Source organism: Carcharodon carcharias, chromosome 3, assembly GCF_017639515.1.
Source record: "Carcharodon carcharias isolate sCarCar2 chromosome 3, sCarCar2.pri, whole genome shotgun sequence".
Lineage (NCBI taxonomy): Eukaryota > Metazoa > Chordata > Chondrichthyes > Lamniformes > Lamnidae > Carcharodon > Carcharodon carcharias.
In genome coordinates this window covers 70,396,993-70,685,350 of record NC_054469.1, presented here as the reverse complement: position 1 = coordinate 70,685,350, position 288,358 = coordinate 70,396,993, and the positions used below count along the sequence as shown (strand labels likewise).

The 288,358-nt window shown below is 44.0% G+C and overlaps 2 protein-coding genes across 2 annotated transcripts; both read left to right on the top strand.

The window, feature by feature from the left end:
* The first annotated feature begins 71,120 nt into the window (after positions 1 to 71,120).
* Positions 71,121 to 71,315, top strand: LOC121276009 (cytochrome c oxidase subunit 7C, mitochondrial-like). Its single transcript, XM_041183953.1, has one exon. The coding sequence runs from the start codon at positions 71,121 to 71,123 to the stop codon at positions 71,313 to 71,315; it is 195 nt and encodes a 64-aa protein (XP_041039887.1).
* A 24,603-nt stretch (positions 71,316 to 95,918) lies between these two features.
* On the top strand, positions 95,919 to 226,036 carry LOC121276008 (G patch domain-containing protein 8). The gene is made up of 6 exons (XM_041183952.1): positions 95,919 to 96,095; positions 96,533 to 96,591; positions 96,682 to 96,730; positions 102,067 to 102,210; positions 216,896 to 217,026; positions 222,130 to 226,036. Exons 1-6 carry the CDS (start codon positions 95,919 to 95,921, stop codon positions 226,034 to 226,036), a joined length of 4,467 nt encoding a protein of 1,488 aa, XP_041039886.1.
* The last annotated feature ends 62,322 nt before the right edge of the window (positions 226,037 to 288,358 follow it).

Sequence of the window (288,358 nt, the reverse complement as noted above, 5' to 3'; positions counted from 1 at the left end):
GGACTATAAGCAGGATATTCCCTTTGTTGGGCGGGCACGGCTGGTGGACCTGGGAACAGCCACGAGACAGACTGCCACCTATGATCGGGCTCCGACCACAGTTTCACGTTGGATGGCCAATTAATGGCCAGCCAGCGTGAAACACGCGCAAAGATCCTCAGCACTGCCGGGGTGGGGCGGGAGGAGGGCGAGCGCTGAAGTCTGCTCATGTATGAGGGTGTGTGCACTGTTAGCTCCCTGAAGGCACAGAGCTGACTCAGGGAGCTGAAGAATTTTAAATACAAAAATAAACATTTTCCAAATGATATAAACATGTCCCCAAATGTCACTCAGTCACATTAAGAGGGACATATAAAAATTGATGTTAAAAATGTTTTACTGTTTTTTTCAGTAACTGTTGGAAACCTCATCCCACTCGTAGATGAGGTTTCGTAAAATATACAAACAAAACTTAATTGTGTCATGCCCAGTAAAAGGCATGTCATATTCATAACTTTAAACATGGACTGTACTCATATGTAAGCCTCTGGAACTGTCTTTATTGATTCACAAATGGGTACTGATGAACTATTTAGATGGTTGTGAAGGAATTCAGGTGACCTTTGTAACTTCAATGCAGACTTCCGAAAGTTCTGAATTAAATCATAAATGTTCGGTTCTGCCCCTGGAATGGACATGCCTAGACAGCTCTCCAGCACATGGAATTCAAGCTTGCTATTGTTCGAAGCTATTCCAGAACACAGAGCCAATGGACCCCTAGACTTTCTGGGTGAAATTTTCCCAAGGCTTCCACGATGGGTTTAATGGCAAGCGGAAGGGGAGAATGTGGCGGAAGGGCCAAAAGTCAGTTTCTCACCAGCGTAAAATGATCCCAGCGGGATCTTCCATTATCACCCAATATGGTGGGTTGCAATTCCCGCTAGCATGTAACCAATATACATCCTGTTAACGGAATGCAGATAAAGGCCAACTAGAAACACCCAACACCCAATCGTCCACACCGCCAGCGGAAAATCACACCAGTCCAGACATGACTGGACCAATGTGGTGTGTACATAATGGGACCTACCTGAAGAAGGCCTGGAGCTGCCTCCGGAGTTCGGGATGGAGGCCTCCAGCGACTGTGGACTCTGGAAGGTGCAGCAGTCGGTGTGGGGAGCATCTTCCAGCTTCAGTGTCTTCAAGGAGTCCATCTTCCAGCTTCAGAGTGTTTCAGGAGGTCCATCTTCTTTCTTCAACAGTGAGTCAGTGATGTCTTTTAAAAATGGTGCCCCAGATATGATGGCAGGGCGCAAGCCATCCAGCCTGCCCTGCTACGCGAAGCATCCAGAAACCTCCAAATGCATAATTAGTGAGGCCGGGGTCACACGATACGGCACAGCTTCCTGGAGGCTTCTGCAGCGGGAAACACCCCCCGTCCTCGACCCTGCCATGGGACCTAGTCCCAGATGGGAGAATTCCATGTCATCAGGTCTAGAATGTGACAAAGGAAAGCTGATGAGACCTCCTGATATAAACAGTCACGAGTGCCTGACTTTATGACCTACTGAACATTCATCCCTTCGAAGTAATCCTGATATGTGACCCCCAGCCGTCTGAGCTTAACTAATCTACAGTTCAAGAGTGGGAAAAGGTTCCTTCTTCACTGGACTCCTAAGAAACATGGGGCGGACTTGTCCCAGATTTGCACTAAGTATGGTAGCGGGTGGATAAAACGATATGTGATGGGCTTGAATGTGTGAGGTTAGAGTGATGAGATGGTTGCCATACCCTGGCTGCACAGATGAGATCATTCAATTGCTATCTGCATTGGATGGCCAACCTCTTCCTTACAACATTGGCATTGATCACCACTGCCATCTCCTACCAAGCTAGAGTGATAATGTAGCTAGGAAATCTCCCAGTTCTGTGCACCTGCCTCAGGGGAATTGTGCTCTGAATGGTGGGATCTTCATTCCGGGAGCGGGTGTGGAATGGAGTCAGGCCTGCCACCCCGGATGCAGATCAGAGGTGGACACAGGGGCTGCTGAGTGCTGAGGTGGGCTAGTTAAAAGGTCCATCATGGTTGGAACTTTATCCTGACTGTTTTCTTAAACATTAGGCTCTTTAGGCCTCACCCCTCACCCTTTCCTCATGCCTATATATGCCAAACCATGCCAACCGATGCCCCCACCTACCTCAATGCCAATTTATAGCCCCTCTGCCAACTTAGTGCCAACTCATGCTCCGCAGTCCTTTTGCCCTTCCACCCTCCCTGTCAACTTATTCAGTATCCACCAGGGCCAGATCTCAGCAGCCATGTTGAGATAAAATAAAATAAAGTTCTAAGTATGTATTACAGACTTCACTATGCAAAAAAACACTCTGTTAAAAGCCCATTCAATATATTTAATTCCCCTAAAGTACGTAATCCTAATAAAAACAAATATTTATATTCATTAATGCACATCAAAGACAGCTAATCATTCAAAACCTCTTTTAGCTGTCAGTCAAACTGTGCACAAACAACCTCCACTATGATAATTAAAGTTTGTGGAAAGCACTCAAACAGTGATAATGCTATAATGATAACAATTAAGAGTTATGTTAACAAACAACTATTGAAACAGCTGGAAAACTTTTTTTCAATTTGTTGACACAGGCAGGCAGTTCATTTTCAAATTTTAAAAGGGCAGGCTATTTAAATAACTTGACAGCTTGACAGTTCTATAGACATTATCACCCTTCATGAGCATTTACATCGAGTCTAAAAATTCATAACTCACACATTGCAGGACAAGGCCCTTGCTCCGGCACAAATGCAGTTGAATTCAAGCAACGCAGAACTGAATTCAAATGGCCCTGCCTAGTTCAGCCCAGTGAAAATTAGATCAGTCGGAAATGGAGGCAGGACTTCTAGATTTGGGTCCCGCCCACAAATTTTAAATGTCCCTAAAGCCTCTATAGCTTTATGAAAATTTAGGCCTGCACATTTACCTGCACCACATGGGCTGCATCACCTTCTCAAGGGTTATTAGGGATGGACAATAAATCCTGGCCTTACCAGGATGTGAGCATAACCGAGAATTAATAAAAAAATGTTCTATTTTCTCTTCCTGGAGGCATGTATCTAAATAGATTGTATTTCATGAAAGATCAAAAGTGCCACTGTTTAAGGATAGCTGCATTTGGCAGTTTCTAGGGTACTAGCATCCATCAGTATCATTTAATGCCGATGATCATGCGTGTCCTGGATGGAAACTCTATTTATAAGTGTAAAAATCTCAAAAGAAGAACATATAGTCCCTTTGGTCCCACAGCCAAACCCCAATGTTTTTGGGAACTCCACCACCATGAAAAAGTGCAGAGCACTTTCCTGCTCCTGGTTGATTTCCTTTACAAAAAGAAATGATGGCAATCATCTTATTTGACAGCATTGTGCTGCAAACTGCCTCTAACAGATATCGTCAGATGCAGCTTGGAATAAACCCATTTCATGGAAGTTTAAGGCAGTAGTGAGTTTCACTGCCATGGGAAGAGTCATCCCAATTATGGATAAAGTTTCTAAGTCAGACTCCAGCTTCAGGATTTCCATTCCGGATTTGGGAACCTGACGTCAGGACTAGTTCCAGGTCCCAACCCCATACAGCCTGTTTCTGACATGCCCACCTCAATTTTTAATGTGTCAACCAATTAATGCCTAGGGAGCAGCCTTACTGTCCAATTAAGGCATACCCTGGAATGATAAAGCTGAAACACGGAGGTACCTGAAAGTTAAACACAAAGAGGGGCTGATTAGAGACAGAGCTAAACAAATGGGTCAGAGGAAAGCTTTGTCCTAATACTTTCAGTTGAGATTGCTATTCAACAATCAAGCAATCAACAGGAGAATTGTTCACCCTTCTCTCATCTTCACCTGGTTCATCTCTGACTCTTCCCTTCCTTGACTTCTCGGTCTCCATTTATGGAGATAGTTTATCAACTAATAATCACTACAAACCCATGGACTCCCATGCTACCTTGACTATACTCCCTCGCACCCTTCTTCCTGTAAGGACTCCATTCCATTCTCCCAGTTGAGAGATAAGATAGCCCAGGGGTGGATGAGATTGTGAGCGAGTGGTTTTGGGGCCTGTGTGAGACACAAAAGGTGGTCATGAGATTTAAGCCTTTACATTGTGCAAGCATATTTAGATAACATCATTGGTACCATTCTTATTAATCTGACCTTCGTACTCCCTCACATACCAGCATCCCCTTCTGTTCAGTGAAATAACACCATCACCTCCACCCTTACCAGCATAATTTAGAGCATCTCTACCACCACTTTTAGCACCTGCTAGGCAATATTCCATCCCTAGCATCTGCTAGGCAATATTCCATCCCTGACATCCAGCTGGGCAGGCACCCTGACTCCCTCCATGGCTCCTTCCTCAACATTTCCAAATATCTGTAGCCTCGGTGGACCCAACCCCAGTCCAGGCCATATCCCTGGTCTTGTGGGCCCTGTTGTCCTGCAATTACGACGTACAGAGTGATGTTAGCCAATCATATAATGTTATCAGGGATAAAGGTCTTGAATATAGCAGTTCACCACCGTATGTATTCACATTTCTACACATCAACGCATACAACTACATGTGCAGCTTGGGTATACAAGCCTCCATGCTTTGGGAGAGACATGTGCCAAGCTTTCCATCGTTGGTGCAGCATTCAGATGTGAACTATCACTTGGACCTCTGTGTGCTTGTCCTGGATAGTTCATCTTGCTGGAGCATAGCAAGTTGTGCAACCTCTTCCGGTACTGTATCCACGATCTTCCATGGTCTCCTGCTGCACTCATGCAGATGCTAACTCTTGCTATGTCCTCCTGGTGATGGTGGGCGGGTTAAGCGCCACTCGGGTACAATGTGTTGCAATGTCTCTGGATCTCCTTGACCAGGATTTGGATGTCCTGGTCACTGAAGTAGGACAGCACCCCTCCCACACTTGGCCTCCTTTGTGACATTCTGGCTTTTCAATTAAAAAAAATACATGGGCACGTATGGCTTTCAGCTTCCATTGGGCTCACACAGAACATATGTCTGCTTAATTAAGCAAACCATTCTCTAGCTCAGCAATGCTTGATGTTTGATGCGGTTCGGAGGGGTGGGGGAGTGGTGTTGGGGTTGTGGTGAATGGGGCTGTATGAATGCAGTGGCCTAGCATTTCACAGATGGCATGTTGTGCTCCTGAACACAAATTACCCTACTGGCCTGCTCCCTCTGAATGACACTGTTTTGCCATGATAGTGTGCAGTTGTGAGGGTCCTGTGAAAGGCTCAAGTGCATGGCAACACCCTGAGAGATGGGTGGAAAGCGAGTAGGTAGAAGGGCAAAGGTCTGCTGGTGGTGTCTACCAGTCTTCCTCTGAGGCATTATGGTAATCTGTGTCAATACAAAATAACATAAGCAGCTAATGGTGCCGAGGTACTACCATCACCATGGCTGTATCTTGTGAGGCTTTTCCAGCCTTAACTGTAGAGTGTGCTCATTCATTACAAGGTGAATAGGCAGGATCAATCTGTACATTTTCCTAGTTGACAACAATTACAGTTAGTACTCACTGACTCTTGATTGACATCTACCAGAACCAACAGCAGAAATATCCACTGCCTCACAGCAGAAGCTTCTTATTGGTTGGCCTTTTATACGGCACCCTAGGTGTGTTCCCCACACGGGGCCTGCCTTCACATTGCTACTGCTCCAAGGCTTGGCGGGCCTGACTCCATCCTGTCCCTGCCCTCCTGGAGCGAATATCCAGCCATTTGGGGCAGTTTATCCTGAGGTGGGTTCAGAGTGAAAATCCATCCTAAATATCTGAATACCTATTCAGCCTTTAATGTGTTTAAAGAAAGCTTCCATTCATGAAAGCCCATTCAAACTTTCAAATATCCTCGAGTGCTTAATCCTTTATAAAAACAAACTTTTGGTCATAAACCCACATCAAAGCCAGCTGATCCTTCAATAAACTTTTTGAGCTGTCAATCAAACTGTGAACTTAGGACCCTGCTGCTGAGTTAATTAGAGTTTGCGGAAAGCAGTCAAGCGTTCATAATGACATAATGATAGCCCTTGGGGAACTATCAACAAACAACTATTGCTAGAACTGCTAGAAAAGAGTTTTCAACTCTTACTGACACAGGCAGCCTGTTTTTAATTTTTAAAGGGCTGTAGATTTAAATAACTCAACATCATGACAGTTCCACACTGTATCTACCTTTTACATGCATTTACGTCAACTCACACACTGCAGGGTAAGGCCTTTGCTCCACTGAAAATGGGATCTCTTTGAACTTGCCACTGAGTTCAATTGGCCCTGCTGCGTTCAGAGGGAGAATTTTTAGTTCGGCGGGTGGGCGAATACCTGACCTGTCTGAGCTTAAAATGGCACTTCATGATGCCGGGCAAGCATCCTGATGTCATCGCGCACTCGCAACTTACAGTTGGCAGACAGGCAAAAAGACAAAGCGGCCTTTACATTTTTTAGGAAACCTCATCCCCTGGCGGGGTGAGGCTTCCAACAGCAAATGAAAATAAAATCAAAATTTTAAAATTTAATTAATAACATGCCCCTGACAGAGTCACATGAGTAGACAGGTTTCATAACATTTTTTAAATCTTCAGGATTTATTTTGAAAAATGCTCATTTCCCTGAGGTAGCTCAAGCGCGCACCCATGCACATGTGCAAAGTTTGTGCTCGCGCTTCTCTCTCCACCCCCCTCCACAGGCAGCGCTGAGCGCTGCCATTCACACTTCATGCTGGCCGGGCCTTAATTGGCCCGCCAGCAAGAAATCGCGATCTGGCCCCGATCACGGGTGGTGGTTGGCTTCTCGACCATCCCTGCCCACCCCTACCAAGTACGCCGACAAGAGAAAAATCCTCCTACAGGTTTCCCCAGGTGTGACTCATGTTCTGTTTATGGCAAAAATTGAATATGGTTGAAATGGGGGCAGGGCTTCCAGATCTGAGGTCCCAATGTCATTTTGGATAAGCCATGGAGTCTGGGAAAATCTTGGCCTGAGTTCAAATGGCCCTGCTGAGTTTGGGTTCCCTTCCTTTGTGAATCATGCCCATTTCCCTCACCGGTGAAAATGGGATCTGTCAAAAATGGAGGTAGGACTTGTGCATCCGGCTCTTACCCGCCAGTATTAAAGATCAACAGAGTTGCCAGAACACCTCAAAAATCCAGGGGCAGAATTTTCATTTCGGTGGGTGGGCGCAGTCGACGGGCCTTGAAGGCTGTCATGAAAGATCGTCTCTTCTGTCGCTTGTTATCTAACATGATGGAGTCAAGTGCAGCTGGGGACGCCAGGCGGAGGGCAGGTCGGGTGGGCACTTGGCCCTCGCTTTTCAGATGAATACCTCACGGTTCTCCTGGAGGAGATGGCTGCCAGGAGGGACACCCTTGTCCCCAGAGATGCGAGGAGGAGGCCACCTCACCTCAAAGAGGGCATGGAAGGAAGTTGTAATGCAGGTTAGCAGCCATGACATGGTGTGGTGCACATGGGCACAGTGCCGGAAGAGGTTCAATGATCTGCTGCGCTCAGGAAGGGTGAGTACCATGTTGGCATGGGTCAGTGTGCAGAAGTGTTAAAGGCTGGCCGGCCCCCCATGGAGCTCAGGGGTGTTAGAGTCAGAGTGTCAATTGTCAATGACACTGGAGCTGGCCAAGGGGGGTGAGCCCTGGCTGCTTGGACTGAGGGCCTTGCAACCCGAAAGCCGCGACTTGGATGCGCCCTACGAGGTGTTCCTCTGCTGGGGTTGGCCTGACTGCAATGGTGCTGTAGGTAGAGAATGGACTAATCAATGGTCCTCTGCCCTTTCAGGAGAAGATGAGCCATAATCAGAGAGGTCACGTACAGGCAGAGCCCGCCCAACCTGCTGCTGCTCACCAGATTCAAGCCCTAGAGTGAGAGAGATGGCACAGTCCACGTGCAACAAGGTGTGGAGAGGCAGGGGTGCCAGACAAAGATAAGAATGCAGTGCACAGAGCTGAGAGTATCGGATTGTGCAACCATTCCAGTGTAGTCTCTTTATTGATGGGAGCCTCAAACCTGGAGTCCCAATTGATCATTGAATGACGATGGCACCATGATGCAGATCTCCATTGTCTCACCTGGCATGCACAGTGACAGTTTAATGGCTTCAACAAATGACATGTCCTTGTTCTCCCTTAGATTCACCAGCACCCACTCACTCTCTGAACCTGGAAGGGCCATCATGACACCAGAGGACCACCAGGCTTCATTTGCACCTGTGTCATATATACCCACCCTCTCAACCAGGCACCAGCGCAGATACCAGCACCTCAGTGGGCATTGGATCATCGGCTATGATGTCAATGCACAGCAGTGAGGGCACTTCACACTTGCTTGAGGAACAGGCAGAGGCAGGGAGTGCTCAGTGTCCTGCAATTGCAGGACTGCTGGAGACCAGGACTATGCTGAATTGAAGGCAGGCGATGAGCCTCTGGAGTCGTCCATTAGGCAGCAGACGCTGGATGTCCAGCGGGATCTGCAAGAGGACCTGGTGGAGATCCATGAGGGTATACGTTCCATGGTCTCCATTGTGGAGGAGTCCATGCGGAGCAGCAGCATTGCATTGACCTTCATGGCCAAGTACAATGCCTCCTCCATTAAGAGATGGCGACTCTCATGGAGAGGCAGCTCCAGGAACAGAATCATGGGGCCCTGGGGTTGCGCTGGAACCTGCAAGCCCTCTCACAGGCAATGACCTCATGTGGTCCTGCCAGTGTGGAAGATAGGTGAGGCACCCAGTACCCCAGCTAGGTGCCTGTCCATCAATGGTGAGCAGGCAGGTCCAGAGCGACCTCATGTTGGTGCACGAGCTGCTTGTTGTCTCTGCGGTCTCCTCTCAGAGCACTCTGGATGATGGCAGCAGCTCCTCCGCCCCTCTGACTGTAGCATCTGATGAGGCTGCAATGGCTGGGCAGATGCCAGCAATGGCACTGGCTGCTCCCTCCCAGGCGGGGCCAGCACAGGCTCCACTGGCTAGAGGACGACCGCCAAGGTCATCAAGGCAAACAGGACAACAGGGTCAGCAGGCTGTCTCCAATGTTGGTGCTAGCGAGGGGTGGGGGGGGGGGGCACCAAAACGTAGCACTTGGAAACATAAGTTAAAGGCACCATGAGCACAAGAGGGACAGTTCACATGCGATTTTCTGTTCACGTGTGTTTGGTTTATGTATCTGCTCATGTAGACATCAACACCAGTAATGGTAATGTCATTATGCATTCAATGTAATAATAACATTACATTTTCTTTTGTTCTGATGGCCTGAGTGTGCTTAATCTTTTTTCTTTCTGGTGCAGGTTACACCAGTGTATAATGCTGGACGTGAGTGGCATGATACTTTATGGCATAGACACTGAGTGGACCTTAGGTTCAAAAGAGAGGGTCATTTCAGACATCTGGGGTGGAGGTGGCAGCCCTGGCATGAGGTGAAAGGAGATCTTTGGCAGCCTAGCTGAATGAGCATTGGATCAAGGCAACCCTGGTGTCCCTGCCTCCCTGGAGGTAACAGAGCTCTGCCTCCACACCCTCAGTGTTCTCCTCACACTGCTCCTCTTCCGACTCACTACTGGATTTGTTATCTGTGGAGTTGCATCAAGATCCTCTTCCTCTCATGGGTCCCCCCTTGCCAGTGCCAGATTGTGGAGAGTGCAGCATGCAACCACTATCAGCGACACCCACTCTGGTGGGTGTTGCAGAGCTACCCCTGAACGGTCCAGCCTCCTTTGGCATTGCACCTCAGCAATATTGAGGTAGCTGCATCAACACCTGTAAACCCTGGCAGCAGGATAGTGGCGTCTTCTGCGGCGCCTTCCACCTTAGGCTTCCTGTTGGCCTTGTGTCCCTTGTGTTTGCGCCTCTCCTCCCACAGGTCCTTTGCCTGGAAGTTGCATTGGGACACCTGGCCTCCTCTCCCTCCTGCCTCTCCCTTCCTCCTCAGAGGAGGATCCACCAGCGGGCCACAATCCCCATACGGGTAACGGAAGGTTGTCTGATACCTGGAATGGTCCACACGCCTGAATCCTCTGAGGGACTTGGAGACACCAATGAGTCCTGAAATGAAGCCTGGAAATGCTAATGATGAAGTCCTGAGCAGTGATGAAGCTGCTAAGTACCAACAAGCAACCAACAGCAAACAATTTCTAAAACTCCTCACTATTCACACTGGCAATGCTGCTGACCCATTTTAACTTGCCCTTGGATGAGTTTTAGCAAATTTTGGACTGCCAGTCAGCCTGTTTTGCCTGTGCGATGAGCACAAATTCCTCATCCTCTAGTGAGATGATTAATTGTCCAGCATCATTCACGACTGGATGTGGCAGGACTGCAGAGCTTAGACCTGATCCAGTGATTGTGGGATCGCTTAGCTCTGTCTATCGCTTGCTGCTTTCGCTGTTTGGCGTGCAAGTAGTCCTGTGTTATAGCTTCACTAGGTTGACATCTCATTTTTAGCTATGCCTGATGCTGCTCCTAGTATGACCCCCTGCACTCTTCAGTGAACCAGGGTTGATCTCCTGGCTTGATGGTAATGGCAGAATGGGGAATATGCCGGGCCATGAGGTTACAGATTGCAGTTGAGTACAATTCTGCTGCTGCTGCTGACGGCCCACAGCACCTCATGGATGCCCGGTCTTGAGTTGCTAGATCTGTTTGAAATCTATCCTTTTTAGCACAGTGGTAGTGCCACACAACATGATGGAGGGTATTCTCAATGTGAAGACAGGACTTTGACTCCACAAAGACTGTGTGGTGGTCGCTCCTACCAATACTGTCATGGACAGATGCATCAGCACCAGGTCGGTCGGTGAGGGTGAGATCAATATGTTTTTCCCTGTTGTTGGTTTCCTCACCACCTGCTGCAGACCCAGTCTAGCTCTGAGTCCTTTAGGACGTGGCTAGCTTGGTCAGTAGTGGTACTACTGAGACATTCTTTGTGATGGACATTGAAGTCCCCAACCAGAGTACATTCTGTGCCAGTGCCACTCTCATTGCTTCCTCCAAGTGTGTTCAACATGGGGGAGCACTGATTCATCACTTGGGGGTGGGGGAAGTGGGAGGAAGGTGGAGGGGGGTGGGGCAGCAGTTCCTAATAAGGGCATTAGTGAACCAGGTGGGTTTTTACGACATCGACAATGGTTTTGTGGTCATTTTTATGGAGACTAGCCTTTTAATTCCAGATTTATTAGCTGAATTTAAATTCAGTTAATAAATCTGCTGGGATGGGTTTGCAACCCATGTCCCCAGAGCATTCGCCTGAGGCCTCTGGATTACTAGTCTGGTGACATTATTACTATGCCACCATCACTCCCAGTTTTTCCATATTCACAAAAAAATAGGAAAAATTCAACTTGGGCAATTCGTGCCCCACCAACATTGTCTCAACCTTCAGCAAAGGAGTGGAAGAATTAATTAATTGTGTCATCAAAGTGGAGGCACCCCATCTCCAGCTATTTTAACACTAATTAAAAAATAGGTTCCACAGCCAGCCCACCAGTCTGGGCTGAGTGGACCCCCTCTGCAGGGGCTTGTAGAATACTTAGATAATCCAACTTAAGTTCATGCCTTAAATTATTTTTGTGGAAACTGCTGTCCGTGACTGCAATGATTGGAGATTTTTGGGTCTTTGTAACAAAATTCTCCAAGTGAGTTTACACAGTTGTCAAATGTTCCATTGATAAAAGGCAGTGATAGCTGTTGATCGACAGGATGAGTCATAATCCTTTGATTACAGCAGTGTTAGGCTGTCTGTCATCTAATGGATTTTACTTGTCAGTATTAATTCTTTTTAATCTTTGTCTGCATTTGATTAGTTGAGCTTTATTGCAATCGTATCACATGTCATTTTTTTCTCTAACTGAGTTAGGGGCTATCCTTACGGTCATTCAGATAAAATAAAATAGTTGTATATTTCTGTAAACCTAGTAGACCATGTTAAGATGATTGTTTTGTTGATCAATTATCCTTATTTGAAATGGTATATTACAGAAGATCTCCCATTACTTACTATGAAAATAAAGCACTGCCACAGCAGTAATCTTCCATGACTTAATCCACCAAGCAAATGTATTTGACAGTGATTCAGGCAACTGATTTTTTCTATTTTCTATACTGTCCTTCAGCCAAAAATTGCAGAGCTGCACTTGTGAACCTCAGACCTTGAGTTTCCCAAACAGATGATACAGGTATGGTAAAATTATTATGAAATTATATACTAGGGACTACTTCATTGAGCTAAGAACATCGCTACAATAGATTTATAAATGTAGTCCTAATCGTTTGCAGCTGATTTTACAATAGAAGCAGAGACTGGAAGAAGTGAGGCCTTTCAGCTCTTGTCAAACCCAGTAGCTCATCAAAAAAACCTAGCAAAATGGATCTTTTGTTAAAAATATTCTTTGAAAATAATGTAGGTATCGCGGAGCTTGCAAAAGTAACTGTGATTTATGTGGAGACAAATTTCCCAGATGCCTTTAACAATGATTCAATCACAAAACATGAGGGAGAATGAATTAAGATTGAAGAGAAAACAACAAAGTGGAACAGAACTACCTACAGTACTATACCTTGTAGATTTGTTTTAATATCCTGTTTAATTCATAACAACATGGTATATCATGTTTCAGGTGACTGGTATATATTTTGAGTTTGCTTGGGCTTGAGGCCTTGTGTAGGCATTTGAAGAAAAATATTTTAGATGCCTAATAATAACCTTAGAATTAACGATGAGCTGTTGAATTAGCACTTCATAAATATTGCTCTTCGGAAATAATGATGCCCTGCTGTGCAATTAACTGATAGGGTGTATGGAGCCAAATTTGATACAGATTATCAACTGACTCCAAAATTAGGTCAGATAAAAAAGCTGCATGTTGGGTAGAGAGGAATGTACTCTGTCAAATATTTATGAGGGCATTTCTCTGAGAAATGGCTGCTGTTGCGTAATCATAGAATCATAGACCCATAGAATGGTTACAGCACAGAAAGAGGCCATTTAGTCACTCGTGTTCTGCAGGCTCTCTGAAAGAGCAACTCACTTATTGCCCTGCCCCACCTTTTCCCCATAATCCTGCAAATGTTTTCTCATCAGATAAGTGTTCAATTCTCTTTTGAAGGCCACAATTGAATTTGCCTCCACCACACTCTCAGGCAGTGCATTCCATATCCTAACCATTCATTGTGTAAATAGTTAGATGCATGTTTGATAAATAAACAGGGCTATTTGAATCTACACTAAGGGCAGGGATTTGGACTTTGGGGGCCCCTGACATTGGGGTCAAGTGGGGGGTCACAGCCTTGCAATGTCTGGGGAACAGTCACCCAAGCAGTGAATTTCCCCAACTGGCAAATTGATAGCCAGAGAGCAGACACGCTGTCCAATAAAGGATGGACGGCAGGCTTTCAAATTTGGAGAACCAATAGGAGGCCTTCCAGCTCAGAAGAACCAGCAGCTGCATTTTCATATTTGGAAAATAGGTAAATATTGGCTGGGATGATGATTTCTAAGTATTGATAAATAGTTGGAAGCTAAAGATAAAGGTAGACATCAGATCTGGTAAGGAACACCCGATAGGTTTAATAAATGTCTTTGTACAACAATAGCAGATTCTGTTTTATTTGGTTCCATATTGGTACATAACAGGAAATTATAGGGCTACTCCTACCAGATTTTTTGGGCTTACACTAACTAATCTTGATGATGTTTATTGAGGGATAAATATTGGCCAGGGCATTGTGGATAACTCCCCTGCTTTTCTTCAAAATAGTGCCACAGGATCTTTTACATCCACCTGAAAGGGCAGACAGTTTAATGTCTCATTTATAAATCAATGCTGCGCTGGAATGTCACCTTGATTTTTCTGTGCTCAAATGCTGGATGGCAAGAGTGCTACCAACTGAGCGGCATCTGGCACCTTACATGAGAAAACAATGGGCTGACCTTTACAAGATGCCATATTGCACGTGGCCCCCAGTGAAAAGTTGGTTGTCAGCCAGCCGGCCCCATAACCCAGCTGCTCCCAGCGATACTAAGCTGGGGCAACCTTAATTGTTTCAGAGTGGGACTTCTGCCCTCATCTGGGAGAAAGTCCTGCTCTAGAGAATTGCTGGCCAATCTCAATGGCTGGGAGCTCTGTAGTCCCAGAGTACCAGGATTGAATGGTTGCCACTGCTGGGACTATAGGCTGCAGCCGAAATAGAAGACTGATGGAGCTGGGCTTGAAGTTAAGTCTTTGATTTTGGACAGGCCTGGCTGGCAGACCCCAGCAAGTGGGCTAGGAGGCTGGGCATGGGAGGTCAGGAGATGTGATCTTGGGGGGGGTGCCTCCAATGGCCATGGGCAAACCCCCCAAAGGAGGTACCCCCTCTTCCTGCCCAACAGCAGCCCTTGCAGTGCAAGCTGCTGTGCTACCTGCCTTGCCTCTGCATTTCCCTGTTACATGTAAAATAGCAGGGAAGGTGGAATGAAGCCCTTAAGTGGCAATTAATTGGGTGGACTGCTTGACCCATTCTCCGCCCACTGTAATATGGGAGACAGATCGGGAGCTTTTTTTAATTCATTCACGGGATGTGGGCTTCACTGGCTAGGCCAGCATTTATTGCCCATCCCTAGTTGCCCTTGAGAAGGTGATGGTGAGCTGCCTTCTTGAACCGCTGCAGTCCTTGAGGTGTAGGTACACTCATAGTACTGTTAGGAAGGGAGTTCCAGGATTTTGACCCAGCAACGGTGAAGGAATGGCGATATATTCCCAAGTCAGGATGGTGAGTTACTTGGAGAGGAACCTACAGGTGGTGATTTTTCCATCTATCTGATGCCCTTGTCCTTCTAGGTGGTAGTGGTCATGGCTTTGGAAGATGCTGTCTAAGGAGCCTTGGTGAATGCAGTGCATCTTGTAGGTGGTACACACTGCTGCTTCTGTGCGTCGGTGGTGGAGGGACTGAATGTTTGTGGATGTGGTCCTAATCAACTGAGCAGTTTTGTCCTAGATGGTGTCCAGCTTCTTTTGGGAGCTGCACTCATCCAGGCAAGTGGGGAGTATTTCATCACACTCCTGACTTGTGCCTTGTAGATGGTGGACAGGCTTTGGGAAGTCAGGAAGTGAGTTGCTCGTCACACGATTCCTAGCCTCTGACCTGCTCTTGCAGCCACAGTATTTATATAGCTAGCTCAGTTCAGTTTCTGGTCAATGGTAACCCCCAGGATGTTGATAGTGGGGGATTCAGTGATGGTAATGCCATTGAACATCAATGAGCGATGGTTGAATTCTCTCTTGTTGGAGCTGGTCATTGTCTGGCACTTGTGTGGTGCGAATGTTACTTGCCACTTGTCAGCCCAAGCCGGGATATTGTCCAGGTCTTGCTGCATTTGGGCATGGACTGCTTCAGTATCTGAGGAGTTGCAAATGGTGCTGAACATTGTGTAATCATCAGCGAGCATCCCCACTTCTGACCTTATGATGGAAGGAAGGTCATTGATGAAGCAGCTGAAGATGTTTGGGCCTAGGACACTACCCTGAGGAATTCCTGCAGTGATGTCCTTGAGCTGAAATGATTGACCTCCAACAACCACAACCATCTTCCTTTCTGCTAGTTATGACTCCAACCAGCAGAGAGTTTTCCCCCTGATTCCCTTTGACTCCAGTTTGCCTAGGGCTCCTTGATGCCACACTCAGTCAAATGCTGCCTTGATGGCAAAGGCAGTTACTCTCACCTCGTCTTGGGAGTTCAGCTCTTTTGTCCATGTTTGAACCAAGGCTGTAATGAGGTCAGGAACATAGTGGCCCTGGTGGAACCCAAACAGGGTATAAGTGAGCAGATTATTGCTGAGCAAGTGCCGCTTGATAGCACTACTAACGACCCCTTCCATTACTTTACTGATGATGGAGAGTAGACTAATGGGGCTGTAATTGGCCGGGTTGGATTTGTCCTGCTTTTTGTGTACAGAACATACCTGGGCAATTTTCCACATAGCTGAGTTGTAGCCAGTGTTGTAGCTATACTGGAACAGTTTGGCTAGGGGCGCAGCAAGTTCTGGAGCACAAGTCTTAAGTATTTTTGCTGGAATGTTGTCAGGGCCCATAGCCTTTGCAGTATCCAGTGCCTTCAGCTGTTTCTTGATATCACGTGGAGTAAATCGAGTTGGCTGAAGACTGGCAGCTGTGATGCTGGGTATCTCCGGAGGAGGCCGAGATGGATCATCCACCTGGCACTCCTGGCTGAAGATTGTTGCAAATGTTTTAGCCTTATCTTCTGCACTGCCGTGCTGGGCTCCTCCATCATTGAGGATGGGGATATTTTTGGAGCCTCCTCCTCCAGTGAGTTGTTTAATTGTCCACCACCATTCACGATTGGATGTGGCAGGACTGCAGAGCTTAGATCTGATCCGTTGATTGTGGGATTGCTTAGCTCTGTCTATCACTTGCTGCTTATGCTGTTTGGCACGCAAGGGGTCCTGTATTATAGCTTCACCAAGTTGACAACTTATTTTTAGGTATGCCTGGTGCTGCTCCCGGCATGCCCTCCTGCACTCTTCATTGTACCAGGGTTGATTCCCCTGGCTTGATGGTAATAGTAGTGTTGGGGAAATGCTGAGCCATGAGATTACAGATTGTGTCGAGTACAGTTCTGCTGTAGCTGATGGCCCACAATGCCTCATGGATGCCCAGTTGCTAGATCTGTTCGAAATCCATCGCATTTAGCATGGTGGTAGTGCCACACAACACCATGGAGGGTACTTGCAATGTGAAGGTGGGACTTCTTCTCAGTAATGACTGCATGGTGGTCACTCCTACAATACTGTCATGGATAGATGCACCTGTGGCAGGCAGGTTGGTGAGGATGAGGTCAAGTATGTTTTTCCCTCTTGTTGGTTCCCTCACCACCTGCTACAGACCCAGTTTAGCAGCTATGTCATTTAGGACTCACCAGCTCAGTCTGTAGTGGTGCTACCGAGCCTCTCTTGGTGATGGACATTGAAGTCCCCCACCCAGAGTACGTTCTGCTCCTTTGCCACCCTCAGTTCTTCCTCCAAGTGATGTTCAACATGGAAGAGCACTGATTCATCAGCTGAGGGAGGGTGGCATGTGGCAATCAGCAGGAGGTTTCCTTGCCCTTGTTTGACCTGATGCCATGAGACTTTATGGGGTCCAGAGGTGATGTTGAGGATTCCTAGGGCAACTCCCTCCCAACTGTATACCACTGTACCACCATCTTTGCTGAGCCTGCCCTCCTAGTGGGACAAGACATATCCAGGGATGGTGATGGTGGAGTCTATCTGTCAAGTATGATTCTGTCAGCCTGTTGCTTGAGTAGTCAGTGACACAGCTCTCTCCCTATTTTGGTACTAGCTCCCCCTAATGTTAGTAAGGAAGACTTTGCAGGGTCGACAGGGCAGAGATTGCCGTTGTCATTTCCAGTGCTTCGGTCGATGTAGGTTTCATTTCTTTTTCATGACTTTGTTAAAACTGAATGGCTTGCTAGGCCATTTCAGAGTCACTAGAGCCACATGTAGTCCAAATAAGGTAAGGACGGCAGATTCCTTCTCTGAGGGACATTGGTGAACCAGTTGGGTTGTTATGACAATCAGCAATGGTTCCTTTAGACTTTTAATTCCAGATTTTTATTGAATTTAACTTCTATCTTCTACCATGGCAGGATTTGAACCATGGTCCCCACTGTCTCTGGATTATGAGTCCAGTGACAATACTACTATGCCATCGGTTTGAAGACGGTGGGAAAGTAATCCACTTTATTTTACCAACCCCATCTACCTTCAAAAATGCTGATGGAGGGGGGTTCATAAAACCCAGTCTCATGTAACATACTCCAAGTGGTGTTCGTGGCTGGTTGATATGTGAAGCATAAGCTGCAGTCACTAACAATCCCAATACAACCACTGCAGTTGTTTTGTGGAGCCTGAGAAACCTGCTTGACACCACAAAGAGAACTTATAACTTATCTGTTGGTCTGTACTACTAGCTGATACCAGACAGCACATAAGCAGCACAAATCTACCTACTAGCCCTTAAGTGGTAATTGGGCTCCTATGAATATCGTAGGACCTTGATTTACAAAACTCTTGCCTCACATGCAGTCGCTCTCTACCAGTTTCCAAGTGCATGGGGGACTCAATGGATGTGAACACCGAGCAGCCGTGGATCAGCTACATGTTATGCGCACGTTTTGGAAAACATGTACAATGAAGGGCCAGGTCATAACAGCCTGTTTCTCAACCCTTGCTAAGGTTAAAAATGGCCTGTATCATGCAATTATTTATGTTTAAGAGATGTGGGCATCACTGGCTATGTTTAGGAAGCCTTTTAAGAGTCAACCACAAGCCTGGAGTCACATATAGACCTGATTTCCTTCCCTAAAGGACATTAGCAAACCAGATGGGTTTTTATGACAATCAGCAACAGTTTCATAGTCAGTATTAGACTTTAATTCCAAATTTTTTATTGAACTCAAATTCCACTATCTGTCATGGTGGGGTTTGAACCCAAGTCCCTGGGTCTCTAGATTATCACTCCAGTGACAATACCACTACACCACCACATCCCAATTATTATAGCATCTAATACTTGCTAACACCTCCTCAGGACAACCTAGGGATGAGTGTGGCTTGCAAGCTCCCCTTTCAGCTGTAGATAAACATAACTTGTATGTTGTTTTCCATGGTTTACACATGAAATATGGGAAAATACTGTAAGAGACTATTTATCTGAATGTCTTGCTTCGATGAGATTGCTCATTGACCCATGTCTAACAGACTATTTTTGTGTGGAATTTCAGTAGTGAATATGTACATATTAATCATTCTCCTTGATGTAACTGTATAAAGTAGATATTCCAATCGGCAAATTGCTTAACGTGCACATATTTCATTTTGTGAGACAATTCTTATGCCAGCATAACACTAGTTATTTTAAACAGAAATATTTCTTATGATGACTGAATCTGAGGATAGAAAATAATGCAAAATTTAGGGATATGGAGTGTTTTAAAATGACAGATTGGGTTAAAAAGGAAGTGGTGCTGTCTTAAAAGTCAGGGGCACCTGAAAGATAAAATAAGTTGATCTTGTGGGAAGTGGAAAGCTTTAAAATAAACTTTGGATATACATCTCTAATGTTTAAGAAATCCATACTTACTCTAGGGATTTGCTATAAATCACCTGGTCAGCATAGGAAGGAAAAAGGATATGTGAGGAGAGTAAAGTTATTTTAATGAGAGACTTCCATCAGCCTAATTTAAGCTGGGAAGGAAGCTACGAATGGCAATCCTTATGTTGATCTGGTATTTGTTAATGGCCCAGAAAATGTACAAGAAATTGTGGCACCCTGTGGGGCAGTGACCATGGAGTGATTAAGTTTAACATGATCTGGGAGTCAGAAACACCCAAGACCGGAAACCATGCACATGTCATTGGATTCAATGAAATTAAAGAAAATAAATGAGATGGGCATCAGATGCACAAGATTTTAAAAATAAATATGTAGATTGGTGGAATAATGCAAGAACCCTTGTCCACATAATTGTTCAGCAGGTAACAGGGAAGACAAATGACATGTTGGCCTTTATTTCAAAGGGAATGGAGTATAAAAATAGGGAGGTCTTGCTAAAACTATACAAGGCACCAGTTCGACCGCACCCAGAATACTGTGAACATTTTTGGTCCTCTTACCTAAGGAAAGATATACTGGCATTGGAGGCAGTCCAGAGAAGGTTCACTAGGTTGATTCCGGTGTGAAGGTATTTTCTTATGAGGAGAGTTTGAGTAGGTTGGGCCTGTACTCATTGGAGTTTAGAAGAATGAGAGGCGGCTTTATTGAAACATGTAAGATTCTTAGGGGGCTTGACAGGGTCGATGCTGAGAGGTTGTTTCCCCTTGTGGGAGAGTCTAGGACCAGAGAGCTTAATCCCAGAGTAAGGGGTCGCTCATTTGAAACAGATGAGGAAGAATTTCTTCTCTCAGAGGGTAATTAATCTGTGGAATTCTTTACCACAGATGACTGTAGAAGCTGGGTCCTTAAGTGTATTCAAGGTGGAGATACACTGATTTTTAATCAGTAAGGGAATCAAGGGTTATGGGGAAAAGGCAGGAAAGTGGAGTTGAGGATTATCAAATCAGCCATGATCTCATTGAATGGCAGAGCAGACTCGATGGGCCGAATGGCCGACTTCTGCTCCTATGTCTTATGGTCTTATGGTCTTATGAGCAGCAGTGTAATTAACAAGAGTCATATTAACTGTCAACTGGTGAATTAAGAGTACAAGAGCATGAACTGGCATGTGGTATCTCAGTGCAAATTCTGTCGGCCTCTTTGCACTGTCAGTGACCACAATTCCATGAGATAACCATCCTAGTGATAGTCACCTTTGGTCAAATTCGGTTATACCACTTAGGGTCCTCAAGAAATCTTTCAGTTTGAGTGATGAATTAGAGTTCATTGAGGAAAATGCAAATATTTTAATCTTTCTGTTTTAGAAGAATTATTGTGGCTCCCCTTAAATTTGTCACATTCTTCCTGATGATCAATGAGTGCTTCATGATTAGGACCATTATTTAAAGTGACCATTTGCTTAAGTGCTAATTCCATTTCTGTGCTGAGGACTACATTTGTTGCATAGGCCTGGACTTTATGCTGGGCTAACTGCCGCTGTTAACTGCTCCCACAGCAATTTATCGACTGCAGACCATTAATTATCTTGAAGTGGGCATTCCACCCCAATCTAGGAAGGAATTTCCACCTCCAAGAGCTGGCAGCCAATCAAAGGGTTGGCAACTCTCTGGTCCCAGCAGCATATTGGGTGAAATCATCCCAGTTTTGCACTAACTGCAGTAGCAGGTGTGAAAAATGTCATTTTACCTGCCGGCAACAATGGCAGGTTTTCATGCCGTATTGTCCCATTCCTCATGTGTCTCGCCTCATTAATAATGCATTCATGGGATACACTCCAGATCACTGTTGGATGGGCTTGGATTTGCCCACCAGGTTGTGACCCCAGTGCTTCCTCACTCCAATCACCATATTTAAAGCACACCATAGCATAGCCTGCTTCAGGTCCTCAGACCAGGGTTACTTCAGGTGACAGGTGGCCCCAAAATAAAGAAGACGGTACCACCCAAATTTAGTGACACCTCATTGGGGCGCCTGCTGGACACAATTGAAGACCGCTACAATGTTGTCTACCTCTGCATTGGCCACAGGAGGTCCACCAGAGTCACTAATCCAACCTGGGAGGCAGTGGCAGCAGTGGTCAGTGCCACCGGAGCATTCTGCCAGGATACGTCAACCACCTCACCACTCTCAATCCACACACTCCCAAACCATACATCCACAGAGATCTCACACTTCAAGGGACAACACCACTAACTCTCACACCTTCCCTCACATCTCCACCAGGCTCACATCCTCTGGAGCTCGCATCCTTGATTGTCATATGAGGAGAGATTGGGTTGACTAGGCCTGTATTCACTGGAGTTTAGAGGAATGAGAGGGGATCTCATTGAAATGTATAACATTCTGACAGGAGTGGACAGACTGAATGCAGGGAGGATATTTCTTCTGGCTGGGGGGCCCAGAATAAGGGGTCACAGTCTCAGGATACGGGGTAGACCATTTAAGGCTGAGATGAGGAGAAAGTTCTTCACTCAGAGGGTGGTGAACCTATGGAATTCTCTACCACAGAAGGCTGTGAAGGTGAAGTCACTAAACATATTTAAGAAAGAAATAGATTTCTAGACTCTAAAGGCATCAAAGGGTAAGGGGAGAGATTATGGGATTGAAATAGAGGATGAGCCATGATCACATTGAATGGTAAAGCAGGTGTGAAGGGCCGAATTACCTTCTCCTGTTCCCATTTCCATGTTTTTATGTTTCTATGTTTCCTTATCCAATTCGCTCGCCACACAAACATTCCATGCATTCCTTTCAGAGCCTTGTGCAAGACTCTCCCGCGCATGCAGAGCCTTCATCCATCACACTCATCTTACTGTCCCGAGCATTTTCAATGCTGCCTGCTGGGGTTCTTTTTCACTTGTCCATCTGAGCTGACCTGCATCTCTGCCCACCCACTGATCACACTCCCATGCAACACCTGTACCCGACCAACATGAGCCTCCGCTCACTTTTGATTTCTGCAAAATGGTAGTTGTCAAGCTTTTCGTCAGCTCCCCTGTCCTTTTCCCTCCCCAGTCAGCCGTGTCCTTTCCCCCATCACTGTTGACCCCTCTGCCATCACCTTCCACCTCCCCTCCATCACCTACCAACCTGAACCCTTGTCTTTCAAGGATGGCCAGGTGAACATGCACGTTTCCTATCTTCCTGAGAATCCCACCACATTGACCTCCCTGACCTTTTTTCCACCCCCAGGGTCTGTGTCTGCCACCGAGGACCCACCAACCACCCTCACCGTTCTTTCTATCGGATTCACGCCGTCTCCAGCAGGATTCAGGTTCCGCCAAGGCAGACAATTGGTTGACCCTGCTGTGCTTTCATGCTGGGCTGAAACCAGTTTCTGCCCTTCAAACTGAATTGTCCCCCAATGCCCACTATGGCGCCCGACACCAACGAGACTGGACAATTCAGCCTATTGCTTCTAGTCCCCAACAGCGATCGTTGCTAGGTCTGGAGACAAAGGTAAATGGGGAGGGAGGAGTAAGTCGCTGGGGACAGGCTGGCAAGCACCTGGAGGGGGATGCAAGGGGTTGGGGGGCCAGGGTGGATGGGCCAGGGTGGGAGAGAAATCATTGGGGTTGTGGGGGAGTACCTTGGGCGTGAGGGGAAGCCTAAGATGGGCCCAGGAGGACTGAGGGGTAAGTACCCTCTGCCCTTGCCCACCAGCAGCCAGAGCAGTCAAAGCTGCTAGGCTTCACATTTGGTGCCAGCCTCCTCCCGCTGTGCATAAAATTGCAGCGGGGGTGGGGGCTAGCTGGGAGTTGCTGCGGATGGCGCCTATGGCAATACACCCAATTTTATGTTCCTCCCAGCCCTACCTACCAATCCGCCCCAGAGAGGCATAAAATTCCACCCAATTAGATATGAATATAAAAACAGGAAATGCTGGAAATACTCATCTGGAAAGCTCATTGATCTGACTCTGTTTCTATCTCCATCTGCTGAATATTTCCAGAAACTTCTGTTTGCATTTCAGATTTCTGGCATCCACAGTATTTTGTTCTAGTTATGGGGATAATTTATTTGCCTGAGATGCTCCCATTAAACAATTTCAATTGAATTGTGTGTCACGTCAGTTGCCAGAATGATGTCTTCTACTAATCATCAAATACTGTTAAGATAGTTAAATGAATAAATGATGATTTTTCCACCCTTAACCCAAGATACCTTTTTTAAACTTGTAATTTTAAAGCAAATTTATTTTGGAACTTGGTTGCATGTTATTATGATGTAGTAATAGAAAAAAGATTAAACATTTTAATCCATTATAAATACATACATTGGATATATATATAGAATTCAACGAAATAACACGAATAATATTTTAGAAATTGGAAAAATAGGTCACTGTGCGGAAATAGCAAATATTCTGTCAGCACTGTCCCCACAACCATGAGACAGATATAACACTGCCTTCAGTTTTATCAGCATTTTTTTGGTAAATATATTTGACTGATTTAAGTATAATTGTTGAAAAATTTGTTCTCAGCCTTATTCAATAAAACATTTCTCAAAGCTAGAAACTTTTATTTATGTTTATTATTCTTTCAGGTATTATTTCACTGATAAAAATTCTAAATAATACCATTTCTTATTTATGATGTTATTCTTTCAGTACCTTGTTAAAAACAGTCGTGTAGTAGTTATGCCATTTGACTGGATTTTAATTGTGGGAATCAATTATTTGAATTGAATAATTTAGACAGGTCCAAGGATCCCACTTACAAGTTAAACATGGAAGAACTTGCTTGCATGTTGTTAAGCAATACTTCTTTTCCAAGAATATAAGGGACATGTGGAGTATGTTGCCAACTCATGCAGTTAATGTTAATTCGCTGCATTCCTTTAAGAGAAGGCTGGACCTGTTCCAAAATGGAGCAGAGCTCACCCTGCACAAAACGAATTATCTTTTGGTATAAATCAAGATTCATATGATTGTTAGGGTGAATTTCGATTGTCAAAAGGGGTTGGGGAGAACTTTTCCCAATTTGTTTTCCCTTACTGGTTTGTTCTTTTTTACTTATCACTTGTAGGAGATTACGCGGCTTTGGTCAGGTTCGGAATATTGTGATGCAGAAGGCATCACTACTCGATGTGACAGACTAAATGGACTAGTGGGTCTCTTCCTGTCTGTTATTTTTGTATCTTTGCATGACAACCAGTCCACATTTCACATTTCATGGTAAGGTGTGAAACTGAAAACTTATACTTTTTAAATGAGCACCATGAGAAATGGTCCAAGAAAGCTGTGTGATTGATGTAAGTACTCAATGTTTCAGGCCAGAGAACTTGCCACCAAAGGAAGTCTATCCCCATACCCAAAATGTCCTGCCTACTTCCTGTGACATCTATTGCTATTTGTTCGGGAGGGCCAGATGGGCTAGATGTGACATTGCCTTGAGAGACAGTGGCCTCATTTGTGCTTAATCTCACATTGGTCCTGCTGAGCACTTCCAAAGCATGACCACTGGGCCTGTGTAGGAGGAGACCAGAAGAACAGAAGGGAGGTCTGCTGCTAAGTTTTCTCCATATGATCCCTCAACAAATTGATACCAGTTGAGAGAGCATCGTATAGACTGGCGCCCAAGATACTCGCAAGAGTTAATGGGCACAAGACCTAAGCCCCCACCAGCACCACCTGCCCCTGGCTTTGCCCTGCCCTCCTTCTCTCCTGACTTTCCTCCTATCGACTCTGTTGCAAATTCTCCTGAGTTGCTGTCTCCATGTTTGACTGTTGTGCTGACAAACATCTCTGAACAATAAATATGGCTAATCGATTTTTCCATATATGTTGCCTAACCTTGCAGGGTATTTTGGCAGCCTCAACTGATACTTGTAGACTTTACTCAGGCAACAATGTCTTTAGTATTCCAGTTTATTTATTCAGAGGGTGCAAGGCCAGCAATGATTGCCCATCACTAGTTGCCCTTAAGAAGGTAATGATAAGCCATCTTCTTGAAGACAACTGAATGGCTTGGTAGGCCTTTTTTTTTCATAGGACAGTTAAGAGGCAGCCATATTGCTGTGGATATGGAGTCACATATAGTCCAGACTGGGTAAGGACAACAGATTTCCTTCCCTAAAGATTATCAGTAAACCGGATGGGTTTTTAAAACGATCCAGTAGTTCCATGGTCACCATTACTGATACTAGCCTTTTAATCCCAGATTTATTTAATTAATTGAATTTCAATTCCCCAGCTGCCATGGTGGGTCTTGAACTCATGGGCCTGATTTTAATCCATTCAAAACATATCCACTTTCGGAGAGTTAAAATCAGGCCCATCATGCCTTATCATGTCTCCATATCCTTAGTCTGGTCTCTGGATTACTAGCCCAGTCACAAACCAGTATGTTACCATACCACGCTATGGTGATACTGATACTGCAATATATAGCACTGGGGCCCATAACACTTGCCGCTGAAGTTAAGGAAGAAACTAAATATTTGTCGAGCTAGCTTGTGCCTGCTTCTTATCTGCTGCCACTCGGTCTTCACCACTTGCACTCATCCAGTGCTGCCCCTCCAACCTCACCCTCTATTTCATTGTCGGTGTACTAGGTGTGCTGTTGCTAATAAAAGTTGGTGAGTATGATACAGATATTAAAAGATGTTAACTTGCCACATGTGCCTCTGGGCTGCAGCAAATGCTTCCTTCTTGTTCCAGAGGAGAAAACTGTAGTTCAAGTGGCTGCTGAAGAGGGTTAAATTTGTTTCAGCCATTCTGCTCAATGCACAATGGGCAGTCTGCTGTGCAGTCTTTGGAGCTTACATAAAATCCACAAATCCACCCATGATTTGATTGGAATTGTATCATTTAGCCCCAATCTGTACGGATAATTCCAGGTTATTTGTTTTTTTGTTCTGTTTGTGGGCTTCCAGTATGTCTTGCAACCTTACAAAATCTTCCTTGCACATTGACACAAGGGAGCCTGCAAAATACAATTCATGCCCAGGAAGCCAGCTGAAGTTTAACACTACTCTTCAAAGTGTTCCAAGTGGACCTTTGTATTCAATGTTTTGCAACTTAGACCATAAGCAGAAGCAACTGAGGCTGTCAGGAAATTGTATGCTGAGGTTATAAGTTTACAATCCCATCTGGTGTCAAAACATTCACTGGGCATTTCATTAAAGCAAACTACCCCAGGCACTTTGTGCTAATAATTCATGAAGCTTATCAGAAACTCATGGAAGTTAATGAATGACTTGGCTGCTTGCAGCTTGGAATATTCGATTTTATTTCAAGCTGTCAGAAAACATGTTTTAAGATGTCACTACTATTTGAGATGATATTCAGTCAATGCATGTTGGCTCTCAACATTAATTCCTTTAAGTAGGTGGCACTAAACTGATTGCTGTATAGCCCCAAATATTATCCTAATGAATATTTCATTTCAAATACGAATGTAGTTCCAACACCAGAATGTTTAGACATTTGAAGAGTTGTGCAAACTACAAGAGAACTGAAATATTTCAACATTCACATCATCATTTCATGACCTATTTTCTGTTTAAAATGTTATTTTCTTGTGCCTATAGCGCCTAACTACTAAACAAGATAGCAGATGAGACTTTAATACCATATCCGTAGTGAGGATAATTTTTCTGAGCACAATCTATGAAACACTTAAGTCAAATTTCCTCTAAGGTTCTCCACTGCCCCAGCCCTGAACTTACACCTGCCTATAGTTTTTTTTCCTATCTTCCCTCATGACCTCTTTGAGCCCATCTTATCCATGAGATCTGTCCCCTATTCCCTTGATCCTGTTTCCACCTAACTTCCCTCTTGGCTTCCACCAATATTGTTAAAGCTCTCTTCCTCGGCCGAATGGCTTGCTCGGCCATTTCAGACTCAACCATGTTGCTGTGGGGGGAGGTGGTCTGGAGTCACATGTAGGCCAGACCAGGTAAGGGTGTCAGATTTCCTTCCCTAAAGGGCATTAGTGAATGAGATGGGATTTTACAATGCTCACCTTTTAATTCCAGGTTTTTTATTCAATTCAAATTCCACCATCTACCTTGGTGGCATTTGAACCAGGGTTCCCAGGGCATTAACCCTGGGTCTCTGGATTACTAATCCAGCAACAATACCACTACACCATCGCCTCCCCCCCCTTGCAAAAGATCATTGCCACTGTAGTATAAAGGGTTAACAGATGTGATATGCTAATATATGAGGCAGAATCTTCAGGTCGGCGAGCGGGGCAGGCCCCATTCGACGACGTGTAAAGTGATGCATGGTGATGTCGTGCATGTGTCCTGACACATTGCGTCATTTTGATCCTCAGTTTGGCGGGCGTGCAGCGGACACTGTCACATGAGGGGACATGTCTTAATTTTTTTTTCTTATTATTAAAGTTTTTTAAAAATCACAATAATCTCCAAGGCAGTTCCGTGCCTCAAGGAGATTCCTGCGCTCTTTCACGTGCATGTGCAAAAGAGCGCAGGCCCCGACTCTATCTTTTCCCTGCCGCCTGCACAGGGAGCGCTCAGCGCTTCCAGGTGCGTGTCACGCTGGGCAGGTCTTAATTGTCCCACCCACGCAAAATGGCAGCACCCAGCCGATTCCAGGTGGCGATTGGCTGCGCGTCGCCCACACCCAATCCTGCCCAACCCCTCCAATGGTCATGTATTAGATGCGAGAGAGAGATCAGAACGCCATGCCTCAGGGCAAAGTGCCTACTTTGTAACCTGTTTGGATGTAGTACGAATAAACAAGTTTTAAGCAGGTACCAGAGTATGACTGCAGTCTGTGTATTAACCATGCCTAGAGTCCACAGATAGAAAGACCTTTTCAGAACATGGTGCCAGCAGTGGAGACATCAATATAAAAAAATACATTGGTGTTATTGAAGAAAGCACAGAGCGAAGAAATCCATGATAGCGGCTTGTAATAAATTGATGGAAGAAGGTGACACACTGGAAAGAGATAATGATGACCATATTTAGTGAGCAGCCACTGCCTCTATCCTGCCCACTTGGCTGCCTCGAGGGCCTGCAGAGAGGCCAGCAATGGGAGTTATGGAAACACCATTTTCTCTGATATCAAGCTTCATCAGGCCTTTACACTAAAGTGCAGAAGTGTCAAGATAGCTCCTTTCTTAATGTTGTAGGTCCAGTAATAGATGAAATTCTCCTAAGGCAGGGAGTGGAGCATTCCACCATGAGCTTTGAGACCGTACTCAAAACCTCTTGACACCTATTTTAGCCCAAAGCGAAACTTAAGCCGTGATTTTCTGCTCCTGTTTGCGGTGGTCATCATAGCAGATGGGAGCAGGAAATGTCAGGAGATCACAAAATATCGGTTTCACTTCTTTGTAAAACCAGTCTGCGATCATCTGCTGCGCCCATCAAAGGCGGGCTGTGATTCCCACTGCCATACATCAGGAACCTAATTTCAATATTTTAGCATCTCAATATACGTCCTGCTCACCAGAATCATCTCCCCATCCTCTTTCATGACCTTAATCACTGTGATGTGTTTCACAACTGTACATAAGTCATGTGCACCTGGTGACCTGCACTTCACTTGGGACTTCAAGGTTTGTTTGCCTACCTTGCTTCGGGCAGCATTCACGGTCATCAGCAGCAGACTTGGCAGGCAAGGCCACATCACTTTTGAGGGGCTCACGGGCAGGTTTCTACCTACCGGACCAGCCATAAAGCAACAGTGGCTTTTCAACAGTTGCGGGGCTATGGCTTGCTTGTGGAAAGTGCGTATCCCAGGGTGTGTGTGTGGGCACATGTTGATCTGTGCAAGTGGCCTCAAGATGGTGAGGGCTGAGGAGGCAGTCTCCAGGGGAGATGAGGCCAGATGGAGATGTAAGGGTTTGTGTGAGAGAGTGAGTGGTGATGTCGCTTGAGCAGGCAATGAGTGAGATGCCAGTGAATGTGTGATGGGCTTGAGTATTTTTTTAAAATACATTCTCTGGATGTGGGCATTGCTGGTTGGCCCATTGCTAATTGCCTTTGAGAAGGTGGTGGTGAGCTGTCTTCTTGAACCGCTGCAGTCCATGTGGTGTAGGTACATCCACACTGCTGTTAGGGAGGGAATTCCAGGATTTTGACGCAATGACACTGAAGGAATGGTGATATATTTCCAAGTCAGGATGGTGAGCATCTTGGAGAGGAAATTCCAAGTGGTCATGCTCCCATGTGTCTGCTGCCCTTGTCCTTGTAGATGTTGGTTGACGTGGGTTTGGAAGGTGCTGTTGAAGGTGCCTTGGTGAATTCCTGCAGTGCATCTTGTAGATGGTACAAACAGCGGCCATTGTGCGTCGGTGGTGGAGGGAATGAATGTTTGTAGATCCGGTGCCAATCAAGCGGGCTGCTTTGTCCTAGATGGTGTCAAGCTTCTTGAGTGCTGTTGGAGCTGTACTCATTCAGGAAAGTGGAGAGTATTCCATCCAGCTCCTGACTTGTGCCCTTGTAGATGGTGAACAGGGTCTGGGGACTCAGGAGATGAGTTACTCATCGCAGGATTCCTAGCCTCTGACTTCCTTTTGTAGCCACAGTATTTATATGGCTAGTCTAGTTCAGTTTCTGGTCAATGGTAATCCCCAGGATGTTATAGTGAGGGATTCAGTGATGGTAATGCCATTTAATGTCAAGGGGCAATGGTTAGATTCTCTCTTATTAGATATGGTCTTTGCTTGGCACTTGTGAGGTGCGAATGTTACTTTCCACTTGTTATCCCAAGGTGGATATTGTGCAGGTCCTTCTGCAGTTGGACATAGACTGCTTCAATATCTGAGGAGTCACGAATGGTGCTGAACATTGTATAATCATCAGCGAACATCCCCACTTCTGACCTTAAGATGGTGAAGCAGCTGAAGATGTTTGGGCCCAGGCACTACCTTGAGGAACTCCTGCAGTGATGTCCTGGAACAACCATCTTCCTTTGTGCTAGGTATGACTCCAACCAGCAGGGAGTTTTCCCCTGATTCCCATTGACGCCATTTTTGCTCAGGCTCCTTGGTGCCACGTTCGGTTAGATGTCAAGGGGAGTTACTCTCATCTCATCATTGTCAGCTCTTTTGTCTATTTTTTAAACCAAGGCTGTAATGAGGTCAGGCACTGGAGAGGCCCTAACAGAACCCAAACTGCCCGTCAGTGAGCAGCAAAATGGACATTAGGCATTTTTGGAAATCCAACAAATTTCATCGAAGTAGAAGACAAGAAAGTATTTATTGAACAGACTCCATCCAAGAATTGGAAAAATCAAGATAAAGACGAAATTACGGTTTCTAGGAGAAGTTGATAGTCTTAGTCCAGAGTCTTAGTCCAGACTATTGGTTAGTTACAGTGCAAGTTCCAAGGCTTCAATACCAAATTGATAAAATTGATACTGGAGCTGCTGTTAACATACAGGCAGATGATCTCAACTGGCTTCAGCCAATGAACCTTCATCATCAGACATCAAATTACAGAGCCCAGGTGGCACATACCTTCCAATTAAAGGCAGGATTATTGCTCCTCTTTACTACAATGGGTGACAGATTGTTGATTCTCTCTATGTTCTTCATAATCAACGTATATCTTGTTGAGCGGTGATGTTGGCATCCTTCTAGAATCCTAGAAAAACAAGATGATACCCACTATTTGAACCGTCTTTCATGCAACAATCTTCAACCTTTTATTTAGAACCAGTGGAACTTCAGCTTTCAGAAGCTGAGGAAGTTTATACACTCAGCAGCAAGGTCCTTTCTTTCACAGAGACACTATCCACTAGATTCCAGGCAGCGGTTGACGATGTGAATCCCTCAGTTCTTCATGAAGCAAGGCCAGATGCGATGGATATGGAAGGCACAGATGCAACAGATGATGACCTTCCCCATGAAGACCTGCTGGATCTGATTTGACTCTTTCTAGAAGAAGACCTTGCAGCACTGAGTGATCTGTTGGAGGTTGGGTTCTTAGAGGATGATTCATCTTTCCAGTTGATAGACACAACATTTGAAGTCTCTAGTGTCTTTTTAGAGGACTCAGCTGTGTTTCTAGCATCTGAGCAGCATTCAGATCTTTGTTCCACTGAACCTACGAACATATTACCTACTTTACCTTTTGTCATCCATGAAGAGTCTTCCAGAGAGGATGCTTTGACTGAAATAAGTCAGAGTCCATAGAAGATCACTCTGCCAAAGAACTGGTACCTTCCAGGAGTAAAAGTCAATTGACTCCTATACTTCAGTCCCAGCTGAAAGTCTTCTTCTCTCCAGAGCTGCATGTCAGCACAGAAGTTGTGGCAAAATCCTTAGCACTTCTGAAGTGTTGGAATCCTGTACCACAATCTTGTCCTCAAGTTAATTGTTTACAGGAAATTCATCTCATTACAGAAGATGATACTGCCTTTTCCCTGTATCCCCAGCCATTCTTCCCATTGCCAATAGTGGAGCAACCTCATACAGAGAGAAGTGTGGCTGTCTTACTACTGCCTACAGAAAGTAGACAATCCTCCCAAAATATCATTGGGAAATCATCTCTTCATCTTTTCCTGAAAGGCTGACAGAAATTTGGGCATTTTTTTCCTTTGTCAGCTAAGTTCATTGAAATCCCAGCTCTTCAATGTCTTTTCAGTCTTTGTCACAGCTGTATCATCCATTGCTACATCGGTCTTCCCTAGAGTTGAAGGCAATTCTTCTTTTGAAGGTCTTCTCCTGTGTGCTTTGAGGGAGCAACAAGTTCCTCACTGTGTCCTGATTTCTCTTCTGGTCCCAGATGGCCCAGAGATTGATGTTCTTTAGTCTTCTGTCTTGGATCAGCCTTTCATTGAAAAATCCTCATTGTCCTTGCAATTCATTCATCCCAAAACCTATACTCTGCTTCCCAGTGATGCTGCTTGTTATCCAATTCTACAGATGATGGTGACATCCTACCAGATGCAGAAGAAACTCCACATGTCTCCAAGACATCATCCTAAGGGCCAAGAATACTGTGGGAGATTGAATCCCCAGGACTTTGACTTTGGGAGGGGGGAAAGAGTAGGAGTTGGGGTTGAGTAGAATCTGTAGTTGTAAAAATGGAGTTACAGAAATGCAATGTAAATAGTTAAAAAGAGTTTCATATTGTTGTTGAATATTGAACTAGTATACTTGCGGGGAGGTGTAGTATACAAGGTTAACAGAAGAAATATGCCGAAATGTGACTTAGATGATGATGTACTACTGATATCAGTCAGTCATGTGTTACAGTCATGTTAAGAGAGAGCTTAGAACATCATACCTAGGAGCAACATGCCTACTCTGTGATAAAAACAAAAAACTGTGACTGCTGGAAATCCAAAACAAAAACAGAATTACCTGGAAAAACTCAGCAGGTCTGGCAGCATCGGCGGAGAAGAAAAGAGTTGACGTTTCGAGTCCTCATGACCCTTCAACAGAACTAGGATTCTGTTGAAGGGTCATGAGGACTCAAAACGTCGACTCTTTTCTTCTTCGCCAATGCTGCCAGACCTGCTGAGTTTTTCCAAGTAATTCTGTTTTTGTTTTGCCTACTCTGTGACCTGTTTAGATGTAATACTAATAAACAAGTGTTATACGGACAGCAGATATGACTGCAATATGTCTACTAACCAAGTACCATGCCTCGAGTCCACAGATAGATGAACCATCTCAGAACAACCACCATTTAAAACTTCATCTTTGAAGCTGTCCCTCGTGCAGCTATAAAGAAAATTAATTTTTTTTGCTTTACCTTTTTTTTGTTTCTTTTCAAGTGGTGGCATCTTTGACAGAGATTCTTCCAGAAAAAAAAAACATGGTGGTCTATCTGAATTTACCTCGTTGGCCATCTTCTGCCAGGTGCACAGCTTATCATGATTGCACCTCCCCTTCCTTGACTAAAATAATCTCAAGTCTAAACTGGCTATAAGAATATGTGGGGCCCAATTAGTGAACCTTGATTTATGGAATCTCTTTACCTTTGGGAGTTATACATTATACAGCTGGATGAACAAAACACTTTGCCATTTATACACCAATTGAGTGGGATCATACGATCTCAACAAGTGCAAAATGAAAGGTTTATTTCAGGTGGGTCTAGCTTGTTCACAAATCACAGGCATCATACAAGCAAAATTGTTTGCAACTGCATTATAATTGCCAGATTAAATCCTTCAAAATATAAAGCTATTCATACATAATCCACTAAAAGATGAGAACAAAGGCCAAAGCATTTAAAGGCAACAAACATAGTATAACTGTAAATCATCATCAAGAGGAAGTGATGAAATGATTCGATCCAAGGTAATCAGATTAACATATCTTACATTGAGAGACAAATTAGCTTTGTGCAAATTATGCTGATTGTTGTGCACCAGTGATTTTTCTGAGGCTAACCATCCTAATAGTCACCTGGAAGAGATAATCAAATAAGTGTGTGAGCTTAAAGTGTACCTCGCTGAAGACAGAGAGAAAAATTGGTTGAGTAGCCTTAAACATCTCTGTACTCATGGCCATGCCTCCTAATTTCCTGTTAGCAAAGGAATTTTGGAAGGGAGAGGACTTGCAAATCATTTGTGCCTTCTGGCATTTGTAGAGCAAATAATGGAAAAACTCATTCAAGATTTACCATTTGATATTGGTGCTAGCCCAAGTAATTATTTATATATTGTATTCCTTAATTTAAGTACAATGTTATAGAAACAGATGTATATAAAGTTCCTAAAAGTTCTGATGAAGAGTCAAACGGACTCGAAAAGTTAACTGTATTCCTCTCCTCAGCCGTTGTCAGACTTGCTGAGTTTTTCCAGCTATTTTTGTTTTTGTATGTAAAGTTCCTGTTTGCAGCCTGATTGGTTATCTTTATATTTCTAAATCAACTGATTCAAATGAACCTTGGGCAATGTTACATTGCTGCTCTGCAAATGTGAGGGAAAACTATGTTATTGGGGTAACACAACAAACTTGTTTGGTATATTAATAGCTCTCAGTAACCACAAACTCTACTTTACTTAAAATCAGCTATCTGGAGAAATTCAGTTTCTACACCATTCTCCTCAAGTTAACCAAGGTCAATTGTCTTTCCGCGGATGTATATATACTTTAACTCAGTTCCGGCTGAATAAGTGAAAGATGCAATTCATTAAGTATAAATGAACTGTGAATTGAAAAACCTGTAAAACTGTAAGAGAAAAAGGTATCTCTACCCAGCAGAAAGCAGGACAAATGGGAACCAAGTGAAGAACTTATTGCACTTTCATCCACCTGCCCTTTTTGGGGCAGCTGAGGGGCCCACATGACTCAGGCAGAATGTGAATGATGAATATAAATTGGGCCCTTATTAAACACCCCAATGCATTTTTAATGACCTACTGCCTAAACATTAAAATGTGGCAGGCACAGTTGGAGACCTTTTCAGTGGCCCAGAAAGAAAGTTTGAGTAATTACCATCCCAGGCTTTAAAACTGGATAAAGACAAAAATACCTGGAAAAACTCAGCAGGTCTGACAGCATCTGCGGAGAGGAATACAGTTAATGTTTTGAGTCCGTATGACTCTTCACCAGAACTAAGGAAAAATAGAAAAGAGGTGAAATATAAGCTGGTTTAAGGAGGGGTGGGACAGGTAGAGCTGGATAGAGGGCCAGTGATAGGTGGAGATTGCCAAAAGATGTCATAGACAAAAGGACAAAGGGGTGTTGACGGTGGTGATGTTAGCTAAGAAATGTGCTAATGGTGACATTAAGAAAGCAGGATGAGCAAGGCACAGATAGCCCTAGTGGGGGTGGGATGGAGGGGAAGGGATCGAAATAGGCTAAAAGGTAGAGATAAAACAAACATCGGCGGAGAAGAAAAGAGTTGACGTTTCGAGACCTCATGACCCTTCAACAGAACTAAGTGAATATTAGGAGAGGGGTGAAATATAAGCTGGTTTAAGGTTGGTGGGGGGGTGGGGGGTGGTGGGGGAAGACAAGTGGGGGGGTGTGGTTGTAGGGACAAGCAAACAGTGATAGGAGCAGATAATCAAAAGATGTCACAGACAGAAGAACAAAGAGGTGTTGAAGGTGGTGATATTATCTAAACAAATGTGCTAATTAAGAATGGATAGCAGGACACTCAAGGTACAGCTATAGTGGGGGTGGGGTGGAAAGACTAGCAGGGCATAAAAGATATAGATTTAAAAATAATGGAAATAGATGGGAAAAGAAAAATCTATATAAATTATTGGAAAAAAACAAAAGGAAGGGGGAAGAAACGGAAAGGGGGTGGGGATGGAGGAGGAAGTTCAAGATCTAAAGTTGTTGTTTTCAATATTCAGTCCGGAAGGCTGTAAAGTGCCTCGTCGGAAGATGAGGTGCTGATCCTCCAGTTTGCCTTGAGCTTCACTGGAACAATGCAGCAGGCCAAGGACGGACATGTGTGTGTTGAAATGGCAAGCGACAGGGAGGTCTCGGTCATGCTTGCGGACAGACCAAAGGTGTTCCGCAAAGCAGTCACTCAGTCTGCACTTGGTCTCTCCAATGTAGAGAAAGCACATCGGGAGCAGCGAATGCAGAAGACTAAAACTGGATACCTACTTGGATATTTTGCAAGTATAGGGAGGATGCTCCCAAATCAAATGCTACATAATTGGCATTGGATATCATGGTGGCCCAGATTTTGTGGTGGTGTTCACTATCATTACTCCATTGAAACTGACAGAAACTTCTGAAGTCTGCTGTCAGGAACGGGCCAGTCCATACCACAACAATCGCTGGATTTTTTTGGGCAGCTTGCTTCAAGGTTAGCGGTGAGCATGTTACTTTGCTGCTGACCACAAAATCCGGGCCAATAACACTGCTCTTGCTAAAGTAATTTATCCAAGGCTGGATAAACAATCTGACAAAACAGAAACAGTCAAGAAATCAACGGAGGTTGTGGAGAGGTGAAGGAGAAGGAAAAATTGTGTCAAATCAGCAGAAGGCATTCAAAGGCGAGGTTCTATGGGCACAGTATATACATGTCCCCACAAAGAAAAAGGGTGGTCCTGCCAAATCGAGAGCCTTATGGTTACCCAGAAGCATACAGGCCAAGATAAAGCAGTAAAAAAAAGCTTATGACAGTCACAAAAGACTTAATGCTGTAGAAAGCCTAGAGGAGTATAGAAAGTACAGGGGTGAAGTAAAAATGGAAATTAGGAAAGCAAAAAAAGGAAATGAAATATTGGCAGGTAAAATCAAAGAAAACCTTAAGATGTTTTACCTGTACATTAAGAGCAAGAGAATAACTAAGAAAAAGGTAGGGCTTATCAGAGATGTACATGGTAACTTGTGTGTTGATGCAGAAAATATGGGCAGGGTTCTCAATGAGTGCTTTGTCTTCACTAAGGAGAGGGATGATGCAGACATTCTAGTTAAAGAGGAGTTTGAAAGATTAGATACCATAAGCATAGTGGGAGAGGAAGTACTGGAGGACTGGCATCTTTGAAGGTTGATAAATTACCAGGGCCAGATTGCTTGTATCCCAGGCTGTTGAAGGAAGCCAGGGAGGAAATAATGGCTACTCCGAGGCTCATTTTCCAATCCTCATTAGATACAGATGAAGTTCCAGTGGATTGGAGGTCTGCAAACATTGTACCATTATTTAAAAAGGGTGCGAAGGATAGGCTATAAAATTATAGGCCGGTCATCCTGAATTTGGTGGCGGGCAAATTATTGGAAACAATTCTGAGAGACTTAAAAAGGTATAGACTGATCAGGGATAGTCGGCATGGTTTTGTGAGGGGAGGATTGTGACTTACTAATTTAATAGCACTTTTTGAGCAAATGGCAAGGAGGATTCGTGAGGGTAGTGTAGTGAATGTTGTCTATATGGCTATCAGTAAGGCATTTGACAAGGTCCCACCTGGCAGACTGGGTCAGGAAAGTGAGATTTCGTGGGATACAGGGGAAGGTGGCTGGTTGGATCCAAAATTGGCTCAGTGACAGAAAACAAAGGGTAATGGTCGAAGGATATTTTTGCAAATGGAAAACGGTTTCCAATGGTGTTTCCACAGGGCTCAGTGCTGGGGCCCTTGCTGTTTGTTGTATACATTTAATGATTTAGCCCTAAATGTGGGAGGCATGATTGGGAAGTTTGTAGATGACGCAAAAATTGGCCGTGTAGTTGATAGTGAAGAGGATAGCTGTCGACTCCAGAATGATATCAATAGTTTGGTTCAGTGGGCAGAGAAGTGGCAAATGGAGTTCAATCTGGAAAAGTGTGATGTAATGCATTTGGGAAGGGCAAACAAACCAAGGAAATACTCAATAAACAGGAAGTTATTGAGAGCAGCTGAGGAAAGAGAGACCTTAGAGTACACGTCTACAGGTCCTTCAAGGTGGCAGGACAGGTGGATAAGGTGATCAAGCGAGCATATAGAATGCTTTCCTTTATTGAGCAAGGTACTGAATACAAAAGCGGGGATGTAATGATGGAACTGTACAAAACACTGGTTAGGCCACAGCTGGAATTTTGTGTACAGTTGGGGTCACCACATTACAGGATGGACATAACTGTTCTGGAGACAGTGCAGAGGAGATTTACAAGAATGTTGCCAGGGCTTGAAAATTGCAGCTATGTGGAGCGATTGGATAGGCTAGGGTTATTTTCCTTAGAACAGAGGAGGCTAAGGGGTGACCTAATTGAGGTCTATAAAATTATGAGGGGCCTAGATAGGGTAGGCAGGAAAGACTTGTTCCCCCTAGCTGAGGGGTCAATTACAGGGGGCATGGATTTAAGATGATTTGTAGAAGGATTAGAGGTGACATGAGGAAAAGCCCTTTCACCTAGAGGGTGGTGGGCGCCTAGAATTCACTTCCTAAATTGGTGGTTGAGGTTGAAGCGCTCAACTCATTTAAAAGGTATCTGGATCTGCACCTAAAGTGCTGTAACCTGCAAGGCCATGGACCAGATGCTGGAAAATGGGATCAAAATGAACGGCTAGTTTCTTTTTGCTCTTTTTGACCAGCATAGACATGATGGGCTGAATAGCCTCTCTCAGCACTGTAACTTTTCTATGGTTCTAAGTTAAGTGTAATTGTCACATGCTTGAAAGCTTAACCTATACTTGCAGATGATGCCATGAAGAGCAATATGTAGATGGTGAAGATATAGGGGCAAGGAATAGCTATATTTATTTCAACTGTCATGGCATTACAAAAAGAGCTATTATCCTTTGGAATTTATTTGTATAAACATCCATGCTATTACTATTTGTTAGAAAATTGACAAACATTTTAATAATTAGATTTTGCCACTGATACACAAAATATAGAAATTTTCCATCAAGGTGTTCAAAGATTTAATAGCAATCCAAATACTTCTACAGTAAACATTGTGCATTATGTTCACATCATTCACTATGTTAAGTGTTAAGTCTTCTGTGAGATCATTTCAAAAATAATCAAGTAGGTACACAAGCAAATATTTTTGCAACAGTCAGGTAAATTTTCAGTTTTTGTTTTTCTGATGCCAAGAAGTGAAAATCAAATCAAAGTAGTGCAAAAAAGGATTGGGATCAATATCCTTGCAGGGGTATTTGCTGGCACTGTGGGGGAGGGGTTAAATTAGAGTAACGGGGAATGGGAACTGTGTGGGGAAGCACAAGACAAGGAATCAAAGACAGAAAAGTAGAAAGCAAACGTGAAAAGCAGAGGAAACAAGGGCTAGCAACAAATAGGGCCATAGTACAAATAGGATGTGCAAAAATGTTAAAAAGCAAGTCTAAAGGCACTGTATCTGAATACATGGAGCATTCGCAATAAGCTAGACGAATTAACAGTGCAAATATATGTAAACAGGCATGATATGATTGCTATTAAGGAGACATGGCTGCAGGGTGACCAAGGCTGGGAACTGAATATTCAAGGGTACCCAATATTTAGGAAGGACAGGCAAAAAGGAAAAGGAGGTGGTGTGGCGTTGTGAGTTAAGGATGAAATCAGTGCGATAGTGAGAGAGAATATTGGCTCAGAAAACCTAGATGTAGAATTAGACTGGGTGGAGCTAAGAAGCAACAAGGGTTGAAAACATTAGTGGGAGCTGTCTATAGGCCTCCAAATTAAACAAGAAATTAGAGATGCATGTAACAACGTTGCTACAGTAACCATGGGTGACTTTAATCTACTTTTAAACTGGGCAAAATTAGCAATAATACTGTGGCAGTCACGAGGGGACATAAGTTCAAGGTGAGTGGCAGGAGGTTTAGGGGGGATGTGAGGAAATTTTTTTTTTCCAAAGGGTGGTGACAGTCTGGAATGCGCTGCCTGGGAGGGTGGAGGAGGCGGGTTGCCTCACATCCTTTAAAAAGTTCATCGGTAAGCATTTGGCAAGTCAAAACATTCAAGGCTGTGGGCCACATGCTGGTAAATGGGATTAGGTAGGTAGGTCAGGTGTTTCTTGGTGCAGACTCGATGTGCCGAAGGGCCTCTTCTGCACTGAGATTCTGTGAAGGTTGGCACTCCAATGCATTCTACCACAAAATGATAAAGATGCAGGATTATGCTTGGTTCTATACAATAAATTCCTGAGATTTACCTTTTTGGGGGTAGATGGCATTCAGAAGACAGATGCTTTCTCAAAGAAAGAAAAAAAATCAAAGGGCTTTCTGCTGTCATTTCACCCTCACACATCTTATCCGGCAGAAAACCAAGGTAGACAAGAACCATACCCTGTAAACCCAGACAAGTATAGGGAGCCTGCTTCAGTTGTCCCCACAATTGGCTGTATGTCCTATTGAAGCATTGGCCCCATCAACCATAGCACCAGATAACATCCAACCAGGCCAAGATCCTGAACTTAGACCTAGTGGGTTTCAACTATATCCACTCAGTATGCCAATCCTGTTACACCCACTGTTAACCTGCTGGCTGGGGACACATGATCCAAATGCTATTTGCACTCCATAAGGCAGAATTTTCCGCTCACTGGGTGGGCACACGCCCGACCCAAATGAGCGTAAAATGATGCGCAATGACCTCAGGCGAGCGTCCCAACATCATCACCTACTCATGCGATATTTCAATCAGGGGCAAACGCGGGAGTAGGACTCGCACCTGCCATTAATTAAGAGGCCATTAAGGCTCTTGACAACCAAACTGATAGTGATTTAACAATGCCTGTATGATTTTTCACTCATTGCACAGGCAGAACGGGCAGGCGGGCAGCCCACAATTTGCAAAAGCTCATCCATGGGCAGGATAAAAAGGGGTGCAACATTGCCATTGTGAATAGTGAGGAGTTTTACTTTGCTGCAGGTTGCTTCTGGGTGCCTGGCAGCTTAATCTCTGATCAGGGTTCATTCTTAGCATTTCCACATGTCTTCAAGGCCCCTTGAGGATTCGGACCATGTGGACCCTTCCAGGTATCTGACAGCCTTCTGTTACCTTGGCACCTCCTCTGGGAGGAAGAAAGGGCCAGAAAGGAGAGGAGGCCAGTTGTCCCAATACAGCTTCCAGGGCAGGGACATGTGGGAGGAGAGGTGCAGGCACAAAGGACATAGGACCAGCTAGATCCTCCTACACACCCCACTGGACATCCAGCATCTGCTTCCTAATGGACAACTCCAGAGGCCCATAATCAGCTTTTGACTGAACATTGTCCTGGTCCCCAGTAGTCCTCCGCCTGCTGGCGCCCTGGTTACTTTCTGCCTCCGCCTGCACCTCAAGCGAATGTGAAGTGCCCTCACCAATATTCACTGAGATACTAGCCACTGAAATAATGCCCACCATGGTGCTGGTATCTGCGTTGGTGCCTGCTTCAGAGAGCAGGTGTGATGCAGGTGTTTCTGGAGCATGGTGGTCCTCCAGTGTTGGGGTAGCTCCTGGAGGTTCTGTGCTTGGCTGTTTGGTGGCAGATCTAAGGGTGAAGAAAGACATGTCATTAGTTTAAGTCATGGCACTATCACTGTGCATGCCAGGCACCTGGTGAGACAATGGAGACCTGTATCATGATGCCATCGTCTTTCAATGAGGAATCCAGTCTGGAAGCTCCCATCAATGATGAGACTGCACAAGATTGTTTGCAGCATCCGAAACTCTCACCTCAAGTGCACTGCATTCTTACCTTCGTCTGACAACCCAGCCTCACCGTGGCCAGTTGATTGAGGTGCATGGTGCCTTCCAGCTCCAAGGCCTCCTGCTTGTACCTGGCAAGAATGAGGGGGTGTGGGGGTCATCCGTCAGTCTGTGACCTCTCAATATTGTTATGGGATGTCTTCTCGTGAAAGGGCAGAGGAGTGTTGATTAGTGCATTCTGTACATGCAGCACCATTGCCACCTGGCCAACCCCACCTGAGGAACACCTCGCAGGGCACATCTAAGTCGTGGCTTGGAACCGCAAGGCACTCAGTCCAAGCAGCCAGGGCTCACCCCCTTGGCCAGCTCCGGCATCATTGACAGTTGGCACTCAGACTCTAACACCTCTGAGCTCTAAGGAGAAATGGCCAGCCCAGAACAATTCAACACACTGACCCATGCCAACATGTACTCACCCTTCCTGCACGCAGCAGGTCATTGACGAGCTTCCAGCACTGCACCCATGTGCCCCTCGCCATGTCATGGCTGCTCATCCGGGCTGCCATTTCCTCCCATGCTCTATTTGTGAGGTGCACTGGCCTTCACCTCCCATCTCTAGCGAGAAGGGTGTCCCTTCTGGCAGCCACCTCCTCCAGAAGTGCGGCGATGCACTCATTGGAAAAACGGGGGTCAATTGTCTAGCTGACCTCACCTCCTGTTTGGTCTCGACATCTTCGTTTGCAGCCATGTTGCTCTGCAACTCTGATATGGGCAGCTTCCCTGGGGCTACCTACACTGTTTTTGAACTGGCTGCTGGGTTGCCAACAGGACATCCGCACCACCCAACCCCCCACCACTTCTCGGATGTTCTGCAGCTAGCGTTCACAACTGGCGGCCCTTAATTGGAGCAAGAGTGAAATTGCGGACGTGGCCTGATTGCGGGTGGCGGTCAGCTTCCCGATCACTCCCACTAGTCTGCACCAAGCCCACCCGACAAAGGCAAAATTCTGCCCATAGTCTTACATTTGGAGTCTGCCCTGTGCGAATCAACAACAGGCAAGGAAGATTCTTTAACCGATGCATCCATTTTCCTTTCCAAAGATGGCAACACCTTTTGCTCTTGTCCCTGACTTCAGGCACAGCCACAAAGTAAATTCAAAGGAATAAGATAATCAACCTCTTTTTTTTTACTCAGAAAATTAAAAAATTTTCGTATGTAAATTGGGTGACAAAAGTCTAGTTTTCTGATTAGTTCCCAGATCTTCAGTAGATATTTTTCAACAGGTATTATGGGATTTACATTTAAAGTATCAAAAGCAGGACCAGTTGGTATTGGCAAATATTTGCAAAAAATTAGCGCCACAGGTGGCACACGTTCTTGGGTTTCATGACAGGATCTTATCAACAAATGGGATTCAAGGTTATCAGAAATGCACGGAGGGAATATTGTGGATTGGTGGTTTAGATGAATCACAGATCTTCCCCAGGCTGAAACTGTTGCTATGTTTTATGTTGACAAAATCACCAGGATATGGGAATGTTGCTCAGCAAGGAAAGGAGCAGCAAATCTCAGGCAAAATATTGGCATGGGCATTATGGAGGCCTTGTGGTCTGGTGGTGGTGTTGCTACCTCTAGCCCAGAAGCTCTGGGTTCAAATCCCACTTCAGGACTTGATGCCCTTTGAAGGTGCATTCATAATGTGGCCAGGCAGGTTTATTATCAGCTTGTAAATCCTACCACTGTGGCAGGTGGGAGAATTTCCTGTCAGTCATACTGCAGAGGGCAACAGTAAACCCCTCTGGTACTTTGCTCAGCATAATCATGGACCAATCCAACAGAAGGCCATGGTCACCAATGCCTTCTTAGGGCATGGTACCAGGAGGAGGATGCTATGGTAGCAGTTGTAGTGAAACTGCTAGCATTCACTGTCATCACTCTTCTGAAACTGACTGCAACTTGTTTAGTCCATACTTGCAATTAGGTGCAGAAATCCAGAAATTGCTGTTAGTGATTCTATGGGCAGAATTTTACACCTTGTGGGCGGGTGCGTGCCTGACCCAAATGGGCATAAAATAGCTTGGGAAGGCATCAGGCGAGCGTCCAATGTCATCACACATGTGCACAATCTATAACTTGGCGGACACATGCTGGCGTTGGAGTCGTGCCAATTAAGAGGCCACCAAAGGCCCTTAAAAACCCAATTGAACCTGATTTTATATTGCCTGTGCGATTTTACACTCATCGCACGGGCAAAATGGGCAGCCCACTTTTTGCAAAACCTCATCCAAGGGATAGAAAGGGACAGAAGCATTGCCATCGTGAGTGGTGGGGAGGTTAGGAGATAGTTTACTGTGGGTTGCTTACTTGAACTTGACAGCTTCATCTCTGTTCTGAGCTTCATTCGTAGCATTTCTAGGCTTCATATCAGGACTCATTTGTGTCTGAGTCTCCTGGAGGATTTTGACCGTGTGGACCCTCCCAGGTATCAGACAGCCTTCTGTAACCCTGGGATTGGGGATTGTGCTCTCTGCTGGAGGCATCTCCTCTGAGGAGGAAGAGAGAGGCAGAAGGGAGAGGAAGCCAGATGTCCCAGTGCAGCATCCTGGGGAGTGATCTATGATAGGAAAGGCGCAGTCACAAGGGGTGCTGGGCCAACAGGAAGTCCAAGGCAGAAGGGGCCGCAGAAAACGCCACTATCCTGCTGCCAGGGTTTACAGGCAGCAATGCAGCTACCTCAATAAGTCGAAGGTGCAATGTCAATGGAGGCTCCACCTCTCCAGGGAGACCGTGACCTCCATTTGTCATTGGGCCTGAGATCATCTTCAACTGTGTGGGTGGAATCCACATGTCAGTGGCTCCAAAGGTCACAGTGGCCTTCAACTTCTATGCCTCCAGCTCTTTCCAGGGGTCAAGTAAGGGATGTTTGTGGAGTGTCCCAATCAGCTGTCCACAGTTGCATCAAACTGGTGACTGATGCTCTATTCAGGTGGATAACATTTATTCGACATGATAATGAAAAGGCCAGCCAGGCTGAGTGAGCCAGACGATTTGCAGCGATTGCTGCGTTCTCCCGCATCCAGTGTGCATCGACTGCACACGTGGCCTTCAAGGTGCCAGTGGGTCAGCCAGGTGCCTTTGTCAACAGGAAGGGATTCCATTCAATGAACATCCAGATAATGTTTGACCACAGGATGCAGATTCTGAAAGTCTGTGCAAGGTACCCTGGCAGCTCCCGTAAAATTTATATCCACAGACACTCCCAGGTGCCGAGGCTATTCAGTGCTGCAGCCCAACTGGATGGATGGCTGCTGGGCGACAAGGGCTATCCCTTGAAAAGGTGGATTATGATGCCTCTCTGCCACCCAAGAACAGAGACAGAGCAACGTTATAATATAGGAAACAAAAACAGAATTACCTGGAAAAACTCAGCAGGTCTGGCAGCATCGGCGGAGAAGAAAAGAGTTGACGTTTCGAGTCCTCATGACCCTTCGACAGAACTTGAGTTCGAGTCTAAGAAAGAGTTGAAATATAAGCTGGTTTAAGGTGTGTGTGTGGGGGGCGGAGAGATAGAGAGACAGAGAGGTGGATGGGGGGGGGGGGAGGGGGGGCTGTGGTTGTAGGGACAAACAAGCAGTGATAGAAGCAGATCATCAAAAGATGTCAACAACAATAGTACAAAAGAACACATAGGTGTTAAAGTTAAAGTTGGTGATATTATCTAAACGAATGTGCTAATTAAGAATGGATGGTAGGGCACTCAAGGTATAGCTCTAGTGGGGTTTTTTTTATATAATGGAAATAGGTGGGAAAAGGAAAATCTTTATAATTTATTGGAAAAAAAAGGAAGGGGGAAACAGAAAGGGGGTGGGGATGGGGGAGGGAGCTCACGACCTAAAGTTGTTGAATTCAATATTCAGTCCGGAAGGCTGTAAAGTGCCTAGTCGGAAGATGAGGTGTTGTTCCTCCAGTTTGCGTTGGGCTTCACTGGAACAATGCAGCAAGCCAAGGACAGACATGTGGGCAAGAGAGCAGGGTGGAGTGTTAAAATGGCAAGCGACAGGGAGGTTTGGGTCATTCTTGCGGACAGACCGAAGGTGTTCTGCAAAGCGGTCGCCCAGTTTACGTTTGGTCTCTCCAATGTAGAGGAGACCACATTGGGAGCAACGAATGCAGTAGACTAAGTTGGGGGAAATGCAAGTGAAATGCTGCTTCACTTGAAAGGAGTGTTTGGGTCCTTGGACGGTGAGGAGAGAGGAAGTGAAGGGGCAGGTGTTGCATCTTTTGCGTGGGCATGAGGTTGTGCCATAGGAGGGGGTTGAGGAGTAGGGGGTGATGGAGGAGTGGACCAGGGTGTCCCGGAGGGAGCGATCCCTACGGAATGCCGATAGGGGGGGTGAAGGGAAGATGTGTTTGGTGGTGGCATCATGCTGGAGTTGACGGAAATGGCGGAGGATGATCCTTTGAATGCGGAGGCTGGTGGGGTGATAAGTGAGGACAAGGGGGACCCTATCATGTTTCTGGGAGGGAGGAGAAGGCGTGAGGGCGGATGCGCGGGAAATGGGCCGGACACGGTTGAGGGCCCTGTCAATGACCGTGGGTGGAAAACCTCGGTTAAGGAAGAAGGAGGACATGTCAGAGGAACTGTTTTTGAAGGTAGTATCATCGGAACAGATGCGACGGAGGCGAAGGAACTGAGAGAATGGGATGGAGTCCTTCCAGGAAGCGGGGTGTGAAGAGCTGTAGTCGAGATAGCTGTGGGAGTCGGTGGGTTTGTAATGGATATTGGTGGACAGTCTATCATCAGAGATTGAGACAGAGAGGTCAAGGAAGGGAAGGGAAGTGTCAGAGATGGACCACGTGAAAATGATGGAGGGGTGGAGATTGGAAGCAAAATTAATAAATTTTTCCAAGTCCTGACGAGAGCATGAAGCGGCACCGAAGTAATCATCGATGTACCGGAGAAAGAGTTGTGGAAGGGGGCCGGAGTAGGACTGGAACAAGGAATGTTCCACATACCCCATAAAGAGACAGGCATAGCTGGGGCCCATGCGGGTACCCATAGCCACACCTTTTATTTGGAGGAAGTGAGAGGAGTTGAAGGAGAAATTGTTCAGTGTGAGAACAAGTTCAGCCAGACGGAGGAGAGTAGTGGTGGATGGGGATTGTTCGGGCCTCTGTTCAAGGAAGAAGCTAAGGGCCCTCAGACCATCCTGGTTGGGGATGGAGGTGTAGAGGGATTGGACGTCCATGGTGAAGAGTAAGCGGTTGGGGCCAGGGAACTGGAAATTGTTGATGTGACGTAAGGTGTCAGAGGAATCACGGATGTAGGTGGGAAGGGACTGGACAAGGGGAGAGAGAAGGGAGTCAAGATAACGAGAAATGAGTTCTGTGGGGCAGGAGCAAGCTGAGACGATCGGTCTACCGGGGCAGTTCTGTTTGTGGATTTTGGGTAGGAGATAGAAGCGGGCCGTCCGAGGTTGGGCGACTATCAGGTTGGAAGGTGTGGGAGGGAGATCCCCAGAGGAGATGAGGTCACTGACAGTCCTGGAAACAATGGCTTGATGTTCAGTGGTGGGGTCATGGTCCAGGGAGAGGTAAGAGGAAGTGTCTGCGAGTTGACGCTCAGCCTCCGCGAGGTAGAGGTCAGTGCGCCAGACAACAACAGCACCACCCTTGTCAGCGGGTTTGATGACAATGTCAGGGTTGGACCTGAGAGAATGGAGTGCAGTAAGTTCAGAGAGAGACAGGTTAGAATGGGTGAGAGGAGCAGAGAAATTGAGACGACTAATGTCACGCCGACAGTTCTCAATGAAAAGATCGAGAGAAGTTAAGAATCCAGAGGGAGGGGTCCAGGTGGAGGGAGAATATTGGAGATGGGTAAAAGGATCCGTTGAACTGGGAGAGGACTCCTGCCCAAAGAAGTGAGCCCGGAGACGAAGACGGCGGAAGAAGAGTTCAGTATCATGCCGAGCCCGAAATTCATTGAGGTGAGGGCGTAAGGGTATGAAACTAAGTCCTTTGCTGAGCATTGAACGTTCAGCATCGGAGAGGGGAAGGTCAGGGGCTATAGTGAATACACGGCTGGCGTTGGGATTGGAAGAAAGGGTGGGGACGGAGGAACAGGCAGGGGTGGAGGGTCCTAGATGGGTGTTGGTGTCGATGAGTTGTTGCAGCTTGCGTTCCTTAGCACTTGAGAGAAAGAGAAAAAGTTTCTTGTTGAGGTGTCGGATGAGCCGAAGGATAAGATGAAACTGGGGGCACGCGCAGCTTTGAAAAAGGGTACGGCGGTGCTGCTGGAGGGAGAGGTCGAGTGTGTTCATATGGCGGCGCATGGCACTGAGTGTGGATTTCAGAATGTGACGGGAACAGCAGTCCGAGAAACGTTTTATGTCCCGGAGATACCTGTAATCCTGGGTGGGTTCGAAACATGAGGGGTGGAATTTCAGTTGAAATCCACGTGGGGTAAGTCGGAGACGGAGACAGTCACTGAGAAAGGAGATATGGCTGTGAAAGCGGGTTTTAGTAAACACCTTGTCAAACACTAGGAGGGAAATGGAAAGCAAGGAAGGTGAGCAAGACAACAGAGAGATACGGAAATCTTGTCGCAGAGAGGAACAGAACTTCTTCAAGGAGGTAGGCATTTCTTGAAGAGCAGCGGCAGTCAATTAAATACAGAGATAATATAGGAGCCATGCCAAAGGCGGTTTTAGAGAGGGCCATATGTCTTCTGAAGATGCACTTCCGATGCCTGGGCCATTCAGGCAGAGCATTACAATACCACTCAGAGCGGGTGTCACTGATAATGGTTGCATGCTGCGCTATCCACAATCTGGCACTGGCAAGGGGTGACCCACTGGGGGAAGAGGCAGCCCAATATACCACAGAAGATGAATCCAGTAGTGAATCAGAAGAGGAGCACAGTGAGGAGAATGTTGAGGGTGTGGAGGCAGACCTCTGGATCCTTCAGGGAGGCAGGGACACCAGGGATGCCTTGATCACACCTAGCTCCTTCAGCTATGATACCAAAGATCTGCTATTACCTCCATCCTGGATGCCTGAAATGATTCCTTCATTTGAACCCAAAGTCCAGTCAGTTCCTATGCAATAAAGTTTAAAGTCACTCATGTCCAGCATTACATACTAGCAAACCCTGCACCAAAAAAATAAAAAGATGAAGCATATTCAGGCCATTATGGCAAAAACAATATTTATCTCATTTTGACAATCCAAAAAAAAACATAACTTTCTCTGCTATTTATTCCCACATCAGTAAACATAAACAAAACATTACACATGACTAGTCCCACTTGTGCTCATGGTACCTCAAACTTACATTTGTAAGTGCTGTGCCTTGTTGCCCACCCCCCACCTCTTACTGGCAGTGGCATTGGAGACAGCCTGCTGACTCTGCTGTCTTGTTGGCCTAGGTGACCTTGGCAGTCGTCCCCTGGCCTGTGGAGCCTGTGCTGGCCCCGCCTGGGAGGAAACGGCCAGTGTCACGGCTGGCATCTCCCCAGTCATCACAGCCTCATCAGATGACACAGTCACTGGCAGAGGGGCGGAGTAGCTGCTGCCATCATCCAGAGCGCCCTGAGAGGAGCCCGCAGAGACGACAAGCAGCTCGTGCACCAACGTGAGGTCACTCTGGAGCTCTTTGCTCACCATTGATGGACGGGCACATAGTTGGGATACTGGGTGCCTCATCCATCTCCCACACTGGTACTGATCATCTGAAGTCAGTGCATGTGTGAAGGCTTGTAGATCCAAGCATAACCCCAGGAACCACTGATTCTGTCCCTGGAGCTGCCTCTCTGAGAGTCGCCACTCTCTCAATGGAGGAGGCAGTGCGATTGACTCTGAGGGTCAATGCAATGCTTATGCTCCGCATGGACTCCTCCACAACAGGGACCATGGCTCTCATACCCTCATGGATCTCCACCAGATCATCATGCACATCACGCTGGACATCTAGCATCTGCTACTTAATGACACCAGAGACTCATTATCTGCCTTTGACTGAGCAAGGTTGTGATCTCCAGCTGTCCTCCGACTGCCGATGCCCTGGGCACAATCTGCCTCCACCTGCTCCTCAAGCGATTGTGAAGTGCCCTCACTGCTGTGCTCTGACATTCTAGCCGAAGATCTAACGCCCACTGAGGTGCTGGTATCTGTGCTGGTGCCTGGTTCAGAGAGTGGATGTGATGCAGGTACATGTGAAGGCTGGCGATCCTCTGGTAATAGGGGCAGCTCTTCGGGATCCTGCAATTGAGTGCGTGCTGACAAATTTAAGGGAGAACAACAACATGTCATTAGTTTAAGTCATCACACTGTCACTCTGCATGCCAGGCACCCTGGTGAGACAATGAAGATCTGCATCATGGTGCCATCATCTTTCAATGATCAATCGGGAATCCAGTTTTAAGGCTCCCTCCAATAATGGGACTACACAAGAATGTTTGCACCATCTGAAACTCTCACCTCTGCACTGCACTCTTACCCCAACCTCTCCGCGGACGGTTGACTGATGTGTATGGCGCCTCTCCAGCTCCAAGGCGTCCTACTCGAATCTGGTTAGGATTAGGAGGTTTGAGGGGCCTCCGCCTGTCTGCGACCTTTCAATGTTGTTATGAGTTGTCTTCTCCTAAAAGGACAGAGCAGCATTGATTAGTCCACTCTCTACCTGCAGCACTATTGCAGCCTGGCCAACCCCACCTGAGGAACAACTTGGAGGGTACATCTGAGTACAGATACTAGAGCCTGAATGCCAACTTTCAATGATGCAGGAGCTGGTCTAGGGAATGAACCCTGGATGCTTGGACTGAATGCCTTGCTCTCGAGCCACAAGGCACTCAGTCCAAGCATCCAGGGTTCATTCCCTAGACCAGCTCCTGCATCATTGACAGTTGGCATTCAGGCTCTAGTATCTGTAGCTCCATGGGGTGATGGCCAGAACTTAACACTTCAACTGATCCATGCTAACACGGCACTCCCCTTTCCCGAGCACAGAGGATCTTTAAATCTTTTGCGGCACTGCACCCATGTGCACTATACAACCTCGTGGCTGCTGACCTGCGCTGCCACCTCCTTCCAAGCTGTTTGTCAGGTGTGGTGACCTCCTCCTTCCATCTCAGGGGTGGAGTGTGTCCCTACTGGCAGCCACCTCCTCCAGAAGGACCGCGAGGCATTTGTCCGAAAACCAGGGGTCTGAGTGCCCACCCCACCTGCCCTCCCGCCTGGTGTTTCCAGCCACACTTGAGGCCATAGCTTTGATCTTCAGAACAATGCAAATATGTTCTGCCCTGGCAGCCTTCAAGGAGCTGCCTGTGCCGTTTTTATACTGCCTGCCAGATTGCCATTGGACCCAGCAGCTGACATTATCCCACCCCCGCCTGGCCCTTCCCAACCATAGGGAAGATGTGTTTCACGCTGGAAGGGCCTTAATTGGCCAGCCAGTGTGAAATCGCGGTCAGGGGCCAATTGCGGGTGGCGGCCCGTTTTCCGACCAGTCACAGGCTCGCCGAACGCACATGCCTGCCAAATGTAAAATTCAGGTCTATGCTTCTCCATAGAGTATGCTGTTAAAGTGCCCACAAATTGCATCAATTAGAAAGCGCTGAACCGACAAGACCTTCCACTCTTATACTAAAATATTGCTGTTTAAACCCCACCCCCCCCCAAAAAAGTTAGACCCCAGTATGAAATGTAATTGTTTTAAAAACCACAATAGATCATAACTCCAGCTGAAGAACCTTTCTGGTTGTAAATAAACTAATTTTATATTTGTGAAATGTCAAGTATTTTCATTGTGAGAAAAATTCTATAGGTTTTTTAATATATATATTTTTTAAACTTTATGATATCTCAGCTTCTAATGTGTATGCCCCAATCTTTATTTCATGCTCCGTAAACTGTATACAATGTGAAGGATAATCAGTATCTTTTACCTCCTGGTTTGCAGTTTGTGTGAATTGTTCAATGAGATTGGCTGCTCACCCTACTTGATGACATCAGTGTTGCTTGATGCCTGGAGAATCCTTTGATTTAATGCCAAATTCCAAATCAATATCAGGAAAAGGGAAATCCACACCAGGCATCAGTAGATCATTGTGAATGGCTTTACTTGAGGTCAGTGGTGAGTGTTCATATTGGTGCTGGCCCCAAAATCTGAGCCATTATTTATTATTAAGCAGATGCAGTGTGTGTTAAAACTAAAACTAACAATTGCACAAGATCTAAAATATGTGGTCCCAGCTATCCAGCTCTCAGCCTTGAGTTTCTGTCTGATTCCTGACAGGGTTAGTTCATCCAGTCAGCTAATGCCAGAATTAGGGACAGTTGTGAATTGGAGACATCGCATCCAAAGAAACATAAAACAGACAATGAGATAGGTAGGAGTCTCTGCCACCCACTCCTAAAACATTGCTAGATTGAAGCACAGAAGGAAAAATATTGCACAGACAATTAATTTCAATAGAAGGAAAATGAGGAAAATTCTTTTGTAGCAAAATTTGCCCTGACAGATTTTCTTTTCTGCATTCCACCTAGCGGATATTTAACTCACATGCTGATAATATGAAAATCTACGACAAATGTCTCCAAATATACACAACTACTGGGGTTGGATTAATAGTGAATATAACATATATTGCAGTATAAATGCTAACCTATAATAGTCAAAGAAGATTTTGATCCAAGTGGAAGGGGGCAAGGAAGAACGAAAAGGAAGGCCTGTGGTCGGATGGAGGGCTGGAGAGATTAAACAACAAAAGATTTCATGGTAAAAAAGGCAAAATTGAGTAGTAATGGGTAAAGTAAGTAAACAAAAGATGTATCTAGATGGTGTGTGAATAGCAGGATAGCAGCCTGAATGCAAGGTAAAGGAACAAAGAAAGAATCAAGAATGAAAATGATCCAGCAAAAATAAAAACACACAAGACAAAATGAAGTCAGAGGTTATGATCTAAAATTGTTGAACTCAAACATTGAGTCCAGAAGGCTGTAGAATGTGAAGTCAAAAGATGAGGTTCTGTTCCTCAAGCTTGTGCTGAGTTTCACTGGAACACTGTAGCAGGCCAGGAACAGAAAGGTCAGCATGGAAGCAAGATGGAGAATTGAAAAAGAAGCAACAGGAAGCTCAGGATTTTGCTTGCAGGCTGAACAGAGGTGTTACGCAAAGCAGTCATCCTGTCTGTATTTGGTCTCCCTAATGTGAAGAGATCATATCATGAGCAGCAAATACAGTATACTAAATTAAAAGAAGTAGAAGTAAATCGCTGTTTCACAAGAAAGGAATGTTTGCGGCCTTAGATAGTGAGAGGGAGGAGGTGAAAGAGTAGGTGTTGCATCTCCTGCATTTGCATGTAAAGGTGCTGTCAGAAAGGTTTTTGTGGGTGACTGAGGAGGTCACAACGGTATTGTGAAGGGAACAATCCCTTTGGAATGCTCAAAGTGGAGGGCAAGAGGGGGGAGTCTGGATAATCCTGGAACAGCGAGGTGACAGTACCCTCTGTAGTATAAAGGGTTAATAGCTGTTATGCTAATAGCTAACATGCAGCATCAGTGATGTCTGATTATGCATCACTGGTACTCAGAGAGATGGTTCTGGAAGGAGCCTCATGCTTACCTATCCCTGTATCTAGTTTTATATAATTAAAAATGTTTGGAAGTTCCTAGAGGCCTTAACTCCAGTGGTCTTTGATAAACACATCATTTATGATAAAAACAAAAATATCATTTATGATATTGCTTCACCCTCTATACCAGCTTAATTGTGAGTGGTTGAAATAATTTGCCTTAATTCAAGTTTTATGAAGTTTGGTTCCAGACCTTTGCCCCAATCCACCCAGCCTTGCCCCCTATCTAGTTTTCGACTTGGTAAAAGATAACAATTTGTGATGACGGGCCCAACTTTAATTTCATATACAAAATGTCATCTGAATTTATTTTACAATTGAGTCCAAGTGCATTAAAGATGGTTTATCCTTGGTGTACTTTTAATACGACCACTTATGTTTGCTGATGAGGCAGCTGTATTAGATTATGTTCACTCTGGTCTGTTGTTTCACGTGTTCGCTCCACATGTGCTTTCATTGCATACTGGATTGTCTCTGAAGATTATATTTTAGCCCAGGGGGATGAACAAGCTGCCTTTCTAATGGTAATTCTTATATTCAGAAATATGTTTGTCATGTATTTGAAAATGTAGTTTCACAGAATGAGAATTGCCATTAGAAAATGCTATTCCAAAACCTATGGATTTTAAAAATGACTTTTGCCTGATTATCACACAATTATATGATTGTTATCATAAGCATATTTTAAAGACATTATCTGAATGTTCCTTTGTACTATTGATGTGACAAACCTCTCAAGCAATCTGCACCTACTTTTTGTAAATTGCTTCCAATGACTTTTATACATTTATCTGCAAAATAATTAAGATTTTACAATGGAAAAATAACTTATTGAAGTTAATGCAGATTGTTGTTGCAGATGTTAACACAATGGTGCAGGATCCATCAACAACAGACTGAGGGCAGGTTGGTTTAGCATTTACTCTTCTGTTAGCTGAAAACTGTGTATATCTAATATCCTAGAAAACAGATACAAGATTCAAGTGGCAGAAGGTTATAACCCAGCTGCTAAATTCTGCATCAGAAAATAGTTTTCTCCTGTTGTTTAATGATAACCATGGCGGAGTTAAGCATTATACTGAGTTGCTTTCATGTGGAATGCACAGCCTGAAAGGATGCTGGAAGCAGATTTAGTAATAACTTTCAAAAGGGAATTGCATAAATACTTTGCAGGGCAATGGGGAAAGAGCTGTGAATTGGGATTATTGGATAGTTTTTTCAAATAGCTGGCAAAGGCACAATGGGCCAAAAGATTGCCTTCTATGCTTCTATTACTGCAACTTAAATTGCAGAGACAATACTGGGGGAACACAGGTCCAAGTTATTAAAATGTAATTTTAGGACCAATATTAGGAAATTCTTCTTCACACAAAGTGTGATCAACATGTGAAATTAACTCCTGGATCATTCTATGATTAAAACTGGTGAAAGGCTAGAAGATAAGAAGAAAACATCTGTTTTGCTTTGCTCTTATCATTCTTATTTTCCATCTAAAAAGGTATGGGGGGTAGTGGATGTTACTTATTAACGAGCAAAAGCAAATTTTTCAGAAAGGTTTAAGATATAATGATTCAACAGTTGGGGAGGTTACTGGACAGCACTTAACTCATCTGCTCAGCTGGCTTTCAAGTTCTGTAATGGATCATCTAGCCTCTGGAAATCAGCTCAAAGTGAATGTCGCTGCAATTGTTCCATTGTTTGGTGTGGTGCTGGTGTGATGTCACTGTAAACAGGAGAAAACTTCTGGGGAATGCTCCACTGGAGACCAGGCCCTGTCAAAATACAATGATGCTTCCTAAATCTGTAGCATTTAAACTCCTTGCCAACTATCTATGAGTCTTTAAACAGTCACAAGTGTTTTTATCAGCTCAGCAGCACCAGGCTTAGAAGCACTTTAACATGATGAGCAGCAAAATATTCTAAAAAGAAACCCAATACACTGCTTAATTGTAGATTTTAATAGTCTTGATGTATTGCTTAGCTTTACGTTTCATTCATCCTCATGGGAAATCCAAAAATATCAAGTTTTCAATCCAAATAACATAAGCAGAAGCACATCTTTTTTTTCAAAATTTGAACTGTAGTTCATTTTATGTTTGTGATTTCAGAGGTTACTTGTATTCAAAAGTTAATATTTAGTTCCTAGGCTGATTATGGATGAAGAACAGATTTTGATTCATCTCAAAAAGACCTAAAGTCCCTTCACTGGAGTATCTAATTGTTGATAGGGTGAAGAATTTATTTTGTTTGCTCCAGGAGTCTTCCTATGGCTTGATTATTCTTTAAATGAAGTAGCACTTTAAGCAGACGTAATTAATCCTCAATTTGCTTTCCACTAATTTAACTATGTGCATCCCTTCTACTCTTACAGTTTAACTTAAAGTAATTTTTCAGCTTTATTTCTTACATATGTACTTCTCAGGTGTCTCAGTCAAGGCTGGAGACTCAAATTTCTCCAGTTTTTCTTCATAATTATAGCCTTTGTGAATGGGATCAGCTTCATTACTCTCTGCAATGTGTCTGTGTCTCAGTGACTAGAATTGGGCACAATAATTAAGGTGTGCTCTGACCAGAGCACTGTCCAGTTTGTTTGTGGCTTCTTCTGACTTACATGTTACTGTTTTGGCCATATAGGTCAACACTCCATGTGCTTTGTTGATTGCTGCTCTGCATTGCTTTGACATATGGGGTGGAATTTCAAGACAATACTATTGACCCACAGCAGGAACCCATCCATCTAAGAAGCAAGTTTTACTATGGCCTCTTTAATTGAGCCATGGATTTAGCATCCTGCTTCCCGGTTTCCCAACCAGAGGTGGCAGGAGCTGGGGTGCTAGGTTTGGTGGAAAGTTGATGCGCAAAATCTGATAAAGGGAGGATTTCTACTTAAAAGGGAAGCTGGCATGGATTCCTGAGGCCTCAGCAACAACATGGATGGAGAGGAGATCTGGGAAAGCTGCCCACCCCCGCCTCCGCCACCTCCCAGGTCACTTACTCTTACCTGCAAGTTCTGCTATAGGATCAGACGGACTGCATAAGATGATGTTTGCCAAAGGCAGGAGGAAGAAGCCAGCCTCTCAAACTAAGCAGGCATGCATGGAAGAGGCCAAGCAAGTGAGCAGCGGCATTGTGGTCCCTCCAATCTGGAGACAATGCACTTAGAGGTTCAAGAACCTCAGGCTTAAGAGGCAAGTGGCATTTCAATACAATACCATTGACCCATAGCGGGAACCCATCCATCAAAGAAGCAAGTTTTACTGTGGCTCTTTAATAGAGCCATGGCATTAGCATTCTGCTTCCTGGTTTCCCAGCCAGAGGTAGCAGGAGCTGGGCTGCTAGATTTGGTGGAAAGTTGATGCGTAAAATCTGATAAAAGGAGGGTTTCAGGTGCCGAGTCCCACGTTCTGACTTCCCCAGCACTCCCCTGAACGACACTTCTCAGACCAACACAAGTTGCAACTCTATTCAGTTCTGTCCCTCCAGACAGCTTTTCCCATCCCCATCTGAACAGCTGACACTCACAGACACCCTCATTTCATGGCCATCTCACACCTATCCCTCAGTCGCCCTCCTCAAATGTTGTCATTCCCTCCTCTCCAAACAATCCAATTACGACACTCAACTGTCAGCTTTCCCTCCATGCGGGAAGAGAGCGCACAACTTCAAAGAACAGTTGAGACCCAGGGCAAAGAGGATGCTCTACAGTCATAGCCACCTTGATAGCCACTGGCAATGTGTGCATAGCTGGTCCACAGGGGAAGGAGGTCTTGTTGGGGCTGTAGATGTCAGCAAGGATCTACCGTGAAAGTCTGAGCCTCCTGAGGTACATGTTGAGAAGGTTGGTCCTTTACCTGCTGGTGGAGGAGGCAGGCCTAAGGCAAGATGGAAGCAGGATGATGCAGGAGTGGGCAAGTTAAAAAGCCTGCCCCCATTCCAAAAAAAATAATCAGCCCAGTTCTTTCAATAGAATCAGCAGCGAAGGCTGCGTTATATTGGGAAGGCCTTTCTGATCAATTTAACACTCGACTTTACTCCCCTCACTGCTGCACCCCCCCAACCTTGATCCATTATCCATTAATGAACATAACTCAAAAGCCCTATGATAACTGTTGGCAGTTGTTGAATCGCCCATAAAACTCCCCAAGTAAACAAACAGTCTTCAAACCAGCTGTGTAAATAGGATCAAGCATGTGTAAAATGAGTAGGCAGTTGGATTGCAGCCAAAAGCCCATAAAATTTCCCAATTAAACAAACTGACCTCAGAACTGCTATCTCAGCAGATGTCGGAGGTGAAAACATAAAAGCAATGGGAAAAGTGTAAGTTACCTTTCAATAGTGTAAAATGCACTCTACCTTTTTATCCATTAGATGACCTTTTTAACTCATTAGAAGACTCTGCTGCATTTATTATGTTGATCTTTTACTTGACAGATTGCCAGCTGGCAGAAGTAACACTCTGGCAGACACATTGTTCAAGGGGTAGTTACATCTTCTAATCATAGCACAGTCATAACTTTCTGACAGATACAACTCATGCTACAGCATTTAATGATGAACTGTAAAGGAGGCAAAACAACTTTACTTACCTTTTAAACTCATCCCAATGCCAATCATTGTTCATGTCTCCATGCAGCTGGTGTAAAACGCGACAGCTGTCAATGTCTGTCACCTCCATGAAAATTAAAGAATCTTACTGGAGAGACAGGCTTTCAATGAGCCTACAACACTGTCAATTGCCTCCTTAATAGGAGTGGGTGGTTTCTGGGGCTGCTCCCTCCCCCACTATCATGAAAATGGACAAGGATGGAAATGGAGGCTGGACCTCCCTACGTGCCACTCGATGGCCATTTTTCAGTACCACCTCTGTTCGATCCTGATCGAGACCATGAAAATCTAGTCCCCTATTTCTGGAGCACCCCATTCAGTACTTACCACCACTCTGATGTCACTCCCACACAAATATCAGCTACTAGTTGTTTTGTCCTTTAGCCCATTTTTTTTTTCACATACAAAAAACTTACTTTGAGTTCCCAAAGCTTTGAACTTAACTGATAACCTTTGTGGTTCTGATATTTCATCTGTAAATCAGCTATTCAGGAATGGTTGTGTCACTAAATTGGGATGCACAGATTTGCAACACTGCTTAATTTCATAGTTTCCTGCTCTCCTGAACTGAATTAATATCCTTGGCTGCTATTTAACTGGCTAAATTGCTCTTATCCACTTGAGAGGCATGAAATGATTATTGCAAGCGAGTCCTGGTTGGCCAGGTTTTAGTTGAAAAGGCCAAGAAGATCCTATAAAATTTCCCAGTGGAAAACAGAAGTAATTTGCATTCAATTATTTGCTGTTAAAATGAACAAAAAAAGTGGTGAGATTAACAGCCCAATTTTGAGAAGTAGAACTTTCCCCTTACCTCCCCAAGAGTTTACACAACAGTGAGTATTTGCTGAGCTGTATTTCCATGTTTTAGATAACAAAACAAAAACTGAATCATAAATAACACATAGAAAAATTGTTGGAAACACTCAGTAGATCAATCAATGTCTGGAGAGAACAGGCAAGTTAACATTTCAGATTATATTGATACAGAAAAGGCCTCATCAACATCCTGGCTGTAGTACTGAAGACCTGTGCTCCAGAACTAACTGTGCCTCTAGCCACAACATCAACATCTCTTTGAAAAGGTGGAAAATTGCCCAGATATGTTCTGTACCCTAAAAGCAGGACAAATCCAATCCAAACAATTGTGCCATACCAGTCTACTCTCAATCATCAGCAAAGTGATGGAAAGCATCATTGAGAGTGCTATCAAGTGGCAGTTAATCAGAAATAACGTGCTCATGGATGCTCAGTTTGGGTTTTATCAGGACCACTCAACGCCAGATCTCATTACAGCCTTGGTTCAAATATGGTTAAAAAGCTGAATTCCGAAAGTGAGGGGAGAGTGACTGCCCTTGACATCATGACAGAATCTGACCAAGTGTAGCATCAAGAAGCCCTGGTAAAACTGAAGTTAATGGAAATTGGGAAATTTGATGTTAGTGGAAAACTTCCAGTAATCTGTTAAGACAAAACCTCCCAAACGTTGTAATAAAGGTTGTGAGCAACTTAGACTATTCATTAAAGGGTAGTTGCTAAAAGAGCACTATTTGCATCTAGCTTCATGAAGATTGGACTCTTTCCTAATTTTGCTAAGCTCTCACCTACAGATGGCATAGGATGAACTTTGCATTCAACTGTTTTGTTCAGCTGCGTGAGATCTGCACAGATTCTGATAGATCCATTGGGTTTTGACACTGGAACCATCCCAGAGCGTCAGCTTGATGGTTCTGTCACAGGTGAAATAACTCATTACTTCAACATAGAGGCAATTTCCTACTTTGCCTTTGGCAAGAGTGGTTGAGGAATATTTTTGCATGATGGCTGCAGAGAATTTTCCTCCAGCCACGTTTCAGCATCAAAAAGAACTGAAACTGCTGCACCTGTGTCTAACTTAAAGTGAGTCTTGTTTCCCTCAACTAGGATATCAGCACTCTAGTAGCTTCCACTTGGCTCCTGGATCACTCTAAGGAAAGGCATCCCAATATCGTTGGTATCTTCTATTTCATGGATCTTGTTACCTTTCAAATACGTTTCTTGTTGCTTATCTGTACAGGCTTCTTGCTGCAACACATAGCCTGGAAGTCACACTTCTTTCTGCAAAAATGGCATTTGGACTCTTTGGCAGGACAATTTTCATACCTGTGCTTTTTCCCACCACGTCGATTATTTAGCTGGGGTGGTTGATGGTTGCTCTTCCTGCTTCTTTTTTTACAGCCACCTTTCAACTTTTAAATTTAACATACTCCACTGAGTGAGTCATCTTTGTTATATGGTTTTCCTTGTCACCCCGAATGACCAATCGATTTTGCTCCTGAACTCATCTTATCTGCTCAATTGAATTACCTTTGTTAAGGTTAAATTATCTCTCACCTGAGATGTGCTCAGACAATGCTTCATCCAAGACTCCAACAACAATTCTCTCCCTGATGAGTTTGTTTTTTAAGCTGCCATAATCACTATTCTCTGCAAGTCTATACAGGTTACTTGTAAATATATCAATACTTGTCATTGGGTGCGCTTGTTAAATTTAGCCCGCTCAACAATGGTATTATTTTGCACATTGAAGTAGGCATCAAATGCTCTTATTACTTAATCACACATAGCTTTTTCTTCACTGATCCTTTGCCTGACTAGGATATCATCTGCACAGCCATCCACCATATACAAAGTATACTGATCTGTTCACCACTTGGCTTACCACAGAGCTCAATACAGTGCGATATCTTGCAAATCTTTGGCTCCAATTGAGTTATGCTTCTGCCTGGTTGAGACCTGCGACCTGCTTGAAGTTTTCTAGTAATGGGAGAGACTTTTCCATACTGTTCTTTCACTCGCTGCCACCATATAATATTCTTGGTCTTATTGTGCTAACACAGGATATTTACAGAGTCTGCTAAGGTAAGGAAAACACTGACTTTTTTCAGAAATAACCACCTGTATCTTCATCTTGCTGTGAGGTTCAACAAGAGATAGTAAACCCATTAACATTGCATCACTTCCTGTGATTATGTATACTGTGTCCCACTAGCATATCACAGTTAGAATTAACCCCTTGTATTACATCAGGTAGCCAAGGTAGATCAATGAGGACAGGGTTGATGGTTGAGTGGGACAGTCTGGGGATATGGATTGCAGAGTTCTGGATGAGCTGAAGATTGTAGGGTGTAAGGGATATAAGCTAGACAGCAGAGCATTGGAATAGTCAGGGCTGGAGGCAACAATGGCATAGTTGAGGGTTTCAAAAGCAGATAGACTGAGATAGGGGTTGAGATGAACAATGTTACAAGAGGTGAAATGGGTGATCTTAATGATGGAGAGGATATGGGGTCAGTAGTTCACCTCAGGATGAGTAATGTTCTGAGGGTGCCAACAGAGATAGGGAAGACTTCCAACAGTTTACTCAAAAGTTGAGGGGAAGGATGGAATAAGTGGCAAGGATACGGATTTAGTGGTGGGGTTGAAAATGATGACTTTGGTATTCCCAATATCACCTACAGGAAATTCAAAACTGGATGTCAAATAAGCAGTCTGAAAAAAGAGGCAGGGGTTGAGAGCTGGGTCATCAGTGACATGTGGAAGCTGACCATGTGTGTCGATGAGGTTACCAAAGTATAGTATGTAGACGAGGGAGACACAAAGGTCAAGGATTTAACTTTGGAAACCTCCAGAGAAAAATGCAGGGGCAAAAGAATACCATTTCTGGAGGTAATTTGCATTTGATCAGAGAAGTAAGAGTGGAATCAAGCAATGGAAGATCAGAAAAGCAGAACAGAGAAGATTTGGGGACAAAGAGTTGTTGGAGGAGTTTTATCTGGCTGACCATTCAAAGGCTGCAGAGAGTTCACGGAGGTTGAAGATTTGTGTGAGTGGCATTGTGATATGTAGTTTCAAGTTAAAGGTGTCGCAATAAGTATTGTTTTTGAGTTAAAATGTTTTACCCTGTAATTGCACAATCTGGCCATTTTTGTATTTCCATAAAGCCGTAGATTTTTCTCAAACACTGATATTTCTAATGTTTAAAATGGAAAAAAAATACACACTTCTCAACACAATTTGTCCATTGAATTGTTTGTGTGTCTTTTAATGCCTTCAATGCAAAATCTTGGGCTTAAATTTAACATTTTTGTCTGGGCCGTGGGGAGTATTCCATCACATTCCTGACTTGTGCTTTGTAGATGGTGGACAGGTTTTGGGGAGTCAAGAGGCGAGTTATTCATCGCACAATTCCTAGCCTCTGACCTGCTGTTGTGAGTGATTCAGTCATAGAGGTAAGTTTAGTAATAGGAGAGAGAGGAGGTAGGAATGAGAATTTGTAGTAGAAAATTGAAGAGGAAGAGAAGGTTAACGTGAGTGATTGGGGAGGGGATGAGAAGAAAGCCCTGAGATCCACATTTTCCCACAGTTTCCACATGAAACATAACCTCCATTAATGGCTCAGCTCCCCAACCCACCCCACTGCATCCACCCCATCCCATCCACCCAATCTACCCCACCCCATCTATCAATCTATCCTACCCCATCTACTCCAGTTACCCCACCCCATCCCACCCTATCCACCTGATGCTATACACTTCACCCACTCCATCCCACTCCATTCACCCCACCCAAGGACATCCCACCCCACATGATACAATTCTGCCACATCCCACTCCATCCACCATACCCCACTGCACTGCGCCCCATCCCATCTTCACCCAGCCCACCACACAATCACATCGCACCATACCAGGGAGCACCCTTCCCCACCACAACATGCCTTCCTAACACAGCCATCATGCCACACATCACCCTATCACAACCCATCACATTCTAACACACCATAAGTTCCATCACATCTCAGGTTAAAGGAAATAAGTTTAAAAAAAAAGACCCTGCATATCTCTGGAAGCTGTCGCCCCAGGTGAGTTAAGGAATACTAATCTTCAGATACTAACCCTCTGCATTGGTCTAGCAAACCACTCAGTTGTATTCAGTAAGAGCATTCAGGGACGGGCAATAAATGCTGGCCTTATTAGATGCCCAGTAATATTCCTGTAAAGGAATATTTTTAAAAATTGGAAAGCCCTAGAACAAGCATTTTCAGAGAATAGGCTACATTCTTAGTTCAGAATTGCATGGATTCACTGATGTGGTTTCTTTGACCCTATAAAAATCTTAATAGAACCATTGTAATTAATTTTAGTAGACCAGTGGACCACAAAATATGCTACACTCACTGCCTTGAAAAGAAAGACCTCAGCTTTCTGTATAAATCCAAATTCAGCAAATGAAGAGAGCTGTATTTTTGCAATACTTTAGCTTGACTTGGCTTATCACATGTGTCATTGTTGCACTCCATGGGGCAAATTCCCCTTGCAGAGCTCCGTTCAGCTCTGCGCTATAATATCAGTCAGGGTCACATATATGTCTTGGGCCCCAGTTTGCACATTAAAAGGACCTCCCTCTGATTTGAGTGCCATAGATGACCCCCAGTGATAGACTTAGGGGAACATAGAGAAAGCCTTATTATTGATGGGAAGGAAGCAGCAAATGATTCCTCACCGTTTTTGGGACAGTACTCCCCACCTCTCCCCTTTCCACCAAGTAGGAGACCTCAGAATCACCTCATATGTGTCATGCTTTAGCACCATACTTGTTATTTGGCTGAAATAAAGACAGTACCTCAATAAATTACACAGGCAGTGATCCCAGAAGTTGTGCAGGGACCACATCTACTGATGCCCTCTCACACTATGCAATTAGGAAATATCACTGTCCTTATAGTAGTGAATCTGGGATGAAGGAGGATTAAAAATAAATCTAAGAAAACATTCACACAAAGGGCTTTGAGATGTAGGACACATGAAAGACAATCAGCCGAAGTATTTAAAAGGGAGTCAATATTTACTTTGAAATTTAGGACTGCCGAAAAATCAGGGGATTTCTTTTGAAAAGAAAGTCCACAAGAGCTACAGCATACTCAGTGAGGCAAGTGGCCTATTCTTTTTACTACTTATACTATGGCATGGATTTCAGTATTAGAGGAAAATTTCTGGACTAATAACCAAAATAACAATGATAAGATGATGATTAAAGTCTAGTTCATGATTACTGGGAATTAGGAACTGTTTGTAGCTCTGCATGTTTCTCTTAATTCTATTGTTCAAATCCACACATTAGAAACATACAGTCACACCCCGCTGACTTATTGGTGAATGTGGGTGGGTGGGCAGCCACAGGCAGACAAGTGTTTGGTGAGATATTCTATCACATTTCACCTCCATGCTTTCCTTTCCTACCTGATCCACATATAGTCTGATGCATAGGAAAAAGATGCAAATAAGGGAAATACGTCCTTCAAAATAATTTGTGTTGTTTAAAAGTTGATTCATGGGACACCTGTTAGACCCAGATGTCGAGTGTTTAAAGGAGGATGGAGGGGATCCAAAAGGTTCCCAGGCAGATTTGCCCTCAGAGCACTGCCATGAACCAGTCCCCAAAAGAAGGAAGAACATTGTGTACAAACATTAGCTATTTTACCTGTAGGTTGCAGAACTTCTCCTAGACCTGCTGCAATCAAATTCTCTCCCCGTTTTAATACGATTCTCCGGCAAAGGCCATGGTCGTGCATTTAAATTATTCTGAGGCCAACGACTCTGCTGGGTTCAGAGTGGGCCAGAGTGCCCACGTAGAGATGTTACCCAATCGAAGGGGACCAGCAAGTCTATCCAAACAAGTGACTGAAGAAAGTTTCTGCATTCAATATTCAAATTGGTTGTTATTTTTCGAGCAGTGAGGCTTTGCAGTAGTACCAAGTGGCAACCACCAAATAGCTTAAGTAATAAGATCAATTGGACATATTTACTTCAATAAGTTTTGCAAGATCTGAACACTACTACTGGAGGTGCTTTCACTATAAATATGATGTGGGACTGACTCAACAATTGCCACTTTCAGACAAACACCAATTACCATATTATTATCTGAAGCATTGTTAGTCTGAGAGTTACATTGGAGCATTGGTCTCAGTCTCTTAGCTGAAGTTGCAATGAAAGGTATAAAACTGGAAGTAGATGATGCACCTATCAGGGGAAAAGTGAGAATTAATGTCTGTTCCATAAGGGAAATGCAATTAATGGCTCAAAGCATGAAACTTCACGCTTCTCAGCTGAAACTGATTTTATGTAAATTAACTAAATTAAAATACATGAGATAATAACTAATTTAGTTTAATTTGATATGCATGTCTAGTCTTACAAAACACGTGCTATAGGAGATGCATAAAACATAAAATCTAAGATGACTTGGAGTGTGTTGTGTCTATCACTGCATATAACTGTAAAATACAACGTTAGAACTCAGGAAAGCTGAAATCAAATATTCGAAGCATGAATTTATGACCCTGCATTTACAATCAGCATATTTTTAATTGTACAATGCTCATTAACACTTATCCAGAAGATATTTTTAATATCTGGTGATAATAAAAGCCACCTCTATATAGCTTCTGTCTGCAGCACAATTGAAATTCTAAAATAATATAAAGCTTCATTAAAAGGAAGACAGATGTGGAGGGAAAAACATAAAAATAAGCAAAATGAAGAGGCAGTTCAATGTAAAAAATGGAAACCATAACACCAGCCTTTGGGTGATTAATTTGAACTGCTTGATAGAGGGCTAGAAAATAGGACCGAACCCAGTCTCACCCAATTTTACACAATTGAAAGGAGGTCAAGAAGTTCTGTTGAGGCTGCTGAAAGATCCCAAAGCTTAACATAAAACCCTCTAATAAATTCCTGTGGAGTTAAACATTTAAACAACTTGATTTTTGATCCTTTCCCGGCTTACTTACCTCCATCAGAGTGGAATAATGTCTCTCCAATATTCCTGCTGATAGTCGGAGTTGGCTCTTTTAAAAATATGCTTTCATGGGGTCCCTACAACCACACCACCTCCCCCACTTCTCTCCCCCCACCCAACGACCCCCCCCCCCCGCCCCCAACCTTAAACCAGCTTATATTTCACCCCTCTCCTTAGATTCACTCAGTTCTGTCGAAGAGTCACGAGGACTCGAAACGTCAACTCTTTTCTTTTCCGCCGATGCTGCCAGACCTGCTGAGTTTTTCCAGGTAATTCTGTTTTTGTTTTGGATTTCCAGCATCTGCAGTTTTTTTGTTTATATCTAAGTATTTTAGCTGCTTGATGACTTGCAGCTAGTTTTAGAGTCTGTTTCTCAGACTGGTTGACAATTGATGGTCCTGATGGATCTGCTTGGTCCTTGAGTAATAAGAATGTAGTTCCTGAAACCAGCTTCAATCATATGATCGCTAGGTTAACACTTCTGAGGCCCACCCAGTCTTGTTTGGATGGGGGAGACCATTGTAATACACTGAGAAGTTGATAGTGGCCATTGAGGTTCGATCTTCCATTTTGTCCAGTATGAAACATAGAGACAGGCAGTCTGGAAATGCCATAGTCTTTAGGGCCAGAATCTTCTGTACAGCAAGCGGGGCCCACCCCCGCTCACTGACGCACAAAGTGATGCGTGGTGATGTTGGGCATATGTCCCAATGTCACCACGTGTCATTCAGACCCTCAGTTCGGCGGGCTTCGCATTTATCGTGAAACCTCATCCAGGGGTGGGTTGAGGTTTCATGAAGGGTTTATAAATTAAATGAATGTTTTAATTAAAATTCATTGACATGTCCCAGCTCATGTGACATTGTCACATGAGGGGACGTGTCTTAAATTTTACTTTCTTTATTAAAATTCTTTATAATCAAATTAATCTTCCTGAGACAGCTCTGCATGCACGAAAGAGCGCAGGCCCCGACTCAGCCTCCTCCCCCCACCCACACAGGGAGCGTTCAGCACTTCCGGGTGTGCATCATACTGGGTGGGCCTTAATTGGCCCGCCCACGCAAAATGGCAGCACCTAGCCAATCGCGTATAGCAATCGGGTGTGCACCCGCCCGTGCCCACTCCTGCCCAACACCCCCCACCACCACCAACGTTGGGCAGAACAGAAAATTCTCCCCTAAGTGTTGACCCTTCCTTAAACAATTAGATATGTAAATTCGATGAATAGGCTGTGAGGTAACTTTTTCTATGTCCATATTTATTTAGGTATTCACTGCAGACTGATACCGTCTGTAGTCCAAATGCCAAATCACATGATTTGTGGTAGCCATCTTAACAGCTTGCTTGTGTCCAATTTTTGAAAGAACTGACTGAAAGTTCATATTATGGTATGCCTGTGCTGGACATGACTATTGGCTCAGCGATAGTAATCTTGCTTTTGAGCGGAGGTCATGGATTCAAAGGCCCATCCAGAGATGTGAACACATTACCTAAACTAACACCTTGGTACAATACTGAAGTGGTGCTGCACTGTCAGAGCTGTCTTTCAGATGAAACGTTAAACAAATCTGTATTGATTGCCCAATTATAGAAAAAAGCAATAGAGCCACAGAGAACCTATAGTGTGGATGCACCAGAAATAGGAACCTATTTCGAAAACAAATGAAAGTCTGGGATTATTTCTGCTGGAGCAGGGAAGGTTAAGGGAGAGATTTATTAACATTTCGTAAAAATATAAAGGTTCTGTTGGATCCAGAGACCTGGTTTGTTGGGGCTAAAGGATCTGGGTTGCACGCTTGTATCGGGGTGACCAAGTTGGTACCAAGACAGAGAAGATCTGTAGACCGTTCTTAGAAGAAACATATTCTGTTTATTTACAAAAGCAACTCACCAGCTGCATTTGTGTGCTTACAACTCAAAACTTTGGATGGAATTTTCCCGGAATTGCACAAAGTGTGGTAGCAGGTGGGTAAAATGGAGTCCTTCCCACCGACAAAATTGGTGGGTTTTCAGACTGTATCATCTCAAACCCGACTCATTATTTATTCACTCCCGTGAAACACTCCATTTCCATGGCAAGCAAGCTCTCATTTGCCCGTCATCACCCCGCTGTTGCATCACACTGGCCACCACCTTTAAAAGGCAGCCACCAGCACAGGGCTCATCGCTGTCAGCTCACCACTACTGCCCAGGAGAAATGGCCAGCAAAGGAAAAAAACTGTGCCCCCCCCCCCACCAACCCTGCTTCAACGACAGGGCCCTCATGGGACTGCTGGATACTGTGGAGGCCCGCCGGGATGTGCTCTACTCCGCGCTGGCCGCAGGATGGCCAGCAAAGTCACCAAACCGGCTTGAGAGGCAGTGGCAGGGGTGGTCAGCGCAAATGTCGTGGAGAGCAGGGCAGCCACCCAATGCTGCAAAAGGCTGAATGATCTCCTCCATTCCGCCAGGGTAAGTTATTCCCCATTCCACCTCCAGCAAAATGGTCCAGGGGAGGGATGGAGCCAGGGACCTGTTATACTGACAGTTAGCGCCCACCCACCTCCACTCCCACACTGATCAGGGCCTAAAAACTCAGCCCACAGTTTCTGTGGGGTCTTATTTGGGACAAAGTCTTTTCTCCCAGTAAAAAGTCCCCCACAAGATAGTCAAAGGAGATCCGCAGGCTGTGTGTTTCCTTCTCCCAAACCAGAGAATCCACCAAGGCGGTATAATGAGTAAAAAGTGCACTGGCCTTCTGGCTGGTGTAAAGGGAACGTATCTCATGGTTTATGGCCTGCAATCCCAGTGTCAACTATACAAAGGAAAGCAGCACTATAATTGTAGTAACTGTTTCCTTATTTGTGCTCTGTAGCAAAATTGGTTTACCAGTAAGTCAACAAATTCAGCAAAATTCAAGGACAGAATTTTACGACAGCGGGATTTTACGTTCCCGCTGTCGTCAATGGCATTTATAACAGCTCACCGCATTTTACAGCCCCAACCCCACTGAAACGGGGCCATAAAATTCTGCCCCAAGAATCTGATGACAGATGGTCAGTTACCTGATCATGTTGGGATCTCTTGGGATTCATTTATGGAAACAAGGACCCAATTTAAATAGATTTTACCTTCATATTAATAAACGAATGCTACTACTCTATGTTTATTGATGGTAATTAAATTATATATTATACCACAGATGCACTTTCTCCAGTGAAATTTGTAAGCTAATGGGTCACCATAATTTATGGATAATAGTGATGGCTTTATTCCTCGCTAATATGTTTACTAGTTTCAGTGATGACAGAAACAATATCTGCTTACAAGTAATTACCATTTAACTCGTGGTACGTTTTTGAAATGAATCGGATTGCAAATATCTAAACACAGCACTACAACTTAAAGGGGGATGCCGTCTTCATCAAAAAGTGTTTATAAATGTATTCATTAATAATGTGAATCAGATGAAAACTTACCACTGTGCAACTTGCTGCTAATGTCATAATGCTGAAGTGGCGCCCAATCATATCCAACCTCAAAACAAGAAAGCAGAGGGTGGAATCATCCCAGAAGTGCAGTAGCGGGCAGAAAAATGGACATTTTACCCACTGGCTGCAATGGTGGGTTTTCACACAGTATTGTCCTAATCTCACCTCATTAATGCAGCTTGCCATGTGCACATTGCTTATGTTCAGTTGTGAAACACATGCCCAGATGATCCAGTGTTGGAGGGGACAATTCCAGCAAGCTGGGCTTATAATGATATACAGATGTATTACAATGAGGTTCCCGACGTGTGGCGGCAGGAAACACGACCCGCTATTGATGGGCAGAGTGGACAATTGCAAACTGGTTTCATGATATTGTGAAATCAATTTTTGGCCTTCTCGCCATATTGTCTGCTCCTGCCTGCCATGATGCCCGATGCTAGCAGGCATGGAACATTCCACCAAACAAATCCTCAGGGTGTTTTGGGAAACTTTGTCCCAACTGACAGTGGGGAAGGATTCCAGGTTTAAACTAATCAGCACCAATACAACCATGTAAATTATTGACTGAACACTACAACCAATGTAGTAAGAACATCTCACCAGTGATTATCTGTTACAGACCAAGCTCCTTTCACATATGAGAATTGAACTTAGAATATATTAGAGCAAGTACAATTTAAAAAATTTATTTTAAATTCAGTAACTGTTATGTAACAGATTTTTTATCAACTCAGCCATCGCCTCAATCTCATGAATCACTCTTTGTTCTGTTGTGTCTTGATTGCATACCATGTACCTTCATCTCCCCTGCGAATGCTACATTTATTACCTTAGTACCCAACTCCCTATACCATGATAGGCTTTTAGTCTAAAGAAAATATGTGAAGAAAATAAGAATCGAGGACCGGATTGAGGTTGGCTATGATACCTTTTCTTGGTGGATGGCTTGTAAATGCTCAATGTCAAAGCTTAGATATTAATAATACTAATGTAACAAGGGTCGCAGGTACCAGTAGAAACATAACCAGCAAATGGACTATTCCTTTAGGAGAGGAGCAGAAAGGCAAAAAAATCACAATAAAAACAAATCAAAACAAAACTGAGCTGCTTATAAAAGGTTAAGTGATTTAACAATTAAAACAATCTTGTCTCCCCCCCCACCCCCCCAAACTCCTCCCCTAACAACGGTAGCCTGGTTACTGGATAATTTTCATATTTTAGATTTAAAATAGTTGGAGAGAGTGTGCCTCCATTTTGGGTGCCCTCTCCTTCACATATCTGGAAGGTATCCTGCTGTTGCTTTGAAGCTGGAGGGCTTCGTATTGGTTCTTCAGCTTTGAGAGTCTGCCCTACATCTTTAATTGGATAGCAAGCCCACTCTCTTAATTGACCAATTCAGAGAAAATCACATGAGTGACGTTTCCCACTCAGTGCGGGCTTCTGACCCCTACTTCCGTGGGCAGCAGGGTCCTGAAGCCTGCAGGGAAAATCCTGCCTACTCTGCATCTGGATCCTGGTCTCTCTCACCTGATTACAGTGGGTGTGAGTCAAAAGGTCCAAAGGTCTTTGCAAGTTATAATGGGAGGACATGCTGATTTTAATTGCTCCTATCAATTGGAAACAGCTTAGTAGTAGTTATTATAATCTTGGTAACTGAGTTACCACCCCCATTTCTTTTAACTCATGTCTTCCACTGGGTGACAAAGGCATCCATCTTAATCAGGCAGGAGCCTTGAATTCTCCAGAACAATGTCAGTATTTGCAGGTTTGCACAGAAAACTTTCAAAGTCAATACGCTGAAGCAGATTCTACTAAAAATAAGCTTGATCAGTTTCAGAAAACCAAAGAGAGATGTGCTAACAATTAAGGAAATTTTCAGTGTTGTTCCCTCCTTAAAAACAGGACCATGCATTTAAAATGCTGAAACTTCTTGCCCACAACATATAGCAGAGACAAAAAGCAATCGCAAGCCAGGAGAAGTAGGGTCATTTATATTTGGAAGCAAATACTTTACCACTTCTTGTTAATTTCAAGGCCTTTTATGTATGATTTACACAGGATATACAGCACAGAAACAGGCCATGCCAGTATTTATGTTACCCTCAAGCCTCCTCTCATCTTTTCTCATCTAAATCTATTATTGTGACCTGCTATTGCCTTCTCCTTCATATGCTTGTGTAGTTTCTCCTTAAACTGTATCTATCCTATTCACTTCAACCACTCCCTGTGGTGGCAAGTTCCACATTCTCACCAGTCTTTGGGTGAAGATATTTCTGCTGAATTAGTAGACAACCATGAGTTCACAGAATTAATTGATTCCCAGGGAGGGAAGTCAGGAAGAAGGTTCGAGTCACTGCAATTGGGAGACATGTTGTGGGCACGCACGGTCTGTAACTTCAGTACTTCGCTGATCCGCAGATCACACAATGAGGAAGACCCGGGAAAGAACTTGCCATTTTCTGTGGAGAACAAGTGGAGGCTATTGGCAATGATGGCAGCATTCTTTGGCTCTAGCTTTTCTGCTCCTTTTGTCCTAGTCTGGCACCAAATGCTCAAGAAATGAGAATGTTATTCAATGGAACTCCATCTCAACTGTAGTGCAATGTCTGCTGAGCAACTTAAGTCCTCATGAGAGTCTTTGCTGTCAATCTTTCCAGTGAGATGTTCTTGTAAATGAAAGTATTAACAGATTTTAAAAAAAAATCAAGTTGTAATAGGCTGCATGAATTGTTGTCTCTGTGAAATCAATCTCTGTTGCACGACTCCTTCTTTACTGTATTGGTAGTTTTCCAAAATGGAATTATGGGTGCTTTATGTTAGTTATTCATTTACAATGGATAAGAATGAGATTCATTAATTTTTGTGACGTTCCTTAATATTGCCTTCTTAATATTACGAATTACTTTATTAATTCTGATAATTCCACAATTAACTAGCTACAACTGATGGTATTTCATAAATCATAAACTGTGAGGAATTATTAATATATAGTGGATGAATTAGTCATTACTGCACATGGCTCTGCATGCAGCTTTTTATACAAATCTCTTGAGTGTTTGAGTTCTTTGATCACTGTTTCCTCAAACCTTTTCAAACAGGTTTGTTACAGTTTTAATTTGCACAACTGCAAATTTAATAAGTAAAATATAATAACTATAACTACAATGCTTGTCAGTTATTTTATCAATGTGTAAGATTGTCAAACACAGAAACAATTTTTGATTAATTGAACTGCCTTTCCCTGTGTTCTCAAAACCTATATTAGAAACTGTTCAATAAGCATGGAGGAGGAGGTGGTGTAATGGTATTATCACTAGACTAGTAATCCAGAGATCCAGGGTAATGCTCTGGGGTCCTGGGTTTGAATCCCACCACAGCAGATGGTGTAATTTGAATTAAAAAAAATCTGGAATTGAAAGGATGATGATGATAACCATGAAGCCATTGCTCATTGTGGTAAAAACCCATCTGGTTTAATGTCCTTTAAAGAAGAAAATCTACCATCCTTGTCTGATCTGCTCTACATGTGACTCCAGACCCACAGCAATGTATTTGACTCTTAAATGCCCTCTGAACAAGGGCAATAAATGATGTCTTAGCCAGAAACTCCCACATCCAATGAAAAAAGAAAAAATCCAGATGATTTAATTAAGCAGTGTCTATGTGCATATTTCCTATTCTGGATAAAATGTAATTTTTTAAAATGATAATTCCAACAATAATTAACAATAATTCCAACAATGTGTCATGAAAATTAAATTGCCTTCTTTTTTGATTTTTCTTCATCCAGATTGTAAGGCTGGAAATTGGCCTTAGTGGTAGTGCTGGTGCTGGCATTATGGAGGCATCAAAGTGAAATAATGGAGGCTGGAATATTGCTGGCATTTCTGGCACTCCACATCCTGACTAACAGGGCACTAGCACAGACAGGCCGTGTACCAGGAGCATGCAGAATGGGCAGATTGTGTTATCAAATGGAATTTAACGCTGATTTGAGGCACCATTTTGCCATTTTGGACCACGCAGCTCCAGTTAAGGTCATTTTATAATCATCTGCTCACCTCTCGCTACCCCGCCAAAACTTTTACTGGTGTTATTTAATGGGGTAACTATACAACTTTCAGGTGAGGTGTTTTTGTCTTACTTTTGTTGGAGCACCATTTATGAAAGTATTGTGTTGTGCTCATGGAGGAATTTTGCTAACATTTTGGAGTTTCAAGGGAGTGGCATTGGATTTTGATAATGAGGTCAAAAGAAGTTTCTGCTCTTCCAAAAGAAAGCCTGCTTCATTTAGTGGCAGGGGGCGGGGGCGGGGCATAGTTGCAGCTTACCTTGAGCTGGAACTTGATATGGAAGTGGAACTCAGAGAGGGGAAGCAGTACAGGGGTGGGAGGAGAGTGCTCTCAATAGAAGGCCCTACATCCTTAAGCTGAACTTTTGGCCCTGTCAGAGGCACAAATAGAGACAGGCCTGGAGATACCAGTGTTGGCCAGTGTGCTGGTTTCCCAACCCATTCCAGACGCCTGCCATTTTTGCCAAGCCAGATTCTGGGCAGGCACCTGCATCCGTGAAGCAAATAGTGAGAGAATCCAACCATCTCCCCTTGACATTCAACTGCTGACCCCCAACAATCAACATCCTAGAGCTAAACATTGATCAGAAACTTAACTAGGCCAGCCAGGTAAATACTGTGGCTACAGTGGGAGGTCATTTCATTTGAGAAGTTAGGAATTGAAGAGCATTATGACATGTTTTGGAAACCCTAAAGTTGATTTTGAACAAGTCTGAGCAATTTGTGCACATGATATTCAGGTACACAGTGAGTCAGCATGGTATGTAATCTAAAAAAATGGCACCAAAGACATATTTGAGGACAGTGGGGGAATTCAGCCCTAACAAAGATGACTTGCATAATTATGAACAAAGGTTACACATCTGGCTGAGAGTGAATAAAATAAGAGATGAGGTTAAAGTAAATGTTTTCCTCACCATGAAGGGGCTAAATGCTTTTGAGGGGGTTTCTAACCAATGTTACCCCTGAGACCTCAGTACTATGGACTATGTTCAAATTAATGAGATCTGGACTCATATTATGGCATGGCTAAGAATAGAAGTGGACTGAGTGGTGTGTTCCATGAGTACATCTATCATTGAGGAAGTGCTAAGAGAGCACAAAATGGTCCTTGAGCAAGAGACCAAGTGTTAAAATTAGGTGGTGCAAGGCTGAAGTCAAGATAAAGGACAATGTACAGCCAACATTTTGTAAGGTTAGACTAATGCATGAAACAGTTGCCAAGTGACATTGTTGCAGATTACATTCTCAAATTAAAGAAACTCGCTCATCACCCTGGGTTTGGCACAAAGTTAGAGACATGTTTGCAGGAGGCCCAAAGAACAATAAAATGCAGGCCATGCTTTTGAAAAATGTCAATAACCTGACATGGAAGGAGGCCTATGATGAGGCCGCAGCCTTGGAAATGGCAGAAAGAGATAGTTACAAAGTGCAAAAGAGTTCTTTTCCTGAGCCAGCAGAGGAAGTCCACTGAATTTCAGTGAAATTCCATGGCAGCCAATTTCATGGTCTCAGAGTCAGAAATTTAGATGCTACAACTGCCATGGTAGCCACCAACCATTTGAATGCCATCATTTCCAGTCAAAGTGCTATACCTGTGGGAAAGTGGAAAATATCCAGATGGCTTACAGGAGTATAAGAAACAGTAATAGGTTGTGGTAAAACTCCGGGCCTCAGCCATGTACTGGGTTAAGGGTGTGTTAGATCTAAAAGTAGTTCAGGAGTCTGGAAATCCGCAAATGCACATATGAGAGATATAGAAACAGAAGTTGATGTTATTAAGTGGGAAGATCAAGAGTTGTACTCAGTCAGAGAGCATGATAAACAGCACATGGAAATGAGAGTAATAGGGCTGAAGATACAATTCCAGTGCCCACCATAGAAATGAAATCGGAGATTCACAAACTTACTTTCATTGTTGATACAGCTACAGCAGTGTCTGTTACCTTGGAAGGACAAAAGAAGAAATCCCTAAGTCAGGTTCCCTTACACAAAACTGGTGAGAAACTGACTAGTTATTCCAATAACAATTTCTGATGTTAGATCAAGTTAGTGTTAGAGTGGGAGATGATGATGCACCTTATTACTTGTCATTGGTAGCAGGGAGGGAACAAAGTCTCTCTGATAGGAAGAAATTGGTATGAAAAAATGTGGTTAAATTGGGCCAAGTATTTACAGTAGGGATCAGTAAAAGTACATCCATCACTGAGGAAGTGCTAAGGGAGCACAAAGTGGTCCTTGAGCAAGGAAGACCAAGTGATAAAAGTAGGTAGCACAAGGCTGAAGTCAAGCTAACGGACATTGTACAGCCAACATTTTGTAAGACTAGACCAATGCATTATGCAAAGTCAGAAGCAATAGACAAAGAGCTGTATAGGTCAGAAAGAATAGGGGTAATTAAGAAGGTGAAGAGCAGAGAATGGGTCGCACGCATTATGGTGGTTCACAAATAAGGCAAGTGATCCTTATCCACTGCCCACAAGTGAAAGTTTGTTTTCTAACTTAGCAAATGGAAAGGTATTCAGTAAGATAGATTTGTCAAATAAAATTAACTGACCTTGAATTTAAATCCCTGCAGGTGCTGTGGTGGAATTTGAACCTATGTCCCTAGAGTATTAGCCTGGGCCTCTGGATTATTAGCCCAGTGATATTATCATGACACCACCATCTCCCCCATCAAAGCCAAAAAGCACAAGTGTTACTTCTTGGTGTCAAGTGTAATACTTGTCAATCTCCAACGACTCATCGACACCAACACCCATCTAGGACAGTCCACCCCTGCCTGTCCCTCCGTCCCCACCCCATCTTCCAATCCCAGCCCCAGCCGTGTTTTCACTATACCCCCTGACCTTCCCCTCTCCGATGCTGAACGTTCAGTGCTCAGCAAAGGACTTAGTTTCATACCCTTATGCCCTCACCTCAATGAATTTCGGGCTCGGCATGATGCTGAACTCTTCTTCTGCCGTCTTCGTCTCCGGGCTCACTTCTTTGGGCGGGAGTCCTCTCCCCATTCAACGGATCCTTTCACCCACCTCCAATATTCTCCCTCCACCTGGACCCCTCCCTCTGGATTCTTACCTTCTCTTGATCTTTTCATTGAGAACTGTCGGCGCGACATTAGTCGTCTCAATTTCTCTGCTCCTCTCACCCATTCTAACCTGTCTCTCTCTGAATTTACTGCACTCCATTCTCTCAGGTCCAACCCTGACATTGTCATCAAACCCTCTGACAAGGGTGGTGCTGTTGTTGTCTGGCGCACTGACCTCTACCTCATGGAGGCTGAGTGTCAACTCGCAGACACTTCCTCCTACCTCTCCCTGGACCATGACCCCACCACTGAACATCAAGCCATTGTTTCCAGGACTGTCACTGACCTTATCTCCTCTGGGGATCTTCCTCCCACAGCTTCCAAGCTGATAGTCGCCCAACCTCGGACGGCCCGCTTCTATCTCCTACCCAAAATCCACAAACAGAACTGCCCCGTTAGACCGATCGTCTCAGCTTGCTCCTGCCCCACAGAACTCATTTCTCGTTACCTTGACTCCCTTCTCTCTCCCCTTGTCCAGTCCCTTCCCACCTACATCCGTGATTCCTCTGACACCTTACGTCACATCAACAATTTCCAGTTCCCTGGCCCCAACCACTTCCTCTTCACCATGGACGTCCAATCCATCTACAACTCCATCCCCCACCAGGATGGCCTGAGGGCCCTTAGCTTCTTCCTCGAACAGAGGCCCGAACATTCCCCATCCACCACTACTCTCCTCCGTCTGGCTGAACTTGTTCTCACACTGAACAATTTCTCCTTCAACTCCTCTCACTTCCTCCAAATAAAAGGTGTCGCTATGGGTACCCGCATGGGCCCCAGCTTTGCCTGTCTCTTTATGGGGTATGTGGAACATTCCTTGTTCCAGTCCTACTCCGGCCCCCTTCCACAACTCTTTCTCCGGTACATCGATGATTACTTCGGTGCTGCTTCATGCTCTCATCGGGACTTGGAAAAATTTATTAATTTTGCTTCCAATCTCCACCCCTCCATCATTTTCACATGGTCCATCTCTGACACTTCCCTTCCCTTCCTTGACCTCTCTGTCTCAATCTCTGATGATAGACTGTCCACCAATATCCATTACAAACCCACCGACTCCCACAGCTACCTTGACTACAGCTCCTCACACCCCGCTTCCTGTAAGGACTCCATCCCATTCTCTCAGTTCCGTCGCCTCCGTTGCATGTGTTCCGATGATGCTACCTTCAAAAACAGTTCCTCTGACATGTCCTCCTTCTTCCTTAACCGAGGTTTTCCACCCACGGTCGTTGACAAGGCCCTCAACCGTGTCCGGCCCATCTCCCGCGCATCCGCCCTCACGCCTTCTCCTCCCTCCCAGAAACATGATTCCCCTTGTCCTCACTTATCACCCCACCAGCCTCTGCATTCAAAGGATCATCCTCCGCCATTTCCGCCAACTCCAGCATGATGCCACCACCAAACACATCTTCCCTTCACCCCCCTTATCGGCATTCCGTAGGGATCGCTCCCTCCGGGACACCCTGGTCCACTCCTCCATCACCCCCTACTCCTCAACCCCCTCCTATGGCACCACACCATGCCCATGCAAAAGATGCAACACCTGCCCCTTCACTTCCTCTCTCCTCACCGTCCAAGGGCCCAAACACTCCTTTCAAGTGAAGCAGCATTTCACTTGCATTTCCCCCAACTTAGTCTACTGCATTTGTTGCTCCCAATGTGGTCTCTTCTACATTGGAGAGACCAAACGTGAACTGGGCGACCGCTTTGCAGAACACCTGCGGTCTGTCCGCAAGAATGACCCAAACCTCCCTGTCGCTTGCCATTTTAACACTCCACCCTGCTCTCTTGCCCACATGTCTGTCCTTGGCTTACTGCATTGTTCCAGTGAAGCCCAACGCAAACTGGAGGAACAACACCTCATCTTCCGACTAGGCACTTTACAGCCTTCCGGACTGAATATTGAATTCAACAACTTTAGGTCGTGAGCTCCCTCCTCCATCCCCACCCCCTTTCTGTTTCCCCCTTCCTTTTGTTTTTTTCCAATAAATTATATAGATTTTTCTTTTCCCACCTATTTCCATTATTTTTAAATATTTTTAAATCTTTTATGCTCTCCCCACCCCCACAAGAGCTATACCTTGAGTGCACTACCATCCATTCTTAATTAACACATTCGTTTAGATATCACCAACTTTAACACCTATGTCTTCTTTTGTTCTATTGTTGGTGACATCTTTTGATGATCTGCTTCTATCATTGCTTGTTTGTCCCTACAACCACACGAACCCCCTCCACTTCTCTCTCTCTCTCTCCCACCCCCCCCCCCCCAAACACACACACACACACACACACACACACACACCTTAAACCAGCTTATATTTCAACTCTTTCCTGGACTCGAACTCAAGTTCTGTCAAAGGGTCATGAGGACTCGAAACTTCAACTCTTTTCTTCTCTGCCGATGCTGCCAGACCTGCTCAGTTTTTCCAGGTAATTCTGTTTTTGTTTTTATCAAGTGTAATACACTTGGGTTACCGAATAAATGGTGAAGGATCTACCTAATGCAGGAACAGGTTGACAGGATTTTGAAAACAAAGAGACTAATGACAAAGAAGAACTTGGAACATTCATGAGGATTGTTGTGTTTATTCTAAGTTCATCCCAGTCTTAGATAATACATTCTGTCCATTTTATCAACAGCTCAAAGATGAAATAATCTATATATACACTGGAAAATTCAGATTGGCAAAGCTAAGGAGATGAGAAGTTCATAGAAAGCTTTCGGGATAGTTTCTTAGAACAGCACATTCTGGAGCCAACCAGAGAGCAGGCTATATTAGACCTGGTATTGAGCAATGAAATAGGACTAATTGATAACTTCATAGTGAAGGCACCCCTAGGTAGCAGCAATCATAATAAGATTGAAGTTTACATTCATTTTGAGGGAGAAATGACTGCATCCAAGACTAGTACTTTAAACTTAAATAAGGGCAATTATGAGGGCAAGAAAGCAGAGCTAGCTAAAGTGAACTGGCAAATGAGGATAAGGGATAGGTCAATAGAGGTTCAGTGGCAGACATTTAAAGGGATATTTCAGAATACACAGAATATATACATTTCAATGAGAAAGAAAAATCCCAAGGGGAAGGCCCACCATCCGTGGTTAATTTAAAAAGTTAAAGATAGTATTAAACTTAAAAGAAAAAGCATATAATTACACAAAGATGGGTGGCAGGTCAAAAGACTGGAAAGCATATAAAGGAGAGCAAAGAATGATAAAAGGATTAATAAAGAGGGAAAAATTAGAGTACGAGAGAAGGCTAGCTAGTAATATAAAGACAAATAGTAAGAGTTTCTATAGATCTTTAAATAAGAAAAGAGTTAACAAAATGAGCATTAGTTCTCTAGAAAGTGCCTCTTGGGAATTGATAATGGAAAGTAGGGAGATGGCAGATGAATTAAACAGGTATTTTGCTTCGGTCTTCACAATTGAGGACACAGGTGACATCCCAGAAATAGCTGTAAATCAGGAAATAGAAGGGAGGGAGGAACTCCGGAAAATTACAATGATCAGGGAAGTGGTACTGAGCAAATTGTTGGGGCTGCAGGCTGACAAATCCCCAGGTCCGGATGCACTTCACACTAAGGCTTTGAAAGAAGTGGCTCGTGAGGTAGTTGATGCACTGGTTTTAATTTTCCAAAATTCCCTGGATTCAGAGAAGGTTCCATTAGTTTTGAAAATAACAAATATAACTCCTTTATTCAAAAATGGAGGGAGACAGAAATCAGAAAACTATTGGCCAGTTAGCCTACCATCTGTCATAGGGAAAATGTTAGAAGCTATTATTAAAAATGATATAGCAGGGCACTTAGAAAAAATCAAGGCAATCAGGCAGAATCAACATGGTTTTGTGAAAAGGAAATCATGTTTAACCAATTTATTTGAGTCCTGTGAAATAGTCACATGTGCTGTGGATAAGGAGGAACCTGGTGCATCCAGAAGGCATTTGATAAAGAGCCACATCAAAGGTTATTGCAGAAAATAAAAGCTCATGGTGTAGGGGGTAACATATTGGCATGGATAGAAGATTGGCTGGCTGACGGGAAGCAGAGAGTTGGCACAAATGGATCTTTTTCTGGTTGGCAAGATGTGATGAATGGTGCACCACAGGGGTTGGTGCTTGTGCCTCAACTTTTTACAATTTATTTAAATGCCTTGGATGAAGGGACCGAAGGGATGGTTGCTAAATATGCTGTTGACACAAAGATAAATAGGAAGGTAAATTGTGAAGAGGACATAAGGAGGCTACAAAGGGACATAAATAGGTTAAGTGAGTGGGCAAAGATCTGGCAAATGGGAGTATAATGTGGGAAAATGTGAAATTGCTCATTTTGGCAGGAAGAATAATAAAGAAGCTTATTATCTAAATGGTGAGAGATTGCAGAGCTCTGAGATTCAGAGGCATCTGGGTATCCAAGTGCATGAATCATAAAAGGCTAGTATGCAGGTACAGCAAGTAATCAGGAAAGCTAATAGAATATTATCTATTGTGAGAGGAATTGAATACAAAGGTGGGGAGGTTATGCTTCAGTCGTACAGAGCACTGGTGAGACCACATCTGAAGTATAGTATCGGTCTCCTTATTTAAGGAAATATGTAAATGCATTAAAGCAGTTCAGAGAAGCTTTGCCAGACTAACACCAGGAATGGGTGGGTTCTCTTAAGAGGAAGGGACAAGTTAGGCTTGTATCCACTGTAACTTAGAAGAGTAAGAGGCAACTTGATTGAAGCCTTTAAGACCCTGAGGGCTCTTGAAAGGGTGGGTGTGGAGAGGGTTTTGCATCTAGTGGGGTAATCTAGAACTAGGGGCCACTGTTTAAAAATAAGGGGTCACTCATTTAAGACAGAGATGAGGAGAGTTTTTTTTCTCGCAGAGGGTGGTGAGTCTTTGGAATCCTCTTCCTCAAAAGACGGTGGAAGCAGAATCTTTGAATATTTTTTAAGGCAGAGCTAGATAGATTCTTGATTGACAAGGGGGTGAAAGGTTAGCAGGGGTCAGCAGGAATGTATCGTTGAAGTTACAATCAGATCAGCCATGATATTATTCATTATTGGAGCAGGCTTGAAGGGTTGAGTGGCCTACTCCTGCTCCTAATTTGTATGTTCGCATGTTTGTATGAATAGATTGGGAGTGATCTGGTGGGTATCAGAAAGTATTTGAAGTGAGGAAGTATTGACCAGTGATGCTGTTTGACCCATTGTGATCCCAAGAAATAATGGGTTTTAGCGTGCGATACCTCACCACAGGGGTTAGGTGTGGTGTTATCTCACACAATGGAAGATGGTGCGAAGAAGCCAGTAACATATGCTACATGTACTTTAATGAAGCCAGAGCAAAGTTACTCACAAGTTGAGAAAGAGTTTAGCGATTATGTGGTGTTATTCAGTTCCACAAATACTTGTACAGTAGGAAGTTCACTTTGTTAACTAACCACCAAGCCCTTTCAATCATATTTGTTTCAAAGAAGGGAGTACCATCCTTAGTGGCAGCATGGTTTCAGAGATGGGCATTAATTTTGATGGCCCATCAGTGCAATATTAAATATTGTGAGTCAGTGATTCATGCAAATGTGGACGAGCTTCAAGATTTCCTGTGAATACTAATTTTTTCCAGCCACTGAGCTATCTGTGAATTCCTTTACAAACACAAGTGTCTGCCAGAGAAATTAGTGAAGAATCTCACAAGGAAGTGGTATAAAGTGCTCAATTATGTCATTAATGACTGGCTAAAGAGGATGATGATGAGAGATTGCATGAGTATTTAAAACAGAGAAATTAACTGAGTGGGGATTAAGGCAGCCTCCTGTGGGCTTTAAGATTCATTATTCTGCAAAGGTTCAGAGAGAGATTGTTAGAGGAACTTCATTAAGAGCACACAGGGATAGTCCAAGAATTTTGGTTTCCAAAGGTAGAAATTGAAGGTTTGGTGAAAAGTTGTGAAATGTGCCTTAGAATGAGAAATGATCCAACTAAGGTTCCTTTCATTCCACAGTCAAACACAAAAAAAAACATGCAAACGAGCACATGTCAATTGCTTTGAAGTGGAAGGGAAATTGTATCTTGTCAATAGCTACAGCAATTGGATACATTCTGAGTGTACGCTCAATGTCACAAGCATCAGAAGTATTGAGGTTTTGAAAAGTTGGTACGCAATTTATGGGTTGCCAGAGGTGTTAGTGTCAGATAATTGTCCAGAGTTAGAAGTTTTATGAAATATTTCCCATTCAGAATGGTGTCAAACACACTGTAATACCACCATAATACCACTGAGATAGGATTAATTGATAACCTCCTAGTGAAGGCACCCCTAGGTAGCAGCGATCATAATATGATTGAATTTTACAGTCATTTTGAGGGAGAAATGAGTGCGTCCAAGACTAGTATTTTAAACTTAAATAAAGGCAATGATAAGGGCATGAGAGCTGGGCTAGCTAAAGTGAACTGGCAAATGAGGTTAAGGGATATATCAATAGAAGTTCAGTGGTAGACATTTAAAGGGACATTTCAGAATACACGGAATATATACATTCCAATGAGAAAGGAAAAAATCCAAGGGGAAGGCCCACATCTGTGGTTAACTAAAAAGTTAAAGTATCAAACTTAAAGAAAAAGCACATAATTACGCAAAGATGGGTGGCAGGTCAAAAGATTGGAAAGAATATAAAGAACAGGATAGAATGACAGAAAGATTAATAAGGAGGGAGAAATTAGAGTATCAGAGAAAGCTAGCTAGTAATATAAAGATGGTTAGTAAGAGTTCCCATAGATAGTTAAATAAGAAAAGAGTTAACAAAATTGGTCCTATAAGAATGCATCTGGGGAATTGATAACGGAAAGAAGGAAGATGGCACATGAATTAAACAAGTATTTTGCTTTGGTCTTCACTATAGAGGACACAAGTAACATCCCAGAAATAGCTGTAAATCAGGAAATGGAGGGGAGGGAGGAACTTGGGAAAATTATAATCACCAGGGAAGTGGTATTGAGCAAATTGTTAGGGCTGTTGGCTGACAAATCCCTGGGTCCAGATGGACTTCACCGTAAGGCTTTGAAAGAAGTGGCTAGTGAGATAGTTGATACACTGGTTTTAATTTTCCAAAATTCCCAAGATTCGGGGAAGGTTCTATTAGATTGGAAAATTACAAATATAACTCCTTTATTCAAAAAGAGAGGGAGACAGCAAGCACAATACTACTGGCCTGTTAGCCTAACATTTGCCACAGCGAAAATGTTAGAAGCTATTATTAAAAATGTTATAGGACACTTTGAAAAATTCAAGGCAATCAGGCAGAGTCAATATGGCTTTGTAAATGGGAAATCATGTTTAACCAATTTTTGGAGTTCTTTGAAAGAGTCACATATGTTGTGGATAAAGAGGAACCGGTGGATGTACTGTACTTAGATTTCCAGAAAGCTTGTGATAAAGTGCCACATCAAAGGTTATTGCAGAAAAAAGTTCATGGTGTAGGAGGTAACATATTGGATCACATCTGGAGCATTGTGTGCAGTGCTGGTCTCCTTAAAGAAATTAATTAGAAACTGTTCAGGCAAAGTTTACTAGACTAATACCAGGAATGGGTGGGTTGTCTTATGAGAAAAGGTTGGACAGTTTAGAATAGTATCCAGTGGAATTTAGAAGAGTAAGAGGTGACTTAATTGAACCCTTTAAGATCCTGAAGAGTCTTGACAGGGTGGATGTGGAGAGGATGATTCCTCTTGTGGGAGAATCTAGAACTAGGAGTCCCTGTTTAAAAATAGGGGGTTGCTTATTTAAGACTGAGATAAGGAGAATTTTTTCTCTCAGAGGGTTGTGAGTGTTTGGAACTCTCTTCCTCAAAAGGCGGTGGAAACAGAGCCTTTGAATATTTTTAAGACAAAGCCAGATAGATTTTTTATTAACAAGTGGGTGAAAGGTTATCGGGAGTAAGCGGGGTTGATGTTACATTTAGATAAGCCATGATCGTATTGAATGGCGGAGCAGGCTTGAGGGGCCGGGTGGCCTACTCCTGCTCCTAAATTGTATTCGTATGTTCGTATCGCCCAGCTGCGGAAAGATATATACAGATTATGAAAAGACCTTTGCAGATGTTTTTGACAGGTGACATGCTAAACAATTTTCTGATCTCTCACGGGATATCCCTACAGTCTACAACAGATTACTCACCTTAGGAATTAGGGTTTAGACATGCTCTTAGGACAAAGTTTAGTTAGCTTAAGTCTAACATCAATAGCAAAGTAAGAGAAAAGCAAGACAGGAATGTGGGATTGAGGTTACAATCAGATCAGCCATGATATTATTCATTAGCGGAGCAGGCTTGAGGGGCCGAGTGGCCTACTCCTGCTTCTAATTTGTATGTTTGCATGTTTGTATGAATAGATTGGGAGCGGTCTTTGGAGTGTCAGAAAGAATTTGAAGTGAAGTAAGTATTGACTAGTGATGCTGTTTTGACTCTTTGTGATCGCAAGAAACAATGGGTTTTAGCGTGCGATACCTCACCACAGGGGTTAGGTGTGGTGTTATCTCACACAATAGAAGATGGTGCGGAGAAGCCAGTAACATTTGCTACATGTACTTTAATGAAGCCAGAGCAAAGTTATCACAAGTTGAGAAAGAGTTTAGCGATTATATGGTGTTATTCAGTTCCACAAATACTTGTACAGTAGGAAGTTCACTTTGTTAACTAACCACCAAGCCCTTTCAATCATATTTGTTTCAAAGAAGGGAGTACCATCCTTAGCGGCAGCATTGCTTCAGAGATGGGCATTAATTTTGATGGCCCATGAGTGCAATATTAAATATTGTGAGTCAGCAATTTATGCAAATATGGATGATCTCTGAAGATTTCCTGTGAATACTGATTTATTTCCAGCCACAGAGTTATCTGCACATTCCTTTACAAACACAAATGTCTGCCGGGGAAGTGAAGATGATTCATGATACGTGAGGCATGAAACTTAGAGAATTCAGTTCTGGTCAGAAGGTCAGGTGAAAAAACACCAAGGTGATCAGGAGTCGTGATTGGAGTTGTTGTAAAGACAGAAAGTCATTCACTTATGTAATGAAGTTTGGAGGAAGACTCTGTCAGTGTCATGTGGATCATTTGCTTGAAAGAAGAAATCTGACAAAGGGAGAGCAGGAGAAACCTCTTATAGTGCAAATTCCTCCTACAGCCCAATTTGAAAGTCAGAAAGAAAATGAAAGCCAAAAAGAAAATTTTCTAGAATTACAGAACCTACCAGTGGAGCAAAGTGATTCAGGATCTTTAATTAAGACAAATCAATCAATGTCACAGACCCAACCATTAAGTGGAATTGGTAGTCAAAGAAAAGTTCAGATTTGACACAGTCAGAGATGTTGAGAGAGCAGAGTCAAGCTTATGGAAGGAGATATCCAGTTAGAAAGAGAAAGAACCTAGATAGGTTAAATGAGAATATGTAGGAAGGAAGAAGAAATAAGTTGTTTTTTTGATTAATGTTAAACACATTACTGGTGTTAAGGAAAAACATTTCTTTACATGCAAATTATCTGACGGTATCGGATATATGTTTCGGTTGCAAACATAATAAAAACTAATATATAACCTAATCCATTTATGTTCAGGTGTTGATGATGTTGGTTTAGTCATAATGTATTCTGGGAAATTATGTATATGCACAATTTTACATTTTAATATGTAAATTAGATGCTGAGAAAATGGTTGAGATTAGGATTAAGATGCTGAGTTTGAAGTTGAAAAATATTTCCCCTAGTTGGGGAATCTAGAACAGGGATGTCATAAACTCAGAATAATGGGTCAGCCATTTAGGACTGAGATGAGGAGAAATTTCTCCATTCATCAGGTTGTGAATTTTTTAAATTCTCTACCCCAGAGAGTAACGGATGCTGTCATTGAGTATATTCAAAGCAAAGGTCGATAGATTTTTGAGTACTAAGGGAAGTAAGAGATATGGGGTTAGTGCAGGAAGGTGGAGTTGAGATAGAAGATCAGCCATGAATGTGTTGAATGGCAAAGCAGGCTCAAATGACCAAATGGCCTACTCCAACTCCTGTTCTTATTCATGGATTGTGGGTGTCTCTAGCCTTGCCCACCCGGAATTAGAATTGGCAATAAATGCTACTGATTCTAATTGCCCTTGAGGAGATGGTGATGAGACACATTCTTGAAGTGTTGTATTCCATGTGGTGTAGGTCCATCCATATTGCTGTTAGTGAGGGAGTTCCAGGACTTTGACCCAGCAACGATGTAGGGGCAACAATATATTTCCAAGTCATGATGGTGTGCAAGTTAGAGGGAAACTTTAAGGTGGCGGTGTTCCCAAGTGCCTGCTGCCTTTCACCTTCTAGCTGGTAGAGGCTGTGGGTTTAAGGAGCGCTGTGAAATAAGCCAATTAGTGATTGCTTCAGTTCATGTTATCAATGGCGCTGCCACATGCAACCATGTTGCACTGCTGATGGAGGGAATAAATGTTTAATGTGGTGCATGAGGTGCCAGTCAAATAGCTGCTTTGACTTGGATGGTGTCAAGCCTCTTGTGTGCTGTGGAAGCTGCACTCATCCAGCCAAGTGGAGAGTATTGCATTGCCATCCTGACTTGTGCCTTATGTCACTTGTGCTTGTGGTGGTGAAAAAGCTCTGGATAGTCTGTAGCTTCAGAATTACCAGCCTCTGACCTACAATTATAGCCACTGTATTTATGCTGTTGGACCAGTTAAGTTTCTGGTCAATGGTGACCCCCAGGATGTTGATGCTGGGGGGATTCATGTTATGGTAATCCTATTGAATGACAAAGGGAAGTGGTTAAAACATTGCTGGCATTTGTGTGGTACAAATGTTACATGCCACTTATCAGCCAAAGCCTGATGTTGTCCAGGCCTTGCAGTGTGCAAGCACGGACTGCTTCAGTATCTGAGGTGTTGCAAATGGAACTGAGCACTGCAATCATCAATGAACATCCCCGCTTCTGACCTTATGTTGGAGGGAAGGTCATTGATGAAACAGTTACTCCTAGGATACTGCCCTGAGGGACTGTAACAGCAATGTCCCAGAGCTGCAAATTGATTTTGTTGCTGTTGTACTTAAATCTTAGGGCAAAAAATTTAATAAGTCACGATAAAGGTTGTGAGGATTGCAATGTCCAATTAACCTGTGCTTGTTGAAAGTAATGCAGGCAGCACACAAACTTCATGATGTCTGCTTATTTCCACAATAGTAGCGTGCAGCCCAGCATTAAATGTGCTGCTGAGTGGCTCAGCAGAGTGGTCAAGTTTGTGCAAGGCTATCACCGATTAAAGCCAGCCTGCACTTCTTAAAGGTGACCATTCAATCAGCTGGGAAACACATTAGGAGCTAAAGAAACCTGGATAAAGGCCAGAGAGAGGGATTCAGCAGTGCTTTAGTGCAGCAGTTGAAAGGAGGAGCGAGGTTCTATCTGCAAGGGGCCAGGAGGGCTTCAGGATAGACACAGTAAAGGCAGTTGAAGCAGATAATCATGGAGATCAATGTCAGGAGTCTGGCTCGGATGATCTGAATAAAGTGCCAGGAGAAATTCAATGACCTTACACAAATGCAAATGCAAAATGCCATTACCCAGTAACTATATCACTAACCTCACACACTACTAAATGCAGTACACCCCATCACTCACTTATCAATAATCTCTCTAGCAATTAGGGCTCATGCTCAACATATATGCTTCAACTCACCCTCACCACACTTACCATTGTTGCAAGCCTGTAACTTGTTGACAAACCATAGCTAATGGAGTGCACACGGATCTGTGTTGGGGTCTCAGCTATATACAATACATTAATAATGACTTGGATAAAGGAACTGACTGTATTGTAGCCAAGTTTGCTGATGAAAGGAAAGCAAGTTGTGAGGAAGACGTAAAGCGTCAGCAAGTCTGAAATGGGATATAGATTGCTTAAGTGAGTGGGCAAAAACTTGGCAGATGGTATAATGTAGGAAAATGTGAGGTTGTCCGCTTTGGAAGGAGGAATAGAAAAGCAGAATATTAGATAAATGGAAAGAGACTGCTGAATGCTACGGGACAGAGGGATCTTGGTGCCCTTGTACGTTAATCATAAAACATCAGCAGGCAGGTACAGCAAGTGATTAGGAAGGTAAATGTAACGTTGGCCTTTATTGCAAGCAGGACAGAGTATTAAAGTAGGGAAGTATTGCTACAGCTGTACAGGGCGTTGGTGAGACTGCACCTAGCCTCTATGGACAGTTTTGGTCTCCTTATTCAATGAGGCATATACTTGCATTGGAGGCAGAGAAGGTTCATTTGATTGATTCCTGGGATGAAAGAGTTGCCTTCTGAGGAAAGGTTGAACAAGCTGAGCCTATATTCATTGGTGTTTAGAAGAGTAAGTGCTTCGGGCCTGGAATGCACTGCCTGGAAGTGTGATGGAGGCAGGGTCAATCAAGGCATTCAAGAGGGCGTAGACAATTACTTGAATAGAAGCAATGTGCAGGGGTATGGGGAAAAGGCAGAGCAATGACACTAGGTCATAATACTCATTTGGAGAGCCGGTGCAGACATGATGGGCCACATGGCCTCCTTCTGTGCCATTAAAATTCTGTGATTCTGTGATTCTTATTGAAACAGAGAAGATTCTAAGGGGGCTTGACAGGTTGGATGCTGAGAGGATGTTTCCCCTCATGGGGGAAGCTAGAACTAGGGGCAAACAGAACACCACATTCACTCACACTTTTCCTTCACTCTTGCAGGACAAACTGACCCTTAACAGAAGGCAGCAGCAATGAACCACTAGGGACAGGCACAAGCTCAACCCCTTAGAGGAGCAGTGCTTGGCATTGCTGCTGCGATGACAACAGAACCCATGGCCAGCATCATGGCTGGAACCAGTGAGGTTGACATTACGACCTTCTCAACCCCACCCTCTCATGACCCAACTCCCCCAATCCAACAAGCTCCATTGATATACACCTGCAGCTGGTGTAAGCATGTACCTTGTGCTTTCCCTCCTTCCCTGCCTGCAACCCTAGCCTTGCACCTTTCTCCTTTCAGTTGCACAAGAACTGCTACCTGGAAGAGCAAGAGATGGTGGAGAACCAAGACACTGAAAACAAAGCAGTGTCACCCGTTCTCACACTCACAACCACCAGTTCAGGTATTGGCACTGCACAGACATTAGAGGCCACTATAGAGGCACGACCTGCTTGCATTGAGCTATAGGGCATGAGTGAGCTGAAGTCTGGGCAGGGGGTTAGCGCCTGCACCAGCTCCCTGGAGGGTGAGGTCACAGTTGAGTTCTGCTGCAGAGGATTCAGATGGAGACTTCAACGGGGAAGTGCACAGAAGAAGGCTGATAGGCATGCACACAGAAATACTTGATCCATTGGCAAAGGTGCCGGAGAGCTTGTTATTTTTGTCAAGGAATATTGAGATTCTAGCACTGACTTGGCACAGGGCTTTCTGCAGAGCTTGAAGCCCATCCTTTCCAAATAGTGGCCATCTCCATGAGGGCACTTGCAGTCCCCAACTGTGATGCAGCATCCATTGCTTCAGCTTCCATCGAAGCACAAGCAGAAGCCAGCCAATGTCTGCTACAGTGAGGTTGAGGTCATGAAATCTCTGCTTGTTGCCATCTAATTCAGCCTGGTGCCATTCAGACTGAAATGGCTGCAGTTACCAGTGTTGAAAGGGGGTTGCAGTGTCTCACAGCCTTCCAGCAATCTATGCTGCAGCAGATTACTAGGATTACTAAGCACTTCCCTGGGAGTAACAGTGGTTCTGCGCAGCACAAACACCTCTTGTCCTCTTTCAGACTGACAGCATTTGTCCTCCCACCACTGGTGCTCCATCAGCTCCCTTACCCAGATTGCTCCTGCGCATGCCAAGGTGGTGCAGTTCACAGCCAGGCGCTCAGGCCCAGCAATGCTCGAGGATGTCCGTTAAGGCCTCTGCAATATCCCCCACTGTAAATTAACAGTCCACCACCAGCCATGCTGTCCTCCTGCTCCTCCTCCCCCCTCCTCTCCCTTCTTTTCCTCCACCCACTCCTCTTCATCCTCTTCCCTGCACCCCAGTCAACTTTCTTCCCTTTGTCTCTCTCTTTTTCCTGAGGTGGTTGCTGAACCTTCAGTTGCCACGCTGCTTCCTCATGATCATAAGACCATATACATAGGAGTAGAAGTAGGTCATTCAGCCCATCGTGTCTGCTCCACCATTTAATCAGATCATGGCTGATCTGATACTCCTCAACTCCACTTTCCTGCCTTTTCCCCTTGATTCCCTTACTGATTCAAAATCTGTCTGTCTCAGCCTTGAATATATACAGCGTCTACAGCCCTCTGTGGAAAAGAATTCCACGGATTGACTACCCTCTGAGAGAAGAAATTTCTTCTCATCTCTGTTTTAAATGGGTGACCCCTTACTGAGCTTATGCCCTATGGTCCTAGACTCTCCCATAAGGAGAAACAACCTCTCCACATCCACCTTGTCAGGCTCCCTAAGAATCTGACATGGTTCAATAATGTCGCCTCTCATTCTTCTAAATTCCAATGAGTACAGGCCCAACCTGCCGAACCTCTCCTCATAAGAAAATCCCTCCATCCCCAGGATTAACCTAGTGAACCTTCTCTGGACTGCTTCCAATGCCATTCTATCTTTTCTTAGATAAGGGGACCAAAACTGTTCACAGTATTCTAGGGGATGTCTAACTAGGGCCTTGTATAGTTTTAGCAAGACTTCTCTGTTTTTGTACTCCATTCTCTTTGAAATAAAGGCCAACATTCCATGTGCCTTCCCTATTAATTTGTATGTTAGCTTTTTGGGATTTATGCACAAGGACCCCTAAATCCCTCTGTGCTGCAGGTTTCTTCAGTCTTTCTCCACTTAAATAATATTCAGTTCCTCTATTCCTCCTGCCAAAGTACATAACCTTACACTTTCCCACATTATATTCCATCTGCCATGTCTTTGTCCACTCGCTTAACTTGTCTATATCCCTCTGTAGACTCTTTGTGTCATCTTCACCACTTGTCTTCCCACCTATTTTTGTGAAATCCGCTAACTTGGCAATAGTACATTCATTTCCCTCATTCAACTTATTTACATATATTGTAAATAATTGAGGCCCCAGCACTGATCCCTGTGGCACCCCACTAGTTACAGGTTGCCATCCTGAAAATACTCCCCGCATCCCCATTCTCTGTCTTTAATTAGTTAGCCAGTCCTCAATCCATCTTAATATACTACCCCCAACACGATGGGCTCTTATCTTATTAAGTGGCCTTATGTGTGGTACCTTATCGAACACCTTTTGGAAATCCAAATATATATTACTTCTACTGGTCCCTCTATCTATCCTACCTGTTACCTTCTCAAAGAATTCTAATAAATTTGTCAGGCAGGATTTCCCCTTCATGAAGCCATGCTGACTCTGCTTGATTATATTATGCATTTCTAAATGCTCTGCTATCACACCCTTTATAATAGCCTCCAACATCTTCCCAATGACAGATGTTAAGCTAACTGGTCTATAGCTACCTGTTTTTTTTGTCTCCCTCCCTTTTTTGAATAAGAGTATTACATTTGCAGTTTTCCAATCCTCTGGGACTTTTCCAGAATCTAAGGATTCTTGGAAGGTTACTGCCAGTGTATCCACTCTCTCTGCAGCTATTTCCTTTAATATCCTAGAATGCAACCTATCAGGTTCAGGGGACCTATCGGCCTTTAGCCTCATTAGTTTCCCTAGTACTTTTTCTGTAGTGATAGTTATTGTATTTATTTCCTCCCCCCTTTTGCCCCATGATTATTTCGTATCTTTGGAATGTTATTAGTGTTTTCTACCATGGAGACTGATGCAAAGTATTTATTCAACCCCTCTGCCATTTCCTGGTTCCCCATTATTATTTCCCCAGCCTCATTCTCTCAGGGGTCTATATTGACTTTAGCCTCTCCCTACTTTTTTTTATATATTTAAAGAAACTCTTACTTTCTGTTTTTACTTTACTTGCTTACTTAGTTAGCCAGTCCTCAATCCATCTTAATATACTACCCCCAACACCATGGGCTCTTATCTTATTAAGTAGCCTCATGTGTGGTACCTTATCGAATGCCTTTTGGAAATCCAAATTTATTACCCTTAAAGTTTATTTTCTCCCTCTTTATTTTTTTTTGGGTCAACTTTTAACTTTCCCAATCCTCTGTCTTACTTCTAATCTTTGCCATATTATATATTTTTTCTTTCACTTTGATGCTATCTTTAACTTCCTTTGTTAACCATCGTTGGTTTATCCCCTTCCTACAATCCTTCTTCCTCACTGGGATATATCTTTGTCGTGAGTCATGACCTATTTTCTTAAATGCCTGCCATTGTTCATCAAATGTCTTTTTTGCTAAATTCTTTTCCCAGTCCACTCCAGCCAACTCTGCCCTCATTCCTTTGTAATCACTCTTACTTAAGTTTGGCACAATTGTTTCTGAACTAAGTTTCTCACTCTCAAACTGAATGCTAAATTCCACCGTATTGTGGTCACTGTTTCCTAGGAGATCTTTTAGTCTGAGATCATTTATCAAACTTGCCTCATTACACATTACCAGATCCAAAATAGCCTGATCCCAGGTTGGATCCATAACATATTGTTCTAGGAAATGTACCAAATACACTCTATGAATTCTTGTTCGTGGCTACCTCAGCCAATTTTTTTTTTCCCAACCTACATGAAGATTAAAGTCACCCTGATTAATGTACAGCCTTTTTTACACGCCCTCATTATTTCCTGATTTATTCTCTGTCTGACAGCAAAGCTACAGTTAGGGGGCCTATAGACCACACCCAGCAGTGCCTTCTTCCCCTTGTTATTTCTTACCTCCACCCATAATGGATTCCACATCTTCCGACCCAAGATAATTTTTGCCATTGTACTTATTCCGCTTCGAACTTACAGAGCTACCCCACCACTCTTTCCTTCCTGCCTGTCCTTTCAAAAAGTCACGCACCCCTGAATATTTAGTTACCAGCTTTGATCTCCGTGTAACCATGTCTCTTAACAGCCATAAGATCATACCTATTAACCTCTATTTGTGCCATTAATTCATTAATTTTGTTCCAAATAATATATGCGTTCAAGTAAAGAGCCATTAATTTTGCCTTTTTACCATTTTTTCCCCCCGTTGACCCTATTTACTGCTTTTTAAAATGTTTGTACACTCTGTCCCTTTCTGGCACACTTCGGGTTTCATTACCTAAATAGCTGCCCGGCAATGCTGCCATTTCCTTTCCCTTTGTAAGCCCACATATCCCCTCTCCAGAACCTCCCCCCCTGCCCCCCCACCCCCACCTCTATTTAGTTTAAAGCCCTCTCTACAGCCCTAGTTATTTGATTTGCCAGGATACTGGTCCCAGCATGGTTCAAGTAAAGCCCATCCCACTGGAACAGCTCCCTTCTACTCCAGTACTGATGCCAGTGCTCCATGAATTGAAACCCATTCCTCCCACACCAGTCCTTGAGCCACGCATTTAACTCCTTGACTTTATTTACCCAATGCCAGTTTTCCCGTTGTTCAGGTAGTAATCCCAAGTAACCTTTGTAAACTCTCAATTTGCCCATGGTTCAGGTAGTAATCTTGAGATTATGACCTTGGAGGTTCTGCTTTTTAATTTAGCTCCTATCTGTTCAAATTCTTTCAGCAGAACCTCCTTTCTAGTCCTATTAACATTGTTGGTACCAACGTGGATGATGACAATTGGATCCCTCCCCTCGCACTCCAAGTTCCTCTCCAGCCTTGAGGGGATGTCCAGGCAACACAGCCTTTGGGACTCACAGTCAAGGCTGCAGAGAACAGTATCTATCTCCCTAATTATACTGTCCTCTACCACTACTACGTTCTCAATTCCTTCCCCCACTTGAATGTCCCCTGTACCATAGTGCCATGGTCAGTTTGTTCATCCTCCCTGCAATCCCTGCTCTTGTCCACACAACTTGCAAGAACATCATAACTGTTGGACAATTTTAGGGGCTGAGACTCCTTGAACGCTAACCCCTGGGTCCCACACCTGCAATCACAACCTCCTGTCCTTGATCACAGGCCAAATTTGAACTATCTAACCTGTGGGGTGTGACTGCCTCCTGGAGCAAAGTGTCAGGTAAATTTCCCCCTCCCTGATGTGGTGCAATGTCTGCAGCTCGGCCTCCAGCTCCTTAACTCGGATCCGAAGTTCCTTGAGCTGCAAACATTCACTACAGATGTGTTTGCTCCCAATCACTTTGGTGTCCAGCAGCTCCCACATGCTGCAGCAGTGCATTGACCATCCTGCCATCACTATCTTATTTAATTTAATTAATTAATTAATTAATTACTCTAGTGTCCCTGCTCTTTACACTTTATTGAAATTAATTATTTACACCAGTATTGATCTTATACTTAATATGCTATTTTAAGAAAGGGAAAATAAAGACCACAGATCTATACATTAACTATAGACCTTATTTTTAATCTAAAGACAAGAAATACTCACCAATCCAACTCACTAATCAGCTGCTGTTCCCATCTTTTTAAATGAAGTCTCCCCACTTTTTGTTTTAAATAAAGTCCACATGCTCACCCACTCTCTGTTCTAAATAAAATCCACACACTTACCCACTCTGTTTCATATGAAGTCTACACTAACTCACTCTTTGTTTAAATTAAATCCACGCTCACCTGCTCTCTGTTTAAATTAAGTCCACGCTCTCTCGCTCTTTGTTTAAATGATGACCAACTTGTGGAGGATGCAGCAGTCTATTATGACTTGTAACACCCATTCCAGAGAGTACAGGAGGGCTCCTCCTGAGAGGTACAGGCAGTGGAACCTGATGGTCTGCTCAATGATGTTCTTCATGGCACCTTTGATATCATTAAATAAATGCTTTCCACGAGTGGGGTGAGTGAGGAAGGGTGTCATCAGCCAGGTGTGGAGCAGTAGCTCTTTGCCAAACCCTAACCATCTGGATCGACAGAGCCTCAAAGACTATTGGAGCTGCAGACTGGTGCAGGCTGAAGGTATCCTGACTGCCGTCAAGATAATAGGCATTCACCATGGTCTGGGCATTGAGTGGGTGGCACCTCTTCAATTTCAATAAATCTGCCCACTGAGTTATAGTGCCCGCAAGGCCCATTTGTGTGCAGTTGATATCTCCCTGCACCATGACAGAGCTCACTATCCTAGAAAAGCCACACCCCCAATCCTCCTGCTTCTGTTTATTGAGAAGACAATGAAGTCCCCTCTCCTGGCATACAGGGCCTCTGTGACCTCCCCAGCCACCTCCTTGAAGTATAGCCTCTGAAACCATTGCTTCTGGCTTATGTGCAGGTTGGAGAAGTACACCTTAAAGATTGTAGATGGATAAGACATTCTGCTGATAGCTGAGAGCCCTCCTTCTCCCCTCTCTTCAAGCAGCTTGTCCTCTCTGCTTCACCTCCCTGTGGTGCTGTACCCACAACAATAGCCCTCATGACTTGGAGGAAGTCAGGTGTGCAGAACCTTTGAGATACACAGAAAGCCTTCACAACATCCTGGACCATTCCCTGCTGACTTCATCAACAACTTCTCACAACCCCAACAACCCAGCGCTTCTAGTAACACTGCAACAGCAAATAAACAGGGAAAAACAACTAAGCTGCAAATGTGATGAAGATACTTTACATAACACTGATTGGAGATTCCCCCCGACCCCTTCACAGGCATTCTGAAATGCGATTTCAGCACCACCACTTTCCTCCACCACTTGGTGCATGCATGGCTGTATCCTTCCTGGAGATAGGGTGTTCTTTGCCACGGCCTGAGTGCGTATCCCTTGTTGCCTTGACACATTCTATTGAGGGTGTCACATCAGTCTGAGTGCCAGAGGACAAAGGCCTCATGACCTGAATTGGCATTTAGGATACAAAATTGGACATCATAAAGGATCATCACCCTTAATGAACAAAAACACTCCTTGTTTATGAATGAAATGGGCACATCAATTATATTTTTTCAATGTGATATGGATTTCATTCACAGCCCCAAGCACTCTAGAGAAGCAAACAGTCCAAGGGAATGTGATAGATGTCTGCCTTTGATGCACAGGGAACATATCAAAGTTGATGAACTGAGAAGCTATATGGAATATGGCATCCCTGACATGGTGAACACAGAACCTAGCAGCCCTCTGGATGATGCTGTACATGTCCCAAGTGTCTGACTGACATGACCCACATGCTGTAATTACTTTCTTTGCCACTGATAAGGCAGAATAGAACTTGGAAATTGGCTGAACATCCTCCTTTAACATATGACAGAGGCAGCTAATTGAAGCATAATTGCCTCACCCAAACCTCCTCCAACACAATCTCAAAAGACAACCTCTCTCTATATACACTCTTTGGGGTGAGTAAAATTTCCTTCTGATCAAACTATGGCATGGTGCCTGACCCTACATTGGACTCCCATTATAAACGAAGCATACAACATTGGGACCATAAGTGGAAAAGGCAGTTTTCTCTCTATTTAATATTCAAAGCCTTCCTGAATAAGAGTTCCAGGATATATGGCACATAAATGAAAAACTCATGTCAATCTGGGAAAAATGTGAAAAAGCCATATACTTGGGTCTTGCAGGCCTTTGCTCTAAGCTTCTTCCATATAATAAATGTCCTTTTGGCTGAATCTTGGTTTCGGTAAATATACACAAGTGTCAACTAGTGGCAAGACAGCATCCCTGTGACTCTTACGATAAAGCGTAACATTTCTGTCCTCTTTAAATGCAGATCAAGTGAACAATTAGACCAGGTTCAAGCCAATATGTTGATCTCTATGGTAATTTCATTGGCCACAATTGCATTAAGGGATTCTGTCTGACAGTGACTTCCAGATTTCTGCATTTAGACGTGGACCTTGTGCAGATGTCAGAATTTGATGTCATTTTTACACGGTATTGAGAGTGAACGCTGACAGTTTTGCTGTCATTACAACTAAAAACTCTAGTCCATTATTGTAATGATTCCCAATCATGGAAATGGTTTGGGCGTCACAACGATGCTATTGGGCAGGCATAGCAGATAGCCTGCCCATCAACCATCTGATTCATGCTTTAATCAAAAATTGTCCTTGTCATCATTAGTATGTATGCTCAATGAGTTAGATAATAGACATTATGTTGTAAATATATTCTTTTGGTTTTAATTTACTTGACCATTTTTAAAAAATAACTAAACGTATTTTAAAAAATAAATGGTTTTAAAGTTAAAATGAAGTCAGATGGTACAATGTTCTATTTGCTCATTAAAGATGAGAGAAATCATGTGAAGGGATGGAACAAGATCAGTAGCTAAAAATAATGAATAGCCCTAAATTTACATACATCTTAAGGTTAGAAATTCTATTCTTGAAAACATGGAGAGTTGGGATTCAACCATGACAGCGACCTTGGATATGATTGTCCAAATATCAAGGGCACAAAAAGTGCAAAAATATTAAGACCCTAAATTATCTTGAAACTCTCTATAAGGTTAGTCCTTAACTTTCTCAACTCAAATGAGAAAACATCTTGTGGGTGAAATTGGCCTTCACCATGCCTGATTATCTTTTCCATTTGAGTTCAGTGTTTCATGAGCTACCGCTTCACTATAATCAGGCATTTCACCTTCTGAGCTTCTAAATTCTGTCGTCATAACTGAAATCCTTATCTTGGTAACATTCTAGTGAATCTACACTGCATCTTTTCCATTGCTTTTATATAATTCTCATAACAGAATGCCCAAAATATCACATTACTGCAGCCTAATAAAAGGGTGTACAAATACAACATTACCTTTTCGTTTGTGTATGCTAAGCTGTCAAGATAAAGATAATTATTCTGCTTGCCTACTTATAGCAAGACTTACTTGTGCTGCAATCTTTAACTACCTACACATTAGAATGCCAAAGCTCCTTTGACCTTCTGCTCCCTTTAAAATCTTAACCAGTTGAAATGTATTTTCTTTCCTTGTTCTTACTTTCAAAATGTATTACTTTATGTTTTTCTTCACTATGCTTTTGCTTTTATATGTATGGATGTATTAACTAACAATGCCAGATATGTAAGATTGGTTGGTCAAATCAAACAGCCTGTTCCTTCAGTTGTTCATAAAAAGCAGAGTACAAATCATAATCAACTAACATGTGCTTATAAAACCCAAACAAAATGTCTACTATTATGTGTGATTCCATGATTGCTGAACAATCCTGAGTGTGCTGATAATTACATGAACAACCAATTTAAGATAATCAGTTGAGCTTGCAACATGGTCCATTTACGCATGCTAGAAGCTGCATGCATTCATATGCAGGGACCTGTTCTCTGCAAACAAAAGGTGCATATGCAAGCCTTATGTCTTTTTTAAATTACCTGGGAGATTGGGGCACCAATCATTCCCTATTGCTTTTTCCATGGAAATGCCTCAGCCAATCAGAGTCAATTTGCCAACCAATTCACATCTTTTACCCCTCTGGTATAGTTGTTGTGATCATTTGAAATTTGGCATTCTTGCATTTGTCCTGACGAATGCAAGATGAAAAGCTTCAGCAACATGTCTCTCTTTTCAGAAATACCATAAAATGTATGATTAATAGGAGGCATACCATTTAATCTGCATACTCATCTAATCTCATTTTCATAGGCTTCGCTCTCTGTGCCACTCTGGTCTGTTACTATTTAACAATGGAATTAAAACATGCTCTTTCGGAGAAGATATTTTCAATTACAAATACATAGCTTAGTTTACATTTCTGTGTATCAATGCAGCACATTTTGCATGTAGACTCACAATTCTGGTAACACTGTCAAACCACTGGCATTGTGACAGGGCAGAAATGGAACTCCTCGTCCCTTAACAAAAATAAAAAAAAGCTGGAAAAACTCAGCAAGTCTGGCAGTATCTGCAGAGAGGAACACAGTCAACACTTTGAGTCCGTATGACTCTTCAATCATTGTCACTTGAAAGGGAGGACCACATGCCAGCTTTGTCAAAGACTCATAGAATGCAAAATAAGCATCTCTCAATTCTGCATATGGCCCTGTATGGTTTAATGCAGATGAGCTTCACAATGCTTGTACAGGTGATGTAATTGATGGGTTTTATGTGAGATTCCAGGATTCTTCCAAACACATTTCTGAAATGTTATTAGGATGGAGAGAGCAGACAAAAGAAGTGCCAAACTCCCATCATCATAAGCTGTCATGAGACTGAGTCAGAATCCAGCAGAAAAAGGGGGTCATTAGTCTATGGAATTCACTTTCCTAGAAAGTAGTGGAGGCTGCGTCATTGAATTTATTCAAGGTTGAGTTAGATCAGGCTTGTCCAACCTTTATGCGTGTGGGCGCAGGGGCCACATTTCAATTTTTTTCTCAATCGGGGGAGGGAGAGGTGGGGGCAATGAGCAAACTTTAGAAAGATGAAGGTTTGGCACATTAAACATGAGTTTGAAAAAAAAATGATGAGGTATGAAAAGAGACAACTTGTTGAGCAAAAAGAAAATGCCAAAGCAATAAATTATTTATTACTCATTTTTAAAAATTAAGATGACCATTAGAGTGTGACAGGGTAAGAGTGTATTTGTCTGGCTCACTCCCAATCTCAAGTTGCTCACTCTCATCCTTACCCACTGATTTTTTTTAAAGATTCATTCTTGGGATATGGACATTGCTGGCTAAGCATTTATTGCCCACCCATAATTGCCTTCGAGAAAGTGGTGGTAAGCTGCCTTCTTGAATCGCTGCAGTCTGTGTGTTCTAGGAACACCCACATTGCTGTTGGGAACAAAGTTCCAGGGTTTTGACCCAGCAACAGTGAAGGAACATTGATATGAGAGTGGGTGACAATACGTGTTGGAGAGTGGTAGTGAGCCAGACTTCATACACACTTTCCTGACGTGCACACACTCTCCTGTCTCCCTCTCACACACACAGACACACTCTCTCTCTCTCTTTCCTACACACACACAAACTCACACACATACACACACTCTCACATGCACACTCATGCTCTCTCACATGCACACACACCCCATCACTCTGTCTCACACACGCGAGCACTCACACTCTCTCTTACATACACTCTCCTCTCACACACATACACTCCTCTCTCTCAAGCACACACGCACATACACTCCAGTTTCTCCCTCACTCACACATAGGGCCTTACTCTCACTCTGAATCCTGCTGTCACTCCCGGCCCTGGAAGCTGGAAGTTGAAATAAAAAACGTCCCTTGTCACTGCTCACTTATCAGCAGCACATGTAGATAGAAACCAGCCTGTGATTGGCGAGCAGCTTTAAGCATCTTTCAAATCCAAGTTTGTTGTATCTTCAACAATGTTTGGCAGGCCGGGGAGTAAAGGGTTATGAGTGGCAAACAGGAAAGTAGAGTTGAGACCACAACCAAATAAACCGTGATCTTATCAAATAGCAGAGCAAGTTCAAAGGGCCAAATGGCCTACTCCTGCTCCTAAATCCTATGCTCCTAAGCATGATTTGCTCTCTTACAAATCTGTGCTGGCTATCCTTAATTAGCTCAAAAGTCTCCAAGTGCCTGTTGACTTTTTTCCCTGATAATTTTTGTTTCTAAAACCTTGCCCATTATTGATGGGTTGTAACTGGCTTGTAGTTTCTAGGACTGTTCTTGAATAAAGGTGTCACATTTGTCACTCTCCAATCCCTGGCACCTCTCCCATATCTAGGGAAGATTGGAAGATAGGACAAGCCCTTCCACTATCTCAACCTCGTTTCTTTCCGCAACCTGAGGTACAAGTCATCTAGACCATGTGATTTATCGACCCTTGGTATAGCCTGCCTTTCTCTCTCTCAATTTTCACCCTATCCATCTATCTCTGCTTCTGCTGATATTTTGTCACATTCCTCCTGCTTACTAAACACCGACATAAAGAACTCATTTAAGTAATCCAGCCTTGTCTTGCGCCTCTAAGTATATATCACCTTCTTTGTCCCTAATAAGCAGTGCAAAAGTCATGCACATCTTCTGGATCCCCAGGTAGCTATGACAAATAGCTGAAAATCGCATTGACTTTCAGTGGCATATTGTCATACTCAGCTTGGCCTTTTCACATTTACTACTACCCTCTCTTACCTGAAGTTTGGTTAGCAAAAGTTATCAGCATACAGAGGGCCTCATCGGTAAAAGGATTTTCTTTGTTGTTTTTCAGAAGCTTTCCATACAAATTGTTCACTTCACAGCTGGATTAACAAACCTTGGCAATGCTTTAGGTTAATTTAAACTTCCACTCACAGTTCTTCTTTCCCCAAAAATGTGTTGCTTCATGTTTCTCTATATTGAACTCCCTCTGCAACAATTTGCTGAGTCTGCTAATCTATGTCCTCCTAAAATCTGCCATTACCCCATATTTGATGGTATTAGCCAAATTTCAATAATATTGATCTTGTGCTTACATCTGAAACATTATAAAAATCGAAAACAAGAGACATCTCAGCAGAAGTCCCTAGCTACACCAAGAATATAACAAAGCAACTGAGGGGGAAAATGACAAAACAACATTACTGATTGCATTAGTTATTATCAGCCAAAATTCCAAGGAATAAGAACATAGTTAATCTAAGCTGCTGATGCTGTTTTATTTTAGACTGTTAATAATGATGAAGGAGTGAGAGAGAAATAAGAGACATCATTCGCGAGCAACTATTTTATCCCCTACCAGATATTCCTAGATGCAGCTATATTTAAGGTTCATCTGTCCCTCTGAAGGATATCTTTGGCTCTCTCCTTCATAAATCACTAGTTCTCCCCAAGTGGGAAACTATAACACACATCTAACAGCTTCCAGTTCTCTGTGTATGAAGGTATACTAGAACATATTGCATTAAGGAATATTGTATTGGTATCTCTTTTTAAAATGAGTCATAGAGGCTTTATTCTCACCTGAGTAGATCAGTTTAACCACTCCCTATTAGTTCCATTGAAAGACTCCGCAGAGCTGAAAGATGATGATAGACATCAATTTCTTAGTTGGCTTTTCCCCTCATTTGAGTGCACTTGAGAACAGTTGCCACAGAAACCACTTTTTGCTTAGGCGTACATTGTTTCTATCCACTAACATCTTGGTTGAAAATGATATTATAAGATATTAATTTTATCCCTGTAGGATTATGCTGGAAAGGAGAAGGCCATAGCTAAGGCTCTTGAAGACCTGAAAGCCAATTTCTACTGTGAATTATGTGACAAGCAGTACCACAAACATCAGGAGTTTGACAATCACATAAATTCCTATGACCATGCTCACAAACAGGTAAGTGGAAGTTTGTTCACTTTAGTAGACATTTAAGTTTTTGCACTCAACAGAAGGCGGCTTTGTGTTAAGGGAGGCCTCTATGAAAAAGCTATTAATTAAACACAGGAATGTCACACTTAATTTGCACCCCACAGATTATTACAGTACTGAATGTATTTTAATTGCAGTCACACTGATTGCGCATAATTTGTTGGAGGTGGGGAATCAGCTGCTGCTATCTGTTTAAGCAACTCCAGGTAAATAAAAGTCATTGCTATGTTGTTAAATGTTAACATCTGCTGGCAGTTTGTTGCACCTTAATCCTTTGTCAGATTTATTAACATAGGGCAGAATTTTTACCCCGTTGGGCAGGTGCGGTGGGCGGGCCCAGGAGCGGCTGCACAACGGACTGCCACCTGTGATTGGGCCTCGACTGTGATTTCATGCTAGCTGGCCAATTAATGGCCAGCCAGTGTGAAAGGTGCATTGATAACCTCAGCGCTGCCAGGGTGGGGGCAGGAGGAGCGCAAGCACTGAAGTTTGCGCATGCGCGGTGGGTGCGCTCAGTGAAAGCTTCCTGAATGCACAGAGCTGCCTCGGGGAGCTGAAGATTTCTAACATTAAAAATAAAGAATTCAAAAATAAGGAAAGCAGGGACATCTCAAAAACAAGTTTTAAAAAATTTAATTTTTTGTGATCACTGTTCGAAACATCATCCTGCTCGTGGGTGAGGGTTTGTTAAAAATGCAAAGGCCACCTGGCCTATTCACCCGCCTGCTAATAAGACAGTTTGATAGGCAGTGAAAAATTTGATTTAATTAATTGATTAAGGGCCTTAATAGGCTTCTTAATTGTCAGTGGGTGCGCTGCCACCTCTTGCACACACCCGCCGAGTGAAATATTGCGAGTGTGCGATGCATAATCGCGCACTATTTTACACCTGTTCGGGTCGGGTGCACACCCACCCGATGAGGGAAAAATTCTGCCCATAGGTATTCCACTGTTACCATTTCAACATGTGAAAACTACTAACAATAACAAGGAATAATAAAGACAACTATAGTAATTATGGCTTTGGGAAATGTAGGACTGTAGCTTTAAGAGTTGGGAAATGTAGGGCTATAGCTTTAAGAGTTGTAAGACCACATGATCTGTATAAACAAATGTGTTAACAGTGTGGAGAACCACTACAAGAGAGTTCTTCTTTAGTTATAGAGTTTGATTCACATGTGTAGTTGCTGCTGCTGTCTTCTAAATAAATTTAAATGTTTCCACTAAGAAAAGTTGTCTAGTTGTCTGAAGATCAACCAGTAATGAGGATAAATCAGATTCAATGCTGTACCTCGCCCAGTGATTGTGTGTATCTAAGTTTGTTAAAAATAAAAGGAGATATATGCATCTGAAATGCCACAGTTTGGCAGAATTGATCCTTTGAGCCAGCCACAGATGATTGGTCTTAATATAAAGAGTGTCTTGCATTCTTCTTTCAAGCAAGTAAAATTATGGGGGAGGAAAAGAGGAGAGTGATTCTCCTGATTACTTGGGGGAGCAAGACCTACAGTTTACTTTGAAGCATGATGGTTCCTAACACCCCAGATTCAAAGACTTTCCATGAATTAGTAAAACCTCATTAAGGGATATTTTCAACCCAAGCCCTGAGTTACAATGAAGAGGTTCAGGTTCAATTCATAAAGTAGAGCCCTGGGTGAGACAATTGCTATCTACGTGGTGAAATTAAAACAACTAACGGAATATTGTGATTTCTGTGAAACCCTGAATGACATGCTCAGTGATTGTTTAGTATGTGGCAAGCAGGGGGACACTATTCAGTGAAGATTGCTGGCTGAAGTGAATCCTGATTTTAAGAAAGCGTTAGAAATAGCACTGGCAATGGAAAGCGCTTTAAGGGATTCACAAGCAATTCAAGGGGCACAAATGGCACCGCTTTCCTAATTGGGTGGAAACAGTCAACTGAAAGTGGTGCGAGAAGTCAGGACTCTGCTGCAAAGTGGGAAACAACCCCTGCTAACCAAAGAATAAGAGGAAACACCTTAGCAACTAAATTGAAAAATAATTTTCATTGACGTGGAAACAGCCAGTCTTCTAGCAATTAGCAAGTTTAAAAAGTAGAATGTCATATTTGTCAAAGAATGAGACATAATGAGACAGTGCAAAGGGAAATTTAAACAGGCTCCAAACAACAAACAAAATCCAATGAAGTCTATAGTGTAGAAGAGCCAGAAACAGCCAATTCTGACATTATTCATTATTCAACATGAAAGTTGGGAAGCTAGAGCCAATATTTGTCACATTGCAAGTGAATGGTAAACCATTAAATATGGAAGTAGACACAAGTGCTTCTACTACTGTAATAGGAGAACACACTTTCAGATATTTAAATAATGGTGATCAACAATTAAATTTGGAACAAACATCTGCCAAGTTGAAAACATACACAGGTGAATAAATCCAATTAAAAGGTATCACCAGAGCAACTGTTCATTATAGACACCAATCAGTACAGCTACGAGTGATGGTATTAGAAGTTAGAGGACCAAGCCTCCTGGGTCGAAACTGGTTGAGGGAAAATAATCTTGATTGTCCGGTGAGATTTTAAAAGGAAGCAGGAAGAGTTCCTGTCTTGAAAAAGGAACAAGGCAGGGTACTTCAGAAAGAGCCTGGAGAGTCCAGGGACCACAACAGGATGAAGAAAGAGTGTGTAAACATTTAGCAACCTGAAGAAATGAAGAGTGTCTTAAACAACAACATGGAAGAATAGCAGAAGAAACTCAAGGAGACTCCGCTGAATGACAGAATTCAAGATGAAGCGAGTGAACTTCGCAAAGAAAAGGGAAACCTGTTGAAAGACCTTCCCACATTATAAGGATCCCTCAGGTCAAAGTTTGTGCCTCTAAAAAATTACAAAAGAGAAACAGGAAGAATTTAATACCCCTCTGAACAAACTGAAGAACTTGTTGGCAGAGGAGATGCAGCAATGCTCAGATTTCCAGGAGGAAGCCAACAGATACAAAAAGGAGACAGAAGAGCTGAAGAATCGGCTAAATGAAGCTAAAGAGGCTTTAAAAGCAAAAGTCAAAGAATGTTCCAAGATGCGAGTAGATAATTAAATCATGGGTAGCACAAGGGGGAGGCGATGGAAAAGTGGTATTGTCGTTGGACTAGTAATCCAGAGACCCAGAGTAATGCCCTGGGGACCCAGGTTTGAATCCGGCCACAGCAGATGGTGAATTTGAATTCAATAAAAATCTGGATGACCATGAAACCATTGTTGATTGTTGTAAAAACCCATATGGTTAAGGGAAGGAAATCTGTTAACCTTCCCTGGTCTGGCCTACTTGTGACTCCAGACCCAAAGCAATGTGTTTGACTCTGAAATGGCCTAGCAAGCCACTCAGTTGTAAGAAACCGCTACAAAGAGGCATAAAAGGAATGAAACTGGACGGATCACCGGGCATCAATCTAGGCACCGGAAATGACGACAACGGCAATCAGTCAGGCAACATGTCAATCCTGCAAAGTCCTCGTTACTAACATCTGGGGGCTAGTGCCAAAATTGGGCTATCAAGCAGCATTTGCTTAGCAATAACCTGCTCACTGATGCCCAGTTTGGGTTCCGCTAGGGCCACTCAGCTCCTGATCTTGTTATAGTCTTGGTTCAAACATGGACAAAAGAGCTGAACTCCCAAGATGAGGTGAGTGTGACTGCCCTTGACATCAAGGCAGCATTTGACCGAGTGTGGCATCAAGGAGCACTAGCAAAACTGGAGTCAATGGGAATCAAGGGGAAAATTCTCCGCTGGTTGGAGTCGTACCTAGCACAAAAGGAGGTGGTTGTGGTTGTTGGAGGTCAGTCATTTCAGCTCCAAGACACCACTGCAGGAGTTCCTCAGGGTAGTGTCCTAGGTCCAGCCAGCTTTAGCTACTTCATCAATGACCTTCCTTCCATCATAAAGTCAGAAGTGGGGATGTTCGCTGATGATTGCACAATGTTCAGCACCATTCGCGACTCCTCAGATACTGAAGCAGTCCATGTCCAAATGTAGCAAGACCTGGACAATATCCAGGCTTGAGCTGACAAGTTGCAGGTAACATTTGCGCCACACAAGTGTCAGGCAATGACCAACTCCAACAGGAGAGAATCCAACCATCCCTTGAGGTTCAGTGGCATTACCATCACTGAATCCCCAAATACCAACATCCTGGGGGTTACCATTGACCAGAAACTGAACTGAACTAGCCATATAAAGACTGTGGCTACAAGAGCAGGTCAGAGGCTAGGAATTGTGTGATGAGTAGCCGCTTCCTGACTCCCCGAAGCCTGAACACCGTCGACAAGGCACAAGTCAGGAATGTGATTGAATGCTCCCCACTTGCCTAGATGAGTGCAGCTCCGACAACACTGAAGGAGCTGGACACCATCCAGGACAAAGCAGTCTGCTTGATTGGCACCACATCCACAAACATTCACTCCCTCCACCACTGACGCACAGTAGCAGCTGTGTGTACTATCTACAAGATGCACTGCAGGAATTCACCAAGGCGCTTTAGACAGCACCTTCCAAACCCATGACGACTACCAACTAGAAGAACAAGGGCAGCAGATACATGGGAACACCACCACTTGGAAATTCCCCTCTAAGTCACTCACCATCATGACTTGGAAATATATCGCTGTTCCTTCACTGTTGTTGGGTCAAAATCCTGGAACTCCTTTCCTAACAGCACTGTAGGTGTACCTACACCACATGGACTCCAGTGGTTCAAGAAGGCAGCTCACCATCACCTTCTCAAGGGCAACTAGGGATGGGCAATAAATGCTGGCCCAGCCAGCGAAGCTCACATCCCGTGAATGAATTAAAAAAAACTACTGAACTAAGACAAGCTGAGATCGCATCTGAGAGAAGTCTGGCTGACAGTGAATACAAAAAAATGCCAAGACTAATTTATGTGGTGGAAAGAAGACACATAGAAAGAAGATACAGAATTACTGATCAGGCACTGATTTTTAAAAAAAAATCATATTGGGTGGGATTCAGTGTTGTTGAACATCATAATTTTGTGAATCATTCTAGAACCCTGGATCAGCGGCAACCCATGAATGTGTCATTTGTTCACTTGCAACTCCGGAATTACCATACACGAATGCTGGTCAAACACTGGCTCAAGAAGGCAGCTCACCACCACCTTTTCAGGGGCAACTAGGGATGGGCAATGAATGCTGGCCCAACCAGTGAAGCCCACATCCCGTGAACGAATTTTTTAAAAAAACCAGCAATACAAGCTCTAGTTTGCACCATTGCTCACCCAGGAGTTCCAAATATGCCTCGATCTTTTCAACGAGGCTCCTTCTTTGGACAAGACTAAGCCTAATACTTCTCAATTTGGAAGAGAAGGTGGAGAAAAGTCAAAGGAACTAAAAAGTGACTCATGATTTGCATAGTCATGGGCGACAACTTACTGTTGGAGAAACAGTAAATGTAAAGAATTTTGGTGGAGGGCCGAAGTGGTTACTTGGTAAAGTCAGTTCTGTGACCAGACCATTGTCATACCACGTGAAAGGTCAGTTCACCCAAAAGCATGTGCATCATTTAAGAAAAAGAGAGATTCCCAACAAAGTGCTGTTCCACCTGTAACCATTACTGAACCAGTGGCTCCTTTTGAAGTTGTTCAACCAAGGATAGGCATGCCCGATGTCTCTGTTGGAGTGGAAGGCATTGAACTGCATGTGCCTAGTGAGGTACCTGCTGTTACTGCGGTTCCAGGGGAACATATTTCCTACAAAAGAATCTGAAGCTGTGGAGCTGCGACATTTCACATGGATTAGGAAACCACCTGAAAGACTGAACTTGTAATTTCATGACAAAAACAGAATTACCTGGAAAAACTCAGCAGGTCTGGCAGCATCGGCGGAGAAGAAAAGAGTTGACGTTTCATGACCTGTGTAAATATTGCAATATCATGATAGAAATATCCGTGTAAATACAAAATGTACAGAGAAGTTAAAGGGAAAGGAATGTAGTAATTATAGTTTTGGAATATGTAGGACTGTAGTTTGAAGATTAATCCTGTGTTATACGATCACATGATCTGTGTAAACCAATGTATTAACAGCTTGGGGAACCTCTACAGGAGAGTACTTCTTTAGCTATGGAGTTTGATGTACACTTGTAGTTGCTGCTGCTATCTTGTAAATAAAGTTAAATGTTTCCACTAAGAAAAGTTGTCTGAAGATCAAATCTATAAGAATAACCAACACAACAAGTGTGACCAATTCAAAACCTACATATACATGTGAAATGGAAGGGTACAAATTAGAGTTGACACCCCAAAGACAATAACTTATTTAAAACAAATGGATTAGTATCTCTGATAAGATTGTGAAGAATTTGACTCAAGAGTGGAAATTGTTTGTATAATTTATTGTAATTTCTATCTTATCAACTATTACTTAATGCTTCAATATCTGCAACCTTCAATTTCTAAGCAACAGCTTTTAACAACACAGTCTGTTTGCTTGATTAAGGAGCCGAATGCTTTGAACACTTATTCCAGTAGCACCTGCTATGATTTACTATCTATCTGGATTTGTGCTGGGGGATTGAACATATATCTTGAGTTGCATGCAGGTGGTGTGGACCTTGCTTCAGCACCAGTGAGCAATCACACTCAGACACCTCTTAACAGTGAGAATATAGAAAATGCCACAATAGAGCAGTGGGAATTGCTCTTTAAAATTTTGTCTGGCTGGAGACTGAATGAGTATTAAAGAGGAACCACTACAAAATCAGGAGAAGTGTGCAAGGGGTGAACAATTTTATATCACCCTGTTTGCATGATTGGCAAAAGTCAAATGTCATCAGCTTTGAGCTATAGCTGCTCTGGGAGTGCTTGACAATGTAATTGAGAGCACAATTGATCAACCCAAGATAAATAGGGCAAAATAAGAAAACAGTTCTGGCAACTACTTTTTATTCATTTGTAAAACTCTTAGATATAGCTCGCATAGAAACAATATTGTGTTGTCTCATGAGTGTGGAAGCAAAGGAAATGGGCCAGGTTTTACAGTAACCATTTTCACTGACTTCAAAGACGCTGCCCACAATGGTCTAGTAATCTCTGTGGTGTGGGTTTCACCTTTCCTAATGTCACTTTTATTCTGCTGCCAACAATTGGGGGTTTTCCAAACATCTAGCAGCAGTGAAGGCATCAAGCAGGCTAAGCAGCCAATCACTTCAAAGAATTCTCCCAGACAGCAAACCAGGAAGTAAAAAGTACTGATTATCCTTCACTTTTTAATTGTTTTACATAGAGTGAAATAAAGATTGAGATGTACACATGGGATTAAGGTAGAAGATGAGATAATCATAAATAAAGTCTTAAAAAAATAAGGATCTATGGTATTTTTATCATAATGGAGAAATTTGACATTCCACAAATATAACGTTAGATTTTCAGAGGTGGAGAAGTTGTTCAGTATAAATATAATTTAGTACGCCATTTTAAAACCCTGTGGCACCTTTTGCAACAAGGTATCTCCTGTTCAAAGGTTTTTACAGTGCGACAAATAGCAAAAAAGTGGATGTACATGTCAAATTAGCAATTGATACAAAATTTCCATCTGTGAGTAGTTCAACAGTACACCTGATGGAGGAACAGGAAATCAATGAAAGCAACTATTTGCTTTCTACGTTTAACTGAGCATGTGTGGATACAAGAAGTTGCTGTCAGTTTCAGAGGAGTAATAGCAGAAATGTTGAGAGTTTCAATGCCATTGCAACTGCAATATTCTGCCCAATGTGTTTCCCTATGTAAACTACGGGCAAAGACAGCTGATTGTACCAAATTACCCATCTTTGCTTGATTTTACCATGTGCTCTTTCCGTTCTGAGGGTACTGTATCATCTTTGAGGTTGCTCCACCACCTTCCCATTCTGGGATTGCCTTACAAACTTTGAAGTTACTCAAAGTTTTTTACTGTGCACATATTATGCATTGTTAGCCATTTCAAGCATCCATAGCTGTTTCTCTTCAAGGCCACTGTCAGTACCTGAGGTTTGTTCATCATTAATAAAATAAAACTGGCACGATACTCTCAGTTAAAGATTCACTCAAAACAAAAATGAAGTCAATGCTACCATATTGTACTTTGTAATTTCTTGAAGTAAATTTTATAGTCATGAAAATGCTTCTTTAGAAAAAGCATTTCCGGCTTCTCTTCTGGTGCTAACAGTTTCTGACTGGGTCACATTCAATTACAAACACTCTTGTAACTAACCAAGCTCTGAGGAAGCATAACAGACTGCATCCTGCCTTTCTCTAGTATCATTTTTTTATTCATTCATGGGATGTGGGCTTCGCTAGCTGGGTCAGCATTTATTGCCCATCACTAGCTGCCCCTCAGAAGGTGATGATGAGCCGCCTTCTTGAACCGCTGCAGTCCACGTGGTGTAGGTACATCTATAATGCTGTTAGGAAGGGAACTACAGTATTTTGACCCAACAACAGTGAAGGAACGGTGATATATTTCCAAGTCAGGATGGTGAGTGTCTTAAAGGGCAACTTCCAGGTGGTGTTCCCGTCTATCTGCTGCCCTTGTCCTTCTAGATGGTAGTGGGCGTGAGTTTGGAAGGTGCTGTCTAAGGAGCCTTGGTGAATTCCTGCAGTGCATCTTGTAGATGGTACACACTGCTGCTACTGTGTGTCGGTGATTGAGGGAATGAATGTTTGTGGATGTGGTGCCAATCAAGCGGACTGCTTTGTCCTGCACTTATCCAGGCAAGTGGGGAACATTCAATCACATTCCTGACTTGTGCCTTGTAGATGGTGGACAGGCTTTGCCTGGGCTTTTTATCTGGGCTCAGACAGTTGTTGAGAGTATCCTACTGTCCAATTTTCAATTTTAAAATACTTCAAAGCTACCTTCAGAAACTGTGCATTATAAATTGGGCAGTGCAGGAGTTGGTACTCTGTTTCTTTGGGCTGGCGGACGAGCATCCCGATGTCACCCCACACTCGTGATATTTCCCTCAGCGCGTGCACGTGGCAGTCAGAAGCGTGCCCGCTGATAATTAAGCGGGCAATTAGGCTCATTAATGATGCAACTAGCAGCAATTTAAATGGCCCGTCCACATTTATGATTGGCAGGTGGGCCATTCTCCCATGTGGCATTCCCATTTTTGCTCAAACCTCGATCCAGGGCAGGATGAAATCTCCGTGAGGAAATAAAATAAAAAGAGATATCTGGGCACTGGTTTTTTTGAGGAATGCTTTCAGGTGCTTGATTGTGCTGAATGGGCAGATTTTGCAGCATTGTTGTCATGTCCTTTATTCTGTGGAGGTCTGCAACTCCCTGGGGCAGCTGTTTGCCTTTAGGGAGCTCTCTAGAAATGCTTACCAGTACCCGTGGTGACGTCGGTGCCCACCCTCTTCCTGCCCTCACCCCGGCAGCACTGAGCATTTCAGCGTGCCAGCCAACATGAAATCACGGTTGAGGGCCGATCACGGCCAGTGGCCCATTTCCCACCCACTCTCGGGTCTGCCGATCGCATACGCCCAACAACTGAAAAATTCAGGCCGTGGAGATGAAAGTGGGGGAGGGCTGGATGATAGTGGGGAGCCATGTCAGGACAGCTCCATGATGCATTCTCACCTCCAGGGGACTTTCCCATGGGCTGGGCTAGGAAACAGGTTGGCAGCTTGCTCCATGGAAATGGGCAGTCAATTAGGACAATTAAGGTCCCGCTCATGGGCTATTTTGCAGGAGCGCTAGTAGTTAACAGCATTGGAGCATTCCCTGCTGTGTGCAAAAGTCACCAGCTCAATTGAGCTGATCTCCCGGAAGAAGGCAAAGGGCCATCAGAGTGGGAAGCTCAAAACACCATTTATGCAATCCCAGGGATGAAACATTGCACACCCGTCTGAGAATAGGCCTGAGGGTTTCCCCTCAAATGCAATGGCCTTACAGGCTCTTTAATTTATCACTCGCATGTAGCCAGCTGAGGACATCATCATGTTGAGGTGCCCTCACACTCACCTCCCTGCCTCAGCAGCACCTCTCCGGGTGGGTTGCCAGCTTGACATCATTGCAGAGCCCCGATAGGGCTTGCACCACCATGAGCCCTCCCACCACCCTTAATAGATGGTGAGCACCTAGGTGGCCAATCAGCAGGCTGCCTCCCCTAAGGATGCGCAGTGGACATGGTCCAGCTCGGGGCTCCCATATGGGCTAGGCATTGAGTTCCTGATGCCTGCCAGAAAATTCAGCCCTTTACTTTTGGCAAGTGCACTGGAGTTTTGTGTGCTCTGATGGAAAGTCTTCTCACTCTTCCATCTGTAGGACCTTCTGTTGCTTGGTGAAAAGGCAGTGGTAAGCTCAAAATGGAATTTCTAAGTTACCGCTTCCACCGATTTTATTACATAAGATTGTCAACAGAAGGAAGTCACACGTTGATATATGAAATATGTTTAGGCATTCTCAATCCAGATCTCAATGACGACAGTGCAACTGCAAGCCAGTCTACCCTTGACATTCAATGGAATTGCCATTGCTGAATTCCCACTCATTGACCAGAAACTGAACTGGATCAGCCATAATAAATACTGCGGCTAAAAGAGCAGGTTAGAAGCTGGAATTCTGCAGCAAGTAACTCACCTTCTGACTCCCCAAAGCTTGTCAACCATCTACAAGGCACAAGTCGGGAGTGTGATAGAATACTCTCCACTTTCCTGGATGAGTGCAGTTCTAATAACACTCAAGAAGCTCGGCAAAATCAGGACAAAGCAACCCACTTGATCAGCACCCCAACTGCCAGCCTAAACATTCACTTCTTCCACCAACAAAGAACAGTGGCAAGCAGCATGCACGATATATAAGATGCACTGAGGCAACTCACCAATGTCCCTTTGAGAGCACCTTTCAAATCCATCTCTACCATCTAGAAGAACAAGGGCAGCAGATGCATTGGAGCAGCACCACATGCAAGTTCCTCTCCAAGCCACACACCATCCTAACTTGGAATTATATCCCTGTTCCATCAATGTTACTGGGTCAAGATCCTGGAACTCCCTCCCTATCAGTGCTGTGGGTGTACCAACACCAAATGAACTGTAGCAGTTCAAGGAGGCAGCTCACGAACATCTTCTCAGGGGCAATTAGGGCTGGGCAATGATTGCTCGCCCAGCCAACAGCGCCTACATCCCATGAAATAACAACAAAAAAAGGTTATCCTCGGTGATGGGAAAACATATACAAATGATAATCCTGGACAAAATTAACAGTAAGGAGAACAATGTGAATGAATTAAGGAAAGTCAGTATGGCTTTGTTAATGGCAAATCATGTTTAACCAATCTGATTGCATTTTTTGAGGAGGTAACAGAGAGGGCTGATGAAGGTTAAGTGGTTGATATGGGATAAATGGACTTCCAAAAAACATTTAACAAAAGTGCCACATAACAGGTCTGTCTGTAAAGTAGAAACCCATGGAATAAAAGGGACAGTGGGAGCATGGATACAAAGTTGGTGAATGACTGGAAACAGAGACTGATTGCTTTCAGACCAGAGGAAGGTATATACTGGAGTCCTCAGGAGTAAGTGCAAGGACCACTGCTTTTCTTGATCAAAATTAATGACCTAGGCTTGGGCGTGCAAGGCATAGTTTCAAAATTTGCAGATGACACAAAACTTGGAAGTATTGTAAGGAGGAATGCAATAGGACACAGATAGGCTGGCAGAATAGGCAGACAGGGGACAGATAAAATTTAATGCAGGGAAGTGCTAAGTGATACATTTTTATCTCAAGGCAATAAGGGATTGTCTGGCCTGCGATGTCCACATCCCGTGAAAGAATAAGTAAAAAAAAGAAGAATGAGGAGAGGTAATATAAAAAGGGGTACAGGAACAGAGAGACCTTGGGGTATAAGTGCACAAATTGTTGAAGGTGCGGCAGTTTGAAAAAGTGGTTAAAATGGCATATGGTATCCCGAACTTTATAATTAGAAACAGGGAATGGAAAAACAAGGAATTTATGAGGAACCATTATAGAACACTGTTTCAGACTCCACAGGATATTCTGGGCACCATATTTTAGGAATGATGTAAGGGGTACAGAAAAGATTTATGAGAATGCCAGCATGAGGCACTTCAGATACTTAGAATTGAGAAGATTGAGAGGAGATTTGATAGAGGTGTTCAAAACCATGAGAAGTCTAAACAGAGCGGATAGAGAGTATTTCACATCCCATTCTCTCAGTTCCTTCGCCTCCGTCGCATCTGTTCCGATGATGCTACATTCAAAAACAGTTCCTCTGACATGTCCTCCTTCTTCCTTAACCGAGGTTTTCCACCCACGGTCGTTGACAGGGCCCTCAACCGTGTCCGGCCCATCTCCCGCGCATCCGCCCTCACGCCTTCTCCTCCCTCCCAGAAACATGATAGGGTCCCCCTTGTCCTCACTTATCACCCCACCAGCCTCCGCATTCAAAGGATCATCCTCCGCCATTTCCGCCAACTCCAGCATGATGCCACCACCAAACACATCTTCCCTTCACCCCCCTTATTGGCTTTCCGTAGGGATCGCTCCCTCCGGGACACCCTGGTCCACTCCTCCATCACCCCCTACTCCTCAACCCCCTCCTATGGCACCACCCCATGCCCACGCAAAAGATGCAACACCTGCCCCTTCACTTCCTCTCTCCTCACCGTCCAAGGACCCAAACACTCCTTTCAAGTGAAGCAGCATTTCACTTGCATTTCCCCCAACTTAGTCTACTGCATTCGTTGCTCCCAATGTGGTCTCCTCTACATTGGAGAGACCAAACGTAAACTGGGCAACCGCTTTGCAGAACACCTGCGGTCTGTCCGCAAGAATGACCCAAACCTCCCTGTCGCTTGCCATTTTAACACTCCACCCTGCTCTCTTGCCCACATGTCTGTCCTTGGCTTGCTGCATTGTTCCAGTGAAGCCCAACGCAAACTGGAGGAACAACACCTCATCTTCCGACTAGGGTCTTTACAGCCTTCCGGACTGAATATTGAATTCAACAACTTTAGGTCTTGAGCTCCCTCCCCCATCCCCACCCCCTTTCTGTTTCCCCCTTCTTTTTTTTTCCAATAAATTATAAAGATTTTCCTTTTCCCACCTATTTCCATTATAAAAAAAAACAAACCCCCACTAGAGGTATACCTTGAGTGCCCTACCATCCATTCTTAATTAGCACATTCGTTTAGATAATATCACCAACTTTAACTTTAACACCTATGTGTTCTATTGTACTATTGTCATTGACATCTTTTGATGATCTGCTTCTATCACTGCTTGTTTGTCCCTACAACCACAACCCCCCCTCCACCTCTCTCTCTCTCTATCTCTCCACCCCCCCCACACACACACCTTAAACCAGCTTATATTTCAACTCTTTCTTGGACTCGAACTCAAGTTCTGTCGAAGGGTCATGAAGACTCGAAACGTCAACTCTTTTGTTCTCCGCCGATGCTGCCAGACCTGCTGAGTGTTTCCAGGTAATTCTGTTTTTGTTTTGGATTTCCAGCATCCGCAGTTTTTTTGTTTTTACCAATATACCATTTGCCTTCTTAACTGCTTGCTGCATCTGCATTCTTGCTTTCAGTGATTGGTGTACAAGGACCCCTTGTACATCAACATTTCCCAATCTCTCACTATTTAAATAATACTCTGCCATTCTGTTTTTCTTACCGAAGCGGATAACTTCACACTTAACTACGTAATATTGCATTTGCCACGTATTTGCTCATTCACTGAACCTGTCTAAATTGCCTTGCAGCCTTTTAACACCCTCTTCACAGCTCACATTCCCACAAAGTTTTGTGTCATCAGCAATTTTTGAAATATTACATTTGGTTCCCTCATACAAGCCATTGATATATATTGTGAATAGCTGGGGCCCAAGTACTGATCCCTGCAGTACCCCATTAGTCACTACCTGCCACTTCAAAAAAGACCTATTTATTTCTATCCTCTGAATTCTGTCTGCTAACCAATTTTCAATCCATGCCAATATATTACCCCCAATCCAATGTACTTTAATTTTACACAGTAACCTCTTCTGTGGGACTTTATCAGAAGCTTTCTGAAAATCCAAATACACCACATCCACTGGTTCTCCCTTATCTATTCTGCTCGTTACATCTTCAAAAAACTCCAGTAGGTTTGTCAAACATGATTTCCCTTTCATAAACCCATGTTGACTTCGTCTAATCCCGTTGATATTTTCTAAGTGTCCTGTTATCACAGGACTCCAGCACTTTCCCTACTACTGATGTTAGACTAACCGGTCTGTAATTTGCTGTTTCCTCCATCCCTCTGCTTTTAAATAGTGGGGTTACATTTGCCATCCTCCAATCTGCCGGGACTGTTCCAGAATCTGCAGAATTTTGGAAGATGCCAACCAACACGTGCATTATTTCCATAGCCACCTGCTTTAGTACCTTGGGATGTATGTGATCAGGCCCTGGGGATTTATCGGCTTTCAGTCTCATCAATTTCTACAGAACTATTATTTTAGCAATATTAACTTCCTTCAATTCCTCTTTCTCACTCGACCCTTGGTTCTCTAATATTTCTGGGAAGTTATTGGTGTCTTCCTCCGTGAAGACAGAACTAAAGTAGTTGTTTAATTGCTCTGCCATTTCTTTGTTCTCTATTATAAATTCTCCTGTTTCAGATGAAGTGACCTACATTTGTATTCACTAATCTTTTTCTTTTTACATACTTATAGAAGCCTTTAGAGTACGCTTTTATGTTCTTTGCAAGTTTACTCTCATACTCTATTGTTCCCTTCTTAATCAATCTCTGGGTTCTCCTTTGCTAAATTCTAAACTGCTCCCAGTCGTCAGTCTTGCTACTTTTTCTAGTGACTTTATATGACTCCTCTTTAGATCTAATACTATCCTTAATTTCTTTTGTTAGCCGTGGTTGGGCCGCTTTTCCTGTTGTGTTTTTGCACCAGGAAGGAATGTATAACTGTTGCAATGTCTACATTTGTTCCCTAAATATTAGCCATTGCCTATCCACTGTCATGCCTTTTAATGAAGTTCCCCAATCTATCTTAGCCAATTTATGTGACATACCTTTGTCGTTTCCTTTGTTTAGATTTGGGACTCTAGTTCTAGATCGGATTACTTCACTTTCCATTCTAAGGAAGAATTCTATCATGTTATGGTCACTGTTTCCTCAAGGACCCCTCACAATGAGATTATTAATTAACCCCTCCTCAGTGCACAATACCAAATCTAGGATAGCCTGTTCCCTAGTCAGTTCCTCGACATACTGGTCTAAAAAACATCTTGTACACACTCCAGGAATTCATCCGCCACAGTATTATTGCTAATTTGGTTTGCCCAGTAGATATGTAGATTTAAGTCATCTGTGATTATTGTAGCATCCTTGTTACATGCATCTCTAATTTCCAGTTTAATGCCATCCGCTACCTTATCATTACTGTTTGGAGGCCTATAAAAAACTCCCAATAATTTCTGCCCCTTGTTGCTTCTTAGCTCCACCCAGACTGATCTAGATTTTCTGAGCCAATATCCTCTCTCACTATCGAACTGATTTCATCTTTAACTAACAACACCATGACATCATTTTCCTTTTTGCCTGTCTGTCCTAAATATCGAGTACCCTTGGATATTCAGTTCCTAGCCTTGGTCACCCTGCAGCCATGTTTCCATAATCACAATCATATCGCACTCGTTTACATCTATTGCGCTGTTAATTTGTCTATCCTATTGTGAATGCTCCATGCATTCAGATACAGTGGCTTTAGATTGGTCTTTTTAACAGATTTTTTTACACATTTTATTCGTATTATGGCTCTATTTGCAGCTAGCCCTTGTTTCCTGCCTTCCACTTTTTCTTTTTACTTTTCTGTCTTTGATTCCTGTCTTTGATTCCCTCTCTTGTGTCTCCCTGCTCAGATTCCCATCCCCCTGCCACTCTAGTTTAAATCCTCCCCCACAGTACTAGCAAAACCCCTGTGAGGATATTGGTCCTGGTCCTGCTGGGGTGCAACCCGTCCAGCTTCTACAGATCCCATTTTCCCCAGAATCGGTCCCAATGCCTCAGGAATCTAAATCCCTCCCTCCTATACCATCTTCCTAGCCACGCATTCATCTGGCCTATTCTATTCCTGATCTTGCTAGCACGTGGTACTTGGCATAATCCTGAGATCTCTACCTTTGAGGTCCTGCTTTTTAGTTTATTTATTACTATAGAATATAGTCTATGTTCTGCTTTCAGGTCCTCATCCCTCTTTTTACCTATGTCGTTGGTACCAATATGGATCACAACCTCTGGCTGTTCACCCTTCCCCTTCAGAATGTCCTGCAGCTGCTCAGTGACATCCTTGACCCCGACACCAGGGAGGCAACATAGCATCCTGGTGTCATGCCTGCAGCCACAGAAATGTCTATCTTTCCCCTTACGATAGAATCCGCTATGACTGTTGCTCCCCCACCCTTTTTTTTTCTTCTTCCCCCCCACACCACTTGTGCAGCTGAGCCCCTCATGGCACCATGGACTTGGCTTTTGCTGCATTCCACTGAGAAACCATCTCCCCCCAGCAGTATCCAAAACTGAAAATCTGTTAGAGAGGGAGATGGACCCAGGGTGTTCCTGCACTACCTGCCTAGTACTTTTACCCTGTCTAGCGGTCATCCATTCCCTTCCTGCCTGTGTACCCTTTACCTGTGGTGTGACCACTTCACTGTACATGCTGTCCACTAATATCTCATCCTTGTGGATGCTCCACAGTGACTCCAGCCACAGTTCCAGCTCCAAAATGTGGATTTTTTGTAGCTGCAGCTGGAGACACTTCCTGCACACTGGAAGTGTCTCTGACTTCCCACATTACACAGGCGCTGCATTCCACTTGGCCAAGATGCTCTGCCCTGACTTACCTTAAATTACTCCTTTTACTTTTACTTCCTCTAGTTTAGAGAATATTAAGGACAGAAGAAATACTCACCATGTCCCAAGGTAGAATGAAAGGATCCCTCCTTCCTCTTCACCAAGCACTCTCTCTCACCAAACTCCAATTGAAACACTCTAATGCAGCCCAAAGCAGAACTCAGTGCAGACAAAAGCAGCATTGTCAATGGTTTGCTTTTATGCTGTCTGAATCTAGCTTCTGAAAACCTGTTTAACCCAATTAACAAATTTACTAGCTGCAGCTACAAGCTGAGCCTGTATAACCCCTGTTTTAACGCTGGACTAAAACTCACCTTCTCCCAAACCAAAGAGCACATTTTAGTTAGTTGCTAAATTAAAGAAAGATTAGATTTTAGGCAGAAATTAACCCCTTAAATATCCCACTCTCACTAAACTCCAGCTGAAGCACTCTAATGCAGCCCAAAGCAGCACTTCAGTGCTAGGAAGGAATGGAGGAAAGAAAAAGAAGATGGGTTACTCTGTTAATACAATAGTGAGGAATGATCTTGGTTTACATGATCAAGATGTAGAATCAGTTTTGATGGAGATAAGAAATAGCAAAGGAAAGAAGTCACTGGTAGGAGTAGTTTGTAGCCCCCCTAAAATAGCTACACAGTAGGACAGAGTATACATCAATAAATAATGGAGGTTTGCAAGAAAGGTGCTGCAATAATCATGGGTGACTTCAACCTTCACATCAATTGGCGAATTCACAAAATTGACAAAATGCATAGCTACAATTCAAATTAAGAAATTAAGAAATGGGAGCAGGAGTAGCCCTTATGGCCTGTTGAGCCTGCTCTGCCAATTGTAAGACCATGACTGATCTCAATGGCTGAACATCCATAGCGCTATGGAATAGAAAATTTCAAAGATTCACAGCACTTTGAGGGAAGAAATTTGTGCTGATTTCATTCGTAAATGGCTATCCGCTTATGTTAAGGCTATGCTCTCTAATCCTAGACACACCAGCTAGAGGAAACAGCCTTTCTGCATGTACTCTCATTCTTCTAAACTCTGGAGAGATAGGGCCATTCTACTCAATTACTCCCTATAGGACAATTCTCTCATCTATGGTGAACCTTTGTTGCAGGTACATCCTTCTTTAGGTGGACTGACCAAAGCTGTACACAGTACTCCAGGTGCAGTCTCACCAAAGCCCTATACAATTGCAGCAAGACTTCCTTACACTTGCATTCCAAACCCCTTGCTCTAAAGACAAACTTGCCATTTTCTTTCAGAATCGCTTGTTAAATTTCTGTGTTACACATACAAGGACACCCCAAACACCAATGTTTAATAGCCTCTCACCATTTAAAAGAAACATTCTGCTAACTATTCCTCCCACCAAAGTGAATAGCTTCACATTTCCCAACATTATACTCCATTTGTTAACTTCTTGCCCACCCACTTAATACCTGACTTGATCTGACTACCTTGACAATCTCCAAACATCCGACTACACCCCAACCTGACCCAACTACCCCTAACCACACAACTATCCTCGTGACCCGACCTACCTACCCTCCCAACCTGACTAGCCCCCCGACTACCCAACTATCCCCCCCCCCAACCCCATCTGACTACACCTGACCACCGGACAACTGTCCCTCCCCACCAAATATGATCCGACTACCCGCCTGACTGGACCTGACTATACCTTATCTGACTAACTTGCCCCCACCGATTAGACCCAACTGCCTCATATCAGCTGAGGAATACCATAGGGAAGAATTTCCCTCCATTGGGGGGGAAGTGCAGGAGTGGACGCGTCCAGGCGCTCCTCTGATTGGCAGCGCTGCCATTTTACGTGGGTAGGCCAATTTAAGGTCCACCCAGCATGACATCTGCCAGGAAGCGCTATGCGCTCCCTGTGTGGGTGGGGAGAGGGTATTCCTTAAGCTGGAAGTGTACTCATCTCCCTGAGGTTAATTGCTGCCTCAGGGAGATCGATGCCAAATTCAAAAATGGTCAATGTACAAACATAAAATTTCCTTGACATGTCCCCTCATATGACATTGTCCATGTACTGTTAGGTGGAGCCAGATTTGAGAGTCAAGCGCAAGGCATTTTGAAGATTGCTGTGTCCAGTGGGGAGAATGTTGCTTTTCTCGCCGGCCACTGCATTTAGTCTGCGGAGGGGAAAATCCCTCCCTAACAGGTGCGCTTCCAGGATATTTTCCCCTCCCACCTACCATTACGCCTGTCACAGGCGGAAGCGGGATATGCCGCCCACTGTGTCTTCACTGTAATTGAAAATAAAGCAAAGATCTCTTACATAAAATTTTGAGTTTCTTATGTTCCATTTTTTTCTGTTACTGTCTTTTTTGAATTGATTTCCAAAAGCAGATTTCTTCACACAAATTATTTTTTCCTTCGATGTAACCAGAAATAGTACATTGGACCTTCCTGAAGTTTTTCTTTAATGGTGTACCAACTCTTAGAAACAGGTTTGGAAAGCAGCAACATATTTTCATTTGAATGAGTCAAATTATATACAACACAATTGTCAAAATGTTGCATGCATATACAGTGAATTTGAAGGACAGGAGAAGATTTGTATTGTCTAATGCAAGTTTTCTTAAAAAGCAGCAGAAATACATCACCGCAAAATAAAGAAATAGTCTTTGGCCATGTATACAGTGCTGTACTCTTCACCTGTGCATTCCTAATAATGGATATCCATGTTTTCCATCACATGGATATAGACCAAGATAAATCCTGTATCAGAAATGTTGGTTCTGTGAATGTTTTACCCACAGTGCATTTCAATGGCAACAAATTTGTTCTATAGTTAAGAGCAAAACTGAGAGAGCAGCTAGCTAGAGTAGGGAATGATAAATTCACAAAGGGACATTTATATTTTTAAAAACTGAACTGAGTTGTTTGACATTACAGTACTTTGGACTTGTTTAAAGCTATCACTGACCTTTATTTCTCTCGCAATTCTTGGACAGTAGATTGTTTTCTGCTTTTGCAATATATTACCAAGACATGCCAATCAATAACTTGTGTGAAAAATTCCCAGTATAGTTCCACAAAATTGGCATTGTGTGCTATCACAGAGTGAATTGGAAAGAAATTTGGAGGTTTATGCGAGTGAATTTTCTAAGCTAAAATTAGCTGCATGGCCACATAGTGTGATATATTATCCCATTGTTGTGTGGTCGCAGCTTTTGCTACACATAGAAACAGTTTTGATGGAGTAAATAGGGAGAAATGGTTTCCACTGGCAGGAAGCTTCAGTAACCAGAGGACACACATTTAAGGTATTCGCCTAAAGAATACAGGCGGTGAGTTTATTTTTTATGCAATGCATTGTTATGATCTGAAGTCTGAAAGGTGCTGGAAACAAATTCAGTAGCAACTTGCAAAAAGGAAATGGATAACTACTTGAAGGCTAAAATCTGCTCTGGGGTAAACAGCAGAACTGTGGGACTAATTAAATAGCTCTTTCAAAGAGCCAGCATTGGCTTGGTGAGCCGAATGTACTATGTAATTATATAACGTCCATAATCAATGGATCTACATATAGCAGCAAGACTTGGTTATGATCCTCACTATCATTTCAAATTGGAATGCATATTTTGCAGTTTTGTAACATTGACAGAAATGAGTACTGAAACTGAGAAAAATTCAAACAGGAATGAAAAGTTTTTCCTACATGTGTCCAGTACTTTATGAATTTTTTTAAACAATAAATGTCTGTTGGATTGTTTTGAGTTACAGTTAGTTGTATTGTATAAATGAATAATCTCATAACTCTGGGATTGATGATACTCAACAATGTGACATATCTTTTCTTACTATTACTACTACTTACTAAGCAGTTGACATATCTCCACCAGGTAAAAACATAAAAGTGCACAGCGTAACCTGCACAGTGTTTAAGGATTTGTAGCCCTATACCATAATATTCTTCATAAATATCAATCTACAAAATCGTCCATGCATTGGGTGCATTTGCTTTTTTGATCTGATTCTGTGTTTAATTATTTGTGGAATTTACTTTACACTGCATTTACCCATAAATCTATGAAAACATTTGTATTTTTCATTTGATTAGATTTTTTGGTTTTCTGTTATCGAGGGAAGATTTACAGTCATTGATTTAATAGTTTTTCAAATCTCCAGGTCATTAAATAATGAATGCTTGGTAGATGAGATTGTGCTCAAATCCTTCAAATTCCCATAGTGCACCCTTTTGACATAGATATGCCTTGTTCTAGCCATTCTTTAAGCTTTTCAAATTTATGGGAATAGTGAAGTTGTCATATTGGGATTTTACTGATTTCAATTTCATAATTCTGCCCACATTCAGTCCATTACTTGATTTTCTGTTTTATTGCCTTTCTGAGATGCATAGAAACATATCAGTGTGATAAGTATTGGATTTTGCATTGGCTGTTTTCCCTCCCTTAAGACCCTGATAAAAGATTAAACAATGAATTGGTGATTTGTGGGTCTGGAAATCAGGCCCCTGCACACATTTTCAGGCAACGTAATTTGCTATCTTAACTCTGAGAGACATACCAAACCCCAGGAATGTTAAGAACATCTCCTTAACTTTCTTGAACAATCAAGATATCCTAGATATTGAACAATCTGTTTTAAATTCATAACTAAAATCAAAATGGCTCTGTGCATCTGATCGCAGACGAAAATTCAGGATTGAGAGATTGTTTCCCCTGGCTAAGGAATCTAAAACACAGTGACAAAGTCTCAGGATAGGGTTTGATCCCTCAAGACTGAGAGGATGAGCAATTACTTTACTCAAAGGGTTGTGAATATTTGGAATTCTTTACCCCAGAGGGTTGTGAATTCTGCATTGGTAAATATTTTTAAGGTTAGGATAGACAGATTTTTGGCTTCTCAGGGAATCAAGGGACATGGGGACAAGGCGGGAAAGTGGATTTGAGGCAAGAAGATCAGCCATAATCATATTAAATGGTGGGGCATGTTTGACAGGCAGTACCGTCTACCCCTGTTCCTGTTATGTTTATGTTTTGATGTTTTATACTGTTTTTCCAGGATTTTCGTAGCTCTTCTACCAAAACTATGACAGAAAAATGGGAAAACTTCTTCAGAAACTGACCACTTTGTCTCTATTTCAAGAGTTTTACCAATTTAAAATTGACAATAAGAGAGTGATAGGAGAAGTTAGGAGAAAATTCTTTCAGCAGAGGACTGTTAGAGCATGGATTGTTTTGCCAAAAGGAGTGCATAACTTCGAGGGAAAACTGGATAAATATTTGAAGTAGAAGAAGATGCAAGGATATGAGGGCTCCCACAATTCAATAGATTCCCCTTGAGAGGGTTGCCTTCTGTTCCAAAGATCCTGATGGCTTCAACCCTGGTAAATTTTTATTTGCGTCCATTTCTCCCAGGGCACCTACATGTTGTGCTTGTCTCACTGTCCCCGACCTGTCTCAGCCTACTTCTCCCAGTGGGGCTGCACCAGAGCAGCTGGCCCTCTGGTTGAGCCAGCAGCATCGAGAGCCCTGACAATAGATGCGGAGATGGCCAATTAGGAGGCCACCTCCCAGAAGATTGCTTAGCCGGCCTCATTGCTGGCTGAAAACCCACATTTACTCTTGACATCAAGGTCCGCAAGAAAATCCAGTCCTTGGAGGCTGATTTTACGGGGGAGTGGGGTGGGGGCTGGGGGAGGCGCCCATGTTGTTTGCCCTCCCACCACCTATTATGAAAGTCGGTCACAAACCGACAAACTTTTAAAAAGATAAAAGCAAAAAACTGCGGCTGCTGGAAATCCAAAACAAAAATAAAAATACCTGGAAAAACTCAGCAGGTCTTGCAGCATCTGCGGAGAGGAACACAGTTAACGTTTTGAGTCTGTATGACTCTTCAGCAGAACTAAGGAAAAATAGTAGAGAGGTAAAATATAAGCTGGTTTAAGGCGGGGTGGGACAAGTAGAGCTGGATAGAGGGCCAGTGATAGGTGGAGATAACCAAAAGATGTCACAGGCAAAAGGACAAAGAGGTGTTGAAGGTGGTGATACTATCTAAGGAATGTGCTAATTAAGGGCAGAAAGCAGGACGAATAAGGTACAGATAGCCCTAGTGGGGGTGGGGTGGGATGAAGGAATCGAAAAAGGCTAAAAGGAGAGATAAAACAATGGATGGAAATACATTTAAAATAATGGAAATAGGTGGGAAAATAAAAATCTATATAAATTATTGAGAAAAAAAAGGGGGGATCGGAAAGGGATGGAGGAGAGAGTTCATGATCTAAAATTGTTGAACTCAATATTCAGACCGGAAGGCTGTAAAGTGCCTAGTCGGAAGATGAGGTGATGTTCCTCCAGTTTGCATTGAGCTTCACTGGAACAATGCAACAAGCCAAGGATGGACATGTGGGCATGAGAGGAGGGTGGAGTGTTGAAATGGCCACCTATCACTGGCCCTCTATCCAGCTTTACGCCACCCCCCCAACACCCCCCCACCTTAAACCAGCTTATATTTCACCTCTTTTCTATTTTTACTTAGTTCTGTTGAAGAGTCATACGGACTCGAAACATTAACTGTGTTCCTCTCCGCAGATGCTGCCTGACTGGCTGAGTTTTTCCAGGTATTTAAACTTTTAAAAAGGCTGTCCCAACAGTGCTAATATGTTGTGGGCAGCTGCAACAAGCTCAATGTGGGACTTCCACCTCTCAGTGGAATGAGGTCCCACCCTCAATAACTAGCCGACCAATCAGATTGACTGGCAGCTCTTGCTGTCCCAGCAGCACCAGAACTCAGTAGTGGGTACTGCTGGGACTACAAGCAGCCTCACTAAGAAGACAGCATGGATTCTAGACTCAAGTATTGTCATGGGCTTTGAGACAGATATTTTCAAAATGAAAGGAATCACCAAAAAAATGAGATATTACATGTTATTTGAATACCTCCAGAGGTAGTTTTGTAAAAGGGCTGGTATGTTTTTATAAAATTGTGTCATGTAATTTTTAGTCTGTGGAGACAGCAGATAGTAGACATGGAGCAAGCTTGGAATGTACCAATATGAATGTTTCTCTTCCTATTCTGGAGTCAAGACATTCCAGAATAAAAATGAGATTGGATAGGTAGGGGTTATTTTCCGTGGAACAAAGAAGGCTGAACGGCGACTTGATTGAGGTGTGCAAAATTATGAGGGGATTAGATAGAGTGGACAGGATAACATTGTTTCCCTTGATGGAGAATTCTAGAACCAGGGGACATAGATTCAAGATAAGTGGCAGAAGGTGTAGGGGGTACATGAGGAAGAACTTTTTAACGCAGAGGGCAGTGGGTGTCTGGAATTCGCTGCCCAAGGCAGAAACTCTAAACTCTTTCAAAAAGTACCTGGATCTGCACCTAAAATGCTGTAAACTGCAGGGCTATGGGCCGTGTGCAGGAAGATGGGATTAGAAAGGGCACCTGGGTGTCCTCAGGCTGGCATGGACAAGATGGGCTGAATGGCCTCCTTCTGTGCTGTAACTTCTCTCTGATTCTATGGTTCTAATTGGAGACTGTTGTAAAGCAGAATGCAGTGTTTTCGTTTGGAATTGTGTGAGCTCCAATAAGAGAAGAGCATGGCAAGAATAAATTGCAGGCTTTTTGCATCTCCAGCAACTCAATTTGCAAAAGGTCAAAGGTGTGGTATTGTATCTCTGAATCATCTTCTCATTTTACAAAATCAACAAATATCAACATCAATAGCCGGAATTTCCTGAAGTTGGGATAGAATTTTCTGGCTGACGTGCGGGTGGCGGATCCCACACGTCAGCGCTTAAAATGTTGCATGCTGACGTCGCACGAGCATTCCCAACGTCAGCGCGCGGCATCACGATATTTCGGTCGGCGGGATGTTCGCCCGCCATTAGTTGAAGGCCTCGTTAATGCCCTTAACGTGCCAATTGACCAGGATTTTGAGGGGCCTGTGCGAACTTCAGCGGGATATGTGGACTCAGAGGGGTTGTTCATGTTTTCCACGAAGTTTTAATTGCAGAAAGTTTTTTAAAGTTGCGTGTTTGATTGTTAGTAGTTCACACCGATTTCCAAGAGCTTTTTGTGTACTTTGAAACCAGTCTGCAGACAGTAATCTTTCTCGGGCCTGCAGATTTCTGGAAGCCTCCATTTAGCCTTGGGGGTATGGGTTCTGACCTCTCCACTGGCAGCAGCTCCTCTGAGGAGGAAGGGAGGGATAGAACAAGGTGGAGGCCAGGACTGGACAATCAGCCTCCAGGGGAGTGACCTTTGAGAGGCCAGGCACAGGCACAAGGGGTACAGGGCCAAGAGGTTGTCCAAGGTGCAAGGGGCCACAGAAGAACATCACTATCCTGCTGCCTGGGTATATAGGCAGCGAAGCAGCTACCTCAATATGACTGAGGTGCAGTGCCAAAGGAGGCTCCGACTCTCAAGGGAGACAGTCACCTATATCTGTCAGATGATTGTCCCTGAGATATCTCCTGTGTGTGGCTCTGAAGCTCACAGTTGCCCTCAATTTCTAAGCCTCTGGCTCCTTCCAGGGCTTGGTGGGTGATCTTCGCGGTGTCTCCCAATCAGCTCTACACACTTGCGTCAAGCAGGCTACAGATGCTCTGTTCAGATGGGCATTAACCTTCATCCACTTCCACTGTGACCAGACAATTCAGGCACAACAAACCAGAGGCTTTCCGACATTGCTGGCTTCCCCTGCATCCAGGGTGCAATAGACTGTACACATGTGGCCATCAAGGCGCCAGCAGGTGAGCCCAGTGCCTTCATCAACAGGAAGGGCTTCCACTCCATGAAAGTGCAGATAGTGTGTGATCACAGGATGCAGATTCTACAAGTCTGCACAAGCTACCCAGCAGCTCCCATGACGCCTACATCCTCAGACACTCCCAAGTGCAGGGACTCTTCAATGCTCCAGCCCGGCTGGATGGATGGCTGCTGGGTGACAAGGGCTATCCCCTTAGAAGGTGGCTCATGACGCCTGTCCGCCATCCAAGAACAGAAGCTGAGCAGCGCTACGGCACCACAAGGGCTGTGGTGGAGAGAGCCATCGGTCTTCTCGAGATGCGCTTCCATTGCCTGGACTACTCAGGAGGCGCGCTGCAGTTCCCCCCAGATCGTGTCTCTGTGATAGTGGTAGCATGCTGCGTTCTGCACAATCTTGCGCTGGAAAGGGGGGATGCAGTTGACGATGAAGACCTTGACGCCCTGGATGAGGCTGCACATGATGTATCCGGCAGTGGTTGAGGATGAGAAAGCACAGGGCGATGATGAGGGGCAGCACGCTGGCCCACTACTACACCAAGGAGATAGGGACACCCGGGACAATTTAATCCAATGAACCTTCAGCCAACTCCACACACGTGGATCAGCAGGAACGGTATTGCCTTGCGTTTCCACACGTGGCACTTAGGTGCTACATCTTCCACCTTATCAGCTGCAACTAAGGGCTTAGTACAGAAACATCAATGTCCACTCAAACACTCATGAGATGTCTGTGAAAAAGAAAAATGCAGCACAAAGTAAACACCCTCAGCCATGGGAAGAAAAGTGGACTTTATTATGTCCAAAATATAATACAGACTTCTCCATTGCAAACATAAGTATTTTGTTCCCTATTCTAAGGCCAACACAAAATCACCAGTGACATACCCGTTGAGTGCCTAATGTGCCTTATGATTACGTTTGCGGGTGCTACGTCTAGGTGCTGCCCCATCACTCAGAGTGGCTTGTGAGACAGCCTACTTACCCTTCTGCCCCATTGGCATCGATGACCTTGGTGGGCGTCCTCTGACCTGCGGAGCTTGTGATGGCCCCGCCTGGGAGGGAGTGGCACTTTCCAGAATTGACACCTGCCCAGTTGTCGCAGCCACAGTAGACGCAATGTTGACTGGCCGAGGGTCGGAGGAGCTGCTGCCCTCATCCGAGCGCCCTGAGAGGAGCTCGCAGCGACGACAGGCAGCTGCGATCTCCCTGCTCACCACAGATGCATGGGCACCAAGCGCCAACGCTTGGTGCCCACAACATCTCCTGCATTGGGAATAACCACCCGTGGCCAGTACCGCTGTGAGGGCTTGCAGGTCAGAGCGTAACCCAGTCAGAAGATTTTCCATCTGATCAAACCCCCTCTCCATGACAGTCTCCAATCTCTCAGTGGAGGAAGCCTGAAACTCTGCCCTGAGGTTCATGCCTTCACGTGCACTCTGCCTGGACTTCTCCATCGCAGAGACCAACTGAAGCATACCCTCATGCAACCCTGCCAGATGCAAATGCGATTCCTGCCGCTTGTCCTGCAGCTGCTGCATTGGGGACAACATTGTGGTAATTGGCTTCCGCTTGTAAATTTGGTACACTAACCAATGAACTGATTCACAACCAGTTAATTGAAAAGACTTCAATTCCACGAATTAGGGAACGTTCCCTCACGGATGAGGATGTAACCTTGGAAAAAGCCATAACCTTAGCAGTCCAAATTGAATCTGCCATGTTAGATTCAAAGAGGTTGCACAGAAATGCACCCTCAGACTCAGGGTTGCAGATACAACCTGCCAAACCAACTCAAGTACAAGAGTTACAAAGAGAACTTAGTAATGTTATCAACACATGCCTCATCACAGTCAGATACTTGAGTAGCGCTGAGAAAAGAGATGTTGAAGCTTTTTGCCTTGCACTCCATGTGTGTAGGTCAAAAACGGAGACTTCATTGGTTCAACATGTGGAGGAATCTCTTCCTGAGAGTGAGGTACAGCATGTATATACCATCGTAAACGGTAAAGCACCGGGTCATTTTAAGGAATGCTCAGTTGAGATCACAGGTAATTCAATGTCACTTCCCATCAATGTTGATGCGTAAGTATCTATAATAAAAGACAAACTCTACTATAGGTATTTTTCGCAACTTTTTCTCACTCCTGTGACGGACACTTTTCAAGCTCATGACAACTTAATTTTTCTGGTTTTGGGAACAATCTCAGTTCCAGTGCGCAACAGAAACATCACCCTGGACAGGTTCATTTCTATGTAGCTAAAGGCATTGACTTGGATTCAAAATTGCAGACCCCATTAACATGATCAATGACACAGACTATGCACGGCAGTATCCTTCCTTATTTACTGGATTTGGGGAGATTAAGGGGTTCTGTCACGCTTCTCGCATCCACACATCAATTCTGCCAGTTTCACAAAATTCAAGATAGTTTCCATTTGCAAGCCATGCCGAAGTGTCACAGGAGCTGAAACAAATTGAAGCAGATGGTATCACTGAGTAAATCAACTAATTTCCATGAATCATGAACCCAGTCATCGTGCGACACAAAAATGGCAAACTTACACTTTACATCAACAAAGGTAGTCAACAAAGCTTTAGTTCCAGACAATCCAGGAGCTATCAGCATCATTTCATGCGATGGAGATACCACTAGCTGAGCAAAGCCGATATTTTACAGCTTTTGTTACTCATGAAGGTGTTTTACGTACCGCAGAACATCCTAAGACTTTAAATTCAGCACTTAGCACATTCCAGAAGACCATTTCTTCGGTTTTGTCAGACATTGAAAGGACTCTCGACATTGTTGTCCATGGAAGGGACAAAACACAATACAATCAGTGGTTATCACTGTGTTCATTCAATTCGCACAAAACAATTTGACACTCAACTAGGACAAATGCACATTTGCGGCATCCAAAGTTGACTTTCTAAGATGCAGAGTGACAGCAGCTGGAGTAAAGCCTACACACGACAATGTCAACGCCGGCCCGTGCGCTTTTGACCCCATCTAATTTTAAAGGGTTACCATAGTTCCTCAGTTCTACCAACTTTTATCACAAACTTCTTCCTAAGGTCGCGGAGCGTCTTTGGATGCTACTGTCAAAAACGCACAATGGGAATGGGCAATCTCACAGCGAACTATGTTTGATACGTTAAAGTTGAAGATAGCATCTCTGCCAGCCCTTGCGCATTTCAACCTATGTATGTCATAACTAAGGAAATGCGATTGGAGCTGCACTCTCATAATACATTGCAGGGAACAAATGGCCTACCTTTTATGCATCATGGAAACAGAATGCAAAATTTCTACTGGAGAGCAGGAAGGACTAGCCTGCATCTACACATATGAACATTGGCATAGGTATCTATGGTAGAAAGCTCACTCTCCACACCAATCACCAAGAGTTGACTACATTGTTAGCCCGTATGTCAGGATCTGGTCATCGACCTTTGCTCACCTACAGATCATCAGATTGTTTTCATCAGGATAACTTTGAGGTTGAGTATCTCACAAGTTGACACAACTGAGTTGACCACGCAGACCACAACCTCAAATTCACAGATCTGTGTAGTCATCAAAGACCTCCAGATCTCAAAGATTATTTCTGTTCTCAAGGAAAACAGACAAGTTGAACTCTAATAAATGATTTCATGTACATATATTTGTTATTTAGGATGGTTTAATTTAAACTAAAGCCCTGAATTGTTTGCTTGTTGAGCGCGTGTGATATGTGGGCCCGGGAGCGGACAGGAAATGGGCCCCTGTCCGCAAAGGATCACTGGCCGCAATTTCATGCTGGCTGGCCAATTAACGGCTAACCAGCGTGAAACACAGACTCAGCATTGCTGGTGGGGTGGAAAGCGGACAGGTGCCGATGTCACCGCGGGTGCTGGTGCACTTCCAGTGAGCTCCCTGAAGGCAGACAACTGCCTCAGGGAGCTGCACACCTCCACAGGATAAACGAAACAACAAAAATGCTAAAAAAATATGACCACGAAGCACAATCAAACATCTGAAAGCATATCTCATTAAAATACATTCCCCAGATATCCCTTTTTTGTTTTATTTCTCCACGGAGATTTCATCCCTCCCTGGATGGAGGTTTGAACAAAAATGTAAAGGCCACCTGGCCAATTGGTCCATCTGCCAACCATAAACGTGGACTGGCCATGAAAAATTGCTTTTAATTGCCTCCTTATTGGGTTTAATTGCCCGCTTAATTGTTAGCGGGCGCACTTCTGACTGCTGCATGCACCCGCCGAGCAAGATATCGTGCAAGTGTGTGATATCATCGGGACGCTCGCCTGATGTCATCTCACACTATTTCACAGCCAGACAGGTTGGGCGCACACCTGTGGGACGTAACATTCTGGCCAACATCTTTCATTTTGCAAAGGGGATAGATGTAGTGTTCAGTTGTGCTCTGTTTGATTATGTGTGTCTGTTTACTATAGATAGTCACTGTGCTTGATTGGTTAAGTCTGGGTGTGGACTCAGAGTTAAGGAAAATACGCAACAAACGCATTGGGAGTGTTCAGTTGTTTATGTGTAACCCCATCAGCAGAAGCAAATTATCAATTTAACTATGTAAATCACTGGATTGCAGCAAAATTTAACAAACTTCTGGATTTAATGCCAAATTCACTGATTTCCTGAACTCCTAAAACTCAGCATTGAAACCGAGGTGAAATTACAAAGCATGATCTTGGGCCTCATTAAAAATGAGGCAAATAGAAATATTCAGTTTTCACAGCTGCTTTGTTATCCACCCACTGGGAAATATTTGTTCACAGTATTTGTGTTGAGAAGTTAGTTTCTCCATTTTGGATGTTGAGACTCAGGTCATGAGTGGTACTTCCGCTGCTTTGGATTGGACCTTGAACAATGAACAAGATGAGTAGCAGCAGCCTGCTGTAGTGAGACCTGCAATGGTGAGCAGAGAAGGGAGCCTCAACAGCAATATCCTGTGGTCAAGATGCCAGAAACTGCTGAGTGGAGAGGGGAACAGTTGAGGGATTGAGTTTGAAGGAGGCACTACCCATGTGATAGGGTGTACAGAGGCTCAAATTCAGAACAACAGTGCTCCTGGAGGCTTGAATTGTCAGATCAGGTAGTGGCAACCATCTGCAGCCTCCTAAACAAAGACCTGGGCCTGGTGGCTATGCATTACCTGCGGCTATGAAAGTGACCGCTGCCCTCAGCTTTTTTAGTCTCTGTATCTTTCCACGGCTCAGAGGGAGGCATAATGTACGAAAACATTTGGCAAGTCATTGATCTGATGTTTTATAGGGCTGACAATTATATATAACTTCTCCTCTGATGATAGATGTCAGAATGAGCAGGCACTCAGATTTGCATCTCTGGCTGCTTCCCACAGGCGCAGGGCATCATTAACTGCACACATGTGGCAATTCACACACCCCCTAGACCAACCAGAAGTGTTTGTAAATAGCAAGGGGTTTGATTCCATCAAAATACAGCAGCTGGTGCACAACCACAAGAAAAGGTTCATGCAGGTGTGTGCCAGATTCCCAGGGAGCTACCATGATGCTTTCATCCTGAATGGTCCAAGCTCCCTTGGTTCTTTGGACTTGCAAGGACACTCATAGAGAGATTGCTAGGAGACAAATTTGGCTGGCGATGCCATTGAGGAACCTAACCAAAGACACCCAGGAAGGGTACAAAGGAAAACCACATGACAATCGTACGTGTCACTAAGCAAGTGCGTAGCATGTTCATGATGCATTTCAGGTGCCTGCTCAGGTTCCAAAGTCTCTTCAGTACTTGCCAGCCAGGGACTCCACAATACAATGATAATGTAGTGCTGCACTCTGCACATCATTATGCAGCAACAAGGATTGGAATTGCAAGAGGAACAAGGCATTGGGCACATTTTGTAGTGGAATCCAAGGTGCAGATAGAAAAGGAAGATGGCATGCTCATCTTGGCATCATCCTAGAATGCTAGCAATTCACCTCATAGCTGTTAAATTTAGTCAGTTATCATTATTGCACCCATGTTACAACCCCATCCATCAGCAAATCTCATCCCCTGCTTCTCCTTCAACCCCACTGACACAAAGCAGTCCTATTACCAACCAACTTGCCCCAAAATTAGTTTCTACCAAATCATGCCTTCCTGTTCATCAAAAAGCAACTGAAAAAGTGAGTTACCTCCCAGTAACCAAGAATGTGCGACAGGGGCCAGAATTTTACCCTCCCCCACCGACAGGTTTTTAGGCCGGGGGGTGGGGGGGTTGGTAGTGTGAAATTTATTGGATAAGATTCCCTTTGGGTTCGCGCCCATCCTGACCTCACAGCAATTTTACACTGAGGCAGGCAAGGCCTCAGGCGGGGAGCCTACTCTTGCCGCAATTGAGGACCTTAAGTGGCGAATTCTCACCCAGCCTTAACTTTTGGGCTGGCAGTAGGATCAAACTTCTGTGGGGGAAACTGGAAAACGAACAGAGTTACATCTTGGCTGGGAATATAATCATATTCTTCTATCAGAAACCCCCTTCTGAAGTTGGGCACACCCCCACCCCCCCAACCCCCGCCCCCCCAACCCCCACCTTGAGATCCAGTGGCCTCCGGATCTTTCCGCAACCCCCCCACCCAATAGGCCCCTTAAGCACCCCGCCCCCAGGCCTTCCCTATCCTCCCCACCCTGGGACCCCTTGAACTTACATGGCCTCCACTTCTACGACTTAGTCTCTGACATCTCCTTGAACTTCCTTTTCTGTCCATTGCAGCGAAAATTGGCTACAGGGCAGTCAGCATCAGTGGGGATGTGTTCCCTACCAACTCTTCGGATGACGGGAAACCAGACCCCGCCATCCTAAAATTTCAGGCCATGGAAAAGTCGTGCAAAGTTATACAATGTAAATGATCGTACTAAACAATGCAAATTTAACAACTTAGCATTTTCTCATACATTCATGTGTAAATCCTTGGTGAGCAACAAAGCTTTACTGTTTGTTTTCCCACAATCCTATATGATGCAACCCCTGTTGCGTAAGCAGAGGTAGAGGCAGGTTGCTCAGATCCCAACTATGATTCTCTTGGCCAATGTCCTCTTGGTTTTGGAGTCTGTCAGGTCCCCACCAAAGACTGTTTCGCCTGGGCAGGGGCAGTGGAAGAGTTAGTCGTCGGAACACGAGGCAGTAAGGTGGATTATAATCCTAGCCCTTTTTGGTATTACTCCGGATCGGGCATACTCCTCAGATGATCAAAGGGGTTGGAGAAAGACAGGCCCCACATGCACTTAAATGGCTCTGAAGAGCTCAGCTAGCTCTCCCCGAAAGAAATGAACCACCAGAGAATATTGTTGTCCTCCAGATAGCCTTTTTAACAAGTTTTAGCTAGATAATAACAACCCGAATATTATAAAAGTCTGGGGCATCTCTCCTCATCAATGTAAATCCCCAGTGAAGAGTGTACAGAGATGGGTTCTTGAATGTGGATACAGAAGACTATATGAGACAATATATTTTCTAAATTATATAAAGGTTTGTTAAGGGACCGAACATGCAATTCGCATGATTAATAGTTGTAGGGAAACTAAATGTAATCTTGTTTCTATAGAGAATACATGTCTTATTCATGTCACAGAGAGATATTTAAGATATCCATCAATATTTAAAGTAGTAATTACCTTAAATCCCCGAGTAGAAAGCTACAGAGTCTAGCGAGATATCTCCATCCCAATTAAGTGGAGAACTATCATCACTATATTACAGTAGCTATGCCTTTAACTTAAGAGGTGGTGAAGTGAATCCGACAAATCTAAAAATCCTACTGTGTGGTTTTAATATTAATACCATAAAAGAACTGAACCAGGAGGAAGCACATTGAGCACACAAGCTAGACAATATTCTTTATTTTTGTCAACATCCTTCATTTTGGTCAGCATCCTTCAAGCAAACAGGATGAGAAGTGCAGAATGTGGTCTCTACACTCAGTTTCAAGAATTCAGTTGACAAGTTATTTAGGGTCATCCTTAAGTTTATTTATTGTAGTATCTTACAGTTTATCAGTGCCCTGCTGAGGTGATATCGAGGCCAGTTCCTGTTTTTTCAGTTAGAGGATATAATATTTTCTATGCCACAGGATGTTGTTGTTCTTGTTTGCACAACTATGTCTGGGCATATTTATAAACTTCTTGAATCGTTGTCCAGCAGATGAACTCTGCTTTTAATGTTTAATCCGTACTTAATAAGAGAATTACTCTTTTTAATCTTATAACTCATTATTTATGGTTGGATTCTCTTCTAACTCTTTATTTATAGTTGCATGCCTTCACAGCAGCATGCCAGGTACAGATTGAAAGGGAGGGGATTGGTGTGGGAAACAGGCAAGAAGTGGGAACAGTTTGGGCAGAGTTCCCATTCACCATTATCCCTCTCATGGGCCAGCAGAATTTCACTCTTATCACCTTGCTGGAGAGCAGCTTGATATAGATCAGTGACACACTGTGAGGCCAAGGCTAAGGTGTCTGTCATCCTCTTTAAGGAGCCAGACATGTCGATATCTAGTGTCCGTGCAGCCAAAGTCACAACCTGCATGGACTGATTGCATTATCAAGATTGATGTTCTGTGAAATTGGCCTGACCAACTATGCGAGAAGGAATCCTCTCAATCCCCTGCGTAATCAGCCTACACACGCTTGATGTAGGCTCTCTTCAGTCGTGGGCAGTGTGCATGGAACCCCTGTCAGTTGGTTGTAGATTTTCTGATGCTCAGTGATTATCCTTCTCATTAATGCCCCCCACACCCCCCAACAGCCCCCAGCCAGATAACAGCATGGTTAGTTAAGCAGAGCTTGGAGATGGCTGTACCCTTAAACATGGACTCACCACAGCTGTACCTGCCATCAATGTCTGTTGTTACTTACTTGTGAACTGTGAGTCACCAGGGGAAAACCCAATTTACTAGCTAACTGGACCCACCAAAGTCCATGTGTCTGAGCAGCTGCATGATGCACATGAGTTTTAGGATGGTGCACCCTCAGAAGGAATCTGCTCCTCTGAGTATTCACCATCTGCAAGGTCCATCAACTGTTGCTGCATGCATGATGGCCCTACAGAAAAAAAAAGATATGATTAGTATTGACGTGATAAGGATGTTGCAACTTATCATTGAAGATGATCATATTCTACCTGCTGCTGAAATCAAGTCAACATACCTGAGTGTTGCATAACCTTTGGATTGGTGATATTTAATTCTGACAATAAATAGCTGGGAAGTCCCAACTTTCCATTTCCAATGGCTAAGGATACCAAAACATTAAACATCTCCGGAAATTCCTCCTTTACATTTGCCATCTGCAAGATCTGTGGATGAGCACTTCTGGTTCTCTCCCTCTCTTTTGTGTTTTGCACTCTCTTCTGCAACAGCGGAAAGATTATCACTGAGTGACTGGAATAACACATGTTCACCCAAAGGATGCAGTGCACCTGGCAAAGATCATTATCAGGAAGATGCAGAAAATTGCACAAGGCTACCTATACCAGGAGAGAGTACCATTGCACATTCACCTACATCCTGTCATGTGTAATGACCCATCACCCCAACCCAACTGCACATTGTCAAGTCCATTCCATTGCATCACGCCTTACAGCCATAAGGTTACAAGAATACCCATACTTCTCTTTATATGCACTGCCTTGCATCCTTAACTATCCAGTGCTGCTCACTGTCATCCATACACATGTCCAGTAATCTTAACCTGTCTGCTTTAACAGCATGTTGGAAAATTTACAAAATGCTATTCAAGTGAATGAGCAAAGGTGTTGTACAACCTAATATGGGAAACCTTTTATTAAATATGTATATACTGATTGGAGCTGGCATGACGTCAATTATATTTATATATAATATATGTATAATTATATCTTTATTTATTTAATTTATATATTTCACATGATTGAGCATTTTAATTTTCAGATTGAATATATTTTAATGTTTCTAACTCCTGCTTTCATTGACATTTTAACCACTTGACCAAGCTCTGCAGTGACACATAATCTTAGAGTCTAACTGAAGTTCATGTAATGCCTATGGATTTTTGAAGGACAACTAAAGAGATAACCATTCAGATTTGAAAATAGCAGCTGTACATTCTCTATGCTTTGCTGGCAGGAGACAGCAGTGACCTAGATAAATTCTAGTGTTAAGAGTTTAAAATGTCCAGCTGTTGTCGGACAGCCAGAAGCGCTGCAGTCTGCTGCCACCACCATTGTGTTCCACAGTGCATATCCGCTTCATCTGTGTTACCTGGTCCATTTTTCTGTTTTTCAGCAAATCGAACTAAGGAAGTAATTCTTCTTTGGCTAATGGTCCCACGTCAAGGTTGTCAGAATTACTGCAGCATCACAGTTGTGCCCTTTTGCATAAAGTAAATACTTCTCCAAATTAAAACAGAAGTGAGGAGTCTTGCTGGTGTAATTATAATTATGAATTACACACAGCTTTTGTTTTAACCATCAAAAGCTCTCCTTGCAAAAAAGTAATATAACTTCAGTCAGATCTGCAGGAGGCTGATATTATTGCTCATTACAGTCAGCATTGGTAGAATGACATAAAAACAGAAAACACTGGGAACACTCAGCAGGTCTGACAGCATCTGTGGAGAGAGAAACAGAGTTAACATTTAAGGTCTATGACCTTTCATGATGTAAAATGACATCTCAGAAAGCAAATACTTGTCCTTACACTGCAAAGTTGCAAGAATTCAGTTAGTGCTAGGACCTTGAGAATGTCCTACAGTGTCAGTTGTAAGCTGCTGACAGATCCCATTGCAAGCCTTTTTGATAGTCGGCAGGAAAGTGAAAAACATGGGTTTGGGACAATGCATACCTGGAGTTTATTTATATTCTTTCAAAATGTTTATTCAGAAGAGGCCCATGGGATTATATGGTAAAATAGCAATACCTAACCTAATAGATTTTAGGATCACAGAGAATATAGAACACAGCAACATACTATCAACCTAATAAGTTAATACCAGCATTTATGCATTTCTAAGGGCAGGATATTGAGCAGGGCCCACTCGCCAACGTGTAAAATGACGCGGGAAGATGTCGGGCGGAACTTCCGATGCCACCCCGCCATATTTAAATTTTCAGGTCGGCGGTGGTGCAGCCGAATAAGCTGTGCGCCCGCCGTCCTGTCAACAGCCAATTGAGGCCATTTAAATTCTAATTGAAGTAGTTAAAGGACCTGCCCATCCAGCCTTAAGGTTGGCGGGCGGGCTGAGAGCCCTGGCGGGCTTCAGAGAAAGCATGAAACCTCATCCACAGACGGGATGAGGTTTCATGTAGGTTTTTTGAAATTTTATAAAAGTTTAATTAAAAGTGATGGACGTATCCCAACTCATGTAACAGTGTCACACGAGGGGACATGTCAAGGAATTTTTATTTTTCTATATTTCACATTTTTAAATTTAGCGCCAATCTCCCTGAGGGAGCACTTAGTCTCTGGGAGATGAGTGCGCTCTTTGGCACTCATGTGCGAAAGAGCACACTTTCGGCTTAGGGAATCCCCTCCTCCCCCCCACCCCCCGCCTGTACACGGAGCGCAAAGCGCCTCCTGGTGGAGGGCCTTAATTCCCATGTAAAATAGCAGCGCGCCCACTTCTGAACATCCCCCCCCAACGAGGGGAAAATTCTTCCCCAATAGTCTACTGTTTTTTGATTTTAAAAATGTGCATAAATTTCCCTATTAAAAAAGGGGCCAGCATTTTACGGCCCTGTTGCAGCCGGGGCAGGCCTGGAAAATGAAGCAAGCCATTCAAAAGTCCATTCACTTCGGTGGGACCGGAAGATCCCGCTGGTGGGAGGGACTGTAAAATTCCACCCGTGATTTATTTTTACAAGCAATGAAAACAAAAGCTAATATCATAACATTCCAAAAATAAAAAATAATTACATTTCAAGTAAGGAATTCTTGTGGGGAAGCACAATTTAAGAATATATATTTCCCCTACTTGGTCTCACTACCTAATTTTTGATATTCCTTGCAGTAGCCATTTGATGAATGAATATTCTTCTAGTCTTCTTGTTACTATAAGTTGAAAATAATGGTCAAGAAGTTAAAATTTAGTCAGAATTTAGGACGAAACAATGAGTCGTCTAAAATGTCACCTGAACAGGTGAGATTTCTCCATGGATCATTGAAGGAGTGCACTGATATTTGTAAATTATTGTATAATTGGTGAGTCAGATTTACTCTGAGGGAATGTGCGTTTCCTTTTTACACTCCACTTCTCCCCACACCCCTCAGTCTTCTTGACTTCCTAGTTCCCTGAGATGACAGAGGAGATGTTGAGCTCTATGTCCTTGTCAATGCTGCTCTTGCATGTGAGCACCCCATTAGAAATTACTCATTGGATTTTTCCCTTTACCTATGGGGAGATGCCTGGCCTCCCTTCATTCAATGCCTTCAAGCAGATTTACAGCTGAGTGTGGGACTCAGAGGAACAAGTGAATAAACCCCCCATCTCACTATTCACTGCCAATGTGATGAAACAATTTTATTTTGGTTTTGGTGCAGTATGTTCTTTGGGGGAAGATATGGACATCAATAACTAGGATGTGACAGGTATGGATAATGTCATTATTGAAAAAGTAACATTTTGGCATTATCACTGGAAGTTTATCAATGGATAATCCATAGTTAATTACCAGAACAATAACAGACAGTATATTTAGAAGTGTTTTCCTCTAAGGGGTAATCCCAGTAGAGCACTTCTTTCCCTCTAGATAGCCATTGGAAAGATTGGCAAATATTGAAAACCTATTGCAGCCTGCAGAAGACTCAAAATGTAAACAGCATTCATTCTGACAGATGAAGTGACCTTGTGTGATTTTGTGAGATCAACTCATTTAAATAGCTGCATTATACTGCCTGCATACATTGGCCAAAGGGCAGCAATTGCACCTTGTGTGTTGGTGAGATATCAGTCAACAGTTCTTAAAGAGAACATTTAAAGGAGTGTAACCACTTACCTTTTGAGCCTTCCTAAAGGCAAAGATGGATTTTAAATGTTTAGAAGCATGTTCACGGACAGCATGTGGGAAAGGAGTGACAGGTGAAAAGTATGGGAAGACAAATGGGATGTGGAGACACAATGGACTCAGTAGGCAAATGATGGAGAGGCACAGCTACAGATCCTTCTTTGATGACTACCATAATTCCAGAAACATGAGGTTTGTTAGAGAAAAGAATGCCTATTTGGCATTTCAGAAACTTTTCCCACAAGATGGTCATCTGCCATGCCTGGTAGGAGATGGCAGCCAAACCCAATTCTGCGTACAGTATCTTCAGAACCTGAGAACAGATGTTGGGGGGCAGACACCATGCTTTAAAAAACTAGCAAGGTATGACTACACAATAGTTATAGGTAGGTTGATCAAGATAAAGCTACAGTATTGTATCTATTGACACGTTCACCATCTCAGCCAGGGAGATCCAGAGTGTTGACTGCCTCATGCTGCCAGGGCAACTGGCCAAACACGCTGTCCCCAAAACGGTCACCAAACACACTAACTCAGTTTAGGTCAATCATTCTTAAGATTATATTAAGCTCCCACAGAAGTAGTTACCTTTTCTTATCCATACTTCATCATGCCACATACTCTAGCTACACATTTCAGTTGCAAATCTAGGCACACTAGCATCGTCAAGGGGTGGAATTATCCCAGATTTGCAGTAGTGGGTGGGTAAAAGGATATTTTACCCACTGACCACGATGGTGGGTTTTCACGCCGTATCATCCCAAACCTGCCACATTACTTATGCATTCCTGGGAAACACGTCATTTCCATGGCGGACTCACCTTCACCCACCACACCATCACTTCACTGCACCACATTTAAACTACAGCCACACTCAGTTCTTCCAGCCCAGAACTGAAGCAAAGAAGACATGGCCCCAAAAGGCAAGAAGACTGCAGCCCTCAAGCACCTTTTGGATGCCGTGAAGGCCCACTGTGATGTCCTCTACCCCCACTGTGGCCGCAGGAGGGGCAGCAACATTACCACTCCAGCTTGGTAGACAATGGCAGTGGTGGTCAGTGCACAGAAGAGGTTGGCCATCCAATGCAGGTAGAGGATGAATGATCTCATCCGTGCAGCCAGGGTATGGCAACCATCTCATCACTCTAAACTCATACACTCAAGGCACATTCATTGGCATCTCACTCACTGCCAGCTCAAGGGACATCACTCATTCTCACACAAAAACCTTCACATGTCCATATCGCCTCATCCGCTCTGGAGACTGCATCCTCAGCCCTCACCATTTTGAGGTTTTGGACAGATCAACATATGCACCCCCCACCGCAACCCCCCCCCCCCCCCACCCCCACCACCACCACCACACACACACACACACCCTATGATACCCACCTTTCCATGTACAGCTCTCGTCCTGCAGCCTCTTCCCTTGCCTGAGGCCTCTTCTCCCTCTTCCCCAAGCCAGCCCTAGCCCTGCAGCCAATGAAAAACCCACATATGGCTGATCTGATAGGTACAGACCTACTCGTGAGCCCCCCTAAAAGTGATGTGTTGCCTTCCGTGAAGCCTGGCAATGATGACTACGAATACTGCCTGAAGCAAGATAGACAAACAAACCTTGAAGCCTTGTACGTGCAGTTGTGAAACACATCGACGTGTTTTCCTGCCAATGTGGTCGGACGATCCAGCGGAGAGCGGGAGGGGCAGAGGGGGGAATAGAATGAGTCTGGGGGGCTGGCCACTGGCCTCATAACGATGTGCTGATGAATTACAATGAGGATCCTGATGTCTGATGATGGGAAATGCAGCCCGCCACTGGCGGGCTGAGCGGACGATCGCAAACTAGTTTCAAGCCGTCATAAAAGTGATTGCGCTATATTGTCCGCTCATGCCAATGAATACACCCGATGCTGGCGGGCACGGAAAATCCCGGACAAAGGTCTTCACTCATATTATCATTACAACAGAGTCTACTGCGTGATCATTTACAGGTACTAAAGATGGACTTCAAATTGGGTCCATGTATGTGTTCCTTCAACTTATAACACCTGAATAATACTTTACTGTATGCAGAAAAGGGTGGCAAATAACATAGTTAAATAGATGCAAACTGGAAAAGGGGATAGAAATCACAAGCACTTTACTCCATAGGAGGTCACCTGAGATATCTTTGCATATAATATCTTGGAGAAAATAGGGGAGGATGAAGCTACAAATTTTCCTGAAACTCAGTGCTAGTACCAACTTACTCTTATATCTTACATGTCATGGTTCAGTGGTAACGCACTCTCCTTGGGGTACGTGAGTAATGGATTTAAGACCAACTGCAGGTTTTAAGCCTATAATCTTCTCTGATAGCCCAGTGCTGTTGCCACCTTTTGGATGAAACGTGAAACCCGGGTCCGAGCTGTTCTCTCAGATAGACATAAAAATTCAATTTGAAGAAGAGCAGGGAAGTCTTCCCAGTGTCCTGGCCAACATTTATTCCTTAACCAACATCTCTCAACTGCCTGATTGGTCACTTATCTCATTGCTGTTTGTGCAATCTAGTAGTATGCAAACTAGCTGCTGTGCTTCCCTATACTACAGCAGTAACTACACTTAGAAAGTACACTTTGAAACATCCTGAGGCCATGAAAGTACTGTATAAATGCAAGTTTTTTCTTCCTAATTCTCTTTCCCACTTATTGCCATGCAAACAAGCACATAAACATCACACACAATGCATTGCCAAGTTAGCGCTGTTTGAAGATATTTCTTCCTGAGCAAGCTAATATTTGTTTCTTTTGTGTTGCTGAAAAGAGAGACACGTTGCCAAAGCTTTTTGCCTTGCACTCATCAGGATAAATGTAAGAATTCAAAATTTCAAAAAAATCTCAGTAATTTATACAACAGGAGAAAAGGGAGCTGATTGGTTGGTAAGTTATCATTGATTGACTGAGGCAATGCCATGGAGAAAACAATAGGGAACTATAGGATCCCCAAGCTCTCAGGTAATTCAAAAAAAGCGAAAGGCTTGAAATTATTCCCTTTGTTTGCAGAGAATGGATCCTTGCATATGAATGTTTGTTGCTTCTAGCAAGTGTAAATGAGCAATGTTATGAACTCTACTGATTATCTTAAATTGGTAGTTATTGTAACTATTAATGCATTTAGGATTGTTCAGCAAGTGTTGTCCAATAGCAGAATTACATCTAACAGTAGATGCTTTGTTTTGATTTTGCAAGCACGGGCTGGTTGAATACAGTCCTATTTTCCCTATTATGAATAACCAAAGGCACATGCTGTTTGATCCAATCAGTCCATCACTGGGACATAGGGCCTACATACATGGCATCACACCAGCACTTAAATTCATACACAACGTTGCTCAATTGTGTGGTAGGCAGAACATCTTTTGGAATTGACGGCAGTTAGTGAAAAACACCACTTGCCTAGCCACTGTATGTTCTTCCAAGTCCATTGAACCTGTCAATACTTCCTTATCTCTAATAATTCCAATAGGTCCTGAAGAAGCATCTAGAGGCAGCTTACGGTCTCCTGCTAGTTTGTTTCCCAACATAAGTTCAACATTATTAGTAGACAAGTTAGACATCACTCCCACAGCTAATCAGAACCACTGATTAAAGCACAGTTTAAATTCACTATACGCAATGGAACAGGTAAACATTTTCCATCCATATCCTGTATGTGAACTATCTGGAGAGAAATTCACGTCCTTTGCGAACAGCAAGCTTTGAGCTGACCCTGTATCTATAAGAAAAACTATCTTTGTGGGCCCCTTTATCAGACAAAAATTGAGTTAATTCGCCCTCAAATAGAAAACTGCTTTAATCTCTTATGTTAAAAGCAAAAAAAGTGTCTTAAGAAGGGTCTTATGGACCCGAAACATTAACTCTGTTTCTCTCTCCACAGATGCTGGCCATGATCTTCCCCTCAGCGATTTGGGGGCGGGGCCCGGTCGCCGAGGGGAAAATGACACAGGATGACGTCGGGAGGAATTCCCAATGTCATCCCGGTCCATTTAAATTTTTAGGAAGGCGGGTGGACAGCGAAATAAGCTATCCGCGCGCCGACCTGTCAATGGCCATCGGGGATGCCGCTGGGCGGGCCTTAATTGGCTCGCCCACTTAAAATGGCGGCGGGCCCCATTTCAGTGGCAGGGGTCGGCTGTCCGCCCACCGCCAAGCCGGTGGGGCCTGTCCTCCATCCAAGGGCAAGATAATGTCCGCTGCCTGACCTGCTGAGATTTTCCAGCATTTTCTGTTTTTATTTCTAATCTTTTATGATTTACACCCACTTTAGATATATTCGAAAGTATCAGTCTGTCACAAGCTTCACTCACTGGTATAGAATTTCTGGAACAACACTAGACATCCCTAAAAAAAGTTACAGGCTTAGCTTTCAATTTCCAGCTTTCTACCTTCACATGCCTGGTCCTATGACAATTGTAATATGTTGAATTATACCTATCTCCCACACTCTCTTTTTTACTACTCTGGGAAGTGTCTGTCTTTTCAATTCTGTCATCCCCCTCATCATAAACAATGCCCCATTCACTATCATTTCTGTTGTCGCTCCAGCTTCTCTGTGAGCTGCCAAACAAAGATCTGTTGCCATCTTTGTATTTATGGGATAATTCATAACTATCAGCCATAACAGCCACTTCCCTTATTTCAGAAACTTTACAGTCTTCTAGATGGGACCTGATTCCTAAAGAAATACTATTTTTAAATTCTTTGATTAACAATGCCTCTCTAAGATTTTCAAAATCTTCATAGCTCTATATCTAACTCAAACAACACTTTTTGATTCCATCTCTTCCTCAGATTTTTAACTTTTTGCCTAGAAGCTTCTGGGACTAACTCATATGCATTAAGCACAGCAATCTTAACCAGATCATAATGTGCAGGCTGTCCATCTGAAAGGGTTGACAACTCTTTTCCTAACAAAATACTCTGTTAGAAAATCATCCAAATTTCTGCAGTCCATTGTAACTTTGTAGCAATTTTCTCAAATGAGATAAAATATGTTTCGACTCCTTACTTACTGAAGTTAGGCAAATATTCCTTGCAAATCAAAATCAGGATATAAATTTGAATCATTGTGAACTCTGCCTACTACTCCCTGTACACATAATGAAAGCCTTTCTTTATCTAGAGATTGGAAGCAAAATTAATAAATTTTTCCAAGTCCCGACGAGAGCATGAAGTAATCATCGATGTACCGGAGAAAGAGTTGTGGAAGGGGGCCGAAGTAGGACTGGAACAGTGTGAGAATAAGTTCAGCCAGAGGGAGGAGAGTAGTGGTGGATGGGGATTGTTCGGGCCTCTGTTCGAGGAAGAAGCTAAAGGCCCTCGGACCATCCTGGTGGGGGATGGAGGTGTAGAGGGATTGGACGACCATGGTGAAGAGGAAGCGGTTGGGGCCAGGGAACTGGAAATTGTTGATATGACGTAAGGTGTCAGAGGAATCACGGATGTAGGTGGGAAGGGACTGGACAAGGGGAGAGAGAAGGGAGTCAAGATAACAAGAAATGAGTTCTGTGGGGCAGGAGCAAGCTGACACGATCGGTCTACCGGGACAGTTCTGTTTGTGGATTTTCGGTAGGAGGTAGAAGCGGGCTGTCCGAGGTTGGGTGACTATCAGGTTGGAAGCTGTGGGAGGAAGCTCCCCAGAGGAGATGAGGTCAGTGACAGTCCTAGAAACAATGGCTTGATGTTCAACGGTGGGGTCATGGTCCAGGGAGAGGTAGGAGGAAGTGTCTGCGAGTTGACGCTCAGCCTCTGCGAGGTAGAGGTCAGTGCGCCAGACAACAACAGCACCACCCTTGTCAGCGGGTTTGATGACAATGTCAGGGTTGGACCTGAGAGAACGGAGGGCAGTAAGTTCAGAGAGAGAGAGATTAGAACGGGTGAGAGGAGCAGAGAAATTGAGATGACTAATGTCGCGCCGACAGTTCTCAATGAAAAGTTCAAGAGAAGGTAAGAATGCAGAGGAAGGGGTCCAGGTGGAGGGAGAATATTGGAGATGGGTAAAAGGATCTGTTGAATGGGGAGAGGACTCCTGCCCAAAGAAGTGAGCCCGGAGACGAAGATGGTGGAAGAAGAGTTCAGCATCGTGCCGAGCCCGAATATCATTGAGGTGAGGGCGTAAGGGTATGAAACTAAGTCCTTTGCTGAGCACTGAACGTTCAGCATCGGAGAGGGGAAGGTCAGGGGGTATAGTGAATACACGGCTGGGGTTGGGATTGGAAGATGGGGTGGGGACGGAGGGACAGGCAGGGGTGGAGGGTCCTAGTTGGGTGTTGGTGTCGATGAGTTGTTGGAGCTTGCGTTCCTTAGCACTTGAGAGAAAGAGAAAAAGTTTCTTGTTGAGGTGTTGGATGAAATGAAGAATAAAATGAAACTGGGGGCACGCGCAGCTTTGAAAAAGGGTACGGCGGTGCTGCTGGAGGGAGAGGTCGAGTGTGTTCATATGGCGGTGCATGGCACTGAGTGTGGATCTCAGAATGTGACGGAAACAGCAGTCCGAGAAACGTTTTATGTCCCGGTGATACTGAAATTCCACCCCTCATGTTTCGAACCCACCCAGGATTAGAGGTATCACCGGGACATCTTCCTCCCACAGCTTCCAACCTGGCTGAACTTGTTCTCGCACTGAACAATTTCTCCTTCAACTCCTCTCACTTCCTCCAAATAAAAGGTGTGGCTATGGGTACCCACATGGGCCCCAGCTATGCCTGTCTCTTTATGGGGTATGTGGAACATTCCTTGTTCCAGTCCTACTCTGGCCCCCTTCCACAACTCTTTCTCCGGTACATCGATGATTACTTCGGTGCTGCTTCATGCTCTCGTCGGGACTTGGAAAAATTTATTAATTTTGCTTCCAATCTCCACCCCTCCATCATTTTCACGTGGTCCATCTCTGACACTTCCTTTCCCTTCCTTGACTTCTCTGTCTCAATCTCTGGTGATAGACTGTACAGCAATATCCGTTACAAGCCTACCGACTCGCACAGCTACCTCGACTACAGCTCCTCACACCCCGCTTCCTGTAAGGACTCCATCCCATTCTCTCAGTTCCTTCGCCTCCGTCGCATCTGTTCCGATGATGTTACCTTCAAAAACAGTTCCTCTGACATGTCCTCCTTCTTCCCTAACCGAGGTTTTCCACCCACGGTCATTGACAGGGCCCTCAACCGTGTCCGGCCCATCTCCCGTGCATCCGCCCTCACGCCTTCTCCTTCCTCCCAGAAACATGATAGGGTCCCCCTTGTCCTCACTTATCACCCCACCAGCCTCCGCATTCAAAGGATCATCCTCCGCCATTTCCGCCAACTCCAGCATGATGCCACCACCAAACACATCTTCCCTTCACCCTCCCTGTCGGCATTCCGTAGGGATCGTTCCCTCCGGGACACCCTGGTCCACTCCTCCATCACCCCCTACTCCTCAACCCCCACCTATGGCACCTCCCCATGCCCACACAAAAGATGTAACACCTGCCCCTTCACTTCCTCTCTCCTCACCGTCCAAGGACCCAAACACTCCTTTCAAGTGAAGCAGCATTTCACTTGCATTTCGTCCAACTTAGTCTACTGCATTCGTTGCTCCCAATGCGGTCTCCTCTACATTGGAGAGACCAAATGTAAACTGGGCGACCACTTTGCAGAACACCTGCGGTCTCTCCGCAAGAATGACCCAAACCTCCCTGTCGCTTGCCATTTTAACACTCCCCCCTGCTCTCTTGCCCACATGTCTGTCCTTGGCTTGCTGTATTGTTCCAGTGAAGCCCAACGCAAAGTGGAGGAACAGCACCTCATCTTCCGACTAGGCACTTTACAGCCTTTCGGACTGAATATTGAATTCAACAACTTTAGGTCTTGAGCTCCCTCCTCCATCCCCACCCCCTTTCTGTTTCTTCCCCCTTCCTTTTGTTTTTTCCAATAAATGATATAGATTTTTCTTTTCCCACCTATTTCCATTATTTTAAAATATTTTTAAATCTTTTATGCTCCCCCCACCCCCACTAGAGCTATACCTTGAGTGCCCTACCATCCATTCTTAATTAGCACATTTGTTTAGATAATATCACCAACTTCAATACCTATGTGTTCTTTTGTTCTTTTGTCTGTGACATCTTTTGATGATCTTCTTCTTTCACTGCTTGTTTGTCCCTACAACCACACGGCCCCACTCCACTTCTCTCCCCCAACCCAACCCAACCACCCCCTCCCACCCCCCCTACCAACACACACACACACACACCTTAAACCAGCTTATATTTCACCCCTTCCTTGGATTCACCTAGTTCTGTTGAAGGTTCATGAGGACTCGAAACGTCAACTCTTTTCTTCTCCGCCGATGCTGCCAGACCTGCTGAGTTTTTCCAGGTAATTCTGTTTTTATTACAGAACAGAAGATCACCCATGACCAGTCCCTCTTCTGCTCATGGTGCCTTAAACTTAGGTTTGCGAGTGCTACATCTTGATGCCCGCCGAACCTCGCTGGCACCAACATTGGAGACAGCCTGCTGACTCTGCTGTCCTGTTTGTCTTGATGACCTTGGAGGTCGTCCTCTGGTCAGTAGAGCCTGTGCTGGCCACACTTGGGAGGGAGCGGCCAGTGCCATTGCTGGCATCTCCCCAGTCATTGCAACCTCACCAGATGCCACAGTCACTGGCAGAGGGGTGGAGAAGCTGCTGCTGTCATCTGGAGTGCCCTGGGAGGAACCAGCAGAGACAAGTGCCAACATGGGATTGCTCTGGACCTTCCTGCTTGCTATTGGTGGATGGGCACCCAGCTGGGATACTGGGTGACTCATCCATCTCCCACACTGGCACTGACCACCTGAAGTCATTACCTGTGTGAGGGCTTGCAGGTCTGAGCGCAACTCCAGGAACCACTGGTTCTGTAGATGTTTTGAGTCCTCATGACCCTTCTGTCGAAGGGTCATGATGACTTGAAACGTTAACTCTTTTCTTCTCCGCCGATGCTGCCAGACCTGCTGAGTTTTTCCAGGTAATTCTGTTTTTGTTTTGGATTTCTAGCATCTGCAGTTTTTTTGTTTTTACCACTGGTTCTGTCCCTGAAGCTGCCTCTCCATGAGAGTCGCCATCTCTCTTAATGGAGGAGGCAGTGCGCTTGGCCATGAGGGTCAACACAGTGCTCCTGCTCCATATGGACTCCTCCACAACAGAGACCATGACATGCATAACCCTCATGGATCGCTGCTACATCATCCTGCACATCATATCCTGGCATCCAGCATCAGCCGCCTAATGGACAACTCCAGAGGCTCATCACCTGCCATGGACTCATCATTGTCCTGGTCCCCAGCAATTCATCCAACTGCCGGCGCCCAGGGCGCTCTCTGCCTCTGCCTGCTCCACAATCGAATGTGAAGTGCCCTCACCGCTGTGCTCTGACATTCTAGCCACAGATCTATAGCCCACCAAGGTGCTGGTATCTGTGCTGGTGCCTGGTTCAGAGACCGGGCATGACGCAGGTGCTTTTGAGGCCTGGCAGTCCTCTGGCACAGGGGTGGGTCTTTGGGATCCTGCAATTGAGTGCGTGCTGGCGAATCTAAGGGAGAACAACAACACGTCATTAGTTTAAGTCATCACACTGTCACTGTGAATGCCTTGCACCCTGGTGAGACAATGGAGATCTGCATCATGGTGCCACCGTCTTTCAATGATCAATGGGGATTCCAGTTTTGAGGCTCCCATCAATGATGAGACTGTACAAGAATGTTTGCACCATCCGAAACTCTCACCTCTGCACTGCACTCTTACCTTCATCTGACACCCCAGCCTCTCCATGGCCAGTTGCTCGAAGTGCATGGCACCTCTCCAGCTCCAAGGCATCCTGCTCGAATCTGGTTAGGATTAGGAGGATTGGAGGGCCTCTGCCTGTCCGCTACCTTTCAGTGTTGTCATGGGTCGTCTTCTCCTGAAAGGACAGAGGAGAATGGATTAGTTCACTCTCTACCTGCAGCGCCATTGTAGCCTGGTCAACCCCACCTGAGGAGCACCTTCCACCAATTCGTGGCCCTCGAGCCGCAAGGTCCTCGGTCCAAGCAGACAGGGCTCACCCCATTGGCCAGCTCCGGTGTCATTGATAGTTGGCACTCAGACTCTAGCACTCCTGAGTTCCATGGGGGGACGGCCAGACCTTAACACTTCAACAGACTGATCCATGCCAACACAGTACTCACCGTTCCTGAGTGCAGCAGCTCGGTAAATCTTTTGCGGCACTGTACACATGTGCGCTGCATGTTGTGGCTGCTGACCAGCGCTGCCACCTCCTCCCAAGCTTTTTGTCAGGCCTCCTCTCCCATCTCTGCAGACACTTCTGTCCCTCCTCGCAGCCACCTCCTCCAGGAGGACCGAAAAGCACTCGTCCAAAAACCAGGGGCCCGAGTGCTCACCTGACCTGCCCTCCCCTGGCATCTCCAGCCACACTTGAAGCCACAACTTCGGTCTTCAAAACACTGCAAATATGTTCTTCCCTGGCAGCCTTCAAGGAGCTTCTTGGGCCATTTTTAAACCAGCCGCTGGGTCGCCATTGGGTCCGACCCCCCACTGCCCTTCCTGACCATTGGGAATGCGCATTTCACACTTTGTGGGCCTGAATTGGCCAGTCAGCGTGAAATCGCAGTCGGGACCAATTATGGGCGGCGGCCTGTTTCCAGACCAGTCGCGGGCCTGCCGATTGTGCGTGCTCAACAAGGGTAAAATTCAGGCCCAAGTTTTCACATTTCCCTATCTTTTTCTCATTCTTTCTCTCTTTTCAGCTCAAGGTTTTTCATTTCTTTTTCCATTTCAGGTTGCTTCATTTGCAATGGAATCCTGACTAACTCTAGCTGTGTTTTACCTGGATTACTTTTTTTTCCCTCAAGGTTCAAGTGTTGAGCTAATATTTAAACTATTTCCAACTTCTTAGTGCTTACTTTTAAATCCATTTCCAGTTTGTCTGTCAGTGCTTTTAAATTAGCCTTTATTAGCTTTTGCAAGGTATTCAAGGACAAGTCCTCTCTTTCAAGCAATGCTTCAATAATAGACGCACCATTTTAACTTTTCAATGCATACATCAAAAGTCATTATGAACTATTGTTTGTTTAAAGTTTAACCAATCCCATTGTACCTAGCTCAACTGATTCAAAATACCTTATTTGTTATGATCTCCGTAGAGATCAATAACTTAAAAAAAATTGAAATTCACACTTCCAGTCAATAGCTGAAAGGATGACATAATAAGATTTTACATTTTAAGACATTTACTGTAACAAACAGGCTAAAAGTGCCACTGACTAAACAATATTTTTGCAAGCAACTTATGCTTTAAAAGGCAGAATAGAACTTTCTCTTTTTCCTTTTAACATAACCGAAAAACCCACTTCATTTTATGCTGCACCTTAAGTAGTGATTTGATTTTTCCCGGATGCAGTCCAAGATGATTCTTAGCACCCGAAGATTTCTTTCCTTTCCCAGTCTGGTAACTTTTAACTGCAGAACTCTCTTTCAGTGAGGATTTTTCCTTGAGATTCTCCACCTAGCACAAGCTAGGTGAATCTTCCAGCCTCATTTTAAACACTCATAAATTTAATCTTTTCAATTCAAACATGTGTTCCCACCTGCATTCCTATGTAGTGAACCATAGAGACTTTTGGCTTCTAGTTGTGCCCTCCCTCTCAGATCCTGGCAGACTGCCTGTGTCCATGAGTTTTCAAGTATATCTTAGAAACCTTTCCCCACCTCAAAGCTCATCTCCATGGCAACATGAATCCATGGTCCTTGTATGCAGCTATAAATATTGATTAGCTATCAATGAGACCCCAAATCTCTTTTATCTTGGACCTTCCAACTCATCATGGAGTCAGCAGAAGGCGGGGGAACATCACGTAGAGCTGTTGGAAGCCCTCAACGGAGTGGCACACGAGTCGGAGGAGTGCATCCACCTGCTTTCTGATCAAGTGGTGCTTATGTGAGCATATGGAGATCTCCATGGGAAGAATGGCGGATGCCATGGAGACCCTGGTCCAGCAGAATGCAAAGATGAGTGCAGACCTGCACTCCATCACGGTAGCAGTGAATGAGTTTATGCAGTGGCATCGCAAGAGGGAAATGGGGCACCTCGATGTTCCTCCAAGTGCTCCTTCCCCTCAAGGAGTCAGGCCGGGGCCCCCGGGAACTTGAGGGGAGAAGGAGCGGCAGCTGGACACTCCTGGGTCATCCACTCAGGAATCTCAGAGTTCGTCTGCTCCCTCCGAGTCCTGTGACCCTGCTCAACCTGATCCTCTATCACTGCAGAGGGAGCAGCTGGCCCACATGAAGACAGCCAAAGCAAGCTGGACCCCTCAAGACTCAGCTCTCCAGAGGATGCACACCGACGTGATCTAAGGCTACAGGGCCAACCATTGCACAGGCCGTCTCCACCCCTGCTGTGGATATTGAGGCAGCAACTAGAAGAGGTTGAAGGCCTAGAAAAGTTAAGAAATTCTGATCACAGTTGGTTGCACGGGTGAACACATTTTGTCACTTTATAATCTCAAAATATATTCACTTTCACTGACTGATGTGTAATGGTGTCTTTCAGCTTCATTGACAGGACTCGAGAGTCCTCCCACTGCATCCCCTCCCCCACAACTAGCAGTTCAGCTGCATGCGGCCAGACCACGAGTGATTCTGGAGGGAGAAATATGTGTGTGACAGGAGCTATCTGCAAGTACTCTCTCATGCACGTGGAGCCTACCTCCATCACACTCATGTCAATGTCCTGAGTATTCTCAATGCTGCCTGCTAGGGTTCTCTTTCAGTTGTCCATCTGAGCTGACCTGCCTCTCCGCCCACGCACTGATCACACTCCCATTCAGCACCCGGGGATGTCCAACATGAGGCTCCGCTCACTTTTGATTTTGACAACCATATGTTCATATTCAAATTTTTGATCCGCTTCCCCATCTTTCCCCTCCCGCAGTCACCTAAATCCTTTCCCTCATCACTGCTGACCCCCCGACATCACCTTCCACTTCCCCACCATCACCTATCAACCTGAACCATTTTCTTTCCAGGATGTCCAGGTGAATGTGAACATGCCCGACCTTCCTGAGAATCCTACCCCCATCCACATTGACCTCCCCGACCTCCTCCCTCCCACCCCTAATGTCCGCATCTGCCTCTGAGTCCTCACCAACCACCCTCGCTATCCCTTACACCGCTACCAATGCACCCACACTCTCCCACACTTCCAGCTCCTTCTACCTCCTCTCCTACTCACCATTCCTTCTTCCCAGCATCTTCTGCTCCTCGGATGTCCGCGATCTGAGCAAGGCTCCAATGGTCACTCCCAACTTCTGCACGCTACACATGTCCAGATGTGTTCTGACCAGCATGTTTTCCCACCAGTGGAATGGTAAATCTGACGTGGAGGACAATTATGATCGAGCCTTACTTTACATCCCATTAGTGGGATGCAAATCGGGGTTCACGTTGGCCTCCAGCAGAATTCACGCTCCGCCATGGCGGACACCATCGGGCAATCCTGCTCTGCTTTCATACCGGCACGAAACTCATTTTTGGCCCTCTCGCCATATTGTTCACCCCCACCCCCCAACCCCGGTGGCCCGCCACGATACCCAATGCAAACACGATTGGAATTTTCAGGCTACAGTCTCAAAATATGTCAATCTATAAACCTCACAATTGTAACAATTGGTACAACAGAAGGTAAGTTGGTGAGAGAAGTTATGTGCAGGCGTAGGCTTGAGAAGGCAGAGTGAGGGAGTTGGAGTGATAAGCTCATCAAGATGTAGGCAAATGTGACACTCTACTCACCTTTCCAGTGCTGCTTAGGCAAATAAACCGCTTTTGACATTTAAATCCACGAACATGGCACCACACTCCTATCAGTAAGCTCACGTACAGCCTCCATCCATGCTTTCTTTGTTGCACCTACAGCCTGCAGCATCACATCCAGGGAGCCATCGCTAAAACAAGGTGCAGCCTTTAAATAAAAACAAAAAACTACGGATGCTGGAAATCCAAAACAAAAACAGAATTACCTGAAAAACTCAGCAAGTCTGGCAGCATCGGCGGAGAAGAAAAGAGTTGACGTTTCGAGTCCTCATGACCCTTCAACAGAACCAGGCAGCCTTTAAATGTTTGGACTCGAATCTGCCGATTGTTTCTATTGTGCTCCCAACTCCAAAATTTATCAAATTGCATGTTTGGGGTGTCCCTTTAAATACTGGATTGAAACCATATCAGTTATCATCAAACCTGCTGATACTAATTGGTTGGGAAGTCTGGAAATAATGTGATAATCCACTGATAGACGCGATACATTTCGAGGTTTCACATGCGCCACCAGAACCTCTCACTCCCAATGCATCGGGAAATTAAAATTCAGCCCATCACATCTTTCTGTCTGTTTAATTTTCACAAACAGTGATAGATTTCCACATTTGGCCTGCTATGACAACAGAAGACCCTCAACAGTCAGCAGGAAATCAAAGGGGTGCATCCGTGATCTGGTGAGCACCAGATATTAGAATCATCCCTTTGATGGAAAAGCAAATATCTTTTGAACAATCAATGCAGTCTTGTTTTGTAACTTCAATTTTTCCCTTTTTTGTAAAGAAACACATTGTCCCAGAAGCCAATCAGGAAGAGTTCATTTCTTTAACTATTAACTATTAATAGTAGTCTCCTTCCACGTTACAAAACATTAAACTTAAAATGAAAAGCTAGAGAAGGGGTAAGAACGTGTTAAAATATTTATATTACTTATATTTTACATTTTTTAAAAGATCCCAATTTTTGAAAATATTACACACAGACAGCTGCAGATATACAGTATAGATTGTAGGTACATGGTAATTAAAATAAAAGCTATCTGGCATGATGCTGTTGGATCCTTCCTCATACCAGGAATTTTAATGGAAATAAGAGTTTCAATTTGCTCTGGCAGGAAATTCCTGAAGTCCTATGGCAATTCGCTACTATGAGAGACAGAGAGGCAGTCAGCACCTGCAGTGTCCTCAACTCCCTCCCACAGCATGCTACCCGCCACCATCTCAGCGCAACCCCAACCTGGCGTGGGGTAGAAAAGGCCATCTGACAGCTAAAGAGCAACAAGGCATCAGGAGTAGATGGAATCCCCACGGACGCACTAAAGCATGGCGGAGAAGCACTGTTGGCGTGAGTACATGGCCTCATCTCCATTATCTAGAAGGAGAAGAGCATGGCAGGAGACCTCAGAGATTCTATAATCATGGCCATCTTCAAGAAAGGTGACAAGTCTAACTGCGGTAACTTAGAAAGATAGAAAATAGGAGCAGAAGTAGGCCATTTGGCCCTTCAAGCCTGCTGCCCCATTCATTGTGATCATGGCTGATCATCCATCTCAATAGCCTGCTCCCGCTTTCTCCCCATATCCTTTGATGCCTTTCGCCCCAAGAGCTATAACTAACTCCTTATTGAAAACATACAATGTCCTGGCTTCAACTACTTTCTGTGGTAGCGAATTCCACAGGCTCACCACTCTCTGGGAGAAGAAATTTCTCCTCATCTCAGTCCTAAATTGTCTATCCCATATCATCAGACTGTGATCCCTGGTTCTGGACTCCCCCACCATCGGGAACACCCTTCCTGCATCTACCCTGTCTGGTCCTGTTAGAATTTTATAGGTTTCTATGAGATCCCCCCTTATTCTTCTGAACTCCAGTGAATATAATCCTAACCGACTCAATCTCTCCTCTACCTTACGTCACATCAACAATTTCCAGTTCCCTGGCCCCAACCGCTTCCTCTTCACCAAGGATGTCCAATCCCTCTACACACCCATCCCCCACCAGGATGGTCTGAGGGCCCTTAGCTTCTTCCTCGAACAGAGGCCCGAACAATCCCCATCCACCACTACTCTCCTCCGTCTAGCTGAACTTATTCTCACACTGTTCCAGTCCTACTTCGGCCCCCTTCCACAACTCTTTCTCCGGTACATCGATGATTACTTCATGCTCTCGTCGGGACTTGGAAAAATTTATTAATTTTGCTTCCAATCTCTAGATAAAGAAAGGCTTTCATTATGTGTACAGGGAGTAGTAGGCAGAGTTCACAATGATTCAAATTTATATCCTGATTTTGATTTGCAAGGAATATTTGCCTAACTTCAGTAAGTAAGGAGTCGAAACATATTTTATCTCATTTGAGAAAATTGCTACAAAGTTACAGAGGCATCTATTCCGATGATGCTACCTTCAAAAACAGTTCCTCTGACATGTCCTCCTTCTTCCTTAACCGAGGTTTTCCACCCACGGTCATTGACCAGGGCCCTCAACCGTGTCCGGACCATCTCCCACGCATCCGCTCTCACGCCTTCTCCTCCCTCCCAGAAACATGATAGGGTACTCCTTGTCCTCACTTATCACCCCACAAGCCTCCGCATTCAAAGGATCATCCTCCGCCATTTCCGCCAACTCCAGCATGATGCCACCACCAAACACATCTTCCCTTCACCCTCCCGGCGGCATTCCGTAGGGATCGTTCCCTCCGGGACACCCTGGTCCACTCCTCCATCACCCCCTACTCCTCAACCCCCTCCTATGGCACCTCCCCATGCCCACACAAAAGATGTAACACCTGCCCCTTCACTTCCTCTCTCCTCACCGTCCAAGGGCCCAAACACTCCTTTCAAGTGAAGCAGCACTTCACTTGCATTTCCCCCAACTTAGTCTACTGTATTCGTTGCTCCCAATGCGGTGTCCTCTACATTAGAGAGACCAAACGTAAACTGAGCAACCACTTTGCAGAACACCTGCGGTCTGTCCGAAAGAATGACCCAAACCTCCCTGTCGCTTGCCATTTTAGCACTCCACCTGCTCTCTTGCCCACATGTCTGTCCTTGGCTTGCTGCATTGTTCCAGTGAAGCCCAGCGCAAACTGGAGGAACAGCAACTCATCTTCCGACTAGGCACTTTACAGCCTTCCGGACTGAATATTGAATTCAACAACTTTAGGTCTTGAACTCCCTCCTCCATCCCCACCCCCTTTCTGTTTCTTCCCCCTTCCTTTTGTTTTTCCAATAAATTATAAAGATTTTTCTTTTCCCACCTATTTCCATTATTTTTAAATCTTTTATGCTCCCCCCACCCCCACTAGAGCCATACCTTGAGTGCCCTACCATCCATTCTTAATTAGCACATTTGTTTAGATAATATCACCAACTTCAACACCCTTGTGTTGTTTTGTTCTTTTGTCTGTGACATCTTTTGATGATCTGCTTCTATCACTGCTTGCTTGTCCCTACAACCACACCACCCCCCTCCACTTCTCTCCACCCACCCCTCCCCAAACCCCTCCACCCCCCCCCCCCCCCCCCCCCCCCCACCACCACACACACACCTTAAACCAGCTTATATTTCATCCGTTCCTTGGATTCACCTAGTTCTGTTGGAGGGTCATGAGGACTCGAAACATCAACTCTTTTCTTCTCCGCCGATGCTGCCAGACCTGCTGAGTTTTTCCAGGTAATTCTGTTTTTGTTTTGGATTTCCAGCATCCGCAGTTTTTTGCTATTATCAATCTCTCCTCATATGTCAGTACCGCCATCCCAGGAATCAGCCTGGTTAACCTTTGCTGCACTCCTTCTATAGCAAGAACATCCTTCCTCAGATATGGGGACCAAAACTACACACAATATTCCAGATGTGGTCTCACCAAGGCCCTGTATAATTGCAGCAAGACATCCCTGCTCCTGTATTCAAATCCTCTGGCTATGAAGCCAACATACCATTCGCCTTCTTTACCGCCTGCTGCACCTGCATGCTTACCTTCAGCGACTGGTGTACGAGGACACCCAGATCTCGTTGCACATTCCCCTCTCTCAATTTATAGCCATTCAATAATAATTTGCCTTCCTGTTTTTGCTATCAAACTGGATAACATCACATTTAGCCACATAATACTGCATCTGCCATGCATTTGTCCACTCACTCAGCTTGTCCAAATCACACTGAAGCATCTCTGCATCTTTCTCACAGCTCACCCTCCCACTCAGCTTTGTGTCATCTACTATATCAACTATAGCGGAATCTCCTCTGTCGGTCACAAGGAAGGTCATCGCAATAATCCTACTCAATCGCCTTCTTCTTGTGGCAGAAGAGCTCCTCCCAGAGTCACAATGCAGATTCCTCCCACTAAGGAGCACATTTGGCATCATCTTCACCATGCAGCAACTGCAAGAGAAATGCAGGGAACAGCACCAACCCTTGCACATGGCCTTCACTGACCTCTCTGAAAAGCCTTTGACACTGTCAACCATGTAGGATTATGACGCATCCTCCTCTGTTTCAGCAGCATCCAGATGTTTGTCCTCCACCTGCTCCACGATGACATGTGATCCATGAAACTGACAAATGGTTCTACCCCAGACCCAATCCACATTCGGATGGGGTGAAACAAGGCTGTGTCATCGCACCAACACTGTTCTCGATCTTCCTTACCGCAATGCTCCATCTCGCCCTCGGCATGTTCCCTGCTGGAGTGGAGCTAAACTACAGAACAAACAGAAAACTGTTCAACCTCCACCACCTTCAGGCCAGGTCCAAGGCTGTTGCATCTGCTGTTATTGAACTACAGTACGCAGATGATGCTTACATCAGCACAAACTCGGAGGCCAAGCTCCAAGCCACGTCAACACCTTCTCTGAGGCTTGCAGAGCATGGGCCTTACGCTAAACATCCATCAGACAAGAGTCTTCTACCAAACTGCTGGTTCCGAGCCGCACTGCCTCCTGGTTATCAAAATCCACGACTAGGCCTTGGACAACATGGACCACTTTCCATACCTTGGGAGCCTCCTGTCAACAAAGGCAGACATCGATCACAGGGTTCAGCACCTCCTTCAGTGTGCCAGCACAGCCTTCGGCTGCCTGAAAAAGAGAGTGTTTGAAAACCAGGACCTGAAACTCGGCACCAAGCTCATGGTTTACAGAGCAGTAGTGATACCAGTCCTCCTATATGACTCAGAGATATGGATTATGTGCAGTAGGCTCTTCAAACCTCTGGAGAAGTACTAGCAGCGCTGCTTCCAGAAGATCCTGAAAACCCATCGGCAGAATAGGTGCACCAACGTCAGTGTTCACGCTCAGGCCAACAGCATTGAAGCTCAATCAGCACCTCTGGGCGGCCACATCATCCGCATGCCTGACACGAGACTCCTGAAACAAGTGCTCTACTCGGAGCTTCAACACAGCAAGTGAGCCCCAGGAGAACTGAAGAAATGCTTCAAGGACACCCTTAAAGCCTCTTTGAAAAATGTGCAACATCCCCACAGACATCTGGGAATCCCTGGCCCAAGAGCACCCAAAGTGGAGGGAAAGCATCCTGGAAGGAGCTGAACACTTCTAGTTGCCTCGCCAAGAGCTAGCTGAAGCCGAGCGTTGACAATGAAAGGAACATGTGGCAACCCGGGCACCCAACCACCCTTTCCCCCGACTACCGTCAGCCCTACCTGTGACAGAAACTGTAGGTCGCACAATGGACTCTTCAGTCATCTGAGAACTCATTTTTAGTGTGGAAGCAAGTCATCCTCAACCCTGAGGGACAGCCTAAGAAGAAGACTGTGAATGCATTGGGTGAGAGATCCTGAGGGATGGAGAGAGAATGGAGTATATAAGATATTTAAGTGAAATGTGTCTGTGTAAAGGAGAATAAAGAGTGTGTGACTCATTGCTGATCATGGGAAGCACATGGGCATGTTCATTATGCCCCATGGCAGCTTGGCTGTGATTAAGAGCTCAGTGTTAGGGAAATCATGGGTGCATTACTATGTTGTATGGTACAGTGCCAAAACATGTTGGAACACTTCTAGCTTTCAGTGTAATTTTTTTTTCTTTTCACTTCATTTCCAGGCCTTTTTCATCCCCTTTTTGTATGTCTTCCCTCTTACTGTTCCTCTATTTCACCATCCCTCTCTGTATTTCTTTCTGTTTTTACCTGAACATCTACTTCAATACACCATCTCACAGAGGAGAAATGGTTCATGAGCAGTCACTTAGAGTTAATTGACCAAAACTGGTCAACAAGATTTTGAGCAGGTTTTTGAAGGCAGAACATGGAGAGAAGGAGAGAGATTTAGGAGGAGAGTCCTAGAGACTAGAACTGAGATGCCTAAGGGCAAGGGCTCAATAGAGGTACAGAATGGACTGTCCTCTAACAAGGAAACATTCAGAAGATGTTTTTTTCTATTTCTGAAAAGAAAATTGAAAACTCAATATTTTGTAAATTTGATCACCATCAATCAAATTGGTAAAACAAAAATGTCATTGTAGGAATCACAGTTAACTTATCACAATACACTTAGCATAATGTTCCTTTCACAATTCTAAAGAAACGATATTGTACAAAACCTGCATTTAAAGGTTCCACAAAAATGATTTACCTATAAGACTCAGGCTTCACGAAAAGGGAGCACTGGAGCAAAAATAAAGGAAAAAACAAGAACATTTATGGGTGTAACCATCACTCGGAACAGCCAGGACACTCCTAACCAGCCTGTGACAGAAACTGGTTCGTTAATTTCCTGTTCTAAATTTTTTTAGATTCTACTCTTTTGAAGTCTCACTCCCTTTGCAAATTTAGAAATCATTTCAGCTCCCCCACTTTCCCCATGCTGCTCTTCGCAAAGAATCTTTAACGCTGCAGGAAGTAGACTGAAATAAAAGTTAGACCAGGATTTTTCAGGTGGCTGAGTTTCCCTTCCTGCATCCGAGGAGTCAGCAGCAAACACATTGCTGCTGATATTTGCTGTCTCGCAGCCATTTAATGTTCCAAGGAGCGTTAATTGGCTGGAGTCAGGACTTCCGCCCCTTATTCGGGAGGAAGTTCTGACTCAGAGAGCTGATTGGCAGCATCTCTTAAGCCCCAATAGCACTAGGAGCTAAAGTGAACCAGGTAAGTTTTGGCTGTTTCAGAGTAGGGACGGCAGGTGAGGCCTGGGGTGTGGGGCTGGGTGGGGTGGCATGCTGGGGAGGTTGATGGAGAGGCCAGGGAGGGGGAAGCACCCGCAGGGGACAGAACTTTTTGTGGGGGCACCCAATGTTAGAAGAAAGCCGTTGATGAAGAGCCCCCCCCCCCCCCACCCACTTTTCCGCTCAAGCCTCAGCATGGACACTTTTCAGGCTTCCCTCCTGCCTCTGAACTCCTCCTGCAAGCCTGAATATTGAGGTCGGGCAGGAAACACCCCTTAGGTGGTCATTAATTGGCTGCTTGAGGGCCTCAATTCGAGCAAGGGCAGGTGTCCGGCCTAGGCTTCACCTCTCCCACCTTAAAATTGCAGAGAGTTTGGGGTGGTGCGGATGCAAGAGCCCAGTGGGAAGGCCATCCGAAGAATTTTTATGACCCACCAGCCCCAACTTACAAATCTCCCAGTGGGGGAACTTAACATTTGTCCTTAAAGAGGCTAAATAAAAGCAGGAAAGGGGAAAGTAAAAAGAAGAAATGGGAAAGAATGTGAAACAACAGTAAAGGAGAAAAACTAAAAGGCCAAGGAGCAAGAGTATGAGAGAAATACACAGCTAAAGGGAAGAAATAGAAAGAAGTAGAAAGAGGAGAGTGATAAAGATATAGCCAAATGAAGGAAATGAAAGAAAACAAAAGTGAAAGAGAAGAGAGGACAACAACAAGAAAGTGTCACAGAGTAATACAGTGAGTCTAACTTACCGCTCCAGTACTGTTGGAGGGGTGTGAGAGCTTAAGAGATTTTGGAGAGGCCCAGCTTGGAAAAGTAATTTGTCAAGGAAAACTAGGGGGTCAATGAGTCGCATTTAAACCTGAGAGACACTAAAAGCACAGGTTTGAACATCAGAACATACAAAACTAAGGCCGGGATTTTCTGTGCCCACCGGTTTCGGGTGTGTTCGGTGGCATGAGCGGATATCAGTAACTTCATTGTAATACATCTGCATATCATTATTAGGCCTGTCCACCATAATTGTCCTCCCTCTGCTGGATCACCCACTCACATTGGTGGGAAAATCTACCAATGTGTTTCACAACAGCACATAAGCGACGTGCACCTGGCGGGTTGCACTTCGCTTGGGACTTGGAGGTTTTTTGACCACTTTGCTTTGGTTGGCACTCAAAGACATCAGCACCAGGCTTCACAGACAGCACCACATCATTTTTAGTGGTGCTCACTGCAGGTGTCTACTGACCAGATCGGCCATAGGTGGGTGGCTTTTCAATGACTGCAGGGCTAGGGCTTGCTTGGTGAAGGGGGAGAAGCGGCCTCAGGCAAGGGAAGAGGCTGCAGGGTGAGGGCATTACTGGTAAAGGGGGTAACCCAGAGTGTGTGTGGGGGCACATGTCAATTTGTGCAAGTGGCTTCAAGATGGTGAGGCCTGAGGAGGCAGTCTCCAAAGGAGATGAGGGTATGTGTGTGAGAATGAATGGTGATGCCACTTGAGCTGGCAGTGAATGAAATGCCAATGAATGTGTGATGGGCCTAAGTGTGTGAGTTTAGAGTGATGAGATGGTTATCATACACTGGCTGCATGGATGAGATCATTCATCCTCTATCTGCATTGGATGGCCAACCTCTTCTCTGTGGCATTGGCACTGATCAGCACTGTCACCACCTCCCAAGCCTGGTTGGTTACGTCATTGCCCATCCTGTGGCTAGAGCGGGGGTAGAGGACATTATGGCAGACCTCCACGGTATCCAAAGGATGTTCCAGTGACACATCACTAAACCTAAGGGCTGCAGTCTTTTTGCCTTTTGTGGACACCTTCCCTGCAGTAGTTGTGGGCTGGAAGCACTGAGATGTGTGCATGCGTCTGGACTTTAAATATGGCGTCTGGCGTGATAAAGCGGCGAGATGATGGCATGGTGGACGAGTGAGATCCTGCTCGCCATAGAAACGGCCTCTTTCCTGGGAATGCATAATTAATGTAGCAGGTTTGGGATGATACTGTGTGAAAAGCCACCATTGCTGCTGACAGGAAAATCATTGTTTTACAGACCCAGTGACGCACTTAATGTGAATCTGGGGTGATTCCGCCCATAATCTTTGACAGCTGTGTGAACCTGTCTTTTTGGTATTTTATTAAATGTTATTCTCATAGCAATCTGTGTAAATGTAAAACAATGTGACCTGATGTATTTAATTATGTTTTCATTACAGGAAAAAAGGTTCCTTGAATGTTACAACAGCACTTAAAATTAATTTCTGACTATATGAAGCAGAATGTGGTCAGAGTGGAAGTGTTCCCAATAAATCAATAGTAATAATTTGTTTATTCAACCACCACATCCTGAAGACATTGAGACACACTTTACATTCACATCAACTAGTCACAATTATGCTATTTGATTTTTTAGGAATTCAATGGAATAATTGCAAAATAAAAATGTTAAGATTGGTCCGTGGGAAATATTATACATATAAAATATTAGAAAAGCCCTGTGCTATTCCAATATCTTGAAATTATTTGATGATGGATGGAGATTTCTGTTCTTTGTACATGATCCCACTCCTTGAGCATGGCATTGTAAATGTTTGTGCTGCTTCCTGCTAGTGATATGCTTTCTCACACAGAATATATATTTGCTTCATTACCAAAGTAATTTAATCATGAACCCTAAGTAAATGAGAAGCCCCCTTTGTGATTTATAGAGTCACAGGGTATTATAGAACAGGGGGAAACCACTTGACCCATCACACCTGTACCAGTAAACTGAAAGAGTTATGTGCTTAGGCTCATTTCCTTTCTCTTTAACATAGCCTGTCAATATTTTCTTTTTCAAATATTTTGATTTTTTTTTCAAAGATGTGATGAACTCTACTTCTATTACTGTTACTAGTGGGGCATTTTATTTTCTAACAAGCTGATGTATAAAAACTTTCTCTCCAGTCTTTCTCAGGATAATATTAACTTTATACCATCTAGTTGCTGATGCACAAAACAATGAAAATAATTTATCCCAATTTAGCTTATAAAGTCTCGCATAATTCTGAGCACATCTATCAACTATCTTCTTTATACTGATGTACAGAACCCCAGTTTCTCACTTCATAACTAAAATCTCTTACCAATGACAGCATCTTAGAGTAGCTATTCAGCAGTCTTATCCAATCCTGTCTTATGTGGATAGGTTGGACATGCTGGGCTTGTTTCCTCTGGAATTTAGAAAAATGTGTGGTGACTTGATTGAAGTATATCCGATCCTGAATAGCATAGACAAGATGGACGTGGAAAGGATGTTTCCTCTTCTGGGTGAGTCTAGAGCTCGGGGGCACTGTTTTAAAATTAGGGGCTGCCCTTATAGGACAGAGATAACGAGAATTTTTTTCTCTCAGAGGGTTGTGTCACTTTGGAACTCTCTGCCTCAGAAGGGGGTAGAGGCGGGGTCATTGAATATTTTTAAGGCAGAGGTAGATAGTTTCTTCCTAGGCAAGGGAATCAAAGATTATTGGGGGTACATGGGAAAGTGGAACTCGAAACACAAACAGATCAACAATAATCTTATCGAATGGTGGATCAAGCTCGAGGGGCCGAATGGCCTATTTGTGCTCCTATTTCATATGTTTGTATGTTTGTAATCTATCCAATCTATTGAAATGTGGACATCCTCTTTACATTTAAACCTATTCTCTATTGTATCATCTTCCAACTTGATATTTCACTCCATCTCTAATAATAATAGTTTTTATCTATCTGGACAGTTTTGATTGATCAATTTAAGGGGTGCATCAATCTCTATTGGTCTGTGCCTATGGGATGACAATCAGTTAATTAGATATTTTAAAAATTTATAGTGCACTGAGTATTACAATTTTGAGATCCATCTAATAGGTATCTGGAGAAAGGTGTAAGGTCCTCTGTTTACAATTAAGTGGCTCTTCTAAATTCTGCCATGCAGATAGTTTCAGGAAAGTGGTTGCTAACTGCAGATTTTAAAACACCTCACTGTATCCTCTGACACCTTGCTATGCACAAGATGGTTGCTACTTTGATTTGATGGGGAGGGCCTCATGCATGTGATGCACTTGGGCCATGCGGAGGACTGGAGTGCATAATGCACATCCAGCTGTCGCAGTCTGCATGCAAAGATGGAGTGTGTGATACAGTGCAGATTCTCGCTGACAGGAAGCTTGGCTCTTTTATTTTAAAAGCTGGGGTGGAAATCGCCAGAAGCCCCAGGATTTTTCCTTTCCTTTCACCTCCCTCCAGTGGTGTTAATGTATGGCAGCTGGGAAAAGAGTAGAAGAGTGTGGATAAACATTAACTTAGCATCACCTCATCCACGACTCCCAGCCTGCTGAGCAGTCCCACACTGGCTGAAATCAACAGTCAGGATTGCAGTGGGACTGACACAGGAATATACCACCCTCCACCATCCCCACTGTGCTAAGGAATGAAGCTCAGACCCTGTCCCACTTTGTGAGTCAGTGCTGCCTTGTGCTTAGTTCAGGCCTAACCTATCCCACTGAATTTTATTGAGATGATTTTCAAAATGTCAGCTGATGACCTGCTGTTTGCAAAGAGATGGTGTGGTCAGCACCGATATGGAAATGTCATGGGGTGAGTATGGCACAAGAGGGATGGCATGGGAGGGACAGAATGTCATGGGGTGGGAATGGCATATGGGAAGTATAAAATGTAACATGGATAGCATGGGAGGGAGGGGCGGATCGGACGATGGTATTGGTTAAGTATATTAATTTGACCCCAAATGTTACATAAATTTTTGCCACTACATATGTAAATATATACATTAATATATATTTATGCACCTGAAACAGAGATACCACTGTTTACAAGTCTTTGGTGCAATATTAAAATCCATAAACTATTATTGTCTCCTTTCTATCTGTTAATCAACTACCTATCCATATGTTTTTCTTTATTCTTTCAAGGGATGTGGGTATCGCTGGCAAGGTCAGCATTTGTTGCCCATCCCTAATTGCCCTTGAACTGACTGGCTTGCCACAACATTTTAGAGGGTAGTTAAGAGTCAACCACATTGCTGTGGACCTGGAGTCACATGTAGGCTAGACTAGGTAAGGATGACAGATTTCCTTCCCTAAAGGACATTAATGAACCAGATGGGTTTTTACAACAATCGTTTCATGGCCATCATTACTGATTCAAGCTTTTCAATTCCACATTATTATTTGAATTTAAATTCCACCAGCTGCTGTGGTGGGATTTGAACCCTTGTTCCCAAAACATTAGCATGGGCCTCTGGATTACTAGTCCATTGAGTGACATTACCGCCATGCCTCCATTCTGCTCCACACACATTCTTGTCTCTTAATTTTATCAACAAACCTTTTATGTAGCATTTTAGCAAATTCCTTTTGAAAGTCCATAAGTGCAGGATTCAGAGCATTTTCTTTGTCAATATACATTATTGATCCACAGCAATGTGGCTGACTCTTTACTACCCTCTGAAATAGTCTAGTGAGCCACAAAGTTGTATCTAATTGCTATGAGAAAATCCAATAAGAATAAAACAGGTGGACCACCTGGCATTGATCTAGGTACCAGCCATGTCAAAGGCACACCCAGCCCAGCCACCCTGTAAAGTTCCCTTCATTAACATATGGGGACTTATGCCAAAATTCAGAGCATGGTATCACAGACTAGTTGAGCAGCAGCCTGAATAGTCACATTCACACATGCAAGGTCCCAGACTGCCCTGTCACCATCCTTGCATCTGTCCTGTCCCATCACAGGACAAACCCAGCAGTGGTGGCAGTACAGTAATATATGGTCAGGAGAAGCAGCTCTGGGGAGCTCTCAGCATTGACACAGGACTCTACAAAGTCATCTGATATCAGATCAAACGTGGACAAGAAAGCCTCCTACTGATTATCAGTCTAGTGCCCACCTTCAGCTGATGAATAAGTACACCTTCAGATTGAACACCACTTGGAAGAAAAACTGAGGGTAGCAAGCGCACAATAGACTCTGGGTGCAGAAAGAGCTGCCCAAACCCTGAAGGACATGTTTGCCAGAATGGGCCTGCGACAGATGGTGAGAGAACAAATATGAAGGAAAAACCCATATTACCTCATACTCACTTGTGTTTTTATAATTATATAAAACACCAATCACACATAACAGATTGTGTAAAAATGTTGTGGTTCATTTATTTAGACTGCAAAATTGAGAACATATGTACATGGATAGAAAGCTTGAAGAAGTGAGCAGCAGAGCTGTGTGTGTGTGTGTTCTGCACTCAGGCCAAAGTGCAACTGAGACCAGATCACATGACATGCTTCCCTTCTAGTGATGGAATGCTGCTAGCCCTTAAAGGCATATTACAACAACCCTCTTTCTTTTCAAAGATATCTTCTCCCCTTCCAAACAAGTATAACTATTTACAATACATGTTCGTGTTTAGTTACCATTACATGAATGCATAGGACTGTTGAATCTATGGGCTGAATTTTCACCTTGCCATGCGGGTGCGCGTCCAATGAGCATGAGCGTGAAATAGTGCGTGATGACGTTGGGTGAGCATCCCGACGTCATCGCGCACTCGTGTGCATGCAGGAGTCAGCAGCGGCCCGCCGACAATTAAAAGGACTGTTAAGCCCATCAAGTGATTAATTAAATAGATTTTTCCCTGCCCATCCAACCTTACAATTGACAGATGGGCGAATAGGCCAGGCGGCCTTTCAATTTTTGAGGAAACCTCATCCACAGGCGGAGTGAGATTTCCGATGTTAATTAAAAATAAAATAAGTTTTCAGAACTCATTTGCAACATGTCCCTGCTCATGTGGGGACATGTTTTCCTTATTTTTTAAAAGTTTATTTTTAATGTGGAAAATCTTCAGCTCCCTGAGGCAGCTCTGTGCCTTCAGGGAGTTTTCTGTGAGTGCATCCGCGTGCATGCGCTGACTTCCATGCTCGCCCTCCACCCCCCTCCACCCAGGCAGCACTGAGCGTTTCAGCACATGATTCACACTGGCTGGCCGCTAATTAGCCTGCCAGCGTGAAATCACGGTAGGGGCCCGATCGTGGGCAGCGGACTGCTGGGTGGCAGCTCTTGAGCCTGTCCGCCACGCCTGCCCAACGAGGGGAAAATCCTCACCAATGAATCGCTAAAGTGTAAAAGTAATCTGCTGGTACACCCAGATATTGTAATGGTAACTGTTGTGGTCATTTTGACAAATGGACCACAGGAGACTCAGGTACAGGTTTCGATCATTTATTCGAGCAATTGCAAGGAGGGCACCGTCTCAATACAACTTGAGACAGTACTCTGCTAAATTACAAGTGTTCAGCATATTTATACATTATTGGTCACATATAAAAACAGTTTCCAGATTCCGATCTCATCAACATATAGGTTTACATTAAACAGATATCTCTGGTAACAGGTACATGCATTGTATGTCCCTATTTTTAACCCAGGCAGAGACCTTCCCTCCTATCTAAGCTGGGACCATTTGTTCTTCCCCTATCTGTTGAAAAGCACACTTAATCTTAATTGTTATTGCCAATGTTCTGACTGCAGTCCAGCTCCCAATGCCTTTCTGTGGTTTGCAGACCCTAAGGCTGTGCAAGGTTCATCTGGTAACCTTTAACTGCCAACATGCTTGGAGATGTTAAGTAATTCATTCCCTTTCAATAAGTTCTTACTGTACCCCTATATTCCCCCCCTAACAGTGACCTTGTATGGAGGTTGTTTTAATTGCACACACTGATTTATGAGTTTATCATTCTTAGATGTCTTTCCAGGTTGCATTTGGGATCACTGTGTGGTGGTTGAGTAGCTGGAATGGATCTGATTTGTCCTCAGCATCAATGTTGCGCCTTTGTATAATGACTTCATAGGACCTTGGTTCTGAAAAAACGCTTGTCACTTCAGCTGTTTGCCACGTACCTTCTGTGAGATCCTGGATACGAATTTATTGTTCCAACACTAAACCTGGCAATTCTGAAGCCGCATTTTTATCATGTATGTTGGTCATTTTTTTTGCAGTTTTAAAAGTTGCTCTCTAGTTTTTGAGAGAGTAGAATGGGTAAGAATTGGTAAATTGGTATGCACTGTTCTGTCGAACATGAGCTGTGCCATGATGGAACAGTTGCATGCGTACAATAAAAAGACAAACTGATTGCATTTGCTGCAAAATCTCTGTCTGTAATGCAAACCAGAGGGCAGAAATTGAGGTCCTAAGATTATGTTTTCAGTAGCTAGAGAGGGATTTAAAATGTAGGACCTCAAGGGTGGCAATCTTTGGATTACTTCCAGTGCTATGCATTACCCAGAACAGAAGTAAGAAGATAGGGAGGATCAATGTGTGGCTTGAAACCTGCTCCAGGAGGAAGTGCTTCAGATGATTGTAGCATTGGGACCATTCTGGGTCGGCAGGCACCTATTCAAAATGGACGGGGTGCACTTCAACAGGACAGAGACCAATCTCTTTGTGGGGAGATTCACTAGTGTGGTTGGCGAGGGTTTAAACTAAATTGGCAGGGGATGGGCACCAATATATAGAAGTGGAAAAGAAGAATAAAGTGTATAAGTGAGATTGTTGGCAGTGCTTGAGAAGGATGTAGTACCTTGTTCGATAGGACCAGACTAGGTAGGACTGCAAGGAATGTAAAGGCAGGACTACGATTCATGTATCTAAATGCACAAAGTATGATGAATAAGGTCGGTGAGCTACAAGCCCAAACATGCTGTGTAGAAATATGATGTGGTGGCAATAACAGAAACATGGCTTAAAATGGTGAGGACAGGACACTTGATGTACAAGGATGTAAAGTGTTCAAAAAAGATAGAGAAAGAAGAAAGAGAAGTGGGGTGGCAGTCCTGATTAGGAAAGTTATTGCTGTATTGGACAGCAAAGGTTCCCTTGAGGGGGCAAGAACACAGTCTATTTGGTTAGAGTTGAGAAACTACAAAGGTAAGATCACTCTTCTTGAGGTATTCTATAGACCTCCAGACAGTGAGAGAGAGAGAGATAGAGGAACAAATATGCAGGGAAATCACAGAAATGTGCAATGGTGGTGATTCTGGAGGACAAATATCGATTGGGATAATGTTAGAGTAAAAGGTAAGGAGCGGAAAATTTCTGAACTTAATGTAGGAAATCTACCTTGACCAGAATGTTCTCAGCCCAATTAGAAAGGAGGCATTGCTAGATCTGCTGCTGGGAAATGAGGTGGGCCAAGTGTACGGGGAGTGTTCGGGGAGTATTTGGATAGTAGTGGTCATCGTGTCATAAAGTTAAGATTAGTAATGGAGAAGAGCAAGATAATATAGAACCTCTAAATTGGAAAAGGGCTAATTTCAATGCAAAGAGAAGGGATCTAACCAAAGTAAAATGGAGCCAGAGACTACAGGAAAAGCGGAACAATGGGTGATTGAAGGAAGAGATGCTTCCAGTACAGGCTAGCTACATTACCAAAAGGACGGAAGGTAAGAAAACCAAAAACAAGGCTACTTGGGTGACAAAGGAGATACAGATTATGATGAAACAAAAAGGAGGATGTATGATGCATGTCAGGTGAGTTCTTCATGTGAAAACTACATCAATTACAATAAATTGAGAGAAGAGGTGAAGAGGAATATAAGATTGGCAAAGAGAGAGTATGAGAAAAGAATGACAGTCAACATAAAAGGAAACCCAAAAATCTTCCACTGGCAATGTAAATAGTAAGTGGGTAGTAGGAGGTGGAGTGGGATATTTGGAACAAAGAGGGTGATATATTCTTAAAAGCACAGGGCAAGGCTAGAATACATAATGAGTACGTTGTATTAGTGTTTACTAAGGAAGAAGAGTCTAACAAAGTATTGATGGAATCGGAAATCGTGAAGCAATGAATAGTATGAAAATTGAGAGGGAGGTAGTACTGGAAAGGCTGGCTATGCTGAGGATAGAAAAGTCACCTAATCCAGATGGCTTTCATCCCAGATGGCTAGAGGAAGTGCCTTAATTTTTCAAGTTTCTTTAGATATGGGGGAGATACCAGAGGATTGGAGAGTGGCAAATGTCACCCTTATTCAAGAAAGGGTGCAAGGATGATCCAAGCAACTACAGGTCAGTTAGTCTAACAGCTGCGGTAGGTAAGATTTTGGAATCCTTGATCGGGGGAAAAAATCAACAGCATTTGGAGAGGTTTGAGCTGATTAAAAATAGCCAGCACGGATTTGTAAAAGGCAAGTCATGCTTGTCTAATCTAATTAAATTTTTTGATGAACTAACAGAGAAGGTTGACGAAGGGAAGGCAGTGGATGTTGCCTATATAGATTTTAAGAGAGAGTGTTTGACAAGATACCACATAAAAGGCTGATTAACAAAATTGAGGCTTATAGAAAAGGACGACCAGTGTGCAATGGGATAAAATTTGTTTTAAGGAGCAAGTTGTGATTGATGATTATTTTTGGACAGGAGAATGCTAGACAGTGGTGTTCCCCAAGAGTCAGTGCTCAAACCACTGCATTTTTTTTGCATATATAAATGTCTCAATTCCTGGAATACAGAGTAAAAATTCAAAATTTTCCAATGTTGGAGGAGTAGCGAACTGTGAGGATGATATGAATTGCCTGCAACGGGACATAGATAGGCTAGCAGAATGGGCAGACAAGTGGCAGAGGGATTTTAATACAGAGAAGTGGGAAATGACGCAGTTTGGCAGAAGGGATGTGGGAGAGGCAATATAGACTTAAAGGCACTATTCTAAAAAGTGTGCAAGAACAGAGGGAACAGAGGGTGTATGTGCATCAGTCTTTGAAGGTGGAAGGACACATCGAGAAAGTGGTTAGCAAAACACTTGGGATCTTAGACTTCGTAAATAGAGACATTGAATACAAAAGCAGGGAAGTTATGCTGAACACTTATAACACTCTGGTTAGGCCCCAGTTGTGTTCAGTTCTGGTCACCACACTTTAGGAAGGAAGTGAAGATCCTTGAGAGGGTGCAAAAGAGATTTACTAGAATGCTCCCAGGGGTTGGAAGAATTTATTTCCAAGGTTAAGTTGGAGAGGCTGGAGTTGTTCTCCTTGGATCAAAGGAGCTTGAGGGGAGAATTGATAGAAGTGTACAAAATGATGACAGGCTTAGAAAAGGTAGACAAGGAAAAACTATTCTGTTGTAACCTGAGATGTAATATACCTTTAAGACAAGTATTGTAATATAAGGTCACATGATCTTATTCTCCAAAGCTGAGTAGCATGGGCTACTTCTACGCAAGAGAGTCTTGAGTTAGTCACTGATGAGTGAAGACAGAGTTTTATGTTGTGAGCACACAAGTATAGCTGTAGATTTAGTTTGTAAATAAACAGCATGTGTTTATTCTAACAACAATCTCTGGATGTTCCCTGTGTCTGTACTGACTCAGTCACCCCAAACAAAGCGTGCAACCCGGATCCTTTAGTCCCAGCAAACCAAGGGCACTGGATCCAACAAACTGGTGACGAGAGTAAAAGCACGGGAAAATCACAGCAAAAACCAAGTGAAAAGTGAGAGAGGAAAACAAGGAAATCAGAACAGAGGATTGGAGGATTGCTGCACCTCGCACGATAGTTGTAAGTTAAAGAAAATTTCCTTTTGAGCATCGAATTAATTCCCTAAGAGATGCCGCAATTTGCAAGTGTAGAGCCAATCGATCCAGCCTCGGATGATTGGTCACACTATGCTGAACGACTCGCATTCTTCTTCCAGGCGAGCAATATTGCAGGGGAGGAGAAAAGGCATGCAATCCTTCTGTCCACGTGTGGGAGTAAGACATACAGATTAATTCTAAATCAGTGTTCCAGACTCCAGGATTTAGTGAGCCTCGTAAGAAATCAGTACCACCCTAGGCCATCAGTGACCATACAAAGGTTTAAATTGAACTCAAGAATCAGAGCTGCAGGGGAGACAGCTACTTCTTATGTAGTGAGTCTGAAGCAACTAACTGAAAACTGCGAGTTTGGTACTTCAATCAATCATATGCTTAGAGATCGGTTGCTGTGTGCTATAAACAAAAATACTATTCAGAGGAGATTGTTGATGAAACAAATCTAGATTTTCCAAAGGTGTTGAAAATCACTCTTGCAGTGGAACGTGCACTGCAAGACTCAGAAGCTGTTTGAGGAGTGCAAAATGGCGCCATTCTCCATGTTGGACAGGGAGCTTCAACCAAAAAGAGCTTGAAAGTGCAGAGCTTCGTTCCGAAGCGGGAAGCAGCTACTGCTAGCAGGCAAATTAAAAATGAGATCTCAGCAGCAAAAGAAATAGAGCTGTGGGGGAGAGAGTTGCTTGTTATGTGGCAAGTCTGAAGCAATTTACTGAATATTGCGAGTTTGGTTCAGCTATTAACGATACGCTTAGAGATCGGTTGGTGTGCGGTATAAAAGTAAGTGCAATTCAGAAGAGATTGTTGGCTGAAACAAATCTAGATTTTCAGAAGGTGTTGGAAATCGCTCAATAGAAGGTGCAGTGCAAGACTCAGAAGCCATTCGAGGAGCGCAAAATGACTCCGTCCTCCATGTTGGACAGGGAGCTTCAACTAAAAAGTGCGCGAAAGTGCAGAGCTTCGTTCTGAAGCGGGAAGCAGCCACTGCTAGCAGGCAAATTAAAAAGGAAAACTCAGCTGCAAAAGCATGGCATCATACTAACAGAGATGGAGATAGACAGCCCTGTAATGAAACACAATTTAAAAAGATTGAATGTTTCTTCTGCCATTGATATAGACACCTCATGAGAAATTGTAAAGATAGAATCAGGCAGACTGTCAGACAAAGGCAAAAATCCAATGAGGTAAACAGCTTTGCAAAACCTGAAGTAATAGATGCTGATATCTATTCACTATATAATTTAAAGGTAGGAATAACGTAACCATGAGAGTGAATGAGAAACAGCTTGGAGGTGGATACTGGTGCAGCCACTACGGTAATTGGTGAGCATGCCTTTAAATACCTGAATCATGGAGAATGTATGCTAAATTTAGAAGAAACTGATGAAAAATTAAAGACTTACATAGGAGAAGACATACAAGTCAAGGGTGTACGTAAAGCCTCAGTAAACTATGAAGGTCAAACAGTGACATTACCCTTGATGGTAGCAGCAGTCGAGGGACCTAGTCTCCTCGGACGAAACTGGCTGAAAGAAATTAAATTGCAATGGAATGAAATCTTTCAACTAAGAACTAACGGACTTTCACAGCTACTACAGAAATATACCTCAGTCTTCATAGAAGAACTTGGAATAAGTGAAGGGCTGCAAGCAAAAATTCACTTAGATCCAGAGGCAGCACCAAGATTCATCAAGGCAAGACCACTACCTTATGCAATGCAGGATAAGATAAATGCCGAACTTGTCAGATTATAAAAGTTGGGAGTGATATAACCAGTACAATTTTCAGAGTGGGCAGCTCCAATTGTACCTGGTCTCAAACCTGACAGAAACATTAGAATGTACAGGGACTATAAATTAACAGTCAATAAAGTGGCAAAATTGGATAGACACCCCATACCTAAAACTGAAGATTTATACACTAAATTGGCAGGTGGAAAGGCTTACATGAAGTTAGATTTGAGTCATGCCTACCAGCAATTGGAATTAGAGCGGACATCCCAAAAGTTTGTCACCATAAATACACATAAGGGATTGTATCAACACACCTGTTTACCATTTGGCGTATCTTCTGCTTGCATCACATTCCAAAGAACCATGGAAAGTTCACTACAGGGATTACCTCATGTTGTAGTTTATTTGGATGACTTTCTCATGACTGGATTCACAGGAAAATAATTTTTGATGAACCTGGAAGAAGTTCTGAAATGTTTTTCACAAGCTGGAGTGAGATTGAGAAAGGAAAATTGCACATTCCAGGCGAAAGAGGTAATTTACCTAGGTCACAAGGTCAATTCACAAGGCCTACATCCACTTGAAGAAAAAGTGAAAGTAATTAAAGAAGCCCCAGAACCCAAGAAAACATCCAAACTGAAATCATTTTTGAGGTTGATTAACTATTATGGATGCTTCTTGCCTAATCTATCGACAGAACTGGCACCGATATATTTTTTGCTCAAAAAAAAATCAGAGACGATCATGGCAAACACACAAGAAGAATCTTTCACATAAGTTAAAAAGTTGTTACAGTCATTTACACTTCTAGTACATTTTGATCCAAAGAAAGAGTTGATGGTAATGTGTGGTGCAAGAGTTTACGGAGTTGGAGCGGTGCTTTCTCATCGAATGCATGATGGATCAGAGCAACCTATGGGTTATGTGTCGAGATCACTTAGTACTGCAGAGAAAAAGTACTCACAAATCATTTTCGGTGTTAAAAAGTTTAATCAATATGTGCAAGGTCGTCACTTTGCTATCATAACGGACCACAAGCCATTATTAGGACTATGTGGTGAAGACAAGGCTATACCCCTTATATATGTGGTTGACTCTTAAATGCCCTCTGAAATGGCCTAGCAAGCCACACTGTTGTAACAAACCACTACAAAGTCACAAAAAAGGAATGAAACTGGACAGACCACCCGGCATCGACCTGGGCACCAGAAACGACAACGGCAATCTCAGCCTGTCAAACCTGCAAAGTCCTCCTTACAAACATCTGGGGGCTAGTGCCAAAATTGGGAGAGCTGTCTCACAAAATAGTCAAGCAACAGCCTGACATAGTCATCCTCACGGAATCATACCTTACAGATAATGTCCCAGACACCACTATCACCATCCCTGGGTATGTTCTGTCCCACCAGCAGGACAAACCCAGCAGAGGGCAACACAGTGGTATACAGTCAGGAGGGAGTTGCCCTGGTTGTCCTCAACATTGACTCTGGATCCCATGAAGTCTCATGGCATCAGGTCAAACAAGGGCAAGGAAACCTCCTGCTGATTACCACATGCCGCCCTCCCTCAGCTGATGAATCAGTGCTCCTCCATGTTGAACACCACTTGGAGGGAGAACTGAGGGTGGCAAGGGCACAGAATATACTCTGGGTGGGGGACTTCAATGTGCTTGGTAGCACCACAACTGACCGAGCTGGCCGAGTCCTAAAGGACACAATTGCTAGACTGGGTTTGCGGCAGGTGGCAAGGGAACCAACAAGAGGAAAAAACATACTTGACCTCATCCTCACCAACCTCCCTGCCGCAGTTGCAGCTGTTCATGACAGTATTGGTAGGAGTGACCACCGCACAGTCATTGTGGAGACGAAGTCCCGCCTTCGTAGTGAGGATACCCTCCATCATGTTGTGTGGCACTACCACCATGCTAAATAGGATAGATTTTGAACAGATCTAGTAACTCAAGACTGGACATCCATGAGGTGCTGTGGGCCATCAGCAGCAGCAGAATTGTATTCAAACACAATCTGCAATCTCATGGCCTGACATATCCCCCATGCTACCATTACCATCAAGCCAGGAGATCAACCCTGGTTCAATGAAGAGTGCAGAAGGGCATGCCAAGAGCAGCACCAAGCATACCTAAAAATGAGATGTCAACCTGATGAAGCTATAACACAGGACTACCTGCGTGCCAAACTGCATAAGCAGCAAGTGATAGATAGGGCTAAGCGATCCCACAACCAACGGATTAGATCTAAGCACGCAATCCTGCTACATCCAGTCATGAATGGTGGTAGACAATTAAACAACTCACTGGAGGAGGAAGCTCTACAAATATCCCCATCTTCAATGGTGGAGGACCCCAGCACATCAGTGCAAAAGATAAGGGTGAGGCATTTGCTGCAAGCTTCAATCAGAAGTGCCAAGTGGATGATTTATCCTGGCCTCCTCCAGAGGTCCCCAGCATCACAGATGCCAGTCTTCAGCCAATTCGATTCACTCCACACGATATCAAGAAACGGCCAAAGGCACTGGATACTGCAAAGGCTATGTGCCCTGACATATTCCAGCAATAGTACTGAAGACTGGTACTCCAGAACTTGCCGCACCCCTAGCCAAGCTGTTCCAGTACAGATACAACACTGGCATCTACCCGGCAATGTGGAAAATTGCCCAGGTATGTCCTGTACACACAAAGCAGGACAAATCCAAGCCAGCCAATTACCACCCCAAGAGTTTACTCTCCATCATCAGTAAAGTATTGGAAGGAGTCATCAACAGTGCTGTCAAGCGGCACTTGTTTAGCAATAACCTGCTCACTGAAGCCCAATTTGGGTTCCACCAGGGCCACTCATCTCCTGACCTCATTACAGCCTCGGTTTAAACAGGGGCAAAAGAGCAGAGCTCCCAAGGTGAGTTGAGAGTGACTGCCCTTGACATCAAGGCAGCATTTGAATGTGGCATCAAGGAGCCCTAGCAAAACTGGAGTCAATGGGAATCAGGGGGAAAACTCTCCACTGGTTGGAGTCATACCTAGCACAAAGGAAGATGGTTGTGGTTGTTGGAAGTCAGTCATCTCAGCTCCAGGACATCATAGCAGGAGTTCCTCAGGGTAGTGTCCTTGGCCCAACCATCTTCAGCTGCTTCATCAATAACCTTCCTTCCATCTTGAGGTCAGGAGTGGGGATGTTCGCTGATGATTAAACAATGTTCAGCACCATTTGTGACACTTCAGATACTGAAGCAGTCCATGTCCAAATGCAGCAAGACATGGACAATATCTAGGCTTGTGTTGACAACTGGCAAGTAACTTTGCCCCACACAAATGCCAGGCAATCACCACCTCCAACAAGAGAGAATCTAACCATTGCCCCTTAACTTTCAATGGTATTACCATCACTGAATCCCCCACTATCAACATCCTTGGGGTTACCATTGACTAGAAACTAAAGTGGACTAACCATACAAATGCTGTGGCTGCAAGAGTCAGTCAGAGGCCAGGAATCATGTGACAGACAAGTAACTCACCTCCTACTCCCCAAAGCCTGTCCACCATCTACAAGGCACAAGTCAGGAGTGTGATGAAATACTCCCCACTTGCAGTTCCCACAACCTCTAGAAGCTGGACATCATCCAGGACAAAGCAGTCCGCTTGATTGGCACCACATCCACAAACAGTCACTCCCTCCACCACCGACACACAGTAGCAGCAGTGTGCACCATCTACAAGATGCACTGCAGGAATTCACCAAGACTGCTTCGACAGCACCTTCCAAACCTGTGATGGGAACACCACAACCTGCAAGTTCCCCTCTAAGTCTACACCATCCTCACTTGAAAATATATTGCTGTTCCTTCAATCCCGCTGGATCAAAATTCTGGAACTCCCTCCCTAACAGCACTGTGGGTGTTTCTACACCATATGGACTGCAGTGGTTCAAGGAGGCAGCTCACCACCACCTTCTCAAGGGCAATTAGGTATGGGCAATAAATGCTGGTCTAGCCAGAGACACCCACATCCCAGGAACAAGTATTTTAAAAAGTTCAAAAACAGACAAATGGTGATTAATATGCTAATTCAATGTTCTGATTATTCAGAAAGACACCTTGTACCATTATGTTGGCAAAGTCTTAGCCCTCTGTCAACATGAACGGAACAGGTTTCTTTGACACAAAAATGAGAGGCTTTTAGAAACAAAGCACTAATCAGTTTTGTAAACAGTGTACTACATAAAGAACCCAAAAGGCCATGAAAAAGAGAGGAATCCAGGGAGGGGTTTCTGTCCTAGTCTAGAGAACAGAGAGAAGAAGGGTTGTATCAGGCTACTACCAAACTGAGGGTAATGCTGTGTGGCTTGTCCAATTCCACAAATCTATCTTTTGAAGCAAGCAACTCCGAGAATATCTATTGCTCACAAAATTGTGGAATAAAACAGTTTATGATCCCAAACGAATTTTGCCTCATCTAGAATTAATTTGATTAACTTTTGGAGAAGGAACACGTGCAAACGTACTTCAATAAATCCAGTACTTGTGGCTGATACCAGAAAACAAAGGCTGTGAAAGCTGTTGGATCATTATAAAAATGCATTTGGTCCTTTAAGGGTCTTCGGGGATCATCTACCCTTGCCCAATCTGGCCTGTATGTGACTCCAATCCCACAAAAAATGGTTGAGTCTTACTGCCATCAGTGTGACTCCAGATAGGCGATATATACTGCTTTGCCACTGCAATCCACATCCCAAAAACACTTTTTAAATTCACAAAGGGATACTATTATAATAAAAGCAAAAAACTGCGGATGCTGGAAATCCAAAACAAAAATAAAAATACCTGGAAAAACTCAGCAGGTCTGGCAGCATCTGCGGAGAGGAACACAGTTAACGTTTCAAGTCCGTATGACTCTTCAACTGAACTAAGTAAAAATAGAAAAGAAGTGAAATGTAAACTGGTTTAAGGTGGGGGGGGGGGGGGTGGGATAGGTACAGCTGGATAGAGGGCCAGTGATAGGTGGAGATAGCCAAAAGATGTCATAGACAAAAGAACAAAGAGGTGTTGAAGGTGGTGATATTATCTAAGGAATGTGGATACTATTGTTTCCTTCCCAGGTTATGCTATCATGGAAGTAAATACAGACAGTGTCAATTAACTCCCATAAAAGTAAGACACTTAGACCACTTATAGAGGCAGGTGATGTCACAACCCCTATGCATTAGTCACACACATTTATCTTTGAGCCTCCAATGCAAAATATTCTGATCTGCTTCAATAGTAATCAGATAACTTCAAGGCCCAAAGATCTCTTCAGTCCTGAAAAAGAAAGTGGGAGCTTATCTTTAGGCCCACTGCCAGGCCTCCTCAGATTGTCTGAATTAGGTGTCAACCATGGCCCAGTTGGAAGCACTCTTGCTTCCTGAGTCAGGAGATTGTGGCTTCAAGTCCCACACAGGACTTGAGGACAACAATCTAGACTGACATTCCAGTGCAGTATCGAGAGAGTACAGCACTGTTGATAGTGCTGTCTTTTGGACGAAACATTAAACTGAGACCCTGTTCCTTCTCAAGTGGATGTAAAAGATCCCATGGCACTCTTTTGAACAAGAGCAAAGGAGTTGTCTCCAGTGTCCTGGCCAATATGGCAAAAAAACAGATTATCTGGCCATTACCGCTTTTGTGGAATCTTGATGTGTGAAAATTGGCTGCTGTGTTTACTCCATAACAACAGTCATTACTACACTTCAAAAGATTTTGATTGACTGTAAAGCAATTTGGGACGTCCAGTTGTCATGAAAGATGTATATAAATGCAAGTCTTCTTTCTTTCTTTCAAGGTCTGGGATAACTTCCTGGGCTGATCACAGCCTCCTTTATTTATATTGCAGCATGTACTTGCACCAGTAATAGGTACAGGACACGCATCTAGGGTAGCCTGAAAATTCCAGGGCAGTGTAAAATAGGCCGACAAAACATGTCTTTTGTCCTTTTCGAGTTGTCTGATAGATGAACATTATCCCGCTGTGTATTTTAATGAGCGGTGTTTCAAACATAAACATGAGTTTCTTGGACAAAGAGCAGCAGTATCACTGCTTGAGAATGATCAAAACAAACAGATAAATGTTATGTACACATCTCAATAAACTTTCCAAACAATACAGGCCTGCAAACATGTCTTTATCTCTCTTTAGATACCATGCCCTAAGAAGGGATTGATGACTATGGACTTCCATGTGTTGATCCATGTTTATGTTTGGCCAAGTACTGCAGTGGTTTGCTGTTACTTTCTGCAGGTTCTGGCTGACCAGTAAACTCTCCCACTCTTACTGCCTGTCATTGGCATATATGAAGGATTCACAGGTTGACAGTCAACCTGCTTGGCCAAGCCACATATGTGCCTTCCGTGGTCATCAGTTCCTGAAGTGAGACTTGAACCCAGAGTTTCTGACCCACTGTGCCATAAGACCTCGGCAATCATATCTAAACAGATTAATTTTAAAAATATTCACCAGTGGGGAAATGTACAATATTATTCCTAAAAGACCCTGGCAGAATGATAAATAAAAGATTGCAGAACTTTTCAATCTACAAAGCAAATGAGTTGGATCACCCTCCAAACCTTCCAACCCTGGTAAGTTTTATATATTCTCCAATTTTTAAAGAAATGTGGATGAATTACAGTTTCTACCATTACAATGTTCATTACATAACAGTCTTACTGATATTTCATATTTTGCAATTCCTCATATTCCTCAGTATTCACAAGCATTTGTTGTGCTTTTCTTTGTCCCTGCTTTCTTATTGTAGAAAGCCATTTTTCACACACACCTCTGAGCAGTTAATGAAAATATTGTGTATTCATATTTGACTCTTCCATATCTGGTTTTTCATAATTGCGCCAAAATTCCATATTCACATCTCAAAGAAAGATAAAAGTGACAACAGCAATGAGGTGTCAGTGAGGATGGGACAGAGCAGTACATATCATATTCCCAAGATAAAGAGATCTTATACCATGCCATCAATCCATACTGAAGACAGGATACTTAAGAGAGTCTACAGAGCTGTCACCTATCTCTGGAACATACCACATAAACGTTAGAGCTTATTAGCATAGTGACCACACTAACCACCATGGGCAGGTGTTGAGACTTTATTATCTTCGATATGCACCCAGATCATTTACAAGGAAAGCACACACTAGATGCAGAAAACCATTATGAGTGACAGTGTACAATCTGGTATTGTTCAGGCATAAAACAGAACAGCATTGCACAGTATTGTAGCAGATGAGGTTAGCTCTGCCCAACACGCTGGGTAGAAACAAACAAGCCTCCTCCCTACTGAGACTATAAAGCTTCAGAGATCCATCAATTCATCTGAAAGCCACTGGGAACAGCAGCTGGTTAGAAATTGCTGGTATGTCATTAAATTCAGAAATGAGTCTGTGGAACAAGCTTCAAGTTGCCATTGCTCCCATAAGCTTGACAAACAATTCATTGTAAACTGTGTAAATAAAATATATTTCACAAAAAAAGTTAAAATTGCTATATGTGAATATTATTACTTTTTCTTTATTCACTTCAAGATTAATAGATAATTTGTTTAGCTTCGAAGATTTTAGAGAAATGTTCTTTGTTTTCCATTTTTCATTTTACAAAGTATTAAAGTTAATTGACTAATGTTTATACATAAATTATATGAAAGATGTTTACTTACCTGTGTAATTTATTTGGATATCTGACCAATTTGTCCTTGTTCTCCTAAGCAATTTTATATAAAAGTAAAAAACCAAGAGCATGTTGCCTCTTCACAGTCTTCAGTACAGTTCTAATACTTGCTGAATTTTCTGTTTTGTTGAAAATTAATCCTTTGGATCCTGCATTCATTAATGTTTTTATAAAGGAAGTAATTTGCCTTGTACCACTGCATTGTAATGTAACTGGGCTTGTTGAGCATATTGGAATGACATTGTTGAAAATTAGTATTCCCCAGGTAAAATTTAAAGTCAATTTACAGGGGAAGTTACATTTAGATATACAGAATGGCAGTAAATATATTGTGGACTTTGTCTGTAACAGGTGTTGGTATGTAAAGAGTTTCAAGTATCAAAGTATGAAATGTTATTCAATTTAGTTGGATCTACTGCTCAATAATTGACTAAATTGGCCTCTTTAATTCACTAACTATAAATTTACTGCATTAAGCTTAAAAAGCAATATGCAGAGTGTCATTGAAGCTATTGAAAATTATCTTCGCTGCTTGGAACGCAATTATTCAGCAAAAGGCTCAATATATATACTTTTATTTGTTTTATATATCTTGTGTATATGTAAGATTTATTATATTTATATGTAGTTCTATGTTGAGAATGCAGAACTTGCTACCACAAGGAGTAGTTGAGGCAACCAGCATAGGTGCATTTATGGGGAAGCTAGATAAATACATTAGGGAGAAAGGAATAGAAGGATATGCTGAGTTGTTAGATGTACTGTGGGTGGGGGCTTGTGTGGAAAATAAACACTGGCACAGACAGTTGGGCTGAATGGCTTCTTTCTATGCTATAACTATTGGTGTTACGACCAGGTGAGGAGGGGTCAAATGGCTCCCCTCTTTGCCCTCTCCTCGATTGACTGCAACAGGTGTTTTTGTTGGAAAAAGATATACTTGCCAATTTAGTGAGTATTTAACTGTTTACATGCTGAGATTATAAAAGAACCAATAGGACAGGTTTTCTTCAGTTTGACAAAGAAAGAGGTTAACTTTATTATACTTAAACCAATCTAAGTACAAATAATAAAATACGCACCTTTGCACACATAGACAGGCAGACACTCACGCAGACAGTCAGACACACACACACACACAAATACGGATTACAGAGTGGGGAACCTCATTGTAATACGTCAGCATATCATTATAAGGCCAGCCTGCCAGACTCGTCCCCCACTGCTGGATCGTCTGCCCACGTCAGCAGCAAAACACGGCAACATGTCTTCACAACAGCACATAAGCAAAGCACAACTGGCAGTCTGCGCTTCACTCGGGACTTCAAGGGTCGTTTGCCTAACTTACTTCAGTCAAGGCTCACAGCCATCAGTGCCAGGCTTCACAGAAAGCACCACATCACCTTTAGGGGGCTCACAGGTAGGTCTCTACCTACCAGATCAGCTATTTATGGGTGGCTTTTCAAAGGCTGCAGGGCAAGGTTTGGCCCGGGAAAGGGGGAGAAGTGGCCTCAGGCAAGGGATAAGGCTGCAGGATGAGGGTTGTACTGGGGACAGAGAGTAACCCAGGGTGTGTGTGGGGGCACCTGTTGTTCTGTGCAAGCGGCCTCAGGATGGTGAGGGTTGAGGAGGCAGTCTCCAGACGAGGGGAGGCCAGAGTGCTGTTAGGGAGGGAGTTCCAGGATTTTGACCCAGCGACATTGAAGGAATAGTAAAATATTTCCAAGTCAGGATGGTGAGTGGCTTGGAAAGGAACATCCAGGTGGTGGTGTGCCCATGGCCAGGATATTTCAATCGGCATGTGAGGGCGGGCCCGACACATAAAATGATGCGCGATGACATCAGGCGTGCATCTTTGCGCAGTCCCGCGCTATATGTAAACGACCTATTAAGGCCATTAAGAAAGTAATTGCTGTCATTCGTAACGCTGCCCATCCAACCTTAAGGTTGGTGGGCAGGCGAAAAAAATCAAGTGGCATTTTTTAGGAAACCTCATCTATGAATGGGATGAGGCTGATATTTGTATGGCCTCTTCCTCCAGTGAGTTGTTTAATTGCCCACCACTATTCACAACTGAATGTGGCAGGGCTGCAGAGCTTAGATCTGATCTGTTGGTTCTGGAAACGCTTAGCTCTGTCTAACGCTTGTCGCATTTGCTATTTGGCACACAAATAGTCCTGTGTTGTAGCTTCACCAGGTTAACACCTCATTTTTAGGTATGCCTGGTGCTGCTCCTGGCATGCTCCTCTGCACTGTTCAATTGGCAGCCATCTTGGCTGTGGGTTCAAGTCACTTTAGTCTCTGTTTTACAAAAGTCTGTTTTTTTAAAAGTTTAATTCATGTTTCCAGCCAGTGGATTAAAAATCATGATTTCGCATAAAGCCATCTTAATAGCAACTGCATATTCTTCTCTCCTTGATAATTCCAAAAGTTATTACCCTGTTTTAACAATCTGACAAAGTGAGAACAGTTACTGCTGTTTCATAGAGATAGAGAGATACGAGGGTGTCATTACATGGGATTCTCATGCTTGTCTATTATAACTTTCCCAAAGAATTGTGGAAAAATAACTATTAGGATCCAGTTAGGGACCAGTAACTTTTTGTTTAAAAAAGTTTGAAATCCCAGTTACCCGCCAGGAGAATAAAGCCACTGATTCAACAAACAATCTCTTTAGACTGCACTTCTTTGCAAGCAGCATAGAGAGATTGTAATAAACCTGGAATGCAGGGCTAGTTTCTTGTTAGAAACAATGAATGTTATTAACAGACTCCAGATGAGGCTACATGCTTGTTCCAAGACCAAGGCTAAAAAACTCTGCCCCCAAGATTCCCTGTGCTTAGGGCTGATTTGTCTATACAGTCACATGATCACATGATGATGGTTTAACTTACAATTACTACATTCCTTCCCCTTTAATTTTGTTTTACTCTCTCATTTACAAAAACATTTTAACCCATATTATATACAATAATATACAGTTCATGCCATTGTAAATTTAGTCTTTGAGGAGGTTTTTGGATTTGGGCAGAGCGATGCAACCTTACAACTGGAGGTTCTTCCATTGGATCTGCACGGGAACTGCAGCATCAGGGACCTCTTCAGACAATGGCAGTTCATAATTATGTACTTCAACAGAGACAACGAATATGTCTATTCTTTGTCGTTCTGGCACCTCAGGGGTTGAAGTTTCAATTTCGATTTCAGGTGGATTAACTGGTTGTTGGAGGGTTTCTCAACTTCTGAGATGATTCACGTATTTCCTAACAATCCTGTTTTCCACTTCCACTTGATAAGATAAAGGTCCTGTTTCAGAGATGATTGTCCCAGGGACCTATCTCAGTCCAGTTACAAAATTTCATACAAAAACAGTCTTTCTCACAGTAAACTCTTGACCTTTACTGTGAATGACATTATTCACTTTATGATTATCCTGGTTTCTCTCCACCTTCTCCTCTAAATTGGGGAATACTAGACTCAATCTTGTATGAAGTCGATGCTTCATTAACAATTCTGAAATTGTTAAACCAATGGTTGCATGAGAAGTTGTCCAATAGCTGAACAGAAATCTTGAAATTCATCTTTCAACGTTCCCTCTGATAGTTTCTTCTGGCCTGTTTTAAAGGTTTGTACTGCTCTTTCTGCTAACCCATTGGCCGAGGACTGATACGGTGCTGTTCTGACGTGTTTAATCCCATTTAGGTTCACAAATCTTTGCAATTCAGTGCAAGTGAAAGCAGTACCATTATCTGACACAAGAACATCAGGTAAACTATGAACACTGAAATTCTGGCACAGTTTTTCAGTGGTTGCAGACGAAGTAGGTGATTTCACTTCAAACACGTCCAACCATTTTGAATGTGCATCGATAATCACAAGAAACATGGTACCTAGAAATGGACCTACATAGTCTATATTTAATCTAACCCAGGGTCAACTAGGTTACTCCCACGGATGCAGTGGAACTGAAACGGGCAACTTCTGTTGTTGCTGACACTGGAGATGGTGTTTTGCCATTTTTTCTATATCACTGTCTATATCTGGCTCCAGATATAACTTCATGCAAGCATCTTCATTTTTGAAATAGCAGGAGGCACACTATGAAGTTGTTCCAATAATGGTTGTCTCTGGTGATTATCAATGCACATTCAAAATGGATGGACGTGTTTGGTTCTCCTCCTTACACAGGGATAATGACCCTTGCTCCTCATAATAAGATACCATCTTGACAATTCAGTTTGGATCTATGTACAAAGAATGGTTTTAATTCTTCAGAGGCTAGTCCTTTCGCACATCCTTGAAATGCCTGTTTATGGACTCTTGCTAAAATTGGGTCCCAATTTGTCCAATTTTTTACCTGTCTCGCGCAGACTGTTGAGGAGTCCAGGAAATTTAATGTAAGTACTACCGCTTGAGGCACTGGAGCATGCATCATACTATCCATCAAAGAGAGATGACTGAGAGCGTCTGCATTTGCTATATGCATACCTGGATAGGTGCGTAAAAGTGTACTCATATGCCAACAAAATTAAAGCCCATTTTTGAATTCTGGCAGAGGCTATCAGTGGGCTTGCTTTATCTTCACTAAACAAGCCTAACATTGGTTTGTGAGCTGACACTATGTCATAGAATCATAGAGGTCTATGCACAGAAAAAGGCCCTTCGGCTCATCGAATCTGCATCGGTCAAGCAACTACTTAACTATTCTAATCCCATTTTCCAGTACTAGGCCCATAGCCTTGTATGCCATGGCATCGCAAGTGCACATCCAAATACTTGTTAAATGTTATGAGGGCTTCTGCCTCTACCATCCATTCAGGCAGTGAGTTCGAGATTCCCCCACCCTCTGGGTGAAAACATTCTTCCTCACATCCCCTCTAAAGCTTCCGCCCCTTATCTTAAATCGATGCCCCCTGGTTATTGATCCCTCCACCAAGGGGAAAAGTTCCTTCCTGTCTACCCAATCTATGCCCCTCATAATTTTATGCACCTCAATTGTGTCCCCCTCAATCTTCTCTGTACCATGGAAAATAACCCCAGTCTATCCACTCTCTCCTCATAACTAGAACTCTCCAACCCGGGCAACCTCCTGGTAAATCTCCTCTGCACTCTCTCTGGTGCAATCACATCCTTCCTATAATGCGGATTCCAGAACTGCATGCAATACTCTAGCTATGGTCTATCCAGCGTTTTATACAGTTCCAGCAAAACCTTCCTGCTCTTATATTCTATGCCTCGGCTAATAAAGGCAATTATCCCATATGCCTTCTTAACCGCCTTATTTACCTGTCCTGCAACCTTAAGAGACTGCTGGACGTGTACACCAAGGTCCCTCTGATCCTTGGTACTTCCCAGGGTCCTACCATTCATCGTGTATTCCCATGCCTTGTTTGTCCAAGTGCATCACCTCACACTTATCTGGATTAAATTCCATTTGCCACTGATCAGCCCATCTATATCCTCCTGTAATCTAAGGCTATCCTCCTTACTATGTACCAACCCACCAATATTTGTGTCATCAACCCTCCTACAAAGTCTAAATTGTTTATATATACCACAAACAGCAAGGGACCCAACATTAATCCCTGTGGAACCCCACTGGCACAAAAATACCCCTCGACCATCACCTTCTGCTTCCTGCCACTCTGCCAATTCTGGATCCAATTTGCCAAATTGCCTCGGATCCCATGGGCTCTTACCTTTGTTATCAGTCTCCCATGCAGGAGCTTATCAAAAGCCTATGGTGAAGTGTCGACCGTGCAAATATTGATGGAACCTCTTTACTCCATATACGATAGATAAGCCTCTTTTTCAAATTGTGAGTAACCATTCTCGGCTGCAGAAAGGGTTCCGATACGTATCCTATTGGTCTTTCAGATCCATTCTCCATCTGTATGACAATACTGCCCCCACTCTGTAGGGAGATGCATGACAAGTAAGTATCAATTCCTTAGAGGGGTCATAGTATGCTAGCAGACAAGTAAAAGTTTCTTGGCTCTTGTGAAGGCTTCTTCTTGCTGTGCCTTCCAAGACCATCTATGGTTCTCCTTCAATAATAACTGTAAAGGGGCTAACACTATAGATAGTTTAGGCAAGAATTGACCATAATAGTTTATCATGCTCAAAAGAGACTTGAGCTCCATGATGCTGGGAGGAGAGGGCTCTTCCTCGATTGCTCTGACTTTCTCCTTTAATGGATGCAACCCTTGGGCATCCACTCGATGACCCAGATACGTAACTTGCTTTGCTTGGAAAGTGCATTTTTCATTTTTTAAACAGTCTCCAAAAATCTCTTCAGAGCCTCTTCCAGGTTGGCCACATGTTCTGCTTCCGTGGATCCTGTGATTAGGACATTGTCTAGGTACACTATAACTCGGGATAGTCCTTGCAGTAGGCTTTCCATGGTTCTTTGGAAAATTACACAGGCAGAAGACACATTGAAGGGTAGGCATGGTAGAGGCCCTTGTGCATGTTTATAGTGACATAACTTCTTGATTGTTGTTCAACTCAAGTTGATGATACGTGTGACTCAGTTCCAGTTTAGTGTAGGATCTTCCTCCTGCAAGTTTAGCGTACACATCTTCAACCTTTGTGATTGGGTATTTGTACAATTTCACAGCCTTGTTTGCCGTGAATTTATAATCTCTGCAGATGCAAATGCTTTGGTCAGGTTTCAGCTAAGGGACTATGGGTGCTGCCCATTCTGAAAGTTGGACTGGCTGAATTATTCCCAACTTCTCCAAACAACATAATCCGCATCTACCTTTTCTCTTAGAGTGTAAGGCACAGGTCTTGACTTAAAAAACCGAGGTGTTACATCAGGATCCAGGTATATTTTAGCTTGTAGACCTTTGATGGTCCCCAGCTCATCTTGAAATACTCTGTTATACTTTTTCAGCAACTCTGGGATTCCTCCTGTCCTGACCTGAAAAATTTCTGACCGGTTTAGTTTGATTTCTTTCAACCAGTCATGGCCCAGAAGGCTAGGTCCTTCTCCAGTTACAATTATTGGCAGCTGAGCCGTCTGTTGCATGTATGATACAGATACAGAGGTGATGCCTTTCACCTGTATTGCTTCTCCTGCATATTTTTTTAACTGAGCAGTGGTTTTCTCCAAACTCAATGGCTAGGTACCTTCTCTGAGCTATTTAAAGATGTGTTTTCCCACCACTGTGGTCAATGCTCCTATGTCAAACTCCATGATCAGAAGCATTCCATTTACTTGAAGTGTAACAGTGATTGGTACAGTTTTCCTGGCCTTCAGATTGTGTAGGGAATAAACATCAGCCTCACTAACTTCTTGCTCTTCCATGTTGTGTACTTCATTTAAATTGACCTGATGTCTGAATGGCTGCTTTGATTGAGTCCTGTACTGTTTAACAACATGCCCTTTATTGTGGCAGTAGTGGAATTCTGCCTCTTTAAATCTACAAACTTTGGGTGCATGATTTTCCCCACATACCACTTTAACTTCTGAATTACTGTGAGTTGCTTCCAGTATTTCTTTTTATTTTTCTAGTGGTAGGCACAGTGTCCCTCTTCTCGGTAGCCTCTCTGGTCTTCGCATAGGTTCCCACTCTAACTGAAGAACAGCACCATGTTGCACACTCTTCAAAGCCTACGAGTCCCTCTCAGCACTCTCCATTGCTAGTGCTATCTTCATGGCGCACTTCAGGTCTATCTCAACTTCTGCAAGCAAATGGAGCTGAATGGCATTGTTGTTTATGCCACAAGCCAAACAATCTTGCAACATAGATATAAAAACAAAAAAACTGTGGATGCTGGAAATCCAAAACAAAAACAGAATTACCTGGAAAAACTCAGCAGGTCTGGCAGCATCGGCGGAGAAGAAAAGAGTTGATGTTTCGAGTCTTCATCAGTGGTCAGTGCCTTCCTGGGCTGCAAGCATTGAGAAGTGTGCACTTGGCTGCAGTTTAAATATGGTGCTTAGTGTGAGGAAGTGGTGAGTTAACCATGTGGCGAGCAAATTGGAGGCCACCCGCCAGCAAGATGGCGTATTTCCTGTGGCTGCATGATCAATGAGGCAGGAATGGGATGATACGGCACGGAAATCTGCCAATGCGGGTGAAATAACTTTTGTCCTGCCCAGTACTGCACTTTGTGCAAATCTGGGATGATTCCGCCCACAGCATTTTAAATAATGCAATGATACACAATGGACATCCACAAATGAAATATTATTTTCCTGAAATTAAAATATGGTAAGTTTATCTTTCCCCACTCTCAGAAGTTGAAAGCCAGCAAATTCAGTACATGCAACAAGCTGGAAGTACAAAAGGTGAGCAATTGTCTCCAAACTTCATTTAGGAATACACAGAATGAAAAGATTGAGGAAACTACTCAAACAATTGCAGCAATGTCAGGATATAAATTGCTTTTATAACCATGAGGCTGATATGTAACATTATAAGCTATGGCCCTGAGGAATTGGAGTACATGCTATTTGTGTTCTGTGATGACTATCCAATTCATGGTTTATGTTAATATTTAAGTGGTAATGTTTAGCTCTGGGAAGATTGTTGTTGGGAAGGTAAGGGAACTAAAATGCTGGGCTTTAGAGATTGTCCAAACACCTAAAAGAAAATGGCTGTTCAGAAGGTTACCCATGATTGTTTAATAAAGTCAGAATAGAAGAGATGGAGCCATAAAACGGCAGGTGGGCTTACTTAGCTGGAGAGCTGGAGACATGATGCTGTAGTTATTGTAAGTTAAACCATTTCTTACTGTTGTGGGGATCATGTGACTGTATAGACGAATCAGCCTGAGGCATCTTGGAGGCGGAGTTTTTTAGCCTTGGTTTAGAACAAGTACATAGCCTAATCTGGAGTCTGTAAATAAAGCTTACTGTTTCTAGCAAGAAACTAGTCCTGCACTCCAAGTTCATTACAATTGGTGATGAAGATAAATAGCGCCAACACAGCACCTCACCTCGTGACTGGGAGTATTTTGAATTTTTAAGGGAAGAAAGAAAAGAAGTATACACACTATCAATGCCTCTTTTTGGTAGAATTGACCAGTACGACTCATCTGTCGAAGACTGGAGTCAATACATTGAGCAATTAGGTTTCTACTTTGTGGCCAACGAAATAACAGCAGAGGAGAAATGGAACCTAATTTTCCTAAGCGGGAACAAAACTTATAACCTAATTTGTACCTTGCTGGCTCAGAACATGCCAAATTCCACATCCTTCATCGAGCTAGTAGACTTTGTGAAAGGACATTTCCAGCCTAAACCCTCAGTGATCATACAAAGATTTATGTTTAACTCTCAAGTAAGGTGAGTCGATTGCAAAGTACATTGCAAAGTTAAAACAGTTAACGGAGCACTGTGACTTGGGTGATACTTTAAACAACATGTTGCAAGATTGCCAAGTGCACACTTCTCAATGCTTGCAGCCCAGGAAGGCATTGACCACTGATGAAGACATGGCCCCAAAAGCCAAGAAGAGTGCAACCCCCGCTTCAGTGACACATCTCTGCAATGCTTTCTGGACACCATGGAGGCCACTGTGATGTTCTCTACCCCTGCTCTGGTCGCAGGAGGTCCATCACTTTCACCACTCTGGCTTGAGAGGTGGTGGGAAAGGTGGTCAGTGCCAATGACACACACAAGAGGTCAGCGATCCAGTGCAGAAAATGGATGAATAAACTCATCCATGCTGCCAGGGTAAGGCAACCATCTTATCACTCTAAACTTGCACACTCTAAAGGCCATCGCGCATTCACTGGCATCTCATTCACTGCCTGCTCAAGGGACATTACTGTTCACTCTCTCACACACACACTCACCTCTCCACCTGGTCTCGTGTCCTTTGGAGACTGCCTCCTCAGCTCTCACCCTCTTGAAGCCATGTACACAGATCAACTTGTGCCCCCAAACACACCTTGGGCAAACCCCCTTCCCCAGCAGTGCCCTCGCCCTGCAGCCTCTTCCCTTGCCTGAGGCCACTTCTCCCCTTTCTCCAAGCAAGCCCTAGCCCTGCAGCCATTGAAAAGCCACCCCAACGTTATGGCTGGTCTGATAGGTAGAGACTTGCCCATGAGCCCCCCTAAAAGTGCTGTGGTGCTGACTGCGAAGTCTGGCACTGATGACCGTGACTGCTGCCCAAAGCAAGGTTGGCAAACGAATCTCGAAGTCCCAAGTGAAGCACAGTTCGCCAGGTGAAGGTCACAAACTAGTTTCATGACATTATGAAACCAATTTTCGGCCTTCCCGCCATATGGTCCGCTGACACTTGCCATGATGCCCAATGACAACGGGGATGGAAAAGTCTGCCCTCTGTCCCTTGTCAGGAAGATATAATCATTCTTATAATGCTACTGGAATTTATTGTAAAATAGAGTAATAGTCTATATATAAATGTGTGTGTGTGTGTGTGTGTCTGATTTAATTGAATTAGAGGCAGCTAGTCTGGTGCTTTGATCTAAGGAGAGAGGTTAGGTTTGAAATGTTAATTAGATAAACATGGAGAAATTTAGAAACATAGGTGTCAAGGGAACGTTTACATTTTGAAATAAACCAGACTAAATTGTTTCCAAAGGATGGGTGAAATGTGTCACCTAGCCAGGGGAAACTTAGAAATAGTGTGTTTATTTTTCCCAAAGATTACTGGTAAAACTTAGTGCTATGAGAGGGTTTTATTATCAGAGAGATAAAGTCCAAAAACATAGTGAAACAAATGGTATTTGCATTCAAAGAGAAAGATATGCATAAAGAAGGAGCAAGGGCTGTGTGTAAGGGAAAGCATTTTTAAGATCTTACAAGCGTGTGTTAAAGGCTTCAACGTCTATGTCTCAAGCTGCTGTCTTCAATGGACTGAAGTTAAGAAAATTCATTTGTAAGTCGACTTGTTCAGGATGTCATGTTTCTTTGCCTGGGTCTTTTAAAATCTGTGTGTCTAACTATTGTCTTAATGAAAGTGTAACTCGTCAGATGGGCACGCACCCGACCCGAACAAGCACAAAATGATGGGTGATGACATCGAGTGAGCGTCCCGACATCATCGCACACTCGTGCGATATTTCAGTTGGTGGGCACGTGTGGGAGTTGAGAGCCGACAATTAAAAGGCCTCTTAAGGCCATTACGAATTTAATTAAATTAAACTTTTCACTGTCCATCGAACCTTACAGTTGGCAGGCAGGTGAAAAGGCCTTTGAATATTTTGCGAAACCTCATCCACACACACACACACACACACACACACACACACACACACAGGCAGTGCTGAGTGCTGCAGTGTGCAATTCACACTGGGCAGGCCTTAATTGGCCTGCCAGCATGAAACCGTGGTCCAGCCCTGATTGTGGGTGGCGATCAGCTTCTCTACCACTACCGCCCACTCCCGCTGAACCCGCCCAACAAGGTAGAAATTCTGACCTGAGAGTTAGATCGATTAGGGGTTTTAGAAATAATCATATTACTAATCTGTAGATCTATGTATGTATTTAAAGTCATTTCTTCTTTTGTTTAATCTAGTTTTGTAAAAACCTATAAGACTTGGTGGTCTTTTTATTACTGAATTCAGGCCATGCATCTCAAAATTTATACAAATTGCAAAATAAGTTGTGGCAGTTGTTTCAAGTTTCCCTCTGGAATTTGAACAACTCAGCATTTACCATCAGCTGTGCCATAACATAGTTGGGTGCTCTTTGCGGGACATCTTTGAAATTCCTTGATTGGGTTGGAGTTGGTGAATCTTAAGGTTACGAGTACGAGAAGCACTTTGAATTCAGGAGTTGGTGTGAGGTTTTTTTGAAGCGGCGAGACTGCAATATGGCTTTGGTAGTTGCTCAGACTCATTTGGGAGTTAAAGTTATAACTTTGGCTGGTTTACAAAAGGTACCTAAAGTTAAGTTAATGGAATTGGTGGATAAATTACAATTGGGTTTATCTGCAGGGGTTAAGAAAGCAGATATAATTGCAGGTATAACACAGCATTTAAAGTTGGAAGGAATACCTTAACAGGATTTAATAGGGAAAGTGGGAAGGTGAAAGGGAGTAGGTGGAAATTCTCAGGAAGTTTTTTCTCAGAATAAAAAGGAAGGTGCTGAGGGTAGAAATGACATTTGAAAACTGAGGTGTTTTCATTGTAATAAAGTTGGGCGCACAAAGTTTCAATGGACGCAGGAGTGTCAGAAGGCGTTTGACAATTTGAAAACTGTATTAACTACGACACCGGTTCTGACTGTACCCAATTACGCCAAGCAATTTAAGTTGGCCGTTGAAGCAAGTGTCATTGCCATAGGGACCGTACTATTACAAGAAGATGACACTGGAATTGAAAAACCGATAGGGTATTTTCATGGAAGTTGAATGCACAACAGAGAAGATATTCAACAATCAAAAAGGAGATGTTGGGTTTGGTGTTAGCATTGCAGTATTTTGAAATCTATGTGGCAAACAATGCATCAGAAACAATTGTCTACACAGACTACAATCTTTCTGGACAAATTTCGAGACAGCAGTGCAAGTCTATTCAGATGGAGTTTATTACTGCAACCATTTAGTGTACAGATTAAACATGTCGCTGGATGAGAGAATCTGATTGCAGATGCTTTATCAAGAGTTTGAAGTTTAAAGGGAAAATTGGGCATATAAAAACCTGGGCAGAATTTTCTGCTTGTTGGGCGGGCTGTGCGGGAGCAGGTGCAGGTGGGCATGGACCCGATTGCTGCCCACGATCGGGTCTGCGCCGCCATTTTACACAGGCGTGTCAATTAAGGCCCGCCCGGTATGAAACGCGGCTCCCGAGGACAGCGGGAGCGGGCGGGCAGCGGCAGAGTTGCTATGACTGCCGGGTACAATGGCGACCCCGCGGCCTGCTGCAGCCCTGCAAAGGCTGTCAAACATGGCCAGCAGAAGAGCTCCCCAGAGCGCTGCAGGCCAGCCTGGAGGGTAGGGCAGGGGGGCACTGTGCCACTCATTTCTTAGACAATTGCCTTGCTGCCCTCCTTGAGGAGGTGGCAGCACGGTGGGAGGTCCTCATTCCCCAGGACGGGAGGATGAGCTCCCCCCTCCACATTACCAAACGCAACTGGGAAGAGGTGGCGGAGATACTGAGCTCTCGCGACGTGGTGCAATGCACCTGGATCCAGTGCCGCAAGCATTTCAGCGACCTTTTGCACACTGGAAGGGTGAGTACCATGTTGGCATTGGTCACTTAACCCAGCAGGTAGGCTTTTCCCACTGGCAACCCCTAACTCTGAGTGGCAGGTACTAGAATGAATCATTGAGGGCCTGTGTCCTTCGCTGGGTGGGCCAGCAGATATTGCCCATGCCAAGGTCACCCTGAGAGCCTGGTGATGAGATGGGCTCTGCACCCACAGGATGTGGTGCAGTGACACCCACATTACTATTTTGGGGGCAGCCTGGAGGATCAGCACCTTGACGCAGTGCTGGAACTCCAAAACATGTCAAAGTCAAGGTGCTGACATACTGGGAGAGGAGCTTCCAGGTGGCGTAGCACCAATCGATCTGCTGTCCTCTGCAATCCACGCTTTGCAAGGTTGGGCCGTGCCAAATGTGATGTAGGCAGCATTTGCCCAAGGTGGAGGGACAGGCCTGGCATCTTTGTGTGAGTGTGCGGCAGCTGCAGAGTGAGGAGGCACTGGAGCCCTGCAATGTCCCACTCTGGTTGGGGTGGGACAGCAGCGAAGAGATTCGAGGTATAAGTTGCACTAATCAATGCTCCTCTCTCCTTTTCAGGAGAAGATTGCTCATAATGCTGCCAAGCGGTTGAGGACTGGTGGAGGGCTGACACAGTTGGCGATAATTAGCAGGTTCGAGCAGGAGGCCCTTGACCTGGAGAGGCGCCATGCGCCCAGGTCCACCGGTGTTGGTGAGGCTGGGGTGCCATGGGCAGGTATGTTAGCCCAGCAGTGAGGTCACCATTAGTGTCCCAGCTGCCATGGCAGTGCTGAATGTTCAGTGATTGAAGTTTGCAACATGGCATGACCATTGGTTATGGAAGGATGAGCGCATAATGACCTGGGGGACAGGGATACACATTGACATTGTCTCCACGTTAACTAATCAAATGTCCTTGTTCTTCCTTTCAGCACCAGCGGAGCAGGGCCGGGAGGTGGAGCAGCATTAGCCCCCTCTCATATCTGAGGGCCCTGAAGTCTTGTCAGCGTCACACCTTCTCTGCCAGGCAGGCACCAGCACAGATACTAGCACCTCGGTGGGAATTAGAACATTGGCTAGTGTCCCGGGACACAGCGGTGAGGGCATTTCACATTCGCTGGAGGAGCTGACAGAGACAGAGAGTGCCCATGCGCCAGCAGTCAGTGGCTGATGATGTGCCTCTCGAGTCGTACATAAGGCAGCAGATGCTGGAAGTTCGGCGGGGTGTGCGGGAGGATCTGGCGGAGATACATGAGGCTATGCTTGGCTTGGTCTCCATGGTGGAGGAGTCCACGCGGACCCTCGCTGATGCAATGAGCCTCCTGGCCAAGCGCCATGCGTCCTCCATGGAGAGAATGGTGACTCTTGTGGAAAGGCTCTTCCAGGAGACTAATCGGGGCTTCCTGGGGATGTGCTCCGACCAGCAAGCCCTCACATTGGCATTGACCTCAGCTGGTCAGTGCCAGTGTGGGAGATGGTCTGGGCACCAAGTTTCCCAGCTCAGTGCCCATCCATCCATGGTAAGCAGGGAGGTCCGAAGCGACCTCATGTCAGCGCAGCAACTGCCAGTCGTCTCTGCGAGCTCCTGTCAGGGTGCTCCGGATGAGGATGGCAGCACCTCTGCCCCTTTGCCAGTGACTGTTGCATCTGGTGAGGCTGCGACGACTGGAGAGATACCAGCTATGGTACTGGCAGCTCCCTCCCAGGTGGGGCCAGCACAGGCTCCACAGACCCGAGGACATCCACCAAGGTCATCGAGGCCAACAGGACAGCACAGTGAACAAGCTGTCTCAGATGCCAGTGCCAGCAAGGGGACAGCACCTAGACGTAGCACCCGAAAGTGTAAATTTAAGGCACCTTAGGCACACCATGGGTTTCTCACTGGTGCTTTTGTGTTGCCCCGCAATGAGGCCATAATTAGTTGGTGCGCTGTTTAACACCTTTGTCATTTTGTTTCCTTAAGTTCATTTTGTTATAGTATATTATATTAAATTTAGACATGTGACCATGGCTGAGGGTGACTCTTTTCCTCTGCAGGTGGATGACTACCCATGATGTTATGAGTGGGTTGTGTCACATTGAGCTTTATTGAAAAGTCCCTTAGTCAATGTTCCTATCCAGGCAGATTTAGCACTCAGGTATTGAGTGTGGAACCTGCAGCACAGGCTTTTGTTGGAGGTCCATCTGTGGTGTTCTAGCTGAAAGTTTGTTGGACTAAAGTCTCCCGGGTGTCCCTGCCTCCCTGGAGTATGCCCGGGTCAGTGTCTACCCCCTCAGCCTTTCCCTGTGCATGCTCATCCTCGGACTCACTGCTGGACTCATCGTGTGCAGCCGCAGCCACTGTTCCTACACCTTATTCATCCACAGCTTTGCCCCTTTCCAGCACAAGATTATGGAGAGTGCAGCATGCAACCACTATCAGTGACACACGATCTGGGGCACTGGAGTGTGCCCCCTGAATGGTCCAGGCATAGGAAGGGCATCTTGAGAAGACATATGGTTCTCTCCACTACAGCCCTTGTGGAGGTGTGGCTCCTATTGTACCGCTGCTCAGCTTCTGTTCTTGGATGGTGGAGAGGCGTCATGAGCCACCTTCTGAGGGGATAGCCTTTGTCACCCAGCAGCCATTCTTCCAACTGTGCTAGAGCACTGAAGAGCCCCGGCATCTGGGAGTGTCTGAGGATGTAGGTGCCGTGGGAGCTGCCTGGGTACCTTGCACAGACTTGCAGAACCTGCAGCTTATGACCACACACTATCTGCACATTCAAGGAGTGGGGGCCCTTCCTGTTGACAAAGGCACTGGGCTCACTTGCTGGCACCTTGATGGCCACATGTGTGCAGTCTATTGCACCCTGGATGGGGGGAAGCCAGCAATGGCCGCAAAGCCTCTGGCTCACTCTGTCTGGCTGGCCTGGTCCCAGCAGAAGTGGATGAAGGTCAACGCACGCCTGAACAGAGTATGTATGGACAGCTGATTGGGAGATACCACAAAGATCACCCACTGAGACTTGGAAAGAGACAGAGGCATAGAAATTGAGGGCAGCTGTGACCTTCAGGGCCACTGGACTGGGGTGTCCACCCATACAGTTAAGTGAGATCTCAGGGCCAATCATCAGACAGATATAGTTGACTGTCTTCCTTGAAAGATGGAGCCTCCTTCGGCATTGCACCTCAGACATATTGAGGTAGCTGCATCGCCACCTGTAAACTCTGGCAGCAGGATAGTGGTGTCTGCTGCGGCCCCTTCCGCCTGGATTTCCTGTTGGTCCTGCACCCCTTGTGCTTGCGCTTTTCCTCCCAAAGATGGCTCCCCTGGAGGCTGAATGTGGACTCTGGCCTCCTTCTGCTTCTGGCCCTCCCTTCCTCCTCAAAGGAGGTGCCTCAAGTGGGGAGCACAACTCCCATTCCCAGGCTAAGGGAAGGCTTCCTGAGACCTGCAGGCCCCAAAAAGGATCTTCACTGAAGAGTGCTGATCTGAAGGTTAAGTCCTGTCCAAGCAGCTGGTATGAGTTTTGAAGTATTTCTGCTCCCACAGGCAAGTATCAGTAACTTTCCAAATTAAAATATCTGACTGAGCACATTCGCAACCCCACTGACCCCTCTTATCCCACCCGTCATAACATTCAAGGCTATGGGCCAAGTGCTGGTAAATGGGATTAGGTAGGTAGGTCAATTGTTTCTCACGTGTCGGTGCAGACTTGATGGACCAAAGGGCCTCTTCTGCACTGTGATTCTGTGATTCTATGGATGAGGTTTATACAAATGTGTCCTACCTGCCTGCCCATTGCGCCCATGTGACAACCTGAAGATCACACGGGTCCTGAAAAATCCCTATCAATTGGTGCCTCATGGGCCTTAAGTGGCCCATTAATTAATGGCAGGCGCACATCAGAGATCATCACGCGCCCGCCCACTGAAGTATTGTGATGTCACATGGTGATGTCGGGACACTTGCCCGATGTCATCGCGCATCATTTTCCGTGTCAGCGTGCAGGGCCCACGCACGCTGACACGGGAAAATTCTGTCCTTGGACTCTGAATTGGAATGATTTTTGTTGCTGTGAAAGATTTATATATATATTATGTTAGTACATTCATCTGGTAAAGTAATAATGTAAATATATAGATAAGTATAGGAGATAATATAAGATGGGTTAATAAAAATGAAGCCGTCTTTTTAAATTATGACAGTTCATTTTTCAATATTGAAGGGGATGTCAAGAAGATATAATAATTCTCTTAATGTTATTGGAATTTATTGCAAAGTAGAGTAATACTGGGATGTGTCTATATGTGTGTATGTGTGTATGCATGTGTGTGTATCTGAATATGTGTGATTGTGTGTGTGTGAATATATGTATGTTTGTGTGATTTAATTAGAGGCAGCTAGTTTGGGTGTTCTGATCTAAGAAGAGAGCTTAGGTTTGAAATGTTAATTCGAAAACATGGGGAAGTTTATGAATATAGGTGTCAAGGGAACATTTACATTTTGAAATAAACCAGATCAGATTGTTTTCAAAGGATGGGTGAAGCCACGTGAAGTTTAAAAATGGTATGTTTATTTTTCCCAATGTTTACTGGTAAAACTTAATGCTATGAGAGGGTTTTATTATCAGGGAGATAAGGTCCAAAGACATAGTGAAACAATGGGTATTTGCATTCAAAGAGAAAGATATGTATAAAAAAGGAGCAAGGGCTGTGTGTAAGAGAAGGCATATTTAAGATCTTTCAAGTATGTAGAAAAGCCTTCAGCATCTATGTCTGAAGCCGCTGTCTTCAAAGGACTGAAGTTAAGAAAACTCACTTGGAAGTCGACTTGTTCCTTTGCCTGGGTCTTTTAAAATCTATGTGTCTTACTGTTGCCTTAACGAAAGTGTAACTGGGAGTTAGATTGATTAAGGGATTTAAAAGCTATCATAGTAGTAACCTAAAGATCTATGTATGTATTTAAAGCCATTTCTTCTATTAATAAATGTTTAATCCAAAGTTTTGTAAAAACCTATAAGACTTGGTGGTCTTATTACTACTGAATTCAGGGCATGGATCTCAAAACTTATACAAATTGCAAAGCAAGTTGTGGCAGTTATTTCAAATTTCCCTTTGGGATTTGAAGAACTCAGCATTTAACATCAGCTGTGCCATAACACCCTAATATTTGCTGATATTAGATTATTTGTATTATCTTCAGATCATGAACTGCAGTGAACCAGTAACTAGAGCCCCCATTTTAAGCAGACACCTCCACTTGAACTTTCCATTTGTTGGCTCTATAAAGATTCTGATTGTGCCCCATCCTGATTATATCTGATTGGGCATGGAAAGTTCGCACAGGAGTCATGCCATATTTCTCATATGGTCAAATAATGGGAGGATGGTAGAATGTCAAAATAGAGTATAAAATCACTTTGGTAGGTCTATGGTTACTTTGCACAGACCTGCACAATGATGCTGCTGTGATTGGTCACTAACTGTGCAATGATTTAGTGGTATTCTTTTCTGCTGATGGAATTTGCTGGCACCTCTCCTGGTGCCCCGATGATTATGTGTGCAGTCAATTGTACCCTGTGTGCAAGGGAAGCCAGCCACTTCTCAAAGCCAGTAGCTCTGACCTGTAGATTGCTGAGGTAACTGGGGAACATGGTGCCCTAGCAAAGAAGACATTGGGCACCTGCTTAATGCTGCTGTGAACTACAAACTGGGAGATGTGACTGTTTTCTCCTGAAAGGAGAAATAAAATTTAAATAACGCAATGATATACAATGGACAACCACAAAATAAAGCTTATCTTTCTGAATTTAACTACAGTAATTTTATCTTGAAAGGATGCAATGTCATAAAAAGAAGGGCTGTGATGACTGGCATGGAATGATCCCAAGTCTGCAGGCAGCAGGATCTGTTGCAGGAGATTGCAAAGGCCTGTGATGGCCTCCTCCAGCACTGTTCCTTAGAGAGGTCCAGTAAAGGTGACTCTGCGCCTGTAGACTCTGTGTAACGGATATGGTCTTCTGTATGCAGCTATACCGCCCCCATCCCACCCAAAGATCTGGTGTTTTTATGAGGCTTTGTGTTTGTGGTGTCTTTGGTTGCTGAGGTTGTGACTGCTGCACATCGCCCCCCCCCATAATATCTCAATCCATCCAGATTGAAGAAGCAAGAATACCACCAATCGTAAGTTGAGAAAGCTTACTAAAGGTTTATAAGTCATTAAAAGTATTGAAGCTTGCAATCTGGAAGCTGGAAACTGTCCTCACAAAGCAGGCAAAAAAAGATCGTCAGAGCCAGTGCTGTATATTTTTGCTAGCGGGTCTGGGTGTGGGTAGGATAAAATGCAGCAAGGTTGGAGGTGATGACATTGGAGCATAATTTTGACCTTTTAATTAAGATCCTGCTTGCCTGAGATTGGTGCCTGACACACAGCCAGGCTGCGCTGAGTTAAAATTGTGGGGGCATGAGAAAGGTACGGCCAGCTCGCAGAAACATGTTTAACCTCTACTCACCCCATTCCTGCAAGCTAGGAAGATTAAAATTCACCCCTAGGTTTCATGATTATTCTGTGAGAAAAACTGCTCTGATAGTGTGATTGTAGCTGGATGAAGTTCTGCCCAGTACTTTTTGTCCTCATGTTCTTTTGAATTACTGTTTTATTGATTTTCATTGCCTGGAGGTTACTCTATCCTTCAGGAGTGTTAATATGCTGAAGGGATTTATATTCAGGGGAATGCACACAATTATATGTCCATCCAGAAATTCTAGCCTTACTGGTTACAACTCTAATATACTATCCCGAGGTACTAATACCCAAGGGACACAAGTTCGATGACAATCTCATAGAAAACCTTCTTGCTAGTTTATTACACAGCAGTCTGCGATTTGGTGTCTGATTCCTCCATTGCTTTCACCTTATAACCCGTACTATATAAGTATTCCAATTCCGACTAGCTCTGTGCTGCTCTGTATCCAATGATGTTTTATCAAATTTCACGCTATCGTATTGTGGCGTCCTCCCCCTTTTGAGAAAAGAATTCAGTCTACAACTTTGTCCAGTACCTTCAGCTACATTCAGTTTTCCCCATTCCTGTCAGCACCAGCTTGCCAGGCGTTCCTAGTTTTTGTGTAGATACTTCATTGAAGAAGCGACCATTGACATAGACATGATAGACTTAGTGGCCTCCTTTCTGCACTGAGTTCCATGATTTTGCCTCACCCTTTTTGTACAATGTAGCAATAAACCATCCTCGAAGAGTGCTTTTAATTGTACTTTTTTCATCCTCAATTGTAAAGCTTGCTGTCATCTCCTTTCTGGAAAGTAGTGACTCGTGTTAGATTTGTACAGGTTGTGCAGGTCGTACCTTACCAAGTGGTCATCCTTCAGTGAGTGTGGGCAGGCAGAGTTGTAGGAAGCATCACTGCTTGAGCCTGATCCTAACATACATACATTCCAAAAATGGTCACTGGACTTGGCAGATGTTTCTCCTCTGTAATCAAGGGACTTACCTCTAATGAGGGGCCACTCTGCCAACTTGCCTTTTAAAGTAAAGGCAGCTTCTTTACGCTGCTTGTTCTACTTTGTATCAAATCACCCTAACTCTCGCTTCCTACTTCCTAGGCTCAGTGTCATAATTGGATGCTGAATTTACCAACTCAACCATTGATTGTGTATTTTTAAATTTCATTTACAAGATGTGAGTGTTATGTCTGTCAAGGCCAACATTTATTGTTCATTCCTTGAGGAGGTGGAGGTGAAACGCCTTCATGATTAGAACTAGAGTTGTTTACTAGTCCATCTTGGAGACAAGTCAAACACATTACTGTGGGCCTGGAGTCACACACAGGCTAGACCTAGTGAAGATGGCAGATTTTCTTCCCTAAAGGGCATTAGTGAACCAGATGGATTTTTTAAAAATCAAAATCCAATCATTCCATGTATTCAACTGAATTTAAATTTCCCAGCCGCTGTGGAGGGATTTGAACTCATATCCATAATCATTAGTCTAGACTTCCGGTCCAATAACATAATCATTATGTTATGTCAACTCCTGGCTATTCCTGTGTGTTCTTTTCTAAATATAAATCACCTGTTTGTAAACTGTTATTACAGTCTCCTTCACTTTATCTATAGTTATTTAACGCTCCCCATGAGTTTAATTATTTTGGATAAAGTACAAGGTCCCACTTTTAAAATTGGATGGGAATTTATGTTACACTATCTTCCACAGAATAGCTTATTACCGGGGAGGGGGGGCGTTGGGGATGCCACTGACTTCTCCAGATAGAATTTATTGAGAGAAGGTTAGCCATTCATGTTTTTAACATGAATGAAATATATACTGCCTCAGGTTAAAGGGAATGAGTCATAAATAGGCTTATTAAAGTCAAAAGATTTCAAGGGACTGAATTGTACATTCCAAATAAAAATTCTTTTAAGTCAAAATTTTAAAATGTATCTATGTACCATCCGAAGGAGAGTGAATAAACCTGGAAAAAGTGCACTTAAAGTAGAATTTCATATGTTTGCCAAAGTAATATTTCATTACAGAATTTATGTAATAAATGTAATAATTTGTTGATTGGGAAAAAAACCTGCTGTGTAATGTCATACAAATGCATTGCGGTTATACCCCAAGAGTACATTTAATAAAAAAGATACGTAGATGAATTATACTGTTATCGAATCTTAGCACTAGATGATCCAATAAATCTGCAAAACAAAGCCCAAACACTTTAGAACACTCATCATCATTATCCTTAGGTTGCATAACATTACAGCCATCAACCAACCCTTGAGTGCTTGTTTTTCATATTATACTGTTTTGTTTGTAACATTTAACTTGATTATTTATTGATTTGTTAACAGTGATTCCAGTCACCAAACAAATGCTCTCAGTATTCAACAGCATTTACAAAAATATTTTTTGTGTTGATAGAAATATATTACTGAGCTTAATTGTATAAAGTTTGCCATAAAATAATTTACTGAATAAATGCGCTCGCATTCAATTTCCTACTTCTCCCTCACCAGCAATGAATCAGAGCTACATAAGGGGCACCAATGCATCAGCTGGCTGGCATCCACTGCACCAAACCACAATGTTCAACTTATTTAATTTAGAGTTCTCCCACAACACAAATTGATTAGGTGAGACAGGGCTGCTGGCTGAACATCTTCTCAAGAGCCACCCTACATTCTTGCCATTTTTGTTTTACCCTTCAATGGTCAGATCCGACCTGGAGATACAAGTCTCCAGTGGCTCTGAGGTTAAAAAAATGATAGTAAGTTTCAGGCAGCCAAGGGCACTTAATGGAGCATAGAGCAGTTACGCCAAATGGTCAGGTTCTGTGTTGCACACTTGATGGAACTGTGCCTGGTCAGATCCTTCGGTTCAATGTTTTTTACTCTATGTGATCAAATAGAAGCAGACTATTGAAATTGACTATACAGGATTGTACAGAAATTCTATAGTTTATAGGTTTCTATGGTATGTTCATTTTCCAAGGAGACTGCCAGTCCAGCATAATGAAATGCACAGACTCTTAGATCAGGTTAGGAATATAATTGTGGCATGTTTAGCCCAAAACAGCAATAAAGCTTTCTGTTGTGAGACACTGCAAAGAAATGAACAGTTCCTGAACAATTGGAGATTATAGCACCTTGTAGTAATGTACCAAATGTTCATTTAATTCAATTCATGTTGCTGCTGTAGCATCTTTAAACTTTTTAAAAATGTATTCACGGGAAATGAGCATCGCTGGCAAAGCCAGCATTCATTGCCCATCCCTAATTGCACATGAGAAGGTGGTGCTGCAGTCCATGGCCTGAACTTTACCCTTAGGGTGCCTCTGAAGTCGGCACAACTGGAAGCAGATGTAAAATCCAGTCCCAGCCGAGATCACGCTGTAAATGCGATATTACACTGAGTACCCGTTGTTTTTACCGTGCTCAGGGGTGGGAATGCATTGGGTGTCGGGTCCAATGGGGACCCAGTAGTGTGTTCAAAAACGGGAAAGGCAGCTCCCTGAAGGCTGCCAGGAGTTGTGGGGGAGGCTGTATGAGCAGTTTTGAAGCTATTCAAGAAGTGTCCTGGTGTGCAGTCATGGCCTCAGCACTTGATGGTCATGGAAGGCAGAAGGACAAGTCGGGTGGGCACTCTGATCCCCGTTTCTCAGATGAGTGCCTGGGAGCGCTGGTCGAGGAGGTAAGTACCAGGCAGTTAATCTTACTTCCTAGGGATGGCAAGAGAAGGCTGCCCCACCTGACCAAGAAAGCCTGGACAGAGGCTGCTGCCCAGGTCAGTGTGTACAACGCGGTGCACTGCATGTGGCTTCAGTGCCGCATAAGGTTCAATGATCTTCTGCGGTCAGCAAGGGTAAGTGTAAAGCTGGCATGGACCTGTGCAGAGAACTTTAGTCATGTGCCCATTGCTTGGAACGTTCAGGGGTCTAAGAATGTGTATGCCAACTGGCACTGAAGCCTGCCCTGCCAAGGCTGGGAAGTCAGCACAACTGGCTTCAGTGCATTGCAAAGTGAGATGTGCCACAGTGACACAGCCCGCCTAATGCCCACGTGGGTGGGGAGTTGGGGGGAGGGGTGGAACCAGGAAAGGAGCTTCAGGGGGACGGAGCAATAACGAGGCTTTCTATGTTTCCCTGTCAGGGGAAGAGCAGTCAGAATGCTGCAGAGCGTCGCAGAACAGGTGGAGGAATGCCAATTCCGTGCATCCTTATGAAGCACAAAAGTGATGCAATGGAGCTGGAATGCCACGGGCCAGCTCACTCCTCCAGTTGTGGTGAGGCAGGGGTTTTGGATGAAGGTAAGAGTGGTGGTGACAGATGTGTGCGCAGTGGGTACTGGAAACATAACGGGCTCCTCTCATCAGAAACTAAACTGTCATAGCCAGAGAGCCCATTGAAGCTCCAGTGCAGATGGCACTATTCAGTAGGTCTCCATTATCTCCTCAGCCCACCTAGCGTGCATTGTGACTTTGATAATTGAACATTCTGATCTTTTGTCTTCTTCCCACAGATGTGCTATCTGCAGGAGCCATCAGCGACCCATGAGGACCCTCCACTGAGCTCCAAGGAAGATATTACACCTGCACCAGCATCACATCATCTCTCTGAACCAGGCACCAGTGCAGATAGTCACACGTTGGTGTGCATTACTTCTTTGGCTCTGCGAGTAATACACAATGGTGGGGATCTGGCAGAGGCAGAGAGGTTCCAGGGAGCCAGCAGTGGGAGCACAGCTGGAGACCAGGACCATGCGACATCTGAGACAAATGATGAGCCTCTGGAGTCGTCCATCAGGCGGCAGCTGCTGGATGTCCAGTGGGATGCGTAGGGAAATCTGGCGGAGATCCATGAGGGTCTTCATCATGGAGGAATCCATGCGGAGCATGAATTCGGCATTGACGTTTAACACAGCCTCCGCCATGGAGAAAATGATGACTGTCATGGAGAGGCGGCTTCAGGAGCAGACTCAGGGGTTCCTGGGGTTGCACTCAGACCTGCAAGTCCTCACACAGGCAATGACCTCAGGAGGTCACAGCCAGTGTGAGAGATGGACGAGGTACCTAGTCTCACTGCTGGGTGCCCGTCCATCAATGGTGAGCAGGGAGATGCAAATGCACCTCACACTGGCAGATAAGCTGCCTGTCGTGTCTATGGTCCCCTCTCAGGGCGCTCTGGACGAGGGCACCAGCTCCTCCACCCCTCTGCCAATGGCCACTGCATCTGATGACCTGATTATGACTGGACGCACCCTCCCAGTTGGATCCTGCTCAGACTCCGACGGCCTGACGACAACCACCAAGGTCATCAGGGCCACCAGAACAGCAGGGTCAGCAGGCTGCCTCCAATGCCACCGTCGGCAAGGTTGGTGGTGTGGGGGGGGTGGGAGGGGGGGGGTGTACCAAGATTCAGCATCCGCAGACTAAGTTGAAGGCATCTTGAGCACAACAAGGACGTGTCACAGGTGACATTATTTGCATTAATTATTTTGAAATTTGTGTTAGGGAAGGACACTTTGTTCTTTGTTTGTTCATGTGAAGCAACAAAAACATTTAATTGATTAAAATGGGCTGAGTTTTGAGTTGGGTGGATGGTTTGAATAGGTGCCAGATGCAGCACAGGCTTGTGAACGTATGGTGTTGTGTGGTGCTGGTGTACAGGGTTGAGTTCTCATTTATTGATTGTTAGCAAAGGAGACAGTGCCATTGGCTTGATGAGGCATCGATGCCTTGGATTCCTAGCTGAAGGTTCGCTGGATCAAAGCACCCCTGGTATCCCTGCCTCCACGAGGGTTCCTGTCCTCTGCTTCGAGGTCCTCACCGTGGGCCTCCCCAGGCTCTTCCTCTGAACCATCACTTGAGTCATCCTCCATGGCATGTGGAGCTGCCTCACTTTCCTCAATCTCCAGCGTGCCCGCCTTGACAGAGCCCGGTTATGCAGGGTGCTGCATGTGATGACTTTGGTGGGATTTTCTGCACCCTCCCAGCGCTGGGATCTTCTAGTCCTGCCGCAAGTCAATGAATTCCTGGCTGGGGAGCTGCGTCACCTGCGGCAGGTCCCACCCACAACGGGGCCAGAAAATCCCAGTCTATAAGGGAGACACGCTCTGGGGGATATTGCAGTGCTCCCCCTGATCAGTCCAGGCATCTGAAGCGCAACTTCAACAGCCTGATGGTCCTCTCCACCACCGGCATGACTCCTATTGTAACTCTCCTCGGCCTCAGTTCTTGGATGACAAAATGGAGTCATCAGCCACCTCTTCTAGGGATAGCCCTTGTCACCCAGGAGCCATCCATCCACTCGTGCAGGAGCCATGAACAGCCTTAGGATCTGTGAATGCTGCAAGATGTAAGCATCATGTGAGATCCCAGGGTAATGGCATAAACTTGGAAACCTGTGTCCTGTGGTCACAGACGATCTGAACATTCATTGAATGGAGCCCTTTTCTGTTTACGAGAGCTCCAGGCTCACCTGTTGGCATCTTGATGGCCACATGGGTGCAATCTATAACACCCTGGATGTGGGAGAACCCAGCCATCGCAGCTCGCTTCGTCTGTCCAGAAGTGGATGAATGTGAGGACATATGTAAAGATAGCATCAATCATGAGCTTGACACAACCGTGTGCAGCTGATTGAGAAACGCCACACAGATCCCCCACTGAGCCCTGAAAAGAACCAGAGGCATTGAAATTGTGGCCCACTGTGACCTTCAAAGCCACCAGCAAGGGGTGTCTGCCCACGCAGTTGGAGGCGATTTCTGGACCCATCACATTTGCTGTCGCTGTGTCCCTGGAACCTCCTGCGGCACTGGACCTTGGACATCTGGAGGTAGTTGGAGCACTGCCTGAACACTCTAGCTGCTGGGTAGTGGCATCCCTGGTGTGCCTTCCTGCCTTGGCCTCCCTGCTGGCCCTGCACCAACTGAGCCTGCGCCTCTCCTCTTAATGGTCTGTCCCTGGGATGCTGCCCACGCTCACCTGGCCTCCTCTCTCTCCTGCCCCTCTTCCTCTCCAGCGGAATACATTATCCCCTTTAGATGGGATGCAGAGGGGCAGTGCCTTGAAAATGAAGGAACACTGTGCTGCAATACTCAGGGGAACATTCCAGGGAAGATGAGGACCTGAGATGCTGAAAGGAAGGCTTGACAATCAAATCCAAAGAAACTGGGACAACTCTGTCCTCGCACAGCAACAAACTGGCATTAACAGAGAAAGTGCTGCCATGTGTGAATGAAGAAATTATTAAAACGTGATTTTTGCCCACCCATCCTGCCAATGCGATGAGCTAAAAATTGCATAGGTAACCTAAAATCTCAGTCAATAGGCTTTTTAATGACCTTAACTGGCCCTTTAATTGTCGGTGGGCCTGGCTCTGACTCCAGCGCGTGCCCACCAGCCTCAATTTTGAACGCGTGAGTGATGACGCGGGACACACGCACCATGTCATTTTGAGCAATTTTATGTGCCTTCTAGTTGGGTGTGCGACGGACCTTGGAACATAAAATTCAGGTTCATTTGATGAAGGTACTCCCACGGTGGTGTTAAGTTGTGAGCTCCAGTGTATTGATCTAAAGACAAAGAGGGAACAGTGATATATTTCCAAGCCAGGATGGTGTTTTGACTTGGGTGAGCTTGCAGGTGATGGTGTGGCCTTTTCTCTTTTCTAGGTGACAAAGGTTGCAGGTTTGGGAGGCGCTTTAGAGAATGGCTGCAGTGCACCTTGTACTGTAAGAATGATGCACCAATGATGGAGGATGTTTAAAGTGGTGGATGGTGTGCCAATAAAGTGGGCTTCTTTGTCTAAGGTGGTGTTGAGCTTCCTGTGTGTTGTTGGAGATACATTCATCTAGCTAGGTGGGAGTATTCCAGCACACATTTCGCTTGTGACTTGTAGACAGTGGACAGGGTTCAGGGAGTCAGAAAATGAGTTACTCACCACAGAATACCCAGCCTCTAGCTTTCTATGGCTGGTGCATGTAAGATTTTTGGTCAATAGTGAGCCCCCAGGATATTTATAGTGGAAGATTTGAGGATAGTGTTGCCATTGATGCCAAGGGGAAGTGGTTAGACTCTCGCTCAGGTTGGAGATGGTCACTACCTGGCACTTTTGTGGCACAGATGTTTCTTGAAACTTATCAACCCAAGTCTAAATGTTGTTCAGGTCTTCCTGCATATGGATACAAACTGCTTCATTACCTGAGAACTGAACACTGTATAATCAACAGTGAACATCCTCACTTCTGACTTTTATGGTGGAGGATATGTCATTGATGGAGCAGCTGAATTGGGCCTAGGACACTGCTCTGAGGAACTCCTGCAGCTATATCCTGGAGCTGAGATGATTAGCCTCCAGCAACCACAACCATCTTCCTTTGTGCTATGTATGATTCTAACCAATAGACAGTTTTCCCCCTAATTTCCATTGATTTTTATTTTCCTGAGAGTCCTTGATGTTACACTTGGTCAAATGCTGCCTTGATGCCAAAGACAGTCACTCTCACCTCACCTCTTTGTCCAGTGTTTGCACCAAGAATGTAATGAGATCTGGAGTTGAGTGGTCATGATGAAACTCAAATTGAGCACTGGTGAGCAGGTTATTGGTGAGTCCTGATGGCAGACCCTGCCATCACTTTGCTAATGATTGAGAATGAACTGATGTTGCGGTAACTGGCAGATTGAATTTTTCCTGCAATTTGTTAACGGGACATACCTGGGCAATTTTCCACATTGTTGGGTAGATGCTAATGTTGCAGCCACACTAGAACAGTTTGGTGAGAGGCACGACTAGTTCTGGAGCAGAGGTCTTCAGCATCATATGTTGTCGAGACCCATGCTGTATCCAATGTGCTCAGCTGTTTCTTGATATCAGGTGGAGTGAATCAAATTGGCTGAAGATTGGCATCTGTAAGGTTGCGAATCTCAGAGGGAAGCTGAGATGGATCATCTATGTAGAATTTCTGGCTGATGATAGTGGCAAACGCTTCTGCCTTGTCTTTTGCACTCATGTGCCATCATTGAAGATGGGGATGTTCATGGACCTCCTTCCCTTGTTAAATGTCCACCACCATTCAAAACTGGATGTGCCGGCATGCAGAGCATTAATCTGATCCATTGGTTGTGGAATCCCTTAGCTCTGTCTATCACATGCTGCTTCTTCTCTTTAACATTCATTTAGCCCTGTGTTGGAGCTTCATCAGGTTGGCAACTCATTTTAGGAATGACTGATGCTATTCCTACACTCCTCAGTGAAGGAGGCTGGTCTTCTGGCTTGATGGTATGGTAAAGTAGGAAATATAATTCTACTGCTGTTGATGGCCCACAGCACCAATGATTGCAACAGTTAAGAATGCAGTCTGAGTGGGGGACTTCATTGCCCATGACCAAGAGCAGCTCGGTAGCACCACTACTGACTTACCTGGTTGTGTTCTGGAGAACATAGCTGCCAAACAGCCTTACAGATGTTCAATTTTGAGCTGCTAGATCTGTTCTGAATGTATCCCAGTGGTAATGCCACACAGGAGATAGCTATTCCTCAAGAGGCAGAAATGAAGAAAGTGCAACTTGCACCTCTAGTGCAACTTGAATTTCTTTCTCCACTGGGATGGAAGAACTAAAATTTGTGTGAAAAAATATGGAGTTCCCAGGGGTCAGTGTTGGGACTCTTGCTCTTCCTATATATTAATGACCTAGTCCTATGGTAGAGCGCATAATTTCAAAATTTGCAAATGATACAAAACATTGTGAACTGTGAAGAGGATAGTGTAGAACTACAAAAGGATGGAAACAAGTTGATGAAGACATGTGGCAGATGAAATTGAATGTAACGATATGCAAAGCAATTCATTTTAGTAGGAAACACGCAGATAGACAAGATTAAGGGTACATTTCTAAAAGGTGTGCAGATGTACAGACCTGGGTGCATTTATGCATAAATCATTGAAGGTGGCAGGATAGGTTGAGAGAGTGATTAATAAAGCATTCAGCATCCTAGGCTTTATTAATAGGGACATGGAGTATAAGAGAAAGGAGGTTATGTTAAACTTGTGTATAAAACTGGTTTAACCTCAGCTAGAGCATTGCGTCCAGTCTGCATGCCACAACTTTAGAAAAAATGTGAAAGCATTAGAGAGGATGCAGAAAGGACTCACAAGAATGGTCCCAGGGATTAGGAACTTCAGTTACATATATAGGCTGAAGAAGTTAGAAATGTTCTTCTTGGAGATCAGAAGGCTGAGAGGAGATTGATGCACTGGTTTCAATTTACCAAAATTCCCTAGATTTGGGGAAGGTCCCACTAGATTGGAAAATACCAAATATAATTCCTTTATTCAAAAAGTGAGGGAGATGGAAAGCATGAAACTATAGGCAAGTTAGCCTAACATCTGTCATAGGGAAAATGTTAGAAGCTATTATTAAAGATGTTATAGCAGGGAAGTTAGAAAAATTCAAGGCAATCAGGCAGACTGAACATGGTTTTGTAAAAGGGTTAACCAATTTATTGGAGTCCTTTGAAAGAGTCACATGTGCTGTGGATAAAGGGGAACCAGTGGATGTACTGTACTTAGATTTCCAGAAGGCATTTGATAAAGTGGCACATCAAAGGTTATTGCAGAAAATAAAAGCTCATGGTGTAGGAGCTAACATATTGGCATGGATAGAAGATTGGCTAACTAACAGGAAACAGAGTTGGCATTAATGGGTCTTTTTCTGGTTGGCAGCATGTGACGAGTGGTGTACCAAAGGGATCAGTTCTTAGTCCTGAACTTTTTATAAATGATTTAAATGACTTTGATGAAGGGACTGAAGGAATGGTTGCTAAATTTGCTGATGACACAAAGATAGGTAGAAAAAAGGAAGTAAGGAGGCTACAAAGTGACATAGGTAGGTTAAGTGGGTGGGCAAAGGTCTGGCAAATGGACTATAATGTGGGCAAAGGTGAAATCGTTCATTTTGGCAGGAAGAATGAAAAAGAAGATTATTTTCTATATGGTGAGGGTTGCAGCAGGACCTGGGTGTCCTAGTGCATGATTCACAAAAGGCTAGTATTCAAGTACATCAAGTAATTAGGAAAGCTAAAAGAATGTTATCATTTACTGTGAGGGAATTGATTACAAAAGTAGGGAAGTCATGCTTCAGTTGTACAGGGCATTGGTGAGACTACATCTGGAGTATTGTGTACAACAGTTGTCTCCTTATTTAAAGAATGATGTAAACGCTTTAAAAGCAGTTACTAGAGTAATGCCAGGAACGGGTGGGTTGCCTTATGAGGAAAAGCTGGACAGGTTAGCCTTGTAAGCATTGGAACTTAGATGAATAAAAGGTGACTTAATCGAAACCTTTAAGGTCCTGAGGGGTTTTGACAGTGTGGATATGAAGAGGATGTTTCCTCTTGTGGGGATATCTAGAACTAGGGGTGACTGTTTTTAAATAAGAGGTCGCTCATTTAAGACTGAGATGAGAAGTTTTTCTCTCAGAGGGTTTTGAGTCTTTGGAACTCTCTTCTTCAAAAGGCGGTGGAAGCAGAGTCTTTGAATATTTTTAAGGCAGAGCTAGATAGATTATTGATTAACAAGGGGATGAAAAGTTATCTGGGGTAAGCAGGAATGCGGGGTTGAGATCACATTCAGATCAGCAATGATCTTATTGAATGGCGGAGCAGGCTCGAGCGGCTGAGTGGCCTAATTCATATGTTTGTATTTGATAGAGGTATCCAAAATCATGAGTGGTCTGAACAGAGTAGATCGGGAGAATCTAGTCCCAGTGGTGGAAGGATCGACAACAAGAGGCCGCAGATTTAAAGTAACTGGAGAAAGAAACAATGGCGACATGAGGAAAAACATTTTCACGCCCCGAGTGGTTAGGATCTGGAATGCACTGCCTGAGAGTGTGGTGGAGGCAGGTTCAATTGAGGCATTCAAGAGGGCATTGGCTCATTATCTGAAACGGAAGAATGTGCAGGGATACAGGGAGAAGGCAGGGGAATGACGCTAGATAAATTGCTTCTGGGGAGAGTCTGTGCAGAACAATGAGCTGAAATTCTATTTTACTATTTATTTTATTCAGATGATTGTTCGTTATATAATTACTTTGGTCTTGATCAATGGAATAATTCAACCTTGTACTAGAATGTCCAGGATACTTATTTTGCCCAATGTGCTTTTGGTAACCTACCTAAATTATATGCAGATTAGAATAATGGTGATATCAAACACGCTCACTCAGCATCTGTGGAGAGAGAAACAGGTAATTTTTTGAGTCCAATATAACTCTTCAGAACTGGAACATTATAAAGCAAAGTCTGTTTTAGGGAATCAATTAAATAGAGCAGCAACAAATTTACCGTAAGTCACAAAGTTCAATTTTGCTTAATATTAAATTGTCTCAAATATTCAAACAGTGAATGTTTCCACCATTTGTAAAGCCTCATGGAAGCAGACAAGGCTGTGCTGTTTTGAGATCAAACTAGCTTGAGAGCAAAATCTTTGCGGAAGAGAAATAATTATTTAGTCTGGTATCATGTCACTGACTACTGTTGTTTGCTAATCTTTTTTTGTTTTTTTTTAAGTATTGTCAGCTATTTAACTTGGCCAATTTTTATGAAGCTAGAAGGAAGAAAGGATGTTGCGAAGATTGGTGACAAGGTTACATTGTCAGCACTGGTTAAAGGGGAAACAATACCTTGCACATGCCTTGGAAGATATCACAATCAATTACTCAGTCTCAATTTCCCTCCCTTATTATCATGATTAATATTAGTAAGGACAGAAAAATTGAATATTTTGTTGTGTACATGTATTGATTTTAAAACCCCTTGGATAGAAATATCATTGTGCCTGCCTTGCAATGCTTTCTGTGTGTTTGCTTGTTCTCTCACCGTTTTGTATTTGCACTTTGTTTTGTTATCATGGTGTGACATCCAAAAAAAACACACTGCACAAAAGTGCTTCTAATTTTTGGAGCACAGATCACCAGAGCGAATTCCCTTATATATATATATATATATATATACCTGCACTTCTTTCTGTCTCCCATTTCGTTGATGCCTGCATCATTAGTGTAAGTGTGCAGTTTGGTGTTCTGCTTTTATTGCTAGTCTGTTTGCTTTGCTGATTGAAATGTGGACCACAAGTAGTGAAGTGACATTTGCTCTCCACTGCCTACTTCCTGCAGCACCAGAAAAGCATGAATTTTTTTCCTTGACAGGGAGAAACTCTGTTTTCTTCTCTGCTTTCCCCAAAAATATATTTGCAGATGAACAATTTACAGTGACAGCTGAAATGCAATGCATGACACATAAGGAAAACTTTGCAGCAATTTGCTCTCCCATTTTTCAGATTTAACAAGTGAAACCAAGCCTACATTGCATATAGTTGGAACAAAGACCAGAGTTTTTTTAATCTGCTGTATGTTTTGGATACAAGAGATTGGATCATTTGCTTAATGTACTAAATTAAAACATGATAGTATTCTTCTGAGCCCCCAAATTATTTGTAGATCTTTGCTTTATCAATATTTTGGGTGATTTGTGTTATCTGCTGTTGCAGTTTCAAAAATGCAAACTATAAAGAAAGATTTGAGTAGATTTTAATGAACTTTTGTGTACATTATCAAAGCTCATATTGACTCCTACTTATATCCCTCTTTAATTAGTGAAAGATGCCACAGTTGGGGCTGGATTTTACGTTTTTTGTCAGGGGTGAGGAAGGCGGATTGGGAACTGAGTGGCCTACTCGCTTCTGCCCCCGCCATCTCAGCTCATCCAATCAAGTGTCAGATGTCCAATTAGCATCTCGTCAGCAGGAAGGAGGTCAAGTAGAGGTGCAATCGGGACTATAGGCAGGGGTGTCTTGCAGTGGGGGGTCATGCAACAAAGTGGAAGCTGGTCACAGCTACAAGCCTAAAGGCCCCCTTCTGTCTGAATTCCCATGTCTGCTGATTATTGCGCCCGCTTGCATTCTGTAATTTTGGAGACTGGTGTGATGATATTGTATTGCAAACCCAATGTCATCACGCCATATCATAGGTTTGTGGTGGCGGTGGAGGGGTGGGGTGGCAAGGGCAGTCCACCCCAGTTTGCAGGTGTGAAATCCAGTTCTTGGAAGCCAGGAACAAATTATTTTTGCCATTGTTGTTTGAAACTGTTCAGTACACTTGTCTGACCTTAAGTGAACATATATTCCACATAGAAGCTAATTGTGCAGGATTTAGGGTAACCAACGCCAGCTGACCATTGTATGTTCTGCATTTCTGTAACAGAGACTGAAAGAGTTAAAACAAAGAGAATTTGCTCGAAATGTAGCTTCAAGATCAAGAAAAGATGAAAAGAAACAGGAAAAGGCACTCAAACGTCTCCATCAGCTGGCAGAGCTACGGAAACAGTCAGAATGGTTAGTAAACACCAATATTTGAAATATAGATGTTTGTATCGATAATCAAACTCATTTTACACTCTTAATTAGTAGATACCTATTTTTCAAATTTCACAGCCATGGTACCACGGAATATATAAAGGCCATTTATTAATTTTAGCTACCGTGTAGTGAAAATAATATTGTAATTTTTTTTATTATTTTGCCTTTATATTGCAGCCCAGATCTTGGGATAGTAAGTAAACTGAGCTGCTCTCTTACATCAACATTTCTAACATACCACTGGTCTTTCTTTAAACCGACTACACAGTGGTAACTTGCCATTATGTGGATGCTCTTGTACAGAGTCATGAGGTCATGGCTGTCACTGCACAGTCTATAGCCAGTAAATGTGCCTCACCACCCTACATGAAAGATCTGCCATTGATTCAGCATTTATAAAAGCTCGTAAGTGATCAGTACTGATCTGACATCAAATGGCGTAATTCAGAATGAGAATTGATCGCACATCATTGAAGCACTCATACCTTGCTTGTTAAATTTGTGGAAGCGATCATTCGTGTTTGAAAGTGATCATTAGGCATTATAGGCATTAAGTGCGATCATTAGGCATCAAAGTGATCCAGGACGATATCAGTGCAACTTCCTACCTGTTATGATGGAAAAAATAAACAAATTTTACCACTTATTTTCAAAATTTTTCCCAAGCATTCCCCTCACCCATTCCATTTTAGCTGACATGTTACCTGTTACCCCTTCAATCTGATCATTCTCTGCTCTGCCGACTCCACCAGGGTCAGCAACTCTGGGGAAATCAAAATGATGTTTCATCGGGGGGGTGGGGGAGGTAGCAGGGTAAAGAAATAGTCAACAGTGTAAGTAACAAAGTAAATGTGGCACCATTGAGAAGTAATAGTGCAGTGGAATTAAATTTAAAAATATGTAATGAAGTAAGAAAGCTAGCAACTCACTACGGCTCCGCGACAGCACATTCCAAACCCAAGACCTCTACCACCTAGAAGGACAAAGGCAGAAGATTCATGGAAACACCATCACATGCAAGCTCTTCTCCAAGCCAAACACCATCCAAACTCACCATTTCTTCACTGTTGCTGGATCAAAATCCTGGAACTCCCTCCCTAATAGCTCCTGTCTACTTGGCTGCTGTTCTTGAGTACCTGATCACCAAGATCCAAGAGCTGGTGGGCAATGTGGGCCGGAACAACAAGAAGACCAGCATCATCCTCCACCTGCTGCAGCTCACCATCAGCAATGATGAGAAGCTCAACAAGCAGCCGGGAGAAGCCACCATAGCCCAGGGCAGGGTCCTCCCCAACATCCAGGCCATGTCACTGCCCAAGAAAACTGGACATCCCAGCAAGGTTTACGAAGAGGAAAGATCAAAGGTAAAAATGTATTGTGAATTAAAAAATTTTAGAGAGAGAAGTATAACACCCAATGTATGGCTAAAAACCACAATGTTGCAGTAACCCCCTCCAGCTGCCTCCCACAGCCCAATTTGGTCCTTCCCAGATCCCACTTCCACTGCTATAAGTCGGCAACACCCAGCACCCAGCTCACATGGCCCAGACTCCTCCCCTCCCCCTCAGGCCTGCTGAAAATGTACCTACATGGGACTGTGTGCCAGCCCCCACCCTAGTCTCAGGGTCTACCCCCAACTCGCCTCTCAAGCCTCAGGTCTACACATCTCACCCTCAAGCCTCGGCCCTCTTCCCCCACTCCTCAAGTCCCTTCCACCCACCAGCATCTCCCTACTCCCCTCCGGTCTTGCTCTTTTCCTCCCCCAAGCCTCTCTCCTGCAGCTTCTCTCTCCCTCTCTCTGATTCTCTCTGTATGTCTCTGTCTCTGTCTCTGTCTCTTTCTGTCTTTCTCTTCCTCTTTGTCTGTCTCTCTCTCTCTTTCTCTCAGTCTCTCACCCTCCCTCTCTTTATCTCTCTCGCAGCCTCTCTTCCTCTTTGTCTGTCTCTCTCTCTCTTTCTCTCAGTCTCTCACCCTCCCTCTCTTTATCTCTCTCGCAGCCTCTCTTCCTCGCTCTGTTTCCCTCCTCCCTTTGTCTATCTGTTTCTCTCTCTCTGTGTCTCTCTCTCAGTCTCTCTGCCTTGTTCTGTCTCTCTCCTCCTTCTGTCTGTCTCTCCGTCTGTCCCCCTCCCTCTTTCTGTCTCTGCCTTTCTCCTTCTGTCTCTCTCTCCCTCCCAGTCTCCACAGACCAAAAAATGCCATGCACTTATATGGTCCCACGCAGACTGTATCAGTTCAGCAGGCCTCTGATGTCACTTCCATTGGGTCGGACATTACCTCCGGTCCCAGCCAGCCCCTGGCCTGGAAGGGGGAGTGAGGGTCAGGAGGGTGGTAGGGAGGTGGGGGATGTGGTGTAGGAAGGGGGTGGAGGAGGGAGGAGAGAGTTGGGTGGGGGTTTGTGTGTGGGAGAGGCAGGTGAAGTGTGAGGGTAGGGGTAGCAGGGGGTTATGGATATGGGTGAAGGGGTGCTGGAGCGGGTGTAGGAGGGAGCTAGGAGGGGGTGGGATTAGAGGGGATAGGGTGTATGTAGGAGGGGGATGGGGAGTAGGAGGGGGTGGGGTGTGGTGGGTAGGGGATGGGGGCTAGGAGCGAGATGGGAGTAGAGAGGGTGGGGGTTGAGGTAGTGGAGGGGTAGGGGTGTGGGTGCAAGGGTGGAGAGGGGTTTGGAATGTAGGGGTTAGGAGGCGGGGATAGGAGGGAATGGGGAGTGGGGGCTAGCAGGTGGGGTAGAGGTGGGGGTAGGAATGGGGTAGTGGGTTGTGGAGTTGAGGGATGGGGGTCATATGGTCAGTGGGGGTTGTAGGGGAGGGCGGGAGTATGTCAAGGGTTTGGTGGGTCCATTTCTGTGAAGCCGGAATTGTGAGGTGGACCTGTAGAAGCCTGTCCATAATAATTATTAGTCCTTGCATTTAAACCACACTGCAGGGACTTAGTTAAATTTCCAACAACTTCAGGGACTTATATATTTCTACCTGTGAGCACTCAAACAGCCCTAAGGTACTTGTTGTGAGCACAGTTGAAGCTAGCTGACAGCTGATTCGGCATCTTTCCATTGCATTTGAACACCAATGATGTCAGTTGAACTCTTGCAGGCAAATAAATGTTCACAATTGATGTGGTTTGAGTGCTGTGTGAATTCATTTCAGGTCAGCGACTTCACTTGATCACTTTCAGATGTCTAAAGGATGACTGAAAGATCGCTTTAGAACACAGAGTATCACACCTGAGTGCAAGTTAACACTGTTGCGCGCAGAATTCTATCAAAGTTTTCAGGTAGGGCAGCAAGGTCATGGCATCCTAATAGAGAGAAGAGTTTTTGGCATACGTGATGACAAGATGTCATCCATACGGGGGAATAGCATAATGGCATTTCCAGTAGAGCATGTTTCTTGATACCAGTCAGATTTGCAGCAGCCAGAAATATCCAGTGAAAGGAGATGGGTCTTACTGGCCACTATAGTCTTAAAAACCTACCAGCTGTAGAAGACCCACACTAGAGAGAACAATCGCTGCAGACCAACAGAAAAGAAATTTAAGAGCTCTTTCTGATGATTTCTATGGCTCCTTTCTGCAGGTAATATGTGCAATGACCAAATTCTTTGTTTGGAAAAAAGAGCAAATACATGTTGTAAAATTACAATTTAAAATGTTTAAATAGAAAATATTTAAAATTTATTGCATGGGGTTTTAATAGACATAACATCGGTAAGTTTAGCTCTTACCGCTACTGACATTATGGTACATTTTCAGGGTATTGCATTGATTCTTCTTCTTACAATTTTGTTGCAATAAAATTTAAATAATGCACTTTTTTAAAATTTCAAATCCAAAGTGAAGGGCCAAGTGAATAGTGCAGGACTTTGGAGATGGTGCTAAGTACACGATTCACCAGGGTGTTTAAGAGTTTGGGATGTATGAAATAGACAACAAGATCATGAGTAGAATGGATATGTTGAAAATCATACTGGCAATTATGAATTAGACCAGGACTTCAAGATAAAGGATAAATTGAGAAATTAACATCAACTTCCATAGCATTAGAAAAAAACAATATAAGGGCAATAGGGTGATAGGTACAGCAGAAAGTATCATAACTTTGAGCCAATACAAATTGTGCATTTATGTTTATATGCTCCGCAGTCTTATTGCCTTTATGTTCATAAAAATGGCTATATCATAGTAATGTACTTACATAAGATAACTAAAGGCTATCAATTATATAACTGAACAGGTTTTCAAAACAGTACAAGTGAAAGGTCATTGATGTATTGTTCTAAATCTTGCACCACCTGTATCTTGCTCATTTAACTATCTAATTGACTGGTATTTAAGTTCTGGGAACTTTTTCACATCCCTTTCCAATTGACATTCAACACATAGGAGTAGTTGTGGAGATATTCTTTTTCACCTTTGACTTCTTTCTGCAGACACCAGGTAATGTGCAGAATCCCCTGAAGTAAATGAAAATTAATGTACCCAATTTGCAGTCATTTTCACTCGGGAGGTAGTTAATCAACGGAATACTCTTAGACAGCAGCTTAATAATGCAACATAAACTTCTGATTGAAGGTGGGTGTGAATAATAATCCACCACTGATGCAAGTAATTAGTTAAAGCAACATTGTTATGCCAAGGTAAAGCTCAGACATTTTGAGAATACTGTAAATGATACACTCAGTGTGAAACTTAAAGCAATAAAAAATACTGTTTCAATCTATGAAGGCTACAGCAGGTCTATCATGTGTCTCTGCCACACTGAAATGTTCTTAAGATACAGTCATAAACCATACACAGCTCTTAATAGTACAATAATGCAAAATAATATTCACTAACTGCATCTTTTAGATGATTTTATTACACTGTGCATGGACATTGAAGGATATTTAAGTAGAGCAAGGATTATTTAGCAAATTTTCTTAATTATTGGTCAGTGGAAAATCCCAAAATATTGAAATTACAAAAAAAAATATCTAGGTAGTTATCCAAATAAAGGAATCAAATGAAAGGAAGTTGCATTTTGCACTTTATTCTCACTCATTGTTTCAAGGTGACTTATCAGACATTTTGTTTGGTTTTACACAGTGCTCCAGGAAGTGGCCCTATGTTCAAACCTACAACAGTGGCCATTGACAGTCACTCAAAAAGAGCCACTGCTGGATCCATTGCTAAAGGCAGAGATAACGGAAGAAAGAGCAATACCAGGGCCTCATTCAAAAAAGAAGAAGCATTGAAAAAGAACTTGGAAAATAGCCTGCAAAGTTCCCCATGTGGTAATCAGTGTGCTCATGATAAGTCTACAGCACAGATACAAGGCCAGATAGGCTTAAAGCCCTTTAGTCTGTTCACGAATAAAAGCAGCCCATGCATACCCACCCATAAGGGTAGTGTCTCATTTTCTTTCTCCAAAAAAGCTCCATTGAAGCTCGAGTCGTCCGCTTCAGTTTTCAATGACACCATTGAAGAAAAGCAACATAGAGATGAACCACAGAATCACAAAGGGAAAGTAGCAGCTGAACCAGAGATGTTAGTGGTACCTGCAGGTACAAATAGCACTGCATACACTGAAAATAATGAGCGAACCAAACAGTCTCAGATGGACAGTGGCATTGGGAGTAATCCTTTTGCGAGAGTTAAAAAGCTGAAGGCACTCATGTTAAAGGAAAATAAGGATGAAGAAGAAAAGGAATATTACTGTTATACTCCTACACTTTGCAAAACCAAGCCAAATTTCCCTTTCTTGTTTTTCATGAAATCACCCGAGAAGACAGCTACAGACAAAGTGACAGCTCATAATGATAACATTAAGGAGTTTCAGACTGATGACACTAACTTTAAATGTCCCATGATCTCAGAAATCAGGGATGTAAATCATGCAGTCACAGATACCAAGAAAATGAGTGCACCGCAATTAAATCCTCCTGCTTGTCTGCGGGCAACCAAACCAGAGGGTGGGAAAACACTGGATCAGGATGTTTGCAAGATGAAAGGTGAAGAACCATCAGTGTTTAATGAAAAACAGAGAGAGCCCATACAGGCAGCTGAAGAAAAGTTGGGCAGGATGGAACCATCAAACAGGCCAAAGCAAATAACTGGACCCTTTCTTCCAGTACTGAGTAGAGATGAATCAACTACACTTCAGTGGCCATCCGAACTTTTACTCTTCACTCAGACTGAACCAACCCTTTCATACAGCTGCAATCCATTGTATTTTGATTTTAAACTGTCAAGAAATAAAAACCGAGAGAATGGTATTGCAGGGTCGGAACCTAATAAGCAGCACCAACAAAGTACAACTGTTGCTATTGAAGATGATAATGAGGCATGCAGAATGAAAGCACAAAATAGAAGTATAGAGAATGAGGAAGGGCCGAACCAGAGAAAACCAGTAGTATTTTGCAAATCAAAGAAAAAAAAGAGCCACCACAAATCTAACAAGAAGTCTATGCAGAAATCAGAGCCTGGTCATGCAGAAAATGTGAGCAAAATAAGGAAAGGAGAAAAGTACAGCCATAATCTGAAACAAGAGGGGAAATATGCATGGAAAATAACAGACCCAGGACCCCAGAGTACAGAAGAAGATTTGAAAGAGGAAAAGCATTCCAAGCTAACCCCAAAACGATTTTTACAGGGTGAGCATTCTAGCACTAGTGAGGAACTGGAGCAAATCAGCAGCAGCGTTATCAAGAAACAATCAGTTTTTCCTCTTGATTTAAGCAACAAAAAGCAAAAGGTTTCACCAACTAATTCTTTAAGTAGTTCCAAAGAAACATGTGATGGACAAAAGGTGCACAAATCCGGACATGACAGCCTAAATCTGAACAGTAATGACACTGATAGCACTGAGGAGCACCACAGAAAGTGTCGTAAATCATCTTCACATTGTAGCTATGAAGATGATTCAGAAAGTAACAGAAGTGCTTGCCGAAAATCCAGAAGCTATTCATCTTCCCAAGGTTCATCATTTAGGTCATCTTCTGATACCTCAAGTGACCGCAGTAGGACTAGTCACAGTAGTAGGAATTATTCTGATAGATCAAGTGATGACAGTCACAGAAGTCGGTCTCGGTATTGTTCAAAAAGACATCATAGGTCACATTATGATTACAAATGTCATTCCAGACTTAAAAAGAAAAGGCACAGCTATTCATCAATGTCATCATTATCCTCTGATAATGACCATTACCATAGGAAAAGAAGTGTCAGTCGAAGCAGAAACCGAGGCAGCACCCAAAGGACTCACACATGCACAAAAGGCCGAATGCACAGCCGAAGCAGGAACTCCAGCAGTAGCCGACCTCACAGCAGAAGCAGAAGTAGATTTAGGAGCAGGTCAAGGCATAGCTGGAATAGACAAGAAAGTCCCATTAGAGATTACTTAAGCAGTAGTCGTCCCAATTTGAGAAGGTCATGCTCTAGAAATAAGGAAGAGCACAGGCAGGATATACCTAGTGAGAGGCAGCCAAGACACAGGAATACTAGATCTTTCTCAAAAGACAAAGTCTATCATATAAAGTCACCTCTTTGCTATCGTGACTATCATGAGGTAAAAAGAGAAACAGGAAAGCACCATGGAACAATAAAGAATGAAGATACAATGCAGAATTACAGCCCAACCCAACCTAGCTTATTGCAGAAGAATGAGAGTTTTGGTTGCTCCATTCTCCCATTGAAGGAAATGATTCAAGATGAAAATAAATCCCTGATAACAAAGCACCTCTTAGAAACAATGCAATGTAACAACATTGAAGAGAAAACACGTAGCACAGAAGACTTAACATCAACATCAAATGAACTGAGTCTAAATCTGAAAGATCCTTCACAAGGTTATTGTGGCCCCAGGCTTCCTCCCTCCATGGATAATATAACTTTAGTGTCTTTAATTGGAAGATTAGCTACCACAAAAAAGGCAGGTGTTAAAAATGTTGATATCAACAAAGGGGATAACAGTGACAAAGCAGATGAGCCTGAACACTCAGAATGGATTGAAAATGAAGCATCATCTATTATCAACCAAGAAGAGAGCCTTGTTCTGAAAGAAGTACATGAGGACAAAGCAGGTATAGAACAAGTTTCACTGCACAGTGTAATACAAACTGCTGAGGACAAACAGGTAGGCCTGACTACATATCAAGTACAACCTGCTGAAGATAATGTTACTCCAATCCCTGAAGATACGTCCAATATTGTTTCCTCTGCAGCAGATGTTTTTACTGATGGTTCAATGGTGGTCAAAGAGGAGAATTCCCAAAAGACATTTTATGATTCTGGTGATTTAAATTCTGTTCCAATGGGAGAGGTTATGTTTGATTATCACAACACTAACTCAGAGAATGTCGATGAAATGGATCCTCCATTTATGGAGGGTACTAAATCAATCTCACCCTCTCTGGCTAGCCAACCTATAATCTTCACACCTGAAGAAATGGAAAAATATAGCAAATTACAATTACAGGCACAGCAGCATATCCAGCAACAACTTCTCGCCAAACAAGCCAAGACATTCCCATCATCAGCTGCAGCCATTACTTTCTCTCCAGTACCAGCATTTCAACCAGTTTCCCTTCAGCAGCCGTCTGTTGCCGCTGCTGCTGCTGCTTCTTCTGTTACCACCGTTCACCACACTCTCCTCCAGCATCATGCTGCAGCCACTCTTACAGCCGCTCTCCATCCTAATGCCCACCATCAAGCGATGGCCCAGCTCCACCATATCACTCAGCCACATATCACACCCTTCACTTTTTCCCCAATTGCTCAGACAATTTTTCCTGCTCACCCCGCTGCCTTCCTAGCTGGCCACCCGCTGCACTTCATCCCTGCAGCAGCTATCCACCCAGCCCACCTGGCACTTCATCCACTGCCGCACACCGCTCTCTGTCCAACTCTATTTGCCCCCCACCCAGCTGCTGCTTCCGCTTTTCACCTTCACCCTTTGCTCCATCCTCTGTTCCCAGGGCATGATCTGCAACATCGGTCTGCTCCGAACACCTGAAACAAATTACTAAGAAGAAGAATACAATAAATAAGACGTTAAGAATAATCTTATATGCTTTGGTTCATTCATGGTAGCAACATATATGCACTGGACAGCCAAAAGGATATACTATAAAAGACTTTGGTCTTTCTGAGTTGAAGTATTCCATGTGGGTTCTTGTCAGATTTTAGTTTTATTTCAATGAAGTACTTAGATGATGACACTCAATGCCCTGTGCACTATAATTGTTTTTCATGTCCTAGATTCCATCTGCCTTAGTATTAACGATAATTATGTGAAAGTGTCATGGTATTTTGAAGATGGTCACCTCAAATTTGCCCTTAGGATAGAGCAGTCTTTTGTTAGAACACTGTCATCAATCTGTTTTCATGATTTTAAAGGCTTCAAACCCAGTGTATGGGTTTATATCACACTTTCCAGTAACTGTTTTCCAGGTATGCTCTTTCTTAGTTAACTTGAATGTATTACATTTGTATTTTACGCTGTTAATAGCTCTTTAGACTTTTGGTTGACTTGAAAAACGTAATCTTTAAAGCATTTGTATGTTGTGTAAAAATAAAGCAGAGTACAGTGTAAGTGGATAGAATTGCACTGAATACTGTACATCCAGTGCTGCTTTGTTAGGTTTTTTCCTTATAAAATGGGATTATAGAACTGTATAATGCAATAATATTTTTCCATAATAAATTTGGTTCTGTCAACTAATGATATTGTATATAATGTAGTTCTTAATGTAAATAAAATCAATGCAGTAAAGCATTAATTTAGAAGTAAAAATCTGTACTATATTCTCCCAATCAGGAATATTATCTTTTTATTTACTGTATTGTATATTTGTCTTGAAATTTGTTAGGGTTTACATACAAGTGTCTGTATGATACTCTGTGCTGAAGAATAATGATTGTTATATGGCAGGAGTCAGAAATAAATTGTGGCAAAACTGACTAGAACAGAAGTTTTTACGTTTCCTATAAACTGTGTAAATGTAACCACTTCAGTTTGTAATCTAAACTTACATATTTTATAGCACACATTAAATCTTGAAGGTCTTGTTTTCAACTAAAATAGAGTTTCTGGGGTTTTAAAAGGCTGCCATACCGTAAGACTCATTTCCTAGACCGCAGTATGGACACTACAATAACTCCATTTATTTTACAAAGAGACTGTTCAGTAAATCATAGGTTGTCAGAAGAGTGGCAGGCCTGATATTACAAGGGGGAGTAAAGAGTATATTAGTACACTTTGTCAGCAGCATGGAGCTGCAGATGCAGGCATTCACTGATATATCCTTACAAAAGATTCAATCATGTAAACTGACAAACCCCATTGAGTTTTGACACCAATTATTGGCCCAATCAAGGCAATCTCTCCTGTGATAAATATTTCAAAAGCAACCTCAAGCAAATAGTCACTTAGAATGGAAGAAATTAGTTGAAGAATTAGTTCCGGGATATGCTTGTTTTAAGTGAAGCATTACAGTACAATTACTCAGAAGATTATTGTTTCTCTCCAGTTTTCTCCCTTTACCTCTTGTCTCCTGAAGATCACAATGGGGTAATGATAGCAACAGCAGCTCATCAAAATATCATTCTTTATATGGAGTTAGATAATATCAGCAGAATATTTAGCGCTGAATACCATCATAGAATGCTGAATAGGGTTTCTGTCCATTTTTTTTACTATGTATTGGAACTTCTTTATTGTTCTAATTTGTCTTGATACTTTAAACACTGAAGTACAGACTCGTGCATTTGTAACAATGCAGAATCAGGCCTATAATGAGACATGATATGACACTATACCACATACAGTGGTTCACTCTTACGTCGATTCTACCTTTGATCTCTACATTCCATACTAGCATTAAATCATAATACATCGAAGATACATACACATAGCATCAGAATAATAACACGGAGCTGGAAAAGTATCCTTGACTCTTCTCAATCTCCTCTGATCGTTCTGGTTATAATCTTGATTATATTGCCCTCATATGCTCCATGGTTATGCTGCCCTCAGTTTATCATTATGAACACAAGTGACTCGAAAGCATCAAGGAACAGAAGCAGAATGGATCTGCTGAAACGCTGTCAGGTGATCTTGAAGACTATCGAAGACATGATTGAATGAATTTCACACATAACATCAGCCCTTAATATTAAAAATATAACCTTGTCTTAGCTCACTTATACAAAGCATACATATTCAACTAAAAACTGTTTTCACTCATCATGTGCTGATTCAACAAACAACCCACGAGATAGAGGTAAGGTGAACTCAGGGGAAGGAATGCGATTTCATGCTGGATGGCCAATTATGGGCTGCCCAGCGTGAAACACAGCATTTGTTTTAGAGGAACGCTCCCAGCAGGAGTGGGAGCTGGGTCCAAGGGGACCCAGTGGGGAATTTAATAACAGCAGAGGCAGCTCCCTGAAGGCTGCCAGGGGACATATAGGGAGCTGTTCTGCCAAAAAAAATAAAGCTTAATATATAGTTATGGTACCTGCACTGGCTAGGCAATGTCAGGTGGGAAGGAAATGCACTCTGCCCCCCGGTTCTCTGATGAGTGCTTACATATTCTGGTCAAGGAAGTAAGTGCCAGGGGTGAAGTCATAATGCGATGGGATGGGAAGATGCCACTGCACCTCACCAAGAAGGCTTGGACAGAGGTGGCAGCCCAGGTCAGGAGCTGTAACATGGTGCGCCATATCTGGATACAGTGCGACAAAAGGTTTAATGATTTTCTTCGCTCCGCAAGGATGAGTACTGAGTTGGTATGGAACTGCGTTTGGATGTGCTAAGGGGTGGCTGTTCGCTGTGGCATTCAGGTACGTAAGAGTCAGTGTGCCAAATAGCTGGCCGATCTGTGTATTCTCCTTGGGTGCATTGAAGGGTGAGGTGTGCTAATCTGATGTCCACTTCAACCTGATTCTTGGGGTGGGTGTGGGAGGGTGGTTGCAGTGGGATGTGCCAAACTGGAATGGCAAGTAGTGAATTCTCTTCTGCCCGTCCAAGAGAAGAGAAACCCTAACACAGTTGCGTGAACACGAGCAGGTGGTGGGGTGACCAATCTCCTCAGAATGACCAATTATGAGATGGATGCCCTGGAACTCAAGTGTCATCTTTGAGCAATGTCCATAGGTCGTGAAAAGAAAGGGGTCTTGGAGGAAGGTAAGGGTCCAGTGGACAGGTACAAGACTGGTGGAGAATGAAATAAATGTAGGGTTGTCTCATATCAAATGAGAATTTCTAAGGAAGGGTCATGATTGATCGTCCAATCACAATGCCTCCGTGAGGCAACTGTCCATGGTGTCAGCAGCCCATCTTGCATGCACATTGATTATGTGATGATTGAATTTACTGACATATTACTTTCCTCCCTCAGGTGAGCCATCCTCAAGAGGCTGCCAAGACCCCGAGGACCCTCTTAGGAGGACACCCAACCAGATCCATCTGTATCACATCCTCTCTCAGATGTAGGCACCAGCGCACATACAAGCACGTTGGTGGTCATTAGTTTGTTGGCTCAGATGGTAGTGCACAGCAGTGAGGGCATTACACACTCACATAACGAGCTGGTGGAGACCTCTGAAGAAGAGTCATACAGGCTCGAAACATCAACTCTATTTCTCTTTCCATAGATGCTGGCAGACCTGCTGAGTTTTTTCAGCATTTTTTGTTTTACTTTCAGATTTCCAGCATCCGCAGTATTTTGTGTTTAATCTCTCCGCTCGGTGCCCGTCCATCAATGGTCAGCAGGGAGGTTCAAACTGACCTCACACTGGTGAACAAGCTGCTTGACGTCTCTGCGGGCTCCTCTCAGGGCGCTTTGGATAATGGCAGCAGCTCCTCTGCCCCTCTGCCGTTGACCATGACATCTGATGAGGCCACAATGACTGAGGAGTGTCCAGCCATGTCACTGGATGCACCCTTCCAGGCGGTGTCTGCACAGGCTCTATTAGCCAGAGGACAACTACCAAGGTCATCAGGACTGACAGAACAGCACAGTCAGCAGGCTGCCTTCAATGCTGCTGCCAGCATTGGTGGGGGGGGCACCAAGATGCAACACTTGCAAATGTAAGCTTAAGGCACTGTGAGCACAAGAGGGGGTTTTCAAGGTGAGATTATTTCATTTGAGCACTATTAGATGTTCATTTTGTGGCTACTTCAACAAGAGATAAATTTATGTTAATTTTGTGTCAACATCAGCAAGACATAAATATTTATTTTCTTTTCATGGTCTGAGTGTGCTTCATGTTTTTCATTGGCACAAGGCATGACAGTGACTTGCGATAGACGGGAGGGGCTGTTATCTTTATTTCAGAGGTTACGAATCGACATTAAAGTCATAGGATGGCCTCATCAGGGTTGTATTGTAAGGAAGCACAACCTTGACCCAAGTTTCAACCCATGCCTTGGATGCCGAGGTTAACGTGTGGAGAATCAAGGCCTCCCAGGTGTCCCTGTCTCCCTGAAGGGTCATCATGCCAGCCTCTACTCCTCACCTTGTGCCTCCACTGGTTCCTCATCCAAACCATCACTTCAGTCATCTTCAGCAGCCTGTGGAGCTGCCTCATTGTCTTCATTCTTCAATAAGTCCCCCGTTGACAGAGCCAGATTGTGCAGAGCGCAGCACACAATTACAATAAGCAACATGCGCTCTGGAGGGTATTGCAGGGCTCCCCCTGATCAGTCATATGAACCCATCTTCAGCAGCAAAATGGTCCTCTCTATCACCACTCTTGTGTGACTGCTATTGTACTTCTCCTCCGCATCTGTCCTTGGGTGATGGAGTGGTGTCATGAGCCACCTTTTCAAGGGATAGTGTTTGTCATCCAGGAGCCAACCACTCAACCTGGAGCCACCTAGGAGTGTCGCAGGATGTCAGCATCATGGGAACTTCTAGAAAATCTTGCACTGACTTGCAGAATCTATGTCTTGTGATCACAAACTATCTGAACGTTAATGGACTGAAACCCCTTTCTGTTCCTGCTCACCCATGTCTTTGGCACCTGGATGCAGGGTAAACCCAGAAATTTCTGCAAAGCCTCTAGTTCGCTCAGCCTAGGTGGCTTCATTGGTCTGGAAATGAATGAAGATCATGACCTATTGTAGTAATCTAATATGTAATATACCTTTAAGAGAAGCATTGTAATGTAAGGTCATATGATCTTAATATCCAATAGCAAAGTAGCACAGGCTACCTTTATGTGGAAGAGTCTTGAGTTAGTCACTGATGAGTGAAGACAGAGCTTTACGTTGTGAGCAAAGAAGTGTAGCTGCAGAATTTAGTTTGTAAATAAGCAGCATGTGTTTATTCTAATAATGATCTCCTGATGTTCTCTGTCTCTGTACCAACTCGGTCACCCCGAATCCAGCATTCAGCCCAGATTCTTTGGCCCCCAACCAACAAAGGGCACTGGATCCAACCAGTGACGAGGGTAAAAGCATGAAAAATCACGGGAAAAACCAGGCAAAAAGTGAGGATAAAACAAAGAATATCAGAAGAACCGAAATTGGGCTATACCTCGCAAGGTAGTTGTAAGTAAAAGAAAATTTCCGTCTGAGCATCTAAGTAATCCCCTCAGAGCATGCGCAATTTGGAAGAGTGCAGCCTTTCAATCCAACCTCGGATGACTGGTCTCACTATGCTGAACGCCTCGCATTCTTCTTCCAGGCGAACAACATTGCAGGGGAGTAGAAGAGACACGCGATCCTTCTGTCCAGGTGTGAGAGGAAGACATATGGGAAAATTCAAAAATTTGTAGGCGCCCAGTGCCCATGACTCCAAATGTTTTGATGATTTAGTGAATCTCGCAAAGAATCATTACCAGCCCAAGCTGTCGGGGACAATGCAATGGTCTAAATTTAACTCAAGAAATAGAGCTGCGGGGGAGAGAGTTGCTTTTTATGTGGCAAGTCTGAAGCAATTTACTGAATATTGCAAGTTTGGTACAGCTTAGAGATCGGTTGGTGTGCGGTATAAAAGTAAGTGCAATTCAGAAGAGATTGTTGTCTGAAACAAACCTAGATTTTCAGAAGGCGTTAGAAATCGCTCAATAGAAGGTGCAGTGCAAGACTCAGAAGCCATTCGAGGAGTGCAAAATGGAGCCATCCTCCATGTTGGACAGGGAGCTTCAACTAAAAAGTACGCGGAAGTGCAGAGCTTCGTTCTAAAGTGGGAAGCAGCCACTGCTAGCAGGCAAATTAAAAAGGAAAACTCAGCAGCAAAAGCATGGCATCATACTAACAGAGATGGAGATAGACAGCCCTGTAATGAAACACAATTTAAAAAGATTGAATGTTTCTTCTGCCATTGATATGGACACCTCATGAGAAATTGTAAAGATAGAATCAGGCAGACTGTCAGACAAAGGCAAAAATCCAATGAGATAAACAGCTTTGCAACGCATGAAGTAATAGATGCTGATATCTATTCACCATATAATTTAAAAGTAGGAAGAACAGAGCTTATCTATGTAACCATGAGAGTGAATGAGAAACAGATTGGAGGTGGATACTGGTGCAGCCACTACAGTGATTGGTGAGCATGCCTTTAAATACCTGAATCACGGAGAATGTATGCTGATGAAACTGATGAAAAATGAAAGACTCACATAGGAGGAGACATAAAAGTCAAGGGCGTATGTAAAGTCACAGTAAACTATGGATGTCAAACAATGAGATTACCCTCAATGGTAGCAGCAAGCGAGGGACCTAGTCTCCTCAGATGAGACTGGCTATAAGAAATTAAATTGGAATGGAATGAAATCTTCTAACTAAGAACTAATGGACTTTCATGGCTACTACAGAAATATGCCTCAGTTTTCATAGAAGAACTTGGAAAAATTGAAGGGCTACAAGTAAAGATTTATGTAGGTCCCGAGGCAGCACTAAGACCACTATCTTATGCAATGCAGGATAAGGCAGAAGCAGAACTGGACAGATTAGACAGCTGGGAGTGATACAACCAGTACAATTTTCAGAGTGGGCAGCTCCAATTGTACTTGTTCTAAAACCTGACAGAAGCATGAGAATGTACAGGGACTATAAATTAACAGTCAATCAAGAGGCAAAATTGGGTCAACACCCCATACCTAAAATAGAAGATTTATACACTAAACTGGCAGGTGGAAAAGCTTCCATGAAGTTAGATCTGAGTCATGCCTACAATCAATTGGAATTAGAGCAAGTATCCCGGATAAATACACATAAGGGATTGTTTAAATACACCTGTTTACCTTTTGGCGTATCTTCTGTTTGCGCCACGTTTCAAAGAACCATGGAAAGTTTACTACAGGGATTGCCCCATTTTGTAGTTTATTTGGATGACATTCTCATGACTGAACTTATTAAAAAGAACATTTGATGAAGTTCTGAAATGTTTTTCACAAGCTGGAGTGAGATTGAGAAAGGAAAATTGCACATTCCAGGCGAAAGAGGTAATTTACCTAGGTCACAAGGTCAATTCACAAGGCCTACATCCACTTGAAAAAAAGGTGAAAGCAATTAAAGAAGCCCCAGAACCCAAGAAAACCTACAAACTGAAATCATTTTTGAGGTTGATTAACTATTATGGATGCTTCTTGCCTAATCTATCGACAGAACTGGCACCATTACATTGCTCAAGAAAAGTCAGTGACAATCATGGCAAACACACAAGAAGAAGCTTTCACAAAAGTTAAGAAGTTGTTACAGTCATCTACACTTCTAGTATATTTTGATCCAAAGAAAGAGGTGCTATTAACGTGTGACTCATCCCCTTATGGAGTGGGAGCAGTGCTTTCCATTGAATGGATGATGGATCAGAATAACCTATAGGTTATATGCCGAGAACACTTAGTACTGCAGAGAAAAAGTACTCACAAATTGAAAATGAAGGCCTGGCAATCATTTTCAGTGTTAAAACGTTTAATCAATATGTACAAGGTCGTCACTTTGCTATCATACCCGACCACAAGCCATTATTAGGACTATTCAGTGAAGACAAGGCTATTCCCCCTATAGCCTCAGCAAGGGTATAAAGATGGGCATTGATTTTGGCAACGTTTGAGCATACTTTTATCCATAGACCCAGAAGTCAAATTGCAAATGCAGATGCACTCAGTTGTTTGCCCTTGTAGGTAAAAGATGAGGATGTTCCAATTCCTCAGGAATACATCTTGTTATTGAACTTCCTGAACTCATCACTAATATGTGCTAAACAAATTAAAGATTGGACGAACTGAGACTCAGTCTTATCCAAAGTGAGAAATCAAGTTCTTTATGGTTGGTCACAAACACAAGAATCCGATGAAATGAAACAGTATTTCCAGTGATGAGATAACTAGCCAAGGAGGTATTTAATTGTGGGGAGCTTGTGTGATTGTCCCTCCAAAAGGATGAAAGCCATTGTTATCTGAACATCATAGTGCACATCCCGGAATTTCCAAAATGGAGGCAATAGCACAAAGCTATATGTGGTGGCCAGGAATGGATGAAGAACTAGAAAGCCTAGTGAGAAATTGTATGCAGTACCAACAAGTACAAAAATTACTTTGCAACAGCTCCATTGCAACCCTGGGAATAGTCAGGAAGACCACTGGTACGAGTACACATTGATTATGTGGGACATTTTATGGGAACAATGTTTCTCCTTATCATAGATGCACATTCAAAATGGATGGACATATATGAAGTAAGGTCACCCACATCTTCAGCAACAATAGACAAGCTACGACAAAGCTTTGCTATAAATGGATTATCTGAAGTGCTAGTATCAGATAATGGAACAGTATTCACAAGTGCTGAATTTAACCAATTTACAAGCCGCAATGGTATTGTTCATCTGAAAACATCTCCATACCATCCTTCTTCAAATGGACATGCCGAGAGAGCAGTTCAGACGTTCAAATCTGGTTTGAAGAAATTGTCTGGAGATTTGTTAATGACTAAATAATGACTAAAGCCATTATTGAAGCACTCCTCATTCGACAACAGGAGTCACGCTTGCTAAATTGTTGATGAAGCACTGTCTTGGTTCGAGATTGAGCCTAATTATACCAAACTTGGTTGGGAAGGTAAAGAATACAGGAAAATCAGAAACTGGGTCAAGATTGTCACAGTTGGGACAGAACATTTAATATAAGAGAGAAGGTATTTGTGAAAAATTTTAGAGAATGACCAGCATGGTTGTTTGGTGAAATAAGTGCTGTAATGGGATCACTTTCCTACCATGTGAAAGTCAAAGATTGAATAATAATAAGACAGGAGGATCACATATGAAGTGGAGAAAGCAAATATCCAGAAGTGATTCCACAATGCTCAAGAACCATAGAACCATAGAACACTACAGCACAGAAAACAGGCCATTCGGCCCCTCTAGTCTGCGCCAAAATATTTTTCCGCTAGTCCCATTGACCTACACCTAGTCCATAACCCTCCAGACCTCTCCCATCCATGTATCTAGCTAATTTATTCTTAAAACTTAAGAGTGAGCCTGCATTTACCACATCAGATGGTAGCTCATTCCACACTCTCACCACTCTCTGAGTGAAGAAGTTCTCCCTAATGTTCCCCCTAAACCTTTCCCCTTTCACCCTAAAGCCATGTCCTCTGGTGTTTATTTCTCCTAATCTAAGTGAAAGAGCCTACTCGCATTTACTCTGTCTATACCCATCATAATTTTGTAAACTTCAATCATATCCCCCCTCATTCTTCTACGCTCCAAGGAATAAAGCGCTAACCTGTTTAATCTTTCCCTGTAACTCAACTCCTTAAGACCCAGCAACATCCCAGTAAATCTTCTCTGCACTCTCTCAATCTTATTAATATACTTCCTGTAGTTAGGCGACCAGAACTGCACACAATACTCCAAAGTTGGCCTCACTAATGTCTTATACAACCTCACCATAACAACCCAACTCCTATACTCAATACCTTGATTTATGAAGGCCAGTATGCCAAAAGCTTTCTTTACAACCCTGTCTACCTGTGATGCCGCTTTCAGGGAACTATTTATCTGAACTCCCAGATCCCTTTGTTCCTCCGCACTCCTCAGTGCCCTACCATTTACTGTGTTTGTCCTACCTTGGTTTGACCTTCCAAAATGTAACACCTCACACTTTTCCGCATCTTGTGAGGCTCCACACATAGACGACCACTCTGAGCTTCAAGGGGACCAATTGCATCCCTTACTATCCTTTTACTCTTAATATACTTAGAAACCCTTCGGGTTTACCTTCACATTATCTGCCAAAGCAACCTCATGTCTTCTTTTTGCCTTCCTGATTTCCTTTTTTAATATTTTCTTACATTTTCTATACTCTACAAGTACCTCATTTGCTTCTTGTTGCCAAACCTGCTATACACCTCTCTCTTCTTCTTAACCAGATCGCCAATATCCCTTGAAAACCAAGGTTTCCTATGCCTGTTAACTTTGCCTTTAATCCTGACAGGAACATGCAAACTCTGCACTCTCAAAATTTCGGCTTTGAATGCCTTCCACTTACTGAACACATCCTTGACAGCAAACAACTTATGCCAATCCACTTTTCCTAGATCCTTTCTCATTTCCACAAAATTGGCCTTTCTCCAATTTAGAATCTCAACTCAAGGACCAGACCCATCCTTATCCATAATTAGCTTAAAACTAATGACATTGTGGTCACTGGACCCAAAATGTTCACCTACACATACTTCTGTCACCTGACCTGCCTGGTTCCCTAATAGGAGATCAAGTATTGCATCCTCTCTCGTTGGTACCTCCATATATTGATTTAGAAAACTTTCCTGAACACATTTGACAAACTCCAAGCCATCCAGCCCTTTTACAGTATGGGAATCCCAGTCAATATGTGGAAAGTTAAAATCACCTACTATCACAACTTACTGTTTCTTACATCAGTATGCTATCTCTCTACAGATTTGCGCCTCTAATTCTCTCTGACTATTGGGTGGTCTATAATACAACCCTATTAGTGTGGTCACACCTTTCCCATTCCTCAGCTCCACCCATATGGCCTCGGTAGACGAGCCCTCTGTGCTGCCCTGCTTACGCACAGCTGTGATATTTTCCCTGACTAGTAATGCCACTCCTCCCGCTTTCATCCCTCCCCCTGTATCACGTCTGAAACAACGGAACCCCGGAACATTGAGCTGCCAGTCCTGCCCCACCTGCAACCAAGTCTCACTAATAGCAATAATGTCGTAATCCCACGTGCCAATCCACGCCCTAAACTCATCTGCCTTTCTGACAATACTGCTTGCATTGAAATAGATGCACCTGAGAACATTTCTATCACGTACGGACCCTTGATTTCTGTCTATACATGCATTCCTCGCTTGATCTTTATCCTCCTCCACCTCACTATCTGCTCTAACACTCTGGTTCCCCTCCCCCTGCAAATCTAGTGTAAATGCCCTGGAGCAGCACTAGCAAACCTACCCACAAGGATGTTAGACTGAATCAACATTTCCTGTTAAAGAACTCAACCAAGTACAAATGTATTTGAAGGGTCGATTGTATATGAAAGAGTCAAAGAAACACATTTAAGGTACCTGCTATAGAACCTGAAGCTCAGATGACTTCAGTAAGGGAGACTCCAAAGCAAACTTCAGAAGCTGTAGAGTTGAGATGTTCTACATCCATATGGAAACCCCCAGAGAGACTGACTTTGTAAATGATGGATCTGTGTAAATAACTTGATGTACTGAAAAACTGTAAAATGTATTTTTCGGTAAAGAGGGAGGAATGTAGTCATCTGATACGTAATATACCTTTAAAACAAGTATTGCAATGTAAGGTCACATGACCTTAATATCCAAAAGCAGAGTAGCGTGGGCTACCTCTATGTGGGAGAGTCTTGAGTTAGTCAATGATGAGTGCAGACAGAGTTTTATGTTGTGAGCACACAAGTATATTGCAGAGTTTCGTTTGTAAATAAACAGCATGTGTTTATTCTAACAACAATCTCCTTAAGTTCTCTGTCTCTGTACCAACTTGGTCACCCTGAATCAAGCATGCAACCTGGATCCTTTAGCCCCAACAAACCAAGGGCACTGGATCCAACACTCATCAGAAGAGAGCGTCTTGATCCAACCATGGGCAGTAGATTGGGACCCTCCACATATATTCCGCAATGACCCCTGGAAAGAATCGGAAGCTGTAACCTTTAGAGCCATTGGGATATGGAAGCCACCTACACAATTGGAGGTGAACGCCAGCCCAATCATCTGGCATTTGGGGGTTACGGTTTCCATAGAGAGGCGGAGCCTCCTTCGGCGCTGCACCTCAGACATGTTGAGGTAGCTGGAGTGCAGCCTGTACATTCGAGATGCAGGATAGTGCCGTCTTCTGCAGACCCTTCCACCTTGCACTTTCTCTACTGGCCCTGCACTCCCTGTGGCTGCACCTCTTTTCCCAGAGGCCACTGTCTGGATGCTGCCTGCGGACCCCTGGCCTCCTCTCCTTTTTGGCTCTTTCATCCTCTTCAGAGGAAGTCCCACCAGTAGAGTATACAATTCCCATTTGCAGGAATACAGATGGCACTGTCTCGTGCACTGAAATGCGCACTTGGCAAAAAGCCTCCAAGAAACTTTGTAAGCCAAACAGTCCTGAGAAAAAGCTAGAAAGGCAAAGAGTCCTCCAAAAATCACTGACAATGCTATGAACTATCAGGAATTAACCAAAAGCAAGCTCTCAACTAAACTCCTGACTGCTCACATTGCCAAGGCTCCGGATGACTTTTATCATGCCCTGGATGGAGAAACCAATAAAAATAGGATGGCTGCATACCCATGTTTACGTGCACCACCACTAAGTTGCACGGGCAACATAAAATTGCAAACAAACGGGGATTAAACTGGCTTAATTGCCAGATTAATTGTCGATGGGCATGCTTCCAACTCTCTTGTGCTCACGCCGACCCTAATATCGGACAATGTCCTCGTGATGCCCGCCTGATGTAATCTTGTGCGATTTCACTCTCGTTTGGGTCAGCCATGCATCTGACCCCAGAACGTAAAATTCTGCCTCTGGTATATAGAGAAAATCAGTAAATAATTTTCACTTTTTGCACTCTGCATATCCTCTGAATAGACCCAGGAGTCACATGGCAGATCACGTAATAGGTAAGAAGGCTCACGGTGGAATTTTCTGCTTTGGAGACTAAGTCGAGTGGCGGGTGGGAAAAGTGGCAGAATGGTGGGCTTGCACGCCAGATCGTCCACTTTCCAGATCATTATATATTCATGAACATGATCCACACTGAATCTTGTGGCGGGGTGGGTTTTGATTCACCAGGTCATCTTCCCGGGTGCCATATTTAAGCCACACACGTGCACATCATTCACTCTCTGCAGCTCAGGGCTGGTCATGGTGAGTGATGGCCCCCAAAGGAAAGCAGCTGACTGCCCCCAAGTTTAGTGACAAAGTGCTGGTCATGGTAGAAGCACGCCGGAACTTCCTTTACCCCTGTGATTTGAGATGAACGTCCACGCTGGTTTGAGGGTAGGTTGCAATCAGTGCCAATGCGGCCCACAGGCTGTGCAGGAAAAGGATGATGACCTCATCTGCTCTGCCAGGATAAGTCAACCTTCTCCTGACTCCCAGCTCACACTCTCACAAAGAGTTAAAAACAAAAAACTGCGGATGCTGGAAATCCAAAACAAAAATAGAATTACCTGGAAAAACTCAGCCGGTCTGGCAGCATCGGCGGAGAAGAAAAGATGGAAATAGGTGGGAAAAGAATTATGAAGAATAAACTGAAATTGGGGGCACGCACAGCTTTGTAAAAGGGTGCGACGGTGCTGGAATTAAGAAGAATAAAATGAAACTGGGGGCACGCACAGCTAATTACCAAGAATAAAATGACCTATTTCCATTATTTTTAAATCTTTTATGCCCTGCTAGTCTTTCCACCCCACCCCCACTAGAGCTGTACCTTGAGTGCCCTGTCATCCATTCTTAATTATCACATTCGTTTAGATAATATCACCACCTTCAACACCTCTGTGTTCTTTTGTTCGTCTGTGACATCTTTTGATTATCTGCTCCTATCACTGTTTGCTTGCCCCTACAACCACACCAACCCCCCCACTTCTCTCTCCCCACCCAACCACCACCACCCCCTCCACCCCACCTTAAACCAGCTTATATTTCACCCCCTCCTTAGATTCACTCAGTTCATTGAAGGGTCATGAGGACTCGAAAAGTCAATTCTTTTCTTCTCCACCGATGCTGCCAGACCTGCTGAGTTTTTCCAGGTAATTCTGTTTTTGTTTCACACTCTCACAAGCCCATCAGGCAATTGTAGGTTTACAGTCCACAGAGATCACACACTTCCAGCACAAGGGACATCATCTCTGACTCTCTCACACTTTGGCATCATCATCTCCTCTCACATTCTGTGCAGCTCACGTCCTCACTCCTTACACAGGTCTACTCAAGACCCGCAGGAGGTGCTTATCATCTGCTTTGGCATCCGTACTGCTCACAATCTGTCCATCTGTCTTTATGCAGGACAAGGTCACCCACAACAACAAGAGAGATCCCAGGCCAGGTGGGGGGGGGGGTGGGGGGTAATGCCTGAGATCAGGCCCATCACAGAGTTTGAGGAGCGTGCAGCACAGCTGGCTGGTGAGGAATGGATTCGTGCCTGTGCCGAGTGTGAGATCAGTGTCTCCCAGCCCAGTGATGACCCTTCGCCCTTTCACCCTTCAGCCGACAAACCTGAGTGTTAAGATGAAAGCAAAATACTGTGGATGCTGGAAATCTGAAATAAAAGCAACAAATACAGGGAATTCAGCAGGTTTGGTAGCATCTGTGGAGAGAGAGAGACAGAATTAACATTTCAAGTCTGTATGACCCTTCTTCAGAGCTTTGAAAAAGAATGATACTGACTCGAAACATTCATTCTGTTTCTCTCTTCATATGAGGGCTTTGTTCTGTTGGTCACGATGCAGACAATCACTAATAATCTCCTCTCTCTTTGACAGGCATCAGCACAAAGAGGAAAACAGGCACAGACAGCCCATCACCCCCAGCCCACAAACAACCTCGGCAGAGGATCCGGAGGACCCATGAGATGTAGCATTTACCCGCATCCTCCACTAGTGCAGAAACACACACCTTGGTGGGATCTAGTTATAGAGCGAGCTCGAGGTCAGAATCTGGTGAACATAGCACAGATTCTGGAATGCAGCAGGCAGGGTCACCGGCACTTGGAGGACTGATGGAGGCCAGACTCCTTCTGAGTCCGAGTCAGATGATGAGCCTCTGGACTCAGCCCTAACACAGAAGTTGGAGCTGCAAAGATGGAGCCATCAGGCATGGTTGTTAGCTGCCATCACCAGGTTGCAACACAAAATGGAGGAGTCCATCCATATTCTGTCTGATGCCATTGCTCCAGCATGCCGGCAAAGAGAGATCAATACTGGTCGGATGGCAACTGCCATGGAGACCTTAGTCCAGGACATTGTGCCTATTTTTTTATTCATTCACAAGATGTGGGCTTCGCTAGCTGGCTCAGCATTTATTGACCATCCCTAGTTGCCCTAGAGAAGGCAATGGTGAGCTGCCTTCTTGAACCGCTGCAGTCCATGTGGTGTGGGTACACCCACAGTGCTGTTAGGAAGGGAAGTCCAGGGTTTTGACTCAGTGACAGTGAAGGAACAGCAAAATATTTCCAAGCAAGGATGGTGAATGACTTGGAGTGCAGCTTCCAGGCAGTAGTGTTCCTATCTATCTGCTGCCCTTGACCTTCTCGGCGGTAGTGGTTGTGGGTTTGGAAAGGTGCTGTCTAAGGAGCCTTGGTGAGTTTCTGAAATGCATCTTGTAAATGGTACACACTGCTGCCACTGTGCATCGGTGGTGGAGAGAGTGAATGTTTGTGGATAAGGTGCCAATCAAGCAGGCTGCTTTGTCCTGGATGGTGTCAAGCTTCCTCAGTGCTGTGGGAGCTGCACTCATCCAGGCAAATGAGGAGTATTCCATCACACTCCTGACTTGTGCCTTGTAGATGGTGGACAGGCTTTGGGGAGTCAGGAGGTGAGTTACTCGTCAAATGATTCTTATCCTCTGACCTGCTCTTGTAGCCGCAGTATTTATATGATAACCCCCAGGATGTTGATAGTGGGAGATTCAGTGATGGTAATGCCTTTGAACATCAAGGGGTGATGGTTGGATTCTCTCTTATTGGAGATAATCTATGCCTGACACTTGTGCAGCACAAACTTACTTGCCGCTTGTCAGCCCAAGCCTGGATATTGTCCGGGTCTTGATGCATTTGGACATGAACTGCTTCAGTATCTGAGGAGTCGTGAATGATGTTGAACATTGTGCAGTCATCAATGAACATCCCCACTTCTGACCTTATGACGGAAAGAAGGTCATTGATGAAGCAACTGAAGATGTTTGAGCCTAGGACACTACCCTGAGGAACTCCTGCAGTGATGTCCTGGTGCTGAGATGACTGGCCTGCAACAACCACAACCATCTTCCTTTGTGCTCAGTATGACTCGAACCAGTGGAGAGTTTTCCCCCTATTCCCATTCACTCCAAGTTTTGCTGGGGCTCCTTGATGCCACACTGGGTCAGATGTAGCCACTCTCGCCTCACCTTGGGAGTTCAGCCCTTTTGTCCATGTTTGAACCAGGACTGTAATGAGGTCAGGAGCAGGCCCTTTGGTCCTCCAAGCCTGCGCCGATCATATTGCCCATCAACTAAAATTTTTTGCACTTCCGGGGTCCGTACTGGAACAGCTCGGCTAAGGGCGCGGCAAGTTCTGGAGTACAAGTCTTCAGTACTATTGCCACAATATTGTCAGGGCCCATAGCCTTTGCAGTCTCCAGTGCCTTCAACCATTTATTGATTTCACAAGGAATGAATCGAATTGGCTGAAGACTGGCATCTGTGGTGCTGGGGACCTCCGGAGGAGACCAAGGTGGATTGGCACTTCTGGCTGAAGACTGTTGCGGATGCTTCAGCTTTATCTTTTGCACTGCTGTGCTGGGCTCCTCCATCACTGAGGATGGGGATATTTGTGGAGCCTTCATCTCCAGTGAGTTGTTTAATTGTCCACCACCATTCACGATTGGATGTGGCAGGTCAGCAGAGCTTAGATCTAATCCGTTGGTTGTGGGATTGCTTAGCTCTGTCTATCACTTGCTGCTTATGCTGTTTGGCATGCAAGTAATCCTGTTTTATAGCTTCACCAGGTTGGCACCTCATTTTTAGGTATGCTTCTTTAGTTGCTGCTCTGGCATGCCCTCCTGCACTCTTCATTGAACCAGGTTTGATCCCCTGGCTTGATGGTAATGGTAGAGTGTGGGGATTTGCCGGGCCATGAGGTTACAGATTGTACTTGAGTATAATTCTGCTACTGCTGATGGCCCACAGTGTCTCATAGATGCCCTGACATACAGCAGCACCTGCACTCCATCCCTCTAGGCATAGGTGGCATCCATCAGTGGATGAGCAAGATCTTGGCAGCTCAATCTCTATCCAGGAGCCCCTTATCTTTTCTCATTCATTGGATGTGGGTGTCGCTGGCTAGGCAATCAATTATTGCCCATTCCGAATTGCCCTTGTTCAGAGGGCATTTAAGCATCAAACACATTGCTGTGGGTCTGGAGTCACATGTAGGCCAGATGGCAGATTTACCTTCTCCAAAGGACATGGGTGAACCATATGGGTTTTTACAACAATGGTTTCATGTCCATCATTAGACTTTTAACTCCAGAATTTTATTGAACTCAAATTCCACCAACTGCTATGGGGGAATTCAAACCCGGTTCCCCACAGCATTACCCTGGGTCTCTGGATTACTAGTCCAGTGACAATACCACTATGCCATTGCCTCCCCTCTCCTCAATGAGTCAGGCAGGGGCCCTCAGGCACCCACAGGGACGAGTACCATCAGCTGGGCACCCCAGGGCCATCTACCCTGATGACTCTGAGAGTGTCCAGCTGCTCCCAATCCCCTCTGCCTGTGACCCCATCAGGCTGAGGCGGATGAATCTGCCCCACAGCAGGAGACCCCAAGCAGGAACCTCCAGCCCTCGGCCCTCCAGAGGACGCACGCCAAGTTCATTCAAGAAAACAGGGCTGCCTCCACCTCTGCTGTGGATGTCAGAGAAGCACCTAGACATAACAGTAGAGTGAGAAAAATTAAGAAATACCAGGAGCACAAGTGTCCACTATGTGTATATCATTTGCACAAATGTAAACATATTTCTATTCATTCCACTTCTCATGTTGTGTATGCCTCTTCTTTCTGATGATATGCTCTGTGATCACTCAGTTGTCATTGATGCCCCATTTCCTCCCACCAGATATTCCATCATCTGCTCCAGCTCTATACAACTATCTCATTACAGTGCCTTTATTTTTTATTTTGCTCATGGGACGTGGGCATCACTGGCTAGGCCATCATTTATTGCTCATCCCTACTTGTCCTTGAGAACTGAGTGCTTTTTAGAGTCAACCACATTGCTGTGGGTCTGGAGTTGTTTGTAGGCCAGACTAGGTAAGGACAGCAGATTTCCTTCCCTAAAGGACATTAGTGAACCAGATGTGTTTTTATGACAATTGGCAATGGCTTCATGGTCATCATCCAGATTTTTATTGAATTCAAATTTCACCAACTGCCATGGTGGGATTCAAACCTAACCCGCCCCCGCCACCCGACCCCAGAGCATTACCCTGGATTATGAGTCCACTACGCCACCGCCTCTCCTGTCCATTCCATCTGCCTGTTCTCTGCTCAGTGGTGACCTGAATACAGTGTCAGCCTCCAAGAACTTTGTGGCTGGCCAGGGCATTAATGAGTCCAGCCTCAGAGGCTCAAGTCATGGTGCCTCATGAGTTCAGAACCTGCAGGCTGCTCTAGCGCCCCCCCATGCTTCTGCATTGTAGAGTGATCAGTGTGTATCCTAAAGGATTTAATGGTGGCATACATTGAGTTGTTGCTTCTTTCATTGGCCTCCATGTACCTTCTGACAGGACTGAGTGTGCTTTACTTCGGAACAAAACCTCTCAGCTCTTATGCACTTCTGTCTGTCTGCAGCATTATCTCAGATCAGTACGTACATCTGAACATCACCCCAGTGATAGTTCCCACCTTCCCACCTCCATGATGCAGCTCTAAGAGCTTCGCAGTATCATGCTGAGGCTTGCACTTCCTGCCAAAAGGTTACAAGTGGGCGGCCTAGGATGTGAGTGCAGAGGCCTCAGAAAGCACACTTAGACATGGGAGGAAGTAGTGTAGGGTCAGAAAGTGTGCCTTCCGTCTCGTGACCTTAACCCTCTGCCATCTCTCACATGGTCAATCGACATAGCAATGTGCCCCTTACAATAGCATCGGTGTGCCAGGTTTAGGTGTACAAATATTAGACGGCTGGAATAGAAATGTGGAGCCTCAGATGAGATCAGAGCGAGGATGCAATAGCTCTGATGTGTGCTGTTTATTATCAACGATTAGGATCCTTAAGGTCTAGATGGAGTGTCAGCATTTTCGGCCCAACACAAGTGACAGGTAGGCAGCAAGGGTAACTGGAAGACTCTTATGTATCAGACTGTGCATCTCCTGAATGTTTTGCAGTACACTAGAGTTAAAGTGGTGCATTGCATCCTTCACTGAGAGTTACAGATGACTGCATCGTGAGGATGTATGTAACGCTGGGGACTGACTAGGGAGAAGAGGCCTGAAAACTTGTCTTGCAGGAATGATTACCTGTGCAGAGAAACCCCACAGGGCAGATTCACAATGTACCTGAGACATGAAGGAGATAACCAATGAGTGATGATTGTTGTCCTTGAGGTGTCTTGTATGAATTAGGGAACACTGCTGCGACAGCTATGAGGATTGCAATGCTGCTCCTGCCTCTTGAAGACTGTTGTAGGCAGCAGAATGTCACTGGGATGTTTACAGAAGCTGCACTATTTGAAGTCAGCTCACCAAATGCCCTGTTGCAGTTATTATCCCATTCTCCTGAGCTGCATTGCTTTCCAAAGGTGAGTCCATCATGCTGTTAGTGTAACTATTCATTCAGAGATTGATATGCTGCCTTCACATGATGTGGATTGCAACGAATGTGGTTACGTGGCCTAGCATGGAGAGCACAGATCGAAGAGGTTATCATTGGCTATTCGTCAACCTCTTCCTGGAAGCTTGTAGTGATAAGCATGTCACATGTGCGCCTGCCTCGTCTCTCCTGTGCTCTAGCCTCTTCCTTTGAAGCCTCCGCTTCCTCACCCTCATCAAGCTCAGCCCTCTTCATCATCAGAGGAGACATACAGTTCCTTTATCTCTTGTTCTGGCAAGACACCCCACTTTGGAGCACCAGGTTGTGTAGAGCGCTGCAAGCCACAATGTTGTAGGAGACCCTCTGGGCAGTGTACTGGAGAGCGCCACCTGACCTGTTCAGACACTGGAAATGCATCTTCAGGTTGCCAATAGTCTGTTCAATCAATGAGCATGTTGCAGAATGAGCAGTTAGTGGGTGCCGAATGGGTGTCATCAGCCATGTCTTTAACGGGTACCCTTTGTCACCGAGGAGCCAATCTTACACGTGCTGAGAGCCCTAGAATATCTGTGGCAGCTGGGGATGACACAAGAAATACAAGACGTGGGAGCTTCCAGGATACCTCGCACATACCTGCATAATCTGCTTCTGGTGGCTGCAGATCAGCCGCACATTTAATGAGTGAAACCCCTTCCTGTAAATGAATCAATTGTAGTGGCAGCTGCCAGGGAGCTCTCAAAGCCACATGAGTGCACTCGATCGCACCCTGCATCGGTGGGAAACTGGAGGTAGCTCCAAATCCCACTGCTCCTGCAGCCTAGCTGGCTTCATCTAGGCAGAACTGGATGTAATTTTACGCCTTGCTAAATAGGGTGTCTGTAACCTCTCAGATGCATATGTGAGCAGATGCTTGAGAAATCCTGCAGGGGTCCCGGGTGGAGCTCTGGAACAAGCCACCCACGAGGAAGTTCAGAGAGGCGGTGGGTTTGAAAGCCACTAGAAATGAATGGCCTCCCATCCCCTGCGGTGTCAACTCCTCCTGGAGAATGTGGCAGATATGAGTCACCGCATCCTTAGACATATGAAGGTGTTTACAGCACTGTCTCATGTGCTGGAATGAGAGGCATCTTATAAACACCCTTATTCTTGCCAGACACCTACGCACAAGGCCCCTGGCAGCCTCCGCTTCATGGTGTTGAGGGGATCGCCCGGCCTTTGATCATCAGGATGAGGATCTTACTTTTACCCAGCCTGTCAGTGACGGCTTTTCTTCTCTCCTTCTTTGTTGCCCCCGGTTGCCAAGATGAATGCAACGTTTCCTGTTCCATCAATCATGCCCTCGTGCTCATGTCTGTGGAAGCAATGAACAGAAACAGGAATGAATATAAGGCTGCAATGGTCACCTTACATTCCCTAACAAGGGAATCTGTGTGGAGCCCATGTGTTCCTATCATTCTAGCCATTACATCCTCACTTAGTCCCTTTGCAGCACTAGTACAGGCTTTTAGATCACTGCTAGCGCACTCACACCTACCCCTCCATCCACAAAACGGCACACGTTTGACAGTGTTTTGACACAGGGCTTGGATGTAATTGAGTTCTGCCAGGCAGCAGACTGGGGGGACTATCAGGCTGCTCCCTTTGGATTACTCTGCAGCCAAACTTACAATTAGGGTATGATTGTATTTGGGGGGTCGGGGGTCAGGGGGTTGTGGGATCACAGATGGAACATGCCAGTTGCAAGGTTTAGAAGACTTAGGGCCATTAGGCAGAGGCATTTTGGCCCGTTGGCCCTTTTAACTTGGTTGGTAACTCCAAAATTAATTTGTGCAATGATGACTAAATGCTATCTGATGCATCCTTTATGTATAAAAGTTACAATATTCCTGATTTATACTTTGTACATTTGTTCAGAAACAGTTAACAGAATAATATTTACCTTTCTGGTATTGAATCATCAAAGGAATTCAACCAAAGTATTGAGCCGGAGAACATTTATTTGCCTTTTGTGCTACTGCCCAGGAGTACCTAAGCTTTCTGGTCCTGACTGCACTCCCCAACCCCTCCCTTCCACCCCTCCACCCCATGATGTGTCTGTGTGCACCCTTCCCCAGTCTTCCCTCCACCCAGTGATGTGTCTGTGTGCACCCTTCCGCAGTCATTACCCCCACCACCCCCCTCACCAAGTCATGTGTCTGTGTGCACCTGTAATAAACTTCAAATGCAGGATGGGTTGCTTGTATAAAACAGTAAACTTTATTTACAGAGCTCCTGATGAAGCTACATGCCTGTTCCAAGACCAAGGCAAGAAAATTCTGCCCCTAAGATTACCCACACTTAGGGCTGATTCATCTGTACAGTCACATGATCCCCATAGCAGTATGAATGTTCCCCTTAACAGTATGAAAGGCTCAACTTACAATTACTACATTCCCCCCTCTTTAATTTTGTTTTACCCTCTTATTTACAAAAATATCTTCACCCAATTCATGAACAAATATATACAGTTCATGAAATCATAGATTTAGTCTTTGAGAAGGTTTTTGGATTTGGGCAGAGCGACAAAATTCTACAACTGGAGATTCTTCCATGGGTTCAACTTAATCAGGAACTGAGGCATCTGGAACATCTTTAGGCAATGACAGTTCAGAATTATTTACTTCAACAGAGACATCCGGTATGTCTATTCTTTGTCGATCTGGCACCTCAGGGGTCAAAGATTTGAATTTGATTTCAGGTAGATTAACTGGTTGTTGGAGGGTTTCTTGACTTCTGAGATGATCCACATGTTTCCTAACAATCCTGTTTTTCACTTCTACCTGAGAAGATAACGGTCCTGTTTCAGAGACGATTGTACCAGGAACCCATCTCAGTCCAGTTGCAAAATTTCGTACAAAAACTGTCTCTCCCAGAGCAAATTCTAGATCCTTACTGTGAACACTATGATTCACTTTCTGACTACTCTGGTTTTTCACAACCTTTCCCTCTAAATTAGGGAATACTAGACTCAATTTTGTATGAAGTCAGTGCTTCATTAACAATTCAGAAGGTGCATAAGGAGTTGTACGATAGCTGAACAGAAATCTTGAAATTTGTGACTCTAACGTTCCCTTGAATAGTTTCTACATGCCTGTTTTAAAGCTTTGTACTGCTCTTTCTGCTAACTTATTGGTTAATACAACACCCTTATTCAAAAAGGGAGGGAGACAAAAAAAAATAACTATAGGCCAGTTAGCTTAGCATCTGTCATTGACAAAATGTTTATAAGGATGTAATAGCAGAGCATTTAAAATACATAGTATAATTAAGCAAAGTCAGCATGGCTTCATAAAGGGAAAATCATGCCTAACAAATTTACTAGAATCCTTTCAGGAGGTAATAAGCAGGATAGATAAGGGGAACCAGTAGATGTAATATATTTGGATTTTCAAAAGGCACCATACATAAGGCTGCTTAATAAGAAAAGAGCTCATGGTGTTGGTGTTGGTAGTATATTAGTATGGATGGAAAATTGGCTAACTAATAGAAGACAGAGAGTTGGGATAATGGGGTGTTTTCAGGGTGTCAGCCTGTAACTAGTGGAGTGCCACAAGGATCAGTGCTGGGGTCACAATTATTTACAATATATATTAATGACTTGGATGAGAGAAGTGAATGTACTATCGCCAAGCTTGTGGATGACAAGGTGGGAAGGATGATACAAAGAGTCTACAAAGGGATGTAGACAGGTTAAGTGCGTGGACAGAAACTTGGCAATGGAATATAAGGTGGGAAAATGTGAGGTTATGCACTTTGGCAGGAAGAATAGTGGAGCTGAATAATATTTAAATGGAGAAAGACGACAGAAAGCTGAAGTACAGAGAGATTTGGGGGTCCTTATGCATGAATCACAAAAAGTTAGCATACAAGTTCAACAGGTAATAGGGAAGGCAAATGAAATGTTGGCCTTTATTTTAAAGGGAATGGAGCATAAAAATGGGGAAATCTTGCTAAAACTATACAAGGCACTAGTTAGACCATGCCTAGAATACTGTGAACAGTTTTGGCCCCCTTATCTAAGGAAAGATATACTGGTATTGGAACCAATCCAGGGAAGTTTCACTAGGCTGATCCCGGGTTTGGAGGGATTTTCTTATAAGAGGTTGAGTAGGTTGGGCCTGTTGGAGTTTAGAAGAATGAGAGGCAACCTTATTGAAACATATAATATTCTTAGGGGGCTTGACAGGGTAGATGCTGGAGAGGCTGTTTCCTCTTGTGGGAGAGTCTAGGACCAGAGGGCATAATCTCAAAGTAAGAGGTCCCCCATTAAAAACAAAGATGAGGAGGAATTTCTTCTCTGAGTGCAGTGAATCTGTGGAACTCTCTACTGCAAAGGGCTGTAGAGGCTGGCTCGTTAAGTATATTCAGGGCTAGGATAGACCCATTTTTAATCAGTAAGGGAATCAAGGGTTATGGGGAAAAGGCAGAAAAGTGGAATTGAGGATTATCAGATCAGCCATGATCTCATTGAATGGCGGAGCAGACTCAATGGGCTGAATGGCCTACTCCTGCTCCCATGTCTTTTTGGTTTTATGAGGGATGATAAGGCACTGTTCTGACTTGTTTAATCTCATTTAGGTTCACAAACCTTTGTAATTCAGTACGAGTGAAAGCAGTTCCGTTATCTGAAACAATAACGTCTGGTTGACTAAGTACACTAAAACACTGGCGCAGTTTTTCAATGGTTCCAGACAATGTAGATGATCTCACTCCATACACATCCATCCACTTTGAATGTGAATCGATGTGCGTTGATGATCGCAAGAAATATGGTATCTAAGAATGGACCTACATATTCTAAACCAGGGTCGAGCAGGCCACTCCCACGGATGCAGTGGATCTGAAACGGGCAACTTCTGTTGTTGATGATACTGAAGACAGTGTTTAACCACTTATTCTATATCACTGTCTATACCTGGTCTCCAGATATAACGTTGTGCAAGCTTCTTCATTTTCGAAATACCAGGATGTGCACTATAAAATTCTGTCAATAGTGGTTCCCTTCCTTGTACATGGATGATGACTCTTGTTCCCCATAACAAGCCACCATCTTGACAACTCAATTTATATTTACTCATTTAGAATGGTTTTAATTCTTTAGGGACTTGTGCATTTGACCATCCTTGCAATTCCTGTTCTTGGACTCTTGATAAAATTGGATCCTGGTTTGTCCCATTCTTTATATGTTTTGCGCAGGTTGATGAGGAAATTCAACAAGTTCTGGAGCATGTGTTATGCTATCTGGCAAAGGAAGAGGACTGAGGGTGCCTGCATTTGCTATTTGCACACCTGGGCAATGCAAAAAAGTATACTCATACGCCAGCAAAACTAAAGCCAATCTTTGAATTCTAGCAGAGGATGTCGGTGCAATTGCCTTAACTCAACTAAACAAATCCAACAGTGGCTTGTGATCTGACACTATGGTGAAGTATCAATTGTGTAAATATTGATGGAACTTCTTTACTCCACATACGATAGATAAGCCTCTTTTTCAATTTGTGAGTAACCTTTCTCGGATGCAGAAAGGGTTCTGGATACATAGCCTAGGCCTGAATTTTTAGCTTGGTGAGCACGGTCGGCGGGCTTGGATTGGCCAGGAAACAGACGGCCGACCGTGATTGGCCCCAACCGCGATTTCATGCTGGCTGGTTAATTAACGGCCAGCCAGCAAGAAGTGCGCACTGAGAAGCTCAGCATTGCTGAGGTGGGGGCGGGAGGAGCGTGGGTGATAATGCCAACGTAGGTGTGTGCGAGCGCTGAGAGAAAGCTCCCTGAAGGCAGAGAGCTGCCTCCGGGAGCTGTAGACCTGAAAATGTACCAACAAAGTTTTAAAAAGCAGAAAAAATGTCTGAGCAGCACAATCAGGCACCTGAACATAAAGATGATGAAAATGCTGTCTACAGAGCTTTTGTTTTTATTTAATGATGGAAACCTTAACCTGCCCTTGGATGAGGTTTCATGAAAAATGCAAAGTCTGCCTGGCCAATTCGCCCGTCCGCCAAGTGTAACGTTGGGCAGACCACGAAAAATCAGTCAATTGCTCCATTAATGGGTTTAATAGCCCTCTTAATTTGTCGGCAGGCGCGCTTCGGACTTTTGCACACACCCACTGACCAAAATATTGCGGTTGTGCAGGATGATATCGGGATGCTCGTCTAACATTATCTCACACGTTTTCACGCCCGATTGGGTCAGGCACGCGCCCACCCGATCAGCGTAAAATTTAATCTCTGTTGGTCTTTCAGATCCATCTTCCATCTTGTGTGACAATACTGTTCCCAACCTAGGGAGATGCATCACACGTGAGTATTAATTCCTTAGACCAGTCATAGTGTACTAGCAAATTTACATGATGAGTGTAAAAGTTTCTTGGCTTTTCAGATTTGATTCCTGTTTTCTCTTATTGTGTTTGCCAGAGGGTTTTGTCTCATCCTTCATTTTGATTTCACAGTTGGCCAAATTTCTCTCTGGTGAAATCTTAACTTGGTTCAGTTTGGGGGTTGAGGTACTCACTGGCATCTTGGAAAGTTCCATGACTTTTCCTTCTAATGCCTCTTTTGTCTCAATCAACTGATTCTTCAGTTTTTCCATCTCTTTTTTGTATCTTTTGGCTTCCTCTTGGAACATCAAACCATTGTCGAGTTTTCTCCACCAACTGTTTCTTCAGCTGGTTCAGAGTGGCATTGTATTCGTTTAGCCTCTTTTCATAATTTTCCCCGTGGAACCAAGTCTAACCTGAAGGATCTTTGCATCTGGTGAAGGTCCTTTGGTTCTTCTGTCTCATTCCAAAAGACACCATCACATTTCCTTTTTACTTCAGGAATTTTTCGTGTTTGGAAAATTCTTGACCAGTTGAGTTTAATTTATTTCAACCAATCACAGCCCAGAAAGCTAAGACCTTCTCCTGTTATAACAATTATTAGCAGTTGGGTTGTCTGTTGCCTGTATGATACAGATACAGAGGCGATGCCTTTCACCTGTATTGCGTTTCCAGTAAACATTTTCAGCTGAGCCAATGTTTGCTCCAAACTCAATGGCTGGGTACCATCTCTGAGGTATTTAAAGATGTGTTCTCCCACCACTGTGGTCGATGCTCCTGTGTCAACCTCCATGACCAGAGGCTTTCCATTTACTTGAAGTGTAACAGTGATTGGTTCAGTTTTCCTCGCCTTCAGATTGTGTAGAGACTAGATATCAGTATCAGCAGCTTCTGGCTCATTTATATCCTGCACTGTTATACAACATGCCCTTTTTTGCGGCAGTAGTGGCATTCTGCCTCTAAATCTGCAGGCTTTGGGTACACGGTTACCCCCAAATTGGTAACACTTTAATTTCGGAATTACTGATGAGCTGCTTCCAGTATCTTTTTTTCTAGTGGTAGGGAGGGTGTCCTGCTTCACGGTAGCCTCCCTGATCTTCACACCATCTAGCAGCAGGTTCCTGCCCTTGCTGTAGAACGGCACCATGTTACACACTCTGCAAGCCTGTTAATCCCTCTCAGCACTCTCCATTGCTAGTGCTACATCCATGGCGCGTTTCAGGTCTATATTAACTTCTGCAAGTAAATAGTGCTGAATGGCATCATTGTGTTCACTACAAACTAAAAGATCTCATAACATGTTGTTTAAAGTATCACTGAAGTCACAGTGCTCCATTAATTGTTTTAACTTCATGATCGACTCACTGGGGGCCCTTACTCGAGAATTCAACTTGAATCTTTGTGTGATCACCAAAGGTTTAGGCTGAAAATATCCTTTCATGAGATCTACTAGCTCAGTGAGGGATCTGGAATTTGGCAAATTCAGAGCCGTCAAACTACAGATTAGATTATATGGTTTGCTCCTGCAGGCAGTTAGGAGAATTGCCTGCTGTTTCTCCTCTGTTGTTATTTCATTAGCCACAACGTAGAAACTTAGGCACTCTATGTGCTGACTCCCGACCTCGATGGATGAGTCGTATGGGTCAATTCTGCTGAGGAATGGCAATGCTGGTGAGTTTCCTTCAAAAATTAAAATACCCACAGCTAAGAGGCGAGGTGCAGCGCTGGAGCTATTTATCCTCGCCGCCAATTGTAATAAACTTGGAGTGCAGGGTGGGTTTCTTGAAAGAAATAGAAAACTTTATTAACAGAGCTCCTGATGAAGCTACATGCTTGTTCCAAGACCAAGGCTAGAAAACTCCATCCCTAAGATTTCCCGCACATAAGGCTGATTCGTCTGTACAGTCACATGATCCTGATAGCAATATGAATGTTCCCTTTAACAGTATGAAAGAGTTAACTTACAATTACTACAGCACCCTTCCCTAGTCTTCCCTCCCAAGTCATGTGACTGTGTGCACCGTCCCGCAATCTTGCCTCCCCCGCCCACCACATTCCCCCTGATCTGGAAGGTATGTCTTAGCTCAGAGACCCAATGCCTCCCCGCTGGTCTTGCCTGCACAGCCTGGCATGGAGTTGGAGCAGTCACAAGTTCAGCACAATGAAAGGTAGGTGAACATACCTCAAGATCATGAGTGAAGTGGTTCTCGCCATGTGCACGTCATTTATATCTGGTTTGGTGGCAAGGGACTGCCATTTGGGGATCCAAAGGAAGGGTCTCTGGCAACAGGTAAAAGCTTAAAGAGACGAATCTTGACCCAGGTAGGAAGAAGAAATCATACGAACACAGGAATTAGGAGCAGGACTAGGCCACTCGGCCCCTAGAGCCTGTCCCTCCATTCAATAAGATCATGGCCGAGCTGATTTTAATCTCATAGTCCTACCTCCCCCAATAACCTTTCACCTCCTTGCTTAACAAGAATCTATCCACCTCTGCCTTAAAGATATTCAAGGACTCTGCTTCAACCACTTTCTGAAGAAGAGAATTCCAAAGTCTCACAACCCTCTGAAAGAAAACATTTTCCTCATCTCTGTGCTAAATGGGCGAACACTTATTTTGAAACAGTGACCTTGAGTTCTAGGTTCTCCCACAAGAGGAAATATCCTCTCTACATCCATCCTGTCAAGACCCGTCAGGACCTTATATGTTTCAATCAAGTCGCCTCTTACTCTTCTAATCTCCAGCGGATACAAGCCTAGTCTGTCCAACCTTTCCTCATAAGACAATCCACCCATTTCAGGTATTAATCCAGCAAACCTTCTTTAAACTGCTTCTAATGTATTTGTATATTTCCTTCAATAAAGAGACCAATACTGTACACAGTACTCTTGATGTGGTCTCACCAATGCACTGTATAACTGATGCATAACCTCCCTATGTTTGTAATCAATTCCCCTCACAATAAATGATAACATTCTATTAGCTTTGCTAATTACTTTTTACACCTGCATACTAACCTTTTGTGATTCATGCATTACAGGACATCCAGATCCCTCTGCATTTCAGAGCTCTGCAATCTCTCACTGTTTAAATAATATGCTCCTTTTTATTCGTCCTGCCAAAATGGACATTGTCACATTTTCCTACAATATTCGCTATTTGCCAGATCTTTGCCCACTCACCTAACCTTTCTATATCCTTTTGTAGCCTCCTTATGTCCTCTTCACATCTTACTTTCCTACTTATCTTTGTGTCATCAGCAAATTTAGCACCATACCATCAGTCCCTTCATCCAAATCATTTATATAAATTGTACAGAGTTGTGGCCCCTGCATTGATCACTGTGGCACACCATGAACCATTTATGCCTACTCTCTGCTTCCTGTTAGCTAGATAATCTTCTTTCCATGTCAATATGTTATCCCCTACATCATGAGCTTTTATTTTCTGCAATAACCTTTGATGAGGCGCATCCTCAAATGCCTTCTGAAAATCCAAGTACAGTACATCCACTGATTCCCCTTTATCTGCAGCACCTGTTACTTCTTCAAAGAAGTCCAATAAATTGGCTAAACATGATTTCCCTTTGACAAAGCCATGTTGACTCTGCCTGATTACCTTGAATTTTCCAAGTGCCCTGTTATAACACCTTAAATAATAGCTTCTTACATTTTTCCTATGACAGATGTTTTTCTACATCAAGGTTGTTCAGCCTACCTTGCTGGGAATTGGAGCAGAGCGGACCTGCAGGAGACATTTAGGAGCTGAGGAGCACTTATAAATATAGACCGGGGATTGCAGAGCGGCCTACTTTGCTGGGAGTTGGAGTGCAGCAGACCTGCGGGAGAGAGCCGGGAGCTGAGGACCGTCTATAAATACAGTCTGGGGATTGTAGATCAGCCTACCTTGTTGGGATTCGGAGCGGAGCGAACCTGTGGGAGACAGTCGGTAACTGAGGAGCATGCTGTTTCAGCTGCTGTGAGACTGCAGTCTGGGAAAAAGAGAAAACAAGCAACTGTGATGTCACAGGAAACTAATAAGTTGATTTGGCCGGTAAGTGCTCAGTCTAAGGGACAGTGTGTGAGAAACCAACTTGGACAGGCAAGTTAAGGTAGATCTACAAATAAAAAGAACTAAAACTTTAGAATAATAAAATAACATTTGGAAGCTTTAAAATTAAAATCAAAGAATAAAAATAAAAAAGCAATAAAAATGAAGTAATTCAAATAAACATCTAAAACATCTTGTAGTTAAGATGCATATAAGCTTTAGTTGTCAGTGGTACCAGCATTCAATAGACACGGTAAATTGTAGCATACATAGGAAAGAAGTAATTAAAGTAAATTAACTAAATAATATAAATTAGAATGGCGGGGCAGGAGTTATGTTGCGGCTATGGGATGTGGGAGCTTTTGGACGTCAAGGCGATCCATGACAAACATATCTGCAGGAAGTGTAAGCAGCTTGAGGAATTCTGGATCAGGAATCCTAATGTGGAAGCTGAACTGTGGACACTGCACAACATAAGGGAGGGGAAGAAATACCTGGGTACTTTGTTCCAGAACACAGTCACACCTCTTAGAAGAGGGTCCTCTGTTTTGGTCAGCAGTGAGGGACAGGAGGATGTGACTGTCAGCGAGGCAGGTAATGGGATCGAGCAGACAGTAGAGGAGGAGCCTCAGGCTTTGCAATTGTGAAACAGGTTTGAGGTGCTCACAGCCTGTGTGGATGAAAGCAAGGTCTGCAAGATGGATGAGCTGACTGGCCATGGCACTGTGGTACAGGAAGCCAGTCAAGTGAGGGGAGCAAAAAGGAATGTAGTGGTAGTAGGGGATAGTATAGTGAGGGAGATTTACACTGTCCTCTGTAGCAAAGATTGAGAGCTCAGATGGCTATATTGCCTGCCCGGTGCCAGGGTTCGGGATATCTGCTCAGGGTTAAAGGGAAACTTGCAGTGGGAGGGAGAGGATCCAGTTGTCATGGTCCAAATAGACATATGACATGGGTAGAACTACGAAAGAGGTTCTGCAAAGTCAGCCTGAGGAGCTAGGTACCAAATTAAGAAGCAGAATCTCAAAGGTAATAATCTCTGGATTAGTACCTGAGTCATGTGCAAATTGGCATAGGGCAAATAAGATTGGAGAGACAAATATGTGGCTCAAAGACTGGTGTGGGAGAAGTGAGTTCCGGTTTGCGGGGCACTGGCATCAGTGCTGGGGAAAATGGGGGCTGTACTGTTGGGACGGTTTACACCTGAACCTTGATGGGACAAGCGCCCTCGCAAATCGCATAACTAGGCAAGTAGAAAGGGCTTTAAACTAAACAAGAGGGGTGAGCGATCAAGTTTGGGTAGAGGTAGCAATTCAAAGTGTAGAGCAAAGTCAGGAGTGCAAAACAGTAATATGAGAAATGAGGGTCAGCGAATGGCCGGAAGGGACAGAGAGAAAAAACCTAAGAATACATCAACAGTCAAGACCAGGGGCTGAATTTTATGGCTGACGCGTGGGTGGCGGAGCCCACATATCAGTGCTTAAAATGTCACGCGAGTGTCCCGACGCCAGTGCGCGGCATCGCGATATTGAGGTGGGCGGGCGCACTATGCAGAGCGATGTGCGCCCGCCATTAATTAAAGGCCTTGTTAAGGCCCTTAACTCGGCAAGTGAAGCCGATTTTGAGGAGCCCGTGCGAACTTCCGTTTGGTGCATGGGCCCAATGGGCAGGCGGGTAACTGATTTTTTAACCAACCTCATCCACGGGCAGGATATGTGGGCTCAGAGGGGTTGTTCATGTTTTCTCTGAAGTATTTAATGCAGAAAGTGTTTTAAACTTGCTTGTGTGATTGTTACCAGTTCAGATCGATTTCCAATAGCTTTCTCTGTACTTTGAAGCTTCAGCTCAGCAGTCTGCAGACAGTAATCTTTAGTGGGCCAGCAGCTTTCTGGAGGCCTCCATTCAGCCTGGGTATGGGTTCTGACATCTCCACTGGAGGCAGCTCCTCTGAGGAGGAAGGGAGGAATAGAATAAGGAGGAGGCTAGGAGTGGACAATCAGCCTCCAGGGGAGCCACCTTTGGGAGGACAGGTGCAGGCACCAGGGGGACCAGGGCCAAGAGGTTGTCCAAGATGGAAGAGGCCGCAGAAGATGCCACTATCCTGCTGCCAGGGTGTACAGGCGGTGAAGCAGCTACCTCAATATGACTGGGGTGCAGTGCCGAAGGAGGCTTCGTCTGTCAAGGGAAACAGTCAACTATATCTGTCAGATGATTGGCTCTGAGATCTCCTCTAACTGTTTGGGTGGACACCCCTTGCCAGCGGCTCTCAAGGTCACAGCTGCCCTCCACTTCTATGCCTCTGGCTTCTTCCAGGGCTGAGTAGGTGATCTTTGTGGTGTCTCCCAATCAACTGTCCACACTTGTGTCAAGCAGGCTACAGGTGCTCTATTCAGACAGGCATTGACCTTCATCCACTTCCACTGTGATCAGGCAAGTCAGGCACGGCAAACCAGAGGCGTTGTGGCCATTGCTGGCTTCCCCCACGTCCAGGGTGCAATAGACTGCACACATGTGGCCATCAAGGCGCCAGCAGGTGATCCCGGTGCCTTCGTCAACAGGAAGGGCTTCCACTCCATGAACGTGCAGATAGTGTGTGATCACAGGATGCTGATTCTAAAAGTCTGTGCAAGGTACCCAGGCCACTCCCATGGCGCCTATATCCTCAGACACTCCCAGGTGCCGAGTCTCTTCAGCTGGATTGGTTGGCTGGTGGGTGACAAGGGCTATCCCCTCAGAAGGTGGCTCATGAACCCTCTCCACCATCCAAGAACAGAAGCTGAGGAGTGGTACGATAGGAGCTACGGCACCACAAGGGCTGTGCTGGAGAGAGCCATCAGTTGTCTCAAGATGCGCTTCCGTTGCCTGGACCGTTCATGGGGCGCACTGCAGTATCCCCCAGATTGCGTCTCTCTGATCATGGTAGTCTGCTGCAACCTGCACAATCCTGCGCTGGAAAGGGGGGATGCAGTTGACGATGAAGACCTTGACGCCCTGGATGAGGCTGCACATGATGAATCCAGCAGTGGCTCAGAGGATGAGGAAGCACAGGGCAATGATGAGGGGCAGCACGCCGACCCGCTACTACACCAAGGAGGTAGGGACACCCGGGACAATTTAATCCAACGAACATTCAGCTAGCTCCACACACATCGATTAGCAAGACCAGCATTGCCTGGCGCTTCCACACGTCGCATTTAGGTGCTACATCTTCCACCTCATCAGCTGCAACTAAGGGCTTAGTACAGAAACATCAACGTCCACTCAAACACTCATGAGATGTCTATGAAACATACAAATGCAGCACAAGGTAAACACCCTCAGCTATGGTCAGAAAAGTGGACTTTATTCAGTCCAAAATGAAACACAAATGTAGCTCAGACGTACATAAGTATTTTTTCCCTAATCTAGGGCCAACACAAAATCACCAGTGACATATTCATGGAGTGCCTAAAGTGTCTTATGCTTACGTTTTCAGGTGCTATATCTAGGTGCCGCCCCATCGTTCGGAGTGGCTTGTGAGACAGCCTACTGACTCTGCTGTCCTGTTGGCGTTGATGACCTTGGCGGGCATCCTCTGGCCCGTGGAGCCTGTGCTGGCCGCGCCTGGGAGGCAGCGGTCAGTTCCAGAACTGGCACCTCCCTAGTTGTCACAGCCTCAATGGATGCAACGGCCACTGGCAGAGGGACGGAGGAGCTGCTGCCCTCATCCAGAGCGCCCTGAGAGGAACTCGCAGTGATGACAGGCAGCTGCTGTACTGACGTGAGGTCACATTGGACCTCCCTGCTCACCGCAGATGGATGGGCACCGAGCAGTGATACTTGGTGCCCAGCACATCTGCCATATTGCAAATGACCACCTGTGGCCATTAGCACTGTGAGGGCTTTCAGGTCAGAGCGTAATCCAATCAGAAGAGTCTCAATCCGATTGAAGCCCCTCTCCATAAGAGTTGCCAATCTCTCAGTGGAGGAAGCTTGAAGCTCTGTCCTGAGGTTCATGCCTTCACTGATACTCTGCCTGGACTCCTCCACCACAGAGACCAACTGAAGCACACCCTCATGCAACCCTGCCAGATGCTCCCACGCATCCTGCCGCTTGTCCTGCAGCTGCTGCATGGCTGACATCTCCAGAGCCATGTGCCTGGTCCCCTGCAGTCCTCCGGCAGCTGGCGCTATCGGCACTCTCTGTCTGTGCCATCTCCTCCAGCGATTATGAAGTGCCCTCTCCACTGTGCCCCAGGACACTAGCTGACGTTATATTCCCCACCAAAGTGTTTGTCACTGCGCTGGTACCTGGCTGGCTGAAAGGATGTGACGCAAGTTGCGAGTCTTGGCCCTCAGGTGTGGAGGGGGGGGGGGCGCTCCTGACGTGTTGGGGGCAGCCATGTGGTGTGATACTGAAATTAACAAGAAGGACAAGCATCAGTTAGTGTTCAGTCAGTAACACCTTTCATCCCTTTCCACCCCAGCCTCATAAGTTGTTCACCCTTCAAGAACCTAAGGAGACGAACATTGGTGGGGTAGTAAATAGTCAAGAGGAGGCCCAAACATTACACGTGCATACAGACAGGCTGGTCAGATGACCTAAGGAATGTCACATGGAATGTTATGTGGATAAGTGTTCGGTTAAGCACTTGAGCAAGACAAGCAAGGTACGGGAATACATGAGTAATGGTAGGACCGTGGGAAGTCACGACGATTACAGGGACCTTGCTGGGTAGACCCATTAAGGTAGCATAACAGGAACGTAAGGCGTTTAACAAGGTCGAAGCCAGACTTGCCTTTATTAGCCGAGGAATAGAATATAGGGAAAGGGAGGTCATGTTGCAAGTGCAGAAAACGCTGTCGAGGCCACATCTATACTTCTGCGTTGAGTTGTGGCCTGTGCTTCATGGGAGGGATGGCACTGGAGTGGGGAGAGTGCAGAGGTACCTGACCTGGATGCATGCTGGCCTGGAGAGTTGGAGTGATGAGGAAACATTGCAAACACTTGCAACATTTGCCGTGGAGCACAGGAGATTGACAGGTCACATTATTGACCTTCATACCTTTATGAGGGGCATAGAACGGGCGGATAGAAGGCAACATTTACCCTTGGCACATGGATGACTAACGTGGTGGCATTTATTTAAGTTGAGTACCATGAGGCTGACTGGTGAGGTGCTGAGGACCTTTCGGACAGAGTAATGTGGGACGCACTGGCTGAAAGGGTGGTGGAGGTACAAACCCTCCTAAGATGCAATAAGTATTTGGATGTGCAGCAGCGATGCCATGGCATTTAAGGCCGTGGGGATAGTGGTCAGAAATGGGATAAGGTGACTTTGGAAGGTGCTAGAGACGCGCATCCTCAAGGGGCCGAGGGACTTTTGTGTATGACCCACACGTCTGACTGTATCAGTCTGTGAATGAGCAGTGTTGCATCAGCCATCAGTGTATGGATGGTGGGGAGACAGAGTGGATGGGACTGTGGACCTCAAGTGCCTGGCCGCTGCATCCCAGCCTCGTCAACACCTGCCACCCTGGCCGCCTGCCTCCTCCCCAGCTCCATGGCCTGCTCCTCATAGGTGGTGAGGCGCAGCAGCACGGTGTGCCCACCACCAGTCCGCTGGTGCTCCCTCATGTTGTGCTCTGTTTTACCCTGCAGAACAAAGAAGAGCATTTATTGGGGCTGATCGCTCATGTACTCTGCACACGCACGCCCCACCCCAACCACAGTGGCCCATAGAGGCCTCCAGCGGCTCCTGTCCACACTACTGGTGATCAGTCCCCAGAAGATAGTATGGCTGGTCCCAACCCCCATCCCCAATGGCCACCTTGGGCACATTTGGCATCCATCACTTTGAATAACACACGGGTCTTAGCGCCCATGTCAAGGAAGCGCAACTAGGTGCGGCGCCGAGGCCAGCAGATGGCTCTTGGCCATGACACCTTGAGGCTCCCTTTCCACCATCTCGTCACCATCAATAAAACATTTGTTGTAGTTCTGAATATGTGTCTGGCTGCCTCCCCTGCAGGTTGCCCCAAGACTACTCAAATGCGACAAACACCAACATATGCTGCAGGGAGAACCCATCTTCTCCTCAACCACTAAGGCTGATGTGAGCATGGTCACTATCTGTTTGCCCTCCCAGCGAGCGCCAAATGCCCAGTGCAGTAATGACACAAAGGTGTGGGGTTGGGGGGGCGGGGATGGGGGGGATGTTGCTGAAAGGCTAAGGCTACCTGCTGGGTCAAATGGCCAAGGCTGACATGGTACTCACCCTCCCAGAGCGCAACAAATCATTGAAGTGCTTGCAGCTCTGTGTTCCTGTGTGTCGCACAGCATCATGGGAGCTTACAGCCACCGCCATCTCCTGCCACTCCTGCCTGCTGACATGGGGGGCCCTCCTCCTCCCATCCTCTGGATACAAAATTTCCCGAAGATTGGACACTTCTTCAAGGTGGACAGCAAGGCATGCATCTGAGAACCGAGGGGCACAGTGGCCGCCCGCTGGCCTATCCTGCAGCCTGCCCCCCCTCCTCCTCCTCTGCCCTCAAACCATGTCCTGCCCTATGAGTGGCCATGGTGAACTGCCTCAAGGAGGCTGCCTGGCCACTCTATATACCGACTGTCGGTTCCTCATTGGAACCAGTGGTCTGAACACGCCTGCTGCTGATTCAATTTTCCCATTGTACATGGGAGCCGCAAACCCGCTGGGCGGGCCTTAATTGGCCCACCCGCGCAAAACGACAGCACAGCCTGTTTCGGCGGCGGGCAGGCAGCCAATTGCTGCCGTCGTGTCGGTCAGGCAGCCCACCCGTCAAGGGCAAAATTCTGCCCTAGATGTTACAAAGGTAACAAAAAGACAAAACTGAAGGCTCTCTATCTAAATGCACATAGCATTCATAACAAAGTAAATGAATTGATGGCCCACATTGAAGTAAATAAATATGATCTGATAGCAATTACAGAGATGTGGCTGCAGGACGACAAAGACAGGGTTCTTAATATTGAAGGGTACATGTCATTCAAGAAGAATAGGAAGCTAGGTAAAGGTGGAAAGGTAGCACTGTTAATCTAAGAGCGCATTGGTGCAATGGTTAGAGATGACTTTGGTCAAGAGATCAGGATGTAGAATCAGTTTGAGTGAAGATGTGGAATAGCAGGAGAAAAAAGTCATTTTTTAGGGAGTGGTCTACAGGCTCCCTAACAGTAGCCACAGTGTAAAACAAAGTATTCAAGAGAAAATATTGTGTGCTTGTGCTAAAGGGAGGACAATAATCACGGGTAATTTTAATCTACACATAAACTGGAAAAATCAGATTGGCAGTAGTAGCCTGGATGAGGAGTTCATGGAATGCTTTTGAGACAGTTTCTTAGAGCAGGATGTTCTGGAACCAGCCAGAGAGCAGGTTATATTAGACTTGGTATTGTGTACCGTGACAAGATTAGTTAGTGACCTCAGAGTAAAGGCACCAACCACAATATGATTGAATTTTACATCCAGTTCGAAAGGGAGGTGAGCGGGTCCAAAACTAGTACCTTAAACTTAAGTAAAGGCAACTATGTGGGGACGAAAGCTGAGCCAGCTGAAGTGAACTGGGAAACTAGGCTAGAGGATAGATCAATAGAAAATCAGTGGCAGACATTTAAGGGGATATTTCAGAGTATTCAGAATAAGTACATTCCTACTATAAAGAAAAATTCCAAGGGGAGGACCTACCACCCGTGATTAACTAAAGATGTTAAGGAAAGCATCAAACTTAAAGAAAAAGCATACATCTCTTCACAGATGAGTGACAGGACAGATGATTTGACATAATTTAAAGAACGGCAGAGAATGACAAAATGGTTAATCAGGAGAAAGAAATTAGAGTGCAAGAGGAAGCTAGCTAGCAAAGTAAAAATGGATAGTAAGGACAGAATTGTACCCTTGACATGAGGGATTGGCAGGGGCAGGTGGGAAGCCGAACTACCATCCGAAATCGGTAATTCTCTGCGATTTTACATGGGCATGCCAATTAAGGCCTGTCCAACGTGAAATGTGGCCTGGATTGTGTGCGAAGGGCTGGGCAGGGGCAGGGGCACGACATCCGCAGGGTCCAATGGCGAACCAGCGTCCGATTCAAATGAGGCCTTGGCAGCCCCTGGAAGGCTGCCACTGAGGGACGCTGAAGTGTTGCCAGTGGAGACTGTAGCAGGTGGACACAGCAGGCAGGACCGTAGGCCGGCAGGGCAGCTTCTTGTTAGGCAATGGAATTCAAGGTTATCGGGGGTAGATGGGAATGTGGAAGTCGAAACACAAGAAGATCAGCCACGATCTTATAAATGGCAGAGCAGGCTCGAGGGGCTGAATGGTCTACTCCTGTTCCTGTTTCTTATCTTCTTATGTTCTATAAATGCAAGAATCTGTTGTTGAGTAGAGAGAGCTTTGCACTGTATTTAGCTGCTCTTGATGCTGACAATAATGTGTGAGAAACAAAGGAATTTCGTGCCTTGACAGGCACAGAAAAAGAAAGAAAACACACTGCCTTGACTGTTTTCTGGTGGAAAACAAGCCATGTATTTTAATGTGCTGAGGAAATTATTTATCCTAATTTACCCTTAACTAATGCTGTTAACATTTAAAATTGATGCAGCATTATTGAATATGGTCAAATGCCATCAAATGTCATTGCAAATTCAAGCTTTATTCCTCGCCACATCCAGCAAGCTTGGCGGTTCCTGGCTTTCATCAATTTGTTTATTACTTGATCAATTAATCAATTTAAGTTAGGTTGTTAGAATAAGTGGAAAGCTAGAAAGTCAGCATAATAAGACTAAAACAATTATTAAGCTCGGCATGCCAGTGCTGTACTTTTCCTTCATATAAATCTATATGTAAAGTGCTGAATCTCAGTCAATTTATGATTTATTCTCAGGCTCAATATCATAAATATTGCATGAAAATTGAAGTGATTCCGTTTTGCATTCTTTCCATTTTCTGCTTCAAACTGATCTTGTTCATTGCTGCTGGCTAATCCTCAAATCAAAAATTTTTAATCATGTGTTAGAAGGGTCATGTTGTGACTTTGCTGCAAACTGCCTGGTTTTAAGACTCAATAATTGAAGCAGTAACTGAATTGAAGTTGAGATGAATTAAATTCCAATCTAAAGTTATTTTCTTTTCAAACCCTGGAATTGCATTTGAAGGTGTAGTGTAAATCAAATGTCTGTACAGAAGCATACTAACATTTAACATGTGTGACAAATAATTGCACTAATGTTGGTGTTATCAATAGTAATATTATACTCTATTTCATGGGCCATGTGAACTAATAGTAGAATGCAGCAGAATGCTTATGGGTAAGAGTACAACTGATCTGAAAATAAAATGCATTGACCCATAGCTAATGCTTGGCAAATGAGGTAGAAACAACCTGACTGTTCAATGACATTAAGTAACATATCACAGGCCATCTTGGACTAATGGACTTTTATTTAAGGAGAAAACAAAAAGTCGGACTCATTTATTTCTCACAGGAATTTATATTGATTTTCCTTTCATCGTTAGCTGTTCAGCTAGGATCTTGCCTATGCAAACAAACTCCCTATACCTAGACCTCCATGCTATATACCTACTGTTTTACTTTAAGTGAATAGGTGGCATTGATTCCTGAAGGGGGTTAAGGGCTAAACATCAGATGGTATTGCTCTGATAAATGAATATCTTTCCACATTAAAGGATATGGTTTATTGAACCCTTGTGTTATTGATGTGCTGCTGCATTGAATGAATGTAACAATAGCTGCAGTGAAATAGCTAACTCTAACACCAATCATACAACCACCTTGAGCCCTTACACATTTATTCTTACAGCCCCAAACACTTTTCTTTGGCTGGTTCAACATTTCTATACAGTATTTGGTGCTGATAATTTGATTTGTGTTTGTATGTTACACATGATTAGTTTTCAGTGTCAATCACACAGCACAATCATAGCATTTCTGTCAGTTTTATTGACTTTTGGGAAAGAGGAGCTTAACTGCAGTGAATACCCTGACTTCCAGCAAATTCAGCAGTTCTTATTTGGCTTTTGTTGCCGATAATAATTTAAACGTGAGCCAAAGTTCTTTCTGAGGTTCTAGTTTGCAATGAAAGCTGTTTGGCTTTTGTTGTTAAGTAATACAAACACTATTTTTTCTTGTTTTCAGAACATTTGATAAAGTTGATCTAGATTCTGTTTTAACTTTTCATTGTTGCATCTGGATAGCCTATGGCATTCTCTTTGACAGTTATTGGAGATTCATAGAGGTAGTGTGGTGCATAGTGCTAAAACAGAATGTTAAAACTAGGAGACTTGATCGAACATGTTCATAGTCTCCTGTCTGTAAACCTGTAACACTGGTTTAGTTACAATAAGTAATTGTCCCAAAGCCATAGTTTTCAGACACATTGATGGCTGACTCTAGAATTTTTTTTGGCCACGTGTTGGTTCTAAATTTCATAAATTATAATCCCACAATTTTCTGCTGTTTGCATGAGACAAAGGTGGAGCAAATTTTCCACTGGAAGGTTCTTCATAAGCACCTCCACATTTGGATAATATTAAGTCTATTTCATTGATCTGGCCCAAAGGAAGGCTTCAAAGGACGTATGGAACATCTTGCAGTTTGTTCCATTGAGTAGATGAACACCAAATGTTACATTTAAGGACTCAAACAGAATAATCACCTCCATCCAAATAAAAGTACACACAGTTTAGGAGTGCCTTACACACGGCTGCTGAGTGGAATCTGACCAGAACAGTTTATATCACTGAAACCTGAGAAGCCTATGATTTATTCAAGCACTTACTTTCACCTTTGGAAACAAAAAGCATGGCTGGAATAGATGGGTGAACTTTTCCTTTGGAGGGAGAGATGGAAATGTTCAAGGTATGTCTATGGCATGGGCACTGGCCCTATGAGCATATGCATACCAGGATAATGACCAAGAGCATTGTCCCTTTACATGGAGTGTGATTCAAAGTTAACAGGAGCCCTTGTGACAAGCTACATGAGTTGACAGAGTGGTCATAAGTAATGATGGTGTATGAGTATTTTGAGAGATTCTTTTTTCTATTAATGAGTTTCCTTGACACCCAGAGGCTGAGGGAGAAAGAGAATGGTAGTTGAGATGAGTGAAGGCAGTCTGAATGGTAAATGTTTTAGCACCAGTGTCTAGGCTTAGTCTAGCTACCTTTGCGAGGTCAACAAATTTCTCCCTGCACTGCTCTTGAGGTGGTAGAGAAAGCACTAACTACTTTTGTCACCTCCCTCCATGGAGTCTGCACCACTCTCATAGACATTTCCCCAAAATGTCCAATAAGCTGGCTCTTGCCTTCTTTTAGATAGCAACACTTTCACAGATACATCAAAAAATGTGGGAGCCCTTGCTCCTACTCCTGCTCCTGTCCTGCTAAGGCTGCAGCTTCTTGAGACATCTGTCACTGTTAGCTTCTGGAAAATGGATGAGCTCCTGTAACTGGCTGCGAGCTTTTAAAGGCTTCAACAGACATTTCATTTTCTCCCAATTGTTGTAACTCTATTAGGAATGATATGACTGTGTAGGCATCCCCCCCTGCATGATTAATTAGGACACTGTGAGGAAATTGCTACAGATCAGTAGTAGATTCACATGGGCAGATATATTAATGCATAATACACGTGTTACCAAAATTGAAGCCTATGTGATTAGAGGGGAAGTGGCTGGGTGAGTACAAAATTAGCTCAGGAACAAAAATTGGAGATGAGAGGTGAACAGTTGTTTTTCAGAGTGAAAGGAAGCGTCCAGTGGTCTAAGCCAATGGTTGGTGTTTGGACTACTTTTAAAAAAATTATATTAATGACCTGAACTTGGGGACTTGAGCAGGTCAGAATTTTAAATTTTGCAGATGACCCAAAATTCAAAAACATAGCAAGCAGTGAGGAGGATGGTAACATACTTCAGGAGAACATTCAAAATGGGCACGTGTAATACAGATGAAATTTAGTGCAAGGAAATTATGCATTTGTGAGGTTATGCATTTTGGTAGGAAGAAGGAGACAAAATACAAACTTAAGACACAGGGAAGCCTGGGGTCTCACAGTGAGGAAAGGAGGGGCAACCTGAGTGAGGGTGGGAGTGAGGGAGGTGCGAGTCATGATTTGAAAGGTACACACGAAAGGAGTACCCAGAGGGCCCAGATCTTGGGGGGCTTGGGGGCGCCTGATCTCAAAAGGGGGACCAGCAATGGAGATAGTATAACTTAAAAGGGAATGCAATAATATAAGTCCTTAATGATGGGATCCTTGGCTTTATAAATAGAGGCTTAGAGCATGAAAGCAAAGAAGTTATGCTAAATCTTTAAAAATTACCAGTTATGCCCAAGGAAGGTCATAAGGCCTTAGAGAGGCTGCAGGGGAGATTAACTAGAATAATAACAGGGATGAAAGATTTCAGTTACATGGGACAAATTTTACAGGCCCCCACCAGCGGGTTTGCTAGCAGAGGTGCCCATAAATTTCCCTGGATGGCCTTCCTCCCACCCACCCCTGACCTGTCCACAATTTTGCAGGGAGAAGACGAAGACTGGGTGGCCTGGCTACCCTCCCCCAATTGAGGCCCTTAAGTGACGAATTAATTCCTACCCCTGCCTTCATTTTGAGGCTGGCAGGAATGGTTCAGGGGTGGTGGTGGGGGGGATGCCTGGCAGGTTATCCTTTATGGGCCTTGGACAAGAAAGGCGGTCACCTCCATTAGTGGTCCCCTTTTGAGATCAGGTGTGTCCAACTCCCCAGGTTCTAGGCCCTCTAGGTGCTCCTTTCCTGTCTACCTTTCCAATTATGGCCCCCACCTCCCTCGCTCCCACTCCCCTCTTTTCACTGTGAGACCCCAGACTTCCCTGTGTCCTAGGGCCCCCCATGGAGCTGCTGGGACTGCAGAGCTGCCAGCCAATCAGATTCTGTTAAAGGGGCATTAAATGGCCTGGGACATCTGTGATCAGTTGGAATGTGCTCCCTGCTGACTTCTGCAGTGGCAGGGCAGGGAACCAACCATTGGAAAAATTCTGCCCATAGAGAGACTAAAGAAACTGGGGTTGTCCTCCTTAGAGCAGAGAAGGTTATGGTGATATTTGATAGTGATATTCAAAGTATTGAAGCATTTTCATGGAGTAAATAAAGAGAAATTGTTTCATAAAAACATGGAAAATAGGAGCAGGAGTAGGTCATTCAGCTTGCTCCACCATTCAATATAATCATGGCTGATCCTCTATCTCAAGACCTTACTCCTGCGTTCTCCCCATCCCCTTGATGCCTTTAGAGTCCAGAAATCTATCTATTTCCTTCTTACATGTATTCAGTGACTTGGCCTCCATAGCCTCCTGTGGTAGAGAATTCCACAGGTTCACCACCCTCTGAGTAAAGAAATTTCTCCTCAGTCCTAAATAGCCTACCCCGTATCATGAGATTCTGACCCCTTGTTCTAGACCCCCAGCCAGAGAAAATGTCATTGCATACAATCTGTTGATCCCTGTCAGAATTTTATATGCTTCAATGAGACCTCCGCTCATTCTTCCAAACTCCGGTGAATACAGGCCTAGTCAGCCCAATCTCTCCTCTCACGACAATCTTGCCATCCCGGGAATCAGTCTGGTGAACCTTCGCTGCACTTCCTCTGTGCTAAGTATATTCTTTCTTAGGTAAAAAGGCCAAAACTGCACACGTACTCCAGTTGTGGTCTCACCAAGGTCCTGTACAGCTGCAGTGAGACATTCTTGCTCCTGTACTCAAGTCCTCTCACAATGAAGGCCAAAGTACCATTTGCTTTCTTAACTGTTTGCTGCACCTGAATGCTTGTTTACAGTGATTGGTGCACAAAGATACCCAGGTTCCTTTGTACATCAACATTTCACAATCTATTGCCAGTTAAATAATACTCTGCCATTCTGTTTTTCCTACTGAAGTGAATAACTTCATACTTATCCGTGTTATAATGTATCTGCCATGTATTTGCCCAGTCACTCAACCTGTCTAAATCACCTTGAAGCCTCTTAACACCCTCTTCATCACCCACATTCCCACCAAGTTTTGTGTCGTCAACAAACTTGAAGATATTACATTTGGTTCCCTCATCCGAATCATTGTGAATAGCTGCAGCCCAAGCACTGATCCCTGCAGTACCCCACTAGTCACATCCTGATACTCTGAAAAAGACCCATTTATTCCTACTCTGTTTCCTGTCTGCAAACCAATTCTCAATCCATGCTAATATTTTACAACCAATCCCTTATGCTTTAATTTTGCAAACTAACCTCTTATGTGGGACTTTATCAGAAGCTTTCTGAAAATCCAAATCCACCACGTCCACTGGGTCTCCCTTATCTATTCTACTAGTTACACCCTCAAAAAACATCAGTAAGTTTGTCAAACATGATTTCCCTTTCATAAATCCATGCTGACTTTGTCTAATCCCATTGATATTTTCTAAGTATCCTGTTATCACATAGAATCACAGAATCATACAATGCAGAGGAGGACCTTCGGCCCATTGAGTCTGCACTGACACGTGAGAAACACCTGACCTACCAAATCCCATTTACCAGCACTTGGCCCATAGCTTTGAGTGTTATGATGTGCCAAGTGCTCATCCAGGTACTTTTTAAAGGATGTGAAGCAACCCGCCTCCACCACCCTCCCAGGCACTGCATTCCAGACTGTCACCACCCTCTGGGTAAAAAAGTTTTTCCTCACATTCCCCCTAAACCTCCTGCCCCTCACTTTGAACTTATGCCCCCTTGTGACTGACCCTTCAACAAAGGGGAACAGCTGCTCCCTATCTACCCTGTCCATGCCCCTCATAATCTTGTACATCTCGATCAGGTCGCCTCTCAGTCTTCTCTGCTCCAATGAAAACAACCTAAGACTATCCAATCTCTCTTCATTACTTAAATGTTTCATCCCAGGCAACATCCTGGTGAATCTCCTCTGCACCCCCTCCAGTGCATTCACATCCTTCCTATAATATGACGACCAGAGCTGCACACAGTAATCCAGCTGTGGCTTCACCAAGGTTCGATACAACTCCAACATGACCTCCCTACTTTTGTAATCTATGCCTCGCTTGATAAATGCAAGTGTCCTATATGCCTTTTTCACCACCCCACTAACATGTCCCTCCGCCTTCAGAGATCTATGGACACACACGCCAAGGTCCCTTTGTTCCTCAGAACTTCCAAGTGTCATGCCATTCATTAAATACTTCCTTGTCAAATTACTCCTTCCAAAGTGTATCACCTCACACTTTTCAGGGTTAAATTTCATCTGCCACTTATGTGCCCATTTGACCATCCCGTCTATAGCTTCCTGTAGCCCAAGACACTCAACCTCACTAAAAATCACCCAGCCAATCTTTGTGTCATCCGCAAACTTACTAATCCTACCCCCCCACATAGTCATCTATGTCGTTTATATAAATGACAAATAATAGGGGACCCAGCACAGATCCCTGTGGTACACCACTGGAGACTGGCTTCTAGTCACTAAAGCATCCTTCTGCCATCATTCTCTGCCTCCTACAAGTAAGCCAATTTTGAATCCACCTTATTAAATTACCCTGTATCCCATGTGCCTTTGCCTTCTTTATAAGTCTTCCATATGGGACCTTGTCAAATGCTTTGCTGAAATCCATATAAATAACATCAACTGCACGTCCCTCATCTACACACCTGGTCGCCTCCTCAAAAAATTCAATCAAATTTGTTAGGCATGACCTCCCTCTGACAAAGCCATGCTGACTATCCCTGATCAAACCTTGCCTCTCCTAGTGGAGATAGATACTCTTCTTCAGAAATTTCTGCAATAGTTTCCCTACCACTGAGGTGAGATTCACTGGCCTGTAGTTCCCTGGCTTATCTCTACAACCCTTCTTAAATAGCGGATCCACATTAGCTGTTCTCCAGTCCTCTGGCACCTCCCCTGTGGCCAGAGAGGAGTTACAAATTTGGGTCAGAGCCCCTGCGATCTCCTCCCTTGCCTCCCTCAGCAGTCTGGGACACAAATCATCTGGACCTGGAGATTTGTTTACTTTTAAGCCGGCCAACACCTGCAATACCTTGTCACTTCCTATATCAATTTACTTAAGAACCTCGCAGTCTCTCTCCCCAAGGTTGATACCCTCATCCTCATTATCTTGGGTGAAGATGAATGTGAAGCATTCATTCAACACTCTGGCGAAGTCCTCTGGTTCCACCCATAGATTGTCCCCTTGGTCCCTTATGGGCCCTATTCTTTCCCTGGTTATTCTCTTCCCATTGATATACTTTTAGAATATCTTGGGATTTTCCCTACTTTTACCAGCCAGAGCCTTCTCATATCCCCTCTTTGCTCTCCTAATTGCTTTCTTAAGCTCTACCCTGCACTTTCTGTACCCCACTAATGCCTCTGCTGATTTGCTTCCCTTGCACCTGCTAAAAGCCTCTCTTTTCCTTCTCATCGTAACCTGAATATCTCTGGTCATCCATGGTTCTCTGAGCTTGTTACTCCTTCCTATCACCCTAGAGGGAACATGTTGAGCCTATACCCTCCCCATTTCCTTTTTGAACACCTCCCACTGTTCCTCTGTGGATTTCACCCCAGTAACTGTTCCCAGTCTACCTTGGCCAGATCCTGCCTTATTTTACTAACATCGGCTTTCCCCCAGTCCAAAAAGTTTTTTTGCAACTTGTCAATTTCTTTGTCCATAACAAACTTAAACTGTACCATGTTATGGTCACTATTGCTAAAATGCTCTTCCACCACCATCTCAGCCACCTGTCCGGCTTCATTCCCCAAAATTAGGTCCAGCACTGTGCCGTCCCTTGTTGGACCCTCTACATAAAAGTTCTCCTGTACACATTTCAAGAAATCCACTCCATCCAAGTCCTTAACACTATCTCTATCACAATTAATATTGGGAAAGTTGAAATCACCTAATATAATTACCCTATTGTTATTGTTTTTACACACCTCCACAAATTGTTCACATATTTGCTCCTCAATTTCCCACTGACTATCTGGGGGTCTATAATAAACACCTAACAATGTGGCTGCCCCTTTTTTATTCCTAAGCTCTGTCCACAAAGCTTCATTCGATGCCCCCTCCAAGATATCATCTCTCCTTTTTGCAGTAACTGACTCCTGAACTAATAATGTAACACCTCCTCCTCTTTTACCACCTCCCCTGTCTCATCTGAAGATTCTATATCCCGGAATGTTGAGCTGCTAAACCTGCCCTTCCCTCAATCATGTCTCAGTGATGGCTACGATATCCCAATTCCACATGTCAATCCTCACTCTCTTAACTCATCTGTTTTACCTGTAATACTCCTGGCATTAAAATGGAGGCCATCCAGCCTTGCCTTACTCCCTCGAAGCTTAATGCAGCTGGACTCCCTCTGACTTGATTGTTTTACACTATTATGATGTGTCCCTATTCTGCTAACATTCTGTGTCCCCTCCCCCTGCCAAATTAGTTTAAACTCCTCCCAGCAGCACTAGCAAACCCGCCCGCAGGGATGTTTGTCCCGCTCTGTTTCAGATGTAGACCGTCATGCTTGTACAGGTCCCACCTTCCTCAGAAACAGCCCCAGTGATCCAAGATTCTAAAACCCTCCCTCCTGCACCAACTCATAAGCCAAGTATTCACCTGCACTATTCTCTATTTATGTGCTCGTTAGCACGTGGCACTGGGAGTAATCCAGAGATTACAACCCGTGAGGTCCTGCTTTTCAGTCTACTGCCTAACTCCCTGAATTCTTGATGCACGACCTCATCCCTCTTTCTACCTATGTCATTGGTACCAACATGTACCATGACCTCTGCCTTATCACCTTCAGGATGCCCTGCAGCCGTTCAGTGATATCCTGAACCCAGGCACCAGGGAGGTGACATACCATCCTGGAGTCATGTTGATGGCCACAGTAGCGCCTATCTGTTCCTCTGACTATAGAATCCCCTATTACTATTGCTCTTCCTCCCTTCCTCCCCTCCAGTACAGACAGGCTGCTTGTGGTGTTAGAAGCTTGGCTCTGTCCACACTCCCTGGAGGAACCAGCACCCTCATCAGCCTCCAAAATGGAATACCAATTTGCAAGCGGGACCCCTGGGGACTCCTGAACTACCTGCCTGTTTCTCTTGGACTGCCTGGTGGTCACCCATTCCCTTCCTTCCTCAAGTCTCTTCATCTGCGGTGTGACAACCTCTCTAAATGTGCTATCCATGATGCTCTCAGACTCAGGGATGCTCCACAGTGTCCCCAGCTGCCGTTCCAGTTCTGAAACCCGAGCTTCCAGGAGCTGCAGCTGGACACATTTCCTGCACACATGCTGCTCCCGGGCACTGGAAATGACCCCAGCTTCCCACATGGAGCACAAGGAGCACAACATGGCTTTAAGCACTCCTGCCATGACTGATCCCTTTAAATTAAACCTTTTAAGTCAATTACTCTAGGGTCCTTCTTTCCTAATCCTCATTACTGTAGAATATACAAACTGTAAACCACAAAAAGACCTTAAACTATAAGTGATTAAAGTAGTAAATACCTTACCCACTGCTTACCAGTGATTCCTTTCCCTTGTAGCCTCTACTGCTGCAGCACGTTCTGAAGGTTTAAGAAGTTGGATAGCAAGGAAAAATTGCAAAAAGCACCTCATCCCCTTTGCACCGAATTCCCACTTTGCACCAAATTGCCAATACCTACTCTGGCTGTGCCCCACTGAGGATGTGCTCTCTCTCCTGTTTGTGTACTTTTATAATAGTCTTTTATAATAGACTCTAGCATTTTCCCTACTACTGATGTTAGGCTAACCTGGTCTGCAATTCTCTGTTCTCTCCCTCCCTCATTTTTTAAATAGTGGGATTACATTTGTGACTCTCCAATCTGCTGGGTCTGTTCCAGGATACACAGAATTTTGGAACATGACAACTAATGCATCCACTATTTCCATGGTCACCCCCTTTAGCACCCTTGGATGTAGATTATCGGGCCCTGGGGATTTATCTGCTTTTAGTCCCATTAATTTCTCCAGCCCTATTGTTTTAGTAATACTAATTTCCTTCAATTCCTCCTTCTCACTGGACCCTTTGATTCCTTAGTATTTCTGGGAAGTTATTTGTGTCTTCCTCTATGAAGACAGAACTAAAGTGGTTGTTTAATTGCTCTGTCATTTCCTTGTTCTCTCTTATAAATTCTCCCATTTCAGACTGTAAGGGAGCTACATTTGCCTTCACTAATCTTTTGCTTTTTACAGTCCACTTTTATGTTCTTTGCAAGTTTACTCTCATACTCTATTTTTCCCCTCTTAATCAATTTCTTGGTCCTCCTTTGCTGAATTCTAAACTGTTTCCAATCCTCAGGCTTGCTCCTTTTTAAAGCAGCTTTTTATGAGTCCTCTTTGGATCTAATAGTACCCTTAATTTCTTTTGTGTTTTTGCACCACAAAGAAATGTATAACTGTTGTAATGCATACATTCATTCCTTAAATATTAGTCATTGTCTATCTACCTTTAATGTGGTTCCCAACCTATCTTAGCCAAGTCACACCTCATATCTTTGTAGTTTTCTTTGTTTAGATTTAAGTCCCTCATTTCAGATTGGACTATTTCACTTTCCATCCTAATGAAGAATTCTCATGTTATGATCATTGTTCCCTAAAGAACCCGATGCAAAAAGATTATTAATTAAAGACTTCTCATTACACAATACCAAATCTAGGACAGCCTGTTTCCTAGTTGGTTCCTTGATATACTGGCCTAAAAAAAATCTTGTACACACTACAGGATTAATCCTACAGTACTATTGCTAATTTGCTTTGCCCTGTCTATATGTAGATTAAAGTCACCCATGATTACTGTAGTACCCTAGTTGCATGCATCTCTAATTTCCTGTTTAATGCCATCTCCTACCTTATCACTACTTTTTGGAGGTCTATAGACAACTCCAACTAATGCTTTCCACCCCTTGTTGCTTCTTGGTTCACCCAGATTGATTCTACATCTAGATTTTCTGAGCCAATATCCTCTCTTACTATCGCACTGATTTCATCCTGAACTAACAACACCACACCACCTCCCTTTCCTTTGTGCCTGTCCTTCCTAAATATCAAGTATCCTTGGATATTCTGTTCCTAGCCTTAGTTTTCAGTGACAGAAGGGTCCATAGCAGAGGGCATATATTTCTGGTGATTGGCAGAAGAACCAGATACAACATGCAGAACCATTAAGCATCAAACTGTTATTATCTGGAATGCACTGCCTAAAGGATGGTGGAATCAGATTTAATAATGACTTACAAAAGCAAAGTGGTTAAATATCTGAAAAAGAAAAACTGACATTAATTTGATGGCTTTTACAAAGAGCCAGCACAGGCATAATGGGCCGAATGCCCTTTTTCCTTACTATATGATACAATGATTCTATGATTTTCCTCTGCCACTAGCCTGCAAACAGAAGGAGACTCCAGTGCCCTAGATCAGATATAGATGGCAATTGTAGGTCTGCAAATGAACCTGAGCATACTTAGAAAATTGCAAAGCAATGTAAGCTACAACAATACTTGATCTGGCATAATACTAATCAGAATATTTTCAAATATAATTGCTCTATCCAGAAGTTTGAGGAGTTATGATTTGATGAGATAAGAAGACAAATGGAATTCAATTGAAATACTTAATTCAGTATTTTTGTGTAATGTTAAAACAATTATATTTATAGTAGAATTCTAGCTTACAGTGCAAAAAATAAAATTACATCATTGTTTGATGGACAGCAGGAGAAAACAAGGGGTCGAGTTTTCATGTTTGAGGCGGGAATTGGGAATTGGGAGATTTCCCAATGTTGCAATTGAACTGCCTGACCAGCAGAGCCTGCCAACCTTATTTTCATGGCAGTGGGTCAGGGTGAGCTGGAGTTGGACCTGCTGCCAGAGTTGGGGGCAGAAACAGGACAATGCCAAGGTGGCCATGTGAAAAAGCCAGCTTTCCTTTGCTGAGTATTCAGACCAGTTCTGGAGATGAGTCTGAAGCCTCTAATCTTCACCCCCTTACTCCCCCATACTCCCCTTAAACTCCCATAGCCCTAAGCCAATCACCCAGTATCCACTATTAACATGACTCAGAAGCCCCATAATAACATGTAGAAGTCTGAAAAGCTCATAAATTGGTCAAGACAAACAAACATTACTTGAAGAACCACTTAAAACCATAATCCTCTTAACAAATCATAAAATTGTCAAAATAGCCAAGCTCCCATATTCCCTTTGACAGCTGAACAGAATCCATGAGTGGATTTGGAACTCAGTCAAGCATTCATAATGAGTTTCTATTGACAAACTATGTCAATAAACCCTCCTGAGTTAAATCCATTAAAACCATTGAAGACAGACAGAAAAATTAACCATCAGTCAAAGCTTTGAAACAGCCAAACAGATGCCTGAGCTAAACTTCAAGATAAAAGGTCAAGCTCTGGGCATGTTTCACGCCATCTGTTCTGGATTTCACTGTTGCACAATGCAACATAGCACGTTATCTAGTGGAGAGTGCATTCTAATGTATCTGAATACTTTTTCATTTTCATAATTCTTTTAATTCCCTTCACAGCTTGTCAAATGTTAGATGTAACAACTCGGCAACTACATTATAGCACTTGGCCTAAATAGCCAAGTGGTTATGGTACTGGGTTTGTAACCCCAAGATCAAGAGTTCAAATCTCACAATGGCAAACTATGAAACAATATAACTTCATCTGAAACAGATGGAAACGGGTTTGTACTCGAAAGAGTTACATTATTTAATGGTCACTCACCTTTTCAAAACACAGCCCTATCATCATTCACTGTTTTAAATACATAGATACATAGAAACTAGGAGCAGGAGTAGGCCATTCGACTCTTCAAGCCTATTCCACCATTCAATATGACCATGGCTGATCCTCTATCTCAACGCTATATTCCCACCTTCTCTCCATACCCCTTGATGCCCCTAATATCCAAAAATATATTTTTAAAAATTCTTGAATATACTCAGTGACCCGGCTTCCACAGCCTTCTGTGAAAGAGAATTCCACAGGTTGACCACCCTCTCAGTGAAGAAATTTTTCCTCATCACAGTCCTAAATGGCCTGCCCTGTACCTGAGACTGTGGCCCCTGGTTCTCGACTCCTGAGCCAGGGCAATATCCTCCCTGCATCTTGTCTGTCTAGACCTGTTATAATTTTATACATTTCAATCAGATCCCCTCTCATTCTTCTAAACTCTAGTGAATACAGGCCTAGTCGAGCCAATCTCTCTTCAGATGACAGTCCTTTCATCCCCGGTATCAGCCGAGTGAACCTTTGCTGCACTCCCTCTATGACAAGTATATCCTTTCTTAGGGAGGGAGACCAAAACTACATGCAATACTCCAAGTGTGGTCTCACTAATGTCCTGTATAACTGCAGTAAGACATCCCTATTTCTGAACTCAAATCTTCTTGCAATGAAGGCCAACATACCATTTGCCTTCCCAATTACTTGCTGCATCTGCCTGTTTACTTTCATTGACTGGTATACAAGAACACCCAGATCCCTTTGTACATCCAATATATTACCATTTAAGTAATTCTCTGCCTTTCTGTTTTTCACACCGAAGCATATAACTTCACATTTATCCACGTTATACTGCACCTGCCATGTGTGTGCTCACACACATAGCTTGTCTAAATCACCCTGAAGTCTCCTTGCATCCTCCTCACAACTCACAACCCTGCCCAGTTTTGTGCAGTCAGCAAACTTGGAAATATTGCATTTGGTTCCCTCATCCAAGTCATTTATATATATCGTGAATAGCTGGGGCCCAAGCACTGATCCATGCGGTACACCACTAGTCACTGCCTGCCACCCGGAAAAAGACTCATTTATTCCCACTCTGTTTCTGGCCTGTCAACCAATTCTCAATCCATACCAGTATATTACCCCAATCCCATGTGCTTTAATTTTGCCCACTAGCCTCTTATGTGGGACTTTATCAAAGGCCTTCTTGAAATCCAAATACACCACATCCACTGGTTCTCCCTCACCTATTCTACTAGTTACATCCTCAAAAAACTCCAGTAGATTAGTTAGGCATGATTTCCCGTTCATAAACCAATGCTGACTTTGTCTAATCCCATTAATGCTTTCCAAGAGCTCTGTTACCACATCTTTTATAATAGACTCCAGCATTTTCCCCACTACTGATGTTAGGCTAACTGGTCTGTAATTCTCTGTTGTTTCTCTCCCTCCTTATTTATATAATGGGGTTACATTTGCTGCCTTGCAATCTGTAGGAACTGCTCCAGAGTCTATAGAATTTTGGAAGATGACCACTAATGCATCCGATATTTCCACAGCCACATTTTTTAGTACTCAGATGTAGATTATCAGGCCCTGGAGATTTTTCAGCCTTTAACCTCATTAATTTCTCTGGTACTATTATTTACTAATACTGATTTTCTTCAATTCCTCCTTCTCACTAGACCCTTGGTTCCCTAACATTTCTGGGAAATTATTAGTGTTCTCTTTTGTGAAGACAGAACCAAAATATGTGTTCAATTCTTCTGACATTTCTTTGTTTTTCCCCTGTTTCCGACATTTGTCTTTGCTAATCTTTTTCTCTTCATGTATTTATAGAAGTTTTTACAGTCAGTTTTTATGTTCCTTGCAAGTTTACTCTCATAATCCATTTTCCCCTTCTTGATCAATCTTTTTGTCCACTTTTGCTGAACTCTAAACTGCTCCCAATCCTCAGGCTTGCTGATTTTTCTGGCAATTTTATATGTTTCTTCTTTGGATCTAATACTATCCCTAATTTCTTTTTTAAGCCATTTTGAGCCACCTTTCCTGTTTTATTTTTGTGCCAGACAGGGATGAATAATTATTGTAATTCATGCATATGTTCCTTAAATATTAGCCTTTGCCTATCCACTGTCAACCTGTTTAGTATGGTTCCCCAATCCATCATTGCCAACATGCGCCTCATACCCTCATAGTTCTCTTTATTTAGATTCAGGACCCTAATTTTGGATTCAACATTTTCGCTCTCCTTCCCAATGAACAATTCTAAAATTTTATGGATGCTGTTCCCTAAGATTGTTAATTAATCCTTTCTAATAGCACAATGCCCAGTCTAGGATAGCCTGCTCTCTGGTTGGTTCCTCAATGTATTGGTCTAAAAACCCATCACGTACACAGACCAGGAAATCCTCCTCCACAGTATTATTACTAGTTTGACTTGTTCAATCTACATTTAGATTAAAGTCACCCATGATTACAGTTGTACCTTTATTGCATGCTTCTCTAATTTTCTGTTTAATGTCTTCTCTAACATCCCATTACTGTTTGGGAGCCTATAGACAACCCCCATCAATGTTTTCTGCCCCGTAGTGTTTCTTATCTCCGCCCAAACAGATTCCACATCATGATCTTCCGAGCCAATATCCTTCCTCACTACTGCATTGATTTCCTCCTTTACTAACAATGCTGCCCCACCTCCTTTCCTATTTGTCTGTCCTTCCTAAATATTGAATATCCCTGGATGTTCAATTTCCATCCTTGGACACCCTGCAGCCATATCTCCGTAATTGCAACCATATCATAACCATTTATATCTAGTTGCACTGTTAATTCATCTACCTTATTGTGAATGCACCATGTGTTAAGATACAATGCCTTTTGACTTGCCTTTTTAACCTTGTTAGTCATCTCAGCTTTATTTTACACCATGACTCCATTTGTTTCTCGCCGTTGTTTTTTCTGCCTTCCACTTGTGCTTCTTACTTTTCTGTCTTTCATTTCTATCCTTTTTTCCCCCTCCTCTGACTTCCTGCTCAGGTTCCCACCCCCCTGCCATTTTATTTTAAACCCCCCCGACCACACCAGCAAACACCTCCCCGAGGACATTGGTCCAGGTCCTGCCCAGATGCAACCCGTTCTGTTTGTACTGGTCACATCTTCCCCAGGACCGGTCCCAATGCCCCAGGAATCTGAATCACTCCCCCCTACATCATTTCTTTAGCCACATATTCATTTGATATATCCTGTTATTTCTACTCTTGCTAGCACGTGGCACTGTTAGTAATCCTGAGATTGCTACCTTTGAGGTCCTACTTTTAATTTACATCCTTACTCCCTATATTCAGCTTGTAGGACCTCATCCCTTTTTTTTACCTATGTCGTTGGTATCGATGTGTACCACAACCACTGGCTGTTCACCCTTCTCTTTCACCCTGCAGCCCCTCCGAGACATCCTTGACTTTGGCACTGGGGAGGCCTGGAGTCTCTTTTGCAGCTGCAGAAACGCCTGTCTATTCCCCTTTCTATTGAATCCCTATCACTATAGTCCTGCCATTCTTCTTCCTCCCCTCTTGTGCATCAGAGCCACCCATGGTGCCATGGATTTGGCTCCTGCTGCTTTCCCCTGAGAAATCGCCTCCCCCAACTGTATCCAAAATAGTATACCTGTTAGAGAGGGGGACAGCCACAGGTAACTCCTGCACTATCTGCCTTCCTCTACCCTGCCTGGTGGTCACCCATTCCCTTTCTGCCTGTTCAGTCTTTACCTGCGGTGCGACCGCCTCACTGAATGTGTTATCCATGATAATCTCAGCGTTTAGGATGCTTCATAATGAATCCACCCGCAGCTCCAACTCCAAAATGCTGCAGATGGACACACTTCCTGCACACATGGCCGCCAGGGACACTGGCAATGTCCATTACTTCCCACGTAGCACAGGAGGAGCATATTGCAGGTGCAAGCTCTGCTGCTATGACTTCCCTTTAGATTAAACTCGTTAGTTAGTCCCTTTAAAGAATACTAATTATGCTAGGGGCCTTATTCCGCTGCAAACACTCCCACTACATTCCAAAGTCCTCAACTTATTTTAAGATAATGGATTGCAGCAGTTTAATTAGTAGAAAAAGTCACCTAACCTTACTTACCAATCATCTGCCTCCCCTGCACCGGGTCACTTTTTGAATTGTAACGTCACTTTGAACTGCACCACCTGAAGGTCCTGAGGCTATGCCTCTCCACTCCGGTCTCGCCTTCAGTTTTTCATGCCTTTTGATACGGCTTCTGCAGGCCTCAACTCTCTTAGCCTCTGTTTCTCACTCCCTTTTATACCGCACTCAGAGGCCTCTCCTCTCCGGTCAGCTCCGAGCCTCCCCAGAACTCTTGCTCTGTCCTCGCGCCACTTTCAGCGCTGAGTCTCCCTGGAACTCTCATTCTGTCATCGCGTCACTATCGGTCCCAAATCTCCCTGGAACTCTCATGCCATTTTCAGCCCTGAGTCTCGCTGGAACTCTTGCTCTGTCCTCACGCCACTTTCAGCCCTGAGTCCCCTCTGACCTCTCGCTCCCTCCTTGCGCCACTTTTGGCCCTGAATCTCCCTGGAACTCTCACTCTGCCTTTGAGCCGCTTTCAGCCCTGAGTCCCCTCCAACCTCTTGCTCTCTCCTCGTGCCGCTTTCAGTTCCGAGTCCCCTCTGACCTCGCTCTCTCCTCATGCCGCTTTCAGCTCCGAGTCCCCTCTGACCTCTCGCTCTCTCCTCGTGCTGCCTTCAGCTCCAAGTCCCTTCTGACCTCTCGTTCTCTCCGCGTGCCACTTTCTGCTTTAACTCCCCTCTGACCTCTTGCTCTCTCCTCATGCTGCTTTCAGCTCTGAGTCCCTTCTGACCTCTCGCTCTGTTCTCAAGTCATTCTCAGCCCCGAGTCTCCCCGGAGACTTGGGGTTGAAAGTGGCTCAAGGACAGAGCGAAAGTTCTGGGGAACGTATATAACTTATGATACGGCATTTCATTATGCCATGTGCAGTTGGCAACACCTTTTGAACTTATCTTTTGCATGGTTCCTGACTCCAAACTATAATTTTCCCATGGCTCATGACATCCCTGTACTGGTGTGAATCACATTACCTTCCAAACCGACCTGACTCCATGAAACCTGTGAAAGGCCCACTTCTGCAAGGTGGCCAGGAACATTGGACATCAGCGTGTGGGCTCCTAATCCTTCCCCTTTTACCATGCTGCTGAAAATTGTCGGCACCTGGAATAGAGGCAGGAATCCTGGGTTTAGATTCTACCTGCCATTCTTAAAGCCAGTGTGATGCACAAAGCCCCTGCATCGGGATGGGAAAATCCAGCCCAAGGTCTCCAAAATAGGAACATTGTCAAACCAATTTTTTAAAGAAGATTGTTTCCATATGATGTGTTTCCACAGACAGAGCTTTTCTTATCCATACACAATGGTGAGAAATTGCCTTATGTGGTGCCACTTGTAATGAAGGCCTTGCACTGCAATCTGTGTACCTTTCACACAACCAAACATTTCATGCATTCTGTACACAGAAGGGCCCATGAGGGGAAGTTCTGTGCATGGGTTGGCAGGCTGTGAATTAGCAACATCCTGATGTCACACGCCCAACAGGCTCATGTGATGCCAGGATTCCTAATTTGGAGAACAAATGTTCAGCAACATACTCCTAAATTACTCTGCAAACAACAAAAGTGAAGCTGCAAGATGGGCCTTGCGCTAGCATCATTGAAGGAGCAGACATCTAAATTGCAGGTATGTTGATTTTTTTGGAATTTTTTCCATTGCAAATTGTCTGAAAACATTCTGGAGTGTTTTTGGTGGTGTTTTGGTGAGTTCCTGAATTTGCTAGGGCGTGTTGCTGGCTCCTCACAGGGATGAAGATGAATAGATGACCTGTTACACAAAGGCTGCAACAGGTATGGAGTTAGCAGTCGCAGTGCCTCTGGGTTTATGGCATAAGTATGAGATGAAGCAGAGGCTGTACGGGAGGCAAGCTCTGTACCATCCCCTCTGCCAACTTGGAGCAGGAATCTTCCAAGCACCTTGACAGTGACAGGAGGCTGTCTGGTATGGTGTGCATGCTCATCAGTGTTCATCTGCAAGCCCTCCCTCGAGTTCCTTATCACAATCCTCTGTAGTAGAACTTACCAGCCACATCACACTCCAATGAGTGGGCAACCCAACCATCTCTTACCCCGGCCTGGCTGCAGTTCCTACCTGCCACTACATTCTAATCCTAGCTCTATACTTGCCTCCAGGGTGCATGTAGTGTCAATATCTGAGTGGGTGGCTGCATGTGTTGGATCAAGTGATGGGACTCTTCATCAGTACTGTGTGGTTTCTTTCTTTCCTGCCCCTAGCGTTTCTCTGGTTGGACCAGTGAAATCTCAGGCTGTTTGAACGCAGGAACTCAGAAGGGGAAAGTTGGGGAGAGTGAATAGGGTTGAGATAGGATGCAAGAGGTTCATGGTCACACCATCAGCAGCTTTCTTAATGTGCCAGATAACAGGGTGAAGGGAGTTGAAAAGGGGACAAGATGAGAATATTTGTCACCTTCAATGTTCTGAGCGATCTGTGATGCCATGGGTCCTGTCTTGGCCCCCCATTGCTGCGAGCAACCATCTCCTCTGCAGAGGTCAGGAGATACAGGTGCTCTTGTTTGCAGCCGGTTCTGCTCTACTTTCTTCTAACGCATGCCACCTTGTCCTGCAAGAGAGAGGGAAGAATATTAGGGAATTTTTAGCTCTGTAAGTGGGTGATATTCCTGCCATAGCTGAATAGCTGGAGGTACGTGTAGACAGTGGGGAGTGGATGTGTGGCTGGCCATATTGGTTGGTGTTTTAGCATGGGGTCAAGTACCTGGAAGTTAGGCATGAATCCTGAATGCTAGGGTGAGTGATAAGGCTGTGGTGCATTGGATGTAAGAGGTAGGTGTTGTGGTGGGTAAGAAGGTGCATTCACTGACCTTGACTATAGTATTGTGTTTTATAACTCAGGGATATGCAGAGACAACATTTGCCAAGTTCTATTTGTGAACAGGAGCTTTATTACAATGCTTTTAAAATGTCTGCAGCCTATTCATTACTCCTTGGTTTAGTTTCTCGAACCACACTCACAGGCTTGACTGACAGCATATAGCACAGTAAGCAGTCAACAGACACACACAATCAAACACTGAACATTTGAACAATTCTACACAATGTCCGGGATTTTCCAGTCCCACCTGCGGCAGGAATCATCATGGATGGGACGGAAAATTTGATGGACCAGCCAAAGACTCATTAAAAAAATATGTACATTGAGACATTTCTTCAAGTTCAGAGTGCCCGTTTTCTCTAAGTACAGAAATAGTGTTTGCTGTACGAAGGTCACAGATGCTGGCATTGAGACCCATGAATTTGAGGTTGTGGTTCAGCATGATCACCTCAATGAGGTGGGTGATCAACCTCATAATCGCACTGGCAAGAAGCCCAATGACCTGGGGATGTGGGATCAAATCCCACCATGGCAGCTGATTAAATTTAAATTCAATTAATAAATCTGGAACATAAAGCTAGTCTCAGTAATGAAACTATCATTGATTGTCGTAAAAACCCATTTGGTTCACTAATGTGCTTTACGGAAGGAAATCTGCCATCTTTACCTGACCTGGCCTACAGGTGATTCCAGACCCAAAGCCATGTAGTTGACTCTTAAATAGCTTCAGTTTAAGGGAAATCAGGGATGAACAACAAATGCTGGCCTTGCCAGTGACACCCACATCCCATGAAAAAAATAAAGGAAAAATGGGAAAAGTATCCCTATAATCACTGTCCTCAAAGTATCTTGGTTTGTTTGCTACCAAAAGTCTTGCATTCAACTTTGTTTTGTCATTCATGTGTGTTGATACTGAGCAACCACTTGATCTGCTTTGGTTCTGATACAGTTAATGTATCCTGTAGTTGTGATTTGACCAGTTGAAATTTTCAACTTCGAATTGTGGCAGGCTTACACGTGTTCGCTTTTCAAAGTCTGCTTTTATTTAGCTTATTCAATTTGCGATTTCTTCTGCTTTCACTCTGACATTCTCGTTGGATAGCAGTGATGGCTTAAGAATGGTCAGTGGCATGCAAACGTGATGACCAGTCATAAGCTTGTCCGGTGTTCGTCTGTCAATGTGTGTGGGGTGGATTGATATGTGTGAAGTGGGATATGAATGGATTGTTCAAATGTTTTCCCATTGAAAACGTTAACTCTCAGAATGCTCTTGATCACCAAGTTGAAATGCTCAAAACCATCATTTGATTGTGGGTTGTATCACATGTCAGAAGGTGGTGAATTCTGTAGCTTGCTAGGAACTCGATGAACTGACGGAAACAAGCGGCAGTCCATTGTCTGCAGTGACAGTCTCCTGCAAACCCCATTTTGTAAACAATTTGTCTAGAATATCACTAACCAAAGTGACAGTTACGGAATTTGTTGTTGTGATTTACAACCATTTGTTATTTAGATCATGAACAAGCAATAAAAGTGATGCTTGCGCTTCTCTAAAAATATCTACTTGGAGTTGTTGCCATGGTTTTATTGGCCATGGGGACGGTTCTGGTGGTGCAGGACATGGTTTAACAGATTTTTTTACTGAGTGTACATGCTACACAGTTTCTAATGAATTTTTTTATGTGCTATGTGACATCCTATTGCTGGCCACCAGACTGCTTCACGGGATTATTGTTTCATCTTAATGACACCCCCATGTCCCACATGGGCAAGATGCAATATACATTGCTGTATCCCTTTCAGGATAACTGCTCGAATTCCAAGCTCATTGTGTACTCTGTAATATAGGACCAGTTCTTTCTCTATTTTTGTGAGGCAGCTCAATTTTTTGATACTGGCTTACATTCTGCATTTCGCTGTCTGTTGCCAATTCTGTCTGTAACTCCTTATGTGTGACAAGATTTACATTCATGTGTGAATTGTTTTTCCTCATTCATGGGACGTGAACACCACTGGCTAGGCCAGCATTTATCGCCCATCTCTAATTGCCTTTGAAAAGGTGGTGGCGAGCTGCCTTCTTGAACTGCTGTAGTCCATGTGGTATAGTTATAACCACAGTGCTGTTAGGAAGCAAGTACCAGGATTTTGACCCAGAGACAGTGAAGGAACAGTGACACATTTCCAAGCCAGGATGGTGAGTGGCTTGGAGGGGATTTCCAGGTAGTGGTGATACCATGAGCTTGCTGCCCTTGTCCTTCTAGATGGTAGTGGCTGTGGATTTGGAAGGTGCTGTCTAAAGAGCCTGGTGAGTTCCTGCAGTGCATTTTGTAGATGGTTCACTCTACTGCCACTATGGTGGTGGAGGGAGTGAACGTTTGTGGAAGTGATGCCAATCAAGTGGGCTGCTTTGTCCTGGATAGTGTCAAGATTCTTGAGTATTGTTGGATCTTCACTCATCCACGCAAGTGGAGTGTATTTCATCACATTCTTGATGTGTGCCTTGTAGATGGTGGGCAGGGTTTGAGGAGTCAGGAGGTGTTTACTCACTGCAGGATTCATAGCCCCTGACTTGCTCTTGCATCCACAGTATTTATATGGCTAGTCCAGTTAAGTTTCTGGTCAATGGTAACCCCCAGGATGTTGATAGTGGAGGATTCAGAGATGGTAATGCCAATGAACATTAAGGGGCGATGATTGGATTCTCTCTTGTTGGAGATGGTCATTGCTTGGCACTTGTGTGGCATGAAAGTGCAGATGACACTAAGGTTGGGGGAGTTGCAGATAGTGAAGAGGATTGTCAAAGGATACAATGGGATATAGATCATTTGGAGACTTGAGCAGAGAAATGGCAGATGGAGTTTAATCCCGACAGATGTGAGGTAATGCATTTTGGAAGGTGTAATGCAGGTAGGAATTATACAGTAAATGGCAGAACCCTTAAGTGCATAGACGGGTAGAGGGTTCTGGGTATACAGGTCCACAGGTCACTGAAGGTGGCAACGCAGGTGGATAAGGTAGTCAGGAAGGCATATGGCATGCTTGCCTTCATCAGCAGGGGTATTGAGTATAAAAGCTGGGAAGTCATGCTGCA

Coding starts and splice junctions, on each gene's coding strand:
- LOC121276008 (XM_041183952.1), top strand. CDS start 95,919: ATGGATTTCATTCACAGCCCCAAGCACTCTAGAGAAGCAAACAGTCCA. Junction 96,096..96,532: donor GCAGCCCTCTGGATGATGCT/GTACATGTCCCA, acceptor TGGGTCTTGCAG/GCCTTTGCTCTAAGCTTCTT. Junction 217,027..222,129: donor CTACGGAAACAGTCAGAATG/GTTAGTAAACAC, acceptor GGTTTTACACAG/TGCTCCAGGAAGTGGCCCTA.
- LOC121276009 (XM_041183953.1), top strand. CDS start 71,121: ATGTTGTGGGCACGCACGGTCTGTAACTTCAGTACTTCGCTGATCCGC.